The following is a 244,299-nucleotide window of genomic DNA, read 5'->3' on the forward strand; positions in this document are numbered from 1 at the left end:
GGGTCTTAGCAACACTTTTATGTTCCCTTTCAACAGTTTATTTTTAAATAGGGCCAAACAAGTTGTTGTCGGTGTTTCAGTTATCAGGATTGGAAGCTATAAAGCACTGCAGCACTTAAATTCCTGGATGAAATCTTGGCTGCACTTATTCATTGAGGCTTTTTCTATTTACTTCAAGAGGGTGAGAACTGCACAGCTCTTACTTGCCTGAAACCACAGAGAGAGATTATCTGGACAGTTGGCTGCAGGAGGCTTTCACTGAGCTATTTCATGGGATTTGGGGATTGCTGCCTCATGAAAGGGAATCTTCATGGTTCTCACTTGGTAGATCTGTGCTGTGTTTAAATTCTATCAGATATGCAGGAATAAACTCCAAAGGGTGAGGTGTGAACATCTACCTCAGGGCAGAAATTGCTTCTTTTGATAAAAAAAAATTCACATGTTGTGTGGGAACTCCTGGACTTCTTGTTGGACACCCCCAGGCTGTGTCCTTCTGCTGTATTTGGGCAAAGAGCTGCCTACAGATGATTACTGCGCCCTCCCACGCCCCAGCAATACCTCCACAAAGAGGTGTAGGCAGAACCTGCTGTGTGCAGGTACCTGGGGTGAATAATCAGGGGCTGTATCTGAGTCACATCACACAGCCTGGCCACCACTGCCTGTGGAGATGGTAGTGATGCTCCACTGGTGATGCTCCACTGCAGGCCTTCGTGTTGCTGTTCTTTATTTAATGCTAACACAATCTATGGGACACATCTATTCCAGGGACACTGCCTGTGAATGTAAATGGGATCTGCAAAGTGAGAGCTCCACTTTTCTGCACAGTGCTCCATTTTTTGAATGTATTGTCTTGCTGAATTACTAGTCATTGACAGTGATTAAGAGCACCCAACTTATATATCAGATGCTCCAACAATACATCTCAAAATGTTTCACAAAGCAACATAAATCTCTTTTTTTTCTATAGCCCCTGGAATTTCCACATTTCAGCAATTTAGCTCACTGCTTTATATGATCTGATACAATTCAGGAGGAAAAGACAAAAAGAGAGAGGTCTTTGCCTGCTGCTGTAACCTAAGAGGACATCTGTGCTATAACACACAGACGGAGAACCTGCAAGGAAGAGTTTGTGCAGCCAGGTCAGTGAAGAGAGAGCCAGCAGCTGTGTGGGCTCAGCCCCACACTCATGCACAGCTGCACTGAAACCGGCCTTGCCTTTGAGTAGGTGTAGAAAAAACTAAATTTCACCTACCTCCTTATGGTAGTGGGGGAGCCACAGAGGGTGATTCATAGGACCTAAATAAGGCAGTAAGCAGGCAGCTGCCTGGAGCTAGTCAATAGGAACATCAAGCACAGAAACACAAATGGAATTTAGCCCCAGTTGTCTAATATAAAAGATCTGCCAGGGACCAACTCACTGCTTGGGTGGTTCTTCTGATGGTAGTTTGTGGTTTCAGTTATTACTTTCAACAAAGGAATGAGGATAATAAAGATTTCTGAGTCTAATTTAATCTTGGGAGGCTTGTAAAAGTTATATTCTGTACCAGCTTTGTGTTAGGCACAATCCAGTGGATTTTATTTGCCTTTATACCCTTGACTTCTGAAATATGCACAGTATGTAGAGATAGCAGATTCTACAAAAAAATACAAGGATGAAATTCACATTTATTCATTTATTCTGTGCTAAAACACCATATCAAAGGCCTGTCAGGAGAAAGTTTCTTGAAAACAAATCACCTCAGACACAGCAGGATCAAAATTTTACTTTGCATTTAGAGTCAGACGCTGAATCTAAAAAAAAAGGAAGAAAAAAAATCTGTACTCACATGACTAGCAAATAGGCCAGAACATTTTTTAGATAAATTATGCTCCTCTGTCAGCTATTGTGAAACGAGGAAAACCTACGCATGCTTGTAAATAGATCCCACTTAGATGGAGGGAGATCTCTAAATGCACTGTGACTCATACAGCATAAAGATGCAAGGATGGGTTGTACACTGCACGGGGCTGGAGTTTCCTTCAGCATTATATATTCACAGACATGTAGTTATACAGTGCTACGGGGGAGCACTGATAAGAGCCCTGAGGAAGGACAGTGGCTCTTTACGGGGTGGATTTTGAGGAACAGAGACCCAATCGTCATTTTATTTTCCTTCTCAGTAACTACTTATCAATAATTATTAACAGAATATTTTTAAAGCTCTGGATGGTCTAAATTTACAAAATAAGGAAGGAATATATATGACCATCCTCAGAACACCATACTGCATATGAATCTGTTCACCAATATAATATAGGACAGCTTTTCTTCTTCTGCTTCCTTATAGTTATGAATACTCAGAAATGAATTGCTTACAGGCTTAAGTGCATGCTAAGTGCTTTGCTCAGCTGCTGTTCTTCTTAAGTGCTTTGCTCCATCCTCAGTAGACTTTTGGCTCAATTACTCATCTTCCCCATGATTTTGGCATTTAATCTCACAGGCAATGTCTACATGGTTCTGAAGGGTGATGGACTCAGCAGCCCCTGCATTCTGGACCACCTGGCTGCTACAGTGACCACTGGCCAGCCACTTCTGTTGGCTGCTGACCATGTGGATGTGTTTGGACTTGTATTCCAACATCTCCCAGTGCATTTGTGTGGCTTGTACCTCTGATCATGTCAAAAAGAGTAGGAGTAGGGTGGCTGGCACAACCCTTCTGGATGGGAGTCCCAATACTGCTGTTACAAGACAGTAGAAATGTAGTCCCAGACACACCAGATCTTTATTTGAAGCTTGTTTGAGCTGGGAGACAGGAATAATTCATGACCCTCTGAGCATTTGGAGTATCAAATGAGTTCCACTTGTCAAAAACAAATATAACACTGATATATTTTATACATTTTTTCACATTATTCCACAGTAATGAGAACTATAAACATGCTTTTTTGAGAACTGAAATATGAGATTTTTGGAACATGAATTTCTAGCAAATTTGGTAAGGAAGTTGCCTGGAGCACTGAATTTGGCCAATGAGTATATTTCCAGGCTTTTGAACCAGAATGGGGCAGCATCAGCAAAGATTACAGGGGAAAAACAAAGAACTTTGCACACTTCTATCCTGGGAACCTGCTTTCAGCCCCATCCATCGATCAGCATATGCTTGAATGCCTCCTGTAAGTGAGCTCCAAAACAACACAAATCATTTGCTCCAAGGGAGGAAAGAAACTCCTGAGACCTCTGCAGCCTGAATTCTGAGCATCAGATGGTAACACCATTAATTGCTTCCAACCGAGTTAGCAAAGCCAGAGCTATGCAAACCTTTGTGCATGAGCAGCCCACACTGAACTCATTTCAGAATGCTGGGGCAAGTCTACTTGGAGGCCAGTAACATTCACCAGGCAAGTCAGCCAGTGCCAATTATTCCCCATGCTGTGAATCAGAACACAGTCCTTATGTTACAGATTTCATGATCACAGCCCATGCTTGAAAAGGCTTAGAAATGCAAGGCACTGCTTGCAGGCTCTGGCTCTGTGCAGGGTTCTGGTATGTGAAGGACACCTATTTTCATGGGAAGAGACTTGCCAGCAGCAACTGACAAATTCTGGCCCCATTAATTTTGTCTGTGTAAAGAAAATTTTAAATCTATTCTTTGACTTAGAAAATAACTGAGCATGAGTTTTTAATTCATCTTGCCCTTCAAGGAGACAAATTAATGAACCCTGGTAATACATTAGTCCAACTGCCTCCTTTCTCTTATTGACAAAAAATATTTACATAGAAAGAGGTTAAAAAATGTTGTCTACCCATTCAGCTGGTGCTTGCATTTCTTGAGTTATGAGGTGCATACATTGTGAGCCTGGAGGGATGCAGAATTTTGAGTGTATTTCAGTGCCTTCCACTCGCTTTGCCATTGAGATATTTGCTGACAACCTAAAAGGGTGGAGGCACCTCTGCAGTCCTCTTTGGAAGCTTTTATGGTTTATTTTGTGTTTGTGTTGTATTCCAGGCTCACAGCTGTAATTTTTCTACTGTTCTTTTGATATTATTACTGGCAGTGAGTTCATTTCCTTACCCAAACTGGTTGTGGCCTGTTTGTAGCCATCCCCTATGCTCACCACATTTCAGTGCCTGAAGAGGCATCCCACAGTCTGTGTCCCTGTGCCTCCTGAGTGGAAAAGGGGGAACACTCACCCAACAGCCTTACTTGCCCCTGTCACAGGCAAGTGTCCTCTCTGGCCTCTGCAGGACTGTGCAGCCCAGGGACCATGGAGGTGGGCAGCAGAGATCCCACAATGTCCCTGCAGGGCAGGCAGGACAACCAGCAGCTGTCACAGGGAGATCTGGCACAGCCACTAGCTGGGGACACAAGTCACTTGTGTTTCCCCCAGGCCAGACATACCACTCATAGCCCATTGCTGGTGGAAAGGGCTGCTGCCTCTGCCCAAGCCCATCCAGCAGGAGCAGCTCAGAGCCAGGGAAGCTGGCAAGGAGTCTCTGTCCTTTTTCACACCAGACTGTGTCACCCAGCCCGTGTTCCCAGACCTTTCCCGCGATTCCCGAGCCCCAAGGTCTGTGCGAGCTCCTCGTGTGTCACTGGTGCGCTGGGGCCAGCTCAAGGAGGAGCTGGGTTTGGCTCCAGCCAGGGCCACAGCTGAGGCAGCCACACCCTGGCCTGCACCCAGCTGGCGTGGAGCTGCTCCCCAGTGTCCATAAGCACAGATCTGGCTGAGAACCAGCATGCTCATATAGCCAGCCTGCTCTCTTACCTGGGCTGGTAGGAATGCCTGTGACAAGGTAGTTCACTCACCCAGGTTCCCCTGTTGCTTGCCATTTGGATTCTTGCCCCAGCATTTGAATCACTCAACTCTCAGGAAATATACTGGAAAAATAGAAGTAATTAGATTAGTTTAAGTTGGAGATTTTAAACAGATCAATCAAGGCCTTCACTGTTGCTTTATTTCTCTGTTGTCTGAGGCTGTGTGGGCTTCATATTCTGAGTCCTTTCTCTACTGTCCTTCCTTTTAAAGAAAGCCTAAGATTCTCACTCATACTTTCTTCTGCAGCTTTTAAAAAACCCCAAAACAATAAACAAATTTAATGAGATTTGTGTTAAAATCAGTGTTGGCAGCACTGTCTCATTTGTTGAATTTTTCCATGACATGGAGTAACTTTGCTAACCCAGAATATGGAGAAAGATGTAGTTTATTCACAGAATCACAGCCTGGTCACCAACTGCCCTTTATTCCAGGCTTTTATTATATTGTTAGATAAATTCCCTTGGCTGTCATATGGATGAGAAAAATGAACATTTTCTTCATGGGTGCATAACTTTTTTGAGCAGATAAACCATTAAGACCCATTGACATCATCCTGTCATAACCCCTCCAAACCTCTCTCACAGCCCTCACATCACATTTATAGTTGAGGAGAAGCTCTCAGCACCAGAGTTCCTCTGCACAGAGCTGAGCTCTCAGAAGAGCTACCACATTGATTTATACATATATATATATATCCTGTATTCTCAACAGGAGGGTATCACATCCTCTAGAGAAGACAGCATTCAATGCTGAATATTCACTGTCAGCAACAGTACTTTTAAACTTTCTGTGAGGGGGAATTTTTTTTTAATTCCTCAGACTTTTCCTAAAGAAAGATAAATGAACTTGGTGTAAAATTTCCATATTTTAATAGCATCCATTTTATGTTGAGGCTCAGGACTTAAAATAATCAAGTTAGTTTCATTTTTGTTTATTGCTTATTTCTGCTCAATTTCCTCTCACTGCCTTTCCCACAGTAACCTAGCATGGCAGGGCTCACTCTGGCTGCAGATTCTACAGGAAAGTGGTTAAATTGAGTTAAAATTTGTTTCACTAAAAATACACTCACAGTTCATACAAACCTATTTATTGATCCCCTTTTCAAAAAGCTTTACCTGTGACCTAACTGAACTAGACTACAACCCGCTAAGCTTTAGATGATTTAGATTTTCCCAGATATTGCTTACTGTCTGTTTCTAATTCATATGTGTGTTTCTGATCAATGACAACTGGCTGTTTTATTTTTAATATCATGGCTGCACATGAGCAATAAAGGGTGGCACTTCTTCAGAAACCCACAAACTAGCAATAAATTTCTTCAGTTACAAAGGAAAAGAGCAGAGCCTTACTGGCAAGGAGAAATCATCAAATCTGGGGGACAAAATTCAAAGTGAAGAAAAGGGTCTTCACATGGTTTGCAGCACACATGCAAATATTTTTTGGCCACTCAGAAGTTTTTTGCATTTACCAGCCAAGTGCTACACAACAAATTCTTCCAGTGGTGCTAACAGAGCGAGTCCAGCACTCCAAAGGTAACCTAAAGCTGGCTTATGCAGCTGACTGCCTTCTGTGGTGGCATGACTGGCTGGGTAGATGAGGGGGGAGCAGTGGGTGTTGTCTCCCTCACCTTCATCAGGCCTTTGGCACTGCCTGCCATGACCCCCCCCGGCAAGCTCAGGAGCGTGTGCTGGGTGGGCACAGGAGGTGGTTGGGCACTGCCTGGAGAGCAGAGCTCAGAGGCTGTGCTCAGACACAGAGCCTGGCTGGAGGCTGCAGCTCAGGCTGCTCCTGGGGGTCAGTGCTGGGCCCAGCCTGTTCACCTCACTCACCATGACCTGGATAAAGGCACAGAGTGTCCCCTCAGCAGGTTTGCTGGTGGTTCCGTAGTGGGAGGAGTGGCTGATACCCCAGAGCCTTGTGCTGCTGTTCAGTGGCACCTGGACAGGCTGGAGGGAAGTTCAGTAAAGGCAAGAGCAGAGTCCTGCCCTGGGGAGGGATAAACAGGAAGGAATAACCCCATGCACCAGCACAGCCTGGGGCTGAGCTGCTGGAAACAGCTCTGTGGAGAAGGACCAGTGGGTCCTGTGGACAACAACGTGTCCATGAGCCAGAAGTGTGTGTGCCTTGTGGCCAGCCTGGGGTGGTAGCAGGACTGTGGCCAGCAGGTCAAGGGAGGTGACCCTGCCCCTCTGCTCAGCCCTGGTGAGGCCACATCTGGAGTGCTGGGCCCAGCTCTAAACTCTGCAGTTCAAGAAATACAAGGAACTCCTGGAGCAGATCAAATGTGAAGATGATGAGAGCTGGAGCATCTCATGAGGAAAGGCTGAGGGAGCTGGGCCTGTTCAGCCTGGAGAAGAGAGGGCTGGGGGGGATCTTACCATTGCATCCAAGTATCTTAAGGGCAGGTGTTAAGAGGATGGGGACAGACTGTTTTCAATGGTGCCCAGTGACAGAACAAGGCACAGGCAACAGGCACAATATGAAATACCAGTTTCTCTGTCTAAATGTGAGGCAAAATATCATCACTGTGATAATACACTGTTCTAGGCAAGGGAGACAGAGGACACAGAGAACAGGCTGCCCAGAGAGGTTGTGGAGTCACCCTCACTGGAGATATTCAAAACTTACCTGAAGTCAATCCAGTGCAGCCTGCTTTGGGTAATCATGTTTTAGAAGGGAGGTTGGACTAGGTGATCTCCAGAGATCCTTCCAACAGCAACCATAGGTTCCTTGCAACCCAAACCCCTCTGTGACTCTGTAATTGTCGAGGAACAGAGAAAGCCACATGGAGACCTAAGTTGCTCTGGCTCTTAGGGAAGTAGAGGGCATTTCACAGGGGAAATTCTTTCACAAAAGGCAACCACAGATGAGAAGGTATTGTCCTGGGGTTAAACAGGTGTCCAGAGGATAACACAAGACTGGCCTAAACCCCCATTGTATGACCTTTTCCTAACTGAAGAGAATGTAAATATTAGTGTCCTGCCCAGTGGCACCGTGCCTGCCCAAGTAGATTGAGACAAGCAGCTGGAGCATGATGGCGGCTGCAGCTGCCCTGGGGTGGGCTCTGGAGGGGGAAGCTGAGCCTCAGCAGGTTCTGGGAGCTGCTGGCCATAAGCTCCTGGCTAGGACCCCACCACCAAGACACACACTGAGCAGTTATTCTCTCTACAGAATGACAGGGGGACATTGCATTTTAAATTTCTAGATCTGATCAAGGTTTATTCAGCAAGCTCACAACTATATGAGAGTAAAGAGCAGTTCTGTTCCAACAATCCCACTTTATTTTTCATCACATCTTGTCTGTAAAGGCAAAGTGTATTATAAATAATACACTTCAACTTTGGCAAGTTATTAGATCTAGTGTTACACAATTCTTGATGGTAGTGTTAGAAAATATCAATAAAGTGAAGACTAAGCTGCTGAGCAACCAACATATCACAGTGACATCGATTATCAAATCAGGCTGGCTTTATTAAGGCTCTGTCAGGCCGAGTGCTGAGTCTGGCACTGTTTGATATCTCCACTGGTGATCTGGAAGCATAAAATCATTGCTAATAAGATATTTGGTAACAGAAAAGTAAATAGTTGTGTGGGCTGAAAGTTATGCAAGACTGAGACTGTGCTCATTCTGTCTAAACACTCCTTAATACATCGTACCCTGCTAAACAAGGAATGGAGACCAAATCTTTACAGAGAGGAGGTGTCCTAGTCTGGGGTGGGTGACTCAGAATTGCTCCCAGTAAAGAAATACCTTACCAGAAATTCCCTGTGCAATATTGAAGAGGAATTGATGGTGAGCAAAACTAGCTGAAGTCTGACACAGAGTGTGGGTACCAAAACCACAATGCTGTGTATCATCAACATTCTTTTTCTCAAGTTTTTTTGAAGGCTTCAGGAAAACTGAAGAGGATGCAAAGAAACATGGAAATATTAAAGGGCCAGGGAAAATGCTTAAAGTTGGGAGACTTAAAGAGATCAGCCAGGTTTAAAAGAAAGAAAGAAAGAATGAACTAATTTACAGGCATGTTAATGAAAGAAAGTAGACAGTCTGAAGGGGCACTTCTCATAGAAAAAAGCATAACAAGAACCATGAAGGGGAGATGAAGCCAAATGAATTCACACTGGAAATAAAGCACAGAGTCTTAGCAGTGAGAACAATTAACCAGTGGAAGCAAAAAAACTGGAAAGGAAGGATTTTCCATAATTTCCTCCTAATGTCCCCTGTTCAAGGCTGAATTTGCTTTTCTGCATGCTAAATTTTAGTTTATTAAAAAAAGCAGTTGGACTCCAACTCATTGGGAAGTAATTGAAAATCTGGAGACAGACAAGAGGTCAGGCTCAACTGGCAGCCCCTTCTGGGCTTAGAAATCCCCTATGAACTGAGATGCTGTTCCCTGTGAACAGCATCTATGAACTGAGCTGCTAAAAACTTTGTCTCAGCTCCTAACAGGTGTAATAAGGAGAGAAGTGTTCTTGGAATGGATAACTTTAAGGGCTTTTTTCATCAGTGATACATATCACTTAATGGAATCTAAAATGAGGTGACAGATACCAACAAAAACATCACTGATTGAAATTGTTCAGATGTTTGTTATGAGCCTCTGCTGTTATATTTCTTTGTTTGTACATTTGCCAAAGGATTTCTTGGCATGCAAGAAGAGATTTTGTGCTTTTTTGTAAGAATGGGAAGAAAGCAGTGTTTTTATGTAGATGATGCAGACCATATTGATTGCAGTAGTCAATTTACTAGAGAGGCAAGTCCAAAATGCATGCCATGTAGTTGCTTAGGGATTATAGTCAGTTGTAATTTTTCTGCTAATTAAAGTTACCGTAGAAATAACAATATTTCCATGTTGATTTTATTTCAAGAGCAATGAGATTGCATGTCTAGTGCACAGCTTTATTTGACAGAGAAGCTTGCATCTGTATTATATCACTGACAGCTAGAGCATTTGCATGCAGAATACTAGGGAAAGGTCCTGATTACCTGGAGAAACATAAATGTGTATGCACTTACTGGCTTATTTGACTTGGAAGATTATGCCTAGATATAGATGAGGAGTGTGTTGCCATAGGTAGGAATTTTTCTCAGAGAGGATTGCAATCAATTTGTATTTTTAAAGAAAAGTATGAATGTATAGGCAATCTACAGTTCTTGCCTTCAGCTGACTTGCTGGTCTGTGTTGCATTATTTTAAGCAGCAGCTGCCTGTGAAGGTGCTGCTGATTCTGAAAGAGCAGGTTTTATGTCAACAGATTGAATAATAATACTGTGTTCAAGACTCTGCTTCCCACTCTGATCAGTCTGAATTCTTCAGGAAAAGAACATGTTCTTATGTGTAGGTATCATCTCTTCTTTCCGTGGATAATAAAAAACATTTTCCCAGAGCTGGCTTCATCAGAAAATGTAGCAGCAATTGCACTGTAAGTCTCAAGCTCCAGAGAGGGGAAAAGTTCACCTCCCTTGGTAAAGCTCAGCACGCCTCTGAAATCATCCAGGCTCTCAGCTCTAACTGCCTTTCTCTCCCCCACATCACAAAAATAGCCTTTGAGTTCAAAATGATCACATACTCATCTTACATAAAATGTACAGGTTCCCAGAGAAGCTTGTGTCCTATTTGCTGAGGCATTTACAGAATTATTTCAATGCCTGCACATGATGGAAAAAAATCAGCACTTGTGTTAGAACTAATGCAGAGGCTCATAATGATGAGAAACATAATGTTAGAAATAATGATGGGAATTGCACTTTTACTGATGGACCATTGAAAATACAACTGAGCAAATGAAACCTAGTTGCAAAAGGAAGCTGGAATTCCAGGTATTATGCCTATATTGCCTAGCAAGCCTGGCCTTTCTTTGCTAGCCTGCCTGAGTTTCTGGTGCTGGATGTCCTGCAGGTCCAGCTGCTCCCACTTTGCCTTCTGGTGTTAACTGAGTAGTTGTGCATTACCAACATCGAGGTGCAACTGCTCAGCTGGGGCAGGTGGTCACATGAGCACAGGATTTGTCACTGAATTACCCTTCCAGCCTAGTGCCTTGCTTTAGGCATGACAGGGTTTCTCTGGCAAAAATGATCCTGGAGAGCACTCATGCCTGTGGCACTGCTGGTCATGAGGCTGTGGGAGGGCGCAGGAATCCCTTCACTGGAGCAGTCTTCTTCTCTGCCTGGTCTGGGTGGACTGCCAGGCTTAACTCTCAGGAAAATGCTCTGAAGAACCTTCCCCCATCAGAGGATTGCCCACCTTCTTTCAGACCTTGTTTTTATTCACACATCTCTGTTTAAAACCAACTCTAAATCAGAAGTCTTGTCAGCTTTCTGTCTCAAAAAGAACTGGGATGTCCTGGGAGGTGGCAGTGCTAGTGCACTCCCTGCATGTCAGTGAGGGCCAGGCAGTGTGAGCCAGGCTGCTTGGGGATCACATTTGTCCTCTGACACAGCTAGGACCCGTGTACTCAAGTCTTTTAGAGAGCCCAGCCCCAGAATGAAGTCTCCTTGTTGGCTTTTCTGGAGACCAGGTGATTTTCCAGCTTCAGTCCAAACCTAATACCTTTGACAGGCAATTGACTAGTCATAGAGAGGGAATAAACACTGTTCTAATATGTTGAAAAATCATCTTTCCCCTATATTATCAAAAGAAAGAGGTTCCCAAGAACTGAATAGGAAATGTGATTTGCATTAAATGCAACCTATTAGTCCCCTTTAATGTAACTAGGAAAGACAGTATCCTGCTTTCAGTGTTTCACTGTGGTTCAGATATTTATCCCAGTAAATCATAGCAGGGGGCTATTTAATCAGCAGAAACCAAGCTCAGAGTTTGCAAACAGACCTTAAAATAAAAAACATAGAAGTGGGTTAGACTGAGCAGGCAGCTTGGCATTCCTTAACACAGAGGCAATTTGTTTTCATAACTTCTGTAGCTACAGCCTCTCACCCCTCAGCAAATAAGCACCAATCAACCTGCAGGGAATCATTAGCTTAAAACAATTGCCAGCCGATTTCTTTCAGGTCTCAGGAGTGCTGAGGATTGCAAAGTTTATCATTTGGCATTCACTGCATCTTTAACCTTTCCAAAGGCAGCAGAAAGCAACAGAGAGCCTTTCAAAAATCTTTTAATAGCTGCTTCCTCTGTATGTGTTTATAGTGACCACTGCTGTTGCAAAAAGCTTTCTAAAGTATTCCAGCCCTCCCTGGAGCAAAGGCTGGCTGGTGCTGGGCATTGTAATAGCAGCACACTGTTTCACAGGTGCAAAGTCACTCTAAAACCTTTCCTTTTTCTCCCTCTGGAGACCGGAGCTGGCTATAACTCTCCCCATCAGCAGGCCAAGTCTGGTGTCATTCCTGCAGGTGTGGCTTCAGCACAGCGCAGGGGGATGGGAGAGTGGAGCTGGGAATTGCACTGGCAGCTTACTAAAGCTGAGTCTCTGCACTGGGGACTCTCTCATTAGAATCACCATGCTGGCTGAAGAGCAGCATTTTAATGACATTTGCAGATGTCACTCAAACCACGGGTGGCTTTACTCATTTAAACAGGGCATTTTGGCTACATGGCTTAGTGCACTTGATGTTCTGTGCCTTCCAAAGTGTGGTCTCTGAGAACATTTTTCCCTGGTGAACAGAAAAGTCCAGATCCTCCCCAGCAGCTGAGACTACTTAGTAAAACTGAGGAGTAGGGACAGCAGGGACTAGTTAGTGGATTCTAATTTTCTGCTGTAGTCTGGCTTCAAACTGAGTTGGAGAAGCTTAATACCATTTAATGCTTTAACTCCTAAAGAATTCACTAGAAGACAGAGCCCTCCATCTACCCCCTTAATATGCTTATTCATATCATGTGCTTATGTAGAGAGTAAAGCTGAAAATCTGCTCCATTAAAAAGTAATGGAAATGTGTTTTTTAAACGCTGTTATTCCCATGTAATTCAAGAACCAGGATCTCTGTGCAACATTTATGCTACCTGTGCCAAAGAGCATAAGTCCTGATCTCATAATTCCTCAACTGATGGATGTGCAGATACAGCTTTTTTGGCACACATTTTTTTTACACTGGACTGACAAAATCACCAGTAACCTTCATTCACCAAAGCAGTATCTTCAGACTGTAGCCCTTATAATTTGAAGCATCCTTACAGAAAGCCTGTGGTTCTACAAAGAGACCTCTGTTAAGGCCAAGAGATCCAGTTCTCATTTGTGATAATCAATACCTCCACCATTACAGCTGATGCCTTGAGAGGCTACCCAGAACAGAGGCTAGACAGTGTTAAAGGAATAAAGTAGATATTTGTTTAAAGGCCTTCAAAGGATACACCTTGGGCAGTACAAGAGCCTGGCCCAGGCTACACCAAGATGGACACCAGGTCACGAGTTTTCACACTTTTATAAATTTTGGTTCATTTACATCTAGGATTAATTGTCCAATTACAGCTTCAGGTTATGAAGTCCCATCCTCCAAGTTTGCTCTCCTCAATTTGCTGTTGTTTATACTTTTTGGCCCTGAAACTGCAACAGTGTCCCTGGTTCTTGGGCTGGAAAAGGATTGTTTTGTCTAACTAAACTGTGATGAGAACTTGCTAACATTTATATCAAGTTCAGTTATATACTAATGCAGTACAGAATCTGGATAATATGAAAGCTGAAACTTAAGGCATCACAGTGACACCTGTGAACAAAGCAACAGGAGGTCCATGTTCTCTCTGCTCCACAATTCAGGCAACAGAAAACAACCCACCCATGCATTCAGTGGTGCAATGCAAGGTATGAAAATGCTCTTTTCATTCATTTACATGGATGTTCATCCCAGCAGCTTCCTTGCCCAACATTCCCAAACAGTATTTCACAAGGTGACCAGTCCACTCCCTGTCCTCATGCAGTTGCAGGGGAAGAGACACAGAGCCTGATGCACTAGACCTGTTCACTGCTAACCTGACTTCCCAGCCACGGAGCTGTGGCAGAGGGTGAAAGGGTTAAAGTCTGCTTCTGTCTGAGCAACTTTTAAAATTATATCCTGGTCCCAACAACGCAGACATAAGGAAACCATACAGTTTTTTGTGGGTTAAGTGGAACACACTATGCTGGAATTTAGACAGGCCCTCCTAGTTTCAGCCAGAAGCACCCAGACAGTTGCTGGCTTTGTGAAAATACTGCAGAGCTGACTTCCACAAGCCAGCCTGTTTTGTAGACATGACTAGTGGACATCAAGTTTTGGGGACGGCCCAAGAGACCATCCTGCCTTGCTCAGTACAGATCAATCAGTAACCAGATTTTGGCCTTTTTGTGAGTTTTTCATCCATACACTCCTTCATATTTTCCTGCTATTTTTTCTGTATTTTATTTCTAAAACATGACCTGTACCATGGAATTCTTCTTTAGGTTTTTTAAGGTTTTTTTAAAGAGAAACAGAGCCCCTAACCCAAATCTTCTGGGGGGCTGTCACTAGGGCACAAGCAGCCCTGAGGGTCAGGGGTAGCACCCAGGAAGGTGAATCAATGGAAAGTATCTTCAGAGAACCATCCAGCTGAGGCTGGGACTTATTATGGGATGATTAGAAGGACCGCAGGTGGGAAAAGTGATGGACCACGGTTGTTTTGGAGAAATAAGCATGACTACAGAGAGGGATAAGGAAATAAAAGGAGCTGGTTGCATGCAAACCTGTGGCTGGTCAGCATATCGTTCGGTCATGCCCTGCACCTGAGCAGCACAGTCTTTCTTGTTTTCCTATTAACCCCCATCTCTGCTTACCTGGAGGGGGAGGAACTCTTTTCTGCATACATGAGTGTGCATTGTCATCTAAGTGCCAGCAATTAGATTTGAACCACAGGTTACAAAGGCCCATGTGCCTGGGGTGCCAACAACCCCAGCAAGCGAGGGAGTGTCCATACAACAGTGTGTGTGTCAGTGCTAGCTGTTGTCAGGCTGGACAAGCCAGCAGAAGGAAGTGGCCTGGGAGCCAAGCACCAAAATGGCCATAAGCCTGGGCTGGATACATGCATATCTGTGAGACTTGGAGGAACTGGCTACTGGAGGCACCAGGAGATCCAGGTCAACTCTTGAAGAGACCATGGGCTCTCAGAGTCATGTGTGCACAAGTACAAATGTGCGTGTGCAAGTGTCTGGGCATGAGGCAGCTGGAGACAAGAGGGTGCAAGGGTGAGTTGCTGAGTAGGCTTGGTGTCTGCCCTTCCTGGGGATCTGTGGTATGCACAGGGGACAGGGGGGGACATGTGTGTGTCTGTGAGGGATGGACAGGCTCCTGACCCTGGCCTACACTCCGTCTGCCTATAAAGCATCACCTGAGTAAGTAAATTGAAAAGCACCAGAGACTGTTCCTAGGAACTGAACTCAATCACAGTAACTGTAATGTAAGAATAACCCTCGTCGTGCCCCGAGTCTGAGCCAACAAACACTCCTAAACAGTTTGAAGGCATGCTTTGGGACGTAGCTCACATTTAAGTTTGCGTGCAGTCATCCTTTTTTGGAAGGTAAGCAAACCTAAGGACCCTCCTCTGCCAGCTAATTTCAGTGCCCAAGATTTAGCCTGCACACATTTAATTTAATGACAGAGCTGCGGGCACAGAACCACTGAGCATGGTGCCCCTGCACTAAAAACTTCTGGGTATCACCCTGCCTGAACTGTGATCACTGGTCCTTGTCCCTACCCAGCTCAGTGCAGGATCAAACATTTGGTTACACCACCCCACTCCAATAGGCATTGGCTCACACTTCTGCTCCCACTGAATCACCCCATTTATTCCCCTGGTCTGGAAGGTTACACTTTTTCCTATACTACCTATCAGTTTTTCTTACTCAAGATCCATAAACATCCATGTACTCTGCTCACCTTGGAAGTCTTCTCTGCAAATCCTGTCTTTTCAAGTCCTCTACCCAGCAAACACTTGCAGCAAGTAGCCCATTAATGGGCTAGCTAACACTGATCAGGTGGACCATGACTGTTTTATTATTTCTTTGAGCTGAAAGGCTTGAACTCTGCCCCAAGATAAGGAGCAAGAAGAGACTAGTAGGAGAGGAAGTCGTGTTTCTTGTGGAAAGACAAGATATTTTTAACTTGCTTTTTCTCAGGTCTGATGTACTACAGAAAAATGAACGCAAACACCAAATGGTGGAGTGGAAACACTACAACTACACAGTGTTCCTCTTCATAATGCCACATCAGGCTTCAGTCATGCTCAGCCCCATCATGTGCCTGTTTCTCCTGAAAAATCTCAGTGATTCCCCTCAGTGTCTTCTCTGCCCCAATGTGTACCACTGAGCCACAGCTGTGGGGTGCCAACCATAAGTGATGGGGTGCAGGTGCTCCTCTTACCCAATTCTGCCTTCAGAGAACAGGGTGCTGCAGCCACACTACAGGTCCTCTGGAAGCTCTGCTGGAGATGACATCTTCACCATGTGAATCCCCCTCCTGCCTCCACCCTTCTAGATCTGTCACAATTCGTTTCTCAGAATTTTTCAATGGCAGTCTCTTTACTCCTGCTATAAATTTGAGTTGTTCCCTAGCAGATGGATTAAGTATTTGCTAGTAGGAGGTAGGTAAGAATCAGCATTGAACAACAACCAGCTGGCCATCATGACCCATATTTTACATTGTTAAGGGACTGGATTAATAAAAACAACAGGATGAATAAAATCAGCAAGTAAAGAGCACGGGGAAATGTCACTGCTTGTGCAAAAGGGAGCATGTCTCCCATCCTAAGTGATTGTGCTTTTTCTCAGGACTAGCATGAAAGTCATCCCAGAGAGTCAGCAGAGGTTAAATCTTGCCAAACAAACATGGTCACTCCTCTTTTACTAATTTACAAAACCAGGTGATAAAGAGAATGAAGAAGCAGCCTACAGCCAGTCCAGAGAAAGCCTCAGTTACAAAATTACTTGAAAAATGAATGTAAGTTGGCTGGGAAATGAGCAGTGTCACAGAGATTGAACACAGGCTGTAAGTCCATAAACAAAGAGGAACAAAAGATAAACATGAACATAAAGAGCTGATGGGAGAATATCTGGGGCATGGATTGGGTGTGGGGAGGGGAGGAAAGGAGGACTAGAAATCTGCCCTAAGTCTGTTTTTATTTAATGTCTATTATGATCTGGAAGGAAGCAATAAACACCACATTCATTCAATTTATATTTGATGTAACAACTCCTATGAGTTAGAGAGGTATTGTGTAAACTAATGGGGACAGACACAAAACATAAAGAAAATAAGACAGGCTGGAAATAACAAAACAACAGCCAAGTGGATGGGCACAAAGCAGTAGTCTGCAGGAGGAGGGTCAACCTCAAATGCGGACATGGGACTAGAGAAATGTGCTTAAAGAAGGGAGGCAGAAGGTCCTAATAACAGCAGAGACCAACAAACTGTGATCTTGTGGAGCAGACTCATCCCAAAGGAAGCAACGGGGTAAGTATCTGGACCTATTGATTTATGAGGAATTAAGTCAATGAGACAAGTTTGGCTGTACACAGCTGAGCTGAGAGCAGAGTGTGCTCAGGCGTTTGTGTTGAGACAATCTGCTGGAGGTGAGGAAATACCCTGGGGATGTCTATATATTTTGACAGTGTAAATATCACAAAGGAGGAGAAGGACTGATTTATGGACTGAGGAGGAGCAAGGGTCAAAAACAAGTTAAAAGAAATACAGGCTGATTCACTGACAGGGTGAGGCGTACTGCCCTGTGAAACAGCTACCTGAGGAGCAGTCTGACATTTCTTTCTCTGAATCCCTTAAAAGTAGATTGCACACAAACATATGAGAAAATAGTTTCCAGGAAACAGGTTTTTGTATTTGAGAGGAGAGACTGAATGGATGTAGAGGGCAATGGCAGCCTGGGTTTGTCTGCCTTGAGTCTTGTCTGTTGTAAAATCCTAAGTGAGCCTCTCTCTCTCTCCTAAACTGCCCTCACAGTACAGCTGCCTGTGAAGAAAAAAACCAAAACCAAACATAAAGCCAGGGGATAGCTGAAGCAAAAACAAGAGAAGAGAGAGGCCAGAGAACTAAAGTGAATGACCTGTCAGCAGGGGAAAAGATTCAGATCAGGGACCTGAATACTTCACATCTTAGTGGCTGGATTATTCCACAGGTAAAAGAGAAACCTGAGCTGTCTGCTCCTTTCTTCAAACTGAAGTTGAGCCCACACCTTCCAGCTGCCCAAAGACTGCCCTAACCACATAGCCTGGGAGAGGCTACCAAGGTTACCAATCCTCCCATCCTAGTCTCTTCCCCAGGAGAAGGGAGGATGCTCAGAGAATCCAAAAAAACATTCAGCAGAAGAAAAGAGCAGGGTGGCATTGTGGACTGTGAACTTTAAAGCTGATTGCTCAGGACGATATTGATTTGGATGGCCCTGGAGGCAGGACTAGAAGCTAATGATTAAGAGGAACTTGGCTGGTAGACATGCAGATGGCTCAGGAATTTAGGCAACATGGGGCTTAAGAGGAAAGAGCAAGGAATTTTGAGGTGTAGTATTGGTTCCAGTGTAAGTTAATCTAGCACTAATTTCTTACAGGTCCATTGATTTAAGAGGTTAAGACTCTCTCCTGTGCCAGATGAATGTCCAGAATATACTGGAAAATCAACCTTAATTTAGATAATTCTGTTCCCCAGAGAAGTAGCTATAATGCATTATCAAATGATATCTCATGCTTTGGGCTGAAGGGGAGAAAAAAAAAATCTATTGAAAAACATGTTTTCAAGGATAAGACACCAGGACTTGGCTTCCCAGCTGTCTGAAGAAGATAAGGACAAAAGTGAAAGTGAGGAGCATTTTAATAAATCACTGGTGAGGGAAACATTAGACTTGTCAGTAAGCTGTATTTCTTTACCTTGGTATTAGTCAGTGTTTTTGAAAAATCTCAAAAGCATATAAATAATTTTTTTAAACAAACAAAACCAATTACTCCTTACTACAGAAAGCTGTGAAGACACCCAAACTTCAGATCCTTCTGAGAAGGGAGAACTCTCACCATACAGAATCATAAAAGGTATTCAAATATGAGGTATTTCCACTTTGATTCTCTTTATTATACAGGCAGTCCATGAGTGAAACAGCCATTTCCAATTTTAATGCAAAGAATGGTTGGACAATATCTTCAGTAGGCAGGAGGTAAGCGCCAGGGTCATGCTTTCCATACATGGCTCCGGCAAGCATCGAATCACACAATAGCTGAGGCTGACAAGCACCCCTGTAGATCATCTAGTCAGTCCCTGCCCAAATCAGGGTCATGGGATGATGATCCTCTACCAGAGACTGAGACCTCACAACCTCTCTGGGCAGCTTGCAAAGGAAAGTCCAGCCCCATCTTTGCACCCCCTTCCCTCAGGTATTCATACACATGGATAAGGCTCCACCTCCAGGCTGAGCCACAGCTCTCACAGGCTGGTCTTGTATGTCACTGCTTGAGTCCCTCAGACATCTCAATGGCCCTTCACTGGACCAGCTCCATAATGTCCAAATCTCTCTTGTACTGGGGACACAGCAGTTCAGACACGCCTCACCAGTGCTTAGCTGAAGGGAAGGATCACCTTCCTCATCCTCAGCCCGCTGGCAATGCTCTGTCTGGCGCAGCCCCAGCAGCTCTTGGCCTCTGTGCAGGGGCAGAGCTGGCCCAGGGCCACCCTCCCATCCAACACCCCCCCAGGGCCATTGCCCTCCCCTGCCAGCTGCTCCGCAGGAGGCACGAGCCCCCAGCCTGTCCTGCTGCAGCCCACTGGTCTGGCACCATGGTTTAATCTCTCTGGAAATAAAGGGATCCTCTCAGTTCTGCACCCTTTACATGTGTGCTGTGGGACAGTCCCACAGATGAACATTTCTCTCTCGGCCCTGAGGACTGGGCAAGCAAAGAGGAGATTTCAGTTCCTCTTTGGAGGAAAGACTTTTTAATGGTAAGGAAAGTAAAGTGATGGAAAAGCATGCACTCATGAAAATTCTGTCACTGGAAGTATCTAACAGGAAAATATTAGGCCTAGTTGATCCTGCTTTCAGGCAAAGGAGTGGATTTAATGAACTGTCAAGGCCTTTGCCATGGTTTTCTGCTGTATCACTACACAAAAATAATGGCATCGATATTTGAAAAATCTTACCCTGTTATTCTAGGAATGGCATCTATCATCTCACACATTGTGAGACGCAGATACTTATTCCAGAAAAGGCATTTTATGGTCTTCTCCTCTGCAGGATCATGGTGTTCTACAAACACAGACAAATTATCTCCCCAGTACTCCTGAAGTTGAGAAGAAAGTATTCATCTATGTTTACTCATGGTCATTGAGTCAAAATTCCCAAAAGAAACCACAGACTTCGGCTTCTCATTTGAGATGCTCAAGAACAGATTTTTTTCAGCATCTGAAGTATATCTTCAAATCAAATTTCCCATAATCGTGAGTTTTCTGCATATCCCATATCAGATTCCAGTTGTCAGGGTTTCCAGAAAATCAGTTACCATCTGTGAAAAGTTGTGAGTTAAGTGACTAGCCCAGCATTACGTTTGGAATGAGGTGAAGTAGAATAACAACAAAATCCATAATAGCAACAAAATCCAATACCAAGAGAGCACTCGGTTTCCCAAACCACAGTACAATCCTTTCCTATTTTGAAGTCCTCGGCCATCACCTTCCAAATTCCACAGCTTCTGCAATAAGGTAACCATGATTCATCCCACAGCAGGTCCATCCTCTGCACTGAGAGGAAAAAAAGGCAAAGAAACCACTAGTTTGTGGTCATGCAATTAGAAATTGGAAGATAATGTACACAGTGGACCTGAATTATTGCAGTTTTAGTTCTGGCATTCCTTAGCCTTGCTTGGCAATTATTACGGTCTTTTCTGGGCTGGCCTTTTTTTTTTTATCATTTCAAGGAGTTTCTTAAGCTTTTACAAAAGCAAACTGGAAAGACAAATTCTTCACATGGAACCATCTGCTCCACAGCTGGGTAAACAGCAGAGCTGGAACTTTCGTATCCTCATCGCAGTTCAGCGGGTGAGAGGAGAGACAAGGGCAGAAGTGCTGACACTGACACTCTGTTATCCTCAGGTGGTGTCAGCAGTTGCATGTCATCAGACATGACTGGTGCATTCCACAGGAAAAATGTGGCACCTCTTTCCTTGAGAAAGGTGGTCCTCAGACAAATCTCCTGCTCTTACTCCAGCTTTCATCCCTCAGGTTTGGTTCATTTTATAGGTATACCAGCATATTGGCTGTCCTCCAGATATAAAAAACCCAAAGCCATTTTGTTAAAAGAGGGTCCATTGGCTACAATAGTGTCCACAGATGTAAGGGCCAAATAACCCACGGTGGATTTGTAACTGGATAGGAAAGCTAAGTACCTCCTTCCTGAAACTGTGCATAGTTCCTGCACTGCTTTTCTGAATCTAAAATAAGACTGCAACATAGATCTCCACTCTGACCTTCTACAGGTTTTATATACTTCTAATTACCCTAAAGATTTAATTTCAAATAAGTAACAGCACTGTTATACTTTTTTTTTTTAATTTAAAGATGGCTGTTTTCCCATTTCTTCTTTTTGGCAGTGTAAATCTCTTACCACAATCAAAGTCAACACAGAAGCACCAATAAAGCAATTAGATCTGAAGTACCTCTGGTTGTTTAATAACTTTAGGCCTGTACATCAATGGGTCTCAGTCTTCTGGCTCTAAATATCTAGATAACTAGAAGAAGTCTTATGCATTTTCCTGCAGAAGAAAAGAAGCTAAGATTGGAAGTATTGCATTTGGGATGTAGAAGCAAGAATCACAGGACCAATCATGCAAAATAAATGATATTATTATTAGCATCATTTAGAAGCTGTGTGAAAGATGACAAGTTGAAAGGATGTGTTTAAACATGCCAAACATGTGTGAGACATCTCAGGAGAATTTTATCCTCAGATACAAACTGATTAGCTTTGTTATTTAGGGCTAGCTGGCCTACAGAGCAATTCAGTACACTCTAAGGCCAGAAGAAAGTATCAGATGAAAAAAACACAAGTTTTTGTTTATTGCTACTTTCAGTTCCAGTGACATATGTCATAAATCCATGTTGACAATTTCTTTGTTTCTAATGAGACTTCCTTAGACTAGTCTCATCCCTAAGTGAGACTATTCTAAGGAAGGCTTTCAGCAAAGACCAGGGCTGATGTAGCCCATGAAACAGCAACAACAAGCACAGGGATCAAAATCTGATGACACTGATCCAGTTCAGTGCTATGGCAGAAACACCAGCCCTTGAATGGGAGCTAATGAAGCACATCTAATTGGTATTTTAATCACATCTTTACCTCTTTTTACACCCTCAGCTGAGAAACTGAAATGCTCTGCCTGCCACTATAAATTCTCAGGAAAATCTGCACTAATACTTAGGATTTTTTAATTTAATCTGATGAATGGTTGAGGCTGGAGAGTACCTCTGGGGAGCCTCCAGTCAATCCCCTGCCCAAATCAGGGTCACATTGCCTGTGATTATGTTCAATCAGGTTTTGAATATCTCTACAACCTCTCTGGGCAGCTTGTGGCAACACTTGACCACCCTTGCATTACGTATTTTCTTTTCTTATGTTTTAGTAACTTTCTTGTGTTTCAGTTTTTTCCTACTTTCTCTAGTTCTGTCACCAAGCACCACTGTAAGAGTCTGGCTCCATCTTTTATTCATCTCTTTACCCAATCAGCTGTTTTATGCACAATACTGAGATCCCCTGGAGGCTTCTCTTTTCCAGACTGAGCAGCCCAAGTTCTCACAACTTCTCATATGCCAGATGCTCCAGTCCCCTCAACATCTCAATGGCCCTTCACTGGAGTCACCTGAGGTACATCCATATCTCTTGCACTGGGAAGCCCAGACCTAGCAGACTGTGCTTCTTTGGAAGTCAGAGGATTCTTATTCTGCATCTATATGTACAGAAAATCAGAACTTTCCACTCTGGGAAATAATTTGCCATTTCCATGTGTTTATTCTTTAACTCTTTCACAGGTAGAGCATTGGAAGCTTTTCCAAAAAATACCTGATGAGATATATTCCCTTGGAAAAGAGAAGGCCAAAGCCACATACCTGCCAGCTGCTCGTAGCTATTCTGAAATTAGCTTTAGCATGCAGCCACAGCAGTGTGGTCATAGTGGCACATGGCTCAGTAGAGAACATCAATTCAAGCACAGTTTGGGGAATATCCATATGTTGCCAACTTACGGTGAAGTCCAGCCTGGCCTGTCTCATACTATCATTATCCATGAGAACCAGGAAACAGCCAGTGTGAGACTGCCTCTCTGCACAGCACTTGCATGTTAATTGGGCTATGTGAGCAACTCCCCCATGTCTTCTTTCTCCTTGGGATGACCTGTGTTCTTGGGCCAGCCTCCAGGAAATCCCTGTGTCCTGCACAGAGAAACGTCACCACTGTCGTCCCTTCACCTTTGCCAGGTTGTGTCTCTGATACAAATCCACCCTGAATCTATAATCAACATAAAGATACACAAAATTACTTTATTTAGTGAAATTGGATCTGTAGATAAGAGTTTTGCTGGCTTAGTTGTTTGCTTAGTATTGCAACAAGACTACCTATCTAGAGGGTGTTTCTGTTGCTAAAGGCATCACTGAGGAATGTTTAATTCTTAGCAGAAGTCCAGTTCTTGTTTTACACAATCCAGATGATATAAATAAATAAACCATGAAACATTCAGGGAAGGCAAATCACCAGTCCATCAAAATAGCTGATAAATTAGTTCAACAGACTGGACTACAGACATGTTCAGTGATTCGTCATCACAAAGAGTAAATAAATTCCGATTAAGCAAAACTTGATTGAATCATGCTGAAGTTTGGCACTTAACAAAATAGATCAGTCTGAAATCTTACTTTAGGAACACATAATCTCTTAAGATTTATGAGTGTTATTGCTGACCACATATGTTTCTATGTTCCTGTTTGCTATGTTGAGAAATGGATACAAAGGTTTGCCTGCTATTACACATTTTAATCTCCAAGAAGCTCTTCTCCTTATTCCCCTTTTTAGGGTACAGAACAAACTTTTGCAATAGTAAACTTCCTGATTTCCTCCTCTGCCCCAGTAAAATTTCCAATTTCTTCCATGTTGTTTTCAGTTCCATCTGACCATTCAATTTGTTTTGCTAAAACAAAGGTTGTGATATAGCCAAAATGCAGGAGCTGAACTAGGTCACTTAGTGTCACTGCATTAAAAGAGCTGAGAATTCCTTCCAATAGCTGGAACAATTTTCACACGCTGATCCTTGTATTAATCTGTTGATATCTGTAGATTAGGAACAACAAATGCCAATGGATATCTTTTTAGCAACAAATTGAAGGAAGAAATAACCTACCCACTTTTTAGCAATAATTATCTTTGTTTAATGTTTATACTATGGCAATATCCAAGGTCACTGTCAGGGTGGAGATCCAGATGTGATGTCTCCTGTGAGAATGGGAAGGTAAAGTCCTTTACAAAGCAAATTGAAAAATTTTAACCACTTGAATGTCTGATGTCAAGTTCTCCTCCGGTGTAATACTAAAGCCCTCAAATATCTTTGCATTTGAGAATTTCTTTGTGCTATAAATATTGGCTAGGGATAGAGTTGGTATTATTGACCTTATTATACTAAGAGGTCTAATGTGCAGAATAAGTTCCAGACTAACAGTGGTGAGTACTCTGCGTTCAGCCTTAGATAGCTATCATACTTTCCAGAATACTTAAAACAACAAATGGTGATGATTTTCCAGCCAACATCATGGATTGTGGGTCAACACTGTCAAAAGTTGGTATTTATAATCTGAGTGTTATCACACAAGCAGCAAAGTCTCATGTCCTTATCCAAGCAACTGCATGTATTTTCATCAGGAAATACTGATCTTCATCCATGCCCTCCATCCAGGTTTTACTAAAGGAAGTAACACTGTGTTTGGAGGGCCCAAACGCCAACACCCCAAGATGTCAGCCTTAGAGCTAGAATATGACTGCATTTTCAGTATGTTCAGTGCAAGTCAAAGTATGCTCTACATAGATAGCCTCTACTGCTATAGGAAAAATAAACAACACCAACAAAGAAAAAAGAAACAAACAAACAAAACAAAACAAAAACACGAAAAACCACCCCCCTCCCAAAAAAAAAGCCAAAAAACCCCCCACAAAACCAAACAAACCACAGGAAGATTCATTTTGTATAAAAGTCTTGTCCTAAATTCTAAGTATTACTGGTTACCATGTAAGCAGTGCTTACACACGTATATGTGGATGCCAACACAAAAATATTATTTTTCCTATTATGACCGTACCCTGAAATAAGCCTGTTCATTGATTTTTGTGAATTACAGAAGTAATATTCACTGAAGCAAACCTGCCCTTGGTGATGCCTGTGCTCCAGCCCATCTGTAGGTCAGGGAGGAATGCTTTACAAGACAGCTTCTCCTGTCTGCTGGGGCTTGTTTAGACAGATGTTCTCTGACTACTGGTGTGGTCTCTGTGGTGCTAAGTTTAAATTTTAAACCCATTCAAATTAACCCAAACAACTGCAAAGAGAGAGCCCAGTTGCATTTCCCCCACTACACCTGGGAAAAGACTGGCTGAAGTACATCTTATCATTGTTTTGTGTTAGGAACTGCAGAAAAACAATCTTCAGAGCATGCATTTATGGCAAGCACTCTCCAGAAAATATTTGCTCAAAATGACTTACAAAAGCAGTGTCACTTGACAGGGGATACCAGGAAATGAGAATGGGAGAACAAGGGACATTGAAGCAGGCCAGAAGGAAAGAAAAAACCTGTGTGCCAGTGGCAAAGTCACCGCTGCCTCTCAAGCAGCTCTTATACCCAGGCACAGCAGCAATACATCTGCTCTACTTGTGGCAGATTGTGTGAGTCACAAATAGGATTTCACAGCCAGCAGCAAACTTGTGAGCCATAAAACCCACTCCCTTCAATTACAGTGATCGCCTCCCAGGGATATTGTAAGACTTGATCAACTGATATTTACAGAGTGCTTTGAGATCCTGAGATAAAAGTCACTATAAAAGGCTACAGATTTTTCATAACGTTCACAGACCACCTGCTCAGACCAGAAGCATTCACTTTTAACATTGCTTGAGCCAGCTACCAATCTGATATCTCCACAGGAATTTCCTAAAACAGATGTGGCTGTCACATTTAATCTCTCTTTTACTAGGAACTCTAAAAAAAGAAACTCCTGGAAAAGGAAATAAAACAAACTGCATTAAAACTGATGGTGAGAAGAAGGCCCATAATTCTGTTCCCACAGCTCATGGATTCTCCATCTGTACCTTTCAGAAAGCTGCCATAGTGACTAACTCTGTGAGCTTCACAAATTAGACCTGACCTAGATTCAGTGAAGTCTTTGATCTGCAGCTGGTTAGTGTAATATTCTGACTGCAGTGAATTTCAGAATTGTTCCACAAAGCAGCAGCTTCAAAAGAAAAATAAATAAAACAAAATTCAGGTTTTCCTCACAACATGCTGGCCCTCACTTGATTGTATACCAAATGAATCAGTCAGCAAACCAAATGGTGAAGTTTAAACCACTGCTGTTTTCTCATAATTCTATAGTATATGCTCTTGAAAAAAATTACTTCATTATTTCCTCTCACTCTTTATTATAGGAATAACAAACTCCAGGAGACTGAAGAAAAGCATGATTCTGGGAACCAGAGGGGGGTTATAATTAAGCATATTGTTAAGTGCTTTCTTGAATAGAGGTTAAAAATTTGAAGTTTAAAATCATGTTAGCTAAGGATAAAACAGTTCAGAGGCTTTTTTTATAAACTGATCTGAACCATATGAAACTCTTCAGAGCATGGATCTGGACTGGCATCCCTTCAGAACAAGGTTTCCCATGATGTTTTGGACTTTCTGCATTGTGTATAGAAACTGAGTACAGATGTCCCAACATGTTTCAGAAATTTTAAAACCTTTTGTTCCACGATAGCAATGGGAACAGTGGGAAACATTAATTACAGTCTTATTTGGTGATTCTTTTTTTTTAATTGGCTTGTTCTTGCTTTAAATATGATCCAAAAATATCATAGTGAATCAAATCCAAAGGAAATAGTTTCTTTATCCTTCATCCAATAGTGAGAGGCCTCTTTATAACCAGAATCTTTTTGGAAGCATATAAGAATGTACATAGTCTCAATCAGATACTTAGGTAGGCAAGTCTGACCTTTAGGATAAATTACAGACCAAACTGCTTTTGAGATACATTTCAAGCAAGGTACTGCTGTGGCAAAGTTACAGTAAATGACTCCAAGATAGACTGGTACTGCAAATAATTTGTTCATATTTCTAAAGAGGTGGAGGGCACCCATTCTAAAAAATGGGACATATGCATTATGCAGATAATGAAAAAGTTTTTAAATTCTTTTTTTGCTGTCCGTGCAGTTGTTAAAGAATATACGGTTAAGGCTGATTGTTTTTCACTAAACAGAATTTAAAAAACCCAAACCACTGTCTCAATCCCAGTAGGGCTTGGTGCAGCACAAATCTTTCTCTTTGAGCTATTACAAAAAAAAAAAAAAAGGAAAAAAAGGGTGGGGGGGAAAGAAAAAAATAGGTGCTGGAGGCAATAACAGTACAGAAATATATTTTGTTGGCAGCATATGATGGCCATATATCTTCCAGATAGTGTGCTACAAACATCTCAAGGGGAGATTGATTTACCTTTATCTCAGCTGGCAAACTCTGCACATGGTGGTTTATGAGGCAGTGGCGAATGGTTCACACAAACTGAGAGAAATTATTCACAGTGCCTGCTTTGGGAAGCTTCAGGAAGCCAGTTAAGTGTGATGTGCTTTCACTTGCTTCTTTTTGGTGATGCTAGGCTGTACATAAAAGGATATACCTGTACTGCCACTTTGGGACCGCTCCTTTCAGACCCATGCTGCTATTTCTTTAGGCACCCAGGATCCTTAAGTTTCTTTGCACTCAGGCTGACTTCAGAGGCAAACATTGCTCCTCTCTTGATGAAGCAACCAGCATGAATAAAGTGGATACTGAAGAACTGTGAACACAGAACCCTCAGGGCAACAACTAAATCCTTTATAAGTAGCACACAGATAAAACAAAGGATCTGATGCTAGGTGGCTTCAGAAAAAGAGACAATGGTAATATTTCATATTTAAGAAGCTGAGACCTTGTTTTAGAAGCCAGGAAACAGCAGCTTCTGAATCTGTTCTCAGCTGCACAGATATTGGGATGCAGGAGGCTGGAGCCCCTGACGGTCCTTTGTGGTCAGAACAGGGTCTTAATTAAGTCAGCTCTCCAAAATCTTTCCAGTTAAATCTCTATGGCCTTATCTGAAGATCCAGTAAGGCTTTCTCTCAAGCTAAAATATGGCAATAGAGACCAGATATTGTATCACCAAACTATTGTGTCATTGTTTGGGCAGTCAGGGAGGCATGGCAGTGGCAAGTCACACGTGGAAAGCAAAAAGCACATCTTCTGCCCTTTCCCTGTAGAAACAACCTTTGGGAGGTGCAGGGAACGCTGCCTTCCATTTCCTTTGCTTCTTTGTTTTATCTCACTCATTGGTCTAGCTGGGCATTAACGTTTTCAGTTGCAAAATAAATAATTTGGACAGATGAAGAGTAAGATTCTCTTATGCTCCTCTAATTTGTTTTAAGGTTAGTAAAGATGCTTATGATTCCAAGCTCTACCTGGCCCCCTGCAGACTGGCCTTGCACTCTGTGGATGTACTGGCCATGAAATGATCAGTCCACCCTTGCCAGTCTCCCTAGTGATGAGGCTGGGCAGCAAAAGGCAAGGGCAGTGTGGCAGGTGTCATGCCTGGGTATGTGCTGTATGGGGTGACTAAATAGATGAAAAGATTTGGACACCCAGCAGAAACTCATACAAGGAGTCAGGATGGAGAGTCAATGGATTAAGAATTTGTGTTTGGCAGCAGAAGCAGTCTCTTCTGGCTGTTACCAACACAGTTTCAATGTTCTTCCTATTTATTCGAAAAACACAGGATTAGCTAAGAATCTCCTAGCACCAAACTCCCCCAAAAATGTCAGGAAGAAGAAAGGAGATAATACTGATCCACATGTAAGGCAGTGGTAACAACATTGGAGCTGGCCCAGTATTGCAACACCGAACAACCTGGCCTGGAGGTTACAAACCTGTGTAAAGTATGGCATGGCCCTTTGCTGCTCAGTGCTGACAGTGAGAGCAGTCTGTGAGGCTGGGTTACCCGGCTCAAGAGGCTACCTGCATGCTGGTTTCATAATCAAAATCAATTTTCCTCCCACGCTGAAATAGCGGTAAGCTAGGAGGGGCTTTCTCATATTCATGCTTTCTTTGAATATTATGTTTCCAAGTAGGAACTTGGATCCAAGTTCCAAATAAGTAAGTTCGAAAAGCAAGCGTAATAACCTTCCAATGCTCCGTGTCAGCTGACTGGCATAACAGAACTAGGCTTTTTTGTCACATTTTAGAACTAATAGCCATAACCTCCATCCAAGCAAGATCCTCTTTCTCCCTACCTCCATGAGGACAAATATGAAAAAGGCCCATGCCCATTGCTGTCTGCAACACATGCCACTGTGAAAGTGACCATTGCTCTGCATTTGGTCATCTTTACATCCAAAAGTGCAGCTCTAAAACCCCCTCTTTCCCACTGCTCATTGCTACTGGCAATGCTTACTGCTGCAGCTCAGCTGGAGTCTGGGGGTCTGTAGGTATGGCTCATCTCACCCATCTCAGACATCAGTTTTCAGTAGGGGACAGAAGGGTGAAATTCTACAATCTATCTAAAATAAAATCACAATTATCTAATAATCTTTTTTTGGTTGGTTTTTTTTTTTTTTTTTTGCCTTACATTCCATGATTCTGGGATGTAGTACTTTAATTAAGGAAGACAATGCTCCCCACTGGGCTTGCAAAAGCAAATATTGCCACATACCCCTCACAGTCAAAAATCAGGTGGAGCAGACAGAAGTGACTAAGGAGGTCAACTCACAACAAAAGGCAGAATACCACAGTCATCACAGTAAAACTCCAATGCTCATGCAGTCACTGCACCACAAAATATCAGTATTTGCCACTTCACTGAGGTACTGTCAGACAAAAAGAAATGTTTCATTCATGTTCAGTACATGGTTCAGTTTCTTCAGCTGACAGATGGTCTCTCTGTGGTCCACTGAGTTCCACTGTGTCACAATCAAGGTCTGTTTTCAGACATGGCTATCACTGCCTTGCAAACTTACAGATTAGTAAAGTGACTCTCCTCCCTCCCCTACTTTATACTGCAAATGCCACAGAGCTTGTGCAAAGCCTTTGCCTCCAAAGAAAAGCACGCATGTCAGTCAGGTCACTTACAGGGTGAGCAGACTCATAAACAAATGGCACTTCTTTTCTGCCTCTGGTTATGGGGGTTTGAGAATGATGAAAAAATCAGGGACAATCTTAGCTTTTGTTAGACTTCCAGTTAGAAAAGTCTGGCCATAGACTGACAGGAACCAAAAGCATCATGAGGGTGGCTACCTTGCTGACATGGGGGAAGTAGGAACAAAGTGTCTTTAAAACGGCCCCTCTTCTGCAATGTTCTCTCTCAAATTTCTATCAAATTGAGGCTGTACTCAGATTATTTGGACAAATATCCAGAAATGGATGTAGTCTTTATGAATTTGTTTAAATATATTCTCAACTTCATTCTTATACACTTGGCAATGTTCTGCAACAGTCCTTTTCTAGTATTTATTGAGCATGATGTGCAAAGCTATTTTTACTTCTTTTAAACATATTTACTCACTGGCCACAGTTAACAGTTGTGACAATAGAAATGCCAACACAGAAGGGTCTCAGCCACCTTTGGAAAGAAAAACAGATCTTACCTATTAAAAAGTATCTGAAACTAACACATTAAGACTCCAGGATTTTCCAATCTGTCTGGAACAAAAGGAAATAGTCAACAAGAATGTACATTTGAATCTGGCCCTGCAGACAAAGGGAAACCTTTCAGTAAATATGAAGTTCAGACTGAAGTCCTACCTTCAGTGTAATAGATGGTAGTGTCCTCAAGTTCAAAGTGAATCCACCATATCCACCATGCCAATAAAACTACTGACTTTGGTCCATAATTTCCTTTAGACCTTATTCAGTATTTCATTAGGACTTTTAGATTTAGTAGTTTTGGAGCAGTTCCATTTCTTCCAAACGTGACAATACATCTCAGATGCAGTGTCATGCCTGCAGGACAGAGTGCCACATGTCCCCAGCAGTGTTGGCTCACTGCAGTGGTGGCAGGGCAGCCAGCAGGGACCAGGCAGGGATGTTGTCTGAGGACAGCTCCTCAGGCAGCAGCTTCCTACACTGAGTCAGTCAGGAGGATGGCAATAATTTCCACATTCCCTTATAGTTCAGGTCAGCACAAACCCCAGGCAGGGTGTATTGTCAAACACTGCAGGTGCTGTGTCTCCCCAGCCCTGAAGGGCACCTGTACCACACCGTGTTTTTACACAGCACTGGCACCTTCTCATATCCCTTAAATAACGTGGTACCACGTGTACCTATTAAACAAGTCTGGTCTCTCACACAGTCTCAGTCAGAAACTATAATCACCAAACCCAAAGTTAGTTTAGCTTTTGTAACATTGCCCTAGGGTAATATGAATCACTCATTCATCTCCCCACTCCAACAGGCAATTCTTTCACATTTCCTTATGCTCCCAGCCCAGCTCCACCTCAGCACTGGTCTTGTATTCTCTACAGTCCAAGAAATGTCCACAAGGCACTGTAAACAAAGTGTTGTTTTGTATTTATTTGGTGGATTACCAGTGCATCCCAAAATGTGCTCTAATCTGACACATCACAAGCTCATTTTGTGCAAAAATGACATACCTGATTTCTTTTGACATATCTTTTGCCTCAGATTACACCAGTTTTTTACAGCAATTTTTTCTGTACTTACTGCTGGGAAAGGGAAAAATATTAGGTCAGTAACAGTAACTCTTATATGTCCATGGAGCAGAGTGTGCCCCTTGCAAAAAAAAAAAAAAAAAAAAAAATCAGATGGCTTTTGGATTACTAATTTAGGTGCTGGAATCGTTTTAATGTTATTAGCAAAATGCTTGGACTGAGTCTATTAGCCCTAATTACAGGAGCAGTTATATGAGACCAGTGAGAGCTGTATCCTTGTGTGTTTTTTAATGAGAAAATGCAACTTAGAAAAGTGACCAGCAATTTTTCCAAGGTACAGATAAGATCAGAGATTAATAAATGAGTAATGAGACTGCCTATAACCTTTTTTTCTTAGCCAAGTGACTTAGAAAGTGAGGACAATCTATAAAAGCTTGGAAATCCTCCAAATATATCTCCACTTAGTTTGTTGTAAAGCAGCATTAGGGAAAATATTTAATTTAAGAATAAGAGACAAAAGTAATTTATATTTTTACAAGTTTGCTGAAGATGTTTCAATATGTTTAAAGCCCCCACCAGCCACCCAGGATAGAGCAGAGCTGTGGGAAAAACATGGACATCGCTTGAATGCACTTCCAGCAGCAGCAGCTCACTATTCCTTGTAATGTAACTGAGGAATATGAGTTATTTTTGTTCTCCTAAGAGTGAGTGGGAAATTACAATAGAGAAGTTTCGTGATTTATTAAAGCCCTGGGGAACGTGGTGGGGCATCCAACTAAAAAATTTTGACGTGGTGGTTTCTCAGTCCTGTGTCCTGCTACCCCTTGCCCAGGCATTAAAAGCCAGTATAACTAGAGATCCCCAGTGAGTGGCTCACCAGCAGAGCCCAGAGAGAAGGCGGCTGTCACGAACGACCACAACAGCTACAGTGCCGCTGGGAAGCAGGAGAGCTGCCTCTCTGGACATGAAACACCGCTGCTACAGGCAAACGAGCAGGTGCCACTACGTTTGCAAAGCCTCTATGTGCAGTCTCTGTCTCCTCCATGTCACTCCCCAGCAGGAGAAGAGCTGGAGGGACCGGGCTGAGAGGAGCAGCACTTTCCCTGGCCAGGAGAGCAGCCTGGTGTCCGTAATTCCGTGTGGATTCAGCGTCCCCTGGGATGTCACCGGACACGCAGTGACGCATGCTGGGACACAGAGCCCTGACCCAGGGCATCTGTAGGAAAGGGAGGCAGGAGCCGCTCACCAGCAGCAGAGCAAAGCAAGAGCACACACCACCCGAGAAAAGGCGAGCAGGGAGACCATCTGTAGCATCCCCGAAGCACGGATCGTCGGAAGCATCTCCGGGGGGCTGAGGGCACTGTGGGTCCCCGCACACTGCCGTGGGAGTGTCCCCAGAGGTGTGGAGTCTTTGCCCACACAATGCCCCAGCCTTGGTGGGATACGGTGGGGTGCTCACGACACCCCAGGTAGGAAAGCTGAGCAGGCTCTTGGAGACCTGGCCAGTGGCATACACCAGGGCTTATTTGCCTCACTTCATGACTGCACTCAATTTCCTGGGCTCTTAAAGGGCTGACCTTTAATACTGGGGGTCCCTTGTAAATGAGGCTCGCCTGTGGCTGGGCTTGGACGTTCTAACCTCTCTTCCCCACCAATGCTTTGAGGAACAAGCCGAAGGTGATGCACAGGACTGGAATCCTCAGGGCTCTGACAGGGCTGGGGGAAAGCAAGAGAGGAATCTCCATCCCCCCGCACACCCTAACCCTCCAAAGCACTGACAGCAGTGTGGGGGACCACGAGGGACCACGAGTGAGAGGCGGTCACGAGGCAGCTGGCAGGAGACGATGTGGGTTATCCCGGCATAAAGCACCTGTCTCGGAGCATCTGTGCTCCGCTCAGCCGGCCCTGCTCAGGGCGGGGTCAGGTGCGCAGGGATTGCCACGATCAGGCTTCCCCACGAGAAACTCGGCCTCACCCCGGGCTCAGCAACAGAGGGGAGATTTCTTCCCAATCGCCTGCAGCGTGGGCAGGGACACTGCCAACGCTGACCATGTAGCTGGACACTACTGCATGTGCTAGCACGAAAAGTGCACCCACCAAGAGCAGCAGCAGCGCAAGGTCAGCCCTCCCACCCCTGCTGCTCGAGGTACCGCCGCTCACGATTTCCCCCACCCCGAAATGGCCGCAGGGCTGTGCGCGGAGGTCGGGGGTTCCCAGCAGGCGACTGAGGGGGCGGCGAGCGGCTTCAACTCGCAGCTCCGCTCCCCTCACACCGAATTGCTCTGACAAGTGTCCCCGCTTTCCTGTCGTCAGTCCCGGCAGGGACCCTGCTCAGGCGCCACAGCGAGGACCCGCGGGTGCCATGGGCGGGCGGGGTAGCGGCGCCCGCTCCCCCGGGCCCTTCCCGGCACGGTGAGGGGGAGAGGGGCGGGGGCGGGCGACGCCCCTCGGTAGAAGGTCCGCGGGTGCTCGGAGCCACTGCGGCCGTGGGTGGGCGTCCCCCGTCGCCCCTCGGGAGGTTGTGCCGCTCGGAGCCGGCGTGAAGCAGGATCGCGGCGGGGAGGAAACCCGAGTTTGCGGCGCCGCTGCCGCCGGTGCGCGGGGGCAAGAGCGAGCGAGCGGAGGCACCTCCGGCACGCCGGCTCCGCCGGGCCGCCCCTCCGCAGCCCTGGCGTCCACCCACCCGGCCCGATCGCTGCCGGCGGGGTCGGGCCGGGGGTAGGTGGGAGCGGCGGGGGCGGGCGGCAGCCGCGGGGGTCGTCGCCATGACGAGCGGGCGTGCCACCGCCTCCCGCCGCTGAGCGGGGCGGCCGCTGTCCCTTCAGCACCGCGCGGGCGGCCGGGCCGTCCTGCCCTGCCCTGCCTTGCCCTGCCTGGCACTGGCACCGCCACCCCCCGGCACCGGCATCCTCCGGCACCGGCTTCCCCCGGCAGCAGCACCTCTCCGGCACCGGCATTCCCCGGCACCGGCATTCCCCGGCAGCAGCACCCTCCAGCACCGGCATTCCCCGGCAGCAGCACCCCTCCGGCACCGGCATCCCCCGGCACCGGCAGTCCCGGGGGCGAGGCGAGCCCTGGCGGCCCCCGCGGGCGGCGGCGATGGCGGGCGGGGGCCGGGGGCAGCAGGGCGCGCCGGCGGGGGCCGCGGCCGCTGAGGCAGCAGGTAGGGCGGGCGCGGAGAGCCGCGGGGCCGGGCCGGGCGGGGCGGGCTCCCCGCGGCTCGGAGCGGCGTGGGACGGGACCCCGGGCGGCGCGGGGGCTCCTTGTGTGGCGGGGCCGGGAGGGAATGAAAGGTCCGCGCGGCCCCGGTGGCACAAAGGCCGTGAGTAACGGGGGCTCGGTGGGAGCGACAGCCGCAGCCCAGGTGAAGGGCGAGGGGAGGGACAGGAGCCTGCCGCGGGAACAAAGGAGCCTCCCTCAAGGTCTTCAGTGGGGCGTGGGAGAAAAGAAAAGAGGGAAAATGGGAGAAACGGGGGCAGAGGGAGAAAAAGGGAGGGAAAGTGAGTGAACAGGGAGAAAAGAGAGAAAAGAGGGGAGAGGGAAAGGAGAGAAGGGGAGAGAGAGAGAGAGAGAAAGAAGAGAAAAAGAAAAGAAAGAAGAGAAAAAGAAAAGAAAGAAGGAGAAAAAGAAAAGAAAGAAATGAAACATCAATAGGTGAACATGCTGTAGATTTGTTCATTTTGCCAACTTTCTGTGTAATTGTATCCTAGGTTTTCATTCCCTACCCACCTTTGGAAGGAGCTCACTATGACAGGGCAGAGTCTGAGGACTTTATCTGAAGCAAATTTTGAAGACAATGAGATCAGCATCAACGTTGGAGGCTTTAAGAAAAAGATGAGATCCAACACATTATTAAGGTTCCCTGAGACCAGGCTGGGCAAATTGCTGAGCTGCAATTCAAAGGAGTCAATACTGGAGCTTTGTGATGACTATGATGACACCAAGAATGAATTTTATTTTGACAGGAATCCCGAGCTCTTTCCTTACGTGCTACATTTTTATAACACTGGCAAGCTCCATGTGATGGGTGAACTCTGTGTCTTTTCTTTCAGCCAGGAGATTGAATACTGGGGAATCAATGAATTCTTTATAGACTCCTGCTGCAGTTATAGCTACCATGGGAGGAAGATGGAGCCAGACCAAGAGAAATGGGAGGAACAAAGTGACCAGGAAAGTACGACATCTTCTTTTGATGAGATTTTGGCATTCTACAATGATGCCTCTAAATTTGACAAACAGCCCTTTGGAAACATCAGGAGGCAGCTCTGGCTTGCTTTGGATAATCCTGGGTACTCGGTTTTAAGCCGTATCTTCAGTGTCCTTTCCATAGTGGTGGTGTTGGGCTCCATTGTGACCATGTGCCTGAACAGCCTCCCAGACTTCCAGATTGTTGACAGCAACGGGAACACCGAGGAAGACCCTCGCTTTGAAATCGTGGAACATTTTGGTATTGCATGGTTCACTTTTGAACTGGTGGCAAGATTTGCAGTAGCTCCTGACTTTTTAAAATTTTTCAAGCATGCCCTGAATTTGATTGACCTAATGTCTATCCTTCCATTTTATATTACATTAATTGTCAACTTGGTGGTGGAAAGTACTCCGACTTTAGCAAATTTAGGCAGAGTTGCACAAGTCCTGAGACTCATGAGGATTTTCCGCATATTAAAGCTTGCTAGACACTCCACAGGTCTTAGGTCTCTTGGAGCCACTCTAAAGTACAGCTACAGAGAGGTGGGGCTTCTTTTACTCTACCTCTCTGTTGGCATCTCTATTTTCTCAGTAGTGGCTTACACTATTGAGAAAGAAGACAATGAGGGGTTAGCCACCATCCCTGCTTGTTGGTGGTGGGCTACCGTTAGCATGACCACAGTTGGCTACGGGGACGTGGTGCCAGGGAGCACTGCCGGCAAGCTGACGGCATCTGCATGCATCCTAGCTGGTATCCTAGTGGTAGTGCTTCCCATTACACTGATCTTTAATAAATTCTCCCACTTCTATAGGCGTCAGAAGCAGTTAGAGAGTGCCATGAGAAGCTGTGATTTTGGTGATGGCATGAAAGAAGTTCCATCTGTCAATTTAAGGGACTACTATGCTTATAAAGTTAAATCCCTTATGGCCAGTCTGACCAATATGAGCAGGAGTACCCCCAGTGAGTTGAGCCTGAATGATTCACTGCATTAGTGTAGAAGTCTGACAGCAGTTTGCATGAGAGCTATCAAGAGCTATGTTTATAAATGTTTTCCTATTTGTCTTTTTTTTTCTATAAGATAGTGTTGCTGACACTGCACTTTGCACTTGAGAAACTAAAGACATTTCTATTACAAGTTAACAGTTTGCACATTTTCATCCTGTTGCATAAGGGTACTAAGTGCTGACTTTTCCATACAAATGTTACCACTTTCATGCCATTACTACTAGTGGTATAGTGATGATCTGTTGCTTTGTGCATTTTCTCATTTGAGCAGAGGAATGAATGTACCCAAGTGGAATAAAAATTCTCAGCTGTGACATGAGTAATGAAAAAATCACCTATCACCTATACTGGTGTCTGTACTAGTATAAGACTTCCCATGCATTTTACAACGGTTTGAAACAGCCACCTGTGAGTCACTGACACGGGAACACTTCTACCTATATTGCTGACCAATCATTCTGATCATCACTTGCCTGAAAACACCTCTGAGTTTGCTTATTCTTGAGTATGTGTGTTAAAATCTGTGTGTTCTTGTTCTGAAATGTGATGTATAATAATATTTTTCAGAATCTTCTGGGCATAGACCTTCCTCTGTTTCCAAGATTAGATCAATACTGAGCCCTCTAAAAAAGGCCACCCCTCATTTTCAGATAGCTACATATTCAAAGACTACATTTCCACAAGTGACTCTAGGAATGGAGGCCCATCTAGAGCTCTAGGATCCCATTTCCAGAAGGGATCTCCTCACAGCTTGGTCCCAGTGCAGCTGAAAATGTGTTGTATCAGTCCATCAAAAAGGTTTTGAGATTAGACATATGAAGATGTGGGCTTTAAACAATTAGAAGCACCAATGAAAACCTTGGATTTGATTAATGAAGTGAAATATTCCCACATGAACAGTACAGGCAGCATTTTAGGAACTGACATTCATATACTGCAAAAAGACTAATTATAAAGATGCCATATGTGATGCTGAGATATAAAATCTAATTTTATCGGTAAAGCTTGAAAGCAGGTGTTGATGACAGACAATTCCATTAAAATTTCTGCCAAGGAATCTCTAAGCAAAAAACCATTTTCACTCAGAAAGAAACTCTCCATTTACAGCTAAGGGAGAGTATAAGGGCCTAAGAAGAGAACAGATAAAGAGCTTAATACTGCACTATCTGTGGGTAGATCCTCCTACCTACTTCTGTGATATAGTCAATTTTAATCCTTTCAAGGGCTGGCATGTTCTTGTTTAAAAAAAAACAAAACAAAATACAAGAGAACAGATCATATGTGATTTCAAGAGTAATAATGAATCTGCATAGAGTTGGTTTTGAGTGCTCAGTCTCCTCCCTTACACAATTTTACAGAGATCAAACACTTGTAGTCAACAGGCAGAAGCCACTGCTGCCCTCTTTTTACATCTGTGCTAGAAAACAAACTACTGGCACTCAGTGGGCAGAACAGCATTTCTCTTCAGATCCTACTGTTTTTCCATCCCATTCATTACATATAATGTTCCAATTAATTTTTTTTGTTAGTTTTACTTGTGAAGACTAGAGAGGTGCAGAAATTAAATTCAATCTACTTAGAAGAAAAAATACTAAAGCTGAAATTGTCTTTTTGGAAGACTGTGTTTTTAAACCATGACAAAGGGTGGCTCAACCAAGAAAATAAAGCAAATATGGTATGAATAGGTAATTGCCTCATTTAGGCTATTAGAGGTTGCAGCTTGGTCTGGATCCTTTGATGCCGTATCAGCTCCACCTGAAAACCAGAAAGCTGAGCACCCATGATCAGATTTCTGTTTGCCCAGTGATCTGCGACAGAATACACAGTGTGAAATAACTTTCCCTCCCACCACCAGTTCTGTTGGACACCCTCCCCTCACATCAGTGGCTGATTTAGGCCATGAAGTGTGAGGGGAAAAGGTCATTTCCAACCTTACCAATTTTCAACACAGCCTGCACAAGTTAAAAGTCAGTTGGCAAGCCATTGCTTGCTGTGCCTGAGACTGAAAGTGTCCTATATGTGGTCCTGAAGGTGGACCTAGATAATCTGAAATTGGTGTCCATACTTGAAACATTTTGCTAAGGTTTACACTTCTGGACAGGGCCGGTTCAATTCCATTTATGCAGACTCCCAGGCATAAATACAGCATTACTGTCCCTGATTCATACTGCACATGTGTAAGCTATGACACACCCACAAACAGCCACCTGACACATGGAGCAGCTCGAGGTCAGCCCTTGAACTGAAACACCAAGAAAGAAACAAGGGGAAGAAGAGGTGGGCATGGGCAGCACATACCCTCCAGTCAGGCTACATGCTGCAAGGGTGGCAAATTCTCTCACTGATGCAAAAGACACTGCAAACTCTGTCTGTTGGGTGGGGCTTTTGGAGAACTCAGCTCCAAGCAGTGGTTTTACCTCAGTTTCATAAACAGTAGATTTACAGAGCTGAAAACCAGAGACTTTGAGAGCAGTTATTTGGTGAGACCTCGAGACTTGCCAAAGAGCCACAAATTCCCTCAGCTGTTGCTTGTTAAACATTGCAAAGGTTGGACTTTGCAACACATCATTTCAATAACCTATAGCTTATCTCATGTTCCAGATTTATTATTATTTGTAGGGCTGATGTTCTGTCATTTCTGCAAATATTGACTGGAACATGTTCAAATTGCATTTCACTAAAGAAAATGAAATACCCAAGGAATTCCAACTTTTATTGTACTGGTTGAAAGGAATTTTCATTATTGCATTTTTATATAAGTGCTTTTGATCAAAGACACTAAATAAAGAAAGTACTGAAATTTAAGATGTTCTTATTATCATGGCAATTACTTTACACAGTGCACAGGAATTCCTTTCATAAACTTAACTGACTCCATGTTAAAAGTAGTCACATTTTTGCTCCCCCCTCCTCCTGAAGACCATTCCAGAGCTGTGCTGCTCTCCAAGGCTTGCACAACTTTTAGCACAATTTTTTTAATGGCTGCTTTATACCAGTATTTTTTTTCTTTTGCCAACACTGTTCTTTAGCTTAAAAATTTCATTTTCCTCTTAGTGTATTTATAGACAGCAACCATATGGCCTTACATACTTATTTTCACAGGTTTATACCTCTCAAGCTTCCTTTTAGTTTTCTTTTTGCAAGTCCTGTTCTCCTGGCCACGCTAGGGGATGTAGCCCTTTTTTTGCATTACTTCTGCTTAGATTTATTATGTTTGAGCAATGGACAGTACTGTACAGCAGTTTTAATATTTGCTTATAACTAACAGAATTTTTTACTGAGCAGAATAACAATTTAATGATTTAAGAAACATTGCTGTCTTAGCTGCCCCAAAATATCTAGGTAAGGAAGAACAAGGCACATCTTTCCTGCCATTTTATGAAGTAATGTCTATTCTAGGGCTCAGTGCAGTAAGTGCTGCAAAAACTTATCTCTCATTAAATAAAAGCTACAGGAAAATGTTTACATTACACTTTGAAGAAAAAATGCAATCTCTCCAAAGCTTGACAGGGGAGAAGAGACTTTTTGCACAGTCAGTACTTTTGCCAGACTTCCTCACTCACTGCTGTGTGAGAGAAGGGCATCTGCACTTCCACACACTACTGGGTCAGGACTGAAGGATGAGAGGACTAACTGGCCACTTTCTCCAGAGTTGGTCAGAAATCTGCTCAGTATGGATGTGCAGTTTACTGAAGAACATTGCAGGAGCCTGTGCTTCTCCTGCCTGTGACAGTCACCTTTGTGGCACCAGTGAAAATGCTGTGCCTACTCCCTTTCATCTGAGCTTTGTATCATTTTAACAAGAATTGTGGTAATATTTCAACTGAGGTAACTTGCTTTATTGCAAGGAATAAACCGTTGGAGAATCTGGATTTCTAGTACAAATCTAGGGTATTATGAGAGTCAGAGATGCCCTTGAGAAGCAAAATGTTACATTATGTTCCTGAGATGTAAAATCTATATATAGATTGTGATTAAGCTTTTTATGTATGTTCAGATTTTGTATTATTGCCTGGTTTATTACTCATTTGCTTCCATCAGTTCCTAATTCTCTCTTTCCCTGCAGACTTTCAATTTTGAAAACAGACTGGTTTTTCCTCCCATGTTATATAGAGCATGGGCTACTTCACACTGCAAACTTAAAACCAAAAAACTTTGCATTTAGTTTTCCAAATTTAATACCTCAAGTATTTGTACCTTTTTGAATAGAACTTTACAAGACTGCAGGGAACTACTGTATCTGGTGCTCTTTGTACTGCGTGTCTTGTCCCAGTAGTGTGTAATGCACTAAATAACTCTGTTTTGTGCCACAAAATGGAAATTAAATGCACAAAAAATTATCTTTTACCAGAGATCTAGAACTGATTTAAGTTTCAGGACATTCTGAGTAAATATTATAATCAGAGAAGCCTGAGCCTCATTGTGCAGATAAGTTTTTTTAAACATGCCCATCAGGCTAGATTTCTATTCTTAGAAATGCTCTTAATTGGTGGTTGTGGTGGGGAACCCACATTTTTCAGTTGAACAAACGTACAAGCCTCTTGTTCTCTACCTGACAGATTAGGGACTAAACAACATACCACCAGCATTTGTAGGCACTAAATCAACTTGACACGACCTTTCATCTCTTCCAAAATAACCCCCATCCCTAGAGGCCCCAGCTGTGCACATATAAGCAGCAGAAAGCCCCTGGAGTAACTGCTCCTGCTGTGCTGGTTATCCATTTCCTCCCCCAATACTCCTGACTTTAATCTACCTTTGATGGTGCTTTCAAACAACATTCAACCCAAGGCACCACTCATATCCCTTGGTGAAGTGTTGTGCCAGAACTGTTCTTTTCTCATTATGTTATTCTTATTTTCTTTTCCAATTTATGCACCTGGCTTCCCATTAAGTTACATCAGAAATTAATTTGATCTCCTGTAACTAACTTTCAAGTTGCACACTATTCAGACAGGATAAAAGAATGTTCCCATCTGATTTCTGAAGCATTTTTTACTGATTCTGCCTTTTTCCTGAAAAAAAAAATTTTTCTTCTCATCTGAGAATAATTTACGGGGTTAAAAATAGAGCAATGGGTAATACATTATTCAAAGCAACAGTTCTACAGAGCAATCATTGAAGCTGCTAAGAAACATAACTCTCATTAAAAATTGTGGATCTCTTCACCTCTCAGATATAAAATTATGGGTTGTCAAGTGGAGGAAGCAACCTCCAAACAGTCTAGAAAGTGTTTCCCGAGATCACATGACACTGCTGGCAAAGGTCTGGCTCTGGAATTTATTTGCCCTGCTGGAAATGAGGATGGAGAATCATCTCGCAGGTGTTGGGACTCACACTGACCTCCCACTGCAGACATTTGTTTGCCTGACATCACCTCACCCTTTACACACAACCCTAAATCATGTAAGTCCTCACTTGGATAAACACATGAATTTGCCATAAGAGGCAGTGGCACAAATCCAGCATTTCAGTTTCACAGAAGTGCAAAGAAACATCAGCACCTCCCACTCTTGCTTTTTCCTTTAAGGGTACTAATGGGCTCTGGCTTCCTCACAAATCCCTGTTCAGATATAAATAGGGCTACGTTTTTCAGGAATTGGACAAAGACTGCTATAAATCTGACAATTCCTTCTATAGATCTAAAGCACCCTGTGAGCTGCCCACTTTCAGATACACGGTCCAACATCTGCTTGTTGTCACCCAATGTGCAGCTGTTCTGTGTGGTGCAAAAGTCTGTGTAGCTTTGAGCAGACAATTCCACTGATGATGTTGTTGACTTTCAAGGAACACTCTTCATCTTACTTGGAAGATGAGTGGTACTCACACAGCAGCTGTTTGCTGGCCAGCAGCTGCTGTGCTGCCCATCTCAAGTCCTGTACCTCCTGCTTCACCCTCTCTATCTGCCATGGCCTGACTGACTATTCCTGCAGCCTCCATGTGAGGAAAAGTGATGTGCTGGGGTTGTAACACAGCAAAATGGGGGTTTGGAGTTCCTGAATTAGGAACATCAATCCCACCATCTTCCAGTGGAAATTATCCTTTCAAATTACTATGCTGTTTTTGAAATTCATGTTCCATCCCATTCTAGGAAATGTTCTGAATACTGACACCCTACCATAGCCCCCTTAAGGAACATCCATTTGATTACCATTAGGTAAATTCTAATTTATTTCCATTGTATCAGTGCCCAGGCAGGTCAGACTATGGGCTAGCACCTCCCTGTGTTAGGTTTTCCAAGTATGGCAGAAGAGAAAAAATCTACTCTCTATGTTATTTCATTCTTCTTTCCATACCAAGGCACACCTTCCTACTGCCACAGTTAGCATGATCATTTTTTAACATTTTGATCCCTTCCAGTTGAAGGAAGAAGCCCTGGATGTATTTTTCTTTGGTGGCTGCTTCTCAGCATTCCCTGTGGGAGCATGCTCTGAAGAAGACAGCTGAAACCAGGGAAGAGGCTGATGCCACTCACAAGCACCTCCCAGAAGAGTGGCTTATCCCCATCCTACTCCCCTTTTGTGTCTCCCCCTCTCTTGCAGGGTCAGCAGAGAGGCAAGGCAGGTCCCACAACAGGGACATCTCAACCAGCCAAAGTCAGGATGCAGCTCCTTCTCCAATCCTTCCTTCCTCAACCTGGCAAGTGAACTACCAGGTCTGGCAGTTGATTTTTGCAAGGGACATCTCAGCTGTAGTATTCGGAATGCTTTATAAATATAGGGAAATTTTGCTTATGATTTTGATGGCAAAAATACTTGGGCCTTCCTTATACATTGGTGAGGGCAGCCCCACTCCCAGCTCTCAAATTCCCCAAACTGGAACTGTACTGGTGCTCTCCCCAGTGCTACCAGTGCACTGCTGGAGAACACAAAGGACTCTGCCTCATGTGAGTAGTAACACAGCACTGGCCCATCCACCAGCACACAAAAATACAAATATGCTTTCTCACACTCAGCAGGAGCCCCAGAGCACCAAAACAATTTAACATGCTGGAAAAGGAACAGAGGTGGCAGGTGTTTCTAGGTGCATTTGATTTCCTTGGGAATCCCTTTAGATTCAGAGAAGGGTCAGTCTAGACATACCAAGAATACAGAAGAAAAAGTCTTTGCTAGACAGTTAATGATACCTGAAACAAGACACCTGACCATTTTCCATCCTGAGAAAGCAGTATTATAAAGCAAAGTGCATCTTTTCATCTTGCCAGAGAAGATGAGAAGAAAGCCACAGGGAATGAAAAGTTAAGTCTGTTTCAGTTCTGGGCTTTTAAAATAAAGCATTAATACAATGCATCCCAGAAAAGAACAAACCTGAAGGGAAAACAAAGCTGCAACTGAACAGTGTTTCAATTCTTTCCTTGCAAAGTGCACAGGGCAGCCATGTCTTGCATGGTCTCATTTAGAGATCTGGACCAAAAATCAGAGCCCACCTTTCAAATGTTTCAACTTCAAATTTCTAAGCACAGCCAGGGGTGTTAGACATATCCTCACCTGGGTCAGCAGCATGGCACTCCAAACATGAGGTTGGCAGCTTCACAATATTGGGGAGGTAAGGCCAGGCAGGTTCTGTCACTTGCTGTGATGAGGGAACACAGCAGCTGCTTGGCTGTGCAGCACAGTGCCCATTCGGCCCTGAGCAGCCTCGATCCACTGATCAGGACAGAAGATGGAAGACAGCTCAGAAATGCAGCACTAGTTCTTGTAAAAAAGCCTGAATGGTTGCTCCTTGTTCTAGAGTGAAGAGCTGAACTAAACAGTTCACATTAGTCAAACACTGTGCAAATAAGACTTTCTCCTACTCTAGCAGAAAGATAGGACCAAACTGTTGAGGATTTTGTGGAGGCAGTAACTGAAGACAAGCGCTATGAGATGTATAAACTTATGTCAGTTGATGGACTGAATAAATCAGCACTAGCTACACTTAAAAGGCTTCAAAATTATACTTACTCTTGGAATAAATTTGCATTAAAATTTGAGGTGCAGGACTACTGTATTGCTGGTCCTATAATCCTAGATATCCTCAATTCCTTACTTATTCTAATAATTACATATTTGGGGGCTGTTTAAACATCTGCTTGTCAACAAAATTATAATTATGCTAACTAGGAGAAACAGGCTTCTTGGGTTTGTTGAATCTAATACAACCCTATTGCTATTGATTTTATCCACATTACATTGTGGAATGTAAACAGCCTCAAAAAAATCTATTTTTATAAAAGCTGAGCAATCAGTGGTGGATGTGTTTCCTTAGCAGGAGAGATACCCGCATACCTATAGTGGGTTACCAAATTGCTTTTGGCTGTTTTAGAGTTTCTAATGGAATGAGAGACTCTGGGAATGAGTCAGAGCAATATTTCAGCTGTATTTATTGAAAATTTATTGAAATACTGAACCAGTACTCATCACATCAGAGAATTCTGTTCACTTTCTGAGCTAAATCAGATTTGGACTAAACAATTGTATGTGTATATAAATTGGTGCAGTGCTGAACAGCCACCCCATTATTTTCTGAACAGTCTCAAGTCCATTTTCTGTAAAGATCAACAAACAGGAAAAGCAACCCAAAATTTCTGCTGGATTTCAGGAAAAGTTATTTTATTTAATTGTACTTATAAGTGAAGCACTTGACTTGTTTCTGCATTTTTAATACAAAACACTGAAAAATTCTAGTCTTCTTTCAGCAGGAAAAATTGGTATATGACAAATAAATACGACTTATCTAGACTGAAATAACAGCTGCACTTTTAAAACAATCTCATGCTTTTGGATATGGTTGCTATGAAAAATGGTACTACTACTTAATCCTTCCTCAAATAATCTCTGACCTCCATAATCTCTGGACTATGACACCTGTTTTCATGTGCGATGCGAGATCAAAAGGATACCTCTTGCTGTTAAGCCCATATACCCCACTGTACTGCAATAAAAATGAAATATCAATTGATGCATCACACAAAAGGCTTAGTGTCATATAAATCAACTCGAAAGCTTTTGGTATCCCTCTTTGATGTATTTGCTGTGAGGCTTTTTTTAACAGTAACCATGCAGGCTTTGGGAGCCAGGAGGAGTGCAAAACAGCAGAAAGATCTGAACAGGGGAAAAGAAATAGTGCTAGAAACATCTGAGGGCCACAGCCACCTTCTCATGCATCAATCCTTCCAGTGACACCGAGGGAATGAAAGGAGGAATGTGGGGGTAGGGTGCTTGTTGCTGGGCACACCTGTATGCAGCAAAGGAACAGCTGTGAGCATTATACTGGTCAGCTCCAAATACTGTCCAGAGGAGCTAAACAGGACTAGGAGGGCTGAGCTTTTCTCTGGGAGAAGCTGGGAAGAGATACTGCAATATCTGTACTCAGAAGAAATATCCACAAGGAGAGAAAACCAGTTTTTAGTAAACGGCATGTGGCTTAATTAATTTGACAGAGGAAAATATATGCAGGTACATTAGCATGTGGCCATGTATATTTACAAATTTAATTTCTGAAGCTGTGATACCTAAAGAAAAAAATTTTTACAGTTGCTGGGGTTTGCAGTGCCATGGTAAATGGTGAATACCATTAATGTTTCCCCCCACTGTGACAGACAGAAAACCTGTATTTGAGCCCAGAATCAGATTAGAGTTTAATTCCTTCCAGTGTCTTCTTGCTGCCTTGGTCTGGGCAGCTCCCTACTTAGTGCCCAGTTTATCCCCTCTGAATTTTCTATGGCCTTTAGAAAGGCCTGTTTGCACCAAATAAGTACCAGCACCAGGTAAGTACTCTGGCTGTTTGCCAACAGCACATGAAAAATTCCTGCTCCCACTATCACTTCTGGCAAAGCTAAAGCCAGCACCCACAGTAGGAACTTGGGAGGCTGAGGAATAGTGCTAATGCACTAAGAAAGGTCCTAGCACAGGGCATGCAGAGGTTGTTAGCTGATGCCATTACACAAACTCTTCCACTGCACTGAGATAATTTCCTAAATATTTTTTGTACATCAATAAAAAAATAGACACAAGGAACTTTATCTTTCCCAAGGGTCACGGGCCATGCTGCAGTCCAGCCAACCAAGTAAAGCAGCACCAAAAGCTGTTTGCACCACAGCATGGCTTTGTCCCTGAGATAACAGCTGCCTCCTCCAAGGCTTCCCAGACCACAGGCATTGATTTGAGCTCAGTGCTACCCTGTTGGGATCAACAGCTTCCAGACTCACACCGACTCTCTGAGCAGAGTGGGGCTCCCTGCCTTGTGCTGGTTCCTCGCGCTCTGCAGCAGCCCCAGTGCCTGCAGCACGGCCTGGCAGCGAGAGGAGCAGGAGGACAGCAGCGGCTTCCAGCATGGCACAACACTTACAGGACATCCTGAACAGGGGCACAGCTCATCCAGCCCTCCAATAAAACCATCTCCATCCATGTCTGCCCAGAGCTGGAGCATGCAAAGTCTCCATGCACACAAACTTTGCCATCAGAAGCCTCTGTAACCCCAAAGAAAGGAGGAGAAAACACCCCCACTTTGGTGACTTTGATTAGGTTCTTTTTCATTTTTATTTACTTGGCACTATTATGGTATGTTTCCATTTATATAAAGCTTAAAAACAACTAAAACTTCTATCTTTAAAGTAGAAACAGGATAAATAAAGCATGAACATCGAAGACAATAAACATTAACAGAAGAAAATCAGATGTGAAACATCAACACAGAGCAGTAAGTTGTACAGGTGACTACCTGATTTGCTTTTTTCAGCAAACACATTTTTCCTCACATCCACAGTTAGCCTCATAAGCCACCTGGACAGCTGCAGATGCCATATTCTTTTTCTTCTCTCCCCAAAGAAAACTTTTAAAAATTGTTTCTTTCTTCCTGTTTCTGTGACAAATACTACTCTTCTCCAACGCAGACGACTCTCTGAAGGCCTAGTGAAATGAAGTGTGAATCTGTCCTGAGGACTGTGTAGCAAATAATGGAAAAAAGTATAAAGCATCTGTTGGTCTGGGACTAACAATTATTCTGAAAGATTTGCTCAGAATCTGAGCATCCCATCCTTTCAAAGAAAGGAAAAACAGGACAGCTGAGACTTCAGTGATCTCTGAATAGAAAAAGAGAAAAAAAAGCTGTTGCTGACATTTGCATGTGCTCACTATGTCCAAAGGACACTTGGCTCAGGGGATGCTCTTAAAAAGTAATGCCCACATTCATTCTCCTGAGCAGGAGGAAAATACGGGGAATTTTCACATATGCTTTAAAAATGCTAACAAATTAAACCAAATCAAAATGGATGAGAGCACACCATGTAAAAGATGGGCCCTTTCCAGAATGAATGCACTCAACAGAGGAGAAACACATTTTGTGAAAAAGTATTTCACAAATGCAACTTAATAACTTCACACTAAGCCATCAACGTAATTTGCCTTTCTCCAAAAAGCTTAAGCTATTAATTGGCTTATGAATATCCATTTGGCACAACACAATCATGAGAAACAACATGGGCTATGCAGGATGTGTCCAAGGCTTTCATTGTCAATAGTGGGCATAACACGGCTGGCATAGAAATATCCCACAGCAAATTTCCCAGCCAGCTGCATGACACAGCCTCAAGTTGCACCAGGGCAGGTCTTAATTTGGTATTGGGAAAAAAATTCTTCACTGAAAAGATTGTCAGGCACTGGAACAGGCTGCCCAGGGAAGTGGTGGTGTCACTATCCCTGAAGGTATTGAAGACTCGTGAATGCTGCACTTAGGGCCATGGTTTAGTGTGGAGCTTGCAATGCTAGGTTAACACTGGACTCAATAATCTTAGATGTATTTCAAGCTAAATTATTTAACATGCATCACTGCCCTTGGAAACACAGAAAGAAATATCACTGTAAGCTGGAGTCCTATTTAAGAATTTTCACATATTTAAGAAAGCAAAGAAATAAAGACTTTCTTACTTCATAAGCTCTTTCTGATTAGCTTTATAACCAGGTATACACTTAAGAAACAGTACCCTTCATCATACCCCACTGACAGAGCCACATGCACAGCAAGTGCTTCACAGAAGTTGTACAGTACACATTCTGCTTGGAAGCACCAGTGCCTTTCCATGGTGAATCAGACTATCCCATGTACTTGGGCAGGGATTCACTCACCATAAGCCATATTTATATCTGAAAGTTGAACACACTGAATGGAGAAGCAGCCCAAAGCCACTGTGCATGCTCATCAGAATACACTGTGCAATGCAGACAAGCTATTCTTGCTGTAAATAAGTAGTAAATAATTACAATATCCAATAAATGCCAGATTAATTCAGATTAGCAGCAAACTTTTGTGACTTCAAACATACCGTGGTTCACTAACGAGCATCCGTCATGAGCTCCTTTTACTAAAATGTATTTGTGGGCAAGTTATTAAGAGAATAATTTTAAAAAATCAGAAAAGAAACAGGCAATGGAATTATATTACAGACATTAAATGTAGCCACTTTTCTACTCAAGTCTATCCATTGCCTACTGGTTTTCTAGTGTCATGAGAAAAACAAAGTAACAACTCACACCCCCTAAGTAACAACTAGCACCTCCAAGTTTAAGAAGACAGCCAAGATATTTGGGTGATGCTCAGCTGTCTCAGGATTAGGCCTTCAGCAACATCAGATTGCAGAGAGAAGGACTTCCACAGAGTACTGAGGATTTCTGGCCTGATCCATTTTCATGGGATCCTCAGACTTCTAGTTCTTGCAGCACTGTTGTGATCTGGAAAAATCCTTTCCAGAGCTGACTTTGAGAGACGTGGGTTTCTGTGCTCACAGTGTCACAGAAAGGAAACAAAACATGAGGGATGACTACGGAAATGAACATTAATGATTATTATTAAGGTAATTTTGCTTCAGTTAGAATGAACAAGTCAACAATTATACAGGAAAAATTAGCTTTTATTAAAAATGTTTAGTAATAAGCAATGATTTTCCAAATTTGTTTTAACTTACTAAACCTAAACATACAAAGTCAGAAGCAAACAAGAAATTGCTTGGTTAAAATCTTATTGAAGGTTAACTTGTCAGTAGTTCTATTAGATTTCCTGCAAGGCTTGCTTTTAAAATATCTTATTTATTGTTCTATTGGCTTTCCTTTACAGAGATGCTCATCCTCCAGTAGAGATGTGTAGTCAACAACATGGATGATTTGATTCATTTATATAAACAGAGGAAAGAAAAAATGAGTTGCATCCATCTCTGAGTACAATGTCAATGCTTGCAGAGGATTCAGAGGTCCATATGCTGGCTGCTGAAGCCCAAGGCAGCTCTTGCACTGACTGCAGTTTGCACCATACCAGAATGGGAACATACCAATTTCATATTAATTTATGAAAGTATTCTTTGGTCACAAACATCCTGTACCTACCCAGTTTACAGTGCATCAGATGCAACTTTTCACCCTTTTAAGTAGCTTTTTTATTTGTTTTATTCATGCCATTCAGATTTTCCTCATGCATGTATGTTCCATTTCTATGCGCATGCATGTGCACAAAGTCTGAGCTGCTTCTATGCAGACACATCAGGATAGAAAAAAAGGATGTCATTTACCTCCTGATAGCTTTCAGATGTCAGACTGCAACAGCTCTAGTCTAAAATAGCCTTTTATTGGAGTCCCCACGGGATACACAGTTCATCTTTAGGGTACCACATTACCGAAGTTTTCAGAACACACAAAATAAGAAATTTGCGATTCTTTTATATTATTGTCTATTACACTGTAGAGCCACATTACTCAAACTCAAAGTCTTATTTTTGGTGTGAAAAGTTTAAGACTGAGTAAGGGAAAATCTAGCTGCTGAGAATGCAGGTAAGACTGTCTAGACAATGATACTTTGCTTAAAAGGCACACCAAGAAAAGGCAAGCTAGGTTCCTCTCCTGATGGTTTAAACCTGTTCCATATTTTCTTTTATATATATAGATATGAATATATATGTGTGAATATCTACACAAATCAATGTATGAACACACACCTTTGAGCTTTTGAGAACAGAAAGTTCAAGAAGTAGAAATTACTTTAAATAAATAAGAACCATAGTAATAGGGGGAAGTTTGTGCTGTTATTTTTTTCCTGCATTATGATTATAATCTAATGACACAGTGGTATGTTTATAACATTTTTTACTTTACATCATTTAGTTGTATAAATGTGAGGCATAGGACTACCAGGTGCATTTTATCTTGCCTAAAGTAATTTTTATGGATCTTCTGTGTTCTTGTGTTTTCACAAGGAATGGTCACTGCTCTAAGAAGTATGAAGAGAGCTGAGGATAAGGATGTTCTAATAATCACAATTAAGATTTATTTGCCTCTAGGGTTTACATGTCAGAGCGTGGTGTGCATGCATACACACAGAGAATGACAAGGACAGCAACAGCTGTATACGGCTCAAACCCAAGTTCTGGTACCAGCATGGCTGTAGAATGCTGATCCTCTAAGAACTTTTTGTTTCCATTGGCATAAGCTTTGTGACATAATGCATCATTTCCAAAATTGGCACTATTCCATCTAAATGGTCCACATATGTTGACAATTAATGTTAAGAGGTATGAGATGATTACTAACTTCCAGAAAACGTCTAACAGAAGATGCCCATACAGTAGTCACCATTAAAAGTTTAACAGCTGAAGGCTGAATGTAAAGATCTTTTCAGCTGTATTGTTTAAAGAAGTATGACTATCACAGTGAAGTTATTTACATACAAGGCAACGATAGTAAAGATTTCAATACAGAACACAGCAGATTGTTTAGAGAGTGGATCACATTTTCTGCAAAGTCAGAAATATTTCTTACAACGTTGTAAATTCTACCAATAGATATTCCACAACATAAACCAGACAAGAACTTATAAAAAGCTATTAAGAGCTTGGTCCTGCATTTCTGAGTCCCCAAAATCTACCAGCAGAAGACTATAGGAATTTTGAATGTTTAGCAATTGCAGGACAAACCCCCCAGAACACTATTAAATGCTGCTTCTTTTCTGTACTTATTAAATATAAGTATTCAATTTATTTTCTTTGGTTTTTAAATTACTATCCCTTTGTAGTTACAATATGAAAACAAACAAACCCCAAAGCACTAATAATTCCCCTCTCCCCTCAAAACAGTGATTAAAAAACCCCAAATGAAACAAAAAAACATAACCAGAAAGTGTAGCTGTTACTTCATTATAAAACTACCGTGCAAAATAGAGGTTTATACTGGTCAGAATTGCAATAGCAATTGGAAGTTTACACTTAAGGAGTGACTGTAAGTATTGCTTCTCCTGACTAACAAAAATTAAAACTGATTAGGCACTTGTTTTCTTGTTTAATGACAGCTGACTCAGTGTGCGTACAAATAACAGAAATCCTCTCTCAAAGAATGCTCTGTAGTGTAACAACTGTTCTGTACAACAGTCCCTGATTCAGGAGAGCAGAAAACATGTGCCTATTACTTACTTTATTCCTAAATTTTACTGCTATGAATGGGCTGGATACATGTTCAAGTGTTGTCCTGAATCAGGATACATGCTGAATTTGGAGTTTTAAAAGATACTACAGTGGTGAGCAGCTTTTCAGTATACTACAACAGCAAGTTTCTCTAATTTGACTCTGCTCTCCACAGTATTATCCTAATACTTCCCAACAGAAAACAGGCATAAAATAAATAGGATAACCAAAGATTACATAATAAATATGCTACTATGTGGGAGAAAAATACATTGTAATATAAGGCTCGGTAGTGTTGCACAATCAAGAAAACATTCCAGGTGCTCCAAAACACAACTCCCAATGTACAATACCAAGTTACCACTACCCACCTGAAAAAGATTGGGAAGTAACAGATTAAACTTCTATTACATTAAACATCTGAAAATGCAAATAAGTGGTAAAGTGTTTTGGTGCCTTTGCAGAACACCACATGAATATTCTTGACTGCTGCAATTGTCACTGCTGATGAAGGAAAATTTAACAGATTGGATTTTTGAAAACTCTCATAATCGAATTCCTTCTGGCTTACGAAGTTGCCAGTGTCCACACTGACTCCTAGTAGTATGTTTGAAAGGAAAACAAAGTCAGAAATTTTGCTGCCTCCGTTTCTTTGCATCCATTGCATCTAGGATAGGTTGCCTCTTTGCAGTGTACCTCTGACGAAGCTCCTCAATTTCTCGTTCCATCATAGGGTCCAAAGCCTTTAGTCTCATCTGTAATTCTTCTAAACTCAGATTTTTTAACTGCAAAACAACCAAACAAAAAACAATTCCACAAAAAATATTAGAAACAATATTTTCAACAAAAAAGAAAATCATTGCCTTTCATAAACCTTTAATTTACAGCTGCAGGGTTTTTACACACATGGAGTGTATGTATACATATATATATAAGTGTTCATAAAGCCAAAAGCCTTAGTGTGCTCCACAGTAAATAACAGCCTATGAAAGCAAACACACATAGTACATTTAATTGAAAATAAAAAAAAACCTTTGCAAACCTTGCAAATATATCACAAATAAATACAGGACTGCAGTTTAACTCATTAGGCTGAAAAAAGCATGCCACAGAATAAAAACATATATATACATTCATGTATATAACTTATATTGCATAATCAAGTACTTACTGAACTTCATATAGAAGCCTGAAAAATGCACTGCTGCTGTAAGTAATACTCTTGAGAGATATTTAGGGGTACTTTCTCATAAGAAGGACAAGGCATCTTCCTCAACAGACTGCTGTCAGAACTACTCAAAACAAATAACAGTGGTTTAAGTAATATATTAAATAATTTCCTGAATTCATGGGGGGTTACCTTTGACCGAGTTATTTTCTCTCAAAAATATCTTCTCAGAATGTTTAACAGTTCATTACATTTCACTCATTTCAAGTGAGAATCATACAACACGTAAATTACTTCACTGCCTTGCTTGCTGCTGCCAACAAAGGTTGGAGTCTTGTCAGGTACTGGGGTGTGTTGGGCACTATATATATATAATATGCTCCACCTGCTATTGCATGGAATCATCTGCATTTGAAATGTGTTCTCGGTCTGGCCTATGTGGTTTTTTCCTGATGTAATTCAGTGCCATTCTGCATTTCTCTTTTGTTAGAATTGCCCATGTGCCATTCAGTCACATTATTCACCAGTGTGAAAACAGTCAGCAAATTTAAAATAGCACATATAATTTTCTCTTACGAAACGGATAATCTTTATTTTGTTTGCAAATACTCTGACATTGCAAACAAGCACACTACCCAACTCATGGGTAAAAAACCCCAAACTTTTCTGAATCAACTACCAATGAGTCAATACTTCATTCATGAATCTAGGGCAGGCTTCTATCAACACAGTCTGATCTGTTTTCCCTGAGGAATTAACTGCTACTTTTGATCTTTATTTTTATCAGCAATTGAGGCATATAAATTAGCAACACATACTGCTACATACAGTCCAAACCCCAGCATTATGACTTCTACTAACAGACTACACTGCACATAGCAAACAAATAATTTAAAGTCATAATAAAGAGAGTGGGCATATCAGAAACGCGTAACAGAGCATATGGAAAAGACACACATTCTCATGCAACACCATTTTAACCATAAGGTTCCTAATGAAGAGAAATAAACCCCACATGTCAAAATATCTTTGAGGACTAAAGATCCCAAGATCTGTATGAGCCTTCAGATGTGCTCAGCAATGTTGGTCTTACAGAATCACATAATATGCCAAGTTGGAAAGGACCCACAAGGATTATCAATGTCCAACTCCTGGCCCTGTACAGTACAGCCCCAAGAGTCCCGTCAGGTGCAAGTGGTTCTTTAACTCTTTCAGGCTTGGTGACGCGATCACTTCCCTGGGGAGCCCTTCCAGTGCCCATGCACCCTCTGGGTGAAGAACCTTTTGAAATGTCCAACCTAAACCTCCCCTGACACAACTTCAGGCCATTCACTCGAGTCTGTCACTGGGCACCACAAAGAAGAGATCAGTGCCTGCTCCTCCTCTTTCCCTCATGATGAAGTTGTAGATGGCAATGAGATCTACCCTCAGTGTCCTCCAGGCTGAACAGACCAAGTGACTTCAGATGTTCTTCATATGGCTTCCCCTCCAGACCCTTCACCACCATCCTTGCTGCCCTCCTTGTGACACTTCGCCCTTCCTTGCTTTCTCCCAAAGACTCTTCTTATGAAGGAAAGAGTTGCCCCCCAAGGCATCAAATATCATCCATTTTACTGCACTCCTCCCATTTAACATATAGAAAAAAGATGGGGGAAAGGAATTCCTCAGTCACCAAGACTTCTGCAGAAAAATACTTTTCCATTTTCAGAGGAAGAAAAGACTAAAAGCCTGCACTATTCTATTTAATTTTTAGCCCACTGATATATGTAACTCACATATGATGCACTTTTCTGTGAAGATACTCTCTTAGAGGAGCTAAGTGTCAGACATTTTAAGTATAATGGGAAGATATGTCAGTGCCAACTCCACAGCTTAACTGATCTCAACACAGCACAGATGAAAGGAGCAATAAACCCACATGTGACAGGAATACCATATTTAGCACATGTGACAGGAATAATGCATTTGGGACTCCACAGACCAGCAAACGCCTAGGGCAGACACTGAATAATCTCGTGTGTGTGTTTTGTGAGAACTGCCAGTGATGAAGTCCCTACCCACTCCTGGCCAGTCTGGACAGCCACTTATTCTCTCTCAGTCACCACTGTAGGCATCAAGCTTAAACTGCACAGAATAGACTCCAACTGATGTAATTACATAATTATTCTGCTCTGAAAAACGTTTTTTCATAAATTAGCAGAGAAGCATGTGGTGGGTGAGTTTTTATTTACATTTCAATCAAGAAACGGAGCCAGCAAACAGAATTAACTACTCTTTAAAGATCACAGACAGCTGGGATGACTATTAGAATATAAAGAAAACTAGTTTTTTAAGCCAGAGATCAAGAAACTTTCAGAATTATCTCAGACAAGTCTCCCAGGAGATCCAGATAGCCACAGTACTCATCTATATGAACAGCTGATACTCAGGACATTTAAAGGAAGGAAGTGGCAGAAAACAGAAGAGTTAGGAAGGTCTCGCCTATCTGGCATCAGATAAGAAAACCACTTAACCAGCCACAGCTCAATCTGGGAAATTATGTGTGTGTGTCTGTGCACACACATTTCCTTGGCAAATTAAAAAATATATTTCTTTGACTTCTGTCTGTGCTATAGGTATTACCTCACAAACCCTAAAAGCCTGCAATAATCCAAACACTGAATGCAACAGCAAATATATCAAATAAGATGTGTAGAAATATCTCAAACAAGATATTTCATTACTCCTATGTAATTTATTGCCTGCATGAATAAATATTTTGGTTCAAATTCTTAAAGCAATAGATCTCAGCATTCATTCACTTCCACTTGCAAACAGTTTCCAATTTAAACTGCCATAAATAATTCACCAAGTAGCTTGTAGCAGTAACTACTGGGGCTACTGGCATTAATGGGAAGGGAGAGGGAAGGATTCAGTAGCACAAGCTACAGAATTCAGAAAGGTTTTACATTTTATTTCAGTAGCTTTTTAAAAGCTGTTAACTGTAACAAATTGTTTCAATTACAATTGTAATCAGGACAGCATTTGTGTGACAATAATAGATGATCCCATTTCTGCCACTCCACATAATGGACCGAATCATGTCCTTTCAGAGATCAAACACCCACAACCACACAAGAGACAGTAATTAGTGTCAGGATGGGTCACTTCCAAGACAGAGGTCTTAATGGAGTTTCTGGTAGCAGCGTTTGCCTTCACTGGGACCCTTTATTTCACCAGATAATCACATTTGGGATTTGGGAAAGCAATAGTCCAAACTCCAACTTATAATGCCACACACAGACACAGCCTTTTAGAGTGAGTACACTTACCCAGTTTTCCAGAAGAAAGATTAGGTGTACAATGATAAAACTTTTCTCCTTAAAGATGTATTTGTTAACCAACTCATTAAAGAGAGCTACAATGCATAAGGGAAGCAAATCAAACAAGGAAGTCAAGCCACACTAAAGCCAGATGACATTAAAAATTTCTCCTCAAAGCTAATGTATTCTCAAGACACAGTCACAGGCAAAGGAGCCTCATTGAAATTCTCTGCTTTGCTAGAGCAAGGGAAATCAACTTGGCCTATGAAGAGACCAGACAACAGTCATCCTTATGGGACAAAAGCTCTCTGTGCTGCAAGCTGAGTGCCAGCAGCTCCTGCCTCCACCTTCTCCTCTCCCTGATCTGGGGGGAAATCCTGGTGGAAGGGAACCTTTCAGAAAGGAGTTCCATCGACCCAAATTCCCAAGTGGCTGAAGTATCTTTCAGCAGCACCAACCTAAGATGGGACAAATACAATAAAAGCATAATTAACCTCAAAACTGAACTACAATTTTCAGTTATAATCCTTGGAAAAGGCAACTCAGCCACACACTCAGGAGACCAGTAAGTCTGGAAACATAGTATATTTTATCTCAAACTTCCAGCAAATGGGACACCAATCATTTAACTCCTTCTTGCTCATTTTTCAACTTATTTGTAATAGGTTAGAGGCTTTTCCAGGAAAGGCCACATGTAGGTGTTAAAAAGGAGCAGAACAGATAAGGAATCATTAGCAAGCTTTTTTTAATGTGACTGTCCTCAATACACTGGGATACAGTAAAAATCCAAAAGTTGAGGCAGCTCCAGGCACGAAGTGTTCCAGTTGCCATCAGAGCACAGGTCAGACAGAGCTACAAGCACTCCACAGACAGGCATGCTGCCCTTGTGGGAAGGTGGCAGGAGCCACTGCTGATCACTCCAGGGGTTTAAAATAATCCAGCATGACCATGCAAGGTTTGCTGAATACAAATTAGCATGTAATCAGAAGAACACTTCCTGTTTTAGTGGGCTGACCCTGTCTGGGTGCCAGGCACCCACTAAAGCTGCTCTGTCACACTCACAACTGGACAGGAGAGAGAAAATGTAACAAAGAGTCACGAGCTGAGATAAGGTCTGGGAGAGACCACTCACCAAATTCTATCATGGGCCAAAGAGAACTGAATCGGAGATACTAATTAAATTTACTTATAACAAAATCAGAGCAGGATAACGAGAAGGCAATTGGACTTCTGTTAAAACACCTTCCCTCAGTTAATCGGACTGTTAAAAACACCTTCCCTCCACCCCTCCCTCCTTCCCAGCTATACCTCCTTCCACCACCAGTGGAGGGAGACAGGGAATGGACGTTTTGATCAGTTTATCACATGCTGTTTCTGCTGCTGCTCAGGGAGAGTTGTCCCTCTGCTGCTCCAGCATGGGGTCCCTCCCATGGGAGACAGTCCTTCATAAACTTCCCCCATGTGCGTCCATCCCATGGGCATCAGTCTGCACAAACTCCTGCAACATGAGTCACTCTTACACAAGGTGTAGGCCTTCCAGGACAGGCTTCTCCAGCATGGGTCACACACAGGATCACAAGTCCTAGCAGGAAACCTGCTCCAGCAGGGGCTCCTTTCTCCACAGGTCTGGAGGTCCCCACCAGGAGCCAGCTCCAGCACAGGCCTCCCACAGATTCACAGATCCCTTTCCAACATCCACGTGCTCTCCACAGGCTGCAGGTGGATCTCTGCATCACCGTCTACCTCTGTGAACTGTAGGGGCACAGTCTTTTGGTCTAACTTCTTGCATCCCATATGGACCAGGTTTATTTGGATCGCTATTTTCAGCAAACCAAAGAATAATTACTTGCAATCAATACTACTGCCTGCAGGAGGACCCACACCGTATCTTACATATTTTTTTTTACAATCCTTGTCAAAATTCTGGCCAAAAGTGGCACTTGGAAAATAGGTGTGCATTCCTGTCTACAGACCTGAGTTCTGAGCAATAAGCTCAGAAGGAAGGACATAAAGTACAATCAAAAATGGACTCTCAGAAGTCGTGAAGTCAAAGAGTACAATGTAAATCCTGACTACTGGATCCCACATGTGTCCAGCATAGGAGCCAGAAGGATGGACCAAGTATCTGAGATACTTGGTGGTGCCTGCAGTCCATGGATTTAAGTGAGGGGGTCTGCAACTCAATAGCCACACTTGGCTAGCTCATATCTGTAGCTATCCAAACCTTTCAGGGGGTGGAAGCCAAAGTTGTGGTGGATGTAGAACACCTTAATCTTAATCCATTCTGGACAGCAAGAGAGGTAAATAAAACCTCTATGCCAATCATGTTTTCAATATAGGAAAAGTAGATTTCATTATTAATTCCATAATGCATGAGTTACCATTGCAAATCCCCAGTCTATCAAAGTAAATTATGAAATACTGCTATTAAGCTGGTGCAACAAAAACAAGCAAATGCATTTTCAGGGTTTAAATTTCTAAGAAAACAGATATTCAACCAAAAAGTAATCTCTATCAAGTTTGTCGTGTTTACTTGAAAAAACAAAATCTTCCTAGCAACTGCTTAAATGCATCTTACATGCAACATGCCTATTAGGGGCCTTTGATTAAAAAAATATGGATTATTAATACTATATTGTGAGTCATCTATTTTCCCATCTGCTAGCAATTCCTACAGTATGAATTATCAACAGAGTGGCTAAGAACAATTATTGCATCAATGGCAATTGCAAAAGGGGGTTGCCCATAGTACCTTCTAAGATTTAACCAGTGCATATTTTGGATTGTCTTGTGTGTTAGTGGTTTACAATAACAGAAACTTTTCTGTCCAGCTGTTCACTTCCCACTGTCAAGTAGAATTTTCTTTTCTCTAGTGGAATGAGCTCCACTTCAAACTCCTTTCTTTTACTGGTATAAAAAGTTAAACTTGAGTCAGAATCCAAAAGGTACAAGGTGAGCCTTTCTGCCCAATTTATCTCTACTACGAATTCACATCCAAAATCTGTGAATCTCACTAGTGAAAACATTGTCACACACTTGAGTGCAAGGAAATACTCCCCAGCTACTGCTGTCTGTTCAGCTGCTTCCATGCAGCAACAGGAGGAGAACTGCTCTATGTCTGCTTACACAGCAAATCCTGCTGACCCTGCCTAAGCAGTGCCAGGTGAGGACGAGCTGTCTCAGGCACGCACTGGCCACACAGCAGAGCTCTGACTTGCTGCCATTCCCACCCCTGCTGTGACTACAGTGAGCAAGTCAGACACACGAAAAACCGGGATGGGGAATGGAATGAGAGCATTTATTTCAGGGTGTCTGAAGAGCAAGAATGCTTGTTGCAATGCACAAAGTTATACATATATAAAAAGGACCTTATTTACTGTAACAATTTATAGGAGAGAAGGACTGACAACTGTCAAAAGCCAAAGTTCATTCCACAGGACTGCAGTTACCTTAAGCATCTTGGGGGGTAAAATAAGCATATAAGAGAAAATTAGAGATAGAGAAGTTAATGTATTTTTAAAATGTTTTTCTAGGGATAAAATTGTATTTAACTTCTCCATTATTAATTCCTATTTTCACTAGTAAAATTCCCTCTGCTCTAACATTAAAGCTGAATGTAATTTTAGTAACACAAAGCAAAATCTTAGTCAGTACCATCAATATTTTTCAGCTCTAGGAGACCTTTATCAGCTTCATACAAAGTGACATTTCAATAGAAATCACCACTAGGAAGAAAACAAACTTTTCTGTAGCATTAGTTCATACTGTCATTTGCATGCTTTTTTGAATAGCAACCAGGGCTCTCCTTTGAGCACATTAAATACTGCCAGTACTAAAATTCAAAAATCATGAGCTGAGTCATTTATTTTCATTAAATTATCCTTAAAATTAGATTCCTAAAATAAGATATTTTTAAGAGAAGGGAAGTGCCTTTTTATTTTCCCATTAATTTCTAAGTCATCCGGATGCAGATAAAATCTAAATATTTCTGCAATTAAAAAGGCTAAAAAGCTCAGGGCAAAAAAAAAAATCTAGAGGTCAAAAACTTCAATGAACAATCCTGATTATTGGAACTGAAATCTAAGGAAAACCACAGCTTATCATGAACAGCAGTGTAAAAATAGCAATAATGTCTGTTGCAATATTACCCAGTTCCTGACAAAACAGTAAGGCAGTGTGCATTGATGCTTTACTATATCCTAAGTATTTCAAATATAGCTTACGTCAGTTTTACCTACTGTAGCATGTAGTGTTCTTGGAGCTATTAGGCATATAGCTCTCACTAAAACAAACAGAGCATCATGAAAGAATCTGAACATGGGGAAATAAACGGAAGCAATATATCTCAAAAACTCTGTAGCCAGTAAACTTCCATTATAAGTATCTTCAAGATCAAATCCTTTCTATCTCATAGAAAATGTAAAAAATAAATATAAGTGTACATAAGGAAAAAAATCCTACCAATCTCTCTTTCCCGTGCCATTTACACAGGGTGTATTGTTACATTACATGCTAGGGTCTACTGAAGCATGACACTTCAACTTGCTATCACCTTCTCTTTAGAATTTCATCATCCGTCACAGACATTTTAAAAATTAGTTTTAGCGTATCACAGGCAAAAATTCACAGTTTGGAATCCCTTAGAGAAAATCTTGGTGGCTTTTTATATACTGTGATTTTCTATACCAGGAATCTCAAGCTTAATTGTACAGTTTGTCCTGAAGAATACTACAAATGTTTATAGAAGCTCCCAACAGAGTAAATAAGCTAAAGATGAGGAAAAGCACTCCATCTGGATACTCACCATGCTGTTTAAACTTCATTGCAAATATATCCACACAGTGTTGATAGCAAAGTAGCTACTACACCTGATCTAAAAATATGCAGGATTTCCCCCCCAGCCCTGTCTGCTTTTGGAGAAAAAAAAAAAGACGGGAAGAAAAAAAAACCCCAAAATAACACCCAAAACATTCTTTCAAATATTACCAAGCAAAGATATAAAGGTTTAAAAGGAAGAGGGACTCTTTATTTAAAGCTCTTAGCATAGCAAGTAAGTAGCATCAAAAAGTTAAAAGCATTTTATCTTTATTAATCTATAGCTCTCCAGGGCAAGTGCTTCTAAATAATCCTACATCCTGAGCTCAGTTATCAGCAGGTATCTTACAGTGTCCTTGAAATATCACATTTCAGCTCCTGCAGCTGTCATTCAGCTTCATAAACCCAAATGTTGCCCTCATATCCAAAAGCTTTTTCAAGTTAAGCCACTGCCTCCCTGACATATGATTCTTCCATGAAAAGAGCATTAAAAATATTCAGAAAACAACAGTATTTTATTTTTGTAAAATTTTACTCATCCATACATAAATGCACGCTGTATTAAGAACAAAGATATAAGCTATTAGGGATGAGAAACATTTTAAAAACCCCATTTGTTGAAGACACCAAAACACTGTGAAAGTAAATTAAAAAATGAAAGATGCTCCTAGTTTTGCTAAAGTATTTTGTAAATACAAAAATATAGTGAAAAGTAAAGTAAAATATAGTGAAAAGTAACTTGAAGCCCTGAGGTTAAAAAAAAGCTGTATTAAAAATCTAAAAATTCATTGAATACATAATAATGTATTTTAAAGCTATTTTTCCTCAATAGTCTGTTTAAGATTATTTTTAAAAGAGAAAGAAAAATGGAAACTCATTTAATAGCGAGTTTTGACACACAATGCATGCACAGCAATAACCCTCAGACTGAGAAAAGCATTTAACCTGAAGAGCAATGCAAGAGGCTAAAAGAATTTTAAACATCAAACCTTAAGCGTCCTACTGAGGGATAATACAAGTGAATCCCAATCTTCTGAGAAGCATAAAAGGTTGATACTCAAAACTAAACCAACAAAACTAAATATTCCTAACAGGAAAAGTCTGTTGGAAGAGGCACTCAATCCCCAAACCCAAAACACACATGTGAATTGGTATCTTATTTGCTGGGAAACCTTGACTTAGCTATAGTTTATAAGGAAGAAAATTCAGTTTAGTTTAGAACAGCTAATTCATAAAGGACCTAGCAATAACAAATTATCTTTAATAAATGTAAAAATGATAGACATACTGTTTGCTGGGGTTTATTTCATGCAGAAAGCTTTCTGGAAGTCATCCTACAGTCCAAAAACTCAGGGCAATTTATGAGCAACAAATGCCAGGTTTATTAATCACTGGAAGAAGGAAGAAAATACAGCAAAGGCAGCAAAAAACTCTTAATAAAACTGAGACATCAGTTGAAAGAGGCCTATAAAACCTCAGAAATTGTGGCATCTGAACTTGCAGCAACTCAATAAAGACTGGGCTAAGCAGAAAGATTTAACTGAGCTGTTAATCTCAGTTAGCAGGGAGGACAACCCTGCCTCAGGAAGGCCTGCAGGTTACCACCTTGGGAGAGGGATTGGAGGAGGATGACAGCCAAGCACACCGAGTTTGCTTAAACACCAACACACAGCCCATGGATGCTGCAATAGGGACTGACTGCAGTGAACTGCAAGGGTAGAATCAATCCCCCAGCCTGTAGCATCTTTGCCAGACAGCACCAAGCTTTCTTTTCTGTGCAACTTGAAAGATCAAAGAGAAGCACTGTTGGCTTTTAAACAATGTGTTGAGACACATTTCCTCAAAAGTTCTTTATCCCTTCCTCAAACATTTTCTGGAAATCCTTTCTTCCTCTGCCAGAACTACTTTACTATTTAATTTGATGTGGTTCACAGTATTTAGCTTGATGTGGTTCACAGTTTTCCTAAAAGATTTGGGTGCCCAATAGCAGCATCCTGGCCCATAGCATACCCAAAGATGAATGGTAGTGTTCCACTCCTGCATGGCATTCAGCAGCTTCCTGAATCAGAGGGGATGGAGATCTCATTTGCTGATGGAAGTTTTAGTGTTATGAAAATTGATTAAAATTATTCAGGCTTAGGAACTGAGCAGATTTTAAAAACTCTCTTTACACCAAAACAATAGTTTATTAACTGTTCCTGATGCTGCCTTCCACTGAAGTCCTATCTATAAATCATACCAATCAGGCACTACAGAGTTTCAGCTGGTTCATTAAGGTGGATTTGGTTTTTCTTTTGTCAAAATGCACCAGCCCCATATCTGGAAAACACATAATAAATAACCACTATCAATGAACCTGATGAAATTTAGTCCATCAGTATGATGGACTAAATCTAGCAGACATCTACTGGTTTGCTTTTAATCCAGACTAAATTAAATCTAAAATAAGTGAACAAATACAGAAATGGATAATGTATGAATAAACACCACTTAGGTAGCAGCTTTTAAATATACAGTATCTCTTATTTTACAAACATGTAGTAGACCATTCTATTGCAAATAATATAGTAAAAAAATCCTGAAAATACATAACATGATAATCACTGATGTCAACACACGTTAATCAAGAGTTCCATGTACCAACATACAACTACAAGCAACACTAAATTAAAAAAAACAGACCACTCATCTTAATGAACAAGAAATCCAGGGAATCTAGACACTGAACAGTACACTTAACCATAATCTAAATCTAGTCTCTAAAACACAATCTGCCTTTGTAAGAAGCGTGATGCTCACTCTCTATGAATTTAGAAACTACCGTTATTCACTAAGATTCAACGATTCCGTGGCATATTCATTACTGAGTCCAGAACTGCTGAAATCATGTGCCAAAGAAATATTTTATTATCAAACATTTTGTCTGTGACTCAAACATCAGTGTGATCAAGCCAACCATTAGCACAGCTCTTTCTTACCTTCACAGAACTCTCTCCTAGGAAGATCCAGAAAGTATTTATCTATTTGCCTTCTCACAGACAACAGAGCAACACTAGTTTATTCAATTAGGTTTTTCATAATCTGCAGATATAGTTTTGACTCACTACTCAAGGCTAAAAGGTACTGTACAAGCTTTTGTGCCAATGCTGTTCATGAATTCAAATTTAGAGTGCTCACCACTCCCCTCCTGCACCTCTGGAGTGAATGATGACGATAACATAGCCCAGACTCAAGAATGGTACGAGCTCTGCAAACCCTCATCATGTGAACCACATCTCAGCTGAATCTTTCTGGCCTCTCTGCTGGTATTCCAATCCATCTCTGGAATGATTATCTAGGGTTCAATTAAGGGGTCCATTTTCTAGACTTAAAAATCAGTTTTCTTTTTCCATAAAGAAAAAGAAAAAATCATAAAATCTTATCCATTGCATAGTATATCAACATTGAAAACACTGGTAATGTTCAAGTGCAGAACATTGGTAAACTTATAGTGTCTGTAGCTTCTAGTTTAGACCCCTCTCAAGAAAAACTGTTGGGAATTCAATCCAGGATTTAGAATTGATTTTGTGTTTATAGATTGGAAACTGAAGTAGAACCAAAGGCATCACCTATATTATTTCCAAACTTAACTATCAGGGCAGGAAATAATGTGAACTCCCATGCAGCACATTCCTAGACCACATAAAAAGCATAAGAAAAATGTGAGCCAGAAAAATGCATTCCTCCAATGCAAGGTGTCAGTACTCAAACAAAATCCATGCTCAATGCAGTCAGGTGCTATACAATTCACAGGTTCAGCTTTAAATAAAAGTATGATTAAAAGCCAAAAAAGTGTATTTCAGTGTGCAGCGCCTTGTAAAAGCAGTTCAGTAGCTTTGACCATCTTCATAGCAGAGCCTTTCCAAAATAAAAGATGAAAATACAAACTCTGAGGTTATTAAATGCCCTCACAATTTATTTAGAATACATCACTGGGGTTTCTGCTTATAGAACATCTATTCCTCAGTTTGAATAGTATCCTGCATTCAGAGATACAACACTGAAGACAGACAAAGTACAAATTTATAGGACTGGTCATGTATTTAGAGTCATTGTTCAGTCTGTAAGAATAAAAAGAGGGTGAATAACTCCCTTATCACCGACAGATCTGATGGATATGCATGAGCTTAAACAGACGCAAGAAATGTAAGTGTCAAAAGACTGCCTATCTGTCCTGGACCTTAAATATTAATTTAACAATGCACATGCGTTATTTCTTGTTCCAGTTATTGCACAAGTCTGGACACGAACACTAGGATTTACTGTGAAAAAAAACCTACCCTCAGAAAGAAGTAAATATACAGCATACATCATTGAATTGATACAAAAGAAATTCATCTTATGTGGCAGTAGGATGCAGGAATGGGAAAGGAATGAATCATGAGTATCTTTACAACTTCTACATCCCATTACAAAGAGAAAACCTCAGATATTTCAAAACCTGACATTAACATATAGCAGCAAATGCTAAGAGCCTCAAAAATGTAATTATTTAAAGAATCCCCAGTACTAATATCATCTCCCCTTGTCACCCAAAGAGAGAGATGTGTTTTCATTTGAAACTCAAATTATTTTCTGGGTACCTTCTATCAGTGACAGAGACGTTGCTTTTGGCATCAAGCCATCATCTTCTGAAAAGCCGCCATGGTTTTGAATACAAACTGCCTTGTTGAACTACACCACATATTGAGTAGTGGACCCACTAACCAATTTTTTTTCCTTGAAGAAACACAATGCCAGCTCAGGTCTGATGGAGGAAAGATGATACTTTTTCTGTTTAATGTCTAAAAAACTTGCATTCTTACAGTCTGAAATCAGAGCGCAATCCAAGTCTAGATGTCCCAACATCCTGTCACCACAGAAATTCTGTTAGTAACTTAAGAATGCTATAGACATGAAGAAAGCAATGTCTTGTTGGGTTTTTTGACAACAGTGAAAAGGTAAGGTTTTCATTATAATAGTCCTAACTTCATCTCACACAGACACACCTATGTGCATGAAATTGAAAGTACAAATACTGCATAAACTATGAGAATTCACAATGCTGTAAAATCAAATACATTTGAGAAAATGTAAAAAAAAAATTTGTTGCAATGAATGTCAAATTCACCAAAGGCTCCATTAAAAGATGCAAAATGCAAATAATGACTTCACAATATTTTTTAAAATCCAAAATCTAGGAAGAGGTATTTTAAAATAGCAACATTACAAAGTTGCATACAAAAAAATTTGTGGACCTGGTCCATCAGTTAATTTTGTAAAAGAAGTAACTGTGCTTCCATTTTCATTACTGATTCTGACTTTATACTCTATTTGCAGAAGTTTTAGATTCTTGCCCATTTCAATTTCAAACCATATTCCTCTTTCCTCCATCAGTATCTCTTATTGATTTAAATACAGTCTAAGAGAAAGATCTTATTCTGTTGATTTTTAACATTAATGTCTCCAAATATCTTCCATTCTGAGAGTGTATTTATGTCATTTGATGGTCTGTATTACACAAGGAATCCTAGTAATTATGAACTAAATGCCTACTAATCTGGTTGGTGATGATGTTGTTAGAATGCCAGTCACGATTACCAGATCCTTGGCCATTAAAATAATAATAGCAAAGGAGTATTTTCAGCAATTTAACAGTTTCTCCTACTTCAACAAATGTATTCTATTTATACTTCCCTAAGTAGAGCCACAGTGCATAATAAGTTGCCTAGAAGCAGACACATTGCAAAACTACAAGGCTAATTAATTTATCACATTAATTTGCTTTATTATGCTGAAAATATTTCACCTCTTTCTCACCAATATATCATACAACATTTTGAAAGCAATATAATTTGAAAATTAACAGATTTGTTATTTAATGTTGCCATAACAACCATAGCAAATTGTGTAAGAAAATACCAAGCAATAAAGGATGAAATGCCATAGAAACAGATAAGAATAGAACAAGTTGTGTCAGTTCTAGCCTTAAGGAAAATTTTAGGCACAGAAAAGCTCGTGGACAGAATTATGAAAAGGTGGAGAAACAGAAAAGGGCAGTTAATGTTGGAAAATTTAAAAAAGTAGTTGTATGGCATAGTGCCAGTGTCCTCCAACAGAGATTACATGCAGATTAGTTGAAACCTCTAAGAAAACTAAAGTACATTAGATAAAAATTCAGCACAGATTATGACAGAAACTTGTTTTACTTTTTGAGGTTTTTTTAATCTTCTGCTTATAACAATACTGCTGCAGTGTTGCACAATATAAATAGTCAAAAGCCCTCAAAACCTGAATATAGTAATAGCTAAATTGCTGCCAGTTTTACATGGTTTTCTAAAATTCCCTCCAGCAGAAGGAATTAACAATTGACTTAGGAAGTTATGAAGGAATTCAAATGTAGGACCTATTTTCCTGTAGGTCAACCCACTACTGCACTGCATAATGAATGTAAACATGAGATGATATCATTTCATCTCTGCTCCTCACCTTTCCAATGACCTTTCAGAGAAAACATCCTGGAGCCTGAATTTTGTTTAACATGGAAGTCATACAGGCTGGATAATATGATGTTCCTACCTATGAGCAAAACATCTTTAATGCATTTATTTCTCCTAAAATAAAAATGTTATACAGATATCTCTGTATAACAGCTAAAGTCAACACACAGAGCAGTCAAATGCAAAGTTTTGTGTACAGGAGAAGAAATAATATATTTACAGATCTTTGTTTGAAGAATTAATAAAGCCAAAATCAAACGTCTCTCTAGCGAAAATCCATTTTGGATGTTATCCACTGCCTTGTACTGAGAGCATAATCAAGGAAAACCACTTTCTTATTACATCTCTCTTGTTTCAAAGAAGGACAAAAAAGCAGATGGCATCAAAATGGAGCTCAAAGATGGTATATTTAAATTTGATACAGCAAACATATGGAAACCATTATATAAGGAAGGGAATTGTTGCATAAAATGTTCAGGTGAGATGCAACTTAATGAAAGACAAGAATCTTGGGAGCAGCATAAAAAAGGATAGAGACTAAAGAAGAAGCTTCATTCTACACAAAATCTGATCTAATCAGATAACCATTCTGGATCCCTCTTCTCAAGAGGCAAATTAGTAGTACTAGTATTGAAACTTAGAGCAAATTAACTTCCTTTGAAACCTCCACCTTTGCTGGAGGTCAAATTTGGTCAATATGACTCAAAAGTTATCAGGATAAACAGCACAGTAATAGAAGTCTAATTTCCTCAAGAAATTGATGAAAAATATTATACAGCTAGATAGCACAAAAATAATCTTTGTACAGGGTGATTAAAAATTTGAAACACCAGTATGATTAAATTATTAGCAGAAAGCACATAGTAAGACTAAGTAACCCATTTTGGATAATTATAGGTTGGGGGAGAGATCACAAAAATATATGAAAGATGACTGTGCTTTTATGACAAAGTGAATAAAATTGATTTTATACAGTACAACTTCTAAATCATATAAAGTATTTCCCCCAAAGCTCTGGAACAGGATTAGTAGTTTCCTCAAATTCAGTCTGTGTGCAAAACTGTAAACAAGCCATTTAAATGCAAGAGTGGGGGATTCTGTAGGGCTGGGGTCAACCAACACAGCAGCTTTTCTCTTTCTGGTATTCATAGCACTTTAGAAGAAACACAGAGATGGTGTATCCTCAGCACATTTTAGGATTCACAGTATATCTGACAGCAAAATAACAATACCAATACCTATACCAAAAAATGGCACCACATCTGAAAACACAACAAGTGAAAATGTAGTACCAGCAAGCAAAGCTTTTGTACCAGTTATTTCTTGTAGACTTGGAAAATGAAATTGTAAACTTTTTTCTTACTTCACAATATTCTTTAAATGCCAAATACCTACAATCATCAGTCATTATCAGTGAACTACACAATAAATGCTTTTGAAAACCTTTTCATAACATCATCTTACAATGTAACCTATTGCAATAGTTTCTTGTGTTCTTATATTTCTTCCCTGTTCCAACAGAAAAAGAGCCGAGTATCATAATAATTTATTCTCTATATAAATTTGATCTTCTCACATTTATAACGAAGAATATTAACTAGGCCCAATTGTGGATGTAGATGGTGACATACTCAAGTGCTGAAGTTATACAACAATGAATTTTAAAGCACAATCTAACTTACCAATTGTTTTTCTAAAAAGCCCTCACACACTTGAAAAGGAAGAAATAGCACCTTTGGAATAAAGGTTTCAGGTGTCATCTATTTGAATCCTCATATTGCTTCAGTGTTACCACTGACCTTCTGACTTGGTCAGCTAACTGCTCAGGCAGCCCTGGTTTAATTTGGAAGCATACAAAATCTTCTCTCAGAAATGCCTCCAGCAACTTGGCATCACATCTTCTCACCACTGTGCAAAAGCATTGCTTTATCAAAACCACAATAAAAATGCATTTAAATTTAAAAGCAGTATACAAATAGCAGAGTCCACAACTGTTGTGATAGCGCTGATGAAAATGGGACAACCCTAATGCTTCAAAATTTGTTTTAATGAAAATGTTTCAGTGAAGCAATTGCTATTTTTACTTTTTACAACAGATTTTGATTATCATTAAAAACAACACAACTAATTAAAATGAAAGCTTAAGTAACATTCACAGTTCTATGAAGAGATATTTCACTAGGAAGTGAATGCTTATTAGTAAATTTTTTGTCCAGTGAACTGAAAGGCATCTGCAGACCTATAGAATATAAAACACAGGGGGAAAGAAATCTGCAGGTATTACAAAGTAAGTTACCACAGAGCCTACTAAAACCCTCCAAACACTGAGATTCTGCAGCACTACTAGGAAAACCTACCTTACCCCTGAAGTAATTGACACTTTTGAATGATGAGGACTACACCACTCATACAGTTTTACTTCATGTTATCCAACATGTAACACTGAGGTCAGAAGGTGCTACTAAAACGAGCAGCTACGATTGATTACTGCTCACCTGAACTGGAAAACAAAGGCAGAGGGGAAAGGGAGGCTCTCACCCACCGGCACCCAGCACAGTGCATGGTCCAGGACTGCAAATGACTTATCACAGTGCTTATCCTGTAAGGCAGATGTCTTTTCCAAAAGCAAAGTTTGAAGTGCAGCCCGACTGTATTTAGATTCCCTGTATCACATCCTCATGACATTTGTGCTAATTTAAAGGATTCAACTAATTTCAGGTGGCTGCTTTGAAAATTTAGAAATTAGAACAAGTCTTACATGGCTATGGTTAGTGACAAAGCTCTGACTGAACATGGCTCAGTTTAACCTTTAAATATATATACTCTAAAAGTAAGATATGACTTCTTAACATAAGCCTCCCACAGACTAAAAGTAGAAGCCCTCCTATACTTTAAATGTGAAGTTGCCTGGTATAACCACTCTAGAAGGAAGAAATAGAAAGGAAATTTTGGTACAGAACAGTCAGGAAATACTCAATTAATGATTCCTATAGATAAGAACTTTTGTAAAGCACCAGTGTCAGCATGAGTCTAATATTTACCAAAAGCAGTCTTAAGACATTTAACAAACTCTTGGTATGTCTCCTGTAGATTTCCCTAAACTGATACAAGTTTTGCTGTCTTTACAGCAAAATTCTCTTGCCTGCTTTACAAGTAGACATGGTTGCTATTAAGAAAAGTAGTAAAAATAATAATTTGCAGTCTGTACTTTTCTCCTCAAAAATCAACATATGCTTTTTCAATGCAGAAACGTAACAGTCAATAGCAACCACCACAGCAAGGAGAAAAACTCAAAGAATACATCAAGCATACAATTACTCAAACATACATTACTCGAGCATACATTACTCAAACATAAAAAAAGATATTCCATGTTCAGGAATGCATCAAACATGACCATTCTACTTAAATTTCCTGAAAGGTTAGTTGTGATCATGGACTGTCTGGCAATAGGTATCATGTGAGTATAAGGTGAAACAAAGTATGAAGTTTGATGGCATAATCAGACAAAAAAATACAACTACTCCTAAAAAAACCCATATGGATAAGACAGGCAGCTTTTACTTAAATACCTGACACCTACTCAATTGTCAACCACCTGCATACAAAGTTCTTTGAAGCTTTAAAATACCTTTTTACTTTCTTTCCTTCTTTCTTAAGAACAAAATATTCTTCAAGCTATTTCCCATTGTATCAAGCACAAACATGCTTTCATTTAACTTCAAAAATGGAATGGGTCTTATTTTAATCTTTCACCTTTGCTCATTTGAAGAAACTTGTACTGTTGATAATAGGAGACAAATCAGATCTTACTTAAATTATGATTTAGGCTATATGTTTGTATCTTCTCAGGAACACTGCATTCCAGATTGATAGCTACTTGGTGTTTTCTTGGAGGTGGTGGTGTTTTTCTTTTTTTTTTTTCTTTTTTTGTTTGTTTATTTGCTTGCTTTGGGGTGTATTTTAATGTTTTCAAAGCAGTCAATCCTGCAAAAGCAGTTGGCAGGATCACCAGACTCCTGAGGCAGTAGGTTTATTCATCAGGCACTCCTTTTCATTTTTAGCTGAAAAACTCCAGTCTTCATGCCACAAATAATGGTTTGGGAATAGAGGATTCCCATGGCTCTGACACCAATAGCCACATTTGCAAAAGGGACTGCATATTCCCGGCTGCAGACCGTGCCAGAGCCCCGCTGGATGCCGGGGGGGATGTCTGGAGGGGATGGACACGTGCAGGGCGACGGTGAGCTCACCTCCCCCTGCCCGGGCTGCAGGTACCACCCACCACAGCAGCTCCCGCCCGTGCTGCTCCGGCATTCCACCACCTTTGCTGCCTTTTTGGGAGACACTTCACCATTTACAGCCTAGAGCACTTGCTTTATTTTCTGAATTAACTGAAGGATTATCATGATATAAGAATGCAGTGCAATTGTTTGGCAGCAGGTTCCAAGAAATGAATACTTTTGTGGATCCAAGGTTGTCAGGACAAACTGCAAAAATATTGAACTTATTTAAAGTAGAAAATAAGATTAAGGAATAAAAACACAGACAATAGGAATCAGGATTGATTGTGTAGCTGTAAGCATGGAAAATGCAAATCCATGAAAAGAAATAAAGGTATCTAGAAAAATAAGCAGCCATCTAGACATGAAAGTAATGCCAAACATTAGCACATTCCCATAGCTACAACTAAACCAGCCCAGCAACACCATGGTAGTCCTTCTTCCTCATCTGAGAATTTAACAAGCTGAAGTTCTAGAAGAGATAATGGAATATGGACCAAAGATTAAGAATTATCCCCTCATGCTAAGTCATTTGTCACAGTTTCCAGGCTTGCTGAAATTCTGGTCCTACCTCTAAAGTAAAACAAATGGTAAAAGGAATTGTCCAGCTATTCTGTGTAAGCACTTCGAATTTCTTCCCTCAGGAAACAAGGCATAAGCATGAAGCTGAGCAATTTGCATCTGGTGAATGCTTCTTGCATTTATATATGGCTGGTTTCTCTTCTAAGACACTTCTCAGTCCCTAGTCACTTTTAAACAGAGTGAAGATACTGATACTCTCACTGAAAAGCATTTTCAGTGTCTTTTCTTCAGACACTGTAGTCTGAAGAGAACATGGAACAATCTACTTCTTTTAATTGCATAGTAATATTCAAAATAGCGGAGTATAGATATTCCTTGCTTCACCTGAATTCAGTGAGGTAAACTTGTGATACTCCAAATTATGATATTTATAGCATGAACCCAATTTTCTTTAAAAAACCAAAACACTAAAACAAAACACAACCAAACAACACAAAACAACAACAGGAAAAAAACCAACCCACTCCCCAAGTAACTAAACCAAAACAACAACAACAAAAAAACAATCCTCAAAAGAAAACAACCCAAAAAACTAAACTCCCCATAAACACCCACAAAATCCCCAAGAGCCAAACACTTAGCACTTCTATAAGAACTAGCCTAAATAGCTTTGGACTATTTCAATTTTTGTATGACAAATCTAAAGGATTTAATTTGCATATAGGAAACTGAAGCAACACACTTTATTTCTTTTCAACTCTTCCCAAAATATACATGGTACGAAAAAAAAAACAAACCTTCCATCTCTTGGGAGATGGAAGACCACAGAAGTCTCCCTGGTTAAACCAAATTCCAAATTCCTCTGCCCTGGGCTGGTCAGATCCATAGCTCAAATCCACTCCAGCCCCATACTGGGAGTCCCCATAGAGGAGCCTCAGGGGAGGTCAGAGGTCCAGAAGCAATGAATATTATGAATTTTGCTTCCATTAAGGTTTGATTACTGTGTATAGTGGAGGAAATTTGCCACTGTTGTACTACACTAAGTATTTACAGTGCACTAAATTCAACTCACTAATAAAAAAGTAGTAATTCCTTTCAGGTTATTATTTGTGATGCTTTGAAACAAGTTGCTCAGTACTGTGCCCGTCAGTGAAAGTTCACCCTAATAAGAGACTGCCCCATAAGCTCTCCTACTATCCCTTTTTTCTTTTTTAAATCTATGCCATAAAATTATACATCATATATATTTTATTTCTTTTCAAATTCAACACTATGCATGGGAATACATTTCTATGTTACAGGTACTTTAGTAAAAATCTGTAAGCAGTTTAATTTAAAAGCCATGGACAGCAACCTAAAGGAATTTTTGACCATGCAAAATGTTTTATAAACAGTTCCATGTGCGCTATTCTTCTGGAGTCTCACTAGAGACGAATAATGACCTTGTATTTGGTTCTCATTTACTTGGAATTAGCCAAACCTCCTGGTTTTAATTACATACTTAATACACCTGGCATGGTCTAATTACAGAAAACAAAACATCATTTAAACAAAGGGTGACCTTGAACTTAGTCTATCAAAATAATGGTTAACTTTAAGTTTTCAGTTTTTAACGAACTGCCAAGACATGCAATAGTGATTTTCCAAATGTGATCATACACCTTTAGAGCAACAGACTTACTGCATTAGGAAACATCTGTACACACCCTTTATGGCTTTCCTCATTATTAATGCAAATCCCTCTTAGATTTCAATAGTGCTATAAACAGTTCTATAGGTAAACACCAAGTCTGCACTACTGATAAGTTTAATGTGTTAGACTACACCAGATCTAGATTTGCCACGCAACAGCTTGTAGGAGCTGAAGCTGAACTATTTTTAGTGCTTTTGTATGAGTATTGCATCTATGAACAAAGGGAGCACAATGCAATAGCCATGCCAACATACCACAAAAGAGGCAACAAAGGGTTCTAATACCAGAAACTTAGTTAAATACATTGGGAATTCTACTGTTGTAATGTGGTTACTTATCTGCTTGAAACTGAATATATGCTTTAATTCCCTTTTCAGCTGTGTTGAAGAGTTTCAGTGACAGATTGGTTTCAGAAGAATGTTTCAATATAATAATGAATTCACACATCTGATAATGTTTTTTAATTCTACTTGTGATCAAGTAATGCTAAGAAGCATATTTATTAAAGCATCTGGAATTTAAAGTCAACAGAATGTAATGCCTACTCAAAATTCAGTAAGGCCTAAAATTTCTGTAATATAACCAGATCATGTATCATTTTATATTGATTATTGTTACAGCCCTTAAGCTTCTAACCTAAGCATGTCAGTGCAGCAAATGTGAAGTGGATTTGAGGTAAATTATGTGAAAAACAATATTAAGGAAGGACAGGAATTAGAATTTGAGCATGCTCAACAAAGATCTCCCAAACTATTGGCTATTACACAAAGAGCTGGCATTCAAAGATGTACTCACGGAATATTGGTCTATGTTCCATACTGCTGACCACAGCATACTTTCAAAACAGCATACTGCAGCACATAAAGGCAGAGAACTTGGTCATTAGAGATTTTGACAATGTTTCAGCATAGGAACACATTACTGTCACTGCTGACACCGCCAATGTTTTGAAAATAGATGACAAAGTTAGTGTTTTGCATGTATGTTAGGTCTGAATAGGTACTATTTTTTGAAAAGAATAATTCTTCACCGATTAATAGTTTCAACTAATTCATATAAAAGTATCCTATATAGATAAGCAAATATATTCAGGGTTGCCATGAATGTTGACAAACATCCATCACTTAATTTACTTGGCTGGCAAACTAGTAATAATAATGACTGTCTAAAGGAGAAAAGCATCCTAAACTTTTAATACCTCACTGACAGAATTCAATAAATCTATTAAGATAAATTAAATAGTAAGAAAAGATTTTACAACATAAACCATGTATGTAATAGACTGTGATTAAATAATTATATATATCACTAATTATTTAACTGAAATGCAATAGCATCAACTGCCTGACACAGACACATTGCAAACTGCCCAGGAAGGGATATGATCTAAATGAGATTTGTCACTAAGTAAGACATCTTTGAAAATGAAGATACAAGATACATGGGAGTGAGAAGAATTTATACTTCCCATGAGACCTGATGGCAGGACTCCTGTGTCTTATCCAGCTCTGCTATGAACTCACTGCGAAATCACTAACTTTCTGTTTCTCTATCATCATTCTCCTGACAATAGCATTTATTACTTTTTTCCATTACTAGATTATAATTAAGGAAGTCCTTGAACAAATACTGAGATCTGAATCCTTCTCACGGTGCTCTCTCAACCGAAAGGTCTCTGTCAGTGCAATTATGTTGTTTGAGCTCTACCAGAAAATCCTGTTTTCACAACATAGGCTATATGCCAAACACACAAACATGGCACCCACTAACGTACTACAAAAATAACGTGTCATAAATTCAAACAGTATTTCATTCTCTTCAGATCTAGCACGGCTATGCTGCTTTGAAACGGAAATAATCCTGCCCATCAAACAATGTTAGTGACATAAACAACCTGGAGCAAACAAACAGGCACGTTACATCAGCACAGAGGAATAAAATCAACACCAGCAGTTAAAAAGGTGATCTGGAAAAAAGCCTTGAGACTATGCAGGGCAAAATGCTCTAGAGTTGAGTTCTCACAAACTCTGAAATTAGTGGGCACAAATAGTAAAAATACAGTTAAACTACAAATTGAAAACATGATAGTTTCTCCTGAAGATTATTTCCCTAAATAGCAAAATAAAAATAAAAATCACCATTTCACAAGCATAATACGAGCAAATTAAAATAATATTTTTGTTCAATTAAATCTGATCCAAAAACTTGACATTATTCTCTGAATTGTTCAAAGCACATAGTTAATTATATTATAATTCAAATGACAGCACAATATAGTTGTCAAAAATATTGCAAGAAAGGCAAATTTATAGTGAAAATATGAACACAATCCTAAAAATGAGTGCAAATTCATCCCTATTACCTTTTCTTCCTTTGTACTGGAACCAAGAGATTAACTTAAAACTTTCAAATTCTGTTTCCTTAAGTTGGCATTCATACTTATGGAAGTGAATTTAATTAACCTATCTCAAGATATGTATAATAGTAGCTGCTCTCTTCTCTAAAGTCCTTAATACCAGGAATAAGATTTCACAATATAGTCCAAGGCAAAAATCACCCACTATAAAAAAGCACCTACAAACCACCAAATTACATGAATGACACACTGAGACTGAAGATAATGGGTCCATCTCTGCTTTCTACAATACATAAGTATTTTAATAATCCTGGCAGCATCCCTAAGGATAAATTCCTTGCTGTCTGCCAGTGGCTAACCTCTTCCTTCTGTGAGACCAACTATTTATTTACATGGTATCTAAAAACAGCTTACACATGAAACAACACAGGGCTTTTGTTTGGTTGGTTTTCATTTTGTCTTTGTGTCCAAAAAAAAAAAAAGACTCAGCTCAATAACTTTTTTTCTGGGTCTGTCTAGAGTCTGTTCTACTGTAGGGAGAAAAAGCAGCTCCTTCAAGAAGATGACACACAGCCCAACTAATCTCCCCTGGCTGCTGTCAAGGCATTTATAAGGGTTTTTACAAGGTTTTTACAAGGGTTTCCTGTGCTATGATTCCAGAGCCAGGGATGACTTGTCCCAGTTTAAAATTAGTGTTCTGCTGAGAGATGTCCTGTACCAGGGAACCAGCTATTCCCACCTGTGAACACTCCTGATGCATGTACAGAATCAACACACGGGGGAACCAATCATATTCTTTACTGCTACTGATCACTTGGTTGTGTTTCAGGGATCTTCAAAGTAGACACAAATACCAAATCTTTCTAATAATTCCTGGGGTGGGTATTTAAACACTCATATATGTATTGTTCTAGTTGTGCAGTATTCTTCTCCCTAAGGCAGACATGGAAGATTTAGTAACCTATATAACTTGAGTACGCTATTCTTCCTTGGAGGAGTAGGAATTGTTGAAGATTGTTCAAGGAGCTATGCATAAGATCATAAAATTTTAAACTGAAGATAAAAAAATATTGTTTAGCTGACAGATCTATAAAACTGTGACATAGCCCCCCCCAAGGAAAGTAATGGAAGTACCTTCAACATGTTAGCTAATCTGGAAAAAGTACCTGGTAGCACACTTACTTTAGTAGGGATACAGAAAAGATCATTGAATAAGGAATTTTAATCTCTCATTTTTCAGATTAATAATAGTTTAGACAAGAACTACCTCACTAAATAAAAACAATAGAGTAAAAGATAAGAAATGAAACTACTGGAATCAATATTTAGTTGCTAATTTACAACCTCCCACATGTATTCAAATTCAAATTACCACGTGAACACATCCCAAGTGCAAGGAGATCCAAAACCACTGAAAGAATAAAACATTTTTCTCATTTTGGATATTATATTGGATATTACCAGTAGACTTGTGTGGTTTTGTGCTTAATGTTTTCTTTATGTTATGTCTCATTTAAAACATAAAGTGAAACTCCAGTTTATCTGAAATAAAAATTTTGAAAGACCACAAAAAACCATGATAGTCTACATAGATCATATTTTATATCTTTTGCAAGAAAACTGTCTATTTATGATACTTTTGGACTTTTCTGCTTTTAATTTGAAGGAAGAAAATAACATGTACAATTCTTCCCCAACAACTCAATGAGTCAATTTTTCTAGATTGTTCTGGAAAACTCCAAAGAGATAAGGTCAGAAAACAATAATCCTCAAGCAGTAATGTATTTAGATACATGTCTTTGGAAAAACTTTGCCGGCCCACAAATTAGCACCAGGAGCAAATTTTCCTCAAATGCAAGGTGTTTTCCTGTAGCCATGATATTTTCTGAAAAATCTCTTTCCTCAGGATTTTTCTCTTGAGAAGCTGAGAAGCCTCAGAGGAAAAGAAAAAGAATAATTATCTGCTGGTGTGGAATGCAACAGGTGCATCTTTGATTGGTCCACGTTGGTTGTTTCTAATTAATGGCCAATCACAGTTAGCTGGCTCGGACTCTCTGAGAGTCAAGACCTTTTGTTATCATTCCTTTCTAATCCTTGCTAGCCCTCTGATGAAATCCTTTCTTCTATTCTTTTAGTATAGTTTTAGTATATAATTTTTCTTTTAATATAATATATATCAAAAAATAACAAATCAGCCTTCTGAAACATGGAGTCAACATTCTCATCTCTTCCCATGTCAGGGCTGCTGCAAACTTCCACATTTTCCCAGTAACCCTGTCTACTCACAATTTAGTGGCAGGTGCACACTACTCTTGAGACTATGCAGATTTTTCCTGCAAGATAACAGAAGATAGACTCTCGACTAAAGAAGTGTTATTATAGACACAATTTGTACATCACAACATAAATAACACAGGCAAGCCAACTTAATGCTTTGCTGAATTAGAGGTAGAAACCTGGTACTAGCAAAGAAAGAGGGATGAGAGAGTCAAGGAGTGTCATTAAGTATTCTTAGAGGGGCAAAGCCAGAGATAAACCTTACAGATATAAGAAAACTTAAATAGTTGATAGGTACAAATTACTGACTAGAAAATCTTCAGAGTCCATACTGAAAAACATGATAAATCACAGTTGACAGGGATTCATTTCATACAAATTATTTGATCTAATCATTCATTCATTAACTGGTACCACACAGTGTTGCGCTTGCCATTTCTAGTGAATGAAAAGGTGGAATGAAGAGACAAAGTGAATCTGTTTGTATACCAGCAAGAGGAAACAAAAGGCAAGAAAAAAAACATTTCAAACAAGGGTTGCAAATGCTCTCATTAGCCTTATGCAGGAAAGTGCAGAACAGGTTTTGACTCTATATTTGACTTATAGAGTTATCAGGTGACTGGGATTTGACACCAATTCCAACAGAAACAAAGCAGCCTCTCAAAAAAAACTCCAGCCACCTTCTACTCAGCTTCAAGAGCCATCTTCTTTCTAGTCTTTCTTTTTTTCATACTGTATGGCAATCCAAAGAATTTTAGTTTTAACCAAAATACTAATAGCTGCTGAAATAAGAGAATGTAAATGTCTTCTATAGTCATATTAACATGTAAATGTATAACCCAATATATTACACCAACTATTTACCTCCACAACTCTGCTTCTCTAATATGATTACAATTAGATTGTATTGCCATGGAGAATAACTGCAGTCCGAGCTTTCCTCTAATTCTGATTGCCGCTGAAGTTTCTCCTTTCATCTTTGTCCCAGAATGCCTTGCTACTGAACAGAAATCCCAGTTCTTCTAAGCGCCCAAATAGAAAATCAAAACCATAAACCTGGCAGTAAGAGAACAAGCATTACAGTTTCCAGTGTTACTAGAAGACTTGCAGCCTCATGGCGGTTTTATTATTTTCATTTTCTTGCAATAGTGTGTGAAATTAACAACCCCAAAACTTAACTGAGTGGTTGCTATGCAAAGAACCACACATTTAGATGTAGGATTCCTCAAATGGAAGTTTTTTCTGAATTTATATTTTTTTCTCTTTTAATTCCTATTATTTCATTCCACTAGTGGATGAATGCAAAAGTATCCTTCCTGAAATTTGCTGTTTAATTCTCAAAGGGCCTTTTTTCTTTTTTTAAAATAATAATATACAGTACCACCTAAAATAAGCTACTGAGCAGTAACCAGAATGTCCTTGAAATGTGATGCTCTATACACAAACCTAGAAAGATTGGGGTTTTTTGGTCTTTGAAATACTCATGACATGCTACGTCATGCTGTGAAGGTTGCATATGTGAGGTACCAACTGGTAAATGTGTGCCCTTGGTTCCTCACATCTAGAATCCCCAGCAACTTTTAATGAGACTTCATATGAAGTTAGGAATATACACATAAATGCAATTTCCTGAAGAAGTTCCATTCCAAGCTGAACCCACTGGTTTGCCTGATGAGGATATGTAAAACCTTAAGGAAAGCAGTACTTAAGAACCACTGGAGCTGCACCATGCACGGAAGCCTCCAGTGATGGTTCCATGCTTACAAAAAAGCAAAAGCACATATGGAATTTATAGGGACAAATCTGCAAGTCTCAGGGAGAGACATTTCTCGTCTCAAAGCACACTTGTACTCATGTGGATACACATGAATCACACCTCTGGCCCTCTTGCAGTAGATCCTGACCCAGCATGCTACCACACTATCTCCCTGCAGGGAAATCACCACACACACAGGCATTTTTGCCATCTCTTTGAAAAGCTGAAAAATCTTTCTAAACTTTCTTGTCCACATTAAAAAAATCCTGGTATCTCAGATGTGTGACTTTAGTAAGAACACAGGCAAGGTGATTTCCTGGCTTCAGTCACATGTTGCAGGAATCACATAAAATGCAAACTTACACAGTTTTTTCCAATATAAAGAAAGCCAGTATGACTCAAGATATATTTTCCTAAGTATGTGGCAATCACTAGAAAATATTATTTGAACTCAAAGAATTAAAAAATTGAAGAAGTGATCACACAGCCATGAGCTTAGAGGGATGATCCATAAGGGGATGTAAAGGTAACATTAAAGTCTCAATAAAATGCTGGTTCATTAGATCAGCCAGAAAACCCTTATTATAAATTTTCCTGTTGGGAAATTTTGCTGAAGAACACAATGAACTCATTCCAGGAACAAGGTGTACTCCTAAAGAGTATCCAAAGAAAAACTGCTTTTTTTGTTTTCAAAAAATTATTCTGACCAAGGGGAAGGAGACCTCCCCCTTAAAACATCGAGGATGAGTACAAAGCTGGCCACCCCCCACAGAAACTGCTTCACTTGGCTGTGGGTGTACATATAGTGAACTTCCGAGCACTTGTTGATATGGCCGTTCTCAGAGGATCAGTGTAGGATCAGGAGACTTTCCACAACCTGGAGTAACACTTAAAGCATCAGGCAGTGAAAGTCTCATGATAGTAAGCCTGAAAACCCAAAATTAGCTGTTATCATGGAGAAGAGATTGTATAATAAAAACTGCCTTCACAAAGCTAGGGATAACTTAGGTCTTTCGAATATTGTAACTTCCTAAGGATCACCAATAATCAACCCCAAAATTAGCTCAGTTGGTTAGAGCATAGTGCTATTAATGCCAAGGTTGCAAGTTTGATCCCCATATGGCCATTCAGTTAAGAGCTGGACTCGATGATCCTTGTGGGTTCTTCCAACTTGGAACATTTTGTAAATCTGTAAATAAAGTTGCAGAAAAGAGATGACTGTGACTAGCAGATTAAAGAGGTATCCAAATAGGACCCTGTGGATAAACCAGACCACAATGAAAAATATTTATTCACCTAATAAAAAATATTTCCTCTTCATTATCAGGGAAAAACTGGGCCCATTTAAGCATCTCAAGTCCCACAAAACTGGCTTGAGTATCTTTCTGAAGCCTGTTTACTCGAAATTCTCCAGTCCCCACTACCCAATATTATGAGGGTTAGTCAATACAAGTCTTATACAGATAAATCAATTCCACATATAGCCACCTTTTCTGCAGAGCATAAAGATCTCATGCCTCCTTTTTTGTTCACAGAAATTATTGCCCTGGTATGTTCTTGGCATTCTTGACATAGAGAGGTTTAGACTCTTTCTAAGACTCAAGTACCACATTGGAGAACGTGGTGAGATGGGCCAGGTGGGACCAATTGCTTCAACCACAACTGCCCTTTGGGTGTATCTGAACAAAGCATGCCTGCCTCATGAACATCACCAGCTGTAAGACTGAGACATCCACCAATGTACCTACTTGCCAAGCACCTAGCTGTTGCAAAATACTAAGAAAGCTCCAAGCCACCTCTGACAATAACAATTCTGAGGACAGTGAGTCACTCCAGTGAACAGCCCAGAAATGCATTTAGGCCACCTTGCAGCCCTTGTACTGCAGACAAGACCTTCTTCTAAGAAGTTCCAGAGAAAGCTGACAACTTTAACGAGTAGGAATTTGGAAGGAGTACTTCTGTGCATGTGTCATGGGGCAATTTGAGGACAGTTCCAAAAAAAGAAATGAAAAAGCAGCTAGACTGATTCTCTGTATCTGGCATGTGTGAGCAGTTATGTAGAAACTCACTGAAGTGATCTTAACTGTAGGACAGATGGTATTTGTGCTTTAGATCACTGAGGGGGAACCAGACCTGGCATTCTTTCCAATAAAGCGAGCATCTGCAATGGCACTTCTTAGTTACTGAGCTGTGACTGCATGACAGAAGTGCTGTATCAGGAAAAGAGAGAGAAGACCTGACACAGATCATGAAAATTTATTCTTATGTCAGAGATGAAGATGAGCTTCTAGCTATAGAAGATTCCTCTAATGAGTCTTAGCTGGTGAGGTGGGCTAAGTCTTGCTAACAGCCAAATGCCCACCCAAATGCTCATTCCGTCCCTTTTCTTATGAGGCATGGGGGAGAAAATAGAATGAGAAAGCTTGTGTCTCAAAATAAAGATAGGGAGATTGCTTACCATTTACCACTGCAGGCAAAACATATCTGACATGGGGTAAATATAATTTATTGCCAATATAAATAGATTTGTGTAGTGAGAACCAACCAACAACAGAAAACCACTGAAGCAACACCTGGTCTCTCCCTTCCCAAGCTTGATTCACTCCTTCATTACAGACTCCGCTACTCATAGCCACTACTCCCCCAACAGCACAGAGGGATGGAGGGTGAGCAGTTATGGTCAGTCAGTAACAATTCCATGTTGCCACTCCTTCCCTCCTCACAGTTCTCACGGAATCACAGAATGATTTGTGTTTGAAGAGACCTTTAAAGAACATCTGTAATACAACTCCCTTGCCATAGTAAAGGGCATCTCCTACTAGATCAGGCTGCTCAAAGCCCCATCCAATATTTGAACGCTTCCATGAAAGGAGCATCCACAAGTTCTCTGTGCAATCTGTTCCAGTGTCTCAGCAAACTTATAAAAAAGTCTTTCCATTTGAAAATGCACTGGCAGCTCACTGAATCGGTTTAAAGTTATTGCACCTTGTCTTCCACTACAGGCCCTGGTAAAAAGTCTCTCTCCATCTTTTTTTAGAACTCCACCATAGATATTGAAAGGCCACACTATGGCTTCCCCATAGCTTTCTCTTCTCCAGACTGAACAACTTCAACTCTTGCAGCCTTTTCTCTCTCTGATCATTTTTGCATCCATCCTCTGGACCCAGTCCAACAAATCCACATCTTTCTTGCACTGAGGATTCCAAGGCTGGATGCAGCACTTCAGGTGAGGACTCATGAGAGCTGAGTAGAGGGGAAGAATCACCTCCCTGGACTTGCTGCCTGTGCTTTTTTACATAGCTGCAAATGGCTCTCTGAGCCACAAATGCAATATTCATAGAATCATTCAATGGTTTGGGTTCGAAGGGACATTTAAAGACCACATAACCCAACTCCCTTTTAAAAAAGCATTTTACGGCTACTTCCACTTTCATGGAAGCAGAAATAATTGATACATGATTTCACATCTTACCTTATCAGTCCCTAGCCTCACATCAGTATGCATTGTAACACACCTACTGGGCAGCTCCATCACATGTGCACCATTACACGAAGGCCAGGCCGGACTCTCTGCCACAATGACTGCCGGTCAAAGCCATTTGTGTCTTGTTCAGAGTAAAGCATTTGCTCATATTAATCCCACCTCATGACCAGCAGAAAGACTAAGGTGATCTTCCTTGTTTTGTTGTATTCCCTGTTCCCTCCATCCAGGCTCCCAGTAATCTATTCCTCCTTTTGATTTCCTCTCTCTGCTGGTCAGCATAGCTGATCTGGGTATCAGCAGTCAACAATTCAGCGCTTAGACCTAACTGATGTTGTGTAATAAAAGGCTTTTGTGTGTGCATGGAATAAGTGTTGCTTTTCTCCCTCCTTTTCCTTTATAAATTGATATGAAATTACATTCTGTGATTGTATATCTAAAATTATGAAAGCATGTTAAGTCAAATACTTGAAAGACATCAGGGAAGAAAGAACATCTTACGATTCCTTAGGCAACCTTAATTTTGCTTTTTTTCCTAATTATAGCACTGTAACACATTCTTTAATTACATGACTATGGGTTAGAACTCAGTTAAATAATGAGCCCATAAGGGGTCAAGTGATCATAAATTTATCGCTCCTTAACTTTTGACCATTTGATTTCGGCATCTGAACACAGTTTTTTAACTCATTTTTGCATTTAGTGAGATTAATTGAGAACCCTTCACAAATACTACTTTTCCCCACATAAACAACAAACTAAAGATCACAGATGAACATTCTCCTTCATATTTGGTATTGTAATCTGCTTGTTAGAGGTGAAGGAAGACTTTCAATCCATGGCTCAACAAGAACAAGTCCAAAATAATGCCAATAGATGTGGGGAATAAAAAAAAAGCAGCTAGCTAGAGTATTCTACTCTGTCATAGCTCCCACTCATTAAGGCAAAGGCTCCAGTATTACTCTTAAGTAAGGTGCTTTGCTGGGGTTCCAACTACTCCTGTGAATTTGAAGAGCAGTAAAAACAAGGTCTTCCTCTTGAAATTTGTGCTTGGCAAGAATGTACTTTTTTTTTTAGACATGGGTCACATTACAACCACTCTTCTAACTTCATAACATGAAAAATGCCCTAAATTGAAAATTATATTACACCTCTACTAACCAAACCTTTCTGTTATCATACTATATGGCTGTCCATCTTCTAAGCGACAGTTCTCACAAGCAGCACAGTATACACTCTGGATGCCAGGCAAAGTTCACTGCACTAATTTTCAATTTAAAACTGTAAAATAGTGTCTTGAACTGGCCATGTCCAAAATCCTCTCACCACCACACGTTATAATAGCAACAGCCAGCAGTAGAGGAATTTCAGATAGCAATTCACAGATTAGAACTGTCAGGTGATTTTTCAATGAATGTGTCTCAGCTCTGGAATTAACTTCTCCTTAACCTATGGCCTAACAGATTATGTTTACTGACTTCTATAACATGGGATACAGAACTGCAGAAGAAAATTACCATTGTGTTTGGTGACAGGACAGTATGAAGACCACAAGGTACTATCGCTCTTGGGAAGTGTTCTATTTTGGGAAGCAGCGATGAGATGTGCAAAGGAAGAAATTAACTGAAATCAAGCTAAATTAATAAACTGCTCAGCAGGGTTTGGAAAATATGTTTTCTAACGAATCTGTGCTAATTCTAGGGTAGCACAGGAATCTGTAAAAAAGGTGGGTGCAGGGAGCACACTTTGATGCTGGAAGCAATCCAGCCGCTCCACGCACACATGACTGCTGAACCTCTGAAACTTCACAACGCTCATCCTCAGTGAGCTGCTGTTGCCATAGCAACAGCTCTTTAAAACATGGAAAACGGGTCAGGTAGTTTCAAACTAACCACTGTTTCCAATGTCACTATTTTCCCCTGTAGTTTTGAACTAGCCCACCTCTGAGATAATCACTGGGCTGTTGCTATAGAGTCATCAGCCCACAGAGAGAAGAAAACAAGGCTCTTGAGTTTCACAGGGATGCGTAAGTAACATGGAGTTTGGCCTCCCTCCACCTACCGCTCTCCCTAAATCCCTTAGAAATCCCCTTCAGAGGTATCAGCTCTTTTCCATCTCTTTTTCTCTGCAAATATTCTTTACTCTGAAAACTGTTTGGGACTTAAGATCTTTAGTTTTCTTTTCTTACATAAAAATGCACTGCAAAATTTTAAATTTAAATCCTGTTAACTGCTGAGGGTAAGCAAAAGATGAATTATTTGGCCATAACCTCATCCCTTCAAAAGGCCATAACAGTACTATTCAAAACTTTACGTAAGGAAGAACAATCACTGTAAATGAGGCCTTTAAAACCCATGACAAGGAAGAGAGGTCAAGACAAGTCATGAGACAACAAATGAAACAGTTGAGCATGTACATATCAAGCTGCACTATACAACCAGCACACTCCTGCCAATTCCTTCTCTGTTTCTCTAAAGTAGCACTGAAGGTGGACTGCACACAGTTGCTCACATCTTGCCAAATTTTAAGCCACATAAAAAATATAAAAGGACCAGCCTTAGTTTCATTTTTTAATTTAATATCTTTGTTATGTGAACCTGCTTGAATGTAGGTGTACTCACACAGGTCTCTTCCTCTTGCCTCGTAGTCATATTCTAATAGTCAATGGAAACTCTTTAGACAAAAATAGTGATTAAATTTACAACTTTGCAAAAGCAAAACAAAAAGCCCATTTCATCCTACATGTACATATCACAAGCACCATGGAAATAACATATTTCTATCTCTATGAATATTATCAGCATAACAGTTTGCATCTTTAAGTGGTTCTCCATCTCTGTAGAATACAGGGGTTTTTTGTGTGTGGATGGCATTTAGAAACAGAGACTATAATTAACGGCAATCTTAAAGTAACCCAAAGGTTTGCACTTTAGAAAGAAAGCCTCCGTTCACTCTTCAAGTAATTCCCCATGCTAAAAAGCACAATCTCCAAAGAGGACACAACAAAATAAAAGAGGCTGTCATTTCAGGACAAATAATTTTTACTAACAGAACTTCTTGTATCTAGGTAACTTTTTAGTGTAATTTGAAAGCTTGGTCTATGTCTTTGAAGAACACTTTTTCCTCCATTCTTACTTGAAAGTATAATATTGAAATATAAAAACCAACTACATATACTGGACTGTATTGACACCAAGAGGGAAAAAAAAATTTAAACCTTTTTAGAAGGTTGGACCAAATTCACATCTACAAGCACTACAGGATGGTCATACAGCATCATGTGGTCAAGGCTGCACAGATTACAAAGTTCCTTCTTCTCAGCTGCAGACCTAACCCTGCCCATCACCCCAGTCTGCTGCAATGCAAAGGAAGTTACATTTTTCAAAATGGTTTAAGGTAACTTGTTTTAGTTCTCACTATGGCACACTAAAAATTGTCATAGAAATGAAGTCAGAGTGCTCAGCTGAGCATCAAGCAGCTTCTTGAAATAGCTATAGCCATGCTACTGTACCTTTAGAGCTGTCCTACTGAACAATTTTGTCCTGGAACATTTATGTCAACAAACTAGATTATCTGATTACTATTATTTTATCTGTACAATTCCTAATGTCAAACACAAATATAAGTAATACCAAAATCATTAAACAGAGGCCAGAAAACTGTTAATTCTTCAAGCGCTTCTTTCTTAAGGAATGGTGTGAATTTGCCCTAAACTAAGGAATGCTAAGAGAAACAGTCTAAGTTGTGAAATTTCTAACCCAAAATCTAAATGCAGTTTCACATTTAGGTGCACAAATGAAAGTAGTTTCTTTAACAGCCTGAGCAGTGAAACTTAAGATTGACATCAGTAGGAGTTTTGCCACTGACTTTAGCAAGTACGAGATTAAGTCTTTGCAAAGAATTTGCCAATAACCACAGCTTTGTATATGGGGCTTACATAGTTTTATTTTTAAATTTTTACTCATATAAAAATATAAAGTAGGTATAAAAACTTGTCAAATTTATTTTTTTGCTTTGTTGGATTTGTCATGTGTGTGGGTGTACCCTCCACACACCAGAGGATATCACATAGGGGTTTTTTTTTTTTTACCTTTTTAAGTACTGGTGCCGTCCATGTCTGCCCAGGCACATCAGTGAATGAAAAAAAAAAGTCAAGTATCCAAACAGTTTCATTACAAATTTACAATGCACACATCTTACCTTTTTCACCAAAAATAAAATTACTAGTTCACAGCAATTCTGCAACTCCCAATAAACAATAGTAAATGTGGATTATAATGCATATTTAATCACTGATTTAATGTAAAAGAATGACATTTGGATAATTTTAACATATACTTTTCATACATTAAAAAATACAAGTAAATGAAAATAATAAGTTGTTCAGAAACTACAGAAATACAAATTTTGCTCTCAGGTTTCACAGAAGTTCCCTTTAATCTCTGAGTTATGCAAGTTGTAAGAAAAAAATAAAATTTACATATAAGGCAAAATATTTTGGATAATCCCTGGACTTGATATATGTGCACTAAGTCAAATCTAATCATATATCTGAAGATATTAATTCAAAAATAACAAATAACTCTAAGTATTTGAGCCCACTGCTTGAAGTCAATGTGTTAGTGCACAAGTGTCTTTATTCAAATTCTACAAGATATTTGCAAACTAAAGCCACACAGATTTTTTTCCGTTCCTCATAAAGCACAATAGTATTAAATGTCAGCCATTTAATTTCCAGCATTTTGTTTACGAAATATTGTTAACATCTATGATTAATATAGAGTCTACACATGGTATTTACTGGCTGCTGATCAAAACACGAGGCACAGAAATCTAATACAAGCGTTGTGATTATTCAGAGTCAGCCACACAGTCACTAAGCTCATCCAATTTTATTTCTGTTAAATTGCTAGAATCTTATCTGACAAAGATCCCATTTGAGTCTAAAATCAAGCAATGGGGGGATGGCGCAAAACCCCCTAAACTGCTAAAAACATCCCATTCTTTACCAAACCTTACGATGAGGAACTCCTCCTCGAAAATAAGAACCTGTAAAAATTAACTTAAACAATCTTCCAGTCACCCAGTCTCCCGAGACAGGTTTTATTTTTAGTCCTTTTCATTAGCATTAATTATCATAGCAAAGAGCAGAAGAGCAGATTTTGTTTCCTGGTGGTAAATTTGCATGATACTGACATAGAGATGATTTCAAAGAATTCTGCAGAAAGCCTGAGCTGAACAAGCACTCCTTGGTGTGAACATTCAATGCGGAGATCAGACATTACGCACAAAGGTGTGGCACACTGTCTTGGCACTAACACTGATTCATGGAACATGAAAAACTCCTTGGATTAAATACCTTCCCTGTTTGTTTGGGTTGTTTTTAACTGTAAGGGAAAACAGAATAGAGATCTGAATCTGAATTGGTTTGATGGACAAAAAAGGACCATTTAAAATTTGTCCAGCCACAACTGCCTTTTTACAAGTTTCTCAAAACTACGCACATTACTAAGCTATTACACAATGATCCTGAAGAAGTATATTAGTACAGACAACTGGTTACTAAGGTAACAAGATGTTACTTTAAACCAGCAGCACCGTCCCAGCTCACCAGCTTCACTCATGTCTTTCCTTTGTTCTTTTTAAGCTATGCACAAATTACAGACTTGCTATATAACCAAATATACATACTAAAACTATGCTTCAGTTTCTCAACTCATTTTCCTCATTCAAGGTAGTGAGGTAAAAAAGAAGGCATTAAGATGATGGAAGCATTTGAACTCTTTGGTGTGTAGTAGATTCATTCTTAACTCTATACAAAGAATTTGAAAGTTGGCTGAAAATTAAGTTTTGAAATTTTTCTCACTAGAAACTATTTGTAAGTAAAAAACAACTGCACACTGAAATTTTTTGATGTGATAAAATAAGATGGCAAGGATCCCATAAAGTTTTGGGAGGGAAAACCTGGTTAAGTCTTACTGACTGAATCTTGGCTGAAATTTTCCAGAGGAAGACATGTTTGGAAATAACAGTTGACTGCTAATGGCAAAACAGATTAAGGTTACTCAAGCTCTAGCTCCTCCAAAACACTGATGCTCCTAACAAACAAATTAAGTATGTCACTATTTGTAAGAGCTCAAGCTTGTAAAATGTAAATGTTCTCAACATCTTTTATGATTACAAACATCAGGCATCAGCAGTAGTTTATAAAGCCAGAGGAAATAAGGCCATCGGAAACATCTACAGGAGCAGGTCACCTATAACAATCCTCTGCTCCAAGTGGGATTAACTCCACCAAAACAGTTCCTGATGTGTTTATATAACCAGGTCTTCAACACTTACAACAATGGCAACTTCTGCAACCCTCCAATGCAGTCTGCTGTTGTATGTAGTTATCCATTCTTCCTATATCTAACTTCAAATAAATCGCAGCAATTCAAGCTTGACCTCTTGCCTTGTCTTCAGAGTGTATGTCAATGATAAATAAAAGCCTTTTGTTCTGTTTAACATGTAAGAATGCAAAAAGCTTTTTGTTCTAGAAGGGTGTTTCCTGTGCTCTTTTAAGATACAAAAATTTATATAATCTTTGTCAGACAGCACGATTCGCTTTCCAAAGCTGCTGAAGTATAGCACTGGCACTTTGTTACACATGACTCAGTAGTCAGAGTAACAGCCTTATAATAGTCCTACAATTTAAGAGAAACAGAAAGTATTGATCCTATTTACAGCCTAAGAAAATTACTGGGATTGATTTTTAATTATTTATTTACATACTAATAGAAGAAGGAACATATTCAAAGAGAAAGAATGCTGTATTCAGTATCAGCTGGAGAAACACTCTGCTCAGGCATTGTACTTCCTCCTCTCTGTATGAAAAATAATTTTCCTTTCATGGTAAGAATATACAAACAGAATTAAGTTAAATTAGTAAGTATTTGACTTATAGAGTTTTTTTTAAAAGTGTATTAAGTTGTTCTGTTATCTTTGCCTATAAAATCTCAGCAACAAATATTTCACTTCTGGTTTACATGTCAGGTTGGCAAAAACTCCCCTCCTGAACAGCTGCATGATAAACCTAACAAACCACAATGTGCAAACCATCCTCTGTAGATTCCTAATACAAACACCTCTCCCATTGACTTACCCACACACATACCTTTCATTTTTTGGGTAAATAATCACCCAAGACACAAGAAGTTTCTCTAGCAGCCACCTACTTTAAAAGGTACAGAAAATCTCCACTGCTGAGGTTCACACTGTCCTCACAAAATGACCTAGATAAAGCATGTAATTTTCGTTAAATTCATTTTACAGTCTCTCCCCTTTTAGCCATGCCTGAACTGAGTGGAATGAAATTCTGTGTGGAAGCTATCAGCACCAATAATATCTTTATCTCATGGGTGTATGGCCCATGCAAACACAGAAACCTAAGTTTCATATTTGCTTACTTAAGAAAACATTCTTCCTGTCAGCATCTGGAAATGCTTCATGATATTCAACAACTAATTAAAAACAAAGCAAAAAGAATCTATATTAATACCTCATTTAAAATTTTCAAATCTTTGAAGAGAATCAGAAATTACTGAAAATGGATTAAATATGTTAATTCCCCTTAATTAGAAAAAGAACTGCTCCAAACAAACTCATTCACTGCTTAAATAAAGTCAGCATAAACCCAGCCAAGATTTTGGACAAAGATGTATTTCCAATGAAGTTAGCTTAGCTTTATTAGTGAAGTTTTAATTTAATTCTAGATAGTCTTCAGGCATTTTATGCTATGTAATATTTTACAGAATCAATTGCAGCAATACACATTTGTAAATGTTAACTGAAGTCTCAGTATCTGCAGTACTACTATTCCAAAATTATTATATTCTAATGTATTTGTTCCTTTTGAAACCCAGGGAAATATTCTGCCTACAGTAACAGATGGCTTTTTATTTTTTTGTTGCTATTCCAGAATCTTTAAGTCACCCAAAATGCATCTACTTAAACATGATACTGCAGTTATTATGCAAAGCATGATCTACATCTTCACTGTTTAATATTTAACAATCTGGATACCATTCCTGCTTGGAAATAATTCTACTAGAAACAGAAATCATTACCCTAGCACTGCTATAATAAACAGATTTGCCTTTTTACATTTTATTGTCTCATAACAAAAAGTAAATGACTCATTTAAAATTAAATAACATATTCAATTAGTGCAAATGAAGTTTAGCAACTCATTCTGACTAATGTAAATTCAGAGGTTATCATCAATTAGGTTCATGTAAATCCTTCGTTAATATCACGTCCCACTCTAACACACATTACTAAGGGGCAGAAGGATTTACAGGGTAATTTTAAATCTTAATGAGATCTAAAATGTCATGATACAGTAAAAATATAAGCAGAAGGTTATTTCACAACATGTACACATTGCACATCCATCACAAGCTAAGGTTTATCTGGGTATTCACCACGTAACAAAAATGTTGAGCTCTTCTTGCTCAGAATTAAAAGTTCACCTTTTCTTGGTGAAAACTAAGTTCTATTATAAATGTTATACAACATAAAATCTTCAACTGTGACAGACAATAAAAAAATTTAAGCAAGCTGCTTTAACAACACCCTGCAGTTATACTACTTATTTAATACACAGCTCTCTCCAGCATGTACCTATTTCATGGGAAACATTCCCCATGGAAAGAACAAAGCTATCATAATAGCAACGTGGTCACAGGAATACAAAATATCTACAAAAAACAGCCGTTCTTAAAAGGACTGACCAGTCAGATGGGTGAAACAAACACATCATTTGCTCTCATTCTGATCCAAACTGCTGAATTCTGAGCTAGAACTAAAAGTCAACAGTTAAGCTTCCTTATGAAAAATCTGCTTATACCCTGCACCATTAACACTCCTAGGAATCTCATAGCCACACATTACAGAGCTTTACTGCCTTTTTACTTACTCAATCAGATTATGCCACTATTCCTCACAATAAGTACTATGTTGTTGATTACACTTACTGGCATCAAGGTTTGCTGTGCATAAAGCATCACTTAACCCCAAGTAAAACTGACAGAATTAAGATTAAAAATACAGCTTTAATTATGCCACCTGCCACACGCCTCTTAAAAGAATTAAAATGTGTAAGAGAATTGCCTATAGACTGGTAGAATTCATTGAAAGCAAAATTCCACAATGATCCTCAGTGTGAGATACACATTAACAATTCAATATAAAAGCTGAAGTTTGAATAAACATTAGTTCAGGTTTTTTGAAAGAGCTGTATATCAAATCAAAGCTTCAACAGCTGCACTTCAAAGGCTGAAGTAGAACAAGCAAAACAAAACATTACAAGTACTTCCCCAGAAATACATTTCCCTAATATTCACTGATATCAAAGGCCCATACTTTTCGGTTTGAGAATTTATCATAAGACATCAAAACCAGACAGTAGAATAACAGAAAACAAAGATTAAAACCAGCAATTCTATACAAATTCCTACTCAAAGAAAATAAAATATTCAAAAGTGCTTGAGCTTGAATGTTTTTGTTTGGTCATTGTTTCTTTCTAAAAAGCAAGAAGAAACGTAGTAGAAAAATTCCAAACAGCCCTTTTGCATGAAAAACAGCACTTTAAGTCCAGAGCAAATATAACAGTATAAATTTGGAATAATGTAATATTCAAGGTGAGTATACAGTAACCGAATTCAATCTAGTTAAAGTTATTTGCAATATACCTGATTCAATGCAATGTTTCTCAAAGGTCTGTAGTGACAATTTTTCTTATCAATTCCTGGAACATGACATCAGTAACCAGCACAGACTGATCACAGAACCGAAGGCCCACAGGACCAAAAGTTAGAGAGAGACCTTAAATTCCCATATGGCATCAGTGAAAAAGAATTAAGATCAGCTTTTAAATTTCAAAACATATGTACTTCAGTAGGGGAAAAAAACCAAACCATAAATAGATACTTACAGAACAAATAATGCTGCTAAAATTCACTTTTTTTTAAGCTCAGATTGATGACCAAAGCATGTTATTTTCTTGGAAAAGTCTTCCAGTTATATTTGTGTTGGCAAGTAGTTTTTAAAACATTTACATCAGGGCAGAAAACTATGCTCACACCAAGCCTTTCAAACTAGCCCTAGCGCTAAGTTCATTTGCCTTATTTTATATATTTGCTTATCCACACGATGAGAACAGTTTCCTATATCATTTATTTACATTATCTAAAAACATCAGCAAGTATTTAAGATTAACTTTTCTAAGCACATTACATTTATTTGTACATTTCAACAAATAAAATAACTGTTTTATCAGACAGTACGATAGACTAAGAACCGGATAAAATATCACTGTGACATAAAGCAAATATACTATTTGGCCAGAGGAATTAGTTCCCAGTTCTTCATGTTGCACCTTAAAATATACAGAAATAAGCAAACTAATTAGTTGCAGGGATTTATCAAGTTTGTTTTCACTTCCTTTTCCCTTCTCTTTCCCACCTCAATACATTTCTTTTTCCTACTTCATGCTTTAACAGACATATACATTAAAAAATTTGTAGGGCTTTCCATCCAATACATTTAAAAATTTCTTCTTAGCATGACCCTGTCATTCACTGTGGCTCACAAGTGAATGCTCACTGGCTGCCAGAACTGCCATGGTGTGTTTGATTCACAAGGGTAAGAAATAATGGTATCATTCTGCAAATGAGTTTGGTGACTTCTGGCTTACAAAGCATCCTCGCTCTTCTACACAGGAAGCTGGAGTACAGTTAGAATTTATTAGTATTAAGTTGTATTTTGATCATTTATATTTCAGTTCTAGAGTAGCAATCCCTTCTTTAAATAAAATTATGACTGTCATCATTTACAGTTTGGATATCTTTTTAGATCCCATTAAGGCTAATTTCAAACAAAAAAACACAGAATTATTTAGTTCAAAAAGTTTCCATCATTTATCCCTTTGATGAATCATTTAAAGACTTCATGTCAGCAACTGAAAACATTCATGTTGATCTCACAAAGAACAGACAATATACTATCCATGCTGCCCACTGATTTATCCTTTGAGAAAGTCTCTTGCAGGCCACTTGCCAATACTGCCACTCACTGTCTAAAACATAAACAGAAGTGCTTCTAGAACATACAAGTAAATAATAATTGCCAGTGGTTCAAATCAGCATGCAGTTAAAACCCATACCCTGTGCAACATCAGCTGGTACCAGATGCTTTACAGAAATGTATTTTTGAGTGGACTACTCTGACGCAGTATATCCACTACTGAAGCATCTTCTTAAACTTTTTCTTATGATGGTTTATCTTTTCTTCATGTTTAAAACAAAATACCATCACACACACAGAGATCATACAAATAGTTACTCACTTTTTAAAAAATCCTATTTGGTTTTCAATCAGAATAATTTTGTAACAACAAGTCTCACAACACTGCCTTTTCAGGAAGCCAAGGACAAACTGCACATCACATAAATTCCAACAGACTTAGGAACAAACTGCGCAGGTAAGTTGTGGATGCCGCATTATTGGAAGTTTTCAAGGTTACAGCTTTAAACAACTAGTGAAAGCTGACCATGTCCATAGTAGGAAAGCTGGACTAGATGACCTCTAAAGGTCCCTTGCTTTAGAGAAAACCATCTAGGATTCTGAAGTCTGTACTTGCCAGTCTACCACCACTGGGAAGGTTTGCATACAAAACTGAGCACTTCAGTTTCTGAAGATCAGAACTGCTTGGGTTTTGTTCTAGGACAAATTCCTATTTCAAGAAGGCAACTTCATTCTACAAGCAATGTCAACAAATTCCACATGATTATCCACGTATGAGTTATCAATGAGTAGGTACTGACAGATTTATTATCTTAAAAAGTGAGAGACTGTGCTTACAAAAAGAATAATTTTTGCCTGTATTTCTTCACAAGTAATGGAAAAGAAAGGATGAATTTAAAATTATTCTAAAGGCAGCTTTATTGCCACTATAATAACCCCACTGAAACAACGGCCAATTATTTTCCAGTGAATAGGGCAACTATTTTGTTAGTCAATCATCAGGATGATAACTGCTGCATTTGACAGGAAAAAAAATAAAACAAACCTAAAAAACTCCACCCAAACCAAAATCCAACTAAATCAAAACTCTCCAGCAGCAACAGCTTGCACTATGCTATTTAATTGGCTTTACTTCAGTAGTTTAAATTTAAGAGTCAGCTTTAAGTAGAAATGCAGTAAGTGAAAACTGGAAAGAAAATTCCCCGCCTACAGCTGTTACCTAAAATTAAACACAACATTTCTCTTGAAATCTCAAGTGTGCTTCACAAAGGCACCATGTGATCATATTTAGCTACTGCACTGTAGTTATGAACATTTCATCCACAACAGATAAACAAAGACTTCATTGAAACATGTTAAAAAATAAGCCAAGGTGAAAAGCAGGTATAATTACTTACATAATTATATATTTCATTTTAAGTGCAACCTATAACTTAGGAACATTTTCTTTTTGAACCTGTTATAATTTGTGACATAGGCAAAATGAAATAAACTACAAATATTTTGGAGGGTAAAAACTCCAACCTGAAATAGATGAACTTGTGTCAGGTAGAATAATTCTATGTAAAGAGATGTGTGCTATTGGAATGGTACCAAGAAGATGACTTGTGCAAAACAGTAGGTGGTCTTAAACATCTCCAAGGGGATTGATTAAATGGCTCCAATCCAGTTTAAAATGCTTATCATTTTACTGAGATAGCCAGCAAACATGACAACAATATTCCATATCTATAGCAATTCTATTTTTTCTTAACAGTATTGGGTCAAATTTTAAAGTTGTTATATCACATGAATTTTAAGGAACCAAAAATATTTTTAAAAAAAGTTATTACAAAGTAATATAATGTCACATACCACTCTTCATTAAAAAAGTCCTGTGTTAATCAGGTGTACTTACTTCAACAACCAGAATGAGGCACAAAGATTAGATATCTGGACAGTATTCTTGAAATTTTATTTGTATTAATATAGTTATAGAAAGGGATTAACTATTTTTGGCCCATATAAAATGAACTGCACAGAAGAGAAAGTACTTACGAAATCAAAGTCTCCATCTTGAGGGACTTTCCAGTTATCAGGGAAAACGTTTTTGGATATGTGGTAAGGTTCATGCATGTTCTGATTACAGTTTTCAGGGCTTTTATTCTTGGAATCTTGTTTATCAAAGTAGTCCATGAAAGAAGGTCTTTGAACTTGAGGTGAAGTAGCATTTCCTTGGTTAAAAGAAAACAGACAAAAAAGGTAAAAAACTATTCAAAGATTAAAGTATTAATGCACTATAAACTAAACTTCACTAATTAATTTTCCTGGGGTTTGCAGAAACTAATACAGCCATTTGTATGTGATGCAAGCCTGTTTGTCCCCTGAGGATCTCTGGCATTAAAGCTCATAGTCAAAGTATGATATTTTTGTAGCAAGATACAATGTGGAGAAATGTTCAAGACATTTCAGTGTTGCACACACAAATAATCTGAGAAGTTACTTCATGCAGTATTAATTTGTTGTTATAGAGACTGAATAACATGAGGTGCTAAGCATCCCTTTGGGTGCTGAATGCCCCTAACTTCAAGGCCTGGTCCACAGGCACTTGTAGAAAAGGAATAGAGTTTCACTAAAGGTGGGATTTTATAATTACTTAGAAAAAGAACTTGCAAAATACAGCTACACAAATTGTGTCTAGATGCTGCTTAATTTAATTCATTACCAATTAATATTCCCAGAAAATTACAGGATCACTCTTTACAGATGGTTGCAAAGCACCCTGTCTCCATATCCTGGGGGATTTTTTTGTCATCATCAAACAGCTGCAAAAGCTTTATGAAGCAGACAGGGATCAGCATGAACTCCTGTTCTTTTATCCTTTTTGCAAAACTAAAGGTAAAAAAATAAAATTTGCAGTCCTAAATGATTGAAATTTGTTTTCATTTGTGGGATTTCAAAGCAAACTCATTACTAAATAGCATAATAAATAAACATAACTGTCACCTCAGAGACCATATTCTGCATAGCACTGACACATGAAATGTGTCATGTCACTTTCTGGAAGTGTAACATATTTGACATGAAGATCTATAAAATATATTTCCACAAATAAAATATGAAACAGGCTGAGACATAAATAACTAAGATGGGGGACGTGGGGGGGAACCTAACACCAAAAATCAGACAAAACTATACAAGCATAACAAAGTAATAGGAATTTTTATTTTATATATTTCTTTTAATAAGTGAAAAGGTAAACTGAAAATATATTTTGAGCTTATGTTTTACACGATTACTAGGACTTGCTAATCTCTTTATCTGGCTTTACACTAGTTTTTATTCATTCACTAAGTGGCTTTTTCCCCTCTCTTCCACTTCTCATTTCATCATCTCTCTCCATCTCCTCTGTCTAAAGATTTTCTAATTCATTCTATTTTTGCTGCATGGTTAGTAGCAGTCTGTTTTTTTATTAATGTTTATTTTTGTACTGCCATCTTTTCACAGAATCATCAAGGCCAGACGACACATTCAAGATCATCTAGTCCAACCACTGACCTAGAAACACCATAATCATCACAACCATACCCCAGGTGCCACATCCAGACACCTCCTGACACTTCCAGGCATTCCAGAGATGTTGCCCCCACCACCTCCCTGGGCAGCCTGTTCCAATGCTTACTCGCTTTTTCTGTGAAAAAAAAAATAAATTCAAATATCTAATCTGAATCTCCCCTGGCAAAACCTAGGCCCATTTTCTCTCATCCTTTCACTTGAGACATGGCACAAGAGACCAACCTCCAGCTGGCTACAATCTCCTGTCAGGTCGTTGTGAAGAGCAATAAGGTCACCCCCGAGTCTCCTTTTCTCCAGGCTAAACAACCCCAGCTCCTCACAGGACTTGTGCTCCAGACCCTTCACCAGCTCCACTGCCCTTCTCTGGACACACTCCAGCACCACAATGTCCTTCTTCAAATGAGGGACACAAAACTGACCACAGGATTCAAGGTGTGGCCTCCGCAGGGCTCAGCAGAGGGGGACTATCACTGCCCTGGACCTGCTGGCCACATTATTCTCGATAGAAGTCAAGACTGCATGTTGATTTATTGCTTCTTTTCTTTCTGCTGCTCCTAAATTTTTCTGTTCTGGTAAGATTTCTTCTGGCATTTTTTAATGTATGCTTCTACTGTTGTGCTCTAAGCTTTAGTGAATTTGACTTTAACTGCTTTCCTTCAACTCCACAATGATTCCTTCAATCAATCTATTATTTCCATCCACACCTTCTTTCCTCACATTTTTTGGCTGAATTTTCTCTCAGTTTTTGCCACATTTTTTCACGTATGTTTTTTCTAATCCCAGATCTCTACTCATCATATTTTAATTAGCAACAACTAATAATTCAGTGAACTAAACTCCATGTCAAATTTAACTGACCAGACAGCAGACATCTCTTCTCTAGAATCTCCCAAGTTTGCCCCCACTAAACTCAATATCACTTGAAGGACATTCCTCTGGGACTGAGGAAGGGATGAGAAGTAAACAGCCAAATAACTACAGGAAAGAGCACTAAAGAGCAAAAGCCATAGTCATAGAATGGATTGAGTGGGAAAGAATCTTTAAAAACCATCTAATTCCAACTCCCCTTCCATGGGCAGGGATGATTTCCACTAGATCAAGCTTCTCAAAGTCCCATCCAACCTGGCTTTGAACACTTCCAGGGATGGGGCATCCACAGCTTCTCTGGGCAACTTGTTCCAATATTTTAACACCCTTGTAGCAGATAATTTTTTCCCAATACCTACTCTAAACCTGCCCTCTTTCAGTTTAAAGCCATTATGCCTTGTCCTGTCACTACAGGCCATTGTCAGAAGTCCCCCTCCAGCTCTCCTGTAGGCTCCCTGTTAAGTACTGCAAGGTCCTACGAAGTCTCCCCGGGGAGTCATGCAGGGAATGAGTCTTCTCCAAGCCGAACAGCCCCAAATGTCTCAGCCACTTTTCACATCAGAGGTGCTCCACCCCTCTGATCATTTTCATGGTCCTCCCCTGGATTTGCTCCAACAGTTCCATGTCCTTCTTGTTTTGGGGGTCGTAGGGCTGAACACAGTATTTATTACAGGTGGGGTCTCATGAGAGCTGAGTAGAGCAGAAGAAAAATGGAAGAATCTAAATTTCAAAAAACCACACATTTAGAAAACAGATCCAAGAGAAGATAGTAGCGTGAAGGAGGTAGAATTAAAAACAGAAATACAATGCACTTTCTTGGTACAAACTGTTCATACTTGGTGATTACTGCCCAAAACCCCTGAAACTATTTGTACCAAAAAGATAGGACACCACATTGCAGGCCTTTCACAACCAATTTTTTTCTTCTGTTGAGATGGCTGTACTTAAGTTTCATCCCTGAGACATAGTTATAAACAAAAAGATTGCCAGTGTCTCTGTGCAAAACTCCAAGTACCAAAATGTTGGCCCATTACAGGTAAGGAAGTCTCCATTCTCTCACAAGATTTTCCAAGCACTGCTCGTAATTTTTAAAACTATTTAAAAATTAGTTTTAAACTATTTAAAATATCTTCCTTATACATGGAATAGAAGACTACCTACATACAGAAAACAAACCAACCTCTCTGAATTCCTTGCTACCAAATGCATATTATGGAAATTGGGTCAACAGGACTGAAATTATTCCAAGGTAAGCAAAGAACAATTATTTTTTACTTTGAGACTGTCTTTTATTTGCTTTGCTAAGTAAGAATTTAGAACTCACTTCTGATTTTAACTGAGCATACAGCCAGTTAGCCCAATTAAAACAGCAAGAGCTGCTTACCTTCACTGCAAATACAAAAACTCATACAGAAAACGAGAAATGTGACTGCAAAATGATAGGACCAGAGGTATTTCAACCTTTTTTTTTTTGTTTCTTCCTCAAGTATTAAAAATCCCGAAGAATTTATTTAGAAATTTATTTTTAAGGTTTTGTTTTATTTTTATAAATAAATAAATTAAAAAAGAGACACTATTTCAATCTCTAGCTAACCTAACAGGTTCAGTTAGTGTTTCATAGGAATGGGTTGACATCTACCAGTTTAAAAGCCATGTGAAAGCTGCTATCTCTTTTGTATTTATGTTAGAAAACATTCAGGATCTTTATGCCAGAGCAAAGTGATAAAGGTTGCACCTTTTTTTTCCCCCCGCAAAAAATAAGATCATTTTGGTCTGAAAGTACTTTTTTAAACTTTCATGATAACAGAGTAATGTTATCTTCTCAAGGGTCTTTCAAGAACCAAGAAAACTGGAAGTATAATATGTAAAGATTCCCTTAAGGACAATTAATTCACTCATCTATTCAGTAAGTTACATTTGCCACAAAAAATCTGCAGCACAGTCAGTATCACTCCACACTTGCACTGAAAGCTTATTGTGTAATAGCCTGTTCCATCCTAGAAGGATCTGGATTTTTCAGTTCTTCTAAATATTTGCTTTTCAATAAGCAATGATCATGTTTAAAAATGTTTTCCACCATTTCAGTATTTAAGAATATCTGCCTTCTATCACCCCTACAACTTGCCTACTGCAAAGACAGCGTGGGGAAAAAGGCCATAGCAAAACAACAGTCAGAAGCTGCTGGCAAGCCATAAAACACAGAGAGCACCACTGGTGCTGAAAACACTCTACCTCAGCAAAACCTCTGATAGGAACACAGCCAATAGGGATGTCCCCAAACAGTTATGTAAGCACGTTTCTTCCAAAAAGTATCCTGAATAAAATGAATGAGGTAACAACACAACACCAACTCTATGACACTGTTTCAAAAATACATCACAAATAAAACAAATAATTCTCAACACACATTTCAAAATAAAGAGGAATGCACACCCCATTCTAATAGATGTTTTGGTTAAATTACACTGATGTCATCTACCATGAAAATTTATTGGAAATGCAGTGAAGCATTTCCAGCAGAAAAGTATCATATTAATATCAAATTGATTTTAAACCAGTTTAACAGTTCTGCTGTTTAAAAGTTCTGCTGTTAGTTAACAAGTAAGGTCAGCAGATGAGGGCAACCATCTCCTACAGAAAGGAGACTCCCACTACAATTTCCTGGGAGGGCACAGGTGCTGGTATTTTGTTTGTTCAGCATTTTGGAGTGGAGGGTTTGCAATGTCCAGTGGAAAGTATAGAAGTCTTCCTCTCACTCTGTGACTACCAGGACACTGCACCTCTTTGCAGCTGCGTATCTATTGAGGAAAGGTTTCTTCCTTTTGCCAAAACCCACGAGCTTGCACAGCCTTCTACATTCTGTGGATATCCATCTACCTCTTAACTGAGGAACATTTTCAGCTGCTTGATGAAGTTAGGGATCTGGCTCTCCTGTCTGAAGTGCTTCTGTGAGCATCCTGTCATCTTTTATTCGCTCAAAATACACTGCTCTGACTATTAAGAGTCAGAAGCTGTAAAGCAATCAGCTTCCAGCCTTCTTTAGACCTGTACATACCCATGTGCTCTCATCCCTGCTGCAAAGGCTACCAGAGCTTATACAACATCATACTCTACTTAAGTTTTGTATTCCATACATTCCTACCACCACTCTCTCCCCTCACAAGGTGCCCTGCAACACAGCGGCAGTAATTCTGGGAAATGGGAGGCAGAAGCCTAGAACATCAATTTGACCTCAGTCTCCAGGCAAATGCATCTAACAGCGAACTAGCACATAAAAAGCTGCACAGCCACCTCCTTCAGCCATATTTTAAGCAGGAATTGTGACTGTATTTTACGAGTGGGAAAGTTCAGCTGCTAACACTCACCTATTAAGCAACCACCTCAGAGACTCAGAGGTCAGGCTACTGGGAACCACAAGGAAGCAGCAGTAGAAACTGTATCAGTTACTTAGGCCAGAGCGGCTGGGATTCTACCACAGGACAGATCTAAGAAATGTTTGACTTCTGAGAGCTGTGTAACAAAGTGGTTACTGAGTTCTGGTTTAATAATTTTTGCGTTTTTTTTCCCCCACTCCCTGGAAAAAAGAAAAAATATTCAATGATACTACTATTATAATCATGGAATATTCTGAGCTGGACAGGACTCATCAGGATCATGGACTCCAACTCCTGGCCCTGAATAGGACACCCCAAGAATCACACCATGTGCCCGAGAGCATTGCTCAAACACTTCCCATTAGTCCATTCCAGCTGAATTACACTTTATTTCTGTTTTTAGCAAAACAAAGAAAATCCACATTAAACTAGCATTCTGCAACAGTTCTCAAAAGCAGAATTAACAACAACATTATTTAAAAAGAAAAATCCCCATTTTAAAAATATACTACTACTAGTGACATAAATGAACAACTTCATTACCAGTCACAGAAAATGGCTTGAGAACCAATACAGACCTGTAAACATCTATCACCTCTATACATATACACCTATATAGTACACCTATATATGGCACCAAGCAAATCATCTTACTGGGGGCACAGTAAACATGCCTGACTGAAAATACACCCATGAAGTGTAAATAACTAGGCTACAGCAACACTGAAACCAGCCTATATTGAGTTTCCTTACGAAATTCCTACCAAAATGAGGACCTAAGTTGTTATGAAACACGTTTCACCAGCTTTTGCTTGTCAGCTGAAACACCAGCTGAAGTAAGAGTTTTGAAGCACTAGTCCAAAGCTATCCAAGCTTATACCTCATATCACAGAGGAGACTGACTTACAATATCAAACAATCCCTTACCTGGATGCTGAAATCACTAAAGAATAATGAATAAACCAACTCATGAATTTTTCTATCAACAAGTAGGTTCTACAGCATGGTGCACGTCCCGCTGTAATCAAAAATATCATTATGTATAATAAGACAGGAAAGTAAGTGCTGGAACCAAATCTAGTGCCTGACAGCTGAATGATTAAACCATCACTTGCCTCAGGCTATCTCCAGTTTGCCAACTTTGCTGGAGTTATTGGAGTTATGCTGCTCAAAACAGTCATCTGTTTGGGGGGGAAGAACAGGGAAGGAAATCTGCTGTCCCAAAGATTATATTCTTATATTCAATTACAAGGAAGAATGTGCTTAAGAATTATACTGACTAAACCTAAAATGTTCACGTCTTATAGGGCAAAAAGTAAACAAAACCTGATTACTTCTCTACATTCTAGATGCCAAATGCCACCTCATGACTTCTCTGTCCTCATCTTTTAATACATTCATTATCAATCACAAACTATCTGGAAGCTTCACCAAGAACTGAAGCAACAGTTAGAAATCCAGAATAAACCCAAACTGCACTAAGAGAAAACTTTTTTTCCAGCCCAATGCAGATAGCCAATATAAATTCAACAGGGCAAAAAAGAGAAGCAGGGGCATGATAGTGAAAAGGAGAAAAGAGAATGACCACAAGTACTGCTGGGGCACTGGAAAGCCCTAACACTAAGCCTTGCTGAAAAACCACAAGGGGAATGTGAGGAAGCTGGTCTGAACTCTAGTCTCTCCACTGACATATGAAAAGGCTTCTACACAAAAACAAGTAAAACCCAGGGAACCAAACAAAAGAGGTAATATTTCCATCATTCTCACTCTCTCCTCTACTCCACATTAAACCTCCTGAAGTTCCTCCCAACTCTCCTATGTTCTTCATTTTCTTTCCTCCTTCCAGGTACATACCACAGAGTCTCTTCAGAGCATGCACAGGCATACCAAGCAAGACAGGATAAATGTGGTTTATTACTAGACTGTAAAATGCATTTTGGGGCAGAAGGACAGGCCTCTTTTTGTTCCAAATCCCAATTTTATCTGGGCACAATTCCCTATTTGTGAAAAAAATATGGTTTTAGTTATTTTCTGTCATGGCTCCCAGAGGCCTCTAAGCATGGGTACTTATAAATAAAAACATATTATTGTTTCTTATTTTGTCCTTGAGCAGGGAAACAAAAGGCAGAAGGAAACAAAACATGAAACTAAACACAACAGCAATTAAATAAAAAGTTTCTCATAAATATTTTGTGTCTCTAGGAAGGAAATGAAATCTCTCTTCCCTAGTTCACGAAGTTTATTTCTCCAACCTTCTTGCTTGCAATGTTCTGTTATTCAACAGTATCAAAGAGCACTTTTAAGATACTAATTTTGATTTATTATAACCAAATCACACAAACATCCAGAAAGTGCCTACTTTGCCTCTAGAGGTATATTGGAAAAAGCAACTATCTCCAAAATCTCCTGTCTTTGTCGAGTACAAGGAAACACAAAATCTGTGTCTGCCTTTCAGGGACTTAAAGGATTTTTATGGCCCTTCCTGGTGACATTTCTTTAGGAAACTTGCTATTGCTCCTATTTCAGCCAATAGCACAACAATCACAGAACCAGAGGACCAGCTACAGTGGACATGATTTATATTCATTTTTAGCTGAGAGATGTGGAGGTCCCATTCTTGAATTATTTCTAGTTTTTAATGTAAAAAATGCAAATAATGGGTGCCTAATGCAAAATACAAGAAATTTCAGCAAGTAAGTGCTGAAACCAAACCTGTGGCCTGACAGCTGAATGATTAAACCACCACTTGTCATGAAGCAAACTACCTCCAGTTTGCTGGCTTTGCTTTGCTGCAGTTACAGGGCTCAAGACAGTCATCCCAAGATTATTCTTGTTTGAGAAGAAAGAAGAATGGGATTAAGACATATACTGACCAAATGGGAAGATGTAGAAAGGCAACTCCCTAACTACAGATTGTAACTGGAATCAATTAAAAATTGAAAATAACAGAACATTTTAAAAGCAATGTCCCCAGCAGACAAATAAAACACAGATTAAGAGATCGCAATACAAACCCAATGCCACTCTTCTGATCTGTTTGGCCTAGCAACAGGAATTTCCTCTCAGCATATATAAAAACTGCATAGATAGTGTGGTGCAATTTGGTAAACTACTTACACAGAACTTACATATAAAGACTGATTTGTCAAGCTGCATGGAAACTGCACTAAACCCTAATTCATTATAATTCCACCCTAAAAATTAATTCTGAATTTTTTCATACTATCTTTCCTCATTTTTTATCGCACAGCTGAGAACTCGACAGGAAAAACAAAATAAAACCCAAAACAAACCACAAAAAAGCCAAATAAGCAACATGTACAAAACCCCTTTTTCATTCCAACTTCCTGTACAGACACAAAAAGTTTCTGCTTTGCACTTCCAAATAATCTTGAGCAAATTACATCAGGTACCTACATGCAAACACAAATGCAGCTTTGTATTTGCTATGAAACACTAGTTATTTATTTGGCACTGAATTCCACTCTTGAGATATTAGCTCTCTGTATCACACACACACACAACTTCCCACAGCCTCCCCTCCCTGCAACTGCCTGGAGTTAAACATTACATTGTGCCTCATGAAATCAGACAGCTACAGCCTGAGTTGGAGTCATCTGTTGATGCTGCCTAATCATGCAAATAATTCTATTAAAATTCATGGACCTCAATCTGCAGTAGTCTTCAGCCAAACAATGAGCATATCAGCTAGTAAGTATGCAAATTAACTATTTTTAAAATGTGTATTTATAGATATTTCTGTATAAGTTATATTTTTATACATAAAAACATTCACAATTCTTTTTTCTCTTTGTTACATACTCCTTCACATGCTGCCAAAATCAATTAGAACTTTTTAGTTAGGTTTTAACAATCTTTTGATTGTTGCCTTAAATCAACCACTGTTGATTTACATTCCAAAAAATGTCCAAATAATTATTTGCTTAAAAAATACAGATCTGCTAAGTGATCATGAGTTACAAAACAATTTTGCAGCAAAATATATTACTGATTGCTGACCCCAAAGAGAGTCATGATACATTCCCAGGACCACTGATATTGAAACAGCAGCCTCTCACATAATCACACCAGTTTAGCTCCAAGAAACTTGTTCAAATGTATGTGGAACAGGAGACAAAGAGACAAGCAGCACAATTCACAGAAGGACAATTTGAGAGTCCTCTAGAGAAACTTAGCAAAGCACCAAAACCAGGCTTCTGCTTTGAATCTCCCACTACAGTCAACTTTTTTCTCTACAAATTACAGAGAGCTTAGAGACACAAAACCTCCTCTCTCCCTGTTTTAACCACATAACTTGACACTTAAAAGCCTTTCATGATACAACACTGTCATGCAGCATGAGAAAACACATTATTAGAAGAAAGCAAATTAACAACATACGTTTCATGGTCCCATCTTCCTCTTCATCATCATCACTGTTGATTACCATGGTCCCCAAGTCTGATTCTAACATGGTGCTGTTGTGCTCAATCATTGTCTGAGCGCCCTCACTCATTGTGCTGGTGGCTCTCATGGTACCAGCGCTCTCTGAATTGGTCTTCACCATGGTGTGAGAGTCCAACTCATCTTCATCCTATGGGGAAACATTTGCCAGAACACAGCAGATCATTAAAACAAAACAAAAGAAAGGTAAGATGCAATCATTTATTGATTAGTATTTTATCTTTTTGTGACCTAGTTGTACTGCTGGACTCCAGGCTTAAAACTTGAAAACAAATCACAAAATAAAAAATCTTCCATATAAAGAAAAACACAAACTCTTCTCTCTCTCACAGATGCATAGCAGGGTAAGTATAACATGGCCCACACATTCACTTTGCATGAGCATTCAGGTTTGAGTTATCTTTGTGATTTTCATGACCCACTTTATCTCTCTGAGTTCCAAAAATCACTAACACAGTTTAGAGAAAGAGATTCTGCTGTTTTGCAAGGGACTGTCACAAAAGGTGCTGACCACCCTTAACTTAGGATCATGCCCAGCATCTGACATTACATACAGAGCCCAGATGATAGGTTCATGTTCAATTTAGCTATTAAACAATCTCCAACAGAATTTTTAAAGTCCCCCTCAGAAACAAAAAATCAACTTGACTTACTTCAAATGTTTACTTGCATTTTAAAATCTTTGTCACAAATGTGAGTAAATAACTTGGTAATACCACACACAAGAATAGCCCTTGAGCACATACTCACCCACTAAGTGTGAGGGAGACAATATCAAGGAGATAGACAGTAACGTTTGAATTAGTAACAGTAATGGGCCAGGAATTTGAAACAGAGCACTAATGGCAATCCAGTTAATGAAACATGAAATTCATATGGAATATCAGTATTTGAAAACACTAATGGGAAATCCCACTGGTTTCCAAAATCTGATTTGGATTATACACAAAACATCACAGCATTTCAGGAGTAATGTGATGGACTATGACTATACACATTTTTTATTTGAATAAAATCTATTACTCAAGGTAAAAAAAAAATTCTCATTTGTTGATTAAATGTAAGCAATAATACTCATCACTATGAAGTTACTCTATGTCAAATTGTTTTATTTTAAATACAAATGCTACTTTCACGAGTTCTATAACCATATATGCATCCATTTCCTCTATTGTGTCAAAATTTCATTTGAGTTCCTTGATAAATGAATTTTATCCCTGATTAGCAAAATATTTTAGCTACATAGTTTGGAAGACTATTACATAACCCTTGATTTTTTTTCTTTTAATTTACCCCTTACAAATAACATGTTGCTGCTACATAGAATCATAGAATTCTTTAGTTTCGAAAAGACCCCTAAAATCATCAACCTGTTAATCTGGCACTGCCAAGTCCACCATTAAATCATGACCTTAAATGCCACATCTACAAGACTTCTAAATACTTTCAGGCTAATATGTAACATTAAAGCAAGTCTTCACCCACTAACAAATTTCCCCTTTGTTCTAAATCTTTGCATTGCTTTATAGATTTTAAATGTTAAACTACGAAGCAACTAAGTGCAGGGGCTGGGGAGAACAGAGGCAGAATGCCAGAAAAAGTAAAGCCCCGACTCAAAGCCCTGCAATGTCTGGCACTTTCTGTTTCTCACTGAACTCACTCCCTGGCATGGCAGACAATTTGCCTCTCGCACAGACACACAAGCTGCATGGCCTGAGTGCCTGTTTCAATAAGGACTGGTCTAGGTAGATACAGAAAATTGAGTGCAGTAATACCAGCTCCTGAAAATTACACTATTACATCTCAACTAAGAGATTCAATATCAGATTTAATTTTGATAGTCCGGCTAACAGCATACCATAATGAAGCCAGGATACAGATTTAAATAAAAGTTCCAAATGTCAAAAGAATAATTATTTTCCAGATTATCATTTACAAAAATATTTCATGTCTTCCTTTGCATTCTTTCAGGGTTTTTGGTTTTTTTTAGTTGCATTCTATTTAGTACCCTACCCTTAAAAAAACTGTGATATTCCCAAAGATACAGACAGTTTACAGCTACAGCACTAGGCAACCGTGACAGTGAAAAAACGAGAATATTTTGGTACTGCTCCTCCTGGTGGCAGCTTCAATTTTACTATCTACCACCAAATGTTACTGTTAACCCTAGTATTTTCTATGAATTGCATTTTCCCACTTCTAAATAGGGTACTCAGAAAAAAAAGTAGTTTTGCATCACATTTTAAAAGTGCCAGAACAGTTAACCTACAAGTGTTTCTTTCCATACTGCAATACAACACAAAACTGACTCACAACATACTGGTGTTTCACCTATTAATCACTACAAATGTGGCATCTCTCACAGAAAAATCTCTGAGTTTAAGGCACAGTTACATTTGATTTACAGACCAGGCTGACTAATATTAATATCCATATTAATATGCATTTACAGTGCATATGGCCTTAAACTTACCTGAGCTGAAATAAGAAATTAAACAAACACTTTCCTGGAGCTCAAAACTTTTATTGTACAATTAATGGGAAAAGGTGATGGCTAACAATATCAACAAGTATGAAATAAAGTCCTAAATTACCATTTTCATAACTTCTGCTTAATTGAAAAAATATCTTTTATTTCTTCAGTCAAATCAACTACCTGGACTTGGCCCAAAGAATAGCATTTCATTTTCCAGTCTGAGTGCCAAAAGCCTTTGTCTTAGTATTGTCTCTCAGCAAAAAGAACAGTTATCTTTTAGCCCCTAGGAGACTAAGGATCACAAAAGCCCACCTTAGTACTAGAAGAACAGTTGTCATAAAAAGGGAAGTACACAATTTTGATGAATGCCGTTTTCCTTATATCAGGAATGATGTACTGAGACAGAACAATATCAAACTTCTCGCAGCCTGTGCACAGCCCAGAATATTTAATTTTGGAGATAACACAGATTGCTTCCAGAACTGTCATTTCTCAAAAATATGAGATTCAGCTAATATGGCAGTAGACTACACTGGTTCTGAAAAGGTAACTTAATAAAAATATGCAGTGGATCCAAGTTATGGACGTGCACATTTACATGAGAAAGTGATTGCTTCATACAAATTCTGATTCGTGCTTTACAGTACATAAATATTGGTGTAGAACTTGTGATCTGTTGTTAAAAAAGGTAAACACACTGATTAAATAAAAACAAACACAATCTCAATTTTAAGCAGGAAAAAAAGGAGAAATATTAAAGTTGAAGTGTCATGCTCTCATACTGTTTATGAAAACAGATACAAGAATCAAACAATAAAAACAACTAACTCTGGAGTTAAACTGTCTGCTGCTCTCCTGTGTACAAGTAATAAGCAACCAAACTTGTATTTGGAAGGGGTTTCAGTTACACCACTGTACAGCAACAGAAGGTAAGGCACAAGCAAGAACTCTAAAATCTCTTGAAATGCTACAGAAATAACAACAGACTACAGAAACTCTGAATAACATCATAATGTAAAGCACAAGTAAAGTAACAGCAATAACCTGCAATCCTATGAGACTAACCCTCCGGATCTCCCTATTTACCAGAATGATGCTATAAACAAAATCAATCCTTAGAGCATTAAAACGCAATCACAGAGGTTCGATTATCAGGATAGAAAATTCAAAAAGACTTCAGCAGAAACCACACCCAAGACTTCATTATATACTTGTAAAATAAAAGATCTCATCACACAAGAAGTTTTCTCGGAGAAGTTGGCCTTGCAGACCATACCAGAGTCTACATCAGTACAGAAGTGAATGAGCCAAGGTGAAAAAGATTAAAGGATTTTTCCGTTGCCTTTTAAACATCAGTAGGGATGAAGACTGATAAAAAACTAAACAAGAGAAGCAAATACAGCAGCAGCTACTGTTAAAATCCCTCTGCCTGTGGTTTGGCATGTTAAAAGAACACTAGAGGGCAGCAAAGACAGCCAACTCGGCTGCAAGGTATTAAAGGAAGATTTACATGCTGGCAAAATTTAGTATCCTGTAAAATAATTTCATTTACTATTAACACCTCATCATCACCTTTGAAAAATGTAGCTGTAGTCACAGCTATCTTTTTTTAAAGCACTGCAGTAGCTACATAAACACACAAGTTAGTTTGGTCAAGCACAAGGATTTTGTAAAAGCTCCTAAAGTACAAAGCCAAACTTCAACCTGAGTATATGATTAATACTGAGCACACAAAGATTAGACCCATCAGTAAAACAGGTAAAAACTTAACTTTCAGCACACAGTCAAATCCCATCACATTCAACAGACATCTGTCACCAAACAGCACTTAAGCACGTCTTCTAACTCCAGGTAATGATGCCTTGCTGCATGCTTGTACCTCCCTCAGGTTTATTTTTCCTATAACCTGTTTCTGGCTCCACACTGCTGTGGTTTTTAACAATAAGCTGTATTTCTAACTTCAGGACACCTAAAGGATTGCAATCAAATCTAATTAACACATATGTCAAGTGTTCTTTGGCATGAAGAAAAAATGGCAGGGAAAGAGAAAGTTTTAGCACTTTCATGCAAAATTACATGTATATATATAGACAAATATAGCTAAAACATATACATGAAAAGATATGAAAGAAGCATGAAAGCAAATATAAAAACCTTCAGAAAAGTAAAGCACAGTGTATCAGATTTAAAATACAAAATAACTCATCTGATTCACTAGTTCCTTTACAACACTATAAAATTGTAAAAATATAAAGGAATAATTACAGCAATTATTTCTTAGAGTGTCAAAATACAGATGACAAATTTTCATAATTAATATAGGATTAACAAAATAACCCTTTGTCTGAATGAATAAATAATTCTACATATAGGAACAATTGATTATTGAGAGTTGGCTTTGGTGTTGATAGTGGTCAACCATCAAGTGCCCAAGAAGAAGAAAGGGATCACTGAAGTAGTAATTCCTTGATTTAATACTCTAAAAGACTTCAACATTTCTCACATCATAGCAACATTAAAATGTAAAAGAAAACATACAGAGAGCTGCTTGTTAGCTCACTCCTTTAAAGGCCCATACAAACAAATATTTAGACATGTTTTCTGTAAGCTGCCAGGCAACGAGTTACTTTACATTCCCATAATATAGCTGCAGCCCCAGCATCCACTTCACATCACGCTTCCAAAAATGCACGAGAAGAGATTGGTCATGTCTCACAAAGCCTAAACTAACATTTAAACTTTGATATTGGGATTAACCTTCTGTAGAACACAACACTTGCGATTTTTGCTTAATTAAAAAAAGCTGTACAACTACCTCAGCACCTATCAAAACATGTCAGTTTGTCACAAGGCATTCTCATCACATGGGCAGCTCTCATAACAGGCATAAAATCAATTCTAAGCACACTATTTATCATGATACTATATCTCTCAGGAAGGATACAGACATGAAGACTGTATTCAACCTGGACATTTATTTACAGGTCTATAATACAAAGTTTTGAACAGTAAAAAATATTTACAGCACCATTTACAACTTTTCATGCTATCAAATGTTCACAGACGGTGGTGAAAAGGAAAAATAGAAATCAATTTTAGGGGGGATGTGACTCTTCCTCACTTGAAGGACAACTGAATCGACCCTGAAAATTAAGTACATAATTGTGAAAACTTTGCATCTGATTATTTCTTCAAATCCACACAATCCATACTACTTCCAGGTAGGTAAGTCACTTTTGAGTGCCCATTACTATACAATAAGTGACTTTAAGTAGGTATTAAAGCATAAAAACGTATTCAAATGTAACTGTTAGGGTTAAACAGGTTTCCTAACATAAGAAACTTCACAGTTAGAACATTTTACACCTTCCTTCTTGATGGGTCTCAAATCATGTACTAGGGAGTAACAAGCAGAACTCCTCACAATTTACATAGGAAATTCCTGGGGGGTTAGATCAATAAATTCAAGCCCCTGACAGGTTAACTGAAACCATTCTTTTTCAATAGTATATGGACTCAATTCACTGCCTATGAGAGAACTTTAACCTCAATAGACTCTACTTAAGACTAACACCAATATTTGCTCTTGCTTTTAGATATTGTTAAATATATATTTCTCAAAGTCTGAGTCTGTTTCTACAGGGAGGCTTTTACAGTAGTACGATTGGGGAAAAAATCCATTTTTGAGGTGTTATTTTTCAAAATTGAAGTGCCAGGTGGCCATTACTTTGCAACTGAACAGTGACTCCAATTCTAGACACAATCTAAAATCATTTATACATATTAAAATATGAAGAAATACATGCATTACTTACTGTCACTACCACTACATAAGGTAACACAGGGATGTCGTTAGCTCTTTCTAGGATTGTTGCCATCATTGCAGACTTATCAAGACCTGTATTATCATCTGAACTATAGGATCATGTAGTCATGTAAACCACATACAAGCAGCCCTGGATTTCTTATGGGATTCTGTGAAACTGATATATAAGGAAGAGGAATGAGCAAGGGTTATTTATCTTTATCCCTGAATGCTGGACTGCTGACTTCATCCACTACCAAACTGTATACCAATTATACCAAACTGGCACTCGTATTATCTGCTTTCCCTTTCCAAAAGGAAAATCATAAACACTCAGAAGTGTAGAAAGAATTGGTTTATTCTTTTTCTGGCAGTTCCACAAACAAGTTCCAAATTAAATGAAAATTATTGTCAAATTATTAGTCACTTCAAATTATTTTGAAGTGAAGCGTAGGGTTGGGGAATTGATTGTTTCTTTCTCAAAAATGACAAACACAAATATTGTAATGCTTTCATTTTATTCTTCCAGATTTTTATCCTGTTTTCCTCTAATAACTTGCGAGTCCACTGATTAACCTCTACCTAGTAAGCTTACAAAACTAAAATCAGAATACCACTTAGTGCAGGCTTCACTTACACCTAACGTGTTGTTCAGGAGTTTTCCACTACGCAGTATGTGAGCAACATGCATTCAAGACACATCTTACAGAGAATGTCTTTAATTGAAAAGAAAATCGTAACAGTTTCAATGAATCACAGAATGTTTGGGATTGGAAAGGACATTAAAGACCATCTAGTACCAACTCCCCTACCACGGGCAGGGACACCTTCACCTAGATAGACTGCTTCCATCTAACCTGACCTACAACACTATGAATAGGGCATCCACAGCTTCTCTGAGCAACCTGCTCTAGTGTTACACACCCTCTCCACAAAGAATTCCTCCTAATATCTAATCTCAATCTACTTTCCTTCAGATAAAAGCCATCACCCCTATAGTACATGCCCCTGGAAAAAGTCCTTCAGCTTTCTTGTACGTCTCCCTAGGCACTGGTACAAGTTCATGCTGCTGTTTCCTAGTTTGGATGAGTTTGCACTTCTGGCTGATCAGAACCTTTGGTGACAGCAACTGGACAAGATTTTGGTGTTATCTCTCAAATGAAACTGGAATTTCTTACAATGATGTAAGAAATGCACTGCACTGAAACTGCTGCAAGACATAGGAACTCTGTATTATAACCAAACAATTATTATAGCCAGTCCAGAACAAAATTTGTTCTGCATTGTAACACACAGAAGATATTCATAGGTCACTCCAAAAACTGTTTTTGTCAACGAGGAAATCCCTCCTCACCTCACCATCAATATTCTTCATTTCAAACACTTGTACACTTGCTTTTTCTATTAAAGCCAAGTATTTCAAAACTTTTTTCACTCAAGGCTTACCAAGCAACACAAAATTATTAGAGATACATTTACTGATAGCAAAAGTCACACTTACTACCAAATACCACCAGTTTTAATAACTGTTAAATATTTCATTCTAACTACAAATCTTGTCACAGATTATTTTCTTAAACCATTAAACTGTGTTAAAAATTTAGGGATTTAAAATATCTCAATAGCATAAAAAATATACAATTTTTTTTAATAGTAGGTATGAAAATCTTATTTTACTTGATCTTTTTACAATGGAAAACTTCTGAAAATATTTAATTATTCAATATAAACTTAACAGCAAAAAACACCTGGACATCCTCTTGTCCATTACAAGATATTCTTGCATGTCTCTTAGTAGGCCTTGTAAAAATCATTTGGTGCTAATTATTAATATTAGTTAAACAATTGCAGCCTGGAAGTCAGCATCCGCAGTGAAAAATAAAAAGACGTACACAACATCATATAACAAAATATGATAAAAGCATTCTGAAAGAACATATTGCTGAAGTTTTTACCAGACTCTCTCATCCTTCTCTTTTTGTCATCTTAACATTTCATCTACTGATCCCTCCACTGAAGGGAATACTACAAAGCTTCATTTTCCAATTTCTCCCTTTCTGTCTTTCACTGTGCGGAAGTCACGCTCTTCTTTCTATTTTTCTACTACCTTTTTTCCTGAACTAACTAGTCTCATTCACAAGCCCACCTTCATTACTTTCTCCTATTCTGTCACTATTTAGCACTGAGAAGTCAGCTCTGCCTCAAATTTGTCTCTTCCCTTTCTCACCTGTGAAGTTTTCAAACCTTTACTCTTTTCTCACGTCCTGTGCAACTACAGGCAGGGCTGCCTCTAGCCCTCTGCAAGGCTGGCCTTTGGAACTCCTCCACATCATGATCACAACAAAAATTGAGCAAGGTATGCAAATGCTGAGCTGCCAACTGCTCTGACCTTCTGCCTTATATTGAAGAGCAATTTCTTCAAGCAGAGGCTGACTTCTGGTTCTGGGTTTGTTGCTGCTCATGCACTGCTATATGATTCATAGCCCCTAAAATTCTATTAGTGTAAGTTAAAAAATGAGAGACTTAGTATTTCCATATATTACAACAGCACTCATTTTTAAGAGCAAACCAATCTTCTAACAATAGTGGCTAAATAGACAAATTAGGCAGTGCACTAGAGGAAGTTGCCAGGAGGTGCAGGAAGGTAAGTGATCCTTCCCTTCTGCTCCACACTGCTGACACCTCACCTGGAGTGCTGGGTCCACTTCTGGGCTCCTCAGTATGAGAGACATGGACACACCAGAGAGTTAACAAAGGGCCACAAAGATGATCAAGGGACTGGAGCATCTCTCCCAGGAGGAGAGACTGAGAGCTGGAACTGCTCAACCTCGAGAACACAAAGCTCTAGGGGACCTCATCAGCATGTGTAAATACCTGAAGGGCAGGTGCAAAGAGGATGAAGTCAGGTTCTTTTCAGTGGTGCCCAGTGACAGGAGCAGAGACAATGGGCATATAATGAAGAGAAGATTTCCTGTGAACATCAGGAAACACTCTTTGTACCATGAGGGTGACAGAGCATTGGCACAAGCTACACAGGGAGGTTATGGAGTTTCCTTCCTTGGAGATATTCAAAACCTGTCTGGACATGGTCCCAGGCAGCCAAACCTCAGGGGTTCTGAGCTCCGTGGGCATCATATCCTCGATGTCACCACAGACCCCCTCTGGCATCCCCTTTCTGAGCACCCCAAACCTGCCCTGGGAGCACTGTGGGGGGAGCAGCACCAAAAATCCAAAGCAAGGGCCCCCGAGCGACAGCTCTTGGTGGAAGGGGGAGGGAGGGTGATATGATTTATCAGGGACTTTAATTAAACTCCTGCAGCCGCTCCGCATTGCTGCAGAGGAGGCCGGGGAGCTGCGGGTCGGGGGGTCGAAAGTTTTACAACTGCTTATGTAGGGGGATTGGACAAGATGACCTCTGCAGGTACCTACCAATCTCAACAACTCTGTGATTCTGTTTTCTCAGCCCTGTTAACCAAAGATACTCCTGTTACTTCCAGATTTGAGGCACTTATCTTCTGTACTTAGTGACAAGCAGACTCTCGCTGTCTTTTTTACTCATAACTTGTTCCCTTACAGCACCACAAAAGCTCATGGCAGAATTCCCAACTACTACAATGGTAACACAAGTAACAGATTGCTGCCTCAATCCTGGATTTGAGGTTCTCTGACACTGAAGGCTAAACTGGGGGAAGTATGGAGGGAAGGAGTCTGGGGGGTGGCAGAGCAGGGAGGACAGTGTTAGGTTCTGACTTCTGTAACCATGCAAGAACCACAAGGAGTTGCTAAATGCTGCCTCAGTTGAGGTGAACCAAACTTGTGTTACACCCTTCCATGCAGGAGAGGGAGAGGGAGATGTACACCACATCCTTAGCTGGCACAGACTGTGCCTGGCAATGTGATCTGAACCTCAGACTAAGTAATCACATGTCATGCCTAATTTTGGGTTAATGCAAAAGACATCAATATTGCCCAAATAAGAAAGATTAAAATAAAATTTTCCTGCCAGTTCAGAAGGAAATAGTACAGATCAAAGCAAGCTAGTAAAGATATCAGATTTTTATGTCAGTAATAAATCAGTATCTTCAAAAATCAACTATTCAATAAGTCAAGTCATAAACATCAACTCTGCACGTCAAGTCACACAGGAAAATTTCCTAACGTAACAAAAATAATCTCAGCCTTCCCTGCCTGTTTATTACTGAGTAAGCAAATACAATTTAGAGTAAACCACCTTTAGAAAAACAAGCTATCAATATTCTTAGAACACACTCTTCGAACAGAAAAAAAATGCAGCCATCCATACTGATTATTGGAAATACAAAAGATTGCACAGAATCTGCTTGAAAAGTATTCCTATATATAGATCATCACATAGCACTCTGTAACAAGGATTCTACAATTTGCTATAAGACAAACTGCATTTACGGCACTGCTCTTTTCTGTTTGCTCAAAGCTGTAACATTCCAGTCTCCATCTTCCCTTTGTGCTCTTTCTGAATGACCATACACTGTATGTATGGCAATACACTTCTTTGAAGCACATTCTGCTGCTCTGCACAAGACTAACCTGAAATAATAATGTCAGGAACACAGACTTATTCTTAACACTGCCAAACAATTCTAAATGCAACCTACTTATCACACAACCTGCTTCTCTCCTCAAACATATGCTGACAATGTCACCTGAAGAATGAAGTGCTGTCACCATTTTCATGTTACTTGTATAAACCACACTGCAATCACGACTTACTGAGTGTCGTCATTAACTATTCTGCATTTTAGACTTAACCAAAAAAACCCAAACACCGAGCAAAGTGCTCTGAACTAAAAACTAAACCACTTGTCTAGAAGTCCACCTGTGAAAGTAGAACCTTTAACAATTTTGGGGGTTTTAATATTAGTCTGAATAGCTGAAGTTGACATGGTTTCTTTTTCCACTTCCTAGAAAAGCTCTTTACTAAGACATTTCATGGAATAGTTCTGAATGCTGGCTTATACAGCATAACTCATAACTAAAGAGTGGAATATTCAAAATTCATAGGCTTAGAACTACACAGAAAACTGATTAAAAAGTATTTGATCACAACTGCAGGAAGTAGGGGAAAAACAGCAACTTATCTGTAAAGTACAGGCGATTACAGGAAAAATGGGTACACACCGAATTTTCTTCCTCCTCTTCTAGCTCTCTCTGCTGTTCCTCGTGTCGCTTTGCCTTTATCTCCATTGCTTCTGTGATCAGGTCCCTTAAAATTGAAACTGGCTTAGCATTCTTAATAAATGTATGCTAGGGGAAAAAAAATCATTGAAATATGTAATATCATTAAAGCAGTTGTGCTTCAGATTTAATTACAAGTCCTATTCAACACCACAGATTTCAGTGATAAACAGTATCGTGCATTACACAATAACCAAAATCTAAACCTACAAAATATACAGTATAGTATCTTTCAGCTGCTTCATAACTAAAATTTTACTTTAACTATTTTTAATAACTTCAAGCCTTGGGAAATGTAATCACTTAATAACTGTTTCATGATTGAGGATAAAATTTTCCAAAGAAATCATGCAGAAAATTGTAAATAGAGTGGTGATGATATGACATAGAAAACCAAACTTTTTCAGATATTCAGTTTCATAATTTAATTAATCTTAACAAATTGAGAGCATAAATTAATGGCTCTAACCAGACCATCTGTGGCTGCTTACTTCAACAAACCTATACTTTAAATGTCATAAAATATTTCTTGAGCTATGATGCTGAAAAGCGGAACTAGTAAAAAAACCCCTTACATTTAGCAGGAAGTTTAATTTTTAATTCAAGGTCAATTAAAATATTACTTCTTAATTTAAGACAATATTTATTATACCATTTGCACATTTTGCTGCCTAATAAACACCTGCTGTTAGAAAAAATCTGATTTTTGCATCATTATATGCAAGTACAATTTAGGCAAAACACAACTAAGCACCTCAGAAAAATATAAATATTTTAAAACTGTTCCATGAAGAACAGAATTGATGAAGTCTCATGCACTACATCTATGATCTATCTTCTCCCTTGATATATTAATTCAATTACTCTCTTTTTCATTCCATGACTTCTGCTCACAAGCAGTACTTTCATTTCTACTCAAACATTTTCAAAGCATCTCCAGCTTCATCACATATGCTCCAAATTCCAGTTGAGGAAAAAGACAACAGAGACTCCTAATGAACAAACACAGTATCTGGTTTTCTGGTCAGTTAGCATGGGAAAGAAACTGTGCACTGAAGCTTTTTTTATTTGTTTCTCCTTACTTGCCCACATTAATGCAAGTCTCTTCTGTCCAGCTGTCTGTATTCAGCTAACCATACAAAGTTCACATCCTGAAGGTCTCAAGTACTGGTTCATACATCACACAGACACTTATAACTTTCAATTTTTACTTACCTTGTGGTCTACATATTTGTATTTTGCAATGTATAAAATTAAATATTCATAGCACGATCTACCAATCTCATAGCACGATCTACTAGTTTGACAGATTTATTACCAAAAAGTACTTTGCAAAATTTTTGTTGTCTTTTAGTGGAGTCCACTGGAACTTAAAATTTAACAGCTGCTATTGCTAGCTCAACACAGAATAAATCTAGCAAGAGAGTAATACAGGAAGTGAGAGCCTGGCATACCCTGCCTTGCTCCAAAGGTCTACACTGCCAACTGTGGCTCACACAGGCAAGTGCCCACTTGGCTGAACTCAGCCCAGGAACAAACTCATGATACTGCGTCAGACCTTTCTAGGACACAGAGCCACCTGCCTGCTCAATCTGACATGACCAGAAGGAAAGACTGAATATACCCCATGCATGGTCCACACAAAGGGGTAACCTGGGCTCAGTTCTGTTACTAAACACCTGTCTAAATCCTGAGATCTACTGAGGGCCTCAAATCACAAAGCAAGGATCCAATATTAATTGCAAGAACTAGCCCTAAACTATTTAATGATTAATTTTAGAAGCAGCAAGAAGAGAAATAAAATGGGGGCAGAGACACAGGAGCTGACAGAGAAAAGACTACAAAGTGAAAAAGAAATAAGGCATAATAATAGTTAAAATAAGATTTTCGCTCACAAATTTTCACAACATTTTGTGTTTGAGGGAAAAAAAAAAAAAAACCCCAAACATAAAATGTGCTTTTCCTCAGTAACTTAAATACTGACCTGCAGCAGCTGGGTTGCTGTAGCTCTTTGTTCAGGATTTTTCACTAAGCATTTCTTCACAAAATCTGTGAATTCATCAGACCAGAGCTCTGGTTTCCGGAAGGTTGGAGGGGGATTTGTAGGAATCATAAAAATAGCCTAGATAAAAATCAAACAATAGCAAGTCTAAACAAAACACATCACCACAGCAGCTGAAGCCAAGCTAAAAAAAAAAGAAATTGCTTTATCCACCTTTCTTATCAGGCTAAGAATCTGGAAGACAAATTTTAAGTATGCAAGGATATTCTACTCAGATCAAGATTCAGAAAGTAAATCCATCTGCTACTAATATAACTACTTCCCATTAGATTTTCTCTATTTAAACTGTACTCCATTGAGCACAAGACTCCTTATTTAATCTACTGCTGTACATCAATCTGAAGAGATTATTATATTATTTCAGAAATTCTTAGCAGAAATTACAGCACTGCTTGTTTAAACACTCATATAAAGTTGCTGTGAACAGTCAAGCTCACCATCTCCTCTCTTAAGTGAACTTAGTTTTATTTGATAATTGCTTAGGAAATTTGGGAGGATTGCTATTTCCTTTTGCACTCATCATTCATCAGACAGAGCTTTAAAACTTGCTTGGCCAAGTAAGATTTAGACACACATGCTAAAAGACCTAAAGTAACACTAAAAGATGACAAATAAAATAATCAAGTAACAAGTCTTACAGTACTGAAAACTTACACAAAATTGAAAGTGCACCATTTTATCTATATAACAAAAATTTCTTCTGTTGAGAACCATATGCAGATAGATTTTTCAACTGGGAAAAAATATTCATCCTATATTTAAAAAAAGTTTGCTCTACTCTAAGATTATATATATTGTGTCATTTTTTATATTATTATTTTCAGGTTTTCCTCTAAAAATACACACTAGTAGTGGGGGGAAAACAGCCATACAACTCTGACAGACTACTGCAAAATAATGAAAATTTTTGAACTTTTGTATGTAATAAATGCATCCAATATCATCACTCAAGACTTACACATGATAGCAACAGACTATTCATATTCAGAACTAGGTCTATTGACAAGAACAGGCTACTGTTGTCTTCTAAACCCAGGTTCAATTCAACCACATTTTCCACACTCACAGGGAGTGGAAGAAATACATAGGCAGAAATACAAACCCAGAAAAGGGGGAAAAACTGATTCTGCACACTTTTAACATACTAGAAGCACTAGAAGCTTCAGCCTGTGTCTGAAACATAGGCAGAAGGCAGAGAGAACTTAAAGAGATTTTATCCAAAACTTCTAAAGAAGTCTGACTGGCTTTGAAAGTTGGTTGAACTCAATCAAACCCTCATTAGAAAATTCTTCTCATATTCTGAAGGGAAGTGGAATTCATGCAAAATGATGTAAAAACTGTTTACTACCATTTTAATGAAAAATTAATTCAGTACTGAATAGTTGCTCAATATTTACAAAATTTGCCATTTTGTTTAATAAAATTGTATGCTACAACAGCAGCTTTATATTTTCAGTGGGCAGCCATGCCAAACAAGTATATAGACTGAGACAGGAAACGTGGCACCCAGTAACTGGCCTTATCTAATTCACTTGTGATGCAAGATTAATTGTCAGTACACGTGAAGTACTTCTGGCAAAAAGCAGTGGCTAACAAATTCAGTTGCTTCTGTCCTTGAAATTAATGATCTCTTCTGAACTTTGAACCGATGACTTTTGATCTTATCTTCAGCTACTCTTAACAGTGAACTCTGCAGTAGCTATTGAAAACACACAGCTGTAACAGAAGGCTACCAACTTCTGTTTATGTGGTGTCAAAATGGGTACCTCCTCTTTGATCATAAACATTGACCTCTCCCCCCACAGGTAAGCAAAGATAAGTTACGGAGTCCTACTCAGCTCCACAGTTCTAGGAAAAATGTTTGCCTTGGCCAATTATTTTCATCAAATACACAGCAGTTAAGAACCACAGCAAAGAACTGACCTCTTTGTCATTCACAAGGGACATTGAGAAGAAAGAAGAAATCAGTGAATCATTCTTTTATGCCAGGCAACAAAAGCCACAAAAGGAGATATTCAAGTGTTAGAGTTCTAAATCCACACGTATGCTTTGTACGCTCATTGAAAACATCTACTTCAGAAATATGTATATCTATGTAATGCCAAAACTGTAGGCTTTTTTAACTCCTACTATGCCACATGAGCTCGATTAGCTGAAGAGAAAAATCAGATGCATTTTTGTAATACAAGAAACCATACAGAAACTACTTATTGTTTAGTCCAACTTGGTAATTATACCATGCACTTGCTAGCGTGTGCTAGCTCCCCTCCAGCTCTCATCACTCCATTCTATTAACCAACCAAAAATTCTGGGTTTCAATTCAATCTTCCCTCTCTACTACCTAATTTTGACTTGCATATTTCTCGGCAGAAAAGTTAAGCTTCTTTCCTCTTTCAGTCTACAATTTAGCTTTCAACTACCTTGTTTCCTTTCAAGATGCTTGCAAAGCAATCTCTGGAGAACTATAAAGCTAGTCCCAAAACTCCAGGAAGGAAAACAAAACACTTATCTGACAGGAACTTATTCCTCATTTTTGCTTCCACTTCTTGTCCAAAAGGTAATTTCTATCCTAAAATAACTATATATTATTTTAAAACAAAACTAAGCTATTTCAATCACTCTGGGTGCCAATGGAAGCAGGAAATACTTGGGGTTTTTTCATGTTTCTTTCATCTTACCTTAGATTTCTCCAGTCCCTATGTTTCCCTATGTTTGTTATTACTCCACTTGTAATTTTCTCAGAAGTTTCCCACAGCTCTTTGTTTTAGTGTAGCTCTCACAGTGGGGCTGAGGACAGTGCTCATACAGCCAGTGTTAGGCAAATGTTGCTAAAAAGAAACACCAAATATAAGCTACTATCCACCCAAGTACATGGGCTGAACTGGCAGTTCCAACTGCAGGAAATGTTAGGAGGAAACTGTTTAACAGATGGGGCAGGTTCTGACATACTTATAAAAGAGCTGGGGCTGATTCTTTTCTCTCTCCCACCCTCACCATCATCTTCCACATTGCTTTAAATTTCTGAGACAGAAGGACAAATCTTACATGATTAACACAGCAAATACACAACCAAAGAATTAGATTGTATGACTCAGTCTTCAGTTTCAACCATTCAATCACCTTTAAAAAGAGAAAGAAATCTCTGAAGATGCAAGAAGGATCAGCTTAATCTGTGTTTGTTTTCACCTGCATATAATTTCAAATTTGTCCTGAACGGGTCCCTCCCCCTCTCAACCTTGAGCCCAATTCTACTTTGAATCATCTTTCACACATTGGTCTGAGGCAAATCCTCCACCTTGCAGTGAAACCAGAATTCAAGGCAGATTATAATATATGTATGACAAAAGATGGGGGGGGAGAAAAAATCATCCAGGGCAGCTTTTGGGGCCACTTCTGAATAAGGCACTGAACAATCCAACATAATTTCTACCATACCTGTTCCCAGGTAGCACTTCCATGCTCAATCACCAGCCGTTACAACTAAGTTGAATACCAGACTGAGAACCAGGTCTATGAGAGCAGAAATCCACAAGTCAGACCAAGATTTTCTTTTTATTATTCTTAAAGGGCCTAATATTTTAAATTAAGTCCAGGCTGAAAACAGGGGCTTTTTTAGTATGAAGGTTCCTTTATGGACAATTTTATTGGCATGAAAATGTAATTATGGTGATGTTGATTAATTAGGAAACGCCAAAAGAAAAATGAGTTGCTCATATACCACACATGGAAATTCCTAATCAGAAAATCCTTGCAGCTCATTCTTCTAGTCAGTCAGAGTAATATATCTGTATTTCACACAGCCCACAAACACATTAAGTGATCAACAGCAATTTTGTAAAGGTACCATGTCTTCTGGCTTTTAGTTCCCTGAATAACTTATCTCTTATTATTTAGTTGAAATAAGTTACTTGTAATAAAAAGCAGAAAATCTCCCCAGTATCATAAATGCTACTGAAGAGGACAACAAAGACTTCTATATTGTGGTGATTTTATAATTTTCATGCTGTGGAGCTTCATTGCTAGAATCTACAGAGAAAAACTTTCTTATAAACAGGGTAAGGATACACGACATCAGTTTGTGACTTCATTGTTTTTGGAACCACAATTATACTGCTTAGTTCAGCGATCTACTGTAGGAAACAAACACCAAAACACATTTAAACTTGGTAACATTTCAGAGTACAAAAACCTATTTAAATCCAGCAGTTAAATATTGATTACTGCAAAATTTTAGTAACTTTGGAAACAAAGAATCACCTGAAAGACACATTTTTCTCTTCTTTGTGATGCACATCATAGAACCTCCCTCCTGTGTTGAACAGCTTTGAAAAAGACGACTAAAACACCTTTGATTGAGTTACACAACTCATCAGCTGTCTAAGAATGAAACATCAGCATGGAGAAGGGTGAAATACTAGCAAGTTCTACACTGGATTTTCTTTGCTGAGCATGTTTTCTTGGTGTGGCTTTTTGGGGGTTTTTCTGTTTGTTTTGTTTTTATTCTTTCAGAACTACAACATTGCAACACAGTGAAAAATAATGTTATTGGACAACATCTCACATGTTTAAAGTCAGGAAGGTCGGTTCATAAGCAGCTTAATTGTAGATAATAGATTTATTTGTTAAAAGCATCCTAAAAACCACTGCTTCCTCCTCCCATCTACAAACACAGCTGTTGATGAAGATCATCTAGTGTACTCACACCTTTTGTGCAGAACTACAAACAGGTCTGGTTCCATCAAACATCTATCACATACCTGATCCAAGTTGATTCTTACTAGAATTATCAATGCAGGATTAAATGTAGAAAGGGATAAGTGAAGCTTTAGTTCAGGCAAGTTCTGGACAAACAATAAATGACAAAATTTTTTGTCCTAATGAGGGGAAATATGTGTGACATTTAACATGAAATCTACTGTGCTTACTTTTATAGTTTTTAGTAATGGCCACTGATTAAACCATGTACACAATACTACATAAATTAAAATTACATTTAAATGACTTTATTATAAAATTACATATATTAACACTAGGAGCACTTGAAAAATAAAACACCATAGGGGAAAAAACCAAACTGAATAAAACAAACCCCAACTGTTAACAACAATTCACTATCATAAGCTTCTCTCTGGAATAATGACCTTTCGATGATCAAATCAAAGTATGATTAACTTAAGATGTAAAGTAATAAAGTAATAAACACAGAGAAAAGATACATAATGGGAAGACTATTCTCACGATTAACAGCAAAGACGGGTTACTGAAAAATAAGCTATTTACATTGACCTGCATATTTATTATTGCTAGTAAGCTCATAATACACTGACAGCATTACAACAGGTCAAGAATGTAAAGATACAGATCTGAAACATTTTGCAATAGTAAGTGCAATTGCAAACGTATTGAAAAGAATCAACCCTTGCCTTGTTAGCACCGTCACGCAACAGAACGGCGCCTTCAGATTCACCTCTGAGTTTACTCTTCCTACTGAGGGGGGAATTGGACTAATGAACCCTATGGGTCCCTTCCAAATTGATGCATTCTTTGATACCAAAAAATTGCTTTCAATTTCAAAAGAATATTACAGATCATTTCTTATGTGACAACAGCTTGAACAAGTTAGCATTCTAAGGCCACAAGTTCCTTAAGTTTGGGGTCTTTCATAACTGGTTTTAAACACGCTTACTTAGAAAACTGATTTTTAAGTCCCATCACATTTCCTAACTCCTACCATATCCTCCACTGATATATTTAAAGGACAGAATTTCTTGTACTGGCTGCTATGCAATTATCAAGACAAAGAGTAAGTTCCCCCTGCTAACTCAGCTAAAGGGATCATGGTATCTGCATATATGCCTGTTCATTATCAAACCATTTTATCAGATGAGTAACAAAAATATTTATTACCACCAATCTGCTCCAGAACTATCACCTCAGCATGCTTAGTGCTAGTTGATTAATTTACAAGTTTATCTATTTCTTTTTTTTTCATTTTTCAAAGCTTCTTGAACTCTTACAACCCATCACTTGTATTATCCAAAGACATCTGAAAGCTACTCATTAAAAAAAAAAAGTTGTATGCAAAGAAAGAACTGTGTTTATCTGCACTGACCTCCTTATACTTGTTTCTTCCCTCTCCCTCTCCCTTCAAGCCCAGCAGACCTATCAGTATTTCTCCAGGTTTTATTCTAATATATTTAAATAATATTTGGGGAACTCTTCATTACTTTTGCCTGTAGTTTTTTACTATAATCTTGTCCCAAATTTCCATCTTCTATACTGAAACTAAAGTTTCAGTTTCTCTGTCCAATTCAGTAGGGTTATTCTGATTTCCTCAGCTCTTCAACACAAAATGTTCCTGAACTCTGCCACTTAATTGAATGTTGTCCTTTTAGTTTAGGGATGCAACCTTCAAGTTCCCATTTCATCTGCAAGGTGCAATCATTGATGTCAGTGACATTTCAAAAGAAAGAAGACACAGTCAGCAACCTGCTCCTCAAAATTCTTCCCTCCTTCAACTTAGATCCTTGAAAGCAGAGCAACAAATGCCTTTTCAAAGCCTGTAGAAATGAAAAACAAAGCATGGAAAAATCTGCAATCCTGTAGATGTTTCTGAATCCTTCTTTGGTTTCACTGGGGTTTTTGTTTTTTCCTTGGTTTTTTGTTTTTGTTTTTGTTTTTGGAGTGAGGGGGGCGAGTGTTTTAGATAAGTGAAATTTTTCAAGTGAAAACAAAAAATTTCAGGCTACTCAAGATTTTGTGTTTACACTACCCAGTCAGCCACCAGTTTTTAATTTTTTTTTGACATCTACAGGTATTTTCAGAGGAAAATACCTAATTGCAAATAACCCGTTATAGATACTAAAAAGTGCAAGTATTAAACATTTTATTGACAGGTTATACTGAAAGTTCACATCCACAATAATTAAAACCCTACACATTTTTAGTGTTCTTGGACATAAAACAAATTTAAACCCTGATGACAAAAAAATCCAAGCACTAGTGCAAAAAAAGACAGTGAAAATCAGCAAATCTTACAAAAAACTAGAAGTTTCAAATAGCTGAAAGGAACTGCAGCATTCCGACACCATCTAGGACAGTATTTCTAATAATTTCATTCAGCAAAAGGAAAACCTAAATGAGCTGAAATTTATTTCATTATTCTTATTCTGAAAAGTACCCTCAATTTCAGCACTGGGTGATCAAGATTCATTTTATCAGAGAGAGAAAAAAAAGAAGGGTGTACTGCATGTATGTATATGTGGGGTTTTTAAGGGTTTTTTTTTTGAGGGGAGGAAGTGTTTGTGAGTAAGGGGGTTGAGATAGGAAAAAAAAAGATATTAAACTACCTTTAGTTTAGAAAGAAGTATCTGTTGTAGTGGATTAAACTTCTAAGTGATTTTTTACTTAACACAGACTTGCAAAAACAAGTATTTTTAAACACTGTTGTATAGGAGGAAATTTCCTTTTGATAGTGATGAGGAACACCTCCTCTTTGTGAGGAAATCAAAATCACCGTAACAGAGATATGGGGCCACTTCAGGACACTACCCAATTCAATTCAAACCCTCAGAATTCAACACTTAAAGTGTCTCTCAGACTAAATCCTACTTTTTAGCATATCCTTGCTCAAGACTAGGCACCTCACAGCGTAAAGGACATCTCCCAGCCACACAGGTGGCCAGGAATCAAAAGAGAAGATATCTTTGTGAATGCTGGTACCCCTCAGTCAGAAGCATCCTGCTATCCCATAATCACCGCTAGCACTCCCGTCACAGAATACATAAGATCAAGAACGTGAACTTGAAACTGAACAACTTTTTTCAGCACTGAACTACTTTCTTATCAGTTACAGAACAAGGAAATGCTTCAGAAAGTGCACACAGTATGACAGAATCCAGAGAATACTCTGGTGATTAATTTAGTCTTCTTTCACTAGTTTGTTTTACTCCTGATTCAGTACTATCTTGAAAATTCATATGCATTATGTCTAGAAGGTTCCAAGTTTTTACCAGAATATGAAACTTACTTTCCCGCCAAGAAAACTCCAATAATAGACCTTACTTTAATAAAAAAATATTTTCTCTTCTTCCCACAGTATTTTCTGCAGTTTCTGAGAAAACGAGGCAATGATTACATCCAGAGACATACTAACACTTAATGAGACAGGAAGTGGAAAAACTGCATTTGCAATTATATTTACTAGTAGAGGAATCAAGGAGTGAGTAACTTATATTTGTGAGAAAAAGCTGCAGCAAACTCACAGGACTTTAAATGTGAATTCTCTGACATAACCACAGACAGCAGTAATGAAAGAAGGCATCCAAGAAATATGTGGCAGCTCTCCTTTATTTGGGGTATGTCAGACCTCCAGCAGCACTTTTGTGCTCAGTTTCAGGCATCGAACTTTCAGAGATGTGAACCAACCTAAGATGGTTTGAAACAGAGTAACTACAATGCTTAGATGTTTAAAAAGCACGTTGTGCAAGAAAAGATTGGATGAATTAGGATTGCTCAGTCTAAAGAGGAGGATACAGTGAGAGATATGGTAACAGTCCCCAACATGTTAAATGCCACTTCAAAGAGGGACAAAGTCTATAAAGAATCGAAGAGGAGCTAATGAGTTTAAATTTTAACGAGGAATATTCAGGTTACATGGTATGAAAGTTGCCAATAAACTACCCAAGAAATTCCAGAACTTATTGTTTTATTCTACAAAAAAATATAAACAAATGCAGCTTCAGAACATCATTATCAAAATGAGGGCATGTGTTTTGAAGACATTTTCCAGCACCACCACATTCCCATTTGCCCTGTGCTCATATAGAATTAAGTTTAAAAATAAAGTATTAAAAAAAAAAGAAGGGGGAATTATAATGTTTGGTCAGCCTAGGTACAGAAACAGAATGACCATGTTTAACACAAAAAACATGAAACACAAAGGAACAACGCCTTTCAACACTGTTTTTCACCTTTTACAATAATAGATGAACAGGTGACAGCAAAAGCTGACCACCAGCACAAAGCAAAACAATTCATTCACCCCCAATATGCAAACTAAGAACTAAAATTAAACTGACAGATTACAAAATTCCAGACATTAAATGCCAACATCCTACAGACATAATGAAAACAACTAATTAATTACAGATTTTGTAGTCTATGAAAGAGTAATTGAGTTCTTACATCTTAAAGCACAGTCTACTTCCATGAGAAGAATGAAAACCCCTCCTGTTTCTCCTACACTGACTCTCAAGGTACTGAGAGAATACAAGACTCAATGGTGTTGCTTTCCCAGCTACCAGGTACATACAAAAAACAGTGCTACTGTCCTCGCATTGCTAGTGCTTCCAGTATTCTCCCTACTAGTTTCAAATAAATGTCATTTATATTGTAAAGCTTTAAATTTCATTGCTAGATTAGTGTAATAGCCACATTCTTTCCTGTAAGGAAATGTAGTTACTACAGTAAATCTATTTTTGCTATTCCATAGGCCATGATGCAGTGGGAGGCACTACAAAGTAAAATCTGGACATGGGAATGTCCAAATGAAAATAGAAGTACAACCAAGTCATAGTATTACTTTCATAATTACACTAATCTTACATTCTAAAAAACTAACACTCTTTTTAAACCAAACTGAATAGTACAAGATCATAGTCAGAGTTAAAATATAGTGCCAGAGCTGATACTTCAGTTCCTCAAGGCACTGTGTTAGCTTGGTATGTGTAAGCACTGCTGTCTGATAAAGGGTTTGGAAAATATAAACTACATCATGGAATTCAAAAGTCTATTCAAAAGCCATGGAATTCCTACCAAATGACAGAGATAAAGCAATATACCAAATTCTGGACATGCTAGGTAAATCAATTTAAAAAAAAAATCTCTGAAACAGCATTGTGTCTGAGGAAACTGGAATTGTTAACAATTGCTCATGATTTAATAAGTGATATCATATACATCCTCAGGAATATTCTTCCAAAAACAGAAAATGTTCTAAAGAGAAAATGCACACACAAGATTCAGATGCCATGTATCTTTTTTAAGAGACGGTGAAAAGTAAAATGAACTGTGAGCCAAAGTTAACTCTGTATCTTCAGTTTTATTTATCAAACTGAAAAATCTCTCCAACTTTCTCTTTTCCTGTATGAGACCAAAACTATGAGATGTTCTGTTTGTATTACAATTATACTAATTCAATGCAGGTCACTTGCATTTTACTGAATCCAGATGACATTTAGTAAGCTAAACACAGGCCAATTGGCCTTTTTTTTTTTTAAGGTGGGGGCTGGTTGCCGCTGGGTAGGTCATACAGTGGCTACAGAACACAATTGCTTGAATTACATTTTGACTTACATCAAACACAAAACTGAAGCTAAAAACTACCAATTTTTTTTCTGCATGCCTTCTAGATTTCCTATATTGAAATGTACTAATTAAAAAGTCACCTCTTCCCACCCTGAGGTGATAGATATGAACAGATTCAAAGTTTTTGTTTTTCCTGCTTTCTCTACTTAGTTTAAAAATATACATTTTTAATAGTCTAAGTAGTACAAACAATTTAGTTTCCACTTTATTTTTAATATCCCTAGTGGCTAACTAACCTTTTCAAGCCTGCTCATTTGAACATACCACCGTAAAAAAGAAAAACATAGCACCCTAGATTTAGTGAGTACTAAAAATAAGCCACTTCTATTTCTGCAACATCTGTATTCTCCAATCAACCCGAACTGCCATGTAATTAGCCATACAATAACTTGTACTGATAATGAAGAGAAACTAGTTCCAGAGGAGTAGGAAAACCCTCAAGCTTATCTCCAAAAAACAAATAAACAATATGTCTTTCTTAATGCTTTAGTTGTGCTCAAGGGTTGATTCTCTTTTGACAAAAACACTAACTATAAAACAGTAGTTAAGATCTATGCTATTAAATAAAAAAACAGTTTAGACTTAGTGCACCTGACTGCAAATGAGTTGGTGATATTCTTTCTAATTATGTCTGCCGGATCTTGGCATCTTTTTTTTCCCCAGAGGCTATCCACCTCTCAAGCCCTATTATCAATTGCTAAAATAAAATGTAATATTATAAAGTAGTAGCCTATTATAAAGTAGTATTATTTGTTTATTCTGTAACACCCTGAATTATACAAATTAGTTATCATTTGTATCATCTCAAGGTTTTGTATCCACCTCTTATTCCTACCAATATGATCTGCTACACTTTAAACAAATTTCACTCAACAGAGGAAAACAAAGCACAACACAACAGATTAATTAAAATGCATTACACTAATGGCATCCAATGCTAATTAGATGTCCACTAGACTTGGGCATCTCTCACTCTACAGGATATCAAGGACATAGAAGAGAAAAATTCTTCATAATTAAGAAAAAAAATAAGAGCATAAGATATTTTGGAGGCCAGAAACATACAGACACTGAGAGTAAAGATCTGCAACAATGTGAACTGGCCTTGCATCTATTTTTCTTTGCTTAAACCAAATTATAAACAAACCTGAAGAAAGATTAAAAGAATAGCAAGTATCTGGAGTCAAGAGGCCTACATTATTTAGCCTGGAATATTTTTAACAATTTCATAAGTGTTGGGGCTGGGTCTGTGGCCTGTGTTTTACTGCCCTGTCCAAACACTTACTGATCATATTTTCATTTTTTGTTCCACCTCAAGGCATGTATCATAGCTTTTCTACAATGACTGACACTGCAGAGAAAAAAAACAAGTGAAAGCAAAGCCCTGTCACCACAGGTACACACAGAAATCACATTCCTTCACAAACTGTTTAGGAACAAAAATCTATAGCCTATATTGCTGAAAAATTACAGTTTAGCAATGTGGCCATTGCAATCTCTCAAGTATGCAAACAACATTGCAATAGTTGAAGCACTGACCAGAAATGCTGATATTGTATAAATGGGCCTTATCATACCCTTAATTCCTAGCAGCTTGTCCCCAGTTTATACAAAATACCTCAGGGCAGACAGGGGAAAGGATTTCTGAATGCAAAGGTTCTTCAAGATACAGCAGCCATATACCATTACATGTAAATGGCCTTTCCTCTCCACAAATACGCTAGCAATCATACTCCTGGTTCCACCAGCAATATGATAACTATTCACTGAGTAAACCGCATAGTTCACATGAAGCATCCCAAGAAGCATCTTTAAGGTTCATCTTGCTTGAACAGCCTTTGAATAGCAGGATACTTTACAACATATATATGCAACTACCAAGTGAAGGCTTTGTAGATCTGAAAAACGTACACTTTGAAAATGGTGAAGAACTTGCATCTCTCTTGCTCTAATTGTACGTATTCATTCCACTCAAGCAGCTTCACAGAAATTCCTCTGTCCAGCCTAAGAGTATCTAGAAAGCTCCCTTAGAGCAGAGACAATAGAGGCAAGAAATATTCCTAAGCAAAGTAGGAAACTAAAGCATGAATGACACCTATGTTACCTGAGGGACACGTGCAATTTGAAAAGAGTATCAGCTGGTAGACTCCCAGCATAAAAAATTAATAAGCTAATCCCTATAAAAGTCCACACAGAGTCACAAAGTTAATCAAACTCCTCCATTCCTCCTCAGATCCAAGGTCAACAAATAAAGAAGACTCTATTAAAAGGTGCAGGTTGAAGGAAATGACTACAGATACAAGGATTTCTGAGGGACACCACAGTCACAGAGTGGTTGACACTGGAAGGGACCTTTGGAGGTCATCTTGCTCAATCCTCATGACCAAGCAGGACCACTCAGAGGCAGATGCCAAGGACTAGGTCCAGACAGCTTTTGAGTATCTCAAGTATGTTCCAGAACACTTCCTAGCTGAACAGGGTTCCTAGCACTCAAATAGAGAGGGACTGAGTTAGAAGTTCCTCATGGCAGCTAAAACAAGGAGAAGTAACGCAAGTGATAAAAATCCTGAAGAAAAAGCTTGACATGAAACAGGAAGAATCATTATTTCCTGTGGATTTCCAAGGCAAAAAGACCTCCTTTGGAAGTCCCCTATCTCAAAGGGTAAGTTTTGAAGCATTGTTCCAGACTCAGGTTTTCCTGAAAAGCATCAGAAACTATTCCTGACAAATATTACACTCTTGAGCTTAAGGAACAAAGACCTTCACAGGGACTTGAACTTCACTTGACTTCTTTCTTTCTCAGGAGACTGATGCTCACCTGGGAAAAAGCAATCCCTCTCACAATATCACTCCTTTTGGTCATCTGTACATACAGCTCCTCAGGCCACAGAGGAGCTCCTATGTCTAAAGTTTCTGATGTGGATGATGAGAGGTAGATGTCCTCACTGTTAGAACAGGACAAGGACTGAAGCTATACCAGGCAACCAGAGTCTCAGATAAATTCTCAAAGTCACCTATAAGCTAGAACAGGGTGAATGCAAATTCCAGACATAGAGTCCACTCATCCAGGCCAAAGCAATATGCTAGTATAAAACAGGGCCATCATAGAACTCTCCATGAAGAGTGCCATGTATTTCAGGAACACTCTTTCCTCTATCATTGTATCTAGAGCTTATGTCTTGTCTCTGCAGCCCTACATATTTAGCTGAACACCAGACTGCACAGTGCACCCAAACCTATTTCAAGTCAGAAATGAGAGCCATTGATTTGGAAGACAGCAAGAGCTGGAAAGCTGCTGAAGGCTATTGGTTCAAACTTCAGGGAGCGAAAGGCTGGGCACACTGCTTGAAGACACAGCACTCAAGCTGAAAGCACCAAACGCAAGTCATAAAACAAAGTTTCCCCAGAACAGACAGCAACACCAGAAAGCGCAGAGGGCGGTATCTTGATCATTCCTCCTGCAGTTTCTCTTGGCTGCTTACAAGGAACTATGGGGGGTGATGGATTGAAACAATGACTCAAAAGCAGCACAGCACACTCCAAAGGTCCTTTCCTGTGGCAGAGCCCCAGGCACTGCATAACCAAGACCACCACCAAGTCCCATGTCTAGTGAATTATTTTCTTTGTCCAAAAATGGATATGCCCACTGAAGAAGGAACTTGGCCTTCATAAGTTAAAGGGAATATAAAAACATAACTAGGAATGGCATAAAGATGATTAAACAAGCCACCCAACCAAAATAAAGAGCACTCACTTTGTAGAAATTATTCACTTACTTTAAACAAGCCTTTATTTAAAGCAGTAGCAAACTCCACAAGTCAAGTCAAAGTCAACTGACATACAAAAGGAAAGGGAGATAGGAGATTGTTCCACCTTTTCTTTACCCAGAAAAATAAAGAGAGGGACTATGAACATGCCTGTTACAGACTGCTGGGCTGTGTAACCCCTATGTTAGATTAACACAGGTAATGATTTAGAAGACAATGATATAAAGAGAAAAGTCAAGTGCTTGAGCTGAAATTCAAGCACACATTAAACTAAGAAGCTGATCTTAAAAACAGCAACAAAAGTTTTAGATAGGATAAATCCAGGATAAATTCCTTCAGAGATTCAACGCCTGTAATTACATCTTTCATAAAAAAAGAGCCGGATTGAAAGTTTTCATGGGAATCTGCCTAGCAGTACAGATAAATACAGGATCATTTACCAGGTTCTCTGCCTAATTCCACTCCAAATGACCTATCTGATGTCCAGTTGATCCAGAAAATGCATAAGAAGACTCACTTTCTACACAGTAGTTAAGCATTGCTTGGGCATCCATTCTTGGCAGGAAAACTGAGAGTGTCTCGGTTTAGTGTCACATACAGCTTTAAGTCCACTGGAGCTCTTAGGTATAAACATTTTGTGAAGGGCTATATGAAAATCAAAAGTTTGCACTCATATGATCACCAAGGAGACATCTGCAAGCTGCTGAACAAACAATGCCTTCCAAGTGTTATTAAACATGGACACTAAAAAATAATTAAACAAATACTCATTTTCTGCATGACTGAAAAGAGCCATTTTTAACAGGGCATTATTTGCAAATATATAGAATGAAAGAACTCCTCTGTGTTTGTGTCCCTGAGTATCTGTACAGAGTTCTTTGAGAGATAAATCAATATGTAAATATGTATTCCTGCATATAAAAAACTAAGCTCTTTCTTTATAGATATTGAGATATGTTTATGGATTTTATATATACACATACATTCCTCTCAAAGAACTAACTCCATAGATAAAGATATTAAAAAAAACCAACCCAGTAACAATAAAAATTTGTTGTTTTCTTAATCTTCATTCAATGGAAGCAAGTTTCCACATATCTGGAAATAGCTTGCAATCATGGGAAAACATACAAAGAATACAATGCTCATTTTTGTCTGAAAATACTAAGGTTCCTGATCATCTTCTAGATGCAAGTTTTTGAAACCTACTGCTCTGCCTCTGAACAAGATTTGCCTATATTTCCCTAGCATGGCTGTTTGTACTGGAGATGAAACACAACTCTAGGTTACATGAGCACAAGGTACAGCAGTTAAGGAATGGTGAATTCTCAAAACAAATCAGTCACATCCATTAGCTACTCACATGCACACCCTGAACTCACTGGTTCTTCTCTTTAAGAAGCTGGTGTGCAGAGACAACAAAATACAAGTGAAACTACTACTAGAAAAATCTGAAAGCAGAGGTTCCCGCAGTGAAGGGATTGCCATGGCTGGGTTCTGGTTTTCTCTGTGAAACAGAACTCCAATCCCTCAAGGAGGCTTTGCCAAGCTTCACTCCTGTGGCTTGACTTACCTTTTCTCTGCTTGCATGCTGGAGAGCTCCCCTTTGCCTGGCCAAAGCACCGGAGACATGAAAGGAGGTGGAAGAGATGAAAATTCATGTGGAAATTGGGAAAAGAAAGAATATTCCTGAGCACATCTTGCCTGACCTAAACAATACAGACTAAGTTTCAAAATTTGGCTTTAACTTATGGAGGGGACCAGCCAACCATTACTTGGGCTCTAAACAGGGCCATTTAAAACATTCAATTTCTAGAACAGATCCTTATGCCTGCCAAATGACATTTTTTTTAAGAACCACTGTTTACATATTAAAAACACTGATTAAAAATAAAAAATCCAACCACACATATTTAAACTGTCTGTAATAAGAAGTCAACTTCATTTTTTTAGTGAATACTCAATCAATTTCTTTAGTTAAATTATAAATACACTTAATGATAAATTTAAGAAGAGAAAACATATAACTTAACTCCTGAATTTGTCAGAGGTTCTGTAAAGAACAGCATCCAAAACCAACACAGCTTACCTTTGCATATCATCCCACCAGCATTAGCTTTCTCTGCCATTTGGACTTAACACCCCATACATTCAAATGACTCCCTCAGTGAAAGAAAAGCCATCTTTGGTTGACCATCATTGGAATGGTTATTTGAAACTGGTAATCACACAATTCTTTCAATTCTTATCATATTACCAGTATTTTATGGGAAACAGATGTTAGCAGCACAACTTAGTAAGTATTATTGAACAACTTTTCTTCCAATTTCATAACAAATTAGGCAATGCTTAGTTGATGCATCTGAAAAAAGTTACAGAATTGCAAGCCCTAAGGCACAGGGCTGGTGTCATAATTTAAACCATCACCATCTGAAATGCAAAGGCATTAGAAACATAATGTTTTACTCTGTTAAACAAATTTCCCTTACAGATGAATTTGTTAATAAATTCTGAAGCCTCAATAGCAACTAAAAGCTCCCATTTCAACATCAAAAATCTAGTAGAGTTCTTACAAACATAATACTAAAATTGCCCAGATGTTTATAAATAAGTAGTAAAATACAAATAAATAATTAAATACATTTTTTTAAATTAAAGCCCATCTTGGCCATAGCAATTATGAAATTATGATAGAGTTTTTTATTCCTATCATGAAAGCAAAACAAAGATAGAGAAGGGAATAATGCAGAAGTCAAATCATCCTGTGTGTACACTACAGTAGCAGAGCCTAGGTAACAATTCTCAAATTTAAACACAAAGCAAGATATTTTCAGTGTCTGTTTTTAGCTCCTAATTTGCTGTCTTGGCCCCTAGTAATCCAGTTTACCGCCTTTAAAGTCCCTCTGAAAGGCTATTTTTTATTTTTATAGTTTTTATAAAATAACTGTCAAAGGAAACCAATAAAGGTGGAGACTTTTGTCAACTGCTGAAATTCTGGAGTGTGAAAGTTACTTATTTTAACAACATGCCTCAAGAGCATCTTTTGATCAAAGTTGTGTTACATAAAAAAAAAAGGTCCCTGTGTCAATGACAGGTTTGGCAGTTTCCTTCTACTCACCATGTGTCTTCTCATAATTGTCATTAATTAAATGTGTAACAAATGTAATTATGATGTTCAGGATACACCTTCTTCTTCTGTTAACATTAAAGATTAATTTTACAGGAAAAAAAGTTCCCTTCAAGTGTGAAAGAAAGCTGAGCCAACAATGTTTTTATTTTCTCAATATAGGTAAGGAGTTAAGGTAACATCCCAACTAGACTATTAAAAAGCAGTAGGAAAAAAACATGGTCAGTGTATGAAACAATACCTGGAAGACATATATGGCTTAATGGCTTAAGAAAATGAACATTACACCCACTGACTTAATCTATAAGTACTAAGGGGTCAAGAACAAACTCTTATATTATGGGCATGTTAGTCTAGTTGATTTTTATCAAAGTTCTTTCCAGACAACACTAAAGCAGTTTTAGGAATCATAATGCTAGATCAGAAACACTGCAGAAGAATACACTGTTCTCCTGCAGTAAATAACTTAAAAAAAAACAACTAATAGGTTAAATTTTGCATCAGCTAACTTAATGCTGAACTGAACCTTAATCTAAACAGAACATGCACAAAGTCAACAAGCCAGCAGCAGAAATCCTGCAGCATATGCTTTAGCCCCTTGGTGAAATGCACTTCTGTGTCCATACTCAGTCCAGGCGCTGTGAATGAATTCTGTGGTAAAGGTTATGAATTACAGCCTGAAACAGAAGGCATCTTCCACACGGAGAGAGGTAAACATGGAAACAAGCTCAGAGGCCAGGTACATGACTTTGGGTACAGAGGCATGGCAGGGCAGTGCTCCTGAGCTGGAGCCACATCACGTCCTGCCCTCAGCCAGCACGGCTGTCGGAGGGAGACCCCCAACTTTTCAACACCCATCCACACAGACAGACATGTTGTCCTCTGGCTTATAGCCTGTCCTACTGCTCACCCAGGCCTACAGCAGTAAGATCTTTCTCAAGCACCATCAGCTTAACATAACATTTCCAGTCTAAAAAGAACCTTCCAGCTACTGCACACTCCACATATTTTCACACCAGGAAGTGGCAATGCAACCAGTTGCTCCACAGTCACAATTTATACATGACAATTCACACAACTGCTAGAAGGATCAAGTTCTAAGAAACTTTGTGCCAATTTCTCTAAATAATTTAATTACTCTGACTGTTTAACAACAGCATGTTTTACAAATTAGGAACTTGCATATGCTCATTTTCACCACAAGAATCAAATGCTAGCTACTTCTAAACATCAAAAAACACAGCTTGCACAAATTAGTCATATTATTCAGAGAAACAAACAAAAAGCAAGACATTTACAGTATGCACAGAGTTGCTCCAGAGACACTCCTGGAGAAAACTGAAAGGGGGACAGTACAGGCAAAGTTCACTTGTGTCTGGATGTACCTACCCAGTGTAGACGTACCCTCTGTCCCAGGTTAGAGTTCATGATTATTACATTTCTTAAGGAACATCCCACTTGAAACCGATGACTGTTTAAACACATGCATGGCAGTTTGCCAACAAATCTTGTGCTGGCTGATGCTACCTGTTTCACGTTTTCATAGCATGAGGAAAGGAGCAGCAGCAGAGAAAACACTGGGCTGCCATCTCTAATGCCTCCAGTCCCAGCATGACGACACTGGGAAGTACTGCACCACAGGTACCCATGAACTCCATCAGAGGTACTCTCTTTTCTGGGAACAGATTACTTCATTATCTTCCAAAATTATTCTAAGTTTATGGGGGAGAATGGAAAATGTAAGACACCTTAAACTTCTCAGACTGTCCCGTGTTCCTGTAACTATTACTAAAAATCCAAATTGCTCCACCAGAACACCAACTTTTTCCTTATTTAATTGTCAACAGTATAGCATGGAGCTCAGAGGAGGAGCTCCTCACAGCAGCTGAGGCTTCTGTCAGTACAGTTTTTTAGGCAAGTAGGTAATGATAAGCAGTATTTGGAAGAATTATGTCCATGTTTGTGTTTCTGAAACACAAACTGATAATGTATTAAGATTTGTGGCATTTGGAACACCACATATGTAATTTTCATAAGGTGAATTCTCAGACATAGTAAAGAAGCACAAACAAAAGCAGAATCTGGAGGTAACACTCATGTTGCTTTTGTTTCCTGTGGGAATGCAAATAATGACAACTTACATCTGGAAGAAAACCTTGGATCCACACAGCTTTAAAAGCAGACAGATTGTGTTATCTAAAAACTGTGAATTTTTACTCTACTTTTCTGCAGGTAGTTATCACAGCTTTCAAACACACTTTTTGAGACAGCGTATCAAAAATACTTCCTGTATCTCAATGCATTTTAAAAACAGCAGAACAAAACAAACTGGCATTAGCACAGAAAATTCTAATTAAAAAAGAAATCACAAATTGTATGCCCAAATCATTTGAGATAGTTTGTAAAGTACTGACTGTGTATTAAAGCTTTGTCCAAGTATTTAGTAAGTAAAATCAAAGGCTGAGCCAGGCTGATTTCATTCTTCTCTAAAACCAGGGTGGTCTACGGGCAATTTTTGATACCGCTGGTGTTGCCAGGGAAACAAAATGAAAACAGGTGCCATCAAATACAAATTAAAGATTTACTTCTATTTTAAACCACCTTAAAACAAAGTTTCCATAAACTTAACTGATACTACTACAAATTTGACAATACTTTACAACAAGAAAAGGATTATAAGTTGTCTTTAGACCATCAAGTTTTAACTGAAGCAAATTTAGACTGATTGGCAACCCTTCCTTTTAAATAAATAAATTTCTTCATTAAATATGCATCATCCTCTTTAAAAATTACCTAGTGTACATTTTAAGGCAATATAATACCATGACAGAAACAGGGTACATGCAGTCTTAATAAGCTTTCTTCATTCCAAATTTTATCCACCTCCCAATCTAAGCAATTTTTTAGATTCTTTATGAAGTAAACAATCAGTATAGGCTCAAAGCATATAAAAATCTTCTGGTAAGTAGCAACAGAAGCTTAATATTTTCCTCCTAATTTGATTGCGGTTTTCCCCCACATATTAAAAAAAAAATCAAATATCACTTTAACTAAAATCCAAGTAAATACACTTCTGCTTTTAAAACTTGTAATAATGAGCTAAGAATTTGACAATACAGCAGTCAAGTCTCTAAAGCACTTCCTCCAGGTCAACAAGCTATACTGACAGAAAACATTTTTTAAAAAAAGTGAACATAGAATTCACTTCAATAAATAAACACTAATTCAAGTTTCCAAGGATGTCTAAAAATTGTTTACCGAATTCTTTTTTGGCTTAAAAAGACATTAGTTGTATACAAAAAATTCAAACAGACATTTCAATTAAAAGCAATATACAGACTCCCTCCTCTTTAATGAAGCTAATTGCCAGACTGCATAAAAATTAACCTTGTATATTTAGTGCTAACCCTAGAACTTGAAAGTTAATAGTAAAAAGAAATGGAAGTATATTTGTAGCTAATATGTATAGCTCTTGACTTAAAAGTGGTATATTTGACAATATCCTGGAAGATATTACAGAATTGCTAATAAAGTTAATTCTCCTAAATCTCTGCATAAACACCTTGCTGAACTATTTTCCACATCCATAGTGCAGGTTAAACAGAAACTGAATAAATTCAGCATACAATGACATGCACAAATGATGGAAAGTTGTTGTAGTTTTTTTTTTTTAAATAACAATGGCTGTAAAGCTCATTAATAGAAAAGCCCTGTTATGTTAAAATTGTCGTTTTAGATTTAATGACTCTTGATGATTGCCTATTCCAAATAAAATTTTCTTGAGATCTTCAAGTTGCAAACTAATTTTGCTTTGCACTCTGATCTATGTTTACACTATTACTAATATCACAAATGAGCAAATCTATAGCAATTAAAAAACTTCTGAATAAGCCTTTTGGTAGAAGGTTGTCTGCTTGTTTGCTTTTAACATTTACCCAGGAGAAAGCAGCCAGCTCAGCCACAGTGGATGCTATTACCCTGTGCCATGCTCCATCTGCTGAATGCATTCCGGGCTTTATCCTCATTAACAGCTCTATCAAATAACCTTTAACAATGTTTAGAGGTATAGGGCTTGAGCCAGTGCTCACTCACGTCATAAAGCATATTTTCATTAATTTCATGGCTCCATTCAACTTCTGTTTACTGTTCCAATATCTTAGAAAAATAATTTTTCCAGGTCCAACATTTACCACCAAAGCACCTTGTAAATAAACAGGTAGCATCGTGGTATGGGTCCTTTCTTCAGATTAGCACTACTAAGAATCTGAATCACTCACAGAAGATGCACAGCATTGCATGAAACTAACCAAGATCAAACTCCCTTTACAGTTATTTTAGTTAAAAGTTTCAAGTTAACTCACTTGTGTGTAATTATGAAATTACTGTACTGATCCTCCACTTACTTTGAAAGTGATTAATCAAAGTCAGAGAAAACCAACCATCAACTGAAGCATGTCTCAAATTTCCTATTCAGGGGAAAGTCTAAAAAGATGCACTAATTTAATTTTAATTAAATCCTCATTTAGAAGCATGCAATAAATGTTTTCCATTTAATTCAAGTTAAACTCCTGTTCCAGTACAAATTTCAAATACTCTCTGCTTCTGCTACTTTATTACACATGACAGATTAACATTTCCTTTTTGCACATATGCACCAGCAAACCCAACATAATTTAAAAATGTAAGGAATTTATACTTTTAAGAGTAATAAACATTAATTCTACTTCGAAAAATTCTAGTGACATAAAGTAAATTCTGGTGATGTGAAGGAGTGACAACTCATTCTCTAAACCACAATCAAACATGTATGCTAGATTCTGCAACTACTCTTTAATTGAACTTTAATTATATAGTTTAATTGCACTATATAAACTTGCAGTTTATATAGTTTTAATTGCACTTTATTTATATAGTTTTGTTACATGAACTTTCAAGCCATCTCCTCACTGAAAAAAAACAAGATAGAGAGATGCAAGAAAAAAGCAGGGTAAATAATAAAAGCAGGAAGACAAGAATTACACAGATCAAATTGTAGACTTTTTGAAAAGCTCTAATGTGAACAGGAATAGGATGCTATCATCTTCCAGTTTGATCACTGAGCACACCTCAAGTAATCTAGCATTTTCACTGCAAATCAATGCTAATGTCATATCATTAAAGAGTTCAATAAACCAGAGAGATCTGTCAATCCTTTGTTTGGAAAGCCATGCGGCACAACCTCTTTGAAAAGTTCCTTGGCCTATTAGGAAGAAAATATTTACTATCTTTGAAGTTTTGCCAGAGAACAAATGGTATTCTTTCCTATCTTGCTTTCATAGTGGTATTACGAATCTATCTTTCACATAAAATGGGCTGATGTTAAACATACAATGCCTTTGCATAGCAAGCTGCCCAGTCTTGGAAACTAGATGCTGCCATGCTGGCACATCATTCCCTAGGAGGCTCAGTGCACATCACTGAGTCTGGTAAAGTCAAGCAATGAACTGTTGATTGCAATTTAAGGAAATAAATAAAATATCATATGCTATATTTCATATGTTTTGCAACCAGATACTTCTAAACTTGTCTTCAGTGTCTGAGGAGAATTCACACACCATTTCTTTTCAGTCCATTTATATATTTTGACTCAGCCATGCCATAGGAATTTTCATTAAAATTCTATATTAGGCACACTGAAAAACGGAAAGAAATTGTATTTCTGTATCACAAGAAACTAGACTATACCCCTAGAGCACTTCCCTGGGTTGACTTCCTCACTCCTAAGAATTTTCCCCTTCACCTCTGCAGCATGGCCATAGGAGGGCTGATCATAAACAAATAAGCACATTAAATCCTTTGGAAATTCACTGCCTGCATTAATCCTGCATGCATTACACATTAAAAAAGAAGTTATGTTCAAAGGGTACTATGTCTGTATCTATGACTAGCATTTCCATGAAAAATAAGAGCTTAAGGAAGAAAGCACTTGAAATCACCTTACATATATGAGTGAACACCAAGCATATTTTAACTAAAATCATAAATCGTAGCTTTGAGTTTGGAGACCCATACACACTTTGAAATTAAAAAGAATTTTAAAAATCTACAGAGCAGGATCTCTGCACCTCCATGATCAGCTTGCCCAAGAGCCACAAGTGAAACTTGGACAGAAAATTATTTTTCTGTGAGACCACAATTTGCCCTTTATTTAGTTTTCAATTCACTACTAAAAATAACTCAACCACAATGAAAAGTAATGTCAAGCTGACAAAAGTACCTAAAAACTCTTCTTTCTATCTAGTAAAAATGTCATTACTGTAATAGTTAACAGTTGCCTTAATCGTATTCCAGAAAATTTAGAAATCAATCTCCTCACATTAAGGTACATACAACAACCCATCAAAAACATGCTTTTGTGCACCCAATTAAAGAATAATAGCTGATGAAATAAGTTATGAAGTCCAATTGTTGTTACAATTACAGCAATTCTCCTGGTGATCAGTAGATCTATTATCTAGATATTAAGACTCTAGCAAACTCTATGCAAATATTTCATTTAGGTAGCACCTCAGGTATTTGCTCACAAGAAATGGAAACATACACAGATATGCAAGTTCAAATGTACACAACCACTCATTTTAATTTGCCCAACATTTATCATCTTATTCCAGATGAGTTGAAAGGAGTCAAGTCATGAACAGGGCATTAGGACCTGGTCTGCACCTCAGCAATTACTTACCACACCATCAGCAGTTCAGGCAAAGAGGTCTGTTCACACACTATAAAAACTGACCATTCGTTTAAAGTAAGTAAGTAAATACATTTATTTTGACAAGTAAAATAAGTGAATACACTTATTTGGACAAATAAATCTTGAATAAAAAAGCATTTAGCACCTCTTTCTTTTTCCTCTATTGCCTCATCTGTTTTGGTTTTCAATTCATACAACAATTTCTGCACAGCAATTACTCACATTTTGATCAGAGTAGGTGGACAGGTTGTTTACTAATTTGAATTAGCAGCAAATTTAATTAAAATTTAAAGCAATCCTTTGTTAAGAACTCTTAAGTAAGTAAGTAACACTTATTTATGTGGAAAGCAATTCCTTTAAAACAATTTTTTTTTCCTCAGTCCATACAGAGAACATACTTTATCTTCTGTTAGACAAATGCAGTCTGGTGTAAACAACGCCAACGGGTTTTTTTCTTGACTAAAGTTATAACACCTATTTAAAACTTTGACTACAAACAGTAACAGAGGCAAATATATTATGAATCAAAACTTGACTTCAGCTGCATGCAAACTGAAGACCACTGGAAGTTTCCCCCCAAGAAGTTCTGCTGTATCACAGCAATAGCATTTAAAGATGGAAGAACAGAATGAGGTGGAGAAGGAGGAAGGCTTTGTGGGGGAACACTCAGCCATGAAAGGACTAGAATTCTGTCTAATTTTACCAATACGCCCAACCAGAAAAAGCCTCAAAGGACAGCTACAAAAATGCCAGTTTGTCCCTTAGGACAAGTATTTTTAAGGGTCAACTTCAGAAAAGCTCTGCAGTTTCCTTTAATAATTATTAAGTTTTAATCATAATAAATTTACAGATGTCCAGCTGAGACTCTGGTTTTGCAACTACCTAGATCAACTTGGCTGATGCCCAAAAACAGATGACCTACTTCTTCTACCAGTACCCCCCCCACATTTTTGTCCCCACCTAGTTGGAGTACCCTGTTAACAATATCATTGAAAGCTACTTCTTGTTACTTGTTAAGTTTTCTGATCCAGGTTATCATGCAACCACCGAAACGCTCATTCCAACAGAAACAGACGTTGGAAATGCACGGAAACAAGCAGGAATACCACCCCTCTGCACCCATTGCCTGCATTTAGGTCTGTATAAAGCAAATACAAAAATTCCATTTAAAGCCTAGAGAGGGCCAAAGGTCTTACAAGAGCTCTTTGAAAACAGAACACATGCTACTCCAATTCCTCTGCTGTCACAGCCACATCACATCAGTGCCTTGGGGTCCCCACAGCAAACACGTTACCTGCACCTTAAAACAGCACAGATCACCGTCATTCTTCCACAAGATTGTGAAGAGTAGTAAAATAATGAACAGTAATGTACAATCAAATATCCATATTTTAAAATCTTTAAATATTAGCTCACTCTATCTTGACACAGCAGGCAAGAAGACATCAAGTTACAAATTAACAGCGTCTCGTAGAAAGTTCTTAAAAGGTAAAGGACTTTTAGAAGTTAATTCAAAGTCTTTTGCAAAGATAAGCAAAAGCACTAAAAAAAGAAAACCATATAGTTTTACAAACCTAGTCTAATTTAAAACAGTAATGCTGAGATAAGATAGGTGAACTCCTAAAGAAAATAACAGAAATGAGATAACACCACATGTTGGAGAGAAGAAATGCTAGAGTGACTGTATAGCAAGACAGAAGTTGTTTTTTATTTTCCTTTCTTCAATTTCTGGCACAAAAGGCATATAGAAAAGTGTCTTCTTAATGGCTGAAAAACTGGTCCCAATTTGACTGCCATGCTCCACATGACACCTCTTTTTTCTTAGAGCCTTACAGAGCAATAATTCTCACTTCAATCTCCAGTTTTAATGCAATATGTCGAGAATAAAAAAACCAGGAAATTGTAGTTTGTTATAAGATACATCAGGAATAAAAGGTTATTACAAACAGATTAGTCCAGGGTGGAAATGACACAGGCTAAGCAGGAGGCATGGATAATCTGGGTAAGTGCCATGGAAAAATAAATATCATGATTGAACTTAAGGCAAATGGAAGTAGTTCAAATTGGCTTCCTCCAATTCACTGCAGAACATGTGATGCCCACATGTCCATTTCCAACAAACTTCACCATAAAGAAACAAAGACCAATACTGTGAAGTGTTGAAAAACACATCTAGCACCAGCTTCTTCCATCCCACAACAATGTGAATTACTGCAGCTGCCTGATAAGCATGAAAGAAAAGCGTTTGGGCTTTTTTAGTCTTTTTATTTCCTTGTCTTTTGTAAGAGAGCTACCAGCATTTATTTGAAGCACACCAACCTGTCAGTAACTGTTCACCTTGCAAAGAAGAGGAAATTTTATAAAACACACACGTTGCCATTTTACAGTTGGTCTAAAAGGCTCAAAAGCAGTAACTCCCCTCAGCCCATTTCCTCCATCCACTACACGCTCCTACAACTTCTCTGGCCCAGTTCTAGGAGGTTTCTATCACGTTAACTTTTCAGAACATCAGCTGCTTTATCCAACTCCATGTGAGGCCATAATAATATTAGTGTTTGCTTAACAGAAAGGTCAGGAACTTCTGGCTACGGACAGGATGTCTCTAACAGCAGCAGCCCACACTTAAATTGATCATAAAAAGCTCAGCCTTGCAGGAATAACTGATCACATCATTGCATGAACATGAGGAAAAATTTTAGTAAGGGTGGCCTGGAGAAGGACCTCAAAAAGAGCCATGCTTAAGTTTAAAGACTAGCTTTATGGCAAAGTGTTATTAATCTACTTGTTTTTAAAGCCAAATACCAGCAGCAGAAGGATCATATGAAAACTATGCAGCTTAAAGGATGTTCCACCAAAAACAATCTTACATGACAATTTGAGATCATGATTTCATCAGCAAAGACAGAGGATATTTCACAGGCATGTTACCAATTTTTAGAAAAAGAGCAAAATCACAACTGTTACAGTAAAACAGCCCATTCTCTGCGCTCTTGTCACAGATTAAAAATAGCAAATTTAGAAATACTAAGGATAGATATCACATGCAGAGGAGTGACTGAACAAAACATGGTTAATGGTTTGAATTAAGTTTTGTCTGGGGCAGGACATACATATTTTATCACTACAGGACAGCATATATGCTGCAGCCAATGGGGACATGGGAATTCAGCTGTTAAAACATCACTGCAGCTTCAGAGGAAGAGATTGAGTCTTGACCTAGAACCACAATGAAGTCCCCTTTAATTAGCTCCACTATAAATTGCTAACTGCTCATCACAGCAGAGCAATCAAAGGCAGATGCAGACACTGTCAGCCACATTAACCCTGGATGCTGCACAGTCTGCTGCAATCAACATGCTTTTAGCCCTGCTAGATGGGTTAAATTATTTAGGTTTGAATGATTTTTTTACAAGCAATTCCTTGCTATTTCTAGTGGTTGTATCACCATGTCTTAGGGCAACCCTGAGGATGTCTCTATTTCTCTCTCCTTTACAACTACCTGAAAATACTCCTTCTTTAAAAAAAAACACAGAAAATACACAGAAGTTTCACTTTTTATCATTAGCAAAAGCAGAAAAGGACTGACATCAAGTATGTGAGACAGTCCATAATTTTTAGGTGAATAAAGCATTAAAACTACTGAGCTGGCAATTGCTCTTGACCTTTGAGCCTCAAACCAAGTGTGACAACTACAGCTCCTATTGAACTCAAGTTTGCAGCAGGAACAAGTGAAATAAATCTTAGGCTGTGCCAAGGGAAATATAGGTTGGATATTAGGAAAAAGTTTTTCACAGAAAGAGTGATAAAGTACTGGAATGGCCGGCCCAGGGAGCTGGTGGAATCACCATCTCTGGATGTGTTTAAAGAAAGACTGGATGTGGCACTCAGTGCCATGGTTCAGTTCAGGGGTTAGGGCTTGGGTAGGACTCTATGATCTTGAAGGTCTCTTCCAACCCAGTCATTCTGTGTGAAATAGCATGGATGACACTTACAGCCAAATACACTATGACAGAAATACTTAACCCGAAAAAGCCTGCTGCTTCTTCCCCCTTTCACCTGAAATTCCATTTTGCACCCCCCACTACTTCTTTCCCATCTGAAACTAGTACAAATCCTTGGAAAAGTCAGAGTGTGGTTAAGCAGAGGAAGCTATGCTTGTTTGCATGGAATCTGCTATTTCCTCTCTGCCAAAACACTTGTTTAAAGAAGTCATGTAATATTTCTATTAAGCTGTAAATGCAGTTGACAAGGAAATGGCCTACTGGCAGTGCATTACCTTTGTGGCAGTGCCAACCAGCCTACAGCAAAATAGTGTGCATGGTAATTTCACTATGCATTCCCAGGCAACAAAATTGTGCCTTACATAAATACCACAGAACTCCAGCAACATCTAGGAAAAGCAATGAAAATTTGCCCAAGCTCTCATGCTTGCCTGTATCAATTCTGTATCATAACTAAAACAAAGCATCTACATATGGCCAAAAGTCCTGTGAAGCTGTATCATATGACACCAGAAAAACTATTGCAACTTAAATCTGTGTATTTCTTGTTAACCACTGTAACAACTCACTAATAAAAATTAAGAAAAACTGAAGGTATCAAATATACGAAAGAGTACTAACTACATACAAGCCCTTAAAAACCATAACGTAATTTAAACGTAATTCATTAACAAGAACACATGCTGTATGTAATACAGAATTGTGTTAGATTACATTGGCCTTTGATAGCATTCACTTGATTACAAGAATTAAACAGATCCACAAGCATTCAAACACAATGACCTTTGATTTATAAGCAGCTATTGTCATGCACATAAAAATCCTCCCTGATAATGTAATCCTCACCTTTCAACAGCTGATGCAACTGCATACAGTGATGTTACTCAGACGTAATTAAGGCGTTTTTGTTAGAAGTATAACCAAAAATCCCAGCATGATCAAGTGTAGTTAATTTGTCATCAATCATTCTTCAAAATATTTTACAGGTTATTTCATCTTAAATTCCCATCAAAATCCAGCTTCAGAGATAGTTATTTTGTTCTCAGCTTTCACCTAAATATTTTTAGTTTGAATTGTGATTTTAAAACACTTAATTACACGGAAGAAAAATATGCTGCAGGAAAACTACTAAAGTTTGCTTCCAAAATTATGTAATGTTTCTAAATTAAAATCACTCACTAGCTTTAACGGAAATTTAAGGAAACATCTCTCTCCAAAGAGCACACACAACCAAAAATCAAGAACCTCACAAACAAAAATAGCACTAAATACACTTGAATTCAGATGTGCATCACCTTACAGTAATTGTATATAAACAGTACCTTCTCTTTCTATAGTGGTATTTCTTTCTATTAAGATTCTGATACATGAGGCACCAGCAAAAGAAAACGAAATAAAATAAATTAGTATGCATGACAATTTTGCAGCAAATTGCTAAGATTTTTCTGGAGAAAAGTATGCTTTAAGCAACATAAAGTGTCCTCTTAATTCAAAATGGGTTTTAAACAATTTAAGAATGGAGCATCAGTGCAATCACCATAGCTGTTCTATAGTTTATTACGAAAGCAGCATTACAACAGCAGCACGACTAACAGTGTCAAGTTATCCCCAGATAAACATTGATCCCCATTAGCTTCTCCAAGTAATTCCTTTGTAACTGCTACTCCTCATAAAGCAACTAATTCTATTTACAAAAAGTAAACTCATTCATTAAGAGACCTTAGGAGTCACAATAAATAAAAGCTGTCAGGTGTAACTAATAATAATAATATTAGCACTGCTCCCATAGGACAGTTCTGAATTCTTCTTTAGGTCACCTTTATTTCAAAACTACCTTTCAAAATCAGACTGACTCTTGGTGATGCAAATCTCCAAGTGCAGTATTCTCTATATTACCCCAAAGCCAATTAAGAGCGTCCTGCTGCAGCTCCCTCTCAAGTGGAGATACAGGCATTCTGAAACCTTACAGAAATGTGTTAAAACACAGGCAAACTGGAGTCAAGAGGAAGCAATACAGAAAGTAAAAATTGTTAGTATCAAAATCTCTGTTCATAAACATACAGCTTTATGATTCCAGTATTAGGGGGTTTTGAATGTTTTGTAGGTTTGAGGGTTGTTTTTTTTAATACAACAAATAAAAAATGCCACCAACATACTTACCCTCATTGGGTGAATATCAGCATATGGAGGCTTTCCTTCAGCCATTTCTATTGAAGTTATACCAAGGGACCAGATGTCTGCCACACAGTTATAGCCAATCTCTTGTATGACTTCAGGAGCCATCCAAAATGGAGTTCCTATAACAGTATTACGTTTTGCCATTGTATCCTGTAATTATATTATTACGAAATTAAACCAGAGATGCTTATTTTCAGATTATTTTTATATCAATTCTATATTTAAAGTTAAATTATCCACCCAAAGGTCAAATGGTAGTGACTTCCAATTAAGACCAAACAGATTCAGCCCATAAGCATACAGAGGCCAAAGAGACGACAATAAACCTCATACTAAAATTTAAAGGGATCATCAGGCACTTGATACACTGGGCTATAAAAACAAACAACTAAAAACTAAATAGCCCTGCAGCACGTTAAATACTCACCATGATAAAGAATGTTAGTTCTGCCACTACCAATAGTGGCAGTGACACTGCTCAGACACAAAATTCAAGGCAGAAGACAAAGGTGAAAGAACAAGGTTGGGAGCATTATAGCATTTTAAAATTATCTTCCCACAGTTACTTACTGTTAACTGGCCAGCCACACCAAAATCAGCTAATTTTGCATGTCCCTCAGTGTTAAGAAGGATGTTTCCAGCTTTTATATCTCTATGAATTTTTCTCATAAAGTGCAAGTATTCAAGTCCTTTAAGAGTAGATTTCAAAATAGTTGCAATTTCATCTTCTGTTAGCTGCAAGAAAACATAAAACCACTTTCAGGTATACACAAAACGTCCATATATTTGACTTATTTAAATCATGATCATTTCATAGTGATTATTGTAAGGAGCACAATGCTTGACTTTTTTTTTTTTAGCAGACCAGAAAAACTTCCATTTTAAAGCTAAAAAAAACCCGAATAAAAAATAAATTATTAAATGCCAACTATAGAGAAAAAAGATGTTGTGTAGACTTGGCAGACCAAAATGCTTCTCTTAACTCTAATATAGCGCAGAGTCACATGCCATCACAAATGCTACAATAAATTGCAAGTCAACTGGCAAAAAGATGACAGACATTTCATTATGAAAGAAAACACAACAGAGTGAAAAAAACTGAGATATATTTTTTTTATGGCTTCCTAAATACCACAAAGTCTTGAATAAGTCATCAGCTAGCAGTTGTTTATTTTCATCACTTCAGATCAACAAAATAGGAACACATAAGCTCCTGAACAAGCGTTATCAGAGAAACAGCAAGAGTCTCTTTTTCAGGTACCAGACCCCTTTGAGAACAATTCTTCATCAACATTTTTTCTCAAATAAAAGCACAAACACACACATATAATGCATTCCATGTGATGCAACTGCTCAAGGAAATACAAAGAAACTATCCATACAACTGAAATGCCAATTAATTACAGTACACTGATGCTTCAATAGAAGAACTAAAATGAACTTCACACATTCTCAGAAATGCAAGAAACTGGAAAAGTGAAGATGAATACTCTGATTTGGCTACAATGCTGGCTTGCATTTTTCCCCTCTTTCCTCTACTTTTCCAATCCTACACAGAAAATAAATTAAGAACTAGCAATTCCTTCCAGCTTCAGTTCTGAAAATGCTGGTAGACATCCACACCTCCCTCCAAAAAGCAACCACCACCAAAAGCCTGTAAGAAACAAAAAACCCACTTGTGATCACTCTAAGCCAAAAGAATGAAAGAACAAAAAGGAAAAAAAATATTACTCAACAAGATTATCCGCACCTGAGCTGCTCAGAAGTTTTAATTATTTAATAAGCAGAACCACTTCCCTGTTGCAGCTTCCATCCAGTCTCACAAAACCTAGGTGTGGAGCCCAAGGGCACAGTTGCACATTTATTTAAACAGCAGTCCCAAGCTCCAGTCCCTCCTTTCCGGGCAACCTACAGCAGTTAATTCACAGTGTCTCAGCCCCTCTTCCACTGAACTATAACAGACAGATCCTAGTTGAAAACAAACCTGTCTGCCAAATTATTTTTCCAACAAAACAGCTCCTGGATTCAACTCATGGCATAGTAAAGGACAAAGCAAAGTAGCTGCTGCTCAAACTGGCATTGCTTTCAAAAAAGTGCATGTGTTGATTTACCCCAAGAGTTCCAGAGACTTTTATAAACCTTTTCCTATGCGAGCAGAGGATGAAACTGATGGTGGTGTATTAGCTCCAAGCCAAGCAGTTACCGCCTCTGCTGTGCATTATGCATTCCTTGCCCACCATTTATCTCTGAGATCTTTCACTGTTTCTATTCAGCAGCACACTGCTCAAAGCCTTCACTTGTGCTACTTTATGCTGACTGCTATGCTGCTTCAAAGGACTGCATGCCAGAAGAACTGAAAACCCTGTTACACACAGTTCAAATAACACAACTTTCCTGGTATTGTGCCATGGGAGTAAAACCATTTACCTGATCTGGAGTCAAGCAAGAAGGGACTTCAAATCAACTGTAAGATAAAACTTAAGTATGGTCAAAAAGATATTTGAAGAAAGAGACAATCCTTATTATGTGAGCCAAAAATTCTATGATGAATCACTAAAACTGTAATTATCTGCAGACTCACACTTCAGGCAATTTAAACCCTGGCTATTATACACTGCATCTTGAATGGTTTAAGACATGCTGAGTGTAACACTTGCTGCCCAAACTTTACCAAATCCACCCAATTGCAGAAACAATACAATGTCCTGAATCTCCAAAACCTTCCATGCAGCTAATCCTGAACATGCAACAGAAAATGACCTTGAGCACTGACAAATGTATAGCAAGATAAGCGTACAACTTCCCTCCCACTTTCATCTAGAAACAAGTATTATGAAAAATGGTGCTTGGAGGACACGGCAGAGATCGCTCTTCAATATGTTGTGCTTCTAAGGAGGTAAACACCCAGCTTTAGTTCTTGAAAAATTAACTACATGAAGATCTTTGATCATCAGCTCTAGATGGAGAAGTGGTTTTGTAGCTGCACGACAAAGTCCAGCTCTCAAAAGGAGAGGCTAATGGAAGACTGGAACCAAAAGCTGGCAAATAAGCAATGGAGTGAGAATCCAGCAAACCAAAAGAGAATCCTGGAGTGCTGCAGCCTGATGCACTATCTGGGGATCCTCAGCAAAGTAAAGCTCTACCATGGCTAAATATTACAGAAGAACAAAGCATTTACATATCCAAATACACAAAGTGGTCAAAAAAGCCCAGAGAAGTGAATACCACCTCTAAGAAGCAGGCAGAGAGCACAAGTCATGTTTATCACAAACAGCAGTAACAGGAAAGCAAAGGAAAAAAAGAAGGAAGAACAGATTTATGATGTTCCAAGACACATCAATTCCAGCTCCAGACATCCTCGATTTATCCACTTGTGCTTCATATAATCATCATCTATATAACATGATACAGTCACTAAAATCACTCCTGCTTATATTGTTGCTGAACATGGCCAAGTATGTGCACAATAATACTCAGACAAAATGTTTGGCTTTAACGCCTAATATTATTTAGAAGGATGGAATGAATTACCAGCCTTACACAAGAAGCAAAGAAAGTACACTCACCTTCCCTACACAAAATTATCTTTTCAGAAAATAATGCACTGCCATATTGAACATTACCATGCAATCACCACAAAAAAAGTATTTAAAAAAAAAACTTCAAAATCATTAATTCCATTATTTTTGTGCCATTTAAACTTTTTGCAGAACCCACACCATCTGTGGATAACAGTGAAAGCACATAAATTACACAGTTCTCCGCATGTATACTTCTAAATCCAGAAACACTAACTATGCAGTATTGCATCTGAGCTATACTGCATAGTTAAATGCAGTACACCATTTCTTCCCTTATTGGATGCACTAAACATTGTTTTTAAAGTTCCATTATGTTGATCCTGTAGACCAGAACCATCTTGTGCAGAGGGTTTTGCACACACTAATGGTATTTAAGTATTTTGTACACTGCCTGCCAAAAAGCAAACGGTATCCTGGGCTGCATGAGATAACATTGCCAGGAGATGCAGGAAGGTGAGGGATCCTTCCCTTCTGCTCCACACTGCTGACACCTCACCTAGAGTGCTGGGTTCACTTCTAGACTTCTCAGTATAAGAGACATGGAAACACCAGAGAGGGTTAACAAAGGGCCACAAAGATGACCATGGGACTGGAACATCTCTCCCAGGAGGAGAGACTGAGACTGGGACCATTCAGCCTGGAGAAGACCAAGCTCATGGGGAATTTTTTTAATGTATGGGAATAACTGAAGGGAAGGTGCAAAGAGGATGAAGTCAGGCTCTTTCCAGTGGTGCCCAGTGACAGGAACAGAGGCAATGGACACACTCTCAAACACAGGAGGTTCCTTCTAAACAGCAGGAAACTTTTTACTGTGAGTGTGACTAAGCACTGGAACAGGTTACCCAAGGAAGTTGTGGAGTCTCCCTCCTTTGAAAACCACGGAGAAATGGCCCTGGGCAGCCAACTCCAGATGGCCTTTTTTTAGGAGGCTAGTTGGGCTAGATGACCTCCAGAGGTCCATTCTAACATCAACCATTCAATGATTCTGTATTAGTAGAATTTACAACTCCATACAACAAAATTGGTGCATTTTACACCAATTTCAATAAATTATGGGTGGTTTGTTTTAGCTGACTTGTCTATATTTAAAGTTTGAATATAATCCCAAAATAAACAAAATCCAAAATATATCATTACTAAAGAATAAGTAAGTTAGTTAACTGTCTGAACAAAAGGCAAGTGTGTGTTCCTCAGGAGGTAAAATCACTAGCTTTAGTTCTTGAAAGATTAGTGGCGGAGGTCCCTGCTGACTGAAAGCCAGGCTGTGTTATTCCAGTTTACAAAACGGGCATGAGGGAAGATCCAGGAATCTATGTATATGCAAGCCTAATCTCAGTTTCTACAAAACTGATGGAGAGCATCATACTAGGTACTACTGAAAGGCCTTCAAAAGAACAATGAGATCATCAGGCACTGTCAACATGGGTTCACAGAGAGAAATCCTGTTTAATTTGATACCTTTCTATGATGAGGTCACCCACCCACTGGTTTTTAGTTAAGTCAGGCTTATGATACCTCATGGCATCCTTCTGCAGGATGAACAGACACACAGTGAGCTGGAGGCTGAAGGCCAGGGTTCAAAGGGCTGTAGTGAATGGAGCTACATCTGGCTGGTGACCTGTCACCAGTGATGTACCATCAATTCTAGGGCTAATTTGGTTCACTACTTTTATCAATAATCTGGATGCAGGAATTGAACGCACCATTAGTAAAGTCTGCTGAGGATACCAAAGTGGGAGATGCTGTTTGAATGAAAAGTCTTGCAGAGGGATTTGGACAGAATGGAGCACTGGGCAATGATGACCAGGATGAAACTGAACAAGCCTGAATGACAGATTCTACATCTGGGATGGGTAGCACAGGGACAAGCATAAATTGGGAGAGTAATGGTTCAAGAGCAGCCCTGCAGGAAGGGATCTGTGTCTGCTAGTCAGCAGCAGGCTCAGCAGGAGTCAGCAATGCACCCTGGCAGCCCAGAGGACAAACCCCTTCCTGGGGTGCATCAAACTCAGCATCCCCAGCCGGTCACAGAGGTGACTGTCCTGCTGTACAGCCTTGGTGCAGCCTCTCCTTGAGCTCTGTGTGCTGCTCTGGGGCCCACAGCTGAAGAATGAGGGTAAAGGATAAGAATGTGTTCAGAGAAGGGGAAATACTGATTTTTTTTTTTTTAACATGACAAAAAAATAACATACAGTTCTTCTTTACAGCATGGAGACTAGCTGACACACAAACTAATGCAAACCTGATGGAATTTGTGGAAATAAATGGAGGACACTTTTATAGCCTACCAATTGTTGGAAGTAACAAGGGACCAAAGTACATAAAAACAGATCCAAAGCTCCTACAACTATTCATTTATTCACAAAACCACACATAAACTTTTAAAATCCACATCAAAATGCTTCCTAATTATGTCTCCTCCCTTCTTTACTCTAAATCAGAATCTGTCGTCTTAAGCATGGTTAAAAGTCGCTGTCTAGGTAGCGTAGTGTCTGTGTCCCTACAAGCAACTTTCAACACACAAACAGCTAAGTATAGAACCAGACCATCACATGCTTTGTCGCAGCACACAACTTGCCATCTACTCAATACCCAGTACTCTCGAGTTCTAGAAGTAGTTTGATATTGACACACATGCAATGCCATTGATAATCACCACACAGAACAATTAAAAGAAACAAAACTATTTCATATTAATATAAAACCATGTTCCAGTCAATGCTGCTATCCTGATCTAGATGTATGGTTCTGACACTATTCTATTCCTGATCAATCTGTATGGGCAGTATTTTTCCTAAACAAGTTGGTCAATTTTATTCTGAGATCTTCCATGCACAGCATCATTCTTCCCTTAGCACAGCTCTATACCTTGCACCTTATATATAAGTCATAATGTTTCTGCTTCATTTTTGATTTCTGTTCATATCAAGAGCCTCACTTAAACCCTTGCGGAACATTTATCTCTTTGGTATCTTAGGCTAGTTCTAATCCTGCATGCTGTCCCTTTGACAGGTTGGTGCTACCCTCTAAATAAGAGTCAGCCATGGAACAGCTTCTAATCCTTCACCATCAAAACCACATGCAGATTGTATATTAAAAAGAATGTGAATGATAAAGGTGAACCACTCTACAGCCTACATAAAATACATTAGACATGAGGACAATCTTAGAAATCAAAATCTGGAGCAAAGCAGCAAATTCTAGTGTTCCACATCTATTAGGAGACTATAAGAGACATCTAATTCACATATTTATATCTAACTGGCTATGGATGCCACACACAAGGGAGAATGAGGGTTTATCCAGTCCATCACACACCACCTAATCCATGCAGCTGTTGGGACAACTCATCCACAGGTTCTCCTGCACACATTCTCCTTCCTGAGGCCCCTCTAAAGTGGTCTGGGTCAGCTGAATTGTTTTAACTGACTAAGTCCATTCCCAGCTGCTCTTTTTACACTAATACATGCACATTAAATCTGATGCTTCCAGGAAGTATCAGATTACTGCATCTAAACACTCTGATTAGGTTGAACACATCGGGTAGGTCCATTCTCATGGCAAATAAAGGAGCCATTCTTCCACCAGAAGCTACGAAGCTCAAACATTTCACATCCCATCATCATCACACACCTCTCCTATTCTTCATTTACACAAAGACAAGTCTGGACTAAGAAAAAACCTGATATTCAGGAGAGAAGGGCAAATAAGCAGGGAAGAAGAGATGACAGTTCCCACAATACCCTTCCAATTTGTAGTATTTGACATCTAACTTAGGAAGTAGGCAGAAATCTTCAGAGAGAAAAAGAGTTGTTACAGTTCTAGCCTGAAGCCAATCTTAGATTTTAGTTCCCACTACCTATTACAAACTACACTGTCCTGAAATTGCTTTCCCTGAGCCTCTCTTTCAGGGCAACTAGACCCTTTTTTGAGCAGATGTATATGCTATGAGTGAATATAGTGCTCTTCAAACAAAATCACAGCCTCTGTCTTGGAGTAAAGTACCAAATCATGGCATTACTTAGGACAACAAGGTTTGGTCTAAGTCTGCCAGATAATCTTCACTTAATCCTATACTATCTAAGGAGACACCTCAATATTACAGTAATGGACAGAGTAAGAACTCACTACCATAAGACCCAAGCTGCACATAAAATCATACAGAAAATATACTGCAATAAATGTAACTACAAACATTCACTGTACAGGTGATGATCAGTGTTAGCATTTTTAAGATTTGTTTTTCACTACATAATCCTAGTAACATAAATTTCATAATACTTCATTAATATAATATGCAAGAGACCTCATCTTCTCTTTCCTTTAAATTAGCATTTTTGTACTGGATTATTAAAGATAGTGCAAACACATCAGTCTTTTATGTGTAGTTTGAAAATTACTACAGCCTAGCAGCAGCATAAAATTACCTAAAACATACCTAGTGGCTCATAGGAAAAACTATTACAGGAAATCTCATGCTTAACATTAGCTAACATTAATACACAGGCAGATCAAGAACTGATCAGAATATGAAAGTCAGACTCTTCAGCCCTTCATTACCGAGTCCCAGCTTCCTAGAAGATATCTATGAAGTACTGAACCAGATGTTGAGCACAACCTTAGAAGTAAAGCAGAAAAGTACAGAACCTCTTTAGCACTGCACTAAGTGCAGATTTTAACTATGATTTAGTAGCACATGCTTTGGCACGTCTACAAAGAGCTGTGATCAGCACCAATGTAGTTGTTTGGTTGTGCAAAGTCCTCTTCTGACAAGAATAAGGTCAAGAACTGCACTGGAAGCCCTTAACACAGGTCTGCTAAAACAATACAACTGTATGCCTTTCTAACAGGAAGCACTTATCTGAGTTGCCACTGTTTAAAACCAACTTTACCATCATAGGGAACACATCTGCTAACAGCTCACTTGGCTCACAAGCTACACACCTGCTCATACCATCCCCACTGGGTCTGACAGCATCACCAAGAGAGACCTTGCACAATCTTATAAGCCAACAAAGAGCTGGCTGAGCATAAAGGGCAACCTCCTAGAAGTATGAAAACAGTCTTTCCTGGCAGGCAAGGTAAGTAAATACAGCAGAAAGCAATCTTGAACAAAGAAAGAGATGAGAACTCATAACTGAGCTGAAGTGCAGGAAATAAGGCATGCAAAGCACAAAAACAGATTACTAAAGATAAATAAAGAAGCACTGCCTGGATAGTAAAGAGCTGAATTACAAAGGCCAAGAATAGGGTGAACTTGCATCTGGAGAGCAAAACAGAAGACAGCAAGAGGGAGGGGGGGGAGGGAAGGAGGGACTTTGTGTTGGGCGGTCAGTCTGTTAACAAGCTATGCGGAAATTTCCCAAACACGTTCCTTGCATCAGTCTTTAGCAGGGTTGCTCTGACTCTCAGTTATCTCTGCCTAGTAGCAAACTAGAACAAGTTAGGAATTACTCTAGTAAACTGGACAAATACAAGTCCATGAGAACAGATAAGATCCAAAGGTGCCAAGGAGCTGGCTAATGTCAACTCAAGGCTACATCTTATCAACTTTAAAAGATTACAGCAATGAGGGTGTCCCTTACAACACCATCATCTTCAAAATGGGCAAAAAGAAGGACCTGAGGAACTACAGGCTGATCAGCTCATTCTCAGACCCCAAGTATGGGGTAAATCCACAGAGAAGCTAATTTTGTTTGTGTTTTTAGACACACAAATGATAAAAAAGTGACTGGGAACAGCCAGCCTAAGTTAACCAGAAGGAAATTATGCTAAATTAACCTGGTCACTTTCTTATGAGGGTGAAGAGAAGGCCAAGGATGTCATTTTGTCTGACTTTACAAGGCTGTTGGCAGCCTCCAATCTGTGTTTTTAACTAAATCTGGGGAATCATGGAGAAGATGCAGAGGAACAACCAGCTGGACTGCCAGGCTCAGCAGTGGTTCAATGCGTAACCAAGAGCCAGCTCTAAGCAATGTTCTCAGAGACTGATCATAGGGTGAATACTCCCAACATCTTGATCAACAACCTGAACAGTGAAGAGGAACACACCCCATCGTGGTTTGTGGATGACATGAAACAAGGTGGAAACAGCCAATACACTACAGACAGGGCAGGGCTGCCATGTAGAGGGATCTCAACAAGCTGTAAGAATTAGCTTGACAACAAATACAGTAGTTCAATGATGGCAGAGTCCCACACCAGGAGAGAACCACCCCATGCCATGAGCAGTAGGGACGGAGAATCCATGTGGCAGGGAACATTCCTCCAGGAAAGGTTCTGGGTGGCTCCAGAAGACAAGCTGAACATCAGTCAGCAACATCAGCAATACGCCCTAACCATAGACTGGCCTTCATTAGGAAAGCACAGTCAGGTCAAGTAAAAATCCCCCTCTATTTAGCATTTGTGAACACAAATCTGGAGCACAGCACCCTGTTCCAGGCTGCTATAAAAGAAAGGCTGACAAATTGGAGAGTCCAGTTAGAACTGGACTAGAGGGGCTAGAACAAACCAAAACAATCCTCACTGAGCATACAAGAAGAAATAAAAGTTCTTGGGGCTGGAGAAAGAGACTGAGTCTCACACTTTTCAGATTGTTAAAACTGATCTGAACAAGATCCTAAACACTAACTGGACCTCCTTCCTTGGAAAAGTAGATTCACCTAGCTGACTTCCAGAGGTCTCTTTCAAATTAAAATTATCACTTATTCCAAATCAGTGGCACACTGTTCACCTCTTTCCTTACCACCTCTAAAACAGACATCCAAATTCAAAAAAACAGTAGCCTTTCTTTTACCTGTAGTTTTTCTACATTTCATCTGCTTCCTCACCACAATAATATATAGCAATAAACCCATCTAAACTTTAAAGACTCTTTTATTGTAAAATAAAATACACATGGAAAACCATAACGAAACTTGGCTCAACTCCTTGAATGGAGACAAATTTTATTGCCCAAATTACAATTTTATATGCAGAGAGGCTGACTCAAACTGGAAGTACATTAAAAATTCAGCTGATATTTCTGTCTCTCCAATGCAAACAATGATGGGGTTCTTTTGAGAGGAAAGAGCAGTGTGGGAAGGCAATACGGTTAAACTTCCACTCCTTACTACAATAAGATTATGTGTGTTTTGCGATGCAAGTTATATACAGGGTACCAGTAGATGACTGACGAAACATTCATTTAAACAGCTACCTTTCATTGCAAGATTTTATTATAAATTTCTTCATATTCTAGGTTTACATAGTCATTTCATTGTCTGAGCAACTTAAAACTGGCACTAACTGAAAATTATTTACAAGAGGGGAAAAAAGCTGCTGCTTGCATTGAATAATTCCAACAATTTTTTATTTGAAAAATTATTTGAGTGACTGACTTCAAACCACAGATGCAAGTTCTGCTATTCTCCCAGAAGTTCCACAGATTTTCTGAAACATGGGTGAGGAGGCAAAGGAGATCTGTTGACTGTACAACTAACCAGACTGTTCAGATGAGAAAAAATATGAAAATCCTACCTCCTCCTCAACATACCACAGCACTGCTCATCTTTTAGCAGTGACCTGACTGCAAAGAGATCAGTAACAAATATAAACATTGTGAAACCCAGGAAATACAACAATTAGAACTGAAGTAGTATTTAGTAAACTTTCTACCAAGAAGTACATTTTTTAAACAGAAGGTGAATTATATGATGCTGAGCATTTTAGTATTATATGGCCAGTTTTAAGACAGCCCATAAAATGAACTCCAACATTTTATGCACCTGTAGGAAATTACAGAAATATAGAAATCATCCAGGAATCAAATTCTTCTTAGAACTGACTTGCAGATGTTCATGGCACAAGTTAATAACAGTATTTCTTTTAATGGAAAGAGGAAGGTCAGATAAAGTTTGGGGAGAGATAATTCTGTCTTCAGAGCAATTGTTATAGTATTTTACAAATAAACACAGGACTTCAGAGGATGTATAATTTAATAGCATATTAGTCCTCACTGAGTGAGCATGATCTGCCAAGACACTAGAAAAAGGGGAAGAGAGGACAGTTAGTGTATCCCAAAGCACATTTACCAGAGGATGCTGCATAGCCAATCTTTGTTTTGAAACTTCCCCATTTCTGAATGCTTTTGGTCAACTGTAGTTGCATGTAATACATACAAAGTTATTTTGGAAATGGATGAATACCAGTGTAGCTCAAGCTTCCTTTTCTTTCGTAAAAATTAGCCAACACATAACTTGCATCTTACTTCTGGCACACAAAGATTTTTCAGCTCAGGGAAAAAACAGTAATTTTCATGAGCAAACTTCCAAGCAGATAAACACAGTTTAATGCAACTGAAAGAAAGATCTATCATTTTGAGAGTCAGACAGTACAATCCATTTTTAAGGAACTTACAATGCTACTCTAAAGAACTAAGGAAAAAATATTTCCCAGCATTTATATAGCAGTCAATCATTCAGAGCCATAGTAAGGATTTTATTAGACAAGCACTGAATAATCTCAGTGTTGCATTGCAGAGGCTAGGATAAGCTAACCTGCTTTGTAAGGCTAAACACAGAACAAGGCAATCAAGACATTTGTGATCAAGTTCTTTCCTCCTTTTCCTCAACCCACAAAGAAAAACAGTTTAACAATGCTGGCCTAAAGCTCAGTCTCTGAAGAGTAACACAGCTGATTAGCCCATTGAGTCAATTCATCACCTGGAAGGCCCACTGACAGAACATGGCCAGCAGCACAGCCAGGATGGACTTGTCCATGGACACCAAGATGACATAAGCAAGTGAGCCAGTGCAGAAGGAATTTCAATCTTTGTGTATGGACTGTCTGGGTACTAACTAATCCACGTGGGTTCAACTGAGGAAGTGATAACTGCGATAGATGCTACTTAAAATGTACAAGAGGTACTAGGCCCTAGACAGCTGCTTTAGAGCTAATGATCACATGAACTTTAGTGAAGCAAAGGCCTACAAATTGGAAATATTTTAACTGTGAAATTACTGAGAAACATGACTGCTTAAAACTGCAAAACAACATCCTTATGAGCAAAATGCCTTTAGTCCAGATAACAGAAGATTTACCCCGGATCCCCATGGTAACGTACAGAGAAAGAAAATCCATCAGGACATTTAAATACAACATCCAGAGATTTGGATACACTATTCACTTGAATTAGTGGAGCTTAAACACACAGAAAAAAGTAATTAGCTAAGAAAACATAGCAGAAGCTAATCATTAGGAGTACATGAGGCATTACACATGTAACTGATAAAGTGATAAAGGAAATAATTTTAGATACAAAATGAACAATCTCTGGCCCAACTGCACAGTACCTGCACAGCAATCCACTCCTACACTTGTGACTTAAAATACTGACCCAAGTAAGACAGGTTTGTCTGATAAACCTACAACATAGCCACTACCTGGTATGTTTCAGTCAGTTGAATTTGGTCCCCAAAGAGTCAGGATTAGAATGACTTAGTTAATCATGATCAGTGGATGAGCAAATGCACCCTCAATAATTATTAGAGAGACAAGGATGGTTGTGTGTAAATACTCTCTCCTATGTTAAGAGCAGCCAGTGAGTGTTGCTTCACACTGTAATTATCTCATCTATTGACACTGAAAGTCAGTCTCTGACATGTTCTTCCTTCCCTTTCCACAGTGCTCATTCCTTGCATCAGATGAAGCCACTGTGCTGCCACAGTAAGTCTAGAGTCAGCTCATGAGGGGTGGGGAGGACAGAAGAGAGGAAGTTCCTCCATCATATCATCAAGCTTATCAAAGATCACCCTGCAGCCACAGACAATCACTGCATCTGAGGCATGGAAAAGGCAGGAGGAACACACCAGTCAGGTTGGAGGACAGCAGCAGAACTGCCCTCCCTGGCAGCAACCCACAGTCTGAATGCATGATACATGTACCTCCCAAACCAGTCTCTGAGAAAAGCAGACAAAACTAGACCTAAGCTTTGCTGCCCAGGACTGATGAAAACCACACCCTAAATGAGCTAACAAGCACCATGGATTTGCTGAAGTGCTGCTGATCTGCCTGGCACACTAGAAGACTCCAGCAGAATTGCAGTGGTCCATTTAACTTCAAATTAATGGCTCAGGCCTCTTGGACAAGACCCTGCTCTTGCTAAGCTGAAAAGTTCTCCATATGAATAGGCTCCAAACAACCACTAAAAATTACCCTAACTCTGGATTCTTTTTCCCTAAGTTTTGATCCACTACAACAGTGGAAAAAAGCCCAGTGTTGTTCACTTTCTAGACAAACACAGTTTTTGAAAAACAGAAACCACAAAAACAGAAGATGATCAATAAATTCTTAGTTTTAGAGACAAGCAACAAAGGCAAATACATATTAACATTTTCTCCCCAAACAGGAGGAAAAATCCACCTTCTCCTATGACCTGACTTAATAATCATACTAGAATAATTTAGGTTGGAAGAGATCTTTAACATCAAGTCCAAATGATAATCCTAATGGCCATTGCACTAAAGGGTTCTTAATTCAACTTTCTCTATTTCTTTTCCATAAATATGAGAAGCAGGAAATAAACTTTTCCTTGGCCCAGCCACAGTCTTCATTTGACAATTTAAGGAAGTTACAGAATACATAACTCTATGTGTCTGACTGTATTCAGTAAATATTCTGATAAAATAAGAAACAACTCTCTCCTTGTTTGCAAGTAAATATTTAATTTTCTTATTACAAAACCATTTCTTATTTCCATTTAATGAATGAATAAATAAATAAATAAAATGTAAGGTCATCAACAGTGTGCTCAAGTACTTTAAGCAGCACATCCAACCAACTTTACATCTGCCAGCATTAATTGTGTCCTTACCAACTCCTTCCCGAAACTCTACTAGCCATGCACTCCATGACTTGCCTTTACAAAAGCTTTATCATTGGTATCCATGTATTTACTGATTATTCTGTGCCTTCAAAGAGAATTCATGCTATTTAATCATATGGACCTTAAGAGCAGCAGTAGACATAGTTTGTCTGATCATCAGTATGCATTTGCTCCAAGACTCCAATATCCCTTCCCCTCAAATCTTTAATTCATCTACTATGTCAATATCCTACAACAGATCTAAGAAAAACTAGATAGCCTAATTTTATATAAGTACACACACACATTCATATGGACACCTTTTTTAAAATAAAAATTCAAGCATTTTCTATCAATGCACAAACAAGTTCGCTCCTTTTTTTCTTTTCTTAAATTCTGTTTTAAATGGATTATGGTTCGTTTTGGTTTTTTAAATCCTGGAGTAGCTTGTGCCATTTCTTACTAGAGCTACTGATCCTTGGATAATATACAACAGCAAGAACACCAATTTTGAAGATTGCAGAACTCCAGCAATCTCACAGTGGTTCTGACTTTTCCCCATCACTTCAATCACAGCAGCCTCAATACCAGCCACCTTCTCCAAGGGGCTCCCTTTAGTGTCAACATCACCTCCACTTCCTAATAAACCCGATTCCATTTTCTTTTATGTCTTGTTTTCTAAACATTGCTTTTCTCTCCTTTACTTTCCCCCTCTGCTCCCAAGTAAGGTGCAAGGAACATCTCAAGGAGCGTTTACAAAATGTGAAGCCCAGCAAGTAGTGTCACCACAGAGTACCTGCTGGTAAACAGAATACCTCATGTTACAGCCTATTACTGAAAACAATGGACTCAAAGGAATTCAAGGCTGCTTGACACCTACAACAAAACACTTTTCAGAGAAGTTGTTTCTTAATGAGAACTAAAACAATACCTGCTTCCTACAGGCTTCCTCTATATTATTGCTGTTATAAGTCCATGAAGACACTTCCATACAACCCTCATTTTGGTTCCCCCTCACATTCCTTAGTTGGCATCTCTTCCCCTCTCGTTTCTTGAGTAATGCCAGTTATTTCTCATGCTACCTAATTATTGAGAGCAAGACAACAAGATGATTTTACACCTGTTTCCAAACTATGCAGTTACTAAATGGCTGCTGACAGACGGTAAGGTGGAAGGGGTAGAGGAAAGAAGCCACAGTTTTGCCTTCTACAAAGCAGTAATTTTCAAGAAATTCCCAAGATCTTTGTATTCCAAAATGCATTTGCTTCTGCTGGTGACCACTCCACAGAGGAACGCACAATGACAGTCAGTAACTACATGAGCTTGTTTCCTGGGAAGCGAGGCACAGATAGGCCCCTTGGCATCAGCCAAGATCTTGTCTTGTAACTCCAGCTTTAATCTGGCTTCCAAACTTAATTCACAAGTTCATTTTATTCACTGCGATATATTTTTTTTAAAAAAACAACTCACCGTTTTATTACGCAGTCTAATTATGTCCGAAACAGAGCCAGCTCCACAATATTCCATAACAATCCATAGATCTGTGTTCTTAAAGTAGCTGCCATAGTACTTGACAACATAAGGACTAAATGGAAAAAAAAAGTTAGATAAATAGATGAATTCTTAGAAGACAAAAAAAAAAAATCACCAGCACACCTGTTGTTAAAAACTGTTTGACACAGCTAAAGAGAAAGTGCAACCAAATACATTTTAAATTTGTAACCAGCTTAACCAATGCCTTTTTAGAGTAAATTATGATTACTTAATAAAATGATAAAGGCACTACTATGTATATAAGTTTTCTGCAATCTTCAAATACAGACAGAGTTTTCCCAAACATCAGTCATCTGATAAAAAGCTTTGTTTTTCCCTCCTCTAAGGCCTCTCTTGAATGCTTCTCTTCTTAGAAAGACTGCCTTGTTTTCTTCTCCCCAGAGCAAAATCACATGGAAACTCAACCATGTTTTCCCAGTTTTGCAAGAATGAATTTATTTCAAGCACAGAACTAGGCTTTCTTATTAAAGAGAATCTAGTGCTGGTTTGAAGCCTGCTGGATTTGCAAATACTTTTCATACTGAAGCATCTCATGAGAAGTGATAATATTGTCACAAACCGAAGGTACTGCTTTGCTACTCCATCAGTTTGTCACTTGACATAATGCTTCTTTGGAGTCACTTGCACAAGAAAGGCAGAAACAGATGTGGTAAACATAAAAAGGATCATTGTTCATAAGTTATTAGATGGTGTATTTAGGGAAATAAAAGACTGAAGGTTTGGGGTGGGGTTTTTGGCAGGAACTGAAAGAAGGCTACAGTTTGATTGTCATCTATCACCCACAAAGTCAGGAAGTGAGATACTGAGATATCAGACAGTGGTTTCTCATCAGAACACCTACATTATGGGGTACAATCAAAGACCATTTTGTTTTGGAGCAAGGAACTGTATTTTAGGATCAGCATTTCTGACAGCAACATTCTTCATAGAGACAACTGGTACAAAAAGAGAGGACCTGTGGGTGCCTCCTGCAATATGATATCTTTACAAAAAGACAGGTCAACACTATCAAAAAACTATTTCATTTAAAAGCAACTGTTAGCACCAAATGAATTTACCTTTTCAGAAGGAAAGGTGGGTCAGTCTCCTCCTAACTAGTCCAAATGTCTACCATTTACAAGCATGACACTTTGATCTTGCTCCTTATAAATTCATGAAGTCAGGAAGGCTGTATTACTTCTAAAGAAAACCCACTGATTTTTGTGACCATCTCTTACCAGATTTATACTATGCCAGGATTCCCAGCAACAATTGGCTATTATTATCAATCAGGACAAAATGATCTTTTCAAAACATCAAGTGCTGTGCAATCTCAAAACACTGTTCATATTTGCCTAAAGACTGACACTAATAAATTTGATTTTGAAGCTGTAGCCCAAAACTTCATGGACAACAGAAATAGTAAAGTAATTTCTGCATCCTTGCATTAAGGCTTCTTCTTCTACAAAACCTGCAATCATAAGATCTGTGAACAAGCGTAAGGTAACAATCCACCAGCACTTTCACAAGACTGTTCTCATTTTGAAAGGGATGTTCTCACAGGAAAATGGCAGCCAAGAAAATATTCTTCTGGAAGTTAACTGCTAGCCATTCATCTTCTGCTAGAAACATCTTTATCGATCTTCTGAAACAGGCAGACTCAGAATTTCACAAAGCCCAAGACATTTAAAGGAAACAGTAACCTTTGGCCTTAACAGGGCGAGTAAAGTGAAGCAAGCACAGAGAATTCTAAGCAGAGGCCAGTATTTCTTCTTTCAACAGTTTATTTGTATTTCCTTCAATCCAAAGTAAGGAGAGGAGGAGATCCACAAAGTGGTTCCTTTAATTAAAAAAGTCTATGCTGGACAATTTACTTTCCATGAAAAAGTTGGCAGCTGCTTATATTTCAGCTATTTTCACAAGTAGAAATACATTTTCACATAGACTCTTGGAAAAGGAACAGAATGTCACACCTACCTGTCACATTGTTGCATTATAGAGATTTCTTTAATTATTTCTTGAAGATCTGACTCCACAGGGACCTGTTTAATTGCTACAACTTGTCCAGATTCTTTGTGTATTGCTTTAAACACGCTACCATAAGACCTAAAAGTAAGAGACATTTTTTTAAAAAAAACAAGGCAAACTGCTCCTGATTTCCATTATGCACAAAAAGTCACAAAAGCCATATGCAGAAGTGTGAGCATTTTTCAGGCTGCAAAAAGATCAGTTCTACCAGCACCTCAGGAAAGACAGAAGGGTGCTTTATCAAGACAGCAGAAATTTTTGTCAAGATTTAAGAGTTTCTAATTCCATTACAGGTGCAAGTACATTTGCTGTGCTAACAAACAGACATCAAAATGCATAAATATATAAGGGAAAGTGTAGAAATCTACCAATGCGTGCATTTGCTTTAGCAGTAAAACTTGTCTATAGAGGCATTTACAGTCACTCTCTCTGTAACTTAATATTCCAACATATGTTTTATGTATCGTTTCCTTCTGATCCTAAGCCCCTGTAAATAGCTGTACTTACCCTTCACCAAGCTTCTCCAGAACATCAAAGACTTCTTCAGGCTGCTTAGTTAAACTATCTTCACTTAGCTTTTTCAGTTTGCTAAAAGAAAGACAAAAGCTAGTTATTTTTGGGGGGGGGAGAAAGAACTCATGCAAATTTTCACACAAGCAAGCAGACAGAATAAATTATTACAAAGAAAAATATATTCTTATGAAAACAAAATACCTAATGTGTAACAGCAATCAAATTTTAATTCATCTTATATGATAGCTGGTTAAGTTATGACAATTTTTGTCATTATCAGTTTCCCATTAATGTTTGCTCAATTCAATGCAGCATGGGACCAATTCACTATTCAAACTCCTTCCTTAGCTGAAATATAAACAGACAAAGAATGCAGGAAAGTTTACCTTCCCTCAAAAACCAGCAAACAGATGCCCCTTACTGCTTAGGGGATGCCACACTGTTCTCTATTTATAAACCAATCCTTCACCCACATAAGGCACTCAGTTTGTAAATTGCATCCCTCATCAGCCAGTGAATGACATCATTAAAAGCAGAATTCTGAAGTCAAGATGATTCTGGGAGCATATGGGAGCACTTCCCAAGTAGCAGCAGAAGACTGAAATTCCAAAAGCTGAGTACTGTAAGAGCTGTTGGGACAGCTTCTCTTGCATCTCTGTAAATGCACATAGGGAAAGGATGCAACGAAATCTCTAATTACATAACACCACCATATTTGCCCTTAGTTCTCTCTCACAGAGTCTCAAATCACTCAGTAACACCCTATGATTTCTTCCAGCACTTTGAACTCCCTTTTACCACCATTTGTTGTCCTTTACAAGCAGTCCTAGCCTTTCCCTGGTCTCTAGCATTCCCAGCTCTCCAGGCCCCCAGACTCCGGCAAATCTCAAAACACAGCTTGGCTGCAAGCTTGCACTAGAGCTAACACTGAACACAGCACAGGAAAATATAACCACACACACATTGCAGTAGGGATGGGGGGCTGCAACATGTAAATCCTTCACCGTAAAGTTCTAGGGAATTTTGCTGCAAGACTATAGTAACAAGTTGACTCTACATGACAGCCTTCTTCTAATAAAGTAGAAGATGAGCTGAAGAAAAGCTGGTGCTGTAGTGTTAAATATAGTCCATGTATTCCATATGCAGGAGGAGGAAAAGGGGAATTAAAAAAAGGAAACTTTGAAGAACAGCAGATCATTGAGAACTTATGGAAAGTAAGTTGTCCCACAACACTTTCTAGAAACAAATATGAAATAGGGGAAGGAAGAAGGGCATGGACAGAAAAGATTGACAAATCTTAATAGTGAAAGAACAGTGATTATCTGAAAAAAACCCTTCATATTAGGAGATGCAATTCTGTGATACACAAAATCAATAAAAATTAAAGTGACTGACCAATGAGGGAACTCATGAGTCAAAATAGATTTGTAATTGCCAACCATCTAAGTAAAAGCAAAGAATTTAAAGTAATTAAATAAGGTTATTAAATTAAATAAATTAAATAAAGTAAAAGCACACAAGTCATATGGATTGGTGTCAAACAAGGGTGCACACATTTATACATCAAAGAACAATTTCACAGATGCAGCAATTACATGAATACAAAAAGCATCCACAATCAGTAAGGAAAGGCGCACTAACTACAATAAAGACCATACAGTTTGCTACAGCAAACAGTCAAGAAGCTGGAAAGCCTGTGTGTTTAGGGAAAATAAAAATCTTCACAGCAAATGAAAGGCACAACTCATCAACACGGAGAAACACAGCAAAAAAAAAATCAAATTAAAAAGACTAAATAATGTCTGCAAAACTGCCCTACAAGAACAAAACTCTGTTTTTTCTTTTTCACTCTCTCTGCTAGTTAGACACTAGAAAGTGGAAAGACAGAACTTATACTTTGCAGAGAAGCACATATTTCATTACTGAAAGAGCATATGTTGAGACAAATCAAAGAGGAAAACCTATTTTTCTGGTAGGTATTATAGTAATAAATCATTCATTTTGCTTCTTTGTTCCAAATTTTTTCCTCTCTCAACAGATTATATGCAGCCTTAAAGACTGCATTCAAGAATAACTTGCTGCCATCATCCCCTTCTTGCCACCAAAAAACCCCATGCACAGTATGTTCATAATATAAGCAGAGCCCTGAAAAATAAAAAGCACAACCTTTAGCTGAGTCTCTCAAAGAGCTGTGTAACAAAAGATGCACTGAACAGAAAGGCAGAGGGACTGAACTTTTTAGTAACGGCAAGAAAAGAGAAAGTATACAGTATCCCTGACTGGAGATGCCCACAAAGAGAACATTTCCACCTGCTCATTAACACCTGCTAAAATGAGAAAGTAGAAAAAAACCAAAAAAATCCATATCAAAAGGGTTCCAACAGCACCATTAATGGCAAAGCATTGTGAGTGTTTGAGAAGAGTAAGTGAAGCAACCACTAACAGCCATAAACTGATCAAAACCAACATCATTGTCAAATAACAGATTATCTAGGAGTACCTGAGACGCAACCAGGAGATTAAAAAAAAAAAGGCATTCTGTAGTTTTAAAATTATTTTCATATTATCCAACCCTGACACACCTGCTACAAGACCAAATCACACTTAACACTAAGGCAGCTTAATACAAAGCCTATTTCCAGTGACAATGGTACGTGGCCTCAGGAATGTCATCACCAAACACCCTCTCAAAGCACCTCCCACTCCTTCACAAGCACTGTACCAGTTCAGATGCTGGGTCGGGTGTTCAAGTGATAGCATCAACACCACAGGTCTTTGAACCACAGAAAAATCCTAATGACTCAGGCATTCTAATGATTTCTGTTTCTGGATGTTTCAATAGAATATTCAGCTCCTGAACTGCAGAACACCACGCGACACACCCTGAAGGGCTGCAGTGAAGACCGCATTTATGAAAACTCTGGGAGAAACGAGGAAGAAGGCGGCGACTGGTGTAACTGGCTGCAAAGCACCAAGCAGCATACAAGAAGAGACCAGAAACAGTATCTTGTTGGTTAAAAGCAAGCAACAATCCTGGGACAGAGAAACACATTTAAGACTTCAGCATCAGCTCTTACTGGCAGGGGGAAGGGGGCAAGGTGAAGAGGGGGCAGGAGGCAAAAATGAAGAGACAAAGGGTACAAGAGCAATAGGAGAGGAGGACAGAATGTATCTCATTCCTCTCTCCCTCACTGAGCCTCTACTTTCATAACACAAACATTTAAAACAGAACAAATAAATCAGTAGATCCAGGCACTGCTTTACTCTGACCAAAGGATGCAAGCGCCATATGTGTGTGTGAGATAATAGATCTCCATATATGAGAAAGTCCAAAGGACATACAGAGAAGTTGAGTATAAAACGTGGACAGAAAGTTGTTCTGGGTTATTTTTTTTCTCTAGAATCTAAACTATCAGGTAGTGATTATGAGCTGTTTTAGAGGTCTTCCAGAAGGGAAGCTGTTCCTTAAATCAGAAGGACTAACTAAACTACACTTCTGGGAAAGACTTGTGAAAATTATTTTCTTGTTCCAAGAAGGTTTGACTTTCCACATAACATCTAGTCTCTTAACAAGGAAAATACAACCAAGCAGATAATTATACTTTTATAAATCCAGTTTTATGAGAAAACATTAATTCCTAGTCCAACCAGAATCTTATTTGCCATTGAGTACATCAGCAAAATTCTAGAAAAGGAAAACCTAAGAGGCACTCAATCCCAGCATAAAGAAAAATTTGAACTGTAACATGAAAGAGCCAGAGATTTCCTCCCAAAAAATTAAAGAAAAAAAAAGTATTACTATAGTACTCTATAGTCATTATATATAGATTATAAAAAATAAATTGGTGATATGCTACAGAGGTAGGGATAAAAAAAAACAACTGAAAGTTCAAAAATAAAAATAAAGCTGGAATAAAGAATAGAAAGCCATCAATTACTGTCATGAGTTACAAAAAACTGGACAGTCACTCCAAGAAATATGAATAAATGTGGTTTATTGTGCAGAAGAACTAGCACATTAAAACATTTGAAAAGAATGGCTGGGATCAATTATACTGATATATTAAAAGAGAAGGCAGCAGGATAAATCACTGCAGTCATCTGAAGTAGAGGTGGCACGTGGAAGCCTTGAGACATTTGCTCTGCTTCACAGCACTCACACAAGGAGAAGCAAGATGAAGACAGTTAACATCATTGTGCTGTGTACTTACATTTAGCCTTCTGCCAATAAAGCCCAAACATTTTTGTCCCATCATTTTCAGGAGGAACTTGACAATTGCCAACATGTCCACTGACACAAACATTAAAAAACAATTTTTTCACAAACAGTTCATATTCTAAGAACAAGTTCTTCCTCTTCCCACAAAACCTGAAACGTTGTGCTTTTCAGTGAACATTAAACTCAAGTTTAAAGAAAAGAATGGAAAACCTTCATTAACACTTCCCATGCTTGTTAAGCAGCATTTCACTTGGTAGCAGCATGCAGGAGATGGGCATGATTAAAAACTAAGTACTTGAGAAAATTCTGTCTATAACTATTTTGTTTTTCCCTTGTATGCAACCTGTATCCTCACATGTGAGCTTGCCAACAATATAGAAAAACTAAACAATAACAACAAAGGAAAATTACAACACTAAGAGGCAAATTTTGTAACTATTTCAAGAGCAAATATCCTTTCTAGTGAGAGAAAAAACTATAAAGCACATTTAAAGTACAGTTAAAAATTCAAGATGCAAGAAAACACTGTGTCAACTACTGCACAAATTGTTCAGCATAAAATCAGAACATCTACTCTAAATTATTTCTAAACTAAAAAGTATTCTGAAAAGGACTCTTCCTTAAAAGTATTGTGTTACTGTTGTAGTGCAATGCAGTGTTAGTCAAGGGAAAAAACTGAATTATTTTGACAGCACCTCCATTGAAAAGTCACAAAGGCCCAGAATATCACTTGGGCATCATCATTGCTGCTTTCTGGGCTGTATTACAGATTTATGCAACAGACAATTGCTTTGTGTGCTTCTCTACAAGGAAGTGGAGATAAAAGTGCCCTATACCTGTAAGGCAACACTGGGATTCTAGGGCATCCCTGCAGCTTTTTAGCGTACATATGAAATTCTTGCTACCTGTAAACAGATGCACCACAGATATGATGCCAAGAGATCCCTCTCAGTAACTGCTCCTGTGAACAGGCACCAAAGTCAAGAATTCTGGTGTTCACATCTGTTTTGCCAAGTAAACATGGTCCATTTCACACTACGACTGCATCCAAGGACAGCACCAAAAATTCAGCCCACAAAAAATAATCTGCATTTCTTCTGGACTTGCAGAAAAAAGGGGTGGCCTAGAATAGCTGGGAATACTAACAATTGGGAAACTGTACCAAACTGCCAATAAAGGAGAAATTATGCACAGCCATGAAAAATTTGCTTCAAATCTTAAGAAATAATCTGAGTTAATATCTTACAAAAACTGAGTACAGATTTTCCCTTCCACTAAAGAAACAAATCTGAGTTCTCATCACAAATTTCCAGAAATAAGCTTCAAAACCCATGTGGAATAGAAAGACATGCCAGAGTTTAGACATGCCCAAATCTAGTTCTTTCTGACCTAATCCAAAGATTTAAACATTTCTTAGTTTCAGTTAGGCCAGACACGCACCTCCAGCTAGGCAATGAAGTTACAGCAAATGCCACATCCACCCCAAAACATCTGGCAGGTTATGCTAACTTCACAGTGTGATTTTCTGTCCTGTGATACCACCAGTTCCCAAGGTTTCCACTGCTGCTGGTGACATTGATTACTCCCCAGACATTTCCATTTCTTTTCCTAAATGTTTGCTGGTGTGTCTCCTACTTCTCTCATTTAAAATATGCAGCACTGTCAGCCTGAAAGTACAGTGTAGGCCTGTCAGAAGGCCCTGCCAGCTAAAACCACCCTAGATAGTAACTACAAACCAATTCATTTTCAAAGTTTTCCACAGTAGGTACTGTCACATAATGTGTTATTGGAGAAGTCATCAGATGTTTCAAACTACATTCTGCTCAAGTCTTATCATCCTACAGGAAGATGCTTTTAAAGATTTTTTTTTCTAAATGGGGAATGTACAGGTCTTAAAGATGAATGCAAAAACTTAACTCCTTTATCACAAATTTATATTGTGTCGTCCCTAGATTTTTCATTACCAGGAAGCAAAAGTAAAATCAGAGCTCAAAGACAGTAAATATATATGTAAACCATATAATTACATTCTGTACACTACACAACTACAGCCTGTGTATTGTACAACTATATCCTATTCCAATAGAAATATACGATTAAACTTAAATTTAACACAAAGCAAAATTGTTTTACGCACTAAGAAGTCAAACGATAAATTATTTTTAAAAACGGGCACAGTAATTAATATAACCTGATAGCCTATATATTTGAGAAAATACATCTACTGTGGGACTATTCCTGGGGTTTGCCTCTTCCCACTCCCTGATTTGCAATTGCAACTATGCAACGCCCACCCCCACAAGCATCCATCCCTCCGGCAGCAGAGCACAAGGACACTTTCCAACGTGAAAAGAGAACGACTCGTGTGTGCTCCTGCCACAGACCTGAGCCATCGAGTGAGAGACCCTCAGGGCAGAGGACTCCGCTCGGCGACCAAGTTTCCCTCACTTTTCACAGCAGTTAAAACTGCTGTGAACTCAAGCAGCCCCCAAGGGACCGCCTCCGCCAGGGCATTTACTGGAGGGTGTATTTCGGGGCATCCACCCTACAGAAGATTCTTCCCCACGTGACAGAGCCCTCCGGCCGCTAAGCAAGGCCCAGCACCGTCCCTGTCCCACCGCCTCCTCACAGACCCCGGCACCGAGGCCTCACCCTGGCCGTGCCACCGCTCCCCGGCGGGGAAGGGGCCGCCGCGGAGGGTCCCTACCTCTTAGGCGCTGTCTGCTCCATGCCGTTGCCGCCGCGGCCCCCCGGGGCCGGTGACCAAGCCCCCGGGCCCCGCCGAACCTGCACAGCTCCAGGAGCGACCTCACCGCCCCTCAACGCGGGGCCCACGCTCCCCACGGCCGCGCTCCGGCTGCCGCCACTACCGCTACCTCCGGCCGCGGCGGGGGCTCGCCCCTCCGCGCCGCTGATTGGCTACAGTCGTGGCACAGTCGGCGCTGATAGGGTAGTATGAATGTCACTCAGAGCGGCGGCTGCGAGAAAGCCCCGCCCACTGCGAGACAAGCGGGCGCTGCCGCGCCGGCGGCAGGGGAAGATCATGGAGGCCGCGGTGCCGCCGAGCTCCCGGCATGCCCCGCGCGGCCAGCGCCCGCGGGGCACGCCGGGATGCGTAGTCCGCCCGCGGGGCGTCCCTGGGAGCCGGGCCGGGGGAACCGGCACCCCCGCGGCGCCGTTCCGCCCCCGGCTGTGGGCGCTGCGCCGCCGGGCAAGGGTATCCCGGGGCAGCACCCCCGCCTGAGGGCGGCTCTTCCCCCGCGGCCACCCCGTGGCCTCGGGGCAGCGCTGCCGGGAGGGCGAGCCGTTCACCCGCCTGTGCGCGCCGGGCGAGGCGGCGGCGCCCAGCCCCTCCTCAGAACGTCAAGGGCGTGCGGGCCGCTGGCTGCAGAGCAGGGCTGAGGGAAAGCTTGGGGTCAGTCGCGGCAGGACGGCCGAGCTGCTCCCCGCAGCCGCCTCGGGACACGAGAACGCTTCTGACGGGAGCAGTGCAGGCTCTTGGGTGCGTGGTGCCAAAGCACACAAGTTACTCTGCGAAGCTGGAGAAGCTCTCACGTAATTATTCAAGCAGCAGGTCTCAGGCTCCAGAGCACCGTGTGACAGCTGCAATTTCACCACCTTACAACTTCGACTTTCTGCTGTTTATGTGCTTGAATCTATGGATCCAAGTAGATCCAGCCAAGTCAATACAAGAACAGCTTACATGCTCAAGCCAATTTCTATAGCCTTTCCTGACAGTAGGTTTATTTGCCTAACTAATGGAAGTTCAAGGTAGTAAAACACCGAGGCAAGTTCCATAAAAACACTGAGATGCCCACGTTCCACTTCAAACTGATTTTAGATGTGCAAGTATTACACTCCCACTTCATAGAAAAATCTGCGCTCCATACATAATTTTGCTTCTTTGATGTGCATTAGCAAGGGAATTTAGAGTGACTGGAGTCCTACTGTTGTGCAAGTCCTCTACTTTGTCTGAGTCAATCCAACCCAGTTGACTCACTGCAGTCAAGCCAAATGCACAATGGCAATATTGAATGAACCCACAAAACAAATCACACACCACCATATGACCTTTTAGGTTCCTTTGTTTTTCTGAGTCATGGAAAAACTGCAATAGAACATCTTCCTTTGCACAACAGATTAATGCAGAGTTCTTCCAAGCATCATCCCACAAGCCACAGTGGCTCACCAGCAGTGCTGCCAGATGTGTCCATAGCATAAACAGCAGCTTGAATGATATGCCAAAAAAAAAAAAAACACCTAGGAAAAAGAGCCAGCAGATGCCTGAGATGGAGTATGGTATGAGTGCCTCAGAAAGTGGTGAGAAGGAATCCCACAAGATGTCTCATTTTCCAGTTCAAGGACAGCTGAGGTCAGGCAGATAGCAAATGCCACATGGCCAGTGTCCAGCTTTGTTCTACAGGGTGTTTGCCAATAGCCACTGACCAATTATTATTTACAGTTCACCAATTCCACCTAATGAAGGGAAGTCTGACATCCCTATTTGCCTTTAATACCCCTGGAATGCAGAGGTTGTCTCCACATCCTTTAACACAAATATTTAAGGCAGTATTTTGTCCGGGTTATTTCAGAGGAGGCAGGTTTTGCTCCCACATCTCAAGCCAAAGGTGCCACAGACTACACATTAAAGCAAGGAAAAGGATTCTTACAAATAAAACACAGGTACTATATTATGTTTGTAACAGCCATACAAAGAAACAGAGCCAAGAAGTGCTCCCTCTCCCCCTTCACACATATGTTTCATTTGCTGGAAGAACTTAGGTTAAACAGTCTAATCTGCCACTTATACCTTTCCCTTAAACAACAGTTGACAAGAACAAAAGAAAATTTTTCCGAGCAAAAATAGCACATTTAGAAATTTTCTTGTTTCATTTGAAACTATTTAATACCACAATCCCCACTTCAAAAAAATACCCTGACTCCTCAGTAACTGAGGAAGATGGAGCAGGACTGTCCTCCATCAATGCCACTGAAGAAAGAAAAGGGTGTAAAAAACTCAAGATGTCTGAAAGAGGAGAAGGTAGGTAGCCTGGCTTTTTACATAGTGGGGCAGACAGTGCCAAAAAAAAGTATGGACTGATTCCATGCCTCTCTCACAGAAATTTAAGTTGAATCTTGTGCAGTTGCCAGAAAGTTTTCTAAGTACATTTAAACTGAAAATAAAACATCAGTGGGATAATACATATACCACGGTATTTTTCAAGATCACTTTATTCATCTCTTATAATTTCTAGTAGTATTTTTAGTCAATGACATTGGAATAAATAACAGTCTCTCACCTTTCCCCTGTGACATGAATTTGAGAACCATGCTGTGAAATACAACACTGATTTGGTATTCATTACAATACTGTACCTAGCCACTGGCAAAGAAGGAACTTTGAAAGGGAAAACAGATTCCCTCTGTTCTCCTACCTCGTTCAGAGTTCCCACTTAAGAGAAGTCTAGATGTTCTGGAGGCATGAATATACTATGAGATTGCTGGTGTCTAGACAAGATGGAGATGAGGAAGTTGCAGACACTCTACATGAGTGAGTATTCCCATGATTTCTTCCAACAACAGGTCTAACACTAGAAGGCAGCTGAGTAAGAAAAGTCTTAATGTAGCCCAATCCTAAAAATGTTGGACCAAACTAACTGAATTACTCTTTTCCTTGTGAAGTATTTTAACCATTTTACAAATTTATCTGCCTGAATTAGGACTCCCTTCTCTGCAGAACTGGCATCAACATCAAATACAATTCCTTAGACCAAAGAATGGATGAAGACCATACTTAGTTTTTGAGTACTATAATTATTTTATATTATAATACAGTTTTGTAAACAGATAAAATAATATATATTTTAATTACTTATACTGAAATGAAATCAGGAATCATGATGGCATGGACAACTATTAGGTGCTTATAAACACACACAAAGGAAGTTCTCAAGCCCCTAAAAATATGAACAAAAAAAGTCCTAAGATATCAGTCCTGTCTCAGTTGTATATAGTTTGTAATAAAACTAAGAAGAATAAAAATTACTTGAGAAGCTCATGTCTGCATTTCTAACAGGTATTACTAATGTTGGGATTTAAATTACAAATATATACTTCAAAGTCATTCATACACATCATGCAAATAAATTACCTATGTTATAGCAGGGACCTTATCTCATTCCTTTGATAGCAAATAAAAGCACATTTACTTCAGAAGGTATTCGATCAGGCTCATTTAAACAAAGTTCATTGTAATGAATACATGATGCTACTGTAAAACAGCAGAACTGATAAATAGTGTGTGTTTTCCAAGAGATACTTGTCATGAACACTCCCCAAAGAAAATACTCCTAGTCCTTCATCATGTCTGTGGTGCTTTTCACAAGCCAGCTCTTTTTCCCATGTGCTTTCTACCCTTTCACCATGGTAGCTCCCGTTTCTTTCACACAGACAGGGTCCTCTGTGCTCTCTCCCTTGATGTGGAATTATCATCCCACAGTAGTTCCATTCACCCGCTTGGCACACCAAAACCAACAAAATCCATAAAGAACCCCAAGCATGCTCCCAGCTCGATCCTCCTTAAAACCCTCCCCATCCCTGGTGTCTCACCATGCCTTGGCCCACTCGGGCATTTCCCCAAGGAGTTCCAAGGGGGCTGTGTCTCCATTACACCTGCAGATTAGCTCACAGGAAAAGGTGTTTGGCTCTCAGGAGAAGGCTGCAGGCCAGTCCACAGTATGGTCCCAAACCCATGTAAGGACAGAGTTTGCCTTAATTTTCCTTTGCCCTGCGGTAAACTGCTCTGCAAGTAGGGCATTCTCTCTCCTTTACCCTTGAGTTTTGTAAAAATAGGAATTTACTGTCATTACAGACCTCCAACTTTTCATGAAACATGTTTAAGACTAGTAGGGTAAGTCACAAATGATTGTGAAGGGGAGAAAGGCAGGGGATGCACAAAGATGGAATGAATGCAGGAGCCTGCTTTCCTTGGAATCCAATTCATAAATTCAGTAGATAAATAGTCAACAACAACACATTTGCATCTCTCTCCCTGTGACTGCCTGATAGTGATCTGGTATGCCAAAAGTTAAGGAAAAGGCCTTGAATGAAATACCAGCTTGTTTATACAAAAGATAAGGAAAACTGACTTCTGCCTGTATTTTCTTCCCACCTATCATGTCTAATGGGAAGTAACCTTGAAGACTTATCTAAGAATTTGTTATATGCTTTCCTAACCTTGTCAGTCATAAAATAGTTATACATAAAATATAAAAGAACATCATATTTTCAAGTCTGGAATAAAATTTAAACTTTTCTATAGTGAGTTTTTAAGTAAGAACAAGGCAGAGGGGGAGTCTCCTTTCCTGAACTATTCACAATTTAATGGTTAATTAATGTCACTAAAAGGAAAATTAATTTTTGCTGGTCCAACAAAAGAAAGAGGCAGAAAATAAAATGTCAGGCAACATAAGTAAAGCAATATAGAGTCTGCTATCCATATCCAGTCTGTTAAAGTCAGCATGATTCACAAAATTCCTACTTAACATTAAAAAGAGCCATAAAAACTAAAATATTAGCTGCACTGCTTCAATTCCTTTCCTACATAGTATACACTATTTTGATATCCAAATATTATTACTGGACCTAAAGCCATTTGTTGATTAGGATAGGCTTTTACTGTTGACTAATCATTTAGCTCACAGTCTTGGTAACAGGCTATATATAGACTTACCATTTGCTATTTTTCCAATTATAGCACACTATGGCAAAAATAAACCATGGATACAGAGTTGCTATTTACAGTTGACCACAGAAGATATTCTGGTCTGTACTACAGCTGCATTGATTGTGCCCAAGGCATCTACAGATTGGCATTAATGTAAAAAAAAACTCATTTTGGTGTGTGAAACAATTATTGTTGTTGTGGTAATACTGAGGGTTATTCTGGATTCTCTTCTGCACAAAAATATTCCTTCTCTTTCTGAGAGCAGCCATCTGCTCTCCAGTGTGCAAAGACGTGTGCTCATGCCCTGGAGAATAAATAAATAACGTTTAACTAGCAAGCCTTGATGCCTGCAGTTGGGGTGGAAACTAGTATCAATAACAAAAGAAAGATTGAATCATCATTACTTGATGAAGCAAGTACTTCATGAAACCAGCTTCAGCTGGGTGAGTACACACAGCCCAAGGCTTCCACCACCATGGTGGCTGGATTTTCTCCTATCTTCCTTTAGCTCCTGAGCTGAGAATTTTAGTAATACATGGCAGAAATATTTAGGGAAGATAAGGATTTAATTTTTTTTTTACAATTTTTAGGGATAAAGACTTCAAGAGGCTAACAAAACCCATTCTTTCAGATTCAAAGGAGGGAAGTTTCCTTGCCCTTGTGGGCCTTTCACCTAAATGCTGGAAGAGAAGTATCAATATGTGTGATGCCAAATGACAGAATAAAAAATAAGGAGAATTCAACAACCTGAAAGCACATTGTGAATACTGAGCACTTCAAAAACAATGCCATGAAGTACTTACAGTTCATTCAGTTATAGAGTTTTGGAGCTTTAGTAAAACCCTTCCTATTTATTTCTGAAGTGCATCTGCAACTTGCTTCATAAATATTAAAAAGCAAAAGTTTTTATGAGGAAGAATCACTCATCTAAATGCTTTACAATCCAGAAACCACATTTCAGTTTCTTACTTTTTTCCTACTTTCCCGACCAAAGCATGCCAGAAGATCATAATTCAAGTCCAAATAAGTTACTTGTATAACATGTACAGTCACACTTTAAAAAAAAAATCCAAAACCTAAATACAATTCCAGTCTTAAAACTTCACCAAAAAAAAAAGTTCAGGGACATAACAGCCATTTCATGACTGACTATGAAGTAATGTGTCTGATTACAAGATAAGGACCCATGGAAAAATTGAAAATCTAAACAAGAAAAATATTAAGGTTTGCACTTACATTCCCATTTTGCACTTAAAAGCAGTGGGAGGCCTTCCCCACAGCAGCCTGTGTGCTAAACAAAAACCAAAGGAGCAAATAAAGAATTTTCACAGAACTGGCTTTGTACGATGCTCTCCTTTGAGTCTCCTCTAAGCAGGTTTGGATTGGTCCTATAGGGGAGAGAGTTTTATGGCATCCTCACCACTACCCAGGATGAGTCCTTAAACTGCTGTCACTGCTGAGCAGGGGAACTTTCTGCTGAAAACAAGACTTCAAAGTAACTAAAGTGTACATAAGTAATGCTATAAAACCACAGCAAAACATAGAGCAGTTAACCCCATTAAATTTGAGAACTAAGCTTTTTCCATTATTCCTTCCTCAAAAATAATTTTCTTAGTGGATGATTAATGGATTTCTTTAATACCTCAAGAGAATTTATCAACAGCCATCAAAACAGCCTATTTTTACCTGGCCTGGAGTTAGCAAAAAGAAAAAAGTTTTGGTGGCATGATCTTCTTTCAGAGCTGAGGAAAATAGAGCAATTCCATATGCTAGGAGCTTTCCTAATAGAAACAGTTAATTTACCACATAAGGAATATCACATGCATACCACTTCCACCTAACATGAATCACTCCTTCCAGTTGAGAAAACTAAGGTCTTTTATCTTCCTCAGGGTGGAGTCCATCTCCTCCCATAGATCCCTACAGAATAAAACTGCTAATGGTTTTAAGATTTAAAGGCATTACTTCTTTTACTTTCTTGTGTTCATATATCATGTTTCAATGTCTTCTAAACAAGAGAGAGCTTAATGTTTTTGTGTAACCTTGAACAGGCCGGTACAAAACTTTATTGCTTCATCCTTGAGCTCTTCTGTAGTTCCATAATCTAATTTGTTATACTGGTGGTATTCAGCTGCTCTTACCAGACTAACAATAAGCAGTATTAATTCCTTAAAGCTAATTTTAAAATGGATGTACTAATTTGAATACTAGGGTAAACAAGGAGAAGCTGAAACAGAATAAAAAAGCCAAACTACATGTTTTATATATGCTGTGTCTCTCCTTCAATAAGGTTAATAGATAGCAAATCACTGCTCTATGCAGTTCAAACTAGGCAGAATGTCTCTAGGACCTGTCTAAAATCTGTTGACATCAACAGATTCTTTCTTTCAAATATATTACTTTGAGGATCAGTCCTTAAAGGAGGGTCCTGTCTAATTTTCTCATGGGAGTGTGAATATAAAGGCAGATTTTTGTTCGACTGGTGTTTCCATGCTTGGCCCATTTCATCTCCCAGGAGGATGGGGGAAAGATTGGAGACAGATCATATTAGACACTACCATTTCTTTGAAATAACCTCTTAATAATGCGTCATTGATTCATTAGATGAGAAATTACACAGTCAGAGAAGATAAAGAGTGTAGAAGTGGTCCCCTTATTGTGGGATGGATACTAAGCATCTGAAATTTTAGACAGTGGGAAAATCTGCTGTTCCTAGTCACAGGGACACTTATGCAATGCTGTATAATATGCATTGCCTGCTAACGCTTTACAATATCTAAGTATAATTTGCATTGCAATGGTATAGCAATTTTAAGTGAGAAAATGTGTAGGAAGATTAAAACCACATAACTGTGTTAGTATACCCACAAATATATACAGCACTAATTTTGCATAAAGTAACAGAAACAACACATTATAAACACTTGACTCAAATGTTATTGGCATTTTTCTTGACCTTTCAAAATGATCTTTCAAAAAAAAGTATATCATTTTGATGGGTGTGGGATACTCAAACGCTCTAAATGAAATGCCTCAAAAGCAGTCTGCAAAACTGTGTTCTAAAGTATATTGCATTAGGCTATGCAAGACCAGTTTTTGGCACCTGTTCTTGAAATGAAGGGGAAGAAAGCACATTGAAACAAGATTATGCATTATTTTTCAGGAATTCAGCAATTTGTTGGAGAGATTAAATTTACTACAGCTTTAAAATAACAGAGTCAGTGCACGTTTTGAATGGCTGCAGGACTGAGTAACAGCTAGCACAGGAACCTCAGGGGATTTTCTGGTAGTTAACTCATCCTTCTGTTCTGGTCCTACTTTTACATGCAAAAGAAAAAGGTTGTACTTAATACAATATTTATAGCTATAAGTAATAGTCAGTTCCCTTCTGGTTTTACTGTACCAGCATGTATAAGAAATACACAGAACTATATCTATATTACTGCTACTACTTTGCAAAATGTTGTATATTTTGCAAAGCAGGCTCTCTAATAGAAGGCAGTTAAAGACCTCGGCATTGAAATCTGCCAAAGCTGATACTGCAATCACAAACATGTGTTGTTACACTTCTTGTGGCTCATCTCCACATGGTGCAGCTGTTGTGTTGGCTAAAGAAAATGCAGGCCCAAGGGAAACAAATTTAATTCAGCTGGGGTGACTTCCACTAAAAAAGTGCTTTAAGGAGAACAGGTGTCTTACAGTAAGAAGGATTGTTTGAGAGGTTTTCCCCAAAGTTACTTTGCTTCTAGGAAAGCTATTCTAAAGTGGTATGCCTGTGATAATAATCTTTTGCAGTCTAATTTTTAAATAATGCCCTTAAGAAATGCAATGGATTCCAGAAATTCTATTTTTGTTTGTTTGGCTCAGTCCTGGGACAGGAAAGCTACTACAGGACCTTATGCTGCTCGTTAGGAGCTGGAGGAAGCCTCATTGCTGTTATTCAGTTTCCCCAGAATCAAGAAGGTTTATTTAATCAACAAATGATTGCACCAGGCAGACCTGCAGCCCATGTAAGTCACTAGCTCACACCCCTAGAGCTGTGCCTGCTTAAACCTGTGTAACTATTGTTTTAAGTTTAATTTTTTACTAAATTCACTTAAATGTAGCTCATTCCTAAATACATTCCCATTTAGTCAAAATAAGTAAGCTAAGATATAGTATGTTCTCTAAGAAACCAGTATGAAGTATATGACTTCTTTTATTTTCCAGAAAGACATTTACCTTACACACTATGATACCTCCTCTAGCTCTATCATGCATTCCCACTTCTCTGCTTTCTATGTCCTCTGGTTTAGCAGAATGGAAACTGTTTAACTGATGTTCAGCAGCCTTCACACTATGGGCAGTAGCACATCCCACAGCACTGAGGCACTGGGATCCCTGGGAGTTGGGAAAGTCTTTTCCCAGCAGGCTCTCAGGGTGTCTGTCTGTCAGTGCTGACTGAAGCAGCCCTTCAGACAGATAGTGCAGCAGACAGCAGGTTTTTCTCTTCCTCTCGTCAGCTCTCTTTCCAAAATAAGATTGCTGCACAAGACAGTCTCTTCTTGTGTAGATGTCTTCACATTGCACTTTCGTCCCTTGGGCCTGTTTTTTCTATCGCCTGTAAGTTCAGAATTCCTTCTCTTTGAGGCAACAGAAGTCCAAATGGGGGATAATTTTTCCACACACATCCCATTCCTACAGTGCTGTTTCTCCTATAGGATGTATAGGAGTTGCTTTCAGCTCTTCTTTTTCACATCTTAACCAAATAAGTGTTGTGACAAAATCCTGTCTTTATTTTGAAAAGTTAAGGTTCTTAGCTCCTTCTTGATATTTATTGCCAGATGTTGTGTCTTCAGAGTATCGTATACAGACCTTGGGCTGTTTTTTGGACTTTTTCTCAAATTTCTGGATTGAAGACCCAGTACTCCTCCTTTTGAATAATATTCAGAACTCAGCAAGGTCAGTAGCAAAATTCATGAGAACTTTGAATTCTATGTCTGCACATAAAGACCTGCAACAAATCTTGCATTTTTGCCAACCTCCCTTTAAAAAAGGGAAAGAAATTCGTTCTGCCCTTGCTACTTTTCCTAACGGGACTTGTGACAAAAGTCCAGAGTCACACTGGTGGAAGAACTGCCATGGCCATGCCTGAATTCAAAAGCCAGGAGTAGATGGATGGCCAGTGAGGGGAAAAAAAAGTATTCCAATTAACTAAATAAGGAGAAACAACAATGTAATGAAACCTGCATTTGCAGTGAAACCACTACGGAGACACTCACTCGGTACTGTGTATATGTACAACCAGTATCCCAAACACTGGAGAAAAAAAATAAAATTATTATTTGTAGAGTGAGATGAATTGAACGAAGTGTCTGAGTGTCACTGAGGGAAGCTGCTTAAAGTAATATCTGAAGTTAAGATTAGCCTCTTACTTTTCATGGCGTTGGACTGTGTGTTTATCAGAGAAGTTTTATGTTTGAGGTTCAGGGAGAAGGTGATGGCCATGTCCTCTGAATGCTTTCAGATGACTGATTTTCAGAATGTTGCTGGCATTCTTCCAGCTGGAGGCCTGGCCATTAGATAAGCATAACATTATGGTGGCCATTTGCAAAACAGATGAGAGCAGGAATAGCAAGAGGAAATAAGAAACCCAAGAAACCTACTGAAACTCACTGAAAATAGTCTTAGCATTGGAAGGAAAAGTCTTAGATCCTTCCTCTGAAAGAAAAACTATTAAGCATAAATTTTCAGCTGGTAAAAGTATAACCACTACCCCAAGGGGGGCAAAAACCCTGGCTGAAGCAACACTACCACAAGTGCCGGCTTAAAGAAATCTAGGAAACCTTGCACTAGCTTCCTGTGTGAGAGTCTAGACAAAAGGTTTTAGATATTGCCAGATAGGATACATTTACTTCTGCTTTCAGTTGGGGGGGAGTTGTTTGGTTTGGTTTTTATTTTTAATGATGAAGCCCATAGCTCTGCTGGCTAAGAACCCTGTTTAATAATCTCTCCTCTGCCAGTATTTAAAGTGTGTTAAATGGCATTGGAGCATTACACCAGCATAAGATTTGACAGATATCATTTGGCAGATCCTGTCATGGCCATTCACATCACCCTTACAGCTGCCTCCTCCCTCCCTCTGCCAGAAATTACTGCTTCTGGAAGTGGCTTGGCAAAAGGATCATACCTGTACTTCAGCAATTCTTGTTCAGCCAGATGCTGTAATTCAAACTTGCAAGCAGAGATAGCTGAGGGCCATTCATTTTTGTTCTGCATTTAGTAGCTGAAGTCTCCTTTGCACTGGCATTTGGAAACATTGTGAGCAGTGATCCTTGGTTACCACATTTTCACTATCAGGCTTTCACATGGCAGTGGAACTTGATGTGGTGGAAACAGGAATGGGGCTCTCTCCACTGGTAATTTCCTGGCAGAGAGAAAATATTAAGTCATCTTTTTTTCATCAAAGAGCCTCACCTGAGTAAATATCCTAGCAATTCCAATTTTTAATTTTATTATCATAGTCTGTTGCTCAAGCTGTGTTTTCTGACTGTGCAGCAATAAGAGTGCTAAGAGCACATGAAGATTTTTCAAACTGGCATTGTATTCAGTTCCTCTTACATTTCCACACATAATCTGCATAACATTATTAAATCTTTCCTGTACATTATTTGGCCTCTGGGATCAAATGAAATCATACATAACTGGAACTCTTTGGACTTTGACAGATGTCCTCTGGCAGATTTTTTGCAGTGGTTTTTAAATTGTTACTGCTTTTAGCTATTTTCTTGGCCTTTTCCTGGAATTGGACACGTGTCAGCTGCTCTGGTGGAAAACACTAACCTCTTAGCTTTTAAATATGATAAAAGTGGGTTTGAGTTACTGTACCAGACTTTGAACTGAAGCAACTTGAAGCAAAGGTATGGTCCTTTTCACCAGCTCACCTGCAGGAAGAGTAGTGCTCCACAGGGGACTGTCAAAAGGATTGGGAAAGTAATGTGGAGAACTTGCTTGCAAACTGCTGGAGGAATATTTACAACGTCTTGTCTCTGGTCCTTTTTTCATGAGAGAGCACTGGAAAGCTGGGTATTCTCCTAAAACAGTGAAGGTAATGAAAAAAAAACCCAAAACAACTGAACTTTTGCAGCTCTGTTTTGAAATAATATGGGTTCTCCTGAAACTGATCTGCTTTGTGGGCTGTCTCCTTCTGTGTGTTCTGAAGTTACCCTAAGTAATACTGTACCTAGACACTGCACAGTTTGTTTCCTTTCATCTCTACACCTGCACAAGGTTTTTTATGTGTGGGAGAGTTTTTCTACCTTGTGTATTTTTTAAGTAACCTCTTTGATAAAGAGAACCTTAGACTTACTATCTCTGCCTAAGTTACTATACTTTCTATAGTATAGTATCTTAGTATAGTAACTTATAGTAGCATACTTGGAGCAAATAAAAATAGTCACCCCAAATCCATAATTTATTTTTTAAAACTTCTGTATCAGCCATATAATACAGAAGAAAATCCATGCCATCGTATTTTGATGAGTTCAGGCATTTTTGAACAACTGAGAATTTAAATCTTTGAATAAACTGAAAAATGTGTCACTGCATTCAAGAAGCATACTTTCACTTTAAGAAACCACAGCTGCAACAATAAGGTGGAAATTTGACACATACTAGGTTGGAGGTGGCAAGGATTATAGGTATGGAATTAGAAAAGAAACCCTTATGCTGTTGAACAGAATATGGGACATAAATCAATGGCTAACTTTGGCTAAGCTTTGCCTTATGGAGGTATGCAGCATTGCAGCTTCACAGTTATCAGTATTTGTCATCTTGAGTATCAGTACACATGCCAGATGCAAAAGAGGGGCCCAGAGAGAATATGGGGGATGAGGAAGAGAAAATTAATAGTTTCAGTGACAATGTACAGTATTTTGATGTGAAACAGAACTTCTGTAATATTTCAAGGAGCTTACATTCATATATATGTATGTATGTATATATATATATACGGACAAAAGCTGTTGGAAATAAGCCTTTGACTTCAAAATGTGCCTGATTAAAAAAAATACTGATAAAAATTGAGACAAGAACAGCTGGAACATTGATTGCAGTTATGCTTTCTTCTGGATGTTTATTTCTAGATCACTTTTGCAGCTGCTTTTATCTACTCCTTAGAAGTTCTTTTAGATTTGAGGAACCATTAGCTGTAAAAGTAAACATCAGCTCAAGTCTGGTTTTATAGATTTTGAAACCATTGAGGGTGGGAAAGATAAAGTGAGACTAGTGCTGAACTAGATCAGACTTAAGTGATCCTTTGAACAGCCTTTTAGCATCTCAAGCTCCACCTGTAATTCTAACAGAACACCCAGTATTTCCAGTATTGTTCTTTATTAAGCAGTTAGGAATTTCCAAACTCTAGGAATTAAAATACTCTTTTCTGGAAGACTTAAATTCATGTCTCACTGTCATTCAAAAAACAGAATTCTTTCAAAGTATGCCTCCCCTATCTAGGTAGAGAGATGGTCCTTAAAACTAGTTCTGCTGCCTTCCAGTATCTGTCATATATAAATATTATGCTTTGAATAAAACAGATCTGCAGTTTTGACTCCACTTCACTCTGTTTTGTTATTGTAGTTGTTTAAGAGTTCTTTAATAACTGTGGTTTTTATTTGCTTAAGAGATGCCTGTTTGGAGACTGGAGAAAGGTCAGGGTTAACCCTGCTTAACCTTAGTTAATGACCTATATTGGTGGTCCCTTTTTTAGATCTCAGGAGTATCAGCAGTGATGCTGTGGGCAGTGACTGACTTTCATGCCAGGTCCCACTGACATAAACACACTGTTATGCTTACTTTATGCTTCTTCCCAATAGAGATTTTTAACACACTATATTGGCCAAAGCCCTCTGGTAAGTCACTCAGACTGCTCTATTTTCAGATTTAAGATTTTAAGAATTCAAGCATAAGATACATTTTGTTGAAAAATCCTTTCAGATGGCTTCATGAGTCTTTTCCTTGGACTATTCCTGGATTCAAAAAATATTTTTTCAGTTTCTATATTCAGCTTTCATTTTCCTGTCCTGAGCATTTCTGCTAATGATGGAGATCTCCTTGCATTTCTCCATAGGCATTCTCTGAAAGCTCCTAGTCTTGCAGATGCCATAGATCCTTGCTCCCATCACAGCCAGGAAGGCTTGTCATTCCAAAGCATTCCTTGCCCCAGGGTCTCTTCTGCTCCCTTCCACACACCCACAGCCTCCCAAAAGAGCTGGGTGCTGTACCTTCACAGGCAGGTTCAGAAACGCAGCCTCACGGCAACAGCGAGATTCAAAAGCTCCTGGTTGCAGTGTGGTTGACAGTATCTCCTTTCCCTCTTCTCTGGAGCTGAAAATAAGAGGCCTTGAGTTGGTTCTGTTTCTACTTCAATGTCATGTCCTTGGCTGTCAGCACTCCTCTGGTGCTAAAATGAGTTTTGGTGCTGAAATGAATGGGATTTATGTTTTTCTTGGAGACAATTCCCAAGGGGGAATTTGAAAGAATAGTATAACAACTAATAATTTTCCCCAGCCTAGCATGGGTGAGCAAGCCAAATAAAGGAAAGTTAATGCAAACATAAATCCTGCAATAGTCATTGATACTGTTTATGAGACAGACCATGCCATCTACTCTAGACTAAACCGGGAAAAAGGCCATTTGCAAGCTTCATCCTACCCTTCACCATTCCATCCAAGTCCCTCAAATGCTCCTGTGGGGCCTGTGAAAGGGAACTAAGGGGAGCAAGCAAAATGCCAGTCCTCTGGGCAGGAACCATCATGGAAACAGAAAACAAAAGTCCATGAGCAAAGAAGGTGGAAATCCACTGCTGGGTCTTCACTCTGGTTTGTCCAGGTTTCACATGGTTTCAGTTTGTTGCTGACTCATGATACCCAGACACCAGAGACTGTCTGCCATGGCGCACTGGCTCAGCTTGACAGGAAGGGAAAGAAAATGGGGTAGAAGAGTGTTCTTTACCAGAAAATCTTCTGACTGGCCCATGTCTATTTTAGTTCTATTCTTGAGCTGATCTATTCTTTTTCCCAGCTGTTTCTTTGACTGTACCTCCAGAGTGATCTTGCCCTGAGTTTTCCCCACAGTGGCTATGGAGAGTTCATGGAGAAAAAGGACTCTTTTTCCCATGCCATAAGCTAAATGCAGTGGAACTCCTCTCCACTGCAAAATCTCTACAGTGTATCAATCCACAGACTCTGTGTTGGTGCCACTGTCCTTTCACCCAACAGGATGATGCACACAGTGGTGCTGTGAGGTGGCAGCAGAAGCTGAGAACACCAGGACTTAAGGCAAAAACAAGCTAGTCATACAGATATCAGTGCCAACAAGTTAACTCATGGAAAAGGACATGAAAGCAGGCATAATGAAAATTCTTGCCTAGAACAGTAACTGCTCTTGGGTTTTTTTATAAACTTTTGTTCATTTGTTTATTTTTATGAGGCAGTCTGAAAATTATATCCCTGATCAAGTAAATATTTGAAACCAGCAGGAAATCACACATTCAGCAGATGACCAGCATATAAAGACATTGAAGCACCTGCTTAGATACTGCCCTAGGTAGCAATGATCTTATGCATGCACTCAAATACTTTTTGGATCATACTGAGTAGAGATACAGAGTTATGTTCAGCCTTGGCAGTGTCTTTTAGTGCCTTCTAATGCCTTACCCTGGTAAGCTTTCCCTCAATTTCCTTGTATTTCAGCAATTATCAATAACTTAACATTCAAAACCCCTGATTTTATTATTAACTGCTGGGTTTCATCAGTAAGGTTTGTCTGGACATTGTAGAAGTGAGTCTGCCTGGGAATTACTGTTAGTTTTTTTGTAATATCCATTATTGTCCTTTTCTTTGAGTTAGATGCCACAAACAACTGAAAAAAACACAGAGATTACTACAGACATTGTGCACATCTGTAAGTGATGATTTGCATATGCTTGCACCATGCTTGTAATGCTCTGAAAATATCTGAAATGCTCTGTAGTATCCTGGTTTATAACATATCCTTCACCACAGTATACACATTGAGAATGCATGCTGAAAACAGGAAACCCGCATGTGGAGGGTAGGTAAAAGAGGATTATAGTATACATGCGTTCGACAGAATAGTCTCAGTTTAAGACTATCATGAGCATCAGGCTTGCATAAACAAATCAGTGTTTAACCCACAGATGTATCTAATGACCAGATGGATTCTGCATGTTTACAACTGGAAAAAACTCTCTCAGCTTTTCTATTGTTTGTTGACTTACACCCTATAATATTAATTTTATTTGTGAAACCAAGTTATTCACTGGGATATTACAAGTTCTTAAAAGGAAATGGAGTTACTTAATGTATGCCATAGGAGAAGATGTATGGGTCTGTTCTCTGCTGCCCTGGAGTTTTCATGTCCTAGGTAAGTTACGAGGCATGCGACCAAATGTACAACTGCATTTCTTAAACCAATTTATGGCTTTTATACAATAATTCTTTTAGATTTCCCCCCTAGCAGTTGGCTCAGAGATTGCAAACTTCATGATCCTTTCGGCCTGAGGCAGCTGCAGAACTTCATGGGAGCCGGAACCCCCCTTTTAACTCAGCAGTGTAGTCTACAAACCCATGGCCGTGCAGCCGGCAGGCAGCCCTGAAGCCCTGCCGACCTTCGCCTGCAGGTGTCCTTTGACACGTCTGCCAAGAGAGGTAAAATGCCACCACCAGAGAGTAAGCAGAGCCTGTCAGCCTGGGGACCCTCTGCAGTCCCGAGGCTCAGCGGGGGGGGGTCGGCGGTGAGGTCCGGAGCGATGGGAAAGGGCCCCTCGTGTGCGATGGGTGTCTGTGCCTCCACAGCACGGCCCTGCTCAGTGTTTCTGTGCTGACGGCAGGAAAGACTTTAGCCAAAATGTTGCTTAAACCAAACTATAGCAAGGTACGGCATGTTGTATTTCTTTCTGTCTTGACATCTACTCACTTCAGACACCACAAAAGCCTCTCATTGCTGATGGCGGGGGGAGAAACATTTTAGGCCAGAAAAGTCCTTTTATCGAGGGCTCGGGGCCCGCCGTCGGGGCAAGGCGGCAGCACCGCAGCTGGCGGCGTGCCCTCGGTCCCCGCGGCGCCGGCGGCCGCCTCCGCACCATCCGCACCGCGCTATTGCACCGCGGCAATGGCTGCGGCACAGCGCGCAAGTTCCGCGGGATGAGCGGCCCTCACCGTGCGCACCCGGCAAGGACGGACTCGGCCAAAGGCGGTTTGACGCTTCTCCCGGTGCGCGACACCGTGAGCCCCGCGGTGTCCGACGTGGAGCCAGGAGCTGCGGGAGCGGGGAGCCGAGGCTCGGCAGTGGCCGGAGAACAGAAGCCCCCCGGGGCTCTGTGCTCCCCAAAGAGGGGAAGACGAGGAGGAGGCACCCGTCGGGCTGGCCGCGGTGGTGATGCACGTCGGGGTGGAGAGCCGCGGTGCCGCGATGAGGCGGCTGGGCCCGCTCCCCGCTGCCCAGGGGCAGCCCCGCGGCCGGGACAGCGGGCAGGCGCCGAGGGCCAGGGGGGGCCGGGCTTGAGCGAACGGGGGAGACGCGGGCGGTATCCAGCCCGCTGAGGTCGTTGCGTGTTTAATTACTTTCTCTTCAGCGGAAATTAATAACGGCGGTATTCTACGGGGATCTGAGTCCGAGAAGGGAAAAAGGGGACGCCGAGCGGGAGTTGCAGCGGCGGTGTCCCCTGGAACCCGCCAAGCGCCGCGTCCCCGGCCGCCTACGCCTGTTTGTCAAATCTTGGCATTTCCTGACTAGTTCGTTAAAAACAAAACAGAATATCCCACCCAATAAATAGGAGCGAAGCCGGTGATGATTTAGCCACCAAGAAACACCAGCGGAATCCTATGCCAGATAGACGGGCCGTCACTGTTTTCCTTAAAAAAAAAAAAAATTTAAGTCCTCGGTGTGTAGCCGAGTGGTTCGCCGCATCGGCCTGTCTGCCGGCCGGCGGTAGCCCAGGGCTGGGCTCGGTCCGCTGTCGCCCTCGCTGCCCAGCGACCGCTCTGCCCTGCGCGCCCCGGCAGCGTTCCCGGAGCCAGAGGCCGTCAGGGGCCCTCGGGTCTCTTCCAAAGCAGCGGCGCCCTGCACCGAGGACTGCGCTCTCGACCCCTTCCCTTGGCGTAGCCCCTGCCATGAGCCGGAGCCGTCCCGAGTACCCGCTGTCCCCTCTCCCTCCGACGCCGGCTGCGGGCGCACCCATGACCCCCTCTGAAGGTTCTGCCCCATTCATTTTCGCGGGGATGAGTTCCCAGCGACCGCGGCCCCCACTGCCCATAGCGCTCCGTGCACGCATCCCGCGCCGCGGCCGCGCACGGTGCGCCGCGGGAGGGCCCGACCAGCGCCCCTGCGGGGCCTCGCTACCGTCTCCCGGACGCATTTCTGTGCTCATAAAGGGGCGAATGGTCAAGGTTTGCCCCAGGCTTCACGGCCGCGGAGGCACTGCTTTAATCTCTTCCTCGCTGCAAGAACAAACACTGCCTATCTCCTTGCTCCCCTGGACGGAATCCAGCGCTCCGAATGAATTTTTTTTTGGGGGTGAGTGTGGGAAGAGAGAGCGGGGGAGGCTGAGATAACCGCGGCGATGTCTGCACCGGCGGGACGCGCGGATGGGAAAAGGAGATGCGAGGTGAGCGCTCGGACGCCCGCGGATAGCGGTGCTGCCTCCGCGCTCCTCGGGGCCCCGCGGCCGCCGTCTCTCGGGCGGTGCGGGTAGAGCCCCGCTCTGGGTCCGCCGGGACCCCCATCCCAATGTGCTGGAGCCCGTGCCGGGACACCCACGGCGGGGCCGGGGCCGGGCCGGGGCGGGCGGAGCGCGCAGGGCTCCGCGCCGACCTCCAGGCGGCGCTGCAGCACCGCGGGCCGCCGCCGCCGGGCACGGAGCGGCCCCGGGCGCGCCCCCGCACCGCCCGGCCGTGCCCGCGCCCGGCGCAACGCGGGGAAAGTGCCTTGGGTGCGGGAGGCGCTCGCCCCAGGTGGACGCGGAAAGGTGACATAGGAGTGCTGGGCTCCTACGGGAGCCGGCAGCCCGCGCCCCGGCTAGTGGTACCGCCGCTCGACGGGCGCCGCTGCCGTGAAGCCCCCCGGCGTTCGAGCGACCCCGGGCTCCGCCTGGTGCGGAGCTGACGCGGCATTAGCGGTGGGCCTCGCGGGCGGCTCTTGCCGCGCACCTGCTGGCCAGGCCGGGCGGAGTCGCGCCGGGGTCACCGGGTACTCCTGGCCAGCGCAGACGTGCGCGGCGACCGCCGCACTGCCGGTGGTGGGAGAGCGCGGCATGGCCAAAAAGGTACCACGAGCGGCCGGGGAGCGAACATCCCGGGCAGTGACGTCGCACCGCACCGTCTGCCTACCGAGTCCCGTCCGCTTTGGGCGTTTTCGTTGCCTGGTCGGCTTGTGATTTGAGAAGGTCGTTGTTGTTTGGGGATTTTTTTTTATTCTGGTTTTGATTTTGAGTTGGTTGTTAAATATATATATTTTTTTTTCTTGTCCACAAGTGCGTCTTATTTCTACTTGCTGTAAAGGGCAAGAAATTATGGTTCTCCTGAAACAATTTCCCTTTGATCCTCGAGTCCGGGGGTGTTGCTCTTGGTATCCAGAAGCCAGCAGTGGGGGGAAGAAATTGCGACTCTAAAGACGCCTTTTAACTTCGTTCTTGAAGCAGCCGGCCTCTTTCGAGAAAGCAAAACGAGAGGATGCGGGTCCTGCCCCCGCGTCCTGCCGGAGTCCCCCAGCCCAGCCGCGGCCGACGAGTCCTTGCCCTGTGCAGGCTCCCCGAGGCGGCCCGCACCCACCTCATACCCGGACCGAGGAAATCAGTCCTTCTCCGCGAATTGTGAACTGCCCTATCCTCACTGGCCGGGAGAAGAAATACTATTTATTTAGACTGTCTGGATTTAAAACAGAGCATTTTCGAAGCAGGGATTTATGAAAAGAAACGAAAAATAGCCCCGGCGGCCGGCGGCAGCGGCGGGCTGCAACGTGCGCCATCCTCGGCTAGGCTACCCTGTGAGGGGACACGGCCAAAACTTCCTCTGACCACTCTTATTCCCCTCTTTGATTAGTTTTTTTCTTACCGGACACTAAAAGGAGAAAAAAAAAAATCCCCATGCAGCCGTAATTTATGTCTTCTTCTCTACCTCGGGCTTGAATTAACCTGCATAGACCTTACCTTTGAAAATTTTTCAAAGCTATCATTTAAGTGCCATTTTCCCCTGCATATTTTTGTCCTTTTCCAATTCTTGTTCCAATTTCCAGTCCAGATTATACGATTAATTCCCGATACATGTGATTGAAATAACGCACATAACAGGATAATATTGCAGATAAAAATGTAACCCAAAGCCGACATATGCAATCAGCTGCATTGCAACTATCGACGAACGTGAATAGAGCCCCCTAATCGAGACATTTGAAGAGGGTTAGGGAGGCCCCATTTAGCAGTAAACTGCCCGGTAATAAATCGAAACTGCTTTCGAAACTATGTGTCTGTTCCAGGTAGGGATTGTGTGCTTAGTCACTGAGCATGGGGATGCCTCTGCAGAGCTTCTCTTCCCGAATCTGCCCTTAAGCGACTCAGTGGCAGTGAAAGGACAGCGCCGATACGCTGACGGTCCATAGAGCGACCCGACATGACGGCCACAAGCCCACTTGGGACTTGAACACTATCTGCACCCACTCTTGGCCACATAGGCACCCACAAAACCCCACACTCTAGGTTTGGGGGTGTTATTTTAGATATTTAAGCCAGTCGGGCCACCTATGTCACTCCAGCTGGGGCACGACGGGCAGCCGAGATGGGCGGCGAGACGCAAGGAGCGCGCAAATTCCCCGCGGCCGCCAGTGGGACGGGGGGCGTCGAGCTGTTCTCGGAGGCAAAAGTCACCTTAGGTGACGCGGGGAGAACGGGGGGCGTTCTGCCGCTTTAAAGCCCAGTTGCTACCCAAACACAAGTAAACAGTGGGGCCGGCGCGGCGGGGCGGGCCGGGGCCGGGGCCGCGGCCGGGGGCGGTCCCGTCCCGTCGGGGCGGAAGCGGCGCGGCCCCGAGCGCGGGGCTGTGCGCGCCGCGGGGTGGGCCGGCGGCGGCGGCGGGCGGGCGGGGACAGCGCTCCACGCCAGTCACCGCTGAAATGTGATGGACCGGGCAGGGGGCGGCTCAGACTCGCGCCGAGCCTCGCCGGGGTCGAAGGCGGGAGGCTGCGGGCGGGAGGCGGCGGTCTATGCCGGGGCCCCGGGACCGCCGCTGCCAGAGCTCCCAGCCGCCCCCCAGCCCTCCGCAACATGCCGGTCGCCGCCGGGCCCCGGCCCCGCTGAGCGCCTCCGCTGTGGATCTAATGTCTCCGTGAAGGTGCCGCGGCCGCCGCTTCAGCTTTGCCCCTGGAGGAGCAGCAGGCTGCGGTAGGTGAGTGGCTCCGGGGCCCGCCCTGCCTGCTGCCGTCGACGGGAGCGCGGCGGCCGCCCCAGGAGCGGAGCGTGCGCTCAGCCGGGAGCGCGGGGCCGCCGGGTTTACTTTCAGTTCGCAGCTCCGCGGCGGCTTGGGGTGCGGGTGTCCCCCCTCCACGTCGCGGGGAGGTGCGAGGCCAGGCGACGGCAGCCTCCCGGGACGCGCTCTCGATGTCCTTCACGCGAAGCTTCTGGCAGGGAGCAGCCGGTCCGTGCATGGACTGCGAGCCAAGCCGCGGGTCGCACTGGGGAAACCTCGGCCAGGGGAAACACCTGGCTGTGCGGGCAGCGGCGGCCGCGGCTTCGGGTGAGGCCGTCGGGGAGCGGAGGCGACCCGGTGCCCACCCTATCACTGGGTAGGACGGCAGAGCCTTCGGGGCACGGTCCCGGCCCCGCCGCGGGAGAACGGGGACCGCGGGCCGGACCAGCAGGTCGGCGGCAAGCAGGTAGAGAGGGCTGTCCTGGCACCGGGTTTAATTTAATTAAGCTCTCTGAATGGAAAGGGAAAAGGAAGTGCCAAGGTTTAAGTAACATCCGTTTTTGGTTGACTTTCAACCCCTCCGCCCCAACACACCTTAATATAAATGGCCTTAAAAATCACGTTCGAAGGCGCTTTCTATTCTTTTTTGATACGTTTTACTAAAGCTGCTTCCAAATACAAATAGTAGCATATGTACCGCCATTCAGACAGAAGTGTGGTTTTAGAAGTTTCTACCTTAAAATGAGGATTTCGTGATCAGAATAGTTTTCTCAGAGTTGGTTCTTGGACACCAAAATGAGCGTGGTGCAATGGCACCCCCATACGCAGCCATCAAACGCGGCTGTAACAGAGGGAGCTCTGCCCCACAGAAACACTGCTCCTGCCTCGGTCATAACTCCCGACCGGTGGCTCCGAAACCCAGCCTCAGACAACCGGGATGGAGGCAGGAGCCGCCGGAGCAGCCAACGAAAAGTGATTTAATTGCTTCTGTTTCGAGTCCTCGCGGAAAGCGAATAGGAACTCACACTCCGACATCTTTAAAAATAAGTCTCTATATATAACCACCCCCCCCAACAATAAAACGAAAAGATGGCCATATATAATAGTATTGATAATTGTCCCCGGTGTCGATACAATCACAAACGAGGAAAACTGGGAAACAGCGGAGGAAGCTCCGGAAAGCCACGACTCGAGGCAAACGAAAACAGGAGTAGGCAGCACTGCACTTCACACCCGACCTCCTTGCCACATTTTTTTTTCCCCAGTCGGCCAATCATGCTGTGCAACAAACGTGGAGGGAAAGGTATTTTAGGAAAGAAATCGAAAAGCCGTCTTTGCAGGCGGAGTGCGCGCGGTGCCAGCGGAAAGGCAGGAGCCGGGCGGCAGCGGCCCGGGAGGCAGGAACACCGCTCACGGAGCGTGGCTCTGCACTCGGAGAGTTTCCTTAATTTTTGTTGTTGTTTGGAGGGGGTGGGTTAGGGATTTTTGCGGAGGGAGGTTCTCTGGTTTATTTTGGAAACTGCGCGTTACCAGACCCTTCACACAAATCCCTTGAGGTGCTGGATCACCCTCGGCCCTACCTCTTGTTTACAGGCCCGGAGAGACCCCGGCGTTTGCTTTGGCCGCTTTCTTGGGTCGCGGCAGCCTCTCGGCTGCTGGAAGTGAACCTTCAACGAAAGTTAAAAAAAAAAAGGAAACGGCAGGGTCTTGCCCCCTGCGCCGATGTCCCCCTGCCCCGCGGGGGCTGGGGGGGGGTTGGGGAGCGTCGCCCCGGCTCGCCGAGGGGACCCCCTTGCGACGGGAGCAGCGGGCCCGGCGCTTTCGGTTGAATGGGCTGAGTGAAACCCTCTGACAGTCACACATCGCTCATTAGCTCACGGCCCCGCCGCTCCGGCGGAGCTCCCGGCCGAGGGACGCCCGAGGAGGTGCGGGGGGCTCGGCCGCACGGCTCCGTCCCGCCGGGGCTGCGGTCGCCCTTTTCGGCCCCGCGGCGCGGAAGGAGCGACTGCGGGGCAGCGCCGGGCCGGGCGGCCCTCGGCGGGCCGGGGAGGCCTCCGGGCCGGTCGCTCTTCTCGCCGCCGCTGGGATGGCTGCTGCGCGGGGGGCTGGGTAGGAGGTGTGCGTGCGGGGTAGGGGCTCCTTTTCTCTCCTTCGGTTATCTTGATAAATGAGTTGTTGTTGAAGGAAGAAAAATAAGCAACGGAGCTAGGACGAACGCGGGGTTTATTCTCCCCCGCTCTGCCCCCCGGGCCTGACTCGGCTCTCCGTGAACACCCTGCTCTATCCCGGGCAGGCCCCAGCCAGGAGGGGTCGGGGTCGGGGCCTCTGCGCCCGCAGGAGGCCGAGCGGAGGGTGGGAGCGATGCCGGGGGCCAGGTCGGCGCGGGGGGCAGGAGGGAGGTGGCTCCGGGGTCCCCGCGGTTGGCGCTGCGGGGAAAGGTGGCTGGGCGACGGAAAGCGGAGAGGCTTCGTCCCCGGCCGCGTCTCCATTCCGTCTGTATTTTTACACGATTCGTTTAATTTGAATTTGCGGCGCCTTCAGTTGGGTCGGTGCTGGGTTTCTCCTTTTTGTTTTAATTTGGGGTAGGTGTTTTGGGAACGCTGTTTTTATTTATTTATTTCCTACGCTTTAGCTTCTCCGGTCGAAGCGATCGCGCCGTGGGTCGGTGTCGGCCGCCGGTCCTGGCGGAGAACGGGAGCCTGTGCTGCGGCGGGGCACTGGGGCCACGGAAAGGCAGCGCACCGGAGCCGTGCCTGGCCCTCCCTGGCTCCGCTGCTGCGCTCGCCTTGGCTAAGGAGCACCACGCTGCTCTCAGTAAAAGTCTCTCTCTCCTCCTTTCTCCCTCTTTCTTCCTAGGATTTTCTCCCCGTCTCGGAAGCCCAGCAGAGACACCAGCTGCTCCGCCGGTTCGCACCCACCTCGGGAAGATGGGAAGCAAGGCTCTGCCAGCCCCCATCCCGCTGCACCCGTCCCTGCAACTCACTAACTACTCCTTCCTCCAGGCTGTGAACACCTTCCCCGCAGCTGTGGACCAGTTGCAAGGTCTGTACGGACTCAGCGCCGTGCAAACCATGCACATGAACCACTGGACACTGGGCTATCCCAATGTGCATGAAATCACCCGCTCTACCATCACGGAGATGGCGGCGCAGGGCTTGGTGGACTCCCGCTTCCCTTTCCCCGCGCTCCCCTTTGCCACGCACCTCTTCCACCCCAAGCAAGGGGCCATCGCCCACGTCCTCCCAGCATTGCACAAGGACAGGCCCCGCTTTGACTTTGCCAACCTGGCCGTGGCCGCCACGCAGGAAGACCCCCCCAAGGCGGGGGAGCTCGCCAAGCTGAGTCCCGGACTGGCCTCGCCCCTGTCGGGCATCAGCAAGCTGTCCCCGGACAGGAAGCCTTCCCGCGGCCGCCTGCCCTCCAAGACGAAAAAGGAGTTCATTTGCAAGTTCTGCGGCAGGCACTTCACCAAGTCCTATAACCTCCTCATCCACGAGCGAACCCACACGGACGAGCGGCCTTACACCTGCGACATCTGCCACAAGGCTTTCCGGAGGCAGGACCACCTGCGGGACCACCGGTGAGGGACCACCACGACCGGGGTCGGGCCGTGGGCAGTCGGGGTGGGGTGAGCAGCTCTAGAGGAATGAGATTCAGCGGCTCCAGGAGCCACGGAAACAGCACAGGAAAAGCCCCCGGCTCAGATTCGGAGGCCACGGAGGGACCAGGGCAGCCGAAACCTGCGCTTTGTGTGGGAAAGGCACCCGCCTGAGGGAGAGCTAGAGGGGTTCACAGCCGGAGATGAAGATCCCGGGGCTTTTGTGCTTCTGAGTCTTGATCCTGGGGGGTGCAGGAACAGGACGGGTCGCAGGTGGGCGCTTCCCTGCTGATCCCCCACCCATCTCCGCATGCTGCGGCCCGTGCTGAGAGGCGCCCGCGGCCGCAGAGCTGAGAGAATCCTCTCCGCCTTCGGAGAAGATCGGCTCGGTTCCGGCCGGCAGCCCAGACGCTGTCCCGATCTGGCACCAGAGAGTGCAGTCACGCTTCGATACGAATTATTGCAAATGTTTTGGACCGGCCAAGAAGTTTAACCATACACAGAATAGTAATGGGGAAAGGAAGGAAGAGGAGGGTGAGGGCGTCTGGGAGAGGGGGTCGAGTTTAGGGAAGCGGGGTCTGGGGTCGCGGGGCCCACGCACCTCCGGCAGCGCTGCTCACCCCACGGGTTGCCTTCCAGGTACATCCATTCCAAAGAGAAACCCTTCAAGTGCCAGGAGTGCGGGAAGGGCTTCTGCCAGTCCAGGACCCTGGCGGTCCACAAAACCCTACACATGCAGGTGAGCCCGCCCTTCCCAGGCCTCTCAACGCGTGTGCCGCCGGCGCTGTTCCGGCCTGGCCCGGCTCGGCTCGGCTTGGCCCGCCGCGGGGCAGGGGCGGTGGCCACGGGGAGAACAGGGCTCTGGTGCGGAGGGGAGCGAGAGGGGTCCGGCACTGGACGGCCCCGTGGGTCCGCGGGGGAACAGCGGCCCGCGATTACCTCCGCGGCCGCGGGAGACCCGCGGATAAACGGCGCCCTTGGGAGACGGGCTTGAAGACAGCGGGGACGCGGTTGGCGGCTGGGAGTGAGCCCCGGGTTCGGGTTTGTCTACGCCGCTCCTTCGAGGCGGTTTTCGTTGAGGGCTGCAGCCCTGCCCTGGCGGCGGCGGCGGGCGCGGGGCAGCGGGGCGGCCCGGCCGCGGGATGCGGAGCGGAGAGGAGGGACCGCCGCGGCGGCCGGGCGAGCAGCGGGTGTCCCGGAGCGGGAGGGCGGCGCGGAGGCTGTTTTCCGTGTGCCCCAGGGGCGCGGAACATCACTACTCGATAACTATAAATAAGGCTTTTGGGGCAGGATAGGGAGAGGCGGGCGGCCGCCCGGCCGCACGGGGCTCCTCTCGTTCGTGTCCTCCCCCGATATCTCAAGTTGTGCGTTGCGGTGAGAAAAAGTGCAGTAATACGTTAAACAAGGTGGTTTGTGAAGGATTAATCCTTTGCTTGCTTCAAATCTGAACAGGAATCTCCACACAAATGCCCCACATGTGGAAGAACCTTTAATCAAAGAAGTAACCTGAAAACTCACCTTCTTACCCATACAGACATCAAGCCCTACAACTGTGAGCAGTGCGGCAAAGTGTTCAGGCGAAACTGTGATCTACGGCGGCACAGTCTAACTCACACCCCGCGGCAGGACTTCTAGAGCAGCCAGGGACCCGCGCCCGCTCCGGCAGCTCCAGCTTGCCCACTTTACTCAAGGAGTGTATTGTAGGAACTCACAGACGCGCACACACACACACACGGAGACACGCACGCAGACTCGGGGCCAGGCTTTCCTACCACATGTCTGCGAAACTCGTTTAGAGAGTGCGGACTGCAGGATCGGGCCCCTCTCCAACCCACACCCAAGCGTAAAGCTCATCTTATAGATAATCGCGGCTCATTTTAGAGCTCTGTACAGAACGTGTTTTTTTCTTTGTTTGTTTTGTATCGTGTCAGATGCACATCGATAACAAATCATGGAGGCAAAGTATCTCTTTAAAAAGTTATTTCAAAATAAATCTTTTTTTTTTTTTTTTCCAAATACCTCCCGCCTTCTTGTATTATTCTCTGAGCATTTGGGCTTTTTTTTCCCTGCTGTGTCAATGCAATGGCAAAGCATATTGAATAAATTTCCTAGTCGGGTAATTGTACTGTCACAACAATTTTGGTGATCGCTTTTGTTTGGTTTGTTCCACTGTCGCTGTTGTGTTATCTATTGTTAAGTAAAATGAAAGCGCCTTATTTGAGAGTTTATAGCTCTATTACTTAATAGTTTGAATGTCTAAATATTAACTTCTGTACCTTTTTTTTCTAATTTTCCCGAACGATTTTTTAAAAGAAGAAAAACAGAGAAATATTTGCAAATAAACAGATCTTAGGAAATAATGCATAGAGCCGTTCTTACGCCAAAGCGGCTTATTAGTAACTTATTTGCAATCAGGCCGTATATTGTAAAAGTTATCCCTCTCGCAGGGATTGCAGCAGGCAGCCTCCTGCCTGTAGACTTTGGACACGGGCAATTCACTCGCCTAGACAGGGACTTTATCCTGCAGAAGACGATTCTTTCCCGGCAGCTCTGGAAGCAAGCAGCGAGGCGCCAATTCCGCCCGCCCTCCGCCCCGGGCTCATCCGCGGGCCGGGGCAGAGCTGCGGCACTGGGAGCAGGGATCCCCCCACCCCGTCCCCCTCCTCCATCTGCAATGCCGAGCGCAAGTCACACCCAGGGGGTTAGACGGAGAGGGATTGTTCCCCCCCTCGAGAGACCCTTACCCACCCTGGGGCCCCAGGCCCTCCCTGCCGGGGTGGCTTTCGGCGATCCCGCATGTCCACCCCCCGGGCAGCACTCTCAGTGCCTGCACCGGGTCTGCAGCCGGCAGGACGGTGGCACTGCGCAACGGGCTCTCCTCCCTTGCCATGCTTGCAAGCCCGTCACCGGTTCCTGTGGACTCTTCTGGAAGGGTGTGGTGCCAACACTGAGGCATTTTCCCTGATATATTGCAGGGCGACTTGGATGTGTATCCTCTCATTACCATCCCACTGCTCTTGTCACTCCTGGCACCCTCTCCACAGTGTCTTGAGTAGTTTGGGGCCCCATAAATTGCTCCTTCTCAGACTGGGGCCAACCATCCTTCTCTACTCCTCTACTGAATGAAGGACCAGGTTAGAACGGCAGGGAGAAATCTTTTCCCCAGGCCCAGGGAGCCCTGTCCCAGGAGAGAGCAATCCCCTTGCACCCAGTTCAGCAGAGAGGGCTTCACTCCTGAGCTCCACCTAGCAGGGTACCAGAACTCCAGGCTGGTCCATCCATGGGAAGGATCACAGATCCTAGCATGCCCAAAAGCAGCAGGTGCTGACAGAGCTTGTGTGGCTACACTGTCACCATCCCTGATCCTCGCTGGTCTTTCGGCAGGGAGCACTGCCTGGACACTGTTAATGAGTAGCAAGTCAAACCCAGCAGTGCCTGGGCTGCGGTCAGACTATCGGTGCAGAAAGCTCTGCTTTACTGCCAGCACTGCCTCCAAAGAAGGTTACCATGGGGCAGAGACTATGAGCCAGCCCTGCTCTGCCCCAGACCAGGCAGCCAGGTGAACTTCCACTGGTACAGCAGATTTGACAGTGCCAAACTCAAAATTTCTTATGTGGTCAAGACCCATGTCTCCATCTGCTCCTGTCCAGGAAGATGGGGAAGGAAAGAGTGTTTCTGCAGCCAGAAGTACTCATCTGCTGGCTGAAGAGCAGCCTCCCTAGTCAAAGTTTATGTCAGTGCCATCTGGTCTCTTCCTCTTCACCACCCGTGAACTTGCACCCTTTCTTTGCTGGGGTGCTGCACCCCTAGAAATATCTTTTCTCACACTCTGCCCTGCCATGTTGGCAGCCCTTGTTCTCCCCCTTCAAAATGCTTCTCTCTCCACACTGCTCCTCTCCAAACCTCTCTTCATGGGCATCTTTTGGTCCCGCTTCATGGGCACTTTCCCAATATCTGATGTCTCCCTGACTGGCTGATTCGTCTACTCTCAATGCATTCCTGTTCTCTCAGTAGGTTATTTCCTCTAAGTTTCTCTCTCCTTATTGTTCTCTGAGTTCCTGTCCCCAGGCCGTTTTACATCCCCAAGTACGCAGAGCAAGGCTGGGATAACTCTGTTTGAGTAAACACTCCTGTCAGGATACATATGGGCTCAGTCCGCTCCTCATAGGCCAAGTTCTGTGTGAAGTTTGTTTGGAAAGAACTTAATCAGATGAGCAATATCAAAGGACAAAATTAAAATGATTGTATATAGCTAAGGTTTTATTTAATTGTTTGAGGTTGCTTGTTTAATAATCTTCCCCCTGAGCAGACACAGACCATAAATTTTTCTTCCGAAGATTTCTAAAGTTCAGCAGCCAGGAAAAACCCAAATTACTGAGGTAGGTCAGTGACAAGCATCTCTAACTGTTGGTCCATGAACTGTTATTTTATCTTTAAAGCAGTAGCTATCATCTTAAAAAGCCAGAGAATGATTTAGTGTTTCTCTTTACTATCAATTCACTTGCCTATAGCATTGCCACACCCCATTCACTTTTTAAAAATCCATCCCTCCCTGGAAAATTTCAGAGGCAGCTATAAAGAACATGTTAAAATACACATATGGTTTGTTGGTTTTAGACCTGTGGGGAACAGAAACAAGCTCTGTAAACCTACTTTTTGGGCAGGGCTAGGGATTTTATAGCCATAAAGTTCCATCCTGACTTTCACAATGCAAACACTAAATACAGCAATATACCTGTGACTGCCATTTGTGCCTTTGTGAAGTATCCTCCTTCCCTCTGGAAGTTCTCTGCTCATTCACAGAACACAGGAGACAGCTCCATGCTTCTGCAGTTTCCCAGAGCTTCCCAAACCACCTGCCTCCTGCTGCTCTGTGTTACTCTCTCTCATTGCCCCTTCTTTTTTGGCACTGCTTATTTTTTGCCTTCACTGGCATGGGCTGATTCTGCATCTTTTGCTGTGTTAGAGGCAGCAGCTGTGCTGCTGTAGCAGGAAAAAGAACTAGCTGTGCTACATACCAGGAAGAAAAGAACAACAAATAATAAGAATGCCACAATAATCTACATTTTTAGGGGCAAATTATAGCCCTTTAAGTTGCATCTGAAAACAGAGCTCTTTCCATATCAGTTGCTGAAACAGACACTGTCCACAGCTGATGGCAGAGCAGCTCAGCCCAGCTAATTGTGCATAAAGCTTTTCTATGTGGCAAATATTACTTAGCAATGGCATGTCATGCTATTCCAGCCAGCACAGGCTGTATCTGATGCAGTGTAAGTCTGCTGGCAAAGCCCAGCGTTATACCAGTACCACCTTAGCCCAGATCTAAGTGTCAAACACTGAGCAGCACCCCAGGAATGTGGCGTGGCCGCGTCTGCCTGGGTCTAGGGGCTGGTTCCTAGGGTGCCTTAGAGTAAAACGTGTGAAAAACAACTATTCAACTCCTCTCTGCCTTCTCTCCCTTTCCTTTTCCCTCTTCCTTCTTCCTTCTCACTGCTCTACTTTCGGATGTTTGCTTCAGGAGTTGTTTCTCTTACCCCAGACATCCTGTACTACACCCTGCCTCTTGCCTAGTCTCACCTCCATCTCTTTCCCTACTTTTTCCCTCCTGTTTCTTTTTTGCTTTCCCATGCTTATCCCACATTTCAATCTCTTTTCCAGAGCAACTTCCTATACTTAGACTTTTTGGTTCCCTCTTTTGAACCACTCCAACTTCTACTTGTTGCCTCATTCTATCCTTCAGCCACCAGCCCATATGAGCTCCTCCCTGTTCCCTGACCCAGAATTCATGTCCCTTGTGTGGCACTTCTCACACACTGCTGGTCCTTCCTTGCTGATCCCATTGATTGATGCAATGTCGACATCACACTCAGGAGACATCAGAACAGGTGCCACAGATGTACTTGGACCATTTCAAGAATGCTGGCTCTGACTCAAAGCCAGCAGCATAGTCCCAGGAGGACCAGGACTGGTGGCACATGCAGCTGGTGGCAGCCTGGGCTGCTCAGGGTGGAAGCACTGTTGTCAGCAGCACTGCAGCCCCCAAACTACTTGGTCGTCATGAAGATCAGTGATTTCAGGTGCAGTGCTCTAGCCCCAGAATGTCAGGACTGAGTTTGCAGTTAGACAGTTAAGCTGCACTGGTGGCTCAGAGTCTCAATAACTCCATGCTCCTCATACTGTAACTGCAGATAGTCTTCTATATATAAAGTGTAGAACAGTGTCTGGATTTACCAAACTGTATTACACAAGGGTTTAGGCATATGTTTCTTTATTTTAAAATTGTACTGGATTTATAGCTTGTATTTCCCTCCTCATGACGCATTTCTTCCTTCCTACTTATGTAAACTTGTATTAGTTAATTTTCCAACTTATAACAGTGCAGTTATTATGAAAATAGGGTAGCTACCAGACAAAAAGTTATCTTCATTGAAATGATTAAAAATAGTTATTTACATTCAAAAGAAAGGCATCATGTCTGTATAGAACATAGATTTCTTCTATTTTCAAAAATCCAGGTGCAGATGTTTATGAAACTTTTTACTAGAAGCTCTTAGTTTATCAAATGAGATGCAAAAATATCTACACTGAAAACAGTAAGCATCTTTCCTAGATCTGCAGAATTAAGGCAATAGAAGTGTAAGCTGCTTCCCATTCTTAGAGCCCCCCTTGCAAGCCTGAGCACCCTCTCCCAAGTGCAACTTTCAAACACTACTTGGGACTTCATGATGAGTGGGGCAGGACCCAAAAGCATTGGCTGGGACCCAAAAGCAGTGGCCTTGCACCTTCATCCCTACAGGGTCAAGCTGGAGTGGTGCATGGTCACCTTTCCCTGGGAAAGTTTCTTCCTCTGTCAGCACTAGGGCAGAACTTTGCAGTACAGATTGATCAAAAAAGCTTAATCTGAAGTTTACAGATACAGAAAATACCAAGCTCTGCCTGAAGTGAGGGGTGCATGTAGCAGGGCCCCCTTGGCCTGGCTGCATCACCGGGGAGAGCACACTGGCTGTGTCCCCAGCCCACAGGCAGGCAGGGGACAGCAGGTAGGGGGACAGGCAGCAGGAGGACATGGCTCCAGTGGAGACCCCGCATGCTGTGCTGGGAGATGCAGCGGCCCCAGGGGTTGGACAGATGCCTCTTCTCAGACCTGGCAATGCTGGCTGAAGGTGGCGTCTCTCCTGGCTGCAGGCTACCACGAGTCTCAGCAGCCAGGCCGTGCAACCATCACAAGACTGGCTTGGATTTGGGGCCATGAGGGACACTCCTACAAGCTGTCCTCCACTGGGACCACAATGAAAGGGGTTTGAAGAGTGTGCTGGGCGGTCTCTGGGACAATTGGGATTGGCCAAGTGAATCTCCAGGCCTTCAGAGTCCATTTGAAATCAGCCCCCTCTCAGTAGAAGGGGAGCAGCAGGACTTTTGCTTTCCTGAAATTCTTGTAGGATCCAGAGAGTGGCTCCATTGCCTCACATGGCTGAGGTCTGCAGCTGGGAGAATATTACAAACCCCAGGTCTTTTGACTTTCCCTCTCTGCAGAAATCCCCCAGATTTCTGGCTTCAAAACAAGCTCACTTCAGCTTTTCTGCAGACCAGGGATGGGATTGGGAAGGAAAGCTGCTGGCAGGGCGGTGCCGGTGGTGCTGCGCCCCGGGCAGCGCTGTGGGACTCCTGCTCCCCCAGGCAGTGCCTTGACCTGAGGCTCCCTCACCGAGCACTTGTGAGGGCTCTCCTGCATGCCGGGGCATTTTGGACACCCATTTGTACATCTGGGGAAGTAGATTGGCTGATTGTTTGCTTTTCTTTTTCCAAGTGTAAAAGGAAGCAAAACCTTCATTTGTTTTTTTTCCCTCAGAGATTATTTATAAGGCATTATCTCTACTACTGCCAGCTGCCATCCTTTGGCGTCACTAGCCCTCAGTGCACTGAAGATGCCTCAAGGTGTGTCAGCCGTGCCTCACGTCAGCGCGCCTTGATGTATCTCCTTGGCTGGGATTGAAAGGTACAGTCTCTAAATCTCCCGGTGACCCAATTTGCATGGATCACTGGTGCGCTAGAATGTAGCTACTCCTTCCCATCGTGTTAATGCAAGTTTGCCTGCCTTCAAAGCAGCCTGGCCTCCGTGTGCCACGCTGAGCACAACCCCAGAGATCGCGCTTGGGCCTCTGCGTGCAGTGGGCCCGGCTGCTTCAGGCTTAGTGTCTTCCACACAAGTGGCATGCTTTAGGTGTTTTCATTGCTATATCGTAGTCCCTTTATTCAAACATTGTAAATTCTTTTTCTTGATAAACATAGGCAGACAGCTGGATTATCTTAATCTTGGGGCTTGCACTCGGCAAGCACAGTGAATGCTCCCAGGTTGTGAGGCACCCTGTCCTGCCCGGGCCCCACAGCTGAGCTGGGCAGCAGCGCTCAGCGCTCGGTGTGTCACCAGCAGCCTGACACAGCCTACGGTCCCGGGCTGCCTGCCGGAGTGTCCCTGGAGCCAGCCCTGGGGACAGCCCTAATGAATACTTCCAGCAGCCCTGAGGCTCCCTGCGCACTGCCCTGTCTGCCGCACGCTGGGATGGGAAGCAGGCTGGCGGGAAGGCAAACCCTCGGGGGCCCTTCTGGAAGGCCCTGAGGCCCAGCTGTCATGGCAGATGGGATTCATGGGCAGCTCCAGCCCCAGGCTGCCTGCGAGGGCCATGCAAATGCAGTGCACCTGCCTGCAGGGTGCCGTGACCTCCAGAGTCCTTTAAAGGACGCCTGGCTGGGGTACAGTGTAAACCCAGTGCTGATTTAGTCCAGGAGCTGGTTCTGCTGGCATGAATCATTTAAGCACACAAGCACCCCATGACTCTGCCTCTCATTTCCATGTTGTGGTCTTCTTTTCCCACTCCACGGAGGAAATGATGGCCTGATCTTGGGCAGGAACTGCAACAGAAAAACTCTAGGAAAACAAGGAAACATTTGAAAGGATTTCAGTTATATATATGACTGAACAAATCTGGGTGATTGGGTCAGATCCTCACCAAATTCTTTTGTTATTATCCTCTAATTTTATTTCATGAGAATTTGGTCTTGAAATTAATGCTGTTTTAAGAGATATGTGGCAGCTCACACTATCACATGTAATGTTCCTGCCAAGCTACAACTGTAGCTTTGTCATGATTCATATTTTCAAACTCCCATTAAAAAGGTTAAAACCACATTTTAAGTCGTTCAGCTGTGGGCACCTCACATTTTTCTGAGTCTCATTTGCCTACTTAAAACAAAAAACAAATTCTAGACACACGGAGTTTTTAATGAAAAAATAATCTGCAATGCAGTTGTGTGGTCCTGTGATTTTCTGGGGTGCACAACATGTTCAGTTCCCTAAAATCACCCAGTAAACTCAAATGAGCCAGGTTTATGACATGGGAGTGAGTGCTATAGGTGGGGACCTTGCTGCCTTTGCCCAGGTCTATCCTTGCATAGGAAGCACCTGCTTGTCTACTTCAACAAGGTTTGCCAACTGGGAAGTGAGAATGTGGGCTCATGAACAAGTTACTGCAGGCAAAACAGGGGATGTGGAAGTTCAGCCCCTCAAGTACTGCCCAGAAACTGCTCTAAAGTATTCTTTAATCCCCTCACAAATGCAAACTCAATTTTCCTCACCCACAGGGAATAAGATACCTGACTTTTGCTACAAGGTACTGTATGTAAGAGGGTGCAGGTGGACACTTGCCACCACAGAGCAACTAACTGTAGGTTGGTGACTCCTTGTCCTGCAGTTGGCTGTCTCTCTAAACTCTGGAGCACAGATTAATTAATTAATTTTAATTAATTAATTAATTAAAAGATTAATTTCCCTAATAGCCCCACTGTAAAAATCCTGATTCAGGCGAGGGAATGGCATGGGAGCTTCTGCGCTCAACTGGCCTTTGCCTCACAGCCACTTGCAGGGAGAAACCCGGTTTGACTAAAATTCTTCAGGTTTCAGCAACAGGAAATTGCAGATGAGAGAACGCTCTGTAAAGTGCATTTGCACAGTTTCAGTCGCAAGCTGTGAAAAGTAGCAGCTCTCCAAGCCCTCAGCTTTAACACTGCTATTAATGCTGTTTTTTTCTAATAGCATTGAGATTAATGGAGCATGAGGGTCTTGTTGAAGTGAACATCCTCCCAGTGATGCTCAGGAAACCCAGGTCCTGTCTTCACACAGTTTGCTGTCTAAATGTCCCAACAAACTCCCAAGCACCTTACAGTGTTCCAGGCAAAATATAGATGATTAGGAAGGTGACTCTATTTTAAAACCTACTTTTGAGGTGTTTCCTCTGCCAGGAAGCAGAAGAGGCACCCTGGAATGCTCCTCGAGGCAATGATGGGTGCTGTTCAGAGTTCACGAGAGGAGAAATTAGGGTTTTCACCAGTGCCTTTTCCCTTTTCCTTGGAGAGCTCCAGGGACTATTCTCACAGGTGCTTGGAGTGCTAGGCAGGAGAAAATCCCGGTCCCAAAATTGGATGGGCTTTGCAAGCTGCCCCTGAGGACTTAACACCACTTTGGTTTCCACACTGCTCTCAGCAGTAATGTAGACAGTCTGTGGTAGTATAAAAGCTGGTCAAGGTGGTCAAATAAACTACCAGGACTCCCTGCAGCACTGAAACCTGAGAATATCTTCCTCCCAAAGCAGTCAGGAGAGGGATGGGTGCATGGCTGGTAGGAGCAAGGCTGGCTGGTGTCTGCCCCATGGCTAGGTAGCGACTCTCCCCACTCCCTGAGGAGAATAGGCACCATCCTGGGAGTGGACTGGTTTCAATATGGGACTCTCCATCTTGATCCAGTTTGGATGGGTCAAGACATGTTGAGACATGCCCTTTCAATATGCTGCATTTTATTAAAAACAAAGTAGCTGTGGGCCAGATTGTAAAACTAGGTGGGCCTCATTTGTCTGTCCCTACTGTAAGCCAATGAAACCTTCAACATATTCAAACTCTCACCTTTTTACCCATTTGAATGAAAAAGCATCACTAATAAAAGAAAATGACTCACCTAATGCTAAACCTGAGCTCTGTAGATCAGCTTTGATCAAATTCACTGACATTTGGATAACTGCGTTATTATAACTAAAACATCTTTTAAAGTTTTTTTTTTTCCAGACGTTCATTCTTTAAAATTTGCTTTGATCACTGTGCATATCCTTTTCAGCAGAAATTTGTCCACAGAGGGTGAATTTTTTTCATTTGTTTTTCATATGGATTCTCTTTCCTTTGTTCATATTTTAAATCAGTGAAGCTACCCTACAAGCTAGCCCTTACAATAAAAATGCAGCTACTGTGTGGCTTTTAACAACTCATTTAACCCATCTGTGCTTCAATAGCCTTGTTAGAAACCCAACACAATTTATTTATGCAATGAGACTGATCATGAGGCTTAATGAGATACTTTTTTTAGGATAAAGTAAACATTTCAGAAGGGCAGAGCAGGGAAGTGGTGGTCACTGTTATGGTGGTCTGACAACACCAATTTGTAATATGTTACAACAGCAGTGTTACAAAATGCTGCACAGAAGGATATTTCTTTCAGAAAGTACTTTTGAATTAGTTCAAGTGCTTCAGTTTCCAAATAGGAGTCACAATCCGAGACAATTAAAATAAACGGAAGCAGGAATGTGTCAGGACAATTACAAATTAAAAGATTGAAATCATTGGAGATGGAAGGGCAAAAATTTGCCTGTGTGTAAGTATGCATCTGTGTATGAAGCTCAACTTTAGATGCTGAGAAGGATAAAGTTTGACTATTCTTTTTCTCTGGAAAAAAATTCACACATCTGTGATGCAATAAAGTTCAGTTTAGCAATTCATAAGTACATTTGTAACCAATTTTTCCCTTTCAAGCAGGCAGGAAGACTGTGTAAGTTTTAATTTGCTAATTATCATTTATTGTAATTTGACCATGCAGCTGGGGAAGGTGGTGCTGATTGTTCATCAAAGAGGGCGTCTGCCGGGCTCTAGAGTCAAGATAGTCTTATTAGTGGCTTTTTACAGCATGGGCAGAGTTCTTGTTAGAGCTTGTAACAGAGGTGGATTAATCACAAATAATTTTTAAAACTTTGAAGTCTAAAGCTGCAGCACCTTTTGCCGTATTCTAGGAAAAAAAGAGGACATGTTTAGATAAGGTTGGCTGGTGAGCTTCTCCGCCTGGCTCATACCAAGGTGAAGTTTCCACCCTCCCAGGGCTGCCTGCACGGCCATTTTGCAAACACAGATTCCTGTCGTCCGACGGAGCGAGCCCCGTGACTCCGCTCAGCTTCTGCCTCCCATCAAACCCTTTATGAGCGCACACTTTTCCAAAGAGTGGCCCTGCGATCATCAGCTCCACACCAAGCTTCTTAGGGATCCCTTGTTTTCCCAACACACTTCAGGCTGAGAATTCCTATTAGTATAAATCTGCTTTAAACAGGAGATAGCCATTTTAAATGCAGACATTCTCTAATATTTTCATGATGTGGCTTATACCTTAATAGATAGCAGTTGCGGTGCAGATCTGGCCCCGCAGTTGCACAGCATATTTGCGGTAATGAGAACCCTTGCCGACATGGAAAACTAATATTAAGAAAATTAATGTAAGGAAAATCTTTAATAGGTTTTTATCTGTGTCTAATGCAATTTTGCAGTTAGCAGAAGGAAGGAATTTAGTACCAGGTGAGTAGCCAGCTCTTCAGAAATCATGTTTTGTTGACCACATTTTAAGACCTGCTGTTTTGATTTAGCGCATCAGGAGCAATATCTACTTCGTAAACAACAGCATGAAACACCACACTCAGGATCCTGCCTGCCATACTCAGCTGTCAGAACCTTGCCCACAAGAAAGAGTTCCTTGGTACAAATGTTTTTCATGTTGGTGCCCGTTATGTCTGGGGAAGTGCTTTGAAAGCTCGGAAACATCAGCGGGTCAGGAGAGCAGTTTAATGCTCAAACCCACCTAGCAGTGACTGGGTGAAAAGCCATTATCTTTTCATAAGCAGCAAGTCAAGTCCTTTGGCAGAACAGAAGTAGCTGATTTCCCAATGAGAAAGGCTGGTCTTACTCGCTGCACGTGCAAGGACCGCAGTGTTACAGCAATAGGGCAGCGCGCAGACACCGCTCTGCACAAAAGGGGAGGAAATCCTGGATGGGAACCAACCTTCTCTGCCTCCCACCCCAGCCTCTGTCCCCACTGCTCACAGCTGCCATCCCATTAGAGAACACCAATGCTGGCATCAGCTTTTGCTCAAGGTGATCTATGGTTTAGATGTTAGAGTCTTTTCATCTATTGCCTGGGTTTCTCTTGAATAAAAGGAGACTGGCATTTTCCTCCTTTTTGCTGCAAGGAAGGTAGGTACTGATCCCCTTTACTTTCTGGATTGTGGATATTAGAGATGATGCAAGCACAAGATATCTGTCATGACATTACAGAACCCAAAGAGAAAAGAATTCTTGGAAGAAACCCTTTTTTTTTTTAAGTTAAGACAGCTTAAAGTTGTTTTGTTTCATTACCTACCACCTAAATTTCTCGAAAACAATACTTAGCAAGAAGGAAGGATTCTTGGTAAAGACTGTATTGTATGCCATTTTTCAAGGAGTGGGCAGAACCCTAACAGCCTTCTGAGTCCTCCCTGAGAGACACCAATTGTGAGAGAAAGGGTTGTATTTGATCAATAGGAAACGTGTGTGTGTGTGTGTGTGTGTGTGTGTGTGTGTGTGTGTGTGTGTGTGTGTGTGTGTGTGTGTGCCCACACATAAAAGGAGCAGCAAATCCAACACTCTTATCTCTCTTCCTTCTTGCATGCCAGATCACCTTTAGCATCAGCTCCAGTCCTGCAGCTGCTGCTTCCAAGCAGGGCTCACCGACACCAGCCCTGGCTGCTGACTTGCTCTGGCTGCAGATTCAGGCCCTGTCTTTCCTCACCCCTTCCCTTCACCCTTTCATTTCCACAACAAAAGAAGGGGAAAATGAAAGTGAATTGTTAACTGCACTTTTTCAAAATTAAACAGATATCAGAAGTTCTCTGGAAGTGAAAGATGACAAATATTTTCTAAAATACAGCCATAATTTTTTTTTAAGAAATCCTCTGCTGCTCATTTTTTCATTACTGAGGCAGCACCGAGAACAAAGTTTGTTTTATCACAGAAGGGACTGTCTTCCTGGAAACCCCAACAGACACATAAAGAAATGTTGTTAGGTTGAAGGAGCTTTCAAGATTTGGATAGCTAGTTTTGCCCAGATAAGAAATAATTTATTCTTCATAACTAATTCAGAAAATCTTTAAACCAGATTGACTAGCAATGTGTTAATATTCATCATCATCTTGATACTGCCAGTGGCTTGATCACACTGTTCAGGAATAATACATGAAAAAAAACATGCTTATAAAATATAAATGTTGGTACCCATTCTGCCCTGTGCATGCCCATCTCATTTCTTTTTATCCCCAAATATTTAATATAACTTCATTTTGCAATATGTTGATGGTTAGTTCATATTTAGTTCATACACAAAAAGTAACAGAGCATTGAAATACTGCCCTTTCCCCCCCTTCCCCACCCACCCCGAAGAATGAGATAATTAAATTAACTTTTTTCAGTTGCCTATGGTATTTTTATAGAAGGTAGATAACACATATGTTTATTTGGAGACACACACACCCAAAACATATATGATGTTTTGTGACTGAACCAGTTGCATTTGTCATCAAGAACAGCAAAACATAGACCTGATCCAATTGCTTTGCAGCTTCCTGTCTCATCAATGCAGTATAGAAATACAAAAATAATATACTATTATACTCACCATATGACAATAGAAAGTTTTCTGTCTAGATTTTGAACTCTATTCTTATCTCTACTAGAAACCAGTATTTTATCTTGCTTTACAATGCTCTTTTTGCATCAGAAAAAATGCTGCTTATATTTGCATTAGCCATTCAACACACCGATAAAGATAAAAGTGTGCACAAAGAATAGAAGACAAAATTTATATCAAACAATACACATCAAAGAGCAGAGACTTCACTTCCTTTTTGTTACCTCCACCCGTAGATTTTCACATTAATCAAATCAATACTACATCATTGCTAGCCCCAAATGGCTTATATTAATTCACTTCTTCTCATTCAAAATGATTTTTAATTAAACCTTTAACTATAATTATATCAAAATAATATGCTAATAAACATTTTAAATAGTTGATAATGTAGAACATTCACTCTTTTCATTCTTGTGGACCCCAAAACAAAAACACATCAAAAGAGAAAACAATCTGAAATTTCAATTAATCTTAACCAAAGTTCATGCAATGACAATATTGAAGAGACTTTGTAATACCTAATATCCCCTGACAATATTTCAAATCCACATTTGAATATAAAATAACTTCTCTCTTGACTTCGTTGACCCAGAATTGTCAGTGGAATAGAAACTTCAGTAATTCCTAAAGGTATCAAAGTGTGATTTGCTCTGATTTCAGCTTAATTTATCTATTTGTCTTTATCTGCATTTTGTCTCTTTCAGAAAGCAGAGGGGATTTGTTCGTTCATAGTCTTTAAAAACACTGTCTTATTTTCATTAAGCTAAGCCCACTGCTGATGTAATTCTTGCATTACAAAGGTCTTAATTTAAACCATGACATAAATGCTTTTCATCAGTTGATTTTTTTTTGTTCTTTGTGCCAAATTTCTTGCATTTTTAAAATAAAGAATATGGTGTATAATAACTGCTGCGGGACAGGCTGCTTTATTCTCCAATATGAAAGACAAATGGGGTGTGACATGCATACGTTTCAACATGCAGCACTTACTTCTTCAGGACCTTTACTTTTTCCACTGTTTTCTCAGTAGACTATTTCACTTCCTTTGACTCAGGCCTAACGATAACACCGGATTTGAAGCACGGTTCTCGGCGTTGAGCACACTGACGGGACCAAGAGGTGAAAAGTGCTTCTAATCTCTCTCCTCTCTCTCTCTCCCCCTCCTCTCCCTCTTCCACTCCCTGCCTTCCTCTGCTTCCTTTCCCACTCCACTCAAGGATTTGGGGTCTGCAGATGTTAATTTACAGAACGTTTTGGAAGAAGGGTGGGGATGCATTCCTAACACCCCAAATCCTGGTTTGCATTACACATTAGGGATTTCAAAGCACACCAAGATTTAATCATAATCAGAAAGTAAAGAAATCATTTCTACAGCATTCTGCAGTACTGAGTCTTACTTTTTTTCCCTTTGGTATCCCTGTAACTAATAGAGCAGAATTGTATTGCCATCATGTCCTACTATTATTGCAGTGATCAGTGAGCTGTGCAAATTCATCTGGGAAAACTGCATAACTTGTTTGGATATTATTTTGGGTTTGGGAGCTTGGTTAACTTTCAGATGGAGTGAAAAGACACTAGCTGTTTCTCTATTTGAATGTGAAAGTACAGAAGAAAATTTTCTTGATTAGTGCTACTGCAAATGAATCAAGATTACAATGGAAAGGATCCAAATATTTTATTAAAGTAGAATTTTCAACATGATCCACGCTAACATCAAACTGCAGTGTTAGTTCATTGATCTCCACAGGACAATATTGTCAAATACAGAACTGATTAAGAAAAATCTCAATTGAATTTGTGGAAGTAATAAAATCTTTAAATGATCTTTCTTCATCTATTGCATTTTAGGAGATGCTGACCTGATACTTCTACCTTTGTCCTGGCTTTATACTTTGTCTTTAAAGCAATGGTTTAAAATTGCCAAAAACTGGATACAGGGACAATTGACCTTTAATCTGTCAGCTTGCTTGTATTATGCAAGAAATTAAATTAAATTGAAAAGGTGCCTTTTTTCCTCAGATTAAGTATTTGCAATAAATTAATTTTACATGAGGTAATAGATTAATTCTATTTCTTGAATGGGGAACCTAAATAAAATTGAAGCCCAGGAAATAAATGTTTTTCCTATGAAATACTTACGACAACAGCATGTTGAATACCTCTAAATTGCAGATTATATCCATAAAATTGGATATGATATGTTCAGTTTTTTATCTGTTCTCTTTTATTTTATCTTTTCTCTTTTATTCACTTTATTGTTCTATTGCATGAACCTGAGCTGAAGAGACCAGGGCTATTCTGTAAGGGTGTGTTCATCTTTACATATTTTAAACCTATTTTGATAGATTTATATCAAGGCTGAAGTAATTCACTCTGGGAAAAAACTTGGCATCAAAACTTTTAAATACAAGCAGATTTTTCTTTCAAATTTTTTAAAAGAAAATTTGAAAATAATTCGGCATGTTCTTAAAGGCAAAGGTTTAAATCCTGATTCATTTTAAGTCAGTGGGAGCTTTGCCATGACTTCAGTGGAGCCAGGACTTCCTTCAAATGATGGGAAACAATTACACTTAGCATTTTCAGATGGAAATTTTTGTGCTAGTGTAAATTAGAATTTTTTTTTCTTTTTTTTTGAGGTGGGGGTGTGTATACATATTGTATAATCCATAGCGTGAACTCATCTCTGGATATCTTTCTGTTAAGTGACTGTCTTTTTTTCATTAAGATAAGTAACAGTTCAACATATGTGGTTACTTAAGAAATTCCTCAGGATCTTTAGTGGAGTCTTTTGGGATAAGATGTGAAATCAGCTGTTGTCATTCATGACAAAGATCCCACATAATTTTTCCAAAGAGTTTGGCATGCCAATGAGAGTGGATCAGCATAAGTGATTGTATTTTGCCCATGCATTTTCCATCTGTGGTTTGGATCCTAGATGGGACTTCTGCCTTTCCTGCCCTAAGCTGCCTTCATGTACCACTTCGCATTGAAGTATTTTATGTTTTTGGCCAGGCCAGGCCAGGAGAGCTGTGAATTTCATTACCTTGCCTTGCTTCACAGGAAGGCAAGGTTATTGTTGGTGAGATCCTGCTCACCTTAATCAAAGACAAAACCTGACCCCCAGAGAAGTAGTTCAGGACTGCTTGTGTGAGGCACCTGCAGGATGGGCCTGGCCTCTCTCTCTCAGGTAAGGCTGTTCCAAAGAGATTTATCATACCTGTCACCTCTGATTGTGTTCAAATATCAACGATATTAAAGCTACTCAAGGCAGATGATCCAATTTTTGTGCAAGGGGTGAGTATTTCAACAAGACCTACCCTGAAGTTCCTGCCTTGAACTGTCAGATCCCCAAAACCTCCCTGGGAATTTAACCCTACATGTGGGGTCTTGGAGCCAAGCCAGGCTACTGTAGACAGGACAGCCCCTTCCTTGTGCCAGCAGGGTGGGACAGTGTCCAGCTCTGTGTTTCAGGATGTTAGAAACTGGACCAGCTCCACTGTTGTAGCCTTAGATGTGAGACAGCATCTAAGGCCTTTTTGGGTGTTTCCTGTGGATGGGAGATTGATGGTAATTCTCTGGTGCAATCCTGCTTATTTACAAAGAATAAATAGCTTCCCTGAACCTTGTGCAGCAGTATGCAACAACTTTGCATGGAATCACTGGCCAGCACTGCCAGGGAGTTTTCTCCTGAAAGAGAGCTCTGCTCCCGGCTTTCCTCCTTGGCTCTGCCATCAACAATGGCTCAGATGCACCCTGGCTGTGGTTTCTCCACAAATTGTGTGGACCTTTCTCTCTGTTGCCTGTACACTTCACATTGGCTGCACCTGGGAAGGCTGGCCCCCCCCACACCGCAGGTGCATGGGCTTTGCAACTGGGGAGATCAGAGCTTCCAAACGTCTCCTTCTTCCACAAAAATGCTGTGAACCTGAACAAGCTGGGTCAGCATCACATTATGGCCATGCCCTCCCAACCCAGGAACAGGTGCGACAGAGCTGGCCTCAGTGTGTGTACCCTGGCTGCCTGCCCTTCCTAAAATCTGGCCAGAAAGCTGAGTGACAAGTGTCACCTAGCTGTCCAAACAAATAGTTCCTTTTGAGCTCAAGTGTGTACCCTACCATGCTCACGATGAACAGGCAGCATTACAAAGTCTTGAAAATTCAAATGCTGACAGTGAACACTGAGGTGAGGCTGAACAGTGAGTTGGATAAGGCTAAAATCAGTGATTGCTCTGTGAGCAAACACAGAGCCAAGAGAGCGAAATGCTGGGCTTTTACTCCTTCCTCCACAAATGGAGGAAGGAATAAAAATGGAGTCCTTGTGTGTCTTGGCTGTTGTCTGTATACAAATGTATTATTGCAGTGTGTAGCTGCCTCCATGCCTACACTTTCATCATTAAATTAATTTCATCCTTCTGTGGGGAATAATTACATTATATGTTAATACTATTAGTAGTTTGCACTGTTAACATTCTATTATACTCCCATAAAATCCAATGACAATTTCATATTTAGAATAAATAACTCTACACCCCCAATCTAAATCTGTGCATGCATGACCAAAAAGCATTTTTTACTGCTAGGATGAAGCATTTCCTAAGATTTTAGGATTTTTTTTTCCAGTAGCATGCAGTCCAAAGCCCAGCGTTGATCCAACAGTACCTGGATGTTGCAGGGACTGCCAGGCAGCCTTATCACAACTGGATGTTGCCTTGCGCTGCTGTCTTTTGTGGTACAGCTTTTATTTCCACAGTTCTGATCTCTTATGTTATGGCTGTGACCAAATACACCTGGCTGATGCACTTGCAATTTTGGTTAAACACATAAGGGGCTTAACAGTGTGATGAGAACTTGTTATTTCAATTTGCATAGCTTTTAGTATATGCAGAAATAACATGCTTCTGTGCGTCTCTGACATTTTAAGCATTGTAGCCTTTTTATTTTGTTGCTCAGAGTAAACACTGGGTTCTGCGTATCCATCCTGCTCTCCATCTGGTATTCTGAGACTGCAAGCAGTAGTAAAGGTGGGGCTACAGACTTCAAAGATACTCATATGTCTTGAAACTAAGCACTGTGCTAAACTCCCTTTAATGCCTCTGTGGGAAAGTGTCTCCATATGTCATCCCATGTATTTTCTTTGCTATTTAAAGTATTGCTTAATAGTACACTAAGCTGGTGGAAAACTATTTGCTTTGTTGGGTTAGTTCTACTCGGGCTTAATGCAGGGCTGGGTAAGCACCAGAGCCTGTGCACAGGAGCGAGTGGGACCAGGAGCAGCTGGGGTGGGAGGAAGAGGGCACCCAGCAGGCAGTGGGATTTCCATTGCTGGGAGGTGGTTATCAGTCCAGCTGAGTGGACAAATCCTTGGCTGGCTGGGAGGTGTTGAGGCAGGGGTGTAGCTGGACTTGCACTTCATCAATTGCACAAACACCCTGTGGGTAAGTGGGGTCTGTATCTCCGAAGTATTTTCAGACCTTGTAAATCCCCATCCCTATCTCCTTCGCTTAAGTCCTACTCCTTTTGGACTGTTCTTCCCAACTCCATGCTTTTTCTCTCACCTCAGCAATTGGAGCACCTCACTGTAATCCTGTCATCTTATTTCTTGTCTTCTCTGTCTTCTGTGATTCACTCAATTCTGCAATCACTTTTTTAACAAGTCCTCTGGAAACTCCTTATGTTTCCCTACTGACTTTTGAAGGGTTCTTCCAGGCTTTGGCTTTAATTTCCTTCCCTGGTTTCTCTACACTTCATCACTGGACAATCTCCTACCAGAAAGAGATATGTAGAACTCAATGTTGTGCTAGCGAGTCATAGACCTACCATGCATCTCCTGTCACCTCCTCCAGCTTTCACTTTGTCTACTTTTTAAAAAAAGCCCATCCTTTCCATTTCTTCAGTCTGGGCCACCACACATTCAGGAACACAGAAGTCATGAGACCAGAAGGACAGTCACTCCTTTATTCTGATTGTTTATCTGGACCTTGAAGTCACCTTCCTTTAGAACCATGATTTTTTAAATTTGTGGCTGTTTTTCCCTTCTCGTTTATTACTACAGACCAAATGCCTTGTAAGAATTTGTCTTTCTTAGAGATGTTATTTCTTTTCCTTCCCAGGACATAGTGACATCTTTTGTGTCTTTCTAACTTCTGTGGTTTTGTAGAGGCAGCAACCAAGAAATTTCCCTCTGGCCATTCTTTTATATCACTTGGGCTACTGTGTGCTTTCTTGGTTGCTGCCCTATTTCTGCAAGATATCCCAAGAAAGAAATCATGTTTAGAGGTAGGTTCCTGAAAATGAAAGTGATAAGACTGACAAGACTATCTTCCAGTTCACAGTCTAGTTATCACTAGCTTAACTATTTCACCTGTGCTGCTGCAGCAGTCAGGACCCCCTACTGTTGCAGTATGACTTCTCTTGTGCAAGTGAAAGGGTTAGTGAAAGTCTTTGTGGACAATCTGTTTGATCCAGCACCAAATATCTCCTCTACATTCTCCCCCCAGTCTTCCTGTAAGTTGTGATCAGAGTGGCTGGGGCTCTTGCATGAACACCTTTGGTACAACCCTGCCTGCTGTTACACAGTTTAACCCCTTATATAATTGTAAATGGCTGCACTCAACCCCATTTGCAATTTTTTACTTGCAGTATCCCTGGAGGAAAAGCTAGAAGACTTTAAATGCAATGTTTTTATTGGAATAAAGGTGATTTTTCAAAGGCGACTTTTTAACAGACGGTAGAAAATGTTAAGGCTTCTGCTAGTGCTTAACTGTAACATGGCATTGATATAGAGGATGCATTGTCAAAAAAAATCCTGCAATCCTAAAGGATGTATGTGGCCAGCAGTTACACTTATTCCAAGGTCTTTTAAAATCATACTGTTCATGAACCATGCATGAGTCAAGCTTGCCATATAGGAGAACTGTTTTATCTCTCCCTCCAGTTATAGTATTTATAACAAAAATAGATACCACACTATATATTTAATATAAAGATATATAAATGTATTTTCCAAAGACCTGCACTTATGGAAAACTACTTTTGACCATCAGAAACTGAGTGCCCACTACATGTTACCCAAAAGACTTCATAGCACTGAAAAGTCAGGTCTTACACCTCCTCATGAGGCAACCTGGTATGGCAATGTGAGAGCTGCTTTTCGTTTGGGAAGGCTGAAGAAGAAGGGATTTGAGCAAACTAACTCCATGCATTCAGGACTAGAAAAATGCTGGTCCATAAATTAAAACTTTTCAAAGAAATCAAATTCTACTCTCTTTGTTGGAAGCGCAACTCTGTTTCCAGCCAAAGGAATGAGCATGGTTGATCCCTCCACATCCAGCTTTTTGAGTTTGGAAATTCAAACATGAGAGAAAGTATCTCTCTGAGTCTTCTGTGGAGGAACCATTTTCCCTGCACTGATGTGAGTTGGGCTGTACCAGTATAAGTGAGGACAACACTTGACTTGGCCTCGTGTTCATGCTTATAATATTGCCCCTATTCACAGAGTGGAAACTTGCTGGATTTTTTCCATTAGGAGGAGAAATTGATGATAGGAGTCAGGAATGTCTTTGGTTTATTTACAAAGCATGTACTCAGAATCCTGTTTCTCTGAATGCAGCAGAAACAAACAACAGGCATTTTTCTTACTCAGAGTTTCCAAGCCTGAGTCTGTAGTGCAGTGTGTATTCCATAGAGCCGTGCTGCTCCAGCCTGGGCCCCTGGCAGGGCTCTGCTGCTCTGCTGCCCTGGCTGCTGCTCCTGCAGGGCACCCAGGTGAGACATGCACATGCACATGCACACTCAAGTCCCCTCCTCCCCACATCCAACCAGCTGGCTTCCCAACCCCCATGTGCCACGGAGGATCCTGGTCAAGCCCAGCCTTCCTCTGGCTGAGCTCTGTCACCATCCAGGTCACATCTGTTGTCTCCAGCCTACTACACCTGAAGGGGCTGGAATGCTCTTTTCATTTAACTTGAGGAACACACATGTGCTGTAGCTTTTTGGAGCTTGTTATTTAAAAAACTCCACTGCCACGAGAAGCCCATATAGATACAACTCACATGTGCGCATGCACACACATGCACCCTCCTGCATTGCATGCACACATGCAGAACCTCCAAGCCTTTGGAGGAGCTGAGTAACATGTAGTATAGCAGAATTATAAAATTGTTTCATCGTTGTCTAAATAATTTATAATTTTCAGTTCCTTTATTGTAGGTCCAGTACCACACTCGTTTTACACCCAAACAGCTTATCTCAGATCTGTGGCATGAATTTTGTCAAAGGGCAATAGGTAAATGACAGAGAAAAATTTTGACATTTTTGAATGCCTACAACAAGACAATGTTCTCACATTTCAAACAAGGGCTAATTTTTATGGCATTAAGCCAGTCACTCTTGAGCTCTGCTGACCACATTTTGATAGGAGGGTGCAATGGATAATGCCAAAGATTTTTCATTCCATGAAAAAAATCCCCAATAATTTCAAACTAAAAAAGTGGAGATGATGGGCAGTCAGAGTTACACTGTGCTGTATTTCTCAGAGTGCAGTCTTAAAGCTTTTTTCTATCTTTAATAATATTTACTTGTAGCAAAGAACATTAGAATGGTTTTAAGTGCAAGTGAAGCTAAAAGCAGACTCTCTCCAGAGCCCACTGCACAGAAAGTGGAAAGCTGATAGAAGAAAATGTCCTCATGGCACTGTAGCTTTGTAGTATTTCCCTCCTTTCTTCTCAGGACAATCTGCTTATAACCTGGATTGCACAGTCTCCCTTTTTCTCTGATCTCAACAATTCCCCGATCTCTGTAATTTGTGAATTTTCATATGTAAAATTGATCTGATTAATTCTATTTTAAGTACATGTACAATTCTAAAACAACTTAAAAACTATTGCTAGTGTGAGATAAGCATTAAATTGATGCCATTTACATCAAATAAGAGAATAGCTAGTAGTTTATGAAACAGATCCTTTGAACCTGATGTTATACCAATGAGAAAGGGCTGTTTTCAATGATTCTTTTCATATGTTTATTGGATGCACACGTTGCTTATATCTGTCAATAACACTGAGAGCTATGACTAGATAGGGCAAAATAAACATTTTTAAACATGAACAGACTGCATTGGTAGCAGTGGAATGCATCTAGTTAGCTAAAGACCTTGTCCTCAGGCACTGAAGGGATCATAATTACAGTTGCAACTCCACCTTCTGGCTTATTTTGCTCTAAGGAGTCCAAGATTTTGGATCTTTTATTTGAATAAATGTGGATGCTTCCTTCAGGGTTTGAAAAAGGGAAAAATTGACAGCTACATTCCAAAGAAAGCTTAGCTGGATGGAAAATGCTTGCAATACTAACGTGCTCTTTGTTTAGTGGTGCAAATCATTATCATCACTTTTAAAATGTGTAACTAGAATAAACACTGAATATGAAAGCAAAGTTGAAAGCAAAATCTTCATGAGTTGAAGATTTCCATATGAAAATAAATGTATATGTGTGAAATCTTTTTTAGGACAACCTTCAACAAGTGTATGGGAAAAATACTGTGGAAAACACTTCTCACCAGAGGCATTTGGGCTACTTTAAAGGAACACATAAAGGGTAAATTAATGACATGGGGATGGAGAGTGAAAAAGCAGCTACATCCTTGACTATCTTTGTTCTGTGATAGTAAAGACTCTGAAGTTTTCCATAGTTGTCTCCATATTTGTAAAGCTAGGGTACTGCCTCAGACATTCTTTTATACTACAGTATTTTTAACATTTCGTATTCCTCTTCACCACACCTATCTGTAGCAACCAATTTTGTGATCACCCTCAATGGCTTCAGAACAACATTCAAATTCATATGTTCCTGGTCAGGAGGGTTTTAAACATCCAGCTCTCTTTTTTAAAAAAAAAATTATACACAGATTTGGTTATGAACATCTTCTTTCTGCGTCCTTAGAAATAAATAGAGACTCAGAGTCATACACAGGATTTAATGGAAAAAAGTTAAAACCCTGTGTAAAGACAAGCACCAGCAGTGGAACAGTGATAAATGAAGCTGTTCAGGCTCCCTGGCATGTTGATTCTGTGGAGTGCATTTTACTGAAACAGTTTCCATATCATGTTTGGCCTCATGAATGTTCAGTGGTAGAGGCCAAATTCTGTCTTCAATCCAATCTCTGCAATTCCCTTCAACCACGTTGCAGCTTTCATCTGTTTTCTTGCATCAGATTCTTTCACAGGAGTTGAGCTGTGCCAAGCATCTTGAAGTTGTATTACCAAGAATGTTTCAAGCACAAATCTCTTAGCCTCATCACTGAACACAAGTGCCTTTGCCCAAGTGCAGAAAAGACTTCTTTCCTTGAATTCAAGGCAAAAAACTGGCAGATTTTGCACAACTTTGAGTCAAGATCTTGGCCTTTAAGGCTGTGGCATAAACATAGGTGTTGAACCAAAGCAGGATTTGGACTGTGGAAGAGGAATCGGTGTCTGTAGAAATCTGTGAAATGTTTCCATATGAAGAGAACATTCTCCAGTGTGTCCCTAGACTGGCCCATCTGCAGGGCTTGGGAGAAACAGCATCTTGATTTTCTCCTCTACAACCCACATTCACAGACTGAAATTATAGCTGTGCCTTGGTCTGAATGGTTTTCAACCCTCTGTCCCTGGGGTGTCAACCCTTTCTCCCTTTTTGTGAGCAGAAATTAATGGGAGAGGAGGGGAACTTTTGTTAGTTTTGGCTCAGGACTGGCTGGGGCACTAACAGGCTGACCAAAGTGTCAAGATGTCCCCAGAGGAGAAATGACTAACCAAAACAAAACCCCCACGATGAATAAAATCAAAACCAGCCACAAATGTGAGATTTGAGGGCTCATACATAGATCAGGAAGGTATCAGGTGATCACACCAAGCAGAGGACTCCAAAAAATGCTCAGTAGGCCGCAAGTGCAAGGTGTACCACTCACTTCTTTACTCTTCCTTCACTAGGCTGCTGCACCTTGAGAAAAATCCTTTCCTGCTATCAACCGCTGCACTCCCCTACCCCACTGCACCAGGCATGGCCCTGTGCTGCTGCCCTGCTCCCTGGCAAAGGGCCTGGCTGGGCTCCAGCTGCTTTCCCCTCCTAGTCAGTACAGAACAGCCTCTCTCTAAACCTGGAAGATGAGAGAAGGTTTTTCACAATGCTACCATGTCATCAATCCCAGCGTAGACCAGCCAGTGCAGGAACACTGCCCTGCTGCTTCTGGGACATTTAGCAGGTCCTGGGTTGGTTTTTGCGGTGCTCAAGCACATTCCTTACTGGAGCTTCTTTTAAGGGAAGTTTCAGGCTAGGGATAGGTATGAGTGTGAAATGGAAGGAGGAAGCCAACAAGAAAAAGCAGCTGAGGAACAGCAAGGGAATGAAGAAGGTATTTTGTCTTTCCCTGCTGCAAATGGGACCACTTCATTCAAAGAAGAAACATCTGAGAAATAATTTAAAAATACTGTCTCAAAACAGTTAGGAGTAGTAGACATCAGTCAGGGGAAATCTGTCTTTAAGTTTGAGACTCTGGAACTGTATTTCTATTGTGTTCGAACCAGTTCAATCAACCCCACTTAATTTCTATTGTTGAGGGAGTCTAAAATAGGCAGGAAAATAAGAAAAAAACAAAGTCTGCTGGAGAGATATGCCGAGAAAGAAAAATCATTGTGAGAAGAGGGCAAAAAAAGTGGAGAACTGACAGGAAGGATATAAAAGGTACCTAGTGAAGCAATTTTGGGGATTTTTTTGTTTGCTTTTTGGGGCTTTTTTTGTGTTTTTTGAATGTTTTTGTTTGGGTTTTTTTGTTTTGTTTTGTTTTGTTTTGTTTTTTTCTTTTTCCTTTTTTCTGTAAAGAAGTTGTCATCAGCTTATTGTAACCATCCACCTGTACAGTAACTGTAAATACACTGGGCATAACAAGCTAATCTTCTGACTTCTCTTTGCGTCACCCTTATGGGGAAAATGCCACAAGAGAAATTTATCTGTCATGTTGTCATTTCTCTTTGGATTTTAAACCTGTCCAAAATGCAAAAGTGAAGCAGTTTGTTTGAGTTCCAGAAGGGGTTTTGGCTTACTCCCCATGAAAATATGATTATAAATTCCTGCTGCATTTACTGTTGGCATATTATAAACAATTGAGTCCACTGATTACTGAGTTATATAAGAATTTTCATGTTATTTGAGACCTAATTCATCAGGTGCTCTGTGAAAGTGACATAGATATTTTTTACATCTAAAATTCAAACTAAAAGAAACTTTTTTGTTCTGTGGGATTTTTATTATTTTTATTATTTTATTCTTTCCTCTTCCGCCTGGGGAGGACGAAAGAAAACTGTGGGAGTTCTTGCCTCATATGCCCAAGATGATTTCTTTCAGTGCAATTTTTACCCATTTGTAGCTGGCCTTTGAGTATTCCTGCTCTGTGACAGTGTTGTCCTCATCCAGATATTCAAAAATTTCAGTGTCCTTATTTAAACCTCTGGGGTTCAGCCTCTGCATTTGATTCAAGATTTTGAAAGTCTTGGCATCGATCCCAAAGCTTCTTGGTGAACTGTAGGGCGGGAAAGAAGCTGTATTTTGAGCACCTTGTTTTACCTTAGTATGGAACACTGAATTATCTGTCAGAGATGAGGAAAACCCATGGAAATGAATTTAGTCCACTTATTTGTTTATGGTTACAATGTCCTCAAGGGAGTGCCCCAAAGAGAGAATGCTGAATATGGTATTTCTATGAGTTAACAGAAAAATATTACTTCTTATTAACTATATGCCAAGCAGTACCTAAAGTTTTGATAATCTCATCAAAGATGTAGAGCAGTCACACACAAAAATATTCCTGTAAGACATATTACCAATAATTTCTTTTATTTTGAGAAAGCTTTCTGAGATCTTCAAAACAATTGTAGAAGAGATTATCTGTATGAGGATGACCCAGCTGAAGAATGTAATTTCAGAAAACATTACTACTCACACTATGGAATACATAGTTCTATGCATTCTATTGTATTCCATGGTATTTGTCATATTCTGACATGTTCTTACAAACTATGGTGTTGCCTATTACTGCTATACTGAGGCAAACCTGTATCTCAGCTATTTGGGAAGGCGAGAGTAAGGGTGTTGTAAACTTCCTTTTTCTGCAAGCTTCTCATAGGTTTAAAGGTTTCTTTAAAGAGAAAGCAACACATGTATATTTTACATGTTACAGCAAATTGGACTCACATTGTACCTTAAGTTCACTTCAGCTTGATTATGAAAGGAACTTTGACATTAATAAGAGAGATTCTCTGAGTGAACTAGCAGTCTTCACTCTTTCAGTTTGACTTGACAGTTGTATAACCAATTTTCTGATATAAGGACATTTTCCTAGTCAGAAGGCTGTGGAGACCATCATGTTCTCTTGTTGGACTCATGGAACACCCAGCAGTATTTGAACCTCCTTAGATGACACTGGATTTTCAACATACAAAAAGCATATACTGCAAGATATTTAGATCATAGACACCATTTGATTAAAGTGCAAGTGAGACATAATGTAAAACTTTTTAAACTGATAGTTCAGGAATTGATTACTCATTGGTAAGAGGCTCATACAGTGAAGTAAGAACACACTGAAGAAGAATGCTATTAGATGAATTTCTACAGCACGATTTGTGACCCACAACATTAAAAAAAGCAGCAAATCCTGTGTCCCAGCTTTGGTTCCATTATCAGCCATTTAATGGTATTGTTTATTAATATAATCATTATTTGTACAACAGTGTCACTTAGAAGCTTTAAATATGAGACCACAGTTGAGTCATTTCAACTGCAGGATTCAGTTTCCCAATCTCATAGTAATATTTTAGAGCCATGTTTTTAGGAGGGCTTAGCAATGTTTGCTGAGCCCTTTGAAGAAATGAAGCAATGTATTAAGGTATAATGAGGGTTGTTATTTTTTAAAAATCGTAATTTTTTTCAAAAGTAAACGAATTTGGCAACATAATAAAAGGCAGGAAGAAAGAGGGAGCGTAGGACTGAAGACAGTATGTTCATTTTTTCCTCACTAAACAGTAAACTCTTTAAGGAGCACTATATACTTTTCATTCTCATTGTTCTATCACCCAGCCTCTTGCACTCAAGAGCAGTCATTTCATATCTGTATTTACACTTCTCAAGCCACAGTCTGTGCTCATGCTTTTCAGCACTTTATACATTTATTTAAGGATCAACTTGGAGCACTTATTTCTCCTATTGAGAAAACACATCACATTCCCACATCACAGCCTGCAACTGCAGGACTACTATAAATCATAAAATATCACTGACATTCCCCTTTCATCTTCTGATAGATGCTCTTTTTAGGTGTTTTGCCTTTATTTAGGTTGCTTTGCTACTTCTTCCTTGGGATTGAAATACATAGTCTTTAATTTCTTTTCTCAGCCAATAGATCTTTTACTCTTGATAGTGCACAACAGTGTGATTATAAGTTATTGGTGGATGCAAGTCCACTCATGGATCTTGGGCAATCAAAAACTATATCACAAAGTCAAGTCCTTTATGAAAAGGCAATGCCCGTATCAAAACCAATAATCTTACATTATGTCTATCAGTAATATATTTCCTGTAAATTTTGTTTGCCTAAGATCCATTTTGGGAATGAAAAACATGAAGGTACAACTCAAAGCATGACATTTGTGTGCTGTGAGGAAGGATAAAATGCTGACTTTGCTTTCCATGGTTTTAAGCTGAATTCGAGTAGTATAAATTAAGTAAGTGTCCAAGTGAGTGGAAAAAAGTAATTCAGTCTAAAGAAAAAGACATAACAAAGAAGAGACAGTATCAGAAATAGAAGGGGAATGTCTAGAGGAGAGGCCAGTGAGAAATTTCATAGGCAGACAGAAGTGGGATGAGATTTGGAGTGTGGTACTGTAGAGATGCAGTCAGGACCTAAAATTAAAAAAAACCCAAAGAAGATGTTTTTACTTTTGAGTCTGCTGGTAATTCTGCAGCATACTTAGACTTCATCCACAAGTTGCTGCTTGTTGGCTCATTAAGTTGATCCACTTGTGTTTTTAATCACCTCTATTGCTGATGATAAGCATGTAAATATTTTGTGGCAATATTTTGTGACAACTACTTCCCATCATTGAAAATATGATCTAGCCCTGACGAAAAGGTGATTAATGAGACTCCACAGCTCTTTTGAAATCTTTTGTTATGACTACAAAAAATAGAAATGTAATTTTAAAAAATATGCTAATTCCTGATGAACTTTAAAAAAATAAGTAACTAAGAGTCTGATTGGGACAGTTTGGGTAAATGTAGCTGGTGTGAATCAGTGGCTAACACGGAACTGCTGGATTTGTGGTATTCCACCAAACTTCGTTCTGTTTTCTGCTTAAAGTCACCATTAAGTCCATTCCTTCTTTTTAACTACCTAGTTTCTAAAAGCAGTACATTACTTTAAATGATTTGTTCTGTGAATCTGGTAACAAGATACTGCCTGGACTGTGCATGAAAACTATGCTGGAGATAAACTGTTTGTCTGTCTTTCTGTCTAATAACAAAAGGTTTGGCTCTGTAAATAAAATTAAGAAAGTCTATCTGGAATAGGAATTTAGCTCTTTTTAAAAGCCACTTTCTGAAAAGATTCATTTCCTATCTCTAAAGGTGAAATGGGCTCTTCTTGGATTAGAAAATACTGTCTTCTTCAGTGTTTGCAGGATTATGTCTCCACTGTGTGAACCCAATATTCATACAGGATTGTGTAATGGTAAAGGTATTTGCCTGGAACAGCCAGCTTTATGATTGACTGATTATATTCTACTGAAGATTGAAGTGAAGATAATATTTTCAAAAGAAAAATATTGCTGGCACTTGACTACCTGTTCTGTACAGCATTTATTCGCACTTGTCAAGTAACCGAAATAAAACCTTTAATGCTGCCAATTTGTGACCTTCTTTGCTGTAAAATACTCTGTTACTAAATCAGCACTTCTCTGCTGCCTGTGTTTGTCTTAAACCTTTTTGTGAAACAGTATCTACCCCCTTGGAGCCATTTACTGCTCTGGCTGTGTACGCAATGAGAGTTCTGTGCAAAGATCAAGGGGACATTAGGTGTAGGTACATCCAGGTGATAGTGATGCAGGGTTTACTTTAGGGTTGCTCATTTATTAGGATACATGTTGTGTGTTCTTACTGAAAGACAGCTCAGCGGTATTGGAGCCTGAACTCATTGTTCTCAACATTTAAACACTTTATGCTGAATAGTTAGGAAGAGCTGGGTAAATGTTTTGAGGTTTTTTAAGGTAATGAGTGAAAGACACATGAAACTAGAGTTATGTTTTACCAGCATAATGCAGCCATAAAATGTACTGCCTGATTTATAATGAGGAGATGCTACATTTCTTATAATAATCTGTGATGAATAGGAAGTGGTTTTGCCTGTGGCTATATTGTGCTAGGGTCTGATCATATCAGAGCTCATAAATGAAAAAGTCAGAAGGGGCCACTGTGATCATCTGGCTTGTCCTCTTTTATAATACAAGCCATGGGACTTCCCTGAATTAATTCCTGTTTGAACTGGAGAAAAAGTTTAGAGAAACAGCCAATCTCAATTAAAATATTTCCAGTAATGAAGAGCCCACAGCAACCCTTAGTGAATTGTTTCAAGGAAAAACTATCTTTGCCCTTACATTTTTGAGCCTTATTTTTATTTTGAATTTCTCTTAATTCAGCTTCCAGCAATTAAATCTTATTATGCCTTTGTCTGCTAGACTAACTCTTATTTATCAAAATCATATTCCTGCCATAGATACTTACAGTCTGTGATCATCTCAACTCTTAGCCTCTTTTTTTCTAAAACAACATATGAAACTCTTAGAGTATGCTATAAAACTTCATCTAGTAGTTTAATCAGTCCCATGGCTCTTCATAGTCTGTGTAATCCCTTAGCATCCTCTATGGATTGAAAACATGAAGGATGGTCTGTAGCCCATCATGAGTCCTACCAATGCTAAGTGTAGCAGCAACACCATCTTCCTTTCTCTTCATGCATGCTCCTGGATTCCTCGTATCCTTTCTGGCTGCAGTGCTCATTGGGAGGTTATATTCAGGAAGTTACTGACCATCAATATTCAGAGGTTAAGTCAAAATTAGAAATGTACTGAGTAACTTAGAAGTAAAAAAAAAAAAAGAAAAGAAATATTTGAGAAGATATTTTAGCTTCCTTACGTAGGACCAAATTATATCCAAGCTGAACATATCTGGACACAAGTGCAGGAAAAAATTCCACTCACTGCCTGCCTCTCTTATATGTCTATGTATGTAGTTGTGTGCAACAGCTTTAATGGTTACAGAAGCAACAGGGTTGAGCATCAGGTGCTCCACTCCAGAGCACATCAACTGGTGAAGGGAAGCGAGGAGAGAAAGAGGTGGGCGGCCCCACCCACAGCAGAATTTGCTCCCCATCTCTCCACAGGGCTGTGGAGGTGGGCCAAGGAGAGGGAGGTCCTCTGGCATTCCCTTCCTGAACATCACCAGTCCCAGAAGACTGTAAGGAAGGAGGACACGAGGCAAAGAGATGCCTGGAGGTGGATTTCTCCAAATCTACTTGACAGTGAAAGCCCAGGTTCATTCAGTTTTTGAAGCAAGGGTAGTGAGACAGTCAAGACCATTCAATAGCCTAGCTGTGTTCCTTCAGCCTTGCATGCTGTTTTCTCTAACCAGCTTCTTAAAGTAATTTTACACTTCATCTTGGAGAATGAGTAAGCATCCTCACACCACTTTAGACAGTATCATCAGTAGTTTGTGTAACTTGCACAGCTACCTATGTAAAGCAGCCACTCACCCCCAGGAGATTAGTGAAGATTATGCTAAACCTCCCTTCTGTGTATGGTATCTGCTGTTACATGAAATACTTATATAAAATCTCATGTAGGTATTGTTGCTGATGCTTCCTTTGCCTTTATTGTGGCAGCACAGGTGGGCTTTCAGTTTATAAATACTGCTGATATCAGCCAACAGTACAGGGTAAAAATGGACATGTTTTATATAGTAAATAAACTTGTGACAATGTCCCCATAGGAACTATACTTATACTAATGTTCCATTTACTGCATTTATTAAAGATACCAAAATTAATTGCAACTACCACAGCCAATTTATGTGCTTAGCATTTGGTTACACATCCTTGAAGTCTGAAATTCATTAACATCATACATATTTTAACACACTCATCTGTCTCTTTCTCTTTTCTTAACTGTGTGTAGGATCTAAGATATTTTCCTCGGGGCTTGGAGAGGTGTTGCTCCACACTGTGCTGTAGCACAGGGTCTTAGATATACCCTGTAGGAGTTTAATGAGTGTTTATCTTCTGACAGTGCCAGGAGGCTGTCTTGCAGTCAGCCCTTCCGGTGGCTGTCGTTTCTCAATGCAGTGCTGATCATATCTCAGTGAAGGTGGATCTTACTCTCCTTCATAGCAATGTCAATGACCCCGTGTTGTAATAATGTCTCAGAGAAGCACATGCTTGCCCACTGCTGTATTCTACTGACAAGAATTTCCTTTTTCAATGCCCTGAGTTTTTTCAAGGTTACAGTTTGTTCTGGGGAGATCTCCAGTTACAACAAAGTCTCCTGCTTAGAAGGCAGTCAGGGTTTTGGCTGTAGTGAATTCTCATCTTTTCACATGCACTGTTCTTCCTCGTCCTCTCACCACCACTAGTGACAGTGGTGGTGGGGCTGTGAATGTAGAAATATGCAGACAACATTGAGTGCAGCAGCAGGATGTTGTTCAGGCTCTTGGTACACGTATTTCTTTACCCAGGAAGGGCTGGCTGTATTTTTTCTATGCCTTTTGCAGAGATAGGGTCTCACACTCTGTTGAGGTCATTGCAACCACCCAAGTTAACACATTCCTGGGTTAATTTACCATCTCTTGGTTGGAAAACAGTTCGATTCACAACATGAGCTCGAAAATAAAGGAATATGAGCTAAATTTACACTCAGCTGTGACAGTGCTTTAACTTCACATTTAAAAGAAATTACAAATACTTACAATCTTCTAGCTCAAAATTGTAACTTTTTGGTGCATTTTCTCAGAAGGTCCATTCCTACTATGCTCCAAGGCCTGCTAGGGATGCTGCAATTTTTCATAGCCTCTTTTGCTGTTTGGAGCACATTTCTTCACATGCCTCACATCTGCTTACCAGGTTCCTGGATATCCTTGATATAGTTTGGCCAGTCTGCTTTGCTCTCCAGATACAGAATTCTCTTCCAAAATGGCTCCGTGTTATTCTTAAGAGTTTCTATTTTCAGTCATCCAACTGCCCTTACAATACACTATCTTCTGTGCCCAATTCATCTTGATAGATCCAATATTTTTGAGAAGCAAGCAAAATTCTTCCCTGATGTCTGGCTACCCTATCAGAAATCTAGATGCAAGCACTTGTAAATCTTTGTCTTGTGAAGTTTGTTTTCAGATATTTTCCAAATCCCTGCCTTGAAACCATCTGCATAAGAATTTAAAAAAAAAAAAAAAAAAAAAAGAAGAAAGGAAAACTATCCACTTTGCACATATATAGAGCAGAAGCTTTTTAAAAATCCCTGGTTAAAAATGGTAAAATGGTATATGACTGGATTTTCTATCTGTAAGAGTACTTCTTGCTCATTTTCACTGTTTTCATGCTGCAGGACTTCTATGGTAAAAATTAATTCTTGTTATACAAAAGTAGAATTGCTTTGCAGAGTCAGAAGCTCTTGTTAAAAGTTGTCTCTGACTTTCTACACCTAAACTTACACACACAACTCTATGGTCAGACACTCTTCCAAAAAAGCTATGGAATATTTCAGTCCTCAGTGCAATGCCCCAATTCTGTTTCAAGTGCATCATCTTATTTACTTGCCTATTGATTTTAGTCATTGCATTTAAAGATGTGAGATATGTTCCCTGAGAGATGTGATGGCAACATTATGATGAAGTTTTCTTTGTATAGCATCTTTCTTCAGTAGCTGCACCAAGGGTTTCCCATGCATTGAAGATTCTTGGAGTAAATATCAATAGATATTTTTATAATCTAATAAGAGAAGTGAGATAAAATAGTAATGAAAAGCATAAATATAAGTAATTAAAATATATGTAAGATGATAAGAATATAAAATGAGAATGCAGTGGAAAAAAAGAGACAGCAGTCAGCCTCTTCCTCTCCTCTGCATGTCCTCCTCCTGGGCACCACTTCTGCCTGGGAGTCAGAGCTCGTTAGCATTGTCTCCACACTGAGCCCAGCAGTGATCCCTCGGCTTGCAGGGAGCCACGTCAGCATCTGCCATGGCACAGAGCCCTGCTGTGCAAATGAGCTAGACAGGGGCTGGCAGAGCATGGGGTAAGGCAGAACTCGTTTGTTCAGGCACATTTCTACCACTTATCAGTCATGCCAGATCAGGCACAAGTTTCTTCATCACCACTGGAGGCATGTCCTAGGCTCGTGGACATTATTTAATGCATGAGACTAAACATTGATCTTGTGGGGCTTTCTGCGGGGTCAGAAGTCAGTGGCACTGTGCATGCCTGCATTCTCACACACATAATAGAGGAGGAAGCCACTAACATGAAGGTTTTAAACCCAAGCAGTATCAAGCCCTAAATGAAGACCACTGGACAAGAGTCTGTTCTGCGCCATGACTGGCATATGGCTGAATCAGCCTGGAAACTGCTTAACATAAGAGAAATTAGGTGACTGTAAGAACAGTGTGACATCATTTTATGCAAATAAAAACTTGATGCTTAGAATGTGATGGTATTTCATTATGAAATGATGAAATTACAAACACTTAATTGATAGTTTGCTTCAATTGCTACCAAAGACTGGCCAAAGCTGGCTGGAAGACAAGCACATGCTCTCAGAGTTGCTGTCCAAGTCTATCTGACTTCTACTCCTCCTTTATTTGTAAGACCAAAAGCACTGACTTTCCTGAGGCACAAGTAAGGTGCAGGTCTTTCAGCATTGCTTGCTGATGGGCATTGAGAACTTCCCTGGCTGGCATAATGACTTGGAAACACTATGGAGATCCTGAAACTAAGCAATAGATCTGCATAGGAACTCCAGATTAAATTGGGTTCTCAGTACATATGACTTTCCCCCTCAGTTCCATGGCTTCCTCCAGGTCCATTATTAGGAAGAAACTTCAGCATCCTGTACAGAAGAAAGCTGCCTTGTATTTTAATCAGATGTCCATTTTTGATCTGAGGAATTGAAACCCCTGGGACACACTGAGCATGCATGCACCCACCAGTAAGTCTAACTGCAGTGTGAAGAGCAGAATAGTTCCTTTTTCCTTGTAAAAATTTCCCAGTGAAGCTGAGGAGTAAGATTGATTGATATTAGGTTGACTGGGGAGCCTGAGAACAGCCTGAGGCTTGTGTAGGTTGGATCACAAGATTTAACTGTGTGGTGCAGGCCTTGTATAGAGAGGACAGTGGACAGGTCTGATAAAAAGTAGTCGAGATTCAGGTTTTAAGCACCTCAGTGATCAACAAATGGAAGTCTCATGGGAGCTGAGAGAGCCTTGGTGAGGGGAACATTGCAGAGGCCAAGACCCACAGCTCTGAAGGGCCATTGGCTAAGTATACCTTGAGTACACCGCTATCTCCAGTGGGTAGCTGGGGTGTGCCTTGTTCTGGGGCTCTGCCCACTGCTCACACAGGCACAGGGCCCAGCCAGGCTGCACCATGACCTCTGCAAGTGCTTGCCTTCCCTCACTGCAGCTGCAGCACTTGCAGAGCTCTGTGGGCTGGCAGGCAGGCTGCAGAAAGTGGCTCCAGCACAAAGACATGGCAGTCATGTCTCCATACTATCATTACCTGGGTGGGCAAGAGCAGGGAAAATTACTTGGAGAAAAGTTAAAATAATTTTCCCCAAGTCCTGATAAAATCAGATTCTCTATGTGTGTCAGCCTTTCTGTGACACTTACCTAGCTCTGAAGAAGGGTTGGCAGCATTGTACTCTTTACACCTCAGTCATAGGTCACATAAGAATCAGTAGTTAGGGTTGTTCTTTTTTGCACTGCTTTGAGGAGCTCCACTTCTGTTATGAAACTGCCCTTATCTTAGTTTTAAATTTCTTCTCTGGCATGCCTGAAGTAAAAAAAACCCAAAATCCTAAAATCAAGTGTGATAAGAGCATGCTATAAGTATTGTCCTCTGAAAAGTCAACCGAGTTTCCTCCTAAGATCAAGTAAGGATACTCTTCCAACCCTGTTGTTCAGCAAGATGCTACCGAAATCTTACTTTTCAAAATAAACACGCTCCTTTGTTTCTTTCAGGGATAGAAATTTTAAAACCCTCTCCTAAGAAAATCTGAAGAGTTTTTCCAAAGTAGAGGAGCTAATCTGTCTCCCACAACACTCACTCAACTACTTTCAGTCCAGCTGATGCCTTATCACTCAAAATATGAACACCTTTATTTAAAGTCCTCTGAGGATGGATTCATCATGAAAGGAGAAAATACATGAGAAGGAGGTCATCTGCACATGTCGAAAAATGATCTAGAAGGAAGTGGGGAAGAAAAATTAAACATATTTTAGTAGGAGGTTTTATTACAATTTTCACATAAATTGGCAAGAACCTGTAAAGCAGTGTTTGAGCCTACATGACAAGCACATAGAGGGAAAAATCTTCATATATCCACATATTTGGTTTAGTTTTGAAGTGCTGGGGCAATATGTGTGCATAGGAGAGAACAAGAGCACGTGCAATGAAAGCAGGAGAGAGTTTCTGTGGCTATGCCAGCAGGGCATGACTATAGAATTTGTCATGTGGGAAGAAGCTAGCAGAGAAGGTCTTTGAGGTGTTGAAAGTATGATGAAATACCAGGGTTAAAAGATGAATACAAAGGGACCACATGAAGAGTCAGAGTCACGAACACAGGAAGGCAAAGGATCCACAGGAGTGGTCCAGAGAGACAGGGAGGGCTGCACACAAAAGGCAGAAGAGAAAAGCAGGGCACCAACTATTGCCCAGTATAAGAGGAAACACCTCAAAACAGAATAAAAGAAACTTAAATGGGAAGAAATAATGTGAAGACATTGAAGAAATACAAGGAATAGAAAGCAAATAAAAAAAATTTTTTTTGGTAAGTTGTGAGTTTTCTGGGGTGAGGACTTTTTGTTTGGGGGTTATTGCTCCTTTGGTAGAAAATGTACTCTAGAGACAGAAAAGTGTCTACAGTCAATACTATCTGCTTGCTACCTCTGTTATGATTTTGGTTTGGGGTTTTTAGGTGTGTTGTAGTTTTTTTTAATTGGTTAAATGCTTGCTTGGTTGGTTGGTTTGTTTTTTTTTTTTGTTTTGTTTTGTTTTGGGGTTGGTTTTTTTTATGGTTTTGGTGGTTTGGGGTTTTTTTTGTTGTGTTTTTGTTTGTTTGGTTGGTTGGTTGGTTGGTTTTGGATGTTTTTGTTTGTTTGTTTTTGGGGGGAGGATTTGGTTGGTTGGTTGGTTGGTTGGTTGGTTGGTTGGTTGGTTGGTTGGTTGGATTTTTTTGTTTGGACAAAATTTTTTCATTTCCTTGACAAGCTCTCTAAAAAAGCAGCTCCTTCTAGCACTACCTGTGCATCCCTGTTACTGGCTAGAGTTCAAACTGTCCCATCTACTATCCAAAAAAGTTTCACAGATTTTGCCACATTAAGGGAAATTCTCACTGATTCCTTGAGCAGTTAATTCTCTTCACATCATTTGCAGGGAAAGATAAGAATAAGGTGCGAATATCTTCTCTCCCAGTCTTGACTGAGCTATGTCCATACTATTCAGTCAGGATTTCCATGTACAAGCGGGATGTGAGCATAAAGGTGCTGTGAAGGGGAGCATGAGCTAGAAAAGGGAAATAAGGAGATACGCAGAAAAAAGATGTGCTGATGAATAAAATGAAGCAAGGGCAGTCAGGAGAGAGTCTAAGAAATGTGGAACAAAAGTAAAGCAGAATATAGAATAAAAACTTGATAGAGAGAGCTAAATGACATGCAAACTGCAAATAGAGCAAAAATATGATTGAAAAGAAGAAAATTAGTAAGGAAATGAAAATGTAACAAAATTTGGGCAAGAAATCTAGAACAGTAGGAAGAAACTAAAGGAAACTCTAGGGCAAACTAGATAAAAGCAGAAAGAAAGTAAGTAGAAGAAAAGCAGAAAAATAAGTCAGTGAGTAATTTTTTTAAAGGAGCAGATATTGACTGAGGTCAGAATCCTTTTATTTATAGGTGTTGTTAGGGAAGAGATGCACCATATATCTATGAAACACCTGGCAGGTTGGAAACAAATGTTGGAAACAGGCACTCCTGGCTGGAAGACATATTTTTGTTTTCCTTAGGCCTTCCATGACACAGTTAGATCTCTGTAGCTAATCAGGCTGCTGCATTACTGATAGAGTATATTGACATTGAAAAAGAGTGGACATGAGGCACAACATGTTCAGCGGTGTGTATATAAACATTTCTAGCTACACCCCCATGGGAAAAAGTTCCACCTCTCTCCATGCAGAAAACAAGTCATGACCTTTGAAAAAATAGGTCTAAGCTGCCAGATTTTTATTCCTGTCCAACAGGATGGAAAGGGATGCTACGGAATTAGAAATTTGGCTTTGTTTCTAGAACTCCACTTCTGTGTGTACACACTTCTATTCATTTTATCACAATGGTTCAGGTATTTGGGCTTTTCTTGGATCAATTTCTAACCAGACCCATGTCCAGTTATTCTATACACAATTTCCCCCAATTTTGAAACATTATCTGCATTGATATGTATAGAGTCATCGACTTTGTTCATATATGTAAGGGCTTACCTTTGTTACTAAGCCCTTCTAAAGGCTTTAATTCACAGAACAGATTGTTTTTTTGGTGTGAAACCATACTTTTTGTTGGTTAAACACTAGCAGCTGGAGGGACTTTAAGTGTGTTTTAATAGGGACCATGAAACTGCCCTTTTGTTTTACACTTTCTTGAACTTATATTGTGCCCTTATTCCTTGTACTTGCTATTCACAGTATTTAATGTAGACAGTTAAGATGCTTATAAGAGAGAGGCAGGGAACAGCTTAACCTCTGACAAGGGCAGCATTTTTAAATTCAACCATAAGCATTTAGTTGAGGAAAATCTGTTTCCACTTTCCTGATGAACCCTTTAAAAAAAATTCTGTTTAACTACACACAGCAAAGCCATGATATCATCCCTGCCACAAAAGGCCAAATCCTGCAGATCCCTATTTGCAAGAGAAGTCCTTCAAACTGGGAGTCCTTTTCAAGTGAAAGGAACACACATGTGATTTTAGGATTTGGAGAATTTGGCCTCCAGCTAATCACTTGGTGAAATTGTGCCTCCACAAAATTTGTGTTCTCAAGTAAAACTTCCTAAATGGTTTTTGATTCCTTTGCAATAGTATTAAGCTCCTTCAGGAAAAAAAGAACTGTCAGGTGATGAACTTTTCTGGGATTCAGAATGTTTGCTAAAATGATATCAAAACAATGCCCTAATATTTGAGTCATGGAATTAAAAAACCCAAAGTTTTACAACAGTGCAACCTAGAGATTGATGAATTAATCTAATTTCCTCTATGCATTAGAATAAATGTAAAAGACCAATTTGTCTTGGGAAAATGGATTTCAAATTGAAGGATAATCTAGTAATTTTAAATAGGCCAAATTCTGTAGCCTTACTGGAGGAAAATTCCCAATGTTGTCTTTGACATCAAAGGAATATTACCTGACTCAAGGCTGTAGCTCTGTAAAAGATGATTTTACTAGAGCTGGCATTTTTATTTGCTTTCAGAAGTGAAGCAAGGTTTCCCTTTCCTCTGTTGGAAGCAGAGAGGGATTCCTCTTTTCCAGCTTCTTTGTTAAGAAGTGCTGCACCACACCACTGTCTCTTCTTGCCTGTTACAAGAATGTCTCCTGCTGCCTCAGCAGATATTTGAGGGCAATCTGTGTGTCAGTCTCTCCAGGGATCCTCCTGCAGCCAGTAATGTCTCTTCAGATGGCTCCATTGCACTCCAAGACAGCATGATATTCAGAAACCTACCAGAAAGGAGAAGATAAAATCCACAGAGCAAGCATTCCTCAAGGAAGGTTCACACCAGAAAAAAAGAAATAAAACAGAGCTACTGTAGCTCAACAGCAGAGCTACAACTGTTCACAACTCCACGGCATCCCTATCCAATTATCCCAAAGGATTTGGCAATTGCCCAAAAGGAATGATATGGTTGTCTACTTTTGTAGGAAGAAACAAACTGGATAAAGTTAATTTCTTTCAATGACAGACATCTGTGATTTTTTCCTGGGTTTACAAATGCAATGTGTTCCAAAAGGCTGGGATATATAGTACTGAAGCCCTGCGTCTTATGAATATTAAATATTATTTTATTCTGAATGTATTTTCACTAAATCAGGCTTCTGATATTGCATGAGTTGTATTAATAGAAAACTCTTAAACATATTAATAGAAAACTCTTTGTGGTACAAGAATCCTCTAAAATAACCTGAAAATAGCCACTCCATGTTTTATAATGCCAAAATTTTGCAGGCTGCTATCTCTAGTGCTCTCCCCCTCTTTCACTGTTCCCCCCATTGAATCTATCCCAGATGCAACACTAAATACCACGTTATCCAAGACCTATGCTTCTTCCACCTCTGAAGAGGAAAGGAACTTTTATCTGGAAATATACAGTTTTGGTTGTTCCGTTCTTAATGTGTTTCAAGCTGTTTCACATGAGTCTCAGAGGCCAAGGTGGTATACAGAACAGAAGGCAGGTGAGACAGTTCATGATAAATGAAAATTATCTCATGAACATCAGCACCTCATTTGTGTACATGTGTGTTTTCCCCGTTGCCGAGTTAATTATTCTTGGTAATAATATTGAGTCAGACACATGACTATATCATTGCAGACAAACCCAGGTTATTAATGCATTTTCACTAAAGTAATCCTTGCCACAGGCAAGATTTTAACCTTCTCAGGGGTTATAAGCTGCTCATGCACGTAGTTGCTCTACCCAGGGAACAGACCGTGAACAAACTTAAACTTGTAGTCCTCGTGTATGCCTTGTTCTTCCTCATCTCTGGGGACAAATAAGAGACAGAGCCACAAGCATTTTAATATCTCTGAAGATTCTTTGATACAGATGAATTTCTATGCAAAGATCATATAAGAAAAAGATCCTGGGTGTAAGAACACTTCTTTCTTAAAGTGACTGCAATTTCTTTATCAGGTACAGGAAGAAAGAAAAACACCAGCTCTTGTTCATGAAGGAGATAATCCCAGCTGTCACACAGCCGCTCAGGAGAGCTGAGTCCTGTTTGCTCCAGTGACTAATTCCAGCGGAACAGAGCACATCTTGTCTCTCCTGGCATTTCATTTTGAAGGACCTTACCATCCAAACCTGGTATCTCTGTTTTCTCCTTTCCCTGCCCTGGTGGCTGGTGGTGCAGCTGCCCTGGCACTGAGCACCAGCAGCTTAAAGCAGAGTGATGGGCAGCAGTGTTA

At 40.4% G+C, this 244,299-nt stretch overlaps 3 protein-coding genes across 5 annotated transcripts; 2 read left to right on the plus strand and 1 right to left on the minus strand.

Moving 5' to 3' along the window:
- Window positions 1–34,774: 34,774 nt before the first annotated feature.
- KCNS2 (potassium voltage-gated channel modifier subfamily S member 2) lies at window positions 34,775–37,186 on the plus strand. Its single transcript, XM_030944087.1, has 2 exons — window positions 34,775–34,824; window positions 35,372–37,186. The coding sequence occupies exon 2, from the start codon at window positions 35,409–35,411 to the stop codon at window positions 36,840–36,842; it is 1,434 nt and encodes a 477-aa protein (XP_030799947.1). The 5' UTR covers window positions 34,775–34,824; window positions 35,372–35,408; the 3' UTR covers window positions 36,843–37,186.
- Window positions 37,187–51,121: 13,935 nt separating this feature from the next.
- STK3 (serine/threonine kinase 3) lies at window positions 51,122–177,126 on the minus strand. Its single transcript, XM_030943662.1, has 11 exons — window positions 176,924–177,126; window positions 169,992–170,072; window positions 169,434–169,562; window positions 167,394–167,508; window positions 152,070–152,234; window positions 151,482–151,649; window positions 121,251–121,388; window positions 119,210–119,335; window positions 107,709–107,901; window positions 97,549–97,724; window positions 51,122–53,058 (listed from the first exon to the last, which is right to left on the minus strand). Exons 1-11 carry the CDS (start codon window positions 176,944–176,946, stop codon window positions 52,900–52,902), a joined length of 1,473 nt encoding a protein of 490 aa, XP_030799522.1. The 5' UTR covers window positions 176,947–177,126; the 3' UTR covers window positions 51,122–52,899.
- A 20,969-nt stretch (window positions 177,127–198,095) lies between these two features.
- On the plus strand, window positions 198,096–204,015 carry OSR2 (odd-skipped related transciption factor 2). Of its 3 annotated transcripts, none has more exons than XM_030943659.1 (4): window positions 198,096–198,378; window positions 201,256–201,979; window positions 202,637–202,736; window positions 203,450–204,015. In XM_030943659.1, the coding sequence occupies exons 2-4, from the start codon at window positions 201,327–201,329 to the stop codon at window positions 203,630–203,632; spliced, it is 936 nt and encodes a 311-aa protein (XP_030799519.1). In that variant the 5' UTR covers window positions 198,096–198,378; window positions 201,256–201,326; the 3' UTR covers window positions 203,633–204,015. The 3 variants fall into 3 exon arrangements, with proteins under 3 accessions (XP_030799519.1, XP_030799518.1, XP_030799520.1); XM_030943658.1 differs by having other exon boundaries at window positions 198,096–198,374; XM_030943660.1 differs by having other exon boundaries at window positions 198,096–198,374; window positions 203,532–204,015.
- The last annotated feature ends 40,284 nt before the right edge of the window (window positions 204,016–244,299 follow it).

Source organism: Camarhynchus parvulus, chromosome 2 (assembly GCF_901933205.1).
Source record: "Camarhynchus parvulus chromosome 2, STF_HiC, whole genome shotgun sequence".
Classification (NCBI taxonomy): Eukaryota; Metazoa; Chordata; class Aves; order Passeriformes; family Thraupidae; genus Camarhynchus; species Camarhynchus parvulus.

Coding starts and splice junctions, on each gene's coding strand:
- KCNS2 (XM_030944087.1), top strand. CDS start 35,409: ATGACAGGGCAGAGTCTGAGGACTTTATCTGAAGCAAATTTTGAAGAC.
- OSR2 (XM_030943659.1), top strand. CDS start 201,327: ATGGGAAGCAAGGCTCTGCCAGCCCCCATCCCGCTGCACCCGTCCCTG. Junction 201,980..202,636: donor GACCACCTGCGGGACCACCG/GTGAGGGACCAC, acceptor GTTGCCTTCCAG/GTACATCCATTCCAAAGAGA. Junction 202,737..203,449: donor ACAAAACCCTACACATGCAG/GTGAGCCCGCCC, acceptor AAATCTGAACAG/GAATCTCCACACAAATGCCC.
- STK3 (XM_030943662.1), bottom strand. CDS start 176,946: ATGGAGCAGACAGCGCCTAAGAG. Junction 152,235..167,393: donor TTAGACTGCGTAATAAAACG/GTGAGTTGTTTT, acceptor GTTTTCTTGCAG/CTAACAGAAGATGAAATTGC. Junction 151,650..152,069: donor GTGTGGCTGGCCAGTTAACA/GTAAGTAACTGT, acceptor ATATAATTACAG/GATACAATGGCAAAACGTAA.